Raw genomic sequence first — 220,797 nt, forward strand, 5'->3', positions numbered from 1 at the left:
GAACCCGTGCCCCCTGCAGTGGAAGTGTGGCATCCTGACCACTGGACCACCCACCAGTGAAGTGCCTGACACGTTGTATAGAACTACCACTCAGGAGTCAGGTGTGGAGTGGAAATGAAACAGGCACACTGAGACACACGTGTGTGTGTATGGTATCATATTTGAAGATTTGGACATGAGGACAGATGAGAGAAGTCAGGAAAATAGTAAAGTGCAGCGTCTGAGCAGAAGAGAAGCTCAAAAAGGTGAGTGATGGAAAATAGTGTGGTGGGAGAACCACCCTTCCCTGAAAAGAGATGGTGACCAACACTGTCCAATTTAAGAGGGTGAATTGAAAAGAAGCTTGAACTTGGCAATTAAATCACTGCTAATCTTTGCAAGAGCATTTTCTGTCAGAGCAAAAGAGAGGTCCCAGGTTAAATTGAATTGGGTCAAAGAATGAATAGCAACTAAGAAAGTGTTGACTCTTCTCAGTCAGTTTGGAGATGAAGGGGAAGATTTCCAAGAGGAGACCAGCTGATTGGATTGTTTGCTTAGGTTGGGGTATAGAAGGTGGGAGGGGTGAATGTAGGATTAGGAGAAAGCACAAAAGGAAATACTAAAGATGCAAGGGAGCAGATAAATAATGGTCCTCTGGGATCATGACCTGGAGAATCCTGTGGACAGAGGAGCCTGGCAGGCTACAATTCATGGGGTCACAAAGAGTCGGACATGACTGAATGACTAAGCATGCACAAACAGGACCTTATCCAAGACAAAAATTAAGAATATATTTAGGACTCAGGAGATTAACCTTGGAAAGAGGGAGAGGAACTGTTGGAACCATTCAAAATTCACTGAACCGAAATATTCACAGTAGGAAATGACGAGATAGGTGAGAAAAGGTGAAGAGAGATCTGTGAGCAACACAGAACAGAGGAAATTCACACATGATGGGCTCTATTTTTCTCCATGAAGGCTAGGTCTTTAAAGGTGTGGATGGTGGTAGATGCTGAAGGAAGATGGAACTGTTTTTCATCAGTATCTCCTGATCTGAAAGCAGCTGGAACTAAGAGCAGGAGACTCCTGGAGCCTTTTAATTGCTCCTGGCATCTTCCCCAAGCATTCCTTGACGTTGAGTCAGCTGGAAGACCAGACCAGGTTCTGCTACCTTTCAGCCTGGATGATCCTTTTGCGTTTTCAGCTGTCTCAGATTGGACTAAATGATGTCTTGGGACCCTTTAATTATGTAATTGCTGTCAATAAATTACAGTTCGGTCTAAAAAGCAGAATTGAGAATAGCAGAATGATGTATAGGCGTTACGGACATCTTAGAAGTATTCCTCTATATATTTGTTGGTGAAACAAGAAAGGATGTTTTTCTGAGTCTCCCTACGTCTCTTGGTAAATGGACAAGGTAATGAACCAGAATGCAGAGGAAAAGCTATATATTCTGGTTGCAGAAAAGCAAGGATTCCAAATAAATGATTTAATCATTAGTGAATTAGTAAACCCCATTCCTGATATTTAAATTTTTGTGTGTTTTAGCCTGGGATTGTTTATTAATAGCTCTGCTCTGTGGGGGGTATCAAGTTCAAAGTCACAGCCACTTTTCTAGATTAATTATAAAACTGAAAACTTTGGAGTGGAGAATTTGTAAAGATTACCATGTCATCTACTTCATTTGTTATTATTTCTTAATTAGAAACACAAATATAAAGGTCATGAAATTCATCAGTTTATAAGTTCAAAGAAAAAGGCCTCATTTCTCCAGCTGAAAAGACAGAAAGCACTCAATCAGAAGTCAGTGGACCATGCTAAGTCCTATAACCAGAAAGAGCGTTTGAGCTGTTTCCAAGAGTTTTGAGTGTTAATGGATAGTTAAGCTGCTGTTCAAGTCTTTGACTTGGAAATGCAAATTTGAAGTTTGCCTGAGTGAAATGAGGCTGGAAGCTTGGAGTGAGGGAAGAAGAGCTATAAGTCACATCACAAATCGTTTGCTTACCACTTAGTAAAAGATACACACACACATACCCGCTGCTGCCCCCCTCCCCGCCCGCCGCAGCCCACAGGCAGCTCGTATCATTTCTTGAAATGCTCAGCAAACAAAAATGTCTTTACTTCTTCAACCTCAATGAATTAACAGGCTTTTCAAAAAAAACAAAGATCTCCAAAAATGATTCTTATGCACAGCTAAGATTTTGACTCACTGATTCACAGGTACATGGGAAGGATGTCCACAGCTGTAATCATGGCAGATCTCTACTGGACTCCAGATCCACATATCCAGCTACCATTGATATTTTATTTTAAGATTGTTAACTTCTTTTTAAAAATTTTTGGCTGCACCAGGCCTTCGTTGCTGCACTTGGGCTTTCTCTACTTGCATTCGATGAGCAGGGGTTTCTCTTCATTGTGGTGCTTGGGCTTCTCATTGCAGTGGCTTCTCTTCCTGCAGAGCATGGGCTTTAGGGCATGTGGGTTCAGTAGTTGTTGCACACAGGCTTAATTGCCCTGCAGCCTGTGGGCTCTTAGTTCCTGGACCAGGGATTGAACCTGTGCCCCTGAATTGCAAGGTGAATTCTTAACCACTGGACCACCAGGGAAGTCCTACCACTGGCATTTTAAATTTCTTATGTCCTGAACTCATCTTCTTCATCTTCCCTTCCACATCTTCTTATGTTGTCTGTGAATTAACACAAGTATCCTATCAGTTGCCCAAATCCGAAGTTCTTCAGTTATTTTCCTTCTCCACTTCTCCAGTCTGTCACCACGGGCTATTAATTCCACCTTCAAAATAGCTCCACCTACTTCTCCCCACCTTCCCCTCCCTTAATTCAGGCCACCTCCCAAACCCCTTTGTTGGGCCACTGTGGGAGCTTCCTGACTGGTCTCCTTGACAGCCAGAGTTAATTGTTCTCAAGTACAACTCTGATCAGATCACGGTGTCAAATGGTTCCCTGTTATCTTAAGGGTAAAGTGTCGTAAGTTTGCTGGCGGGATTCCTGGCTGGCTTAGTGGTAAAGAATCTGCCTCCCAATGTAGGAAATGTGAGTTTGATCCCTGGGTTGGGAAGATCTAGAGTAGGACATGGCAACCCACCCCAGTATTCTTGCCTGGAAAATTCCCTGGACAGAGGAGCCTGGTGGGCTACAGCCCATGGGGTCTCAAATAGACTGAGCAACTGAGCAGCTGAGCTTGCTGCCAGGCCCTTCCCATCAGGCTCTGCCTGTCTCAGCCTCAACTCTCCAGTGGCTCCCTCCCCAACACAGGTCAGACTGACCAGATCTTCATGCTCTTCTAACTCTTGGCCCTTGTGAATATGGTTTCATCTGCCAGGATGGCCCCCTCACATTTGGCATTTACCCCCATTGCAGCACAGTTCACCCTGAACTATGACAGTCTGTTTCCATGCCTCACAGGTCCTGAGGCTCTCTCAGTTAAGTGCTGTATCTGGTTTGTTTTCTACAGCATCCCAAAACTGACAGTGCTTGTCACCACATGCGTGCTAAAAATAGTGAAAATCACTGAATTTTGTGTTCAACACATATACACAGAGCTAGTTTCAGGCTAGTTTTATTGAATTTGTTGTTGTTTAGTTGCTAAGTCACGTCCAACTCTTTGCGACCCCACCGGGCTCCTCTACCCATGGAATTTGCCAGGCAAAAATACTGGAGTGGGTTGCCATTTCCTTTTCCAGTGGATCTTTCCGACCCAGGGATTGAACCTGTGTCTCCTGCATTGTAAGCAGATTCTTTATCACTGAGCCACCACGGAAGCCCATTTCTTCCAAGTGAATTTTGTTTTTTCAATACACACACACAGAGCTAGTTTTAGGCCAGTTTTATTGAATTTACCTGAAGTGGAGTAGCAAATATTTCGAGATAACTTAAGAATTAGGGAGGATTGAGGAGAAGGAAATGGCAACCCACTCCAGTATTCTTGCCTGGAGAATCCCATAGACAGAGGAGCCTGGCAGGCTACAGTCCATGGGGTCGCAAGAGTCGGACACGACTTAGTGCACTGTCTCACCCCAGAGATCCTGCCACATATACCACAAAAACCAAACATCCCCCAGTGACCTTGGCCCCACTGTTCCAATCACTCCCAGGTGGGAATTCAGGCACATGTCCACAGAGGTCACAGACAACATACATACGGTGCTGTTATGTCCCATATATTACCCTTTCATGTCCCAAGGAAGACATTTTCTCTTAGAGATTTTCATTTAGTGTATCTTTAAAAAAATCTTGTGTTAAACTTGCCTCCATCTTTTTCTTGGGTAAGGACAACCCAGAAATGGCCCTTTTGTGTCTGTGATGTTGCCATTCACAGCTTTCTTGATAGGCCTAGTACAATCTTGAGAACAGGGTTGCTGTATGCTGAGTGTCAGACGATAGCTCTTAGCTTTGCCTATCTTAGGTAGTTATGCTGTGCATTTTTTATTGGTGTACCATGTTTCATTTGTCCCTAATACCTTTGAAGTTTTTCTGAGAAATGAATAATGCAACATGAACTTATTAAAATACATTTTAAGCCTTAAAAAAAAAAAAAGACTTAGGGAGGATTGAACTCTAGGGAAATTGTATAGAGTGGCAACAGATTTTTGAAAAGTTTCATTTTGGAGAGAGAAGAGGAAAGAAAATAAGAAACACTTAAGAGAAAGAACAGAGCTTATGGAAATCTCTTTAAGCTGAATGGGCCAAGCTGATTATTTAGCCTTCTAATTAAACCCAGAATCTATTCCCCATATTGTACAATATATCCTTATAACTTATTTTATACCTAACAGTCCGTACCTCTTACTCCCCTACCCCTATACTGCCCCTCCCATCTATGCCAGTAACTGCTAGTGTGTTCTCTGTATCTTCCAGTCTGTTTTTTTGTTATATTCACTAGTTTGTTGTATTATTTAGATTCCCATATAAGTGATATCACACAGAATTTGTCTTTCTCTGACTTACTTCACTGAGCATAATGCCCTCCAAATCCATCCATGTTGTTGCAAATGGCAAGATTTCGTGAGAATTTTTAAAGTCAGTGTTTCTAACACATTGTCTTCACTGCCTGCTGAGAAAAACTGCATCCGGTGAGGATTTTCTTTTTGCTGAGCATTGTGGTTGCTGTTACTTAATAGACTCCTATATTAGGTAATTTTATAGATGAAGGAATCAGGGCTCAGAGGTCTTAAATAATTCACCTATATTACATCATTCATAAATTAGAGTTGAGATGCTAATTTAAAACAAATCACTTTTCAGGGCTCTTTTTAAAATCAAATGTCTGGGATTTCTTAAGTGTCTATTTATATCCTGAAAATCACAGCCTCTAACCCAAACATTAGATTTCTGCAATAACTAATTTTCTTGAAAATACTTGTCAACTGTTCTAATGGTGCATATGGGCTCAGTCGCTAAGTTGCATCTGACTCTTTGTGACCTCATGGACTATATCCCGCCAGGCTCCTCTATCAATGGGATTTCCCAGGCAAGAATACTGGAGTGGGTAGCCATTTCCTCCTCCAAGGGATCTGCCCAACCCAGGGGGGTCAAACCCACGACTCCTACATGTCCAGTATTGGCAGGTAGATTCTTTACCAACTAGCCGCCTGGGAAGCCCAAATCTAGGAAATAACAGAATTGAATCAAACCCTGGGCAGTATTGTCAGAGTGAGTGGCACATTTTGTTATATTGGCAACATTAACATGCCTTGTGCAAAGATAGATTTTTTTGAAGCTTCAAGCCATCCATGTGGGCATCGCCAAGTTCAGCATCGGGAATAAATCTGAAAAAAAAAAGCCTATACACATTTTACGATTTCCGAAAGTTAATTTTCATATCATCTGTGCCTTTATCCATGTTATAACGTTCCTGCCAAAGAATCTGTATTTTGGGTGCAGTGTAATTCAGGCTGAGAACAGCATGAAGAAACTGTCAGTATCACTGGCTTCTTAAACATTGCCATGTTAGCCATGTGATTTAATAAATACATCGCTTTTTGAGATGAAGAGTGAGGGGCAAGAGAAGGAAGACTGGAGGGAGGAAGGAAATATGAAAACACTGGGGGACCATTTAGCACTGACCAGAAATTGAATCTTATATTCTTTTTTAAAAAAATTTTTATTGGATATAGTTGCTTTACAGTGCTGTGTCAGTTTCTACTGTACAGGAAAGTGAATCAGCTGCATGTATGCATATATCCCCTCTTTTTGGATTTCCTTCCCATTTAGGTCACCACAGAGCACTTAGTGGATTTGAGCTCTTACATTCTTTAATCCTCACAATAGCCCATATTGTTGCTCTTGCGATTTTACAGAAGAGAAAATCTAGGTTCAATAAATGACCCAGATCTCACCCACGTTCTTACTCATAGAGCAACTTCTGGATTCCTTTGGGTTTTAGTCTATAAGCCTGGGAGCCTTAGATCCAGGTGAACTGCCCTTGCTATAATGCTAACTCCCTGGTTGCTGGGTCAACTTTTTATTCTTTGGTGGATGTGATTTTAAAAAAATATTTATTTATTTGGCCTCATCGGGTCTTAATTACAGCATGCAGTCTCTTCATTTTGGCACACAGACTCTAGTCGTCCCACACGTGCTTAGTTGCCCTGCAGCACGTGGGATCTTAGTTCCCAGACCAGGGATCGAACCCTCACCCCCTGCATTGCAAGGCGAATTCTTAACCACTGGACCACCAGGGAAGTCCCTTTTTTTTTTTTTTTCCTAGTGGGAAAAGAAATCAGGTATTAATGCAGTGAGCACAGTCTTAAATGAATTCCCAATATCAACAAATGCAGTGTTTCCAAACTTTGGTTTAACTTTGGTGACTTTTGCCACTTAAATGTTGAAAGTGAGTCACTCAGTTGTGTCCAACTCTTTGAGACCCCGTGGACTGTAGCCCCCCAGGCTCCTCTGCCCATGGGAATTTCTCAGGCAAGAATACTGGAGTGGGTTGTCATTCCCTTCTCCAGGGGATCTTCCCAATTCAGGAATTGAACCCAGGTCTCTTGCACTGCAAGTAGATTCTTTACCATCTGAGCCACCAGGGAAGACCTGTTTAAATGTAAGGTAGATGTGAAGTTTGAAAATTGTCCTCTGTAAGTATATATAGGCTCTTCAGTCCACAAAGACATCTATGATCCTTTTGTTTCATGCATTCCTTTAACCAGCAAATATTAATAGTATATGTGTTTCATGTCAGGAACTCCTCTGAGATGCTAGATTTATAGCTGCTGCATTCATTAGTCACCTCTGACTAGTGGATTGTGGTATAGTCTGATGCACATACGGTCATTTAAAAAGTTCATTACAAGTGACAGAACCATGGAGAGGGCTGGAAAGCCACACCTCTGAACCAATGAAGTTCCTAAATCCTAGGACTACATTTTTCTGTCTCTCTCTCTCTCTTTTTTTTTAACTGATGGTCATTTTATTTTATTTTTTTGTGGTTTTATTGGAGTACAGTTGACTTTCAGTATTGTGTTAGTTTCTGCTGTACAGCAAGGACACTTTTCAATCCTATGCCAGGACCTCACTTGGCAGCCCCTGTCACTGCCAGGACCAAAACTGTTTCTGTCCCAGTCACTCACTCTTGGAGCCACCACCACTGCTTCTGCCAGAAGGAGAGGAATGATCCTTCCAACTCTGCAATTCTTCCTGTGTGATCAGTTCTTGATCCCAAATCCTCTGTTGATGTTCCTGATGGGGGGATGCTCATGTCTCAGGTTCAGGGGAGCCTCGAAAGGCAAATGGGTGGTCTTTGGCCTTCCTGCCTCTCCCACCAGGATTCACTGAATTGTTGGTTCTTTATTTTTTTGACTGTATCTTGAGGTATGCGGGATCTTAGTTCCCCAACCAGGGACTGAACCTGGGCCTCCTGCAGTGGAAATGCAAAGTCTTGGACCACCAATGCATAGTATATCAGTATGCTCAGTATATCAGACCCTTTGCGACCCCAGGAACTTTAGCCTGCCAGCCTCCCCTGTCCATGGAATTTTCCAGGGGAGAATAGCTCAGATGGTAAAGCATCTGCCCGCAATGCAGGAAACCTGGGTTCGATCCCTGAGTTGGGAAGATCCTCTGGAGAAGGAAATGGCAACCCACTCCAGTACTCTTGCCTGGAAAATTCCATGGATGGAGGAATCTGGTAGGCTACAGTACATGGGGTCGCAAAGAGTCGGACACTACTGAGCAACTTCACTTCACATACTGGAGTGGGTTGCCGTTTCCTCCTCCAGGGGGTGTTGCTGATGTCTCCTGCACCTCCTGCACTGGCAGGTGGAGTCTTCACCAAATGTGCCACCTGGAACCACCAGGGAAGTCCCTAAATGGTTGATTCTTTTTGTTTGTTTGGTTGATTCTTCTAAGCTAGAAAGTTTAGGTGCCACGTCACTGAAAGGAAAGACAAATGGCGTCTATGACTGAACAAAACAGACATGGAAATTTCCGTCTAGCAGGGAAACAAATAATCATACATATCATTGCAATAAGTGTGAAGAACAGGAAACCTGGAGAGCCTATCATGGAGATTTAAATGAATGTGAAGGAGCAGAGGAGGTGGCTTTAAACTGAGCCCTGGAAACCGAGAAACAGCTGCAGGAAGAAAAGGGTGGAGGAGATCTTTGTAAACATAGGGAGCAGCATATGCTCTGAAGATAAAAGAAAATGTATGTGAATAACTGAAAGAAGTCAGAGTGATGTGATTTAGAGTGTTGGAGGGAAACCAGAGAGGCAGACAACAGAACATGCAGAGTCTTGGAGGCCAGGCTAACAACTGTGGACTTCACATGAGTTCAGGAATGTCATTGAAGAATTTTAACCAGAAAATCAACAGGCATAGGTTTGCATAATTAAAAGACCACTCTTTCAAATTTAGAGAATGAACTTGAGAAGGACAAGAATGGGTGTGGGTTGACCAATTAGGACAAAGAGATGATAGTGGTTTAACATGAAGGTGTCTTCAGTGGTAAAGCAGGAGACACGAGTTCAGTCTTTGGGTTGGGAATATCCCCTGGAGGAAGAAATGGCAACCCATCCAGTATTCTTGCCTGGAGAATCCCATGGACAGAGGAGCCTGGTGGGTTATAGTCTATGGGGCTGCAAAAAAGTTGGACACAACTTAGCGACTAAACAACAGAAAATCTGTGGTTGAAGAAATGGGAGAATAAAGGGATTTGAGGAATATCTGGGAAGTAATATCAACAGGTTGGAATGAATAATTGGCTATCACCCAAAGATGAAAAGGGTTACTCTTAGAGTGCCACCAGGTGAGAGTCCAATTTCCTGAGGGACAGTCAGCCTAGTGGTCCAGAATGAGATGGAGCGCTTTCAGACCGCCAAACAGACATGCACACCAGGTCACTGGATGGATGAGTCTGGAACTCATAAGAAAGACCAACCTAGAGTTTGGTCTTAATCAGATGAAGCCACGGAGTAGGTGCCACCTAGAACAAGGGTCCCCAGCCTCTGAGCCAAAGACTGGGACTTCCTATCAAATCATCAGCAGCCTTAGACTAGAAGCAAAGTGCACAGTATATGTAATGCACTTGAATCATCCCCAAACCATGCCCCCACCCCCGGTCTCTGGAAAGATTGTCTTCCACAAAATCACTCCCTAGTGCCAAAATGGTTGGGGACTGCTGGTCTAGAGGGAGAGAAGACAGACAGTCTAGAAAGAGCCCAAGATAAATGGCAACGTGGAACGATTTGGACAGGGGGGAAGCTAAAAGGAGGTTGAAAAGGAAGAGCCAGGGAGGAGGAGGAAAGCCAGGCGTGGGAACTGAGAGAAGAGTGTATTTATAGAGCAGCGATGCCAAATGTTGTTTCAAGATCAATTTACATGAGGGACTGCAGAGCATTTGCTGGTTTCATCAACATGGAAACACTGATCGGAACCGCAGCCCAGTTGGAAAGTGGCTGGGGGTGGGAGCTGGGCTAGAGAGCTTTACTGAGGCGGAGGAACAGGCACAGTCCTTTCTGGAACATGTGGCCACAAAGGAGAAGAGATAGGATGGTGACTGGGGCTTAGGACTTGAGGGAGGTTTTTTTTTCTTTTTTAAAGCTGAACAGATTTCAGCATATTTAAATATGTAAGAGAAGGATCTAGTAGAAAAAGAATTTGAAGATAAAGGAGAGATACAAGTGAGCAGGGTTTTTCTCTACTCCCCTTTTGCTACATAAAGATCACTAGAAAAACGTTACAGATGAACCTGTGTGCTGGCAGGAATAGAGAAGCAGATGTAGAGAACAGACTTATAGACACAGGTTGGGGAAGGGGAGGGGAGGACAATTGAGAGAATAGCATTGACATATATACAGTACCACATGTAAGGTAGATCGCTAGTGGGAAGCCATTGTACAGCACAGGGAGCTCAGCTGGGTGCTCTGTGATGACCTAGAGGGGTGGGTTGGAGGGGTGTGGGTGGAAGGGAGGTCCACGAGGGAGATTGTTATTTAGTCTCTAAGTTATGTCTGATTCTTTGTGACCCCTTCGACTGTAGCATGCCGGGCTATGTGTATACACAGAGCTGATTCACTTCATTGTACAGCAGAAACAACACAACATTCTTAAGTAATTATACTCCAGTAATAATGGGATTTCTTTGGAAGGAATGATGCTAAAGCTGAAACTGCAGTACTTTGGCCACCTCATGCAAAGAGTTGACTTATTGGAAAAGACTCTGATGCTGGGAGGGGTTGGGGGCAGGAGGAGAAGGGGACAACAGAGGATGAGATGGCTGGATGGCATCACTGACTCTATGGACGTGAGTCTGAGTGAATTCCGGGAGTTGGTGATGGACAGGGAAGCCTGGCGTACTACGATTCATGGGGTCACAAAGAGTCGGACACAACTTTGCGACTGAACTGAATTGAACTGAACTGAATAATAAAAAAAGATCAATGGCCCTGAGAAAGAAGAAGCTGCCTTGAGATGTCTCACTGGGACTCTCTCCTCCAAGCCCCTGAGTGCTCCATAGCCCAATGCCTAGCATTGGGGGGTGGGGGGCAGAGTGCAGTTTTTCTGAGTACAGTGATGTGGTTACCTTCAATACCATTAAACCAAAAAATATTGCTTCTAAGTGATTTATTTTTTGACTGCACCTTGAAGCATGCAAGATCTTTATTCCCTGATTAGGGATTGAACCTGGGCTCCCTGCAGTGGACGTGCAGGGCCCTAACCACTGGGATACCAGGGAAGTCTCTAAAATGATTTTTAAAGGCATATGTGGACAGAGAAGCCTGGAGAGCTGCATAGGGGTTGCAGAGTCAGAAATGACTGAGCGACTGAACAACAACGAATGTGCAACTACATCCAACCATGCAGTCACACCTGGTCTGTCAGTTTGAGAGCACAAGGCAGAAAGCTAAACTGTTATTCAAAATCCAGGCAGAGGAATTTGGGGTGAGTGTAGAGATCAGGTCCCTAGGGGATGGAGAAGTAGCCGGAAGAGGAAAGAGGCCACAGATATTCTCTATCTGAGAGGCACTTTGGAATGTAAACCTCTTTTTCCCCAAACAAAATCTCCAGTGAAATCTGCCCTGCTTGTCCCAGAGACTAAGTAGATTATTTGGGGGTTCTCAAAGTGATGTTGTGTTTCACAACTGAGTCAAAACTGTGATTCAGAGAAAGCTGAACTTACCAGATAACTTGTTTTTCTTCATGAAAAAAAGTTAGGTTTCAGTTACATAAAGTAAAGCTTTTTAGTGTACAGTTCTTCGAATTTTGACCAATGCATAGAGTTATATAACCACCACTGTAATTAACACACCAACAGTTCCATCACCCACCCCCAAATCCGCACATCCTCATATTGTTCTTATTGTTCTTATAGTAAGAACAAAATCCTGGGGCTGCCTTCCCTGGTGGCTCAGTGGTAAAGAATCCACCTGTCGGGAGACACGGGTTCAATCCTTGATCTGGGAAGATCCCACATGCCATGGAGCAACTAAGCCCATGGGCCACAACTACTGAGCCTGTGCTCCAGAGCCTGGGAGCCCCAACAAGAGAAACCACCACCACAAGAAGCCTGCATGCAGCAACAAAGACCCAAGAGAGCCAAAAATAAATAAATACAATTATACAAAGAAAATATATAAACAGGTCTTTAATGTTCTGCACCAGAGGATAGTTGAAATACATCACAGCTGGAGAGCCTGCACGCTGCATTCAAGACCCAGTGCAGCAAAAAAAAAAAAGATATGCAAAATAACAGAATGAATGCCACCAGCCAACTGAAAAAAGGCAAGCACTATCTGGGAGCTCCTTTATGCCTTTAAGAAACCCATCTCTACTGTCATTTTCATAGGATCTCAGGAGGTAACAGAGGTAGATAAGCGTGTTGGATTTGCCCTCTCCAATCCGAGGCCTCTATTTGACTTTGTTGAACTATGTAGATGTAGAACTTTGATAAAAATAAAGCTAAATAAAAGTAAAAGAAGCTCAAATTTATAAACCATCAGGAAAATTGCAATTGAAATAAACATGAGTCACTACTTTATATACAGCAGACTGGCAAAACTTAAAGAGTTCTCTCATGACGGGAGGGGAGGAGAAGATTTTGGGGGCCATTGGGAGATGATCTGGCAGCATGTACCATTTGATGTATATATATATGGTTTTTGGTCTTTGAATCTGGCTCTTGAGAATCTTTCCTGTGGGAAAAAAGTTCCAAGTTTGTAATGACAGGAATACAAGAGTGTTTGCCTGTGGTGTTTGTAGAGGCCAGAACTAGAAAAAAACAAAGGCCTGTAAGTGGGGAGGGGCTGCTCCAGTGGCTCAGTAGTAATGGCACAGTCTGCCTGCAATGCAGTAGACGCAGGAGACGTGGATTTGATCCCTGTGACGATCCCCTGGAGGAGGGCATGACAACCTACTCCAGTATTCTTGCCTGTAAAACCCCCATGGACAGAGGAGCCTCTAGGGCTACAGTCCATGGGGTTGCAAAGAGTTGGACAGAAGTGACTGAGCATGAGCCTGTAAGTGGAGATGGCTGAGCCATGGTTCACCCACATTGTGGAATGTTAGTTAAACAGCCATTAGCTAGACATCAACCACAAGAAAAAAAAAATTGCAAAAACACAAATGCATGGAGGTTAAACAACCAGTAGATCACAGAAGAAATCAAGGGAAAAATTTTTTAAAAATACCCCAAAATGAATGAAAATGAAAACAACAGTCTGAAATCTATGAGATGCACCAGAAGCAGTTCTAAGAGGAAAGTTTAGAGTGATACAAATCTACCCCAGGAAACAAGACAAATTCTGAAATAAACAACCTGACCTTGAACATAAAAGAACTAGAAAAAAAAAAAGGAAGCAAACAAAACCCAAAGTAAGCAGAAGGAAAGAAGTCATAAAGATCAGAGTAGAAATAAATGAAACAGAGACTAAAAAAAGATTAGTGAGACTAAGAGCTAGTTCTTTGAAAAGATAAACAAAATTGATAAACCTTTATTAAGATTCATCAAGAGAAAAACAGGGTCCAAATAAATAAAATCAGAAATGGAAAAGGAAAGGTTTCAGCCAACAGGACAGAAATATAAAGAATCATTATAAGTTAATGCAAATAGTTATACACCAATAAAATGGACAACCTGGAATAAATTGACTAATTCCTAGCAACAATCTCCCAAGATCGATCCAGGAAGAAACAGAAAATATGAACAAATTGCTAGTAATGACATTGAATCAGTAATTTAAAAATAAATGCCCAGCAAACAAAAGTTCAGGACCAGACAGCTTTACAGGTGAATTCTACCAAACATTTAGAGAAGAGTTAATACCTATCCTTCTCAAACAGACCAATATCACTGATGAACAGTGGTGATCATCTTGAAATGTATGGAAGTACCAAATCACTATTTTGTGTAAAAGGAAATAACAGCATTGTAGGTCAATTATACTTCAAAAACAAATTTATAGAAAAAATATCAGATTTGTGGTTACCAGAGGTGGGGAATGGGGAGGAGAAATTGGACGATGGTGGTTAAAAGGTACAAACTTCCAGTTATAAAATAAATAAGTACTAGGATGGAATGTATAACATGATAAACATAATCGAAATTGCTGTCTGTTATATATGAAAGTTGTTAGGCTAAATCCTAAGAATTTTCATCACAAGGAAAAACTTTTATTTTTAAATATATTTCTTAATTTTGTATCCATCTGAGATGATGGATGTTCCCTAAACTTACTGGGATAATCATTTCAGTATGTATGTAAGTCAAATCATTATGCTTAAATGATTACATCGTAAATTTATACAGTGCTGTGTGTCCATTATGTCTCAGTAAAACTAGAAGAAAATAAAGAATAAATTAAGGTCATATCAGTTGTCTTGCAAGGAACTCCTTGAGGTATTGTTCTGTGAAAAGAAGTATGATGCAAAACAGACTGTAAATACTATTATTTTTATTTAATAGTGTCCACTTCATTTCTATATCAGTGTACATATGTAGATGTGGGTGTGTGTGGCACTGTTAGACTTTGGAGAAAAATGAGTAATAGGAGGTATGGCAATGGGGGACCTGAAATAGAAGAAGGTGAGGGAGAGGGAAGGTCATTGCCCCAAACAGCGAGTGTGGTATCATCCCATTTCCAGAAACCTCTGTGCACGTGCATGTTTATTTTTAAAAAATAGAAAAAGAAATTTCAACATAATGGACTTTGACCTATATTGCATATCTTTTCTGAATCTTTTGAGAGGAGATGATATATTTTACTTTTGCATGTTAACATGGCAAATTATATTAGGAGATTTAATGCAAAATCATTCTCCCTTTCCTGAAATAAACAAAACTTGGCCATGATTTTTTTTTTCTACTTGCTTATTTAAAAATTTTTTGGCAGCTCTACAAGGCATACAAGAGCTTAGTTCCCTTGACCAGTAATCTAACCTGCGCCCTCTATGGTGGAAACTCAGAGTCCTAATCATTGGACCACCAGGTAAGTCCCAATATCCCTTGGCTATGATTTTTTTTTTTTTTTTTTCCCGATTGGAGGATAGTTGTGATAGCTTACTGTGAACAGTGTCAGATTTGTGATCTCCAAAGAAGAAGATTTAGCTTCAGGGCCAGGAACCAGCCTTGATCACTCAAGAGCTTTTGTGTAGCAGAGTTTTATTAAAGTCTGAAAAGGAACAGAGAAGGTGTCTGACATAGCCATCAGAAGAGGGGGTGGAGAAAGCCCCCACACACTAGTCTTATCAAGGCCTTATATACTTTTACCAGACCCACTCCTACAACATACATCTTAAATTAACAAGATTAGAACTAAAAATAGAAAGGTCTTACCAGACCCACTCCCACAATATATGTCTTAAGATAATAAGATTAGTCAGAAGGTTTTTGTTAAGGAGAAGCTTGTCTTCGAGCAAAATACATTGTTATATTGACTAGGACAAAGCAATGTCGAAAAAAGTTTGTCCTTTTCTCCTTGAGAGCCTCAGACCCCTTTCTCCTTCTTGAGGGCTCCGGATCCCTTTCTCCTCCTTGGGGACCCTGCACTTCTTATCAACCTGCCTAGGAATTGACTTTCTCATCCCCTCCCCCCAACCCTTTTCTTTTAGGAGAACTATGTTACCAAAGGAAAGAAGTGTCATTTTCATTCCATAACTACTTCCTGCTGCTGGGGGCGTCATCCCTAAATTGTTGAGGCAACATATTCTCCTAATCTTCATATTCAGGGTCTCTGATCCAGGGGCCCCAAGTAAAAATTGGAGGAGGTTATGACACTCATAGAGCTTGAACAACCATTTGTAACTTAAAAGCTCTCAGACTGTTAGAAACAAACCTCATTTTACAGTTACCGATGTAAGGCAAAATAGTCATTAAACCAAGTTAAAACATAATCAAAATTAAAAGACATCAGTCCATTTTAGGATTGTTAGATGTCATCAGATCCAGAAGAGGTCACATATGATTGTTGTTGGTGAAGGTATTCGCAGAGCTGAAGAAAGTCCTTTCCTTGAAGTGGAGAAACTCACCATGGGAAGTTTTCAATTGATGAGGAGGTTGAGAAGCTGAAAGCTGAGTCACATAGTTAAATTCTGAGGCTTCAGGATCTATGACAATGCTGCTGCTGCTGCTAAGTCGCTTCAGTCGTGTCCGACTCTGTGCGACCCCATAGACGGCAGCCCACCAGGCCCCCCGTCCCTGGGATTCTCCAGGCAAGAACACTGGAGTGGGTTGCCATTTCCTTCTCCAATGCATGAAAGTGAAAAGTGAAAGTGAAGTTGCTCAGTCGTGTCCGACTCTGTGTGACCCCATGGACTGCAGCCTTCCAGGCTCCTCCGTCCATGGGATTTTCCAGGCAAGAGTACTGGAGTGGGGTGCCATTGCCTTCTCCGTCTATGACAATATCTGTGAGCAAAAACAGTCTCTCACAGAGATAGTCTCTTCTTCTTAGGAACAGTTCAAGCCCTCATTAAAGCCATGAGTGAAACTTTAAACCAACTGTCTGTGTTTCCTGAGTTAGTTTACATGGATGTCTTTTAATAATGGCATTAGCCTTTTCAAACTTTCCTGAAGATCGGGGTCTCCAGGAACAGTGTAAGTGATATTCTATTCCTAGAATTTTTGACACTCCATGAGTTACAGTAGCTTTAAAGGTGGAGCATTGTTGCTCTGAACTTAAGATCAGAGTTTAAGATCCCACTTACATCATGAGAAATCAGTACAGTAAGATTTCACCCACTCCTTAAACCTTCGGCTTTAGCAAATACTGCTTTTGTTGTGAAAATAGGTGAGGGTCTTTGAGCTTGATAACAACATGAACAGTATTTTGTGCCCAACCCACAGGTTTTTCATCAGCCCACACTCTAGGATTTACATTTTGAAAATTAAAAAGAGCAGGTTCCATATTCATGAAAACAGAGGCCTGGACCTTGCTCAGTATATCCCTCCCCGGAAGGGGTGAGGGAGTCTCTGGGACGATTAGAAACTCTAGAAAATAGTACAGAGACCCAGTTGCAGCATAAAGGCCAACTGAAATAGTAACATTAGGCCCATCCAGACAATCTCATTATGGTAGTCAATCGGGAGGATCAGGGGCTTCAGTGAACACTGACAAAGTTGCCCCAGTGTCCAAAAGGAATCGACTGATTGGCCCCCCACAGTTATTAATACCTGGGGTTCCTTAGGTGTAATTAGGACAGGAGCTTGTGTGAGGACCCCCAGGCAATTTCAGTCCTGATTGTCCTGAGAGTCTGACCCTGGGGCCTGTGCCTCAGAGGGCAGTCTCTCCTCAGGTGTGGTCCTTTACAGACCCAACAGGGAGCCCTGGTGGCTTAGATGCCTGAGGGCAATCCTGCTTGAGATGCCCCTCCTTTTCATAGTAATAACAAGTCCCTTTTCACCTGGGTTCCTCTGGGCATTTTTCCACATGCTGTTTCATAGCAGATCTAACAGCCATGCTGGGGCTTCAGTCTTTTGCCTGGTTCTTTTTTTTTTCTGCCTCCTATTTTCCTCCTCATATTCTCTACTGTAATATACTGTCTGAACCAGTTGTAACCATTTTTTAAAGACTGATTTGGTCCAAACACCTGTTTTCATAACTTACGGCAGATATCTGGAGCCAACTGAGTGAGAAATCTATCTTTTAAGATTATTTCTCTCTCTGAACTTTCAGAATCAATGTCAGTAAACTTTCAGAAAGCCTCCCATAGTCTGCTGCTGCTGCTAAGTTGCTTCAGTCCTGTCCGACTCTGTGTGACCCCATAGACGGCAGCCCGCCAGGCTTCACCGTCCCTGGGATTCTCCAGGCAAGAACACTGGAGTGGGTTGCCATTTCCTTCTCCAATGCATGAAAGTGAAAAGTGAAAGTGGAGTCGCTCAGTCGTGTCTGACTCTTAGTGACGCCATTGACTGAAGCCTACCAGGCTCCTCCGTCCATGGGATTTTCCAGGCAAGAGTACCAGAGTGGGGTGCCATTGCCTTCTCTGCTCCCAAAGTCTATCTAGGAATTTATGAGGAGTTTTATTCTCTCCCTGTTCTATGTCAGCCAGGTTGGCATAGTTTAAAGTCTTAGTGTGCACTCGCTTAAGTCCTTCAGGATTACTTCTAGCAAAGTGACTCTGTTATGGGAACTGCTTGGCTCCCAGTAGGGAGGAGGGCTATTTCATGTTCCTCTTTCCCCTTGCCTCATGCTCAAGTCATTCATCTCCAAAAGTAGTAGCTTCCCCCAAAACTCAAGCTCTGGAGTCAGCAGTCAGCATCTGTCCGAAGGTGTTCATTACATCTCTCCAAGTAAGGTCATAAGTTAGTTCCATAAAGGCATCTTTTTGGATCCTCTAAATAGTCTTGACCACAATTGGGAGTGTTTGAAATTCTACCCAGACTGAGGCAACCCCTGCTGGAAGGGTGCCCTGATTCTCAGCCTGTTCAGTTGGGAGCCCCAGATAGATACAGGGGAAAGTTAGCAGACAGGAAGGAGCTGAAGGTTTCACACCCAAATCTGCACCCTTAGGACATAAGTCTGCCATGTCTTGCAGAGAGATAAAGAGCAACATATATGGCACTTCTGCCCATTTCTCTTCATTTCTACAGAACCTGTCTAGTTGTAAAACAGTATTGTAATTGAGAGACCCTTCAACAGGCCAGCGTTCCCTGTCTTCCAAAGGATACTGTGGCCATTCAGTATCACAGAAGAAGATCAGGTTTGTCTTTTTGTAAAAATTCTGGGGATCCAACTTGTCCCAGTTTTTTTTTAAATACACTGTAAAGGAGTGGTTCTGGAACTGCTAGCTCCCATCTGTAGGAGAGAAAAAAGTGGCATCCACAGCCATGGCTTCTTTCCACCGGAGGTGTCCCTCCTTGCTCTAGATGGGGGTGTAGACAGATTTTCCACCAAAGCTTTCCTTCCCTGGCCGGACTTAGTCTGTCACTTCCTGATACAGGCACCTTACTTGTCCCTCCTGGTTCTACCACTGAGATGGGGTGGAGACGTACCAGGGGTAGACCTGATGGCATCCCAAATTGATTTCCAGTTCCTTACCACCAAGACCTTTGTTTGATGTGCCCTTTTCTTCTGATGCCACCTGGGGTGGAGCAGAGTAGCTTTCCTGGAATGTTTCCCAAGCTACGCCTACTAGGGGACGCATCCGTGCTCCATGTGCCTATGCACATTCCTGAGTACAGTCCTGACCACAGTAGAAGCAGTGAGTCATAAAGAGACGAACAATAACTAAGATGTCCCTTCTGAGTGTCACCATACCAGTGTATGTGATAGAGAAAGAGGCTGTGGAGGGTTGACCAGAGAGGAAAAAGTGATTTTTGTCCTCAAGCTACCAGGACCAATCCTTCCAGTTCATTTCCACAGATTCCACAAAAGAAATATCTAAGGAGTTGAGACAGAAGCCATTGGAGAGCTTTCTCTAGTCCGCTAAGAGCTAGCTCTACAAAGGAAGAACCCCGCTGTACTTCCAATCTGGGATTTCTGATCTATGTTCTTAGAAACTCATGCTCGGTAGCAGCGCTTCCATCCACATAGTTCAGAGGCGCAGCAATGACAAGGACTCACTTTGAGGACTCTGGCCCCTGAGGCAGGCAGCCAAGAGAGTGACCTCTAGCCTGAAAGATGTTCCTGGAGCTAGAGCTCTGCCTTGCTCCCAATGTACTCACATAACTTTTGGCTCATAGCAAGGCTAGGCTCTTCCATACATGGGATCTAGTAAAAGTACATAGTAACAGTATGGATCGCAAGTCCCTTGAAAGTCTGTGATCCAAAAGATTAGATAAGTAGTTCTAATTCCCCACACAATTATGAAATGGTCAAAGAGACCAGGAAAAGGCGCCTGAGAAAGGAAAGTTCGGTCCACACGCTTTGTGCCCGTTTCTGGCTGCTCCACTGGGTGTCTCTTGGCATTGGCAGGTCGGTATAAACCCTGACAAGGCTCCCCTTTTGGGGGCTGCCTTCAGTCATTACGAAGCACCTCGAAACTGCAGAGCAGGGCTTATCACTTGCTTTGCGTAGGGCGTGTCATTCATTCACACAAGCACAGCATAGAGTTAGTAAAGTAAAGCAGAAAATGTGTATACTGAAAAAGCAGAAAGGCTAGGGCTCTGAGTGTCCTTACCTTGTCCTAAAGATCCTGGACAAGCCCCCAGGATGATAGCTTACGGTGAAGCTTCCCATTTGCTATTTTACACATGGTAGTGTATATATGTCATGCTGCTTTCTGAAGACTTTTGACATACATAACTGGATTCATTTGTACATGAGTGGGACTCATGACCTTCTCCTGAATCGCTAGCCTTTCCTCCTTCAGACTCAGTGAGTCCACTTTGCCTGAAGTTGGGTCACTTTCCTCTTCCCACCAAAGGACTGACCTCTTCCACCTCATGGACCATCCCCCCTAGTCGCCTGGGTAGGTCTCCACTTTTGAAACATGGAGATCTCTCCGTGGCTTCCAGGGTGACTTGCTTGCCTGCCAAATTCTACTCTTATCCTAAAGTGTGTGCATGTGTACACACACTGATAAAAGAGAATTTCACATATTGAGGTCTGGGGAAGTCATTCTGGCTTATATAGGAATTAACTTGAAATGTTTGCTGACTACAACAGCCTTTTGGTAGCCTATCAAACATACATTGTACATCTGTTTTAATTTTAAAACATTTTACGTCTGGGCATTGTACATCTGGGCTTCCCTGGTGGCTTAGACCATAAAGGATCTGTCTGCAATCCTGCTGGGTTTGATCCCTGGGTTGGGAAGATCCCCTGGGAAAAGGAATAGCAGCCCACTCCAGTATTCTTGCCTGGAGAAGCCTATGGACAGAGGAGCCTGACTGGCTACAGTTCATAGGGTTGCAGAGTTGGACACAACTGAGCAACTAACACTTTCTCTTTTCTGTTTTAACTAACAGAGAAAAGGGCACATTGACCAGAAGTAAAGAATAGCCATGTTAAAAATACAGGTTAAATGCCTCTCTTCCTGGGATCCCAGTGTGGGTCCCTTTCAGTAAGATTTCCTTCCCAGGGCCTGAACTGGTACCGACAAACTGTGTGTGTGCTGATCTGATTTTGTTTTGCTTTGTTTAAGCCTTGAAAGAATGTACCCCGGCTTGTTTGATGGTTTTTGTTTTGACAAGAGAGTAAACTGTGCTGAAAATCATGCTTCTCCAGAGCAGTTCCTCAGAGTTACCTGGGAGGCTGTCATCCAGGCTATAGTCCTCAGTTTGGCTTTTCTATTCCTATTGTAGATTTTAAGCATGCAAGCAAAGTCACTTCAGTTGTGTTCGACTCTTTGTGACCCCATGGACTGTATGTAGCCCATCAGACTCCTCTGTCCATGGGATTTTCCAGGCAAGAATACTGGAGTGAGTTGCCATGCCCTCCTCCAGGGAATCTTCCTAACCAGATTGAACCCAAGTCTCCTGCATTGCAGGCAGATTCTTTATTGTTGAGCCACCAGGGAAGGAGCCCAGGTGCCTCATGGCACAGCCAAAAAATAAAATAACTTAAAAGAAAGATGGGCACGGGGAGAGGGGAGGGTAGGGAAAGGCACTTCATGACGGTGGTGGGGTTAGGGGTGGAGAGGGAAGGAGAAAGAAGCATGTGGGTGGAGTGGGAAGATGTGAATAAGATAAATGAACATTTCAGAGCTTAAAGTCTTAGACAAATGGATAAATATCCTGAATAAAGCCCTTCCAACTTTTTGGGTTAGAATATGACTAATCAGGATTTAATGCTTAAATTAAAATAGGTGGTTTTCTTGATATGAATAATTACATTTGCAAACATGAATTTATCAATCTTTTCTCATTAAAGTTAAATTCTGAGTCTCCCCAACTGATAGACTTTGATTAGTCTTTTTGAGACCAAAGGAGTTTTCTTTTCTAATTGCAGCTAAACACATAACGGGCTTCCCTGGTAGCTCAGCATTAAGAATCAGCCTGCAATGCAGGAGACATGGGTTCAATCCCTGGGTCAGGAAGATCCCCTGGAAGAAGAAATGGCATCCCACTCCAGTATTCTTGCCTGGAAAATACCATGGACAGAGGGGACTGGAGGGCTACAGCCCAGGGGGTCACAAAAGGGTCAGACACGACTGAGCAACTAAACAAGACACATAACATAAAATTTTACCATTGGAACCATTTTAAAAATTATTATTTTTCAATAGACTTTACCTTTTTACAGCAGTTTTAGGTTCACAGAAAAATTGAGTGGAAAGTACAGACTTCTCTATGCCTGCTGCACCCCGCCCCCAGCCCTCAGGCAAGCCTCCCACACTAAAAACATCTCCCACCAGAGTGATAAGTATGTTACAGTTGATGGAACTACACTGATACATGATGATCACTGAGAGTCCATTGTGTACTTTTAGTGTTGAGTTTGAATAAATAGATAATGATACGTCTCTGTAATTACAGTTTCTTTTTTTTTTTAATACTTATTTATTTGGTTGCACCAAGTCTTAGTCACCGTATTCAGGATCTTTAGTTACAACATGTGGGATCTAGTTCCCTGACCAGGAATCGAACCGGGTCTCTATGCATTGGGAGCAAAGAATCTTAGCCTCTAGACCACCAGGAAAGTCCCTACAGTTTCATATAGAATAGTTTCACTGCCCTAAAAGTTCTCTATGCTCCACCTGTTCTCTCTGTCTTCCCTAACCTCTGGTAACCAGTAGTCTTTTTACCCTGTTCATAATTTTGTCTTTCCAGAATGTCATATAATTGGAATTCTACCAAATGCAACTTTTTCAGATTGATTTTTATCATTTAGTAGTATGCATGTAAGTTTCCTCAGGTCTTTTTATGACTTGATGGCACCAAATCCTTTTTAGCACCAAATCATATTTCATTGTCTGGGTCTGCCAGAGTTTATTTGTCCATTCACCTACTGAAGGACATATGGGTTGCTTCCAAGTTTTGGCAATGATGAATAAAGCTTCTATAAACATGTCTGTGCAGGTTTTTTTGTAGACATAAGTTTTGAACTCCTTTGTGTAAATACCAGGGGCACAACTACTGGGTCATATGTTAAGAGTATGCTTAGTTTTGTAAGAAACTGCCAACTTGTCTTCCAAAGTGGTAATCCCACCAGCAATGAATGAGAGTTCTTGTTGCTGCACACCCTCTCCAGCATTCTGGATTTTGGCCATTCTAACTGTTGGGCTGTGGTATCTCATTGTTGCTTTTTTCCTTTAAAATATTTATTTGGCTGCATCATATCTTAGTTGCACCATGACTGACCTTTTGTTGTGGCGCATGGACTCTAGTTGTGAGACAAGGGCTCAGTAGTTGCAGCTCGCAGGCTTAGTTGCTCTGAGGCATGTGGAGTTAGTTCTTGCAATACCCTGGATTGCAAGGTGTATTTTCAGCCACTAGGTCACCAGGAAAGTCCCTCATCATTGTTTTAATCTGCATTTCCCTGATGACATATGATGCAGAACATTTTTACATATGTTTATTTGTCTTCTGCCCTTCTTCCATGGTGAAGTGTCTGGTAAGGTCTTTGGCCCATTTTCAAACTGGGCCATAAGTCACAAGGGAAAAGGGTGTTATTGAAGTTAAATAGTTCCCCAGTGGCTCAGCGGTAAAGAATCCGCCTGCAGTGCCAGAGACACAGGAGGTGTGGGTTTCATCCCTGGGTCGAGAAGATCCCCTGGAGAAGGAAATGGCCACTCCAGTATTCTTGCCTGGAAAATCCCATGGACAAAGGAGCCTGGCGGGCTGCAATTCAGGGGGCCGCAAAGAGTCAGGCACGACTGAATGACTGAGGCCACACAACCATTTTTAAGTGTGCTGTTTAGTACTGTGATGTGTGCGTTGCTGTGTAACAGTTCTAGAAAACTTCTTCATCTTGGAAACCCGAAACTGCATGCATTAAACTACATCACATTTCCTCGTTTCCTCCAAACCCCAGCCCCTGTCAACCATGCTTCTGCTTTCTGTCTTTATGAATTTGACCTCTCTAGATACCTCAGCTTAGTAGAGCCACACCCCGTTTGTCTTTTGCTGACTGGCTTATTTTCCTTAGCATGGCGTCCTCAAGGTTCATCCATGTTGTAGCATGTGACAGAATTTCCTTCTTTAAAAAGGTCGGATAATATTCAGTTGTGTATATATCACATTTTCCATTAAAATGTCAATGGATACTTGACCTGCTACCATCTCTTTGCTATTATGAATAATGCTGCTATGAACGTGGATGTACAAATATCTCTTTGAGGCCTCACTTTCAATTCCTTTGGATATATACCCAGAAGCGGAATTGCTGGATCATATGGTAATTCTATTTTTAACTTTTTCTGAGGAACCTCCATACTATTTTCCACAGCAGCTGCACCAATTTGCATTCCCACTAGCAATGTACAGGGGTTCCAATTTCTCCCATCCTCCCCACTCCCCAGCAGGTGTTATTTTCTGGTTTTTTTTTTCCTCTCTCCTTTTTTTTGACAATAGTCATCCTAAATCTGTGTAAGGTGATCAGAACTTAAATTTTCAATTTTTATCCAGAAATGATTTACATTAAGTTAGATATACAACATAATTAGCAGACACTTATATGTGTGTGAGTGTGAGAGAGGGAGAGAGAGAGAATGCATAGGTATGAACTGCCTGTTTTTGCTAATTAGCATGGAGAATATAATTGGAATTATTTGAGAATGAGGATACAGGTGATCTGGTGGCAAAAACCTAGGCAGAGGAGAAAGGAAGTCTGGTCTTTTTGCCATTGGCTTGAGTTTCTGTGAGTGATCTTGTGACTTCTCAGCCTCTTCGTGTGTTTGTGTGCTCAGTCGTGTCTGACTCTTGATGACACTTTGGACGGCAACCCACTAGGCTCCTCTGTCCATGGTATTTTTCAGGGAAGAATAATGGAGTGGGTTGGCATTTCCTACTCCAGGGGATCTTCTTGATCCAGGTATTGAACCTACATCTCCTCAGTCCCTTGCATTGCAGGGGGATTCTTTACCACTTCGCCAACAGGAAGCCCCTCAGTCTCTTCATAATGAGGATTAGAAGAAATATATGGGCTGACATGTGTCAAACACTTAATCATAAGGCCAGCTAGAGTAAATAAAGGGAAACACCCAAAGGGAGCTGGGTAGATAATAGTCAAGTTCAGCCCATAGCTGAGTTTTCCGCGTTACAGTTTTTGCTCAATATGGGTGGTTTTCTCAATTTTGAAATACAGATAAAGTTCACTTTATACAGCAGATGTGTTGAAAAGATACTGTGCTTATCAGGAATGGTTTTTTAATAAAGCAAATGGAAATGTAAATGTTTTCAGAGAACTTTGCATGAAAGAATCCCATGGTGAAGTTAAATGTAATTTGGTAATATAAATAATTAATGCACTTGCCAAGTATGTGCTTTGGGAAAATTTTCTATGTCTTGCTCTTCCATTTCTCTCTCTTCTGCATTCTTTTCTTTCCCACCCTTTTAAAAGTGCTTGTTATACCATATCAAAGATGAGTATAAAAGGTAAATTGGAGGGAAGAAAAAGAAAAGATAGAGGAAAACTCTAAAGTTAGAGCAAATATGAATTCCCCAAACACATGCTTTGGGAAGATACATTATTTTATTAAAGGAAAATTGGATCTGACCATCCCAGCATCCAGTGCAAAGGGGGAAACATAATCCAAGACATCATTCACACAGTACAAAAAATTAAAACAAGCCAATCGCATAGTACTTTTTTTTTAAATTGTGCAGTTCTGATCAGTGATGCCTGAAAGATGTTTTTCCCCTGAGACGTATTTTAAAAGGACAGAGTGTCCTGTCCGTACTTGAATGCTCACCAGTTATCTCCAGAACAAAATACAGTACTAAATTTTTTAGAAAGTCAGTGGGGCAGCAAACCACAGCTTGGCTTGTGTGGAAGAGCCCTTTGCCTAAGATAGCGCTGATCTTGTCTTTGTGAGCTCTTAGTTTTTTATAATCTTCCAAATTGATGCATGAAAAACAGAGAGGACTTCCCTGGCGGTCCAGTGATTAAGACTCCCTGCTTCTAAGGCAGGGGGCATGGATCCGATCCCTGGCAAAGAAACAAGATCCACCCACCATGGGGTCAGAAAAAGAAGAACAACAAAGAAAAAGAAGGTTTATCAAACATTCGGAGCCCCAGACTTGAGCTCAAAAATCCTAAGGGAAATATTTGAAGACTGAAATTTTATTGTCGAGAAAATGTAAACTCATATGTGAAAAATACCATAAACAAAGTCTACAGATAAATGATAAACTGGGAAAAGGTCATTGAACAAATGTGACAAAAGAAAAATTGCTTCTTCTTCTAAGGCACCCCTTGCCCCCCATTTCCATTTACATGTGAGTAGATGAAGTGGGGAGAAGGGAGAGGGTTGTGATTCAGGAAAGGCCTTTACAGGAGATGCTATGTGATAATTTTTGGAGTTCATAAAATCTGTGAAACCCTTCTGTCAGAATCAGCCTTCTCCAACACAACATTGTAGAGCAATTATCCTCCAATTAAAAAAAAACCAAAACCCTAGTTTTCAAAAATAAAAAAAGAATCCGCCTTCTGTGGGGACAGTGCTCAGCTCCCACAGTTCTCCATCAAGCAATGTGTCCGCCCCCAGGTTCTGGCAGTCCCCTGACCCGACTTGGATTTCTTGTTCTTGGACCCTAGAGGTGGAGATGGGTGGACAGGTCCTGGGGAGTCTTAACATCCAACCTGGAAGATCTCATCTCAACTGTGGGTTTTGACTTCCGGTTTGACTTTATTCCTTAAAAAATTTTTTTTCCTTTCTTTAAAAATATTTATTTATCTGTTTTTGGCTGTGCAGGCTTTCTCTAGTTGTGGCGCATAGTCTTCTCCTGGTGATGGCTCCTCTGCTTGTGGAGCAGTCTCTAGGTGCACAGGCTCAGCAGTTGTGGCACACAGGCTTAGTTGCTCTGAGGCATGTGGGATCTTCCTTGACCAGGGATCGAACCCATTTCCCCTGGATTGGCAGGCAGATTCTTAACCACTGGACCACCAGGGAAGCCCCCGACTTTATTTAGATAATATCTTTATACATGTGTTGCCTCCTGGGACTTCTCCAGTGAAGAGATCTCCTAGTACTTCATTATATCAAAGAAGGAACTTAACCCATTCCCCCCAAACTCCTTCTCTTGTTCTTTGTCTGCCCCTGGGAAGTGTTGCCAGCACTCAGCAGCTCAAGTCTAAACCTGAGTGGCACCTATATTCCTTCTCTGCCTGCCTCCCCTGGTCAAATGTATCAAAAGTCCATTGGCCCTGACTCCTGTATTTCTTGTCAATCTACTTCTCCATACTGCCTCGCCTCCAGTTTGCTCATTCTAAACTTTGGTCTGGATTACGGAGTAGGGCTGATAAGCCTTCCTGCCTCCATGTTACCAGCCTTCAGGGGATTCTGTAGGTGGCAGCCAGAGTAGTTTTCTAAAATGCAAATCTGACCAGACAGTCTTTTGTTTAAATCTCTTCAGTTGCTTACAGCGGCCGCTGTTGTAAAGGTCAAACTCCTGTTCTCGTCAAGCGGGGAAAGATAAAAATAAACAAATAGACATTTAAATAAATTTTATTAAAAAGCCCATTTTAGGGACTTCCCTGGTGGTCCAGCAGCTAAGACTCCATGCTCCCAGTGCAGGGGGCCTAGGTTCTATTTCTGGTCAAGGAACTAGATCTTGCATGCCGCAACTAAGACCTGGCTCAGCCAAATAAATAAATACATATTTAAAAAATAAAGTTGCATTCCCCATAACAATGGAAGTCCCCCAAGGTAGGTACCTTCCCTGGTTTGTTTACCATCAGATTCCTAGAATCTAGACATTGTTAACTATGCTGCTGCTACTACTGCTAAGTCGCTTCAGTCCGTGTCTGACTCTGTGCGACCCCGTAGACGGCAGCCCACCAGGCTTCCCCATCCCTGGGATTCTGCAGGCAAGAACACTGGAGTGGGTTGCCATTTCCTTCTCCAATGCATGAAAGTGAAAAGTGAAAGCAAAGTCGCTCAGTCGTGTCCGACCTTAGTGACCCCATGGACTGCAGCCCACCAGGTTCCTCCGTCCATGGGATTTTCCAGGCAAGAGTACTGGAGTGGGGTGCCATTGCCTTCTCTGATTGTTAACTATAGAGAAATATTATTTAAAAAAAAAGAAAAAGAAAGAAAAAGAAAGAGAAGAAAACAGAGTGATCCACCAGATGTGAATGTAGATGTTGGAATAGGTGTGATTTGGGGAGGAAGGTGACTTTGGTGTTGACCTTGGTCTATGAGGGACAGCATAATTGGACACCTTCCCTTTCCACTGTCTCAGGTCTTTGAAGGCACCATGCTTCCTGGCTTCTGGGCCTTCACACAAACTGTTATTTCTGCCTCATTTGCTCCCTTCTCCCCCTTCATTTGACTAAGACCTACCCTTTGGGTCACTTCTTTAAGGAAGTCCGCTCACCCTTCAGACCACTGTGCTCTGCAAAGTACGTCCTGCTAAGCTGCTTGGCAGAAGGTGTGTTCCAAGTACACCCTCACCAGCATAACATCAAATAAAGGGCTGGTTCCCCGTGTTCCCATACCTACAGATGGCCATTGTCTATTCTCTTTGTTTGTTTGTTTGATTTATTTATTTGTGGCTATTGTGGGTCTTTTAGTGCTGCTCAGGCTTTCTCTAGTTGTGAGTTGAGGCTACTCTGGTTGCGGTGGCTTCTCTTGTTGAGCACAGGCTGTAGACGCACAGGCTGTAGACGCACAGGCTTCAGGAGTTGCAGCTCCCCGGCTCTAGAGCACAGGCCCAAGAGTTGTGGTGCACTGGCTTAGTTGCTCTGTGGCATGTGGGATCTTCCTGGGTCAGGGATCAAACCTGTGCCTCCTGCTTGGCAGGTGGATTCTTTACCACTGAGCCACCAGGGAAGCCCCCCACTGTCTATTCTTAACCTTGGCCATTTTGCTATCCATTCTTTTTAACCTTGGCTGTCTTGATAGGCAAATGATAATATCTCCTTTTTCTCTTAACTTTTGTCTCTTTGACTCTAGCGAGATCAGACATATTTTTATGTTTACTGTCCATTTGGGGCTTCCCTGGTGGCTCAGATGGTAAAGAATCTGTCTGCAATGCAGGAAAACTGGGTTTGATCCCTGGGTCAGGAAGAACCCCTAGAGAAGGGAATGGTAATGCACTCCAGTACTCTTGTCTGGAGAATCCCATGGACAGAGGAGACTGGTGGGCTACAGTCCATGGGGTCACAAAGAGTCAGATACTACTGAGCGACTAAGATTTTCACTCTCCATTTGAGTTTTCTTTTTGATTTTCCAACTTATCACCTTCATATGTTTTTCACAGCTATTCTTATAGTTCTGTTATTCACTCAAGAGCACACGTGTTGCTTGCCTACTCTATGTTAAGCAGGTGTTACAGGCAATTTTGTCCTCTAAAAATCCATATATTGAATCCCCCAGTATCTCAGAAATGGACTGGAGATGGGCCCTTGGAAGAAATAATTAAGGTGAAATGAAGTCACGTGGGTGGACCCTAATGCAGTGTGTCTGGTGTCCCCATAAGAAGAAAGGATTAGGACAGATGCAAAGAGGACGTGAGGACGTATGGAGGAGGTGGCATATATGAGCCAAGAAAAGAGGGCTCAGAACAAACTAAACCTGCCAACCCCTTGATCTTGGACTTGCTGCCTCCAGAACTGTGAGAAAAATAAATGTCTGCTGTTGAAGCCCTTCAGTCTGTGGTATTTTGTTACAGCCATCCTAAGAAACACAGCAGTGTTCTGGGCACTGGTATTTAAACATTTGAATAAGATAGATAAAGTCCTTGCTCTTACAAATTAGGTCATGGAGAAATAAATAAGAGGCAGAAATTCATTCACATTTTATTATATTTGTGGCTTGTTCATGCATGTTCATGCTCCATGCTGTCATGTCCGACTCTTTGTGACCCCATGGCTGTAGCCCACCAGGCTCCTCTGTCCATGGGATTCTTCTGGCAAGAATACTGGAGTGAGTTGCCATTTCCTCCTCCAGGGGATCTTCCCAACTCAGGGATCAAACCCACATCTCCTGTATTTCCTGAATGGTCAGGTGGATTCTTTACCACTGAGCCACTTGGTAAGTGGCTTGTTATAACCGCCTTATTTACAATAAGTTACAAATGATAATAACATCAGTGACAAGTGCTATGGAGACAAGAAACAGGATGATGTAATAGAGAGTGCTGAGGGCCCATCAGGAGACGTTGTGGGGTTGAAGAGGGTCTCTCTGAGAAGGCAAGACCTAAACTTGTGCTGAGATCTGAAGACAGCAAAGAGCTGGCCACTTGAAGTCCAGCCAGACCAGATGGAATACACACGCGGCGTGACAACCTGGACGCACCCATGAGTTTGGGTTGTGTATTAGTTTCCTGTGACTGATGTAACAATTCACCACAAATGTAAAGGCTTAAAACCACAGAGACTTACTCTCTCCCAGTTCTAGAGTCTGAAATCAAGTTGTTGGCAGCTGGAGGAGCTCTCCTCACCTCTTCTAGTTTCTGGAGGCTCCAGGCGTTCTGTGGTTGGTTGCTTCCCTACAGCCTCCAACTCCATCTTCACAGACCTTCACCCCTGTGTGTTCACCTAATCTCCTCTGATTCTCTCTTATAAGGACACTCATGGTGACCACTAGGGCCTACTGGATAATCCAAGACAAGCGCTTCATCTCAAAATTTTTCTTTTTTTTTTCTGTCCACTCCAAGCGGCACATGGGATCCTAGTTCCCCAACCAGGGATTTACCATGCACCCCCTGCATGGGAAGCACAGAATCTTTTTTTTAAATTTTATTTTATTTTTAATTGGAGGATAATTACAATATTGTGATGGTTTCTGCCATGCATCAACATGAATCAGCCATAGCCATTATAGAATCTGCCTGCAATGCAGGAGACCCAAGACATGCGTGTTTGATCCCTGGGTCAGGAAGATCCCTTGGAGAAGAGAATGGCTATCCGCTCTGGTGTTCTTGCCTGGAGAATTCCATGGACAGAGGAGCATGGAGGGCTATAGTCCATGGGGTCACAAAGAGTCAGATACGACTGAGTGACTAAGCACAGCATAGCTTAGTTGTTATAAAATACTGACTCTATTCCCCATGGTGTACAGTATTTCCTTTTATACATAATGGTTTGTTCCTCTTCATCCGCTACCTCTATCTTGTCCCTCTTCCCTTCCCTCTCCCCAGTGGTAATTAGGAGTTTGTTCTCTAGATTGTGAGTCTGCTTCTGTTTGGGTTATATTCACTAGTTTGTGGTATTTTTAAGATTCCACATAATATGTGCCTGGCAGGTTTTCTGGGAGGCCTAGATGGGTTCATACCTGTAAAGAGTGTGGAGCTAGGCCCAGTGAATGGCAGTTACTGTTATTTTGTGAACAGAGTCTCCTTAAAAAGATGCTCATTTCTATGGACAGCTGTTCTCAAGAGTCTACTGTCTGGGCACATCTACATGACCCCCATGTGGCCCTCCAGTTGCTACCATAAATACTGCTGAAGTGTCTCATTCTTGGGAGAATGGGAAGAACTGGTCAACATGAGCTCAGCAATTATAACTGTAGTTATAAATCCATCAGTTTTGTTGACAGAACTTGAGTCAGGACACAGCTGACCATACTTGGAAGTGCCCTGGCTGCTTGTTTATTTTTATGGTCTGAGGAAGCTGGGTCATCTAGGTCTCCCTGGATGTCAGTTGGCCTTGAGAGGGTGGAGCCTGGGAGACAAGGCCTGCCGGGTCTTCAAGGTCCCCCTCTTCCTGGTTCTCACATCCTCTTGTAAGGATCCCAGCAGTGTTGTTCATCAGACCATCGCAGACACACCTAGCATGAGGTTTAACCAAATATCCAGGCCCAGTCAAGCTGACACACAAAGTCACCCAGCACAAATCTCATATGGGGACTTCCCTGGGGGTCTAATGACTAGGACTCCACACCCCCAAGGCAGGGGGCCTGGGTTCCATCCCTGGTCAGGGAACTGGATCCCACAGGACGCAGCTAAGAGTTAGCATGCCACAACTAAAGATCCCGAAACAAAGACTGAAGATTCCGTGTGCTGCAACTAAGACATGGTGCAGAGAAATAAGTAAATAAAATGAACATTAAAGAAAAAAAACAAGTCTCATATGAATCAATGAGAAATATGTCCTGGTTATAACTGTAGCTCAGGACCGGGAATAGGAACCAAGCTGAGCTCTATTTTAGGTCTGGAAAGGACTTCAGAAGGCATAGGGCTGAACCTAGTGTTTAAGAGCTTGAAACACTTTTAAGTGTTTTGCTCAGATATGTAGAGCTACTTAGTGGGGGACCCACATGCCCTTAAATGAATGAGCAATTGCTTATTATGATAATAACAAGTTAACTTACTAAACTGCATCATGGAATGTACATGGGTTTCTGCTCAACTCCTGTATTAATGCATTTAATAATACAGGAGCCCCTAATTTAACTGACAGGGATGCTGAGGTTGGGCCATCCAGCCACCAAGGGGCAGAGCCAGGAATCAAGCACACACAGGCTGGTTCCAGAGCTTGTGTCCTTAACCACCGAGCTGGAAGATATGAGATTTGCCTGAGAGCAGGGCATGGGCCCAGGAGAACTTTTTATTATGTACTGTATTTATATATATTTATATTATATTTTGTTTTTGTTTAGTCCCTCAGTCGTGTCCGACTCTTTGCAACCCCATGGACTGCAGCATGCCAGGCTTCACTGTCCCTCACTGTCTCCTAGAGTTTGCCAAGTTCATGTCCATTGAGTCAGTGATGCTATCCAACCATTTCATTCTCTGCTGCCCACTTCTCCTCCTGCTTTCAATCTTTCCCAGCACTGGGATCTTTTCCAATGGGTAGGGTCTTTGCATCAGGTGGCCAAAGTATTGGAGCTTCAGCTGCAACATCAATTCTTCCAGTGAATAGTCCTTCCAGTGAATGACCATTGTATTAGGTGTGATCTTCTCAGTTGGAACCTGAGTGGCCACTGTAGGCTTGTGACTTTGGCCAGTTTGGGCCTTTGTGGCCTTTTTGAATTGGACTCAACAAATCAGTCTGAACCGTAAAAGGAAAAGGACCACATTCACACTAGAGTTTCGTTCAAAGTGGTTTCTGGTCCCTTTAGTATATCTTCAAAGAGGATGGACTTTCTTGCACGATCAACACTGCTGCTTTTTAAGAACATAGGACTGATCCTTATTTTGGAAGCTGTCAGCTTTCCTGTGATGTAGGAACTGAATCAGGAGAAAATAGGGTTTCGATACCAGGGAAGTGTTCAGTTTATTGCACTCCAAGGACAAACAGGAAGCTGTGCTTCCTTCCCCTACAAATGGACACACACAGCCTTTTCCTTTTCAAAATGAATCTGGAGTTTCATCCCCACAGTCCCATATATGTTTTACCCATTCATGATATTTTGATTTATTTATTTATTTATTTAGTAAAAGGGCTTATTTTAGATCAAGTCCCCAGACCCTGAGAGGGATATTCTTGTGATTTTTAAAAATCACTGATTTAAAAAAATTTCTTTTCAGTTTTGGTTGAGCTGGGTCTTCATTGCAGCACATAGACTTCCCTAGTTGAGGCATTCAGGCTTAGACGTCCTCTGACATGTGGGTTCTTAGTTCCGTGATCAGGGATCAAACCTGAGTCCCCTGCATTGTAAGGAGGATTCTTTTTTTTTTTTTTTTAAGCAGGGTAGCTTCTAGTTTATTATTATTATTATTATTATTTTTTGGCTGTACTGGGACTATAAAGAAAGCTGAGTGCAGAAGAGTTGATGGTTTTGAACTGTGGCACTGGAGAAGACTCTTGAGAGTCCCTTGAAATGCAAGGAGATCCAACCAGTCCATCCTAAAGGAGATCAGTCCTGGGTGTTCATTGGAAAGACTGATGTTGAAGCTGAAACTCCAATACTTTGGCCATCTGATGCGAAGAGCTGACTCATTTGAAAAGACCCTGATGCTGGGAAAGATTGAGGGCGGGAGGAGAAGGGGATGACAGGGGATGAGATAGTTGGATGGCATCACTGACTCAATGGACATGAGTTTGGGTAAACTCCGGGCGTTGGTGATGGACAGGGAGGCCTGGCGTGCTGCGATTCACGGGGTTGCAAAGAGTCGGACACGACTGAGCGACTGAACTGAACTGAACTGGGCCTTGATTGTGGCATATGGGATCAAGTTCCCAGACCAGAGATTGAGCTCAGGCCCCTGCACTGGGAGCATGGAATCTTAAGCACTGAACCACCAGGGAAGTCCTGGATTCTTTTTTTTTTTTTTGAACTTTTTATTTTGTATTGAAATATAGATAATTAATAATTTTGTTGGACTTCCCTGGAAGTCCTGTAGTTAAGGCTTCATTGGTATAGGTTGGGAAGCTAAGAATCTGATCGGGAAGCTAAGAACCCACATACCTTGAGACCCAAAAACCAAAACATAGAACAATATTGTAAAAAATTCAAAAAAACAATGTTGTGGTAGTTTCAGGTGAACAGCAAAGGGACTCAGCCATACATATACATGTATCCATTCTCCCCCAAACTCCCCTCCCATTCAGGCCGCCATATAACATCCAGCAGAGTTCCACATGCTCTGCAGTAGGTTGCAAGGTGGAGTCTTAACCACTGGACCTCCAGGGAAGTTCTGAACATGATTTATTAAGACAGTGCTCTTGGGGTCACAAAGAGTCAGACACAACTGAGTGAATTTCATTTTCACTTCACTTTCTCCAGAAAAAAACCTAAGAGAGAGAGGGAAGCAGGACCAAGAAGGGCTAGGGTCCAGCCAGGATGCAGTCTCAAGTCATGTGTAGCTTTGGGTTAATCCATTTGGGGAAGGTTCTGGGACATAAGCCACACTGCAGAGCTGATCCACCTTGAGGCAAGGGGTAAGCTGTGTACACCGTACCCATCAGTTTATGGCCGAGGGATTTCCCGTCAGTATAAGCGAAGGGTTGTCCTCCAGACCTGGGAGGCTGTGGCCAGAGGTGGTTCTGGGAGCTGCATCACAGCTTCTGTTTCACAATGTGGTTTGATCGCCCAGCGTCTGACCCCATTTCTCCATAACTTCCCTCCTCCTCCTCCTCCCCCTCCTCCTGTGTGTTACACAGCACAGTCACCAAAGCAGCACAGGCAGAAGCAGCGACATGGAGAGGTGGGTGAGACAGCGGAGGTGGTGGCCGTTAGCAAACAAACTCCCAGTGGCCATTTGCCCTTTCCTAACTCATCATGCATCTGGCCCAGTGTTCAGTCTGCTCATGTGAAAAATCAGAGTCGGGAACGGGATGGGAACTTGACACAATCTGGTTTGCAGGTGGGTGAGATGACAGTCCTGTGTCTGGAATCCTCATGGTGTGCATTGAATTGGAGACAAAATCAGAATTGCAACTAGGGTCTTCTGACTTGAGGACGGGGCCATCGAGGATGAAGGCCTTCTCAGACTGTCTGCTTATGCTGTCTGCCCCCTGAAGCTACCATTTTCTATATGACAACTCCAGAGACAGTAATACATTTAGTGTCATCAAGGTATAGGGCACATGGCTAGGGAAGGAGGGCAGACAGGATAGAGATGAGTTGCGATGAAATTACTCAGGTTCTCCAATCACACGTTAAAGAGCTTGGAATTTTTCTGTCAGGCCTTGGTAACCAATGGAGATTTAAAAAAAATTTTTTTGGTTACACTGGGTCTTCAATGCAGGGAGCAGGCTGAGTTCCTTGTGGCATTTTGGGATCTTAGTTCTCTGACCAGGGATCAGACCCGAGTCCCTGGAACTGGAAGGAGGATTCTTAACCACTGGATCTCCAGGGAAGTCTCTCAATGGAGATTTTTCACAAGAGGAATGATGAAACTCATCAGTTTGAGGGGACTTAGCAAGCTAGGCAAGATATGGTGAGGGCTTCCACTAAGATGTCTGATAGCATAGGCACTGGGGGAGGAGTTGAGCAGGGTAGCCAAACAGCTGGGATCTGATGAAAACACTGCCAAAACTTCATCTCTAGGTTAGACATGGTGTACCGCTGATTGTTGTTATTGTTTAGTTGCTAAGTTGTGTCCTGCTGTTTGTGACTCCATGGACTGTAGCCCTGCCAGGCTTCTCTGTCCATGGGATTCAGGCAAGAATGTTGGAGTGGGTTGCCATGTCCTTCTCCAGGGGATTTTCCTGACCTAACCATCACTACGAACAAAGCTAGTAGAGGTGATAGAATTCCAGTTGAGCTATTTCAAATTCTGAAAGATGATGCTGTGAAATTGCTGCACTCAATATGCCAACAAATTTGGAAAACTCAGCAGTGGCCACAGGACTGGAAAAGATCAATTTTCATTCCAATCCCAAAGAAAGGCAATGCCAAAGAATGCTCAAACTACCACACAATTGCACTCATCTCACACGCTAGTAAAGTAATGCTCAAAATTCTCCAAGCCAGCCTTCAACAATATGTGAACCGTGAACTTCCAGATGTTCAAGCTGGTTTTAGAAAAGGCAGAGGAACCAGAGATCAAATTGCTAACATCCACTGGATCATGGATAAAGGAAGAGAGTTCCAGAAAAACATCTATTTCTGCTTTATTGACTATGCCAAAGCCTTTGACTGTGTGGATCACAATAAACTGTGGAAAATTCTGAAAGAGATGGGCATACCAGACCACCTGACCTGCCTCTTGAGAAACCTGTATGTCAGTCAGGAAGCAACAGTTAGAACTGGAACAGCAAACTGGTTCCAAATAGGAAAAGGAGTATGTCAAGACTGTATATTGTCACCCTGCTTATTTAACTTATTTGCAGAGTACATCATGAGAAATGCTGGGCTGGATGAAGTACAAGCTGGAATCAAGATTGCTGGAAGAAATATCAATAACCTCAGATATGCAGATGACACCACCGTTATGGCAGAAACTGAAGAAGAACTAAAGAGCCTCTTGATGAAAGTGAAAGAGGAGAGTGAAAAAGTTGGCTTAAAGCTCAACATTCAGAAAACTAAGATCATGGCATCTGGTCCCATCACTTCATGGCAGATATAGATGGGAAAACAGTGGAAATAGTGTCTAACTTTTTTGGGGGGGCTCCAAAATCACTGCAGATTATGATTGCAGCCATGAAATTAAAGACGCTTACTCTTTGGAATGAAAGTTATGACCAACCTAGACAGCATATTCAATAGCAGAGACATTACTTTGGCAACAAAGGTCCGTCTAGTCAAGGCTATGGTTTTTCCAGTGGTCATGTATGGATGTGAGTGTTGGACTATAAAGAAAGCTGAGTGCAGAAGAGTTGATGGTTTTGAACTGTGGCATTGGAGAAGACTCTTGAGAGTCCCTTGAAATGCAAGGAGATCCAACCAGTCCATCCTAAAGGAGATCAGTCCTGGGTGTTCATTGGAAGGACTGATGTTGAAGCTGAAACTCCAATACTTTGGCCACCTCATGCGAAGAGCTAATTCATTTGAAAAGATCCTGATGCTGGGAAAGATTGAGGGCAGGAGGAGAAGGGGATGACAGAGGATGAGATGGCTGGATGGCATCACTGACTCAATGGACATGGGTTTGGGTGGACTCCAGGAGTTGGTGATGGACAGGGAGGCCTAGCGTTCTGCGGTTCATGGGGTCTCAAAGAATCAGACACAACTGAGCGACCAAACTGAACTGAAGGTTAGAACTTGTGTCTCCCGCATTGGCAGGTGGATACTTTACCACTGAGCCACCTAGAAAGCCCTGTACCACTGATAACACTTCCTAAAAGTCTCTTGCATGTGTTTCTTAGAGGGAAGGGGTAGAACATGATACCATACCCAGCACCATCTGTGAGGGGGTTGTATTATGTTCTTGGGCTGCCGTAACAAAGCACTGCTAACTAGATGATTCAAAACAACAGACATTTATTCTCTTGGGATTCTGGAAGCTACAAGGTGAAAATTCAGGTGTCAGGACTTCCCTGGTGGTTCACTGGCTAAGCCTCCACACTCCCAATGCAGGGGGCCCGGGTTCGATCCCTGGTCAGGGAACTAGATCCCACATGCCACAACTGAGAGTTTACATGCTGCAACTAAAGATCTTGCATGGCCCAACTAAAACAGACCCTGCATGCCTCAGTGAAGACTGAAGATCCCACGTGCTGCAACCAAGACCTGGCACAGACAAATAAATATTTTTAAAAACTTAGATATCAGCAGGATTGGCATCTTCTGCAAGTTCTGAGAGAGAAACTGAGGGAATTTTCACACCTCTCTCCTAGCTCCTGGGGGCTCCTGGCATCCCTTGGCTTGATGATACATCACTCCAGTCTCTGCCCCCATTACACGGTGCTCCCTCCTGTGGGTGTTTGCGTCCTTGCCCTAGTCTAGTTATGGCCTCATCTTAGCGCAATCACATCTGCAAAGAACCTAATTCCAAAAGCTCACACTCCCAGGTACCAGGACTTCCCTGATGGTTTCAGATGGTAAAGAATTTGCCTGCAATGTAGGAGACCTGGATTTGATCCCTGGGTCAGGAAGATCCCCTGGAGAAGGGAATGGCTACTCATTCCAGTATTCTTGCCTGTAGAATTCCATGGATAGAGGAGCCCGGCAGTGTACAGTCCATGGGGTTGCAAAGAGTTGGACACGACTGAATGACTAACACACACACACACACGCACATGCAGGTACCAGCGATTAAGAGTTGAACACATCTTTTCAGGGTATGAGATTCAACCCATACAGGTATATTAAGCCAACTCCAGTTGAAAGTTTCAGACGAACTCTAGTTTAAGGGGAAGAAAGACACTTTACCTCCTTGCAAATTGAAGCATGCAGGCATGGCTCTGCTATCCACAGAGTGACTTCATTGTCAGGAAGGAGCTCTCCATGGGTGGCTAAAATTGCCCTCCACCCACCTTGATCATATCCACATTTACAAAGGTAATCTCAGAAAAAAAGATCCCCCCTACATCCATGGCCACTGGATGTGAAGAGCCAACTCATTGGAAAAGACCCTGATGCTGGGAAAGATTGAAAGCAGGAGAAGAAATAGACAACAGTGGATGAGATAGTTGGATGGACTCATTGACTCAATGGACATGAGTTTGAGCAAACTCCAGGAGATGATGAAGGACAGGGAAGCTTGGTGTGCTGCAGTCCATGGGGTTGCAAAGAGCCAGACACGACTGAGCGACCGAACAACAGCAACATCCATGGCAATCTCTCCACAGGAGTCATGGGTCACATGCCCATCCTTGGAGGCAACTGGCTCAGATCATAACAAGAGAGGCAGATTATCATAGAGTGTAGGTGGGGGCAATTCCCTAAAGTGCTGCAGGGCAATGTTCTTTCTCTACCTCCACCCAAGTGAGGGCCAGGGGAAGTCCCGGCTGTAAATACCAGCTGCTTCCTGGTCATCTTGATTTTGTGGGCAGCTTATACGATGGACAGACACTGTATCCACTGACTTCTGTTAGTGTGGTTTTGATGGATGCATCTTTGTCCAGCATTTTTTTTTAGTATTATTTTAATTGGAGTATAATTGCTTTACGATGTTGTGTTTGCTGTACAATGTGAGTCAGCTGATGTATACATACATCCCCTCCCTCTTGAGCCTCTTTCCCATCCCCTCATCCTGCCCCCACCCCTCTAGGTCATCCTAGAGCACCTAGCTGAGCTTCCTGTGCTATATGGCAGGTTCCCACTAGCTATTTTCTGTCTAGCCTTTACTTTATTCTGCTCAAGAATCTGGCATTTCCCCCATTTCCTCACCAGCCCAGAGGAGATAAGACCCAGTGGAGGGGTAACCCAATGAACGAGCTGTGCTTAGAGCATAGACGCTCTCTGCTGTCTGTGCCTCTAGGGCCATGACACTGGGTGTGGCTGGCAACGGGGTGGCTAGCAGCTCAGTGCTGTTCCTTGCATCATGCCCTTTGGGACTGCCCACCACGAATCAGGTTCTCCCTTCACAGGGCTCCTCGGAGTGCAGGGAACTCAGTCTGCCCAGTGCTTCATACTGGCCCATTCCTATCTTTCCTAGCTTAGACGAGTGAGACGCTAAAGACATTTTGAAGTCCATACCTGGGTCATGGTTCTGTAAGCATGCTGCTACCACCAGCTCATCACAATCAGCGTGTGAGCTGGAAACCTGCTCTATTTTCCTCTGTCCAGCTTCTCTTCTGCTCAGCCTGAGAGTTCCCTGAACAGAGGCCAGCAGAGCTAGGAAAAGCCTCAGGGACCACCAGGCCTCTCCCAGTATAGACGGTGACATGTTCATTTTCACCCTTGTTTGCCTGTGGGGCGATGGAGGAAGAGAGGGCGTGTCATGCCTTGACCAGCACGAGCCTCCTGGACCGTGCTGACCTGCTGTCCCCCTTGCATGCCTGTCTTCCTTTTGTCCCGGGTGAACAGCCCCCACTCCCACCCTCCACTGGGCACTTGCTTTTTTTTTTCCAAACATGTTGCCAGCCTGATAGTTTATTGAGCTGTCTTCATCAACATACCCAAAAGAGTAAGTTAGTTTATTTTGTAAAAATGTTATTTTTATAATTTTTATTTACAATGTTGTGTTAGTTTCAGATGCACAGCAAAGTGAATCAGCTACATGTATACATATATCCCCCTCTTTTGGATTTCCTTCCCGTTTAGGTCACCACAGAGTACTGAGTAGAATTCCCTGTGCTCTATGGTAGGTTCTCATCAGTTGTGTCAATGCCAATCTCTCAGTTCATCCCCCTTTCCCATTTGGTGGGCACGTGTTTGTTCTCTACGTCTGTATCTCTATTTCTGCTTTACAAATAGGTTCATGTGTATCATTTTTCTAGATTCCATAAATATGCGTTAACGTATGATATTTGTTTTTCTCTTTCTGACTAACTTCACTCTATGTGACAGTCTCTAGATCCACGTCTCTGCAAGTGCCACAATGTCATTCTTTGTTATTATGAGTAATATTCCATTGTATATATATACACCACATTTTCCTTATCCAGTCCTCTGTTGATGGACATTCAGGTTGCTTCCCTGTCCTGACTATTGTAAATAGAGCTGCAGTGAGCATTAGGATACTTGTATCTTTTGGAATTATGGTTTTCTCCGGGTATATGCCCAATGGGGGGATTGCTGGCATGAAAATAAACAAAGGAAACCTCATTTAAAATGGAATTGGGCAGTCCTGAGGGGGAGCTCTCACACACTCAGCCCAGGACACCAGCAGGGAGAAAAATGATGAGAATTATTCTGACAATGGAAGGCATTTTCCACTGGAGGATTTTATCTCCTGTTTTTAAGAATAAGAAGGAAGATCCATCCTTGCCCTAGAGACAATAGTCTAACCACCTCTGGTAGCTGATAAGAAACTGCCTCAACCCTGAACTCTTGTTCTCCTCCAATCAACTTTTGTTTAAAATGACCCTCCCCAATTTCCTCCTAAAACCTAATAAAAGCTGACCTTCCTTTTGTCTTTTCTGACTTGCCTGTTTGGTCACCATAGCCTGCTTTTCCTGCCTCGCTATTCCTCAGCTCTTCCAAACAAGCTCCATTTTGCTTTTTCTAACTTGTCAATGATTTTTTTTAAGGTTTACACTACTCACATTCTCCTCTTGATGACCTCTCCTAGGGTGAAACAAAATATAAATATTCTCATGAACAATATCATCATCAACAAAATTAATAGTAATAAGTCTTCCTGTGTGCCAAGCCCTGTATTAGTCCTTTCTGGTCAGTAGCTCACTTACTTCTCCCTCCTAAAAAGTAGGTGACAGTCACTCAGTCATGTCCACCTCTGCAACCCCATGGACTACAGTCCCGCCAGGCTCCTCTGTCCATGGGATTCTCCAGGCAAGAATACTGGAGTGGGTTGCCATTCATTTCTCCAGGGGATCTTCCCAAACCTGGGATTGAACCTGGGTCTCGCACATTGCAGACAGATTCTTTACCATATAAGCCACCAGGGAAGCCTCTACAAGTAGATAGGTGTATGTCTACTATTCAGATAAACGCACTGAAACTCAGAGAGTATTCAATACTATTATTCAATACAATAGTATTCAGACCTATTGAATAATGGGTCCACATTGACAAACCTAGTATGTGAAAGGACTGTCAGACTTGAGGTCTGAATAGGTCAGCCTCAAGCCGTGGAGCAGGAAGAAAATATGCCTATGGTTCCTTTTCTCGCTTCTCCTTAGCACCACCTGCATTTATCTCCTATTTCTAGCCATCTCCTATAGCATTTTCTTTTTGAAAACATTTTATTTTTTATTTATTTTTTGGCCATGCCCTGCGGCATGCGAGATCTTAGTTCTCCAACAGGGGATTGAACCTGAACCCTCTGCATTGCAAGCATGGAGTCCCAACCACTGCACCATCAGGGAAGTCTTAGCCATTTTTCGTAATTAGAAAAAAAAAGCTTTATTTTTTAATTTGTTCACTGCTTTTTAAAATTTTTATAATAATTAATATTTGCCTTAATCTCTTTGTTTTGATTTCCTTACATTTATTTTTCAAATATTAAATGTTCTCAGTGTTATTTTCTAAAGACTCTTTCATTTCTTCTTGAGTTTCTCTTTGATCCAAGAGTTAAAGAGCAGCATTATCACAGTAAACAAAAGGTGGGAACAACCCAAGTGTCCATCAACAGGTGAATGAATAAACAAAATGTCATATATACGTAAAATGGAATATTATTCAATTTTAACTAAGAAGGAAATTCTGACACATGTCACAACATGGATGCCTTGAAAACAAAGTGAATAAGCCTGACACAGAAGGACAAATATTGTAGATTCCACTTACGTGAGGTACCTAGAGCAGTCAGATACACAGATAGAAATTGGGATGTGGGTTGCCTAGGGCTGGGGAGGAAGGGGGAATGATGGAGATAGGGTTTAGTGGGTACAGAGTTGCAGTTTGAGAAAATGAAAAATTTCTGTGGGTGGTGATATTGCACAACAATATGAATGTACTTAATGTCATTGAATCATACATACAAAAATTCAAAATTTTATGTTACATTTTACCACAATAAAATAGTAACTATAGAACTCTTCAGCTCAAATCAGTTCAGTCCCTCAGTCGTGTCCGACTCTTTGCAACCCCATGAATTGCAGCACGCCAGGCCTCCCTGTCCATCACCAACTCCCGGAGTTCACTCAAACTCACGTCCATCTAGTCGGTGATGCCATCCAGCCATCTCATCCTCTGTCATCCCCTTCTCCTCCTGCCCCCAATCTCTCCCAGCATCAAAGTCTTTTCCAATGAGTCAACTCTTCGCATGAGGTGGCCAAAGTATTGGAGTTTCAGCTTTAGCATTAGTCCTTCCAATGAACACCCAGGACTGATCTCCTTTAGAATGGACTGGTTGGATCTCCTTGCAGTTCAAGGGACTCTCAAGAGTCTTCTCCAATACCACAGTTCAAAAGCATTAATTCTTCAGCACCCAGCTTTCTTCACAGTCCAACTCTCACATCCACATGACCACTGGAAAAACCATAGCCTCGACTAGATGGACCTTTGTTGGCAAAGTAATGTCTCTGCTTTTTAATTTGCTATCTAGGTTTGTCATAACTTTCCTTCCAAGGAGTGTCTTTTAACTTCATGGCTGCAATCACCACCTGCAGTGATTTTGGAGCCCACAAAAATAAAGTCAGCCACTGTTTCCCCATCTATTTGCCATGAAGTGATGGGACCAGATGCCATGATCTTAGTTTTCTGAATGTTGAGCTTTAAGCCAACTTTTTCACTCTCCACTTTCACTTTCATCAAGAGGCTTTTTAGTTTCTCTTCACTTTCTGCCATAAGGGTGGTGTCATCTGCATATCTGAGGTTATTGATATTTCTCCTGGCAATCTTGATTCCAGCTTGTGCTTCATCCAGCCCTGCGTTTCTCATGATGTACTTGGCGTATAAGTTAAATAAACAGGGTGACAATATACAGCCTTGACGTACTCCTTTTCCTATTTGGAACCAGTCTGTTGTTCCATGTCCAGTTCTAACTGTTGCTTCCTGACCTGCATATAGATTTCTCAAGAGGCAGATCAGGTGGTCTGGTATTCCCATCTCTTTCACAATTTTCCACAGTTTATTGTGATCCACACAGTCAAAGGCTTTGGCATAGTCAATAAAGCAGAAATAGATTTTCTGGAACTTTCTTGCTTTTTCAATGATCCAGTGGATGTTGGCAATTTGATCTCTGGTTCCTCTGTCTTTTCTAAAACCAGTTTGAATATTTGGAAGTTCACGATTCACATATTGCTGAAGCTTGGCTTGAATTTTGAGCATTACCTTACTAGCATGTGAGATGAGTGCAATTGTGTGATAGATTGAGCATTCTTTGGCATTGCCTTTCTTTGGGATTGGAATGAAAACTGACCTTTTCCAGTCCTGTGGCCACTGCTGAGTTCTCCAAATTTGTTGGCATATTGAGTGCAGCACTTTCACAGCATTATCTTTCAGGATTTGAAATAGCTCAACTGGAATTCCATCATCTCCACTAGTTTTGTTCATAGTGGTGCTTTCTAAGGCCCACTTGACTTCACATTCCAGGATGTCTGGCTCTAGGTGAGTTATCACACCATCGTGATTATCTTGGACATGAAGATCTTTTTTGTACAATTCTTCTGTGTATTTTTGCCACCTCTTCTTAATATCCTCTGCTTCTGTTAGGTCCATACCATTTCTGTCCTTTATCGAGCCCATCTGTGCATGAAATGTTCCCTTGGTATCTCTAATTTTCTTGAAGAGATCTCTAGTCTTTCCCATTCTGTTGTTTTTCTCTATTTCTTTGCATTGATCGCTGAGGAAGGCTTTCTTATCTCTCCTTGCTATTCTTTGGAATTCTGCATTCAGATGCTTATCTTTCCTTTTCTCCTTTGCTTTTCGCTTCCCTTCTTTTCACAGCTATTTGTAAGGCCTCCCCAGACAGCCATTGTGCTTTTTTGCATTTCCTTTCCATGGGGATGGTCTTGATCCCTGTCTCCTGTACAGTGTCACAAACCTCCGTTCATAGTTCATCAGGCACGCTATCTATCAGATCTAGTCCCTTAAATCTATTTCTCACTTCCACTGTACAATCATAAGGGATTTGATTTAGGTCATACCGGAATAGTCTAGTGGTTTTCCCTACTTTCTTCAACTTAAGTCTGAATTTGGCAATAAGGAGTTCATGATCTGAGCCACAGTCAGCTCCTGGTCTTGTTTTTGCTGACTGTATAGAGCTTCTCCATCTTTGGCTGCAAAGAATATAATCAATCTGATTTCGGTGTTGACCATCTGGTGATGTCCATGTGTAGAGTCTTCTCTTGTGTTGTTGGAAGAGGGTGTTTGCTATGACCAGTGCATTCTCTTGGCAAAACTCTATTAGCCTTTGCCCTGCTTCATTCCGTATTCCAAGGCCAAATTTGCCTGTTACCCCAGTTGTTTCTTGACTTCCTACTTTTGCATTCCAGTCCCCTATAATGAAAAGGACATCTTTTTTGGGTGTTAGTTCTAAAAGGTCTTGTAGGGCTTCATAGAACCATTCAACTTCAGCTTCTTCAGCGTTACTCAAGTTAATTTTGTTTTTAAGTCTTCTATGTCACCATTTTCCTATGAGATGTGACCAAGACAGAGGAGTTAAGGTTTCTAAATTCAATGTGATATTTGTGATTCTCCTTGTTATTTGGGTGATTTTTACTTTAAATAAGTTGATATCATACTACTCATGATCTAAGTATCTGTGATTGTTATTTCCTCCCATATAAAAAGTAAATACAAAAAATGTATTTTTTTAGTCATCTCCTTTGTTCCATTTACAGTTTTCACCTTGAATTCTACTTTGTATGACATTGGATTTATCACTTCTGCTTTCTTCCTTCCTTCCACCCTTCCGTGAATAACCACAAGTCCACACTGTGTGCCAAGTACCCTTCTAGGTGCTGAAGACAGACTAGACAAGAAATTAAACCAAATCTTTACTTCCTGGAACTTATATTCTAGTGTGGGAGAAAGTAAAACAAGATAAATATGAAAAATATGATCTATTTTTTCCAATTTTTAATGTTTTATTTAAAATTTTTTTCATGATTTATTAACATCTTGTTCGTTGAGAAAATGGTTATTTTGTTAAAGAAACTTTTTCTTCTGTTTTTCCTTTGTTTTAATTTTGCTAAATTTACATATAACGCTGCAATAAGCAGCCTTAAATGTCTATGCTTACATACTGTTATTTTATTCTTAGAGATATATTGATAGAATAAGGTTATTGGGTAAATGGGTGTATGGGTATATGCCTATATAATTATTATTAAAATACATACGATATGGTCTAATGCTTTAAGTCTTTTCTATTTAAAGGGTCGCTCACAGATTCAAAGACACAAGATGGGAACAGGTTAGAAACATGAGGATCCACCTTGAACCAAAGGAGTGTGTATCTTTGTTGTTGGTACCGAATCCAAGCTTGCTCTGCTTGCCCCATGCCAAGCCAGTAAGACAGGAGACAGGTGTTGAGGCAAAGAATAGTGACTTCATTCGGAAAGCTGGCAGAGAAGATGGTAGACTAGTGTCTCAAAATCACCTTGGGGTCTGGATGCCAGTTTCTTTATATAGAAGTGGTGGGGAGGTAGGAAATAAAGTAAAAAGACCATTAATCTTGCAAATATCTCCGGAATGATCAGCTTCAGCGAGGGGATGTGTTGATTTCTTCTGTCCTGTGGCCATTCACAGCTGAACTGGGTCAGGATGTCTCCCGAACCCAAGGCACTGAGATTTAAATTCAGGCAGAGGGGCAGGGTTCCCCAAGGCAGGCCATTACGTATACAGACCTATCCTTCTAAAGAACAAAAGCAAGGGGAAGCAAAGTAAAACAGATAGATTCTTCCCTGTAACATTGTAACAAGTTTTCCAGGTGGATCCACGGGCACATTCGTGTTTGAGGAGCACTGCTTAGACCCTGCTAAATGCTAGGGAGGAAAGTAGACAAAGGGGAAGGGGGCCCTTGCCGGGAAGGGGGCCTTGGAGTACAGGCCGTGAGCTCCGATAGATACCGGGAGGAAGAAGCTGCCGCAAACGGTAAGGCAGAGTGAGCGGGTGAAAGAGGCTGCGCAAGACGACCGAATTATTCTCGCTGGGCCCCGATCCCAAGGCCTTTTGTTTTAGCTGAGCCCGGTTGCGCGGTTTCCGAGCGCGGCGCTGTAAGATCTCCGCGCGCTGGGATGTTAAGGAGCGTCGTGCGCTGCGCTAACTCGGGGGCACTGGCGAGTGAAGCTCTCCTGCCTAGGGTTTCTGCCGCTCCATCACAGCTCCCAAGACTTTTTAAAATACAGTTCCCCGCCCCCACCTTACATCAGCCAGGCTAGCAGCGGAAGAAATCCCAAGGCAAACCTTAGAGTCTACCCTTTTCTCTCCACTTCTACCTAAATATTTGTCCCGCCCTCAGCTCCTCCTCGCATCCCTGCTCTCATCCCCCTGTTTTTCCACGCCTGCACCCTCGAAACTCTTAAGAGAGAAATCCAGGCAAGTGGCTCTCAAACGGGGCCGGCCTAGCACATCACTCGTGCTTCCAGCGGTCTCTGGTTTCTAGGCAAGAGGACGTGGAGTCCGGGTTGGGTCCACGTCTGACCCAGCCGGGCTCCGCCACCCAGCCTGGGACCTTGTGGGCAGTGACTTGATTTCCCCACGCGGTACTTTCCCCGGCTTTGAGAAGGAGACAACACCCGCCTCCCCGGGTTGTTCTGAGGTTCGAGAGAGCATTTGAAGGAAAGCATTTTTGTTAAGTGACAGAGTGCTAAATACACGGGGCTAATTTCAGCTCGCTGATCTTGGCTGAAGGATGGACTTCTTTACTCCTTCCGCCCCCGCCAACCACCCCAGCCACCTTCCTGTTTCTTCTGCACTTGGCAGTGCCCTCTCGCCCGGTTATTGCACACGCCGTGCATCTCCAGCCTCTGGTCTCCTCGGGGAGGGCAGGCCGGGTAAGGAGGAGAGGACTGATTGGCTGGGCGGGAGGTGGGACGAGCAGTGACGCTCCTAGCCGGGGAGACTGCGCCGCCGGGCGCGCGGGGCGCCGGGGGCGGGGCGGAAAGAGAGCCAAACGGGAGAAGGGCGGGGTGGGGGGATTGGGGAGACAGGGACAGGATGGAGAAGAGGCGAGACAGGGGAGGAGGGAAGAGGAGAGCAGGGTGGGGGTGGGACTGGGTGGAGGGTGGAGGAGAGGAGGGGAACCAGGTGGGGAGGGGAGAGAGTGACGGGGTGGGCGGGAAGGGGAGGGAAGGAGGGGCGGGGTGCGAAGAGGGAGGAGGGCCTAGGTGGGGAGGGGGCACGGGGATGGGGGGCGCCTTCCTGGGGCCGTGGCGGAGACCTGATCCCGGCCTCTCCCACCCCTGTCCAGGCGAGGACGGTGTCCCTGGTGAATCATCACTGGTCCAGGAGAGGAGGAGACGGAGCCTGAGCTGCTGGGGGAGGGGGCTCGGGGAGGGAGGGGCCCGCGGGGGGCGCCAGGTCGGGGTCGGGTTTGCAGTCATCCGCACAGTCTTGGCTCCGCGCACAGCTGCGCCGCCGGGAGGTTTCCGGTCACAGCACGTCTCTGGGCTTTTGGGTTCTTCCCTGGCCAGCCGTTCTCACAGCCGCCGCCCTTTCCTCCCTTGGCTGCTGCCCCAAGCGGGAGGGGAGGGAGGTCGTGTCCCCGGCGCTGGCTGGCTGGCTGGCCGAGGGGTGGGCGCTCTTAGTGACCCGTAGCGGGACCTCCCGGTGTATTGGTGCGGTTTGTGGGCTGTGTAACTGGAGTATAAGGTAACCAGGAGGACCCAGGAGAAGGGTAGCTGTAGGTTTTTGTCTTTTTGTTTTGACCTTGCCCGGGCTTCTGGGATCTTAATTTCCTGACCAGGGATTGAACCTGAGCCCCTTGCTTTGGAAATTCCAAGTCTTAACCCCTTGGACCACCAGGGAAGTCTCCTGTAGAGGGTTTTGAAGGGGGTGTGACCTCATGGTTTGTGAGTCTCGGGGGAGAAGGTTGGGGCCCTGAAAAATGCAGGATATCTGGTCAGTGGAGATGTGGGCTCCCCAGGCCGAGGAAGCAAGGTCAGATGGGGGCACGGGCCTGCTGGGGTCCAGGACCGGAGGAGCGGGAGGCGCGCTGGAAAGGCCCCGCCCATCCAGAGCCTCCAACGTGACCCGCTGGTAGCCTTTCTGAGCCTCCATGTCCTCATCTGTAGGTGGGACAGCAGCTCACTGTTTTGAAAATTTATGATGTACCTAAAAGTAGAGCTGTTCCCAGCCTGGCGCTACTTGATAACTTAGTCCTTTTCCCTCCTGGAAGGGGAAGAAAGTGAACTTATGAGGCTTTGCCGGACACTTGACAAACACAGCTAAGAGCCAAATAGAGTTCAACAGAATAGGTATCTAAGAGTCAAACAGAAGAGACACCTGGCCTGAACTGCCATCTTTGCTTCTCCAACTGGCTTTTTTGTTTTAAACTAAAGGACTTGTCCCCTTCTCCCCCACCATCTTAGTTCCCCAACCAGGGACTGAAGCTGTGTCTCCTGCAGTGGAAGCACAGAGTCTTACCCACTGGACCACCAGGGAAGTCCATCATCTGCTTCTCAGATGCACATCCCTTAGAACTGTGGTCTTGTTGCAGAAAAAGGAAAAAAAAAAAAAGGAATGAATTTCTCTTTTTCCTCTCGTGAGAACAAAGTAGATAAAGAGAACAGTGAGGAGACCTGAACATTCCTAGGTTTTTACTTTAACTGCTCCTAACTCTGCATGTCTATAACCAAGTTTGCTTTTGTACCTCCTAACTCTGCATGAGCTACACTTGGCATCTGTTTTCCTTTGCTGCTGCTGCTGCTAAGTCGCTTCAGTCATGTCCGACTCTGTGCAACCCCATAGACGGCAGCCCACCAGGCTCCCCTGTCCCTGGGATTCTCCAGGCAAGAACACTGGAGTGGGTTACCATTTCCTTCTCTGGCACATAAAAGTGAAAAGTGAAAGTGAAGTCGTTCAGTCGTGTGACTTTTAGTGACCCCATGGACTGCAGCCTACCAGGCTCCTCCGTCCATGGGATTTTCCAGGCGAGAGTACTGGAGTGGGTTGCCATTGCCTTCTCCCCTATTTTCCTTTGACTCTATGATAAATACAACCTGTACTTGGTGTTTAGCCTCACAACACCCTTCCCCTTGTAGTTAAATATCTGAAAGAAGGCCACAGAACTACCAGACTGGGTTACTGACGCCAGCCTGAGTGTCTTTGAAACAGTGCAAGAAGAAGAAAATCGAGATCCTACTACCTTTGATCCTCATCACGGATTCCTGACTGTGAGCCCTCATATAAGCCCCTAGTCTCCTCATGGAGGGGGAAGGCACAGTTCTTGAGGCATAAGCCTACTGTGTTCCCCTCTTTGCCAGCTGAGAATTAAAGCCACCTTTCTATTTCCTCCAAACTCTTTGTATTTTTTATTTGACTTCGGTGGGCAGAGAAGGCCAAGATTTTGGCCAGCAACAGTCTCAACTTGTTTAGTCTTTGTTAGGGATTGTCATGTAGCACAGCAGAGGGAGTTTGCTGGTACCGATTGCGTTAGAATGGATAGACACACAGACACACACATCTGGTGGCTTTATCTCTCTCACAGGTATATAGAACCATCTGGATTATCTTCAGCCAGAATGCCTTGATTTGCCATCTATGACGGGGTCAGGATTCAACATAACAGGGCCTGAGAGGTGGGATCCCAGAACTGTCACTGATGAGCCCTGGGTGAAACTTGTGGCACCAGCAGGTCCCATGTCTATGATAAAGCACAGGGCAGAGTACCTGCCTGAAGTCCCACAGATTGTTGGTGGGGCTTCATGGAATTGTGACCTCACTGAGTCATGGAGGGGTTGGGAATGCCCTGGCAAGAAGCTTCCGTGACTCAGTTTCTCCACCTGTATCCCAGGAGGGAGGATCCTTCCTGTTTAGTTTCCCTGAGGGTAGGTGCAGCCTTTAAATAGCTCCTCCCACGTCCAGACAGTAATGGGTGGGACGGTCATTTTTGTGGCACGGGAGTGGGTGCAGCCTCCCAATGAGATCAGGGCCCTGGCACAGCTGAAGCAACACAGAAGAGCCTGGCAGGCAGGGTGGCACCCCCAAAGGGAGGGGAAGGGGAAGGTGCAGGGGTGTGGTGGACTTGGCAGAGAGAGATGTCATGACACTGGGGCTCCCTAAAGGCAGGGCAGGCTTCGTGAATGCCTGGACAATGGTCAGGGCAGGTGAAGTTTGCCTTTGTGGGACCAGGATTTAGGAAGCAGCTTGAGTGATGGAACAGTCAGGCTAAACCACAGAATGTGGCCGTATGCAAATAAGCGTGCACCCTCTCTCCTAAGAGTGGTAGTCACCCAGCTCTCCTGAACCTGGCTTCCACCTTTGTTTCCTTCTCCAGATGGGCCCTGGGCTTCCCTGGTGGCTCATACAGTAAAGAATCTGCCTGCCGTGCAGAAGACCCAGGTTCAATCCCTGGGTTGGGAAGATCCCCTGGAGAAGGGAATGGCAACCCACTCCAGTAATTCTTGCTTGGGGAATCCCATGGACAGAGGAGCCTGGCAGACTACAATCCATGGGGTCGCAAGGACACGACTAAGTGACTGACACACACCAGGTGGGCCCTGCTTTGATGACAGGCTTCTTCATGGAGGTCCATCTTCCTGCAGAGATTTACATAATGGGAGGTTGAGCAGGCTTTGCTTGAGTCAGCTCTTAATGTTACTGAAACACCCAGTGAACTCCAGAGGCAATTCTGAGTGAGTAGAGTGGCTTGTGAGGTCCCTCTTTATTTACACAGCACAACAGAGGGATTTTTATTCTGCATGGTAGGTTCTGGAGTCAAAAGTGCCTGCGTGCAAACCCTGGCTCTGTCGTTTGCTAGATGAGTGACCAGGGCAAGTTAATGAACTTCTCTGTGCTTTTTTTTGTTTTGTTTTGTGGAATGAGGAGTCTCATGGTACCTAATTAAGGGTTATTCAACAATTAAATGAGATAATGCTTATAAAGCACCTGGCCCAGGGTAAGCACGGAAAAGGTTAGCTATTAATGTTGTTATTATTTCATGGGAAGGGAGGTAGTGAGTGGTTCCTCAGATGTCTCAGAGGAAAGAATTTCTCGGAGCAGCCTCGGCTATGCCTCCCACTGAGTATCTTGTGACTGACCCAGAGGCCTCAGGCAGCTGAGCCTCCCGTGGGACAGCAAGCAGAGGCAAAGGTGACAAATTAAAGCAGGAGGAGTGTTTTCTCATTCTTGGATGGGATCCAAAGAGATCAGTTTCTTAACTGACTCGGCATCCTGGCATTAGAATGCCGTGAGTGGCACCCACAGGACAAGTGATACAAGTCTGTCTGAGTTGGCATGCAGTTTGGGATTAACTCACTCCATTCATTTGGCTGTCAGTGTCACATACATTTAATAAATGCTTGTTATGTGTCAGACACTGTTTCAGGCAATGGTATGTAACCATTAAAATGCAATTAATTAAAAATATATTTAAAATTTTAAAATGCAGTTAATGAGAGACTCAGATATCTGTATACCCCTGTTCATAGCAGCATTATCCACGGTAGCCAAAAGATGGAAGCAGCCCAAGTGTACACTGATGGATGAATGGAGAAGCAAAACGTGGTATATATATACACAAAAGAATACTATTCAGCCTTAAAAAGAGGGAAACGTTGTCACATCTTCAACACGGATGAACTTGAAGACATTACACTAAGTGAAATGAGCCAGTGACGAAAGGAAATGTATGATTCATTTGAGGTACCTAGGGTAGTCAATTTCATAGAGACAGAAAGCAGAATATTGGTTTCCATGGGGCTGGAAGGAGTGGGGAGAAATGAGGAATTAGTTTTTAATGGTACAGAGTTTCAGTCTGGGATGATGACAAAAGTTCTGGAGGTGGATGGTGGTGATTGTAAAACAACGTGAATGTATTAATGCCTACTGAACTATTTACTTAAAAACAGTTAAAATGGTAAATCTTCACTCACTCAGTTGCTTCAAATGTGTCTGACTCTTTGTGACCTTATGGATGGTAACCCACCAGCCTCATCTGTCCATGGAATTCTTCAGGCAAGAATACTGGAGTGGGTTGCCATTCCTTTCCCCAGGGGACCTTGCTGACCCAGGGATTGAACCTGGTCTCCTGCATTGCAGGCAGATTCTTTACTGTCTGAGCCAACAGGGAAGCCCCAGTCAGTCAGTGGTTGCCTGCAAATGAGAGAAGGTTTGGAGAGGGCAGGAGGAAGGACAATAGAGGACAACAAAGAAACCTGAAAGGCTGATAGATAAATTTGTTATCTTGATTGTGGTGATTCTTTCATAGGTGTGTACATGTCAGAGGTAATCAAATCACATACTTAAATATGTGCTGTCTATTGCATGCCAACTATACATTAATAAAACTGGTAAAGCCAGTTTTTAAAAAATTGTAATGCACACAAGAATGCAATAAAGGGCAGGAAGATGAAAATCACAGGGTTGTATGGGGCACAGGGTAGTGCCAAAGGACAAATACCTGTTGTCAGGCAAAGCGTGGGATTGTGGATGATGTTTCACACTCATGGGTGCAAAGACTACAGGCAGGAAGGAGCCTGGGCTGAGATTCTGTGTGGCTGGAACTCAGGCCATAGGGGGCAGTAGAGAGACATAAGGCAAGAGAGCATAGCAGAGAACCAACTATGACTGTAGATTTTATCCCAGAGTCAGTGGAGAATGAATGACCAGAGGCAAGCAGGAGGTTATCATAGGTGCCATTTAGAAAGATGCTCTGGCTGCAACCTGGGAAATGAGCTGGGGAGGAAGTAGAGTGCAGGCAGGAATCCAGGTATTAGGTAAGCAGGGGTGAGGACATTTGACTGCTGGGGAGTTACCCAAGTCAAGAGCTATTCGGCTATATCACTTCTCATCAACTTTTCAACACCATGGAGAGTTAAGAAACTTTATCTCAGCTTTACGGAAGAGGAAACAGAGTCTGGAAGCAGTTAAGTAATTTGGTTATGGTCACACCGCACCTGAGAATGAGATCTGGGGTTTCCAGTCTGTTGGGTTCTGATTCCAAAGTCCATAATACTCATAAGCTTCTCTCTAAGTTAGATAAAAGACCTCTGGAATGACTCTCCCCTCTCCCACTTCCTGATTTTCTCACCCTCACTGTGGTTTGTTCCATGAATGTCTTCCCTTGGGAGGAGGCAGGGAGCCATGGGGACATGAAACAAAGGATGTGACGTACTCTGGGCAGTCAGAAAAGGAAGACTTCCTTGAGGAAGCAACATTGTAGTTAGCCCCGAAGAATTTGAAGGTGAAGGAAGGGCTAGTAAATGAACAAGCTGGGGGAGTGGGGCATGAGGAGGAGAAGATGTTCTAGAATGGAGGGAAGAACAAGTGGGAATTAACTACAGCATCGCTGAAGCTGGAATAACTGTGCAGAATGCCTGAGTGGTGGTGTGAGATGCAGAGAGAGGCACATTGATAGATTTTTAGCTCTGTGTATAGCAACTTAGAGAATGGAGCGGGTGGGAGGGAGACCAATAGGGTGGGCCCTGTTGATTTGATGGTGAGAGCCTGCTCACCAGGCATCTGCTTCTTCTGGTTACCATGGAAACATTAGACCGCAGACCCAGAAGCCTCTAGTCAGCCTGCTTATTAAAGATGATGAGACTGAGTTCAAGGTGGGGAAGAGGTTTGTTTGCTAGCTTTCCTACTGGCAGTGTGGAAACTTTTTTAAAAAATGTATGTTTTGTGATAAAATATACATAACATAAATGTATCATTTTAGTCATTTTAAGTATATGGTTCAGTGGTAGTACATACATCCACAATATGTTGCAACCATCACCATTTATCTTCAGAAATTTTTCATCATCCCCAACTGAAGCTCTGTACCCATTCTTTTCTTTTTTAATTAAAAAAAAAATTTATTTATTTGGCCACACTGGGTCTTAGTTGCCGCATGCAGGATCTGGTTTCCTGACCAGGGATCAGACTTGCGACCCTTGCGTTGGGAGAGTGGAGTCTTAGCCGCTGGACCACCAGTTAAGTTCCTGTATCCATTCTTATAACTCTCATTTTCCCTTCCCACAGCTCCTGGTAACTAGTATTCTACTTTCTGTCTTTCTGAATTCTAGGTACCTCATGTAAGTGGAATCGTGCAATATTTGTCTTTCTGTGACTGGCTTATTTTACTTAGCGTAATGTCTTTAAAGTTTATCCTTATTGTAGCGTGTATCAGCTTTTCCTTCCTTTGTAAGGGTGAAGAGTATTTCATCCTGTGTCTACATCACACTTTGTTTATCCATCCATCTGTTGATGGATATTTGCATTGCTCCATCTTTTGACTATTATAATTAAGACTGCTATGAATGCAGGTATGCTGGAAACCTCCTTTGTAGACATAGATTATTGGTATTGAGTGAAGAAGACAGACTTTTGCTGATGAGTTCTGAGTAAAAGAAGAGGAGAATAGGGGCTTCCCTGATGGTTCAGTGGCTAAGATGCCATGCTGTCAATGCAGGCGGCCTGGGTTCTATCCCTGGTCTGGGAACTAGATCCCACAAGCCGCAACTAAGAGTTCACATGCCACAGCTGAAGATCCCACGTGCCACACTAAACAAAGTGGTGTATAAACACAATGGAATAATATTCAGCCTTAAGAGGAAATCTTGTCATGTGTTATAACATGGATGAAACTTGAGGATACAGTTAAGTGAAATAAGCCTTTTGCTATATGATTCCACTTAAATGAGGTACCTAGAGTGGTCAGATATAGATAGACAATAGAATGGGAGTTAACTGGAGTGGGGAGAGGGGAGCAAAGGGGAGTTGTTTAATGGCTACAGAGTTTCAGATTCACAGGCTGAAAAAATTCTGGAGACCCTTGTATCACAACAATGTGAATGTACTTCCCACTACCAAACCTTGTCCTTAAAGGTGGTTAAGATGATACATTTTATGTGCTTTTCACCACAATTAAAAAAAAATACCTGCTGGGTCAGTTGACTAGATCTGTCCTCTCCACCCTGGCTTTCAAGGCCCTCTCACCCGCTCTCTCTGTTGACCTCACCTGGGCATTCCCTGAGAATTCTTGTCTCCCGGCCTCTGCTCCCTCTGGCCAGAAGACAGATGCTCTCTTCTGCTTGCTCTGTTGATATCCTTCCTATGCTTTAAAACCCACATCAAGTAATCCATTATGCTCTTTCTGTGCACAGCACATGCTGCTGGTACTCTCCCTACAGCCCCAGTAGGGAGGTGTTTGCATGCATTCCTGCCTTAGCTCCCCTTGTGGTTGGTGTTCAGTCACTCAGTGTCCGACTCTTTGCAACCCCATGGACTGAAGCACGCCAGCCTCCCCTGTCCTTCACCATCTCTTAGAATTTGCTCAAACTCATGTTCACTGAGTCGGTGATGCCAACCAAACATCTCATCCTCTGACTAGGCTCAGTTCCTGAGGGTGGAGAGGGTGTTTATTCCTGCTCCCAGCACAGTGTGGTTCCACCAGCAGTAGATGGCTGCTGGTTTGGGGTGGGGGTCTCCTTGTTTCCCCATGAGGCTGTTTGTTTGTTTCTTTTTTTTTTTTAACATTTCTTTTCTTTTAAAAAAAATTATTTTATTTTTGGCTGTGGTGGGTCTTCACTGGTGCTTGGGCTTTTCTGCAGGTGCCGCGGGCAGGGGCTGCTCTCCAGTGGTGTGCGGTGGCTTCTCTTGTGGAGCACAGACTCTAGGGCATGTGGGCTTCAGAAGTTGCGGCTCCCAGGCTCTAGAGTACAGGCTCAATAGTTGTGGCTCACACGGTTTGGTTGCTCTGCAGCATGTGGCATCTTCCACCAGGAACTGAATCTGTGTCTCCTGCCTTGACAGGTGGATTCTTTACCACTGAGCCACCAGGGAAGCCCTATGAGGCCATTTCTGACTCTATTTCTCTGTCTGTTCCAGCCTTGGGTGCTAATCTAATCCCTTTTCTGGTCCATGAGTTTTCGAAGAACAGAGCTTGGAGTTTATTCTTTGCAAGGCCCACAGTGCCTTGCCCAGTGCCTGGCTTGGAGGGGCTGTGTGAATGTTTGATGGTTACAAACATAGGCGAGGATGCCTAGCTGCTGGCTTTGTTGCCTCTGTCCCTGATGGGAAGCAGAGAAGGACCTCACTGAGCTCTTCTTTCTCCTGCCCTGTATGAATTACGAACTCTGGGTCTTCGCTGTCCTGCTGCTCCAGCATTTCTTTGTTCTGGAACAAGTACAGCTGCCAAGACTGCAGAGAGAAGGGATGAGGGACTTTCTCAGCCATTGCAGATGATTGTCCTTGTTTCCCCTAGCACCACCAGCCAAAGTGCTTTTCATTAGACCAGACAGGTTGGCTCTAGGCTGGCTGGGCTTCCTGTCACCCATGGTCTCTGTGTAAAGTCTCAGCTGGATTTGGCAGAGTTGGCAATCCCAGGGGATGTGGCCAGCCCACTCTAGTTGATTTGTATGTTGGCATCCTGTCTGTGTGCCTGTCTGGAAGCCTGGCAGCTTCCCGTCCTGTCTGCCTTGTCCTTGGTTCATTGGCAGTGGAGGTGGTTCCGTCTACGACCTCACAGAAACCAGACTGCTTTGTACACCAAGCAGCAGTCTGAGTTAGGTCTGGGTTTATCTGGAGTAGTTAAGATGATCATTGTTTTGTTCATTGGAATGGAGATGAAGTGCTAAATGTAACAGTTAAAGGTCACATAAAGGTTGTATCCTTGTAAAAATCTTTCCTGTAAATTCACTAATTTACAAAATCCTGTGGACAGTCACTTGCTCTTATTTTTGTGTTGTGTGAGCCAAGGGGAAAGTGAGACGTAAGATGTTCCAGCTGGGACATAATTTTCTGTCTCTAGGTGACGTCAGGAATTTCCTTTGAAAGGTTAGAGGTTGGACAGAATGCTGTGCATGCGTGCTCGGTTGCTTCAGTGTATCTGACTCTTTGCATCCCCAGGGATTGTAGCCCATCAGCCTCCTGTTTCTATGGGATTGTCCAGGCAAGGATACTGGAATGGGTTTCCATGCCCTCCTCCAGGAGATCTTCCCAATCCAGAAATAGAACCCGAGTCTCCTGCATTTCGGGTGGGTTCTTTAACCACTGAGCCACCAAGGAAGCCCCCATACAGGCTAGAGTTACCCTATTAATAAGCAGCCTTTTGAAAGCATCCCTAAGGTCCTCCTCTTTATTATTTTTTCTGTTTCCTCTGGTTCATTTACCATCATTTTTTTTTAACTTTTTCTTTTATACTGGAGTATGGCCAATTAACAATGTTGTGATAGTTTCAGATGGACAGCAAAGGGACTCAGCCACACATACAACATGTATCCATTCTCCCCCAAACTCCCTCCCATCCAGGCTGCCACATAACATTGAGCAGAGTTCCCTGTGCTGTACAGTAAGACCTAAGGTCCTCTTTAGAGAGGACACGCAACCGTTTCTTATTGTCCAATTTGTCAGCACCTTGATCTTGGTACTGAATCCTGATTCTCATTTCCCACTTTGAGCTGAGACTTTTGTATTCATCACGTCTTTTTATTTCCTGTGTTTTCTGATGCTTTGACATCAATGCCTTTGCTGATCTTGGAGATACTGTCCCTTCCAAGTCTAGGCAATTCCTGCTGCTGCTGCTAAGTTGCTTCAATCATGTCCAGCTCTGTTCAACCCCATGGACTGTAGCCTGCTAGGCTCCTCTGTCCATGGGATTTTCCAGGCAAGAATACAGGAGTGGGTTGCCATTTCCTGCTCCAGGGGATCTTCTCCACCCAGGGATGAAACCTGCATCTCGTAAAGTCTTGCCTGCAAATGCTCCTTTCATAAGCAATCCAACCAACCCAGAGTCCATACCCCAACCACCTCCTTTATCTGTTTACACATTGTGGGCCACTGTCTGCCTGCCCTAATCACCCCAGGACCAGGTACTTGATAATGATAATTAATTGTAGTAGGAGATTTAAAAATTCACCTCTTTCAGATATTGAAAGTATCTGAAATAAACAAAAATCAAGTGGTGAGGACACAGAGGATTTGAATAAATGAAGACATTTCACAAATAACTATATGTAGAATTTTATACTCAATAAAGAAAAATTATTCTTTTTAAACATTATTTTTACACACTTAAAGTGAAAGTCACCCAATCGTGTCTCTTTGCGACCCCATGGACTATACACTCCATGGAATTCTCCAGGCCAGAATACTGGAGTGGGTAGCTGTTCCCTTCTTCAGGTCATCTTCCCAACCCAAGGATAGAACTCTGGTCTCCCTCATTGCAGTCAGATTCTTTACCAGCTGAGCCACCAGGGAACCCAAGGATACTGGAGTAGGTAGCCTATCTTTTCTCCAGGGGATCTTCCTGACCTAGGAATCAAATTGGGATCTACTGCATTGCAGGTGGATACTGCCAGCTGAGCTACTAGGGAAGTGCTTACGTACATGAATAAAAATTAGCTACCAAGTCTCACACACACACAAAATCTCTATTTCAAAAATGTGGGGTGGCCACTATAATAAAAATGACTGCAAAAGAAACTATAAAATGAAATTCATAAGGTAATTTAGGAAAGAATCAAAAGCTTCTGTTGGTGATTACCTCTGGGGAAGAGTTAGAACTAGGTCTGGGAATTTTTACATATAGCCTCATGTAGGAAATATTTGCTTGAATTTTTTACTATTCTGTGTAATTTTGAAGTGTCTAAAGTAACAATATGGAAAATAACAAATGAATAAGGTATACAAGGAGTAAGATCTTCCTTCTTTCAATTTAAAAAACACTGAAAAAAATAAGTTATTTAGAAATGCAGTCACCAAGATCATCATATACTAAAATCCATGGATGAATGCAAAGCTGTAGCCAGAGTACATGTATAGACTCAAATGCACATATTAGAAAATAGTAAACAGAACATAAGTGAACTAAATATTTAACTGAAAAGGACTTTTGAAAAGTCCCCCAAAACCAAAAGAAAGGCTAATCTAAATAAAAGTTTCAAATGTTAAAGAGAAAATTCTCTGCAGTTACTAAAAATATCTCCTATAAACATCTTAGAGAATCCGTTGAAACCTCATAATCCAATAGATAAAAATATACAAGCAACTCCTGCAGCTCAATTCCAGAAAAATAAACGACCCAATCAAAAAATGGGCCAAAGAACTAAATAGACTTTTCTCCAAAGAAGACATACAGATGGCTAACAAACACATGAAAAGATGCTTAACATCATTCATTATCAGAGAAATGCAAATCAAAACCACAATGAGGTACCATTTCACGCCAGTCAGAATGGCTGCTATCCAAAACTCTACGAGCAATAAATGCTGCAGAGGGTGTGGAGAAAAGGGAACCCTCTTACACTGTTGGTGGGAATGCAAACTAGTACAGCCACTATGGAGAACAGTGTGAGATTCCTTAAAAAAACTGTAAATAGAACTGCCTTATGACCCAGCAATCCCACTGCTGGGCATACACACCGAGGAAACCAGAATTAAAAGAGACACGTGTACCCCAGTGTTCATCGCAGCACTGTTTATAACAGCCAGGACATGGAAGCAACCTAGATGTCCATCAGCAGATGAATGGATAAGAAAGCTGTGGCACATATACACAATGGAGTGTTACTCAGCCGTTAAAAAGAATACATTTGAATCGGTTCTAATGAGGTGGATGAAACTGGAGCCTATTATATGGAGTGAAGTAAGCCAGAAAGAAAAACACCAATACAGTATACTAACGCATATATATGGAATTTAGAAAGATGGTAACGAATGTATGCAAGACAGCAAAAGAGACACAGATGTATAGAACAGTCTTTTGGACTCTGTGGGAGAGGGAGAGGGTGGGATGATTTGGGAGAATGGCATTGAAACATGTATAATATCATATATGAAATGAATCGCCAGTCCAAGTTCGATGCATGATACAGGATGCTCGGGGCTGGTGCACTGGGATGACCCAGAGGGATGGTACGAGGAGGGAGGAGGGAGGGGGGTTCGGGATGGGGAACATGGGTATACCTGTGGCAGATTCATGTTGATATATGGCAAAACCAATACAATATTGTAAAGTAACTAACCTCCAATTAAAATAAATAAATTTATATTAAAAAAAAACTGATATTTTTGTTCCTTATTTGGATAATATTTAGAATTTCCAGTGTTTGTAGGGATGTGGGAAATAGACACTCATATCCAGGGCTGGTAGGGATATAAGTTGTCCCATTTTGAGGACAATTCAGCAGAATCTGTCAGTTTCAAAAGGACTTACTTTTGGACTTCCTTGGTGGCTCAGTGGTAAAGAATCCACCTGCCAATGCATAAGACCTGGGTTTGATCCCTGATCCAGGAAAAGCCCAGATGCTGCCGAGCAGCTAAGCTCATGTGCCACAACTATTCAGCCTGTGCTCTAGACGCTGGGGCCCACAACTTCTGAGCCCATGTGCCACAACCACTGAAGCCCAAGTGCTTAAAGCCTGAGCTCCACAACAAAAGAAACCACTGCAATGAGAAGCCCGTGCACCTCAGCTAGATAATGGCCCCCATTTGCTGCAACTAGAGGAATAAAACCCTCATAGAAACCAAGACCCAGCACAGACAAAAATAAATAAATAAATAAAATTAAAAGACGCTTGTTCCTTGGAAGTAAAACTGTGACAAACCTAGACAGTGTTTTAAAAAGCAGAGAAATCATTTTGCCTACAAAGGTCCATCTAGTCAAAGCTACGGTTTTTCCAGTAGTCATGTATGCATGTAAGAGTTGGGACATAAAGAAGGCTGAGTGCTGAAGAACTGATGCTTTCAAATTGTGGTATTAAAGAAGGCTCTTGAGAGCTCTTAAGAGTCCCTTGGACTACTAGGAGATCAAATCAATCAATTCTAAAGGAAATCAATCCTGAATATTCATTGGAAGGACTGATGCTGAAGCTCCAATACTTTGGCCACCTGATGCGAAGAACTGACTCATCAGAAAAGACCCTGATGCTGGGAAAGATGGAAGACTGGAGGAGAAGGGGATGACAGAGGATGAGATGGTTGGATGGCATCACTGACTTGATGGGTATGAGTTTGAGCAAGCTCAGGGAGATGAAGGACAGGGAGGCCTGGTGTGCTACAGTTCATGGGGTCACAAAGAGTCGGACACAACAGAGCGACTGAACTAAACTGAAAATTATTTTTTAAAAGCACTTATCCTTTGACAAACAATTGCACTTGTTACTATCTTAGAACAATATTTTTGCATGTGCTCAAAGAAACTTGTACAAGGAGTTTGCTGCAGCATTATTTTGAAATCAGGGGAAATTTAAGAACAATCTAAATGTTCACCAGTGTGAAACCATAAAATATCATCTATTTATACTATGAGATATCACACACAATTTTTAAATATGATATGAAATGATTGACAGACAGTCTCTAAGACATACAATATTGTTCACTGAAAACATATACAGGGACTTCCCTGGTGGTCCAAGGCTGCCTTTCCAGTGTAAGGGCCACAGGTTCAATCCCTAGTCAGGGAACTACATCCCATATGCTGCGTGAAGCGGCCAAAGGAAAAAAAAAATCCACAAATGAGTTAAAAACACAAAACATACACAAACTTAAAAATTAGGTATTTTTTCAGAAATGCTGTTGATAAACCCCAAAGCAACTAACTGTCCAACTACCTCCTTGGTGCCATCTCCTTGCGTGGTTGGAACAGTTAAATATTTGCCTTTCTGTCTTCCGTTGCATCTACAGGTGGCATGGGACCCATTTGACAAGTGAAACATACATGGAAGTCTGTTGGTAGATTTCTGGAAATCTTTGCTTTCCTGATAAAAAGGTCGGATACAGCACTCCTCTCCTCTTCTTCCCATCTTGAACACAGAGGTGTGGCAGGTGGACTACTAGAAGGGTACAGGCACGTTGCAGCCATGAGGTCAAAAGCATGAATGAAAGCTCCAGAGAATCACCGACAGTAGTGCTGCCTAATGTCACCGGGCTTCTGGGAAGCTGACTATGGCTGACTGTGTCCAGAATTCTTGGTGGTTTAGTCGCTAAGTCGTGTCCAACTCTTGCGACCCTGAAGGCTGCAGCCCGCCAGGCTTCTCTGTCCATGGGGTTTCCCAGGCAAGAATACTGGAGTGGGTTGCCATTTCCTACTCCAGGGGATCTTCCCAACTAAGGGATTGAATTCGAGTCTCCTGCATTGTAGGCAGATTCTTTACCGACTGGGCCACCAGGGACTGTGAGTCAGATCAAACCCTTATTTGTTTAAGTCACTTTTAGCAAAGGTTTCTAGATGGATACATTTCCAGCTACCACAACTGCGTGTTGACGCATATACATCCAGAGAAGGTGCAGAAACTACCCAGGAGGAGTCTCACCAAATTGTCTATGGTTACCACTCCAGTATTCTTGCCTGGAGAATCCCATGGATGGAGAAGCCTGGCTGGCTACAGTCCATAGGGTCACAAAGAGTCAAACACAACCGAAGCAACTTAGGTCACACGCACGCACCACTTTAGATAGAATGGGATTCACAATGAATATTTTTGTAGTGTTTCAAATATTTTCGGTAAGGAAGTATTTATGTATCAGTTGTGTAATTAACAATTTAAAAATATATAATAAAGCCTTATATTGAAATTATGGGATTGTAGTCAGATAGAAAAGATGTCACTTATAGTTTCATCACAGAAATAAACATTGTCTACATATATTTGCTCTCTTTTTTTTCAACTAACATGTTTTATGTTTTAGCAATTTTAGAGTCACAGAAAAATTGAGCAGCTAGTACAGAAAGTTCTCATTTAATACTCCTCTCTCCTACAGTTTCTTCTGTTACTAATGTCTTTGTTGGTATTGTATATTTATAACAATTAATTAAACAATGCTGATAGACTACGATTAACTAAAGTTCCTTGTTTATATCAAGTTCCACTGTTAGTGTTGTGCAAGAAATTCTGTGGGTTTGGACAAAAATATAATGGTCTGTATCCACCACTGCAGTATTAAACAGACTAGTTTCAGTGCCTGAAAAATTGCCTGTGCTCCACATGTTCATCACTGTTTTCTCTCCTCCCATTTCCCCCACCCCCTACCACTGATGGCTCAATCCCTAGCAACTAGACATTTTACTGTCTTAATTATGCCTTTTCTAGAATGTCATATAGTTGGAATCATATGATATGAAATCTTTCAGGTTGGCTTCTGTCACTTAGTAATATGCACTTGAGTTTCCTCCAGGTCTTTTCATGGCTGAATAACTCATCTCTTTTTAGCACCAAATAACTTTCCATTGCCTGGATGTACTACAGTTTATTTATCCATTCACCCACTGCACAACATCTTGGTAGTTTCCAAGATCTGGCAATTGTGAATAAAGCTGCTATATATATATATATATATATATCCATGTGCAGGTTTTTGTGTGTACATAAGTTTTAAATTCACTTGGGTATAAATACCAAGGAGCACCATTGCTGGACAGTACGGTAAGAGAATGTTTAATTTTGTAAGAAACTGCCAAACTGTCTCTCAAGTTGGCTGTACCATTCTGTATTCCCACCAGCAGTGAAAGAGAGTTCCTGCTGCTCTGTCAACATTTGCTATTGTCAGGTGTTTGGATGTTTGCCATTCTAATAGGTGTGTCCTGGTATGTCATTGTGGATTTAATTGACTAATGACATACGATGTTTTGCATCTGCTCACATGCTTATTTGCCATCTGTTGCTCTCTTTTCATAAAATATGTAACCCAGCTGACAGCTAGGTACTGCTGATCCCTCAAAGTCAAATAAGATTGATTAACCCCTTTATTCAATGCTCTGTGCAAATGCTAATCCCTCTTTGAGATAAATCTAGCCTAGATTAGACAAAGAAAGACTTATAGAAGTGGAGGAATTTATATGCTTAACACCAAATCCTGGTCCTCTTCCAGCAGTCCCCATCTCGGTCTCATCCTTCTGGGCAAGCCAGAGCTCTCATGGTTAGCTTTCATCACTCCTCTGCCTTATCCTCTTAGCCAAAATATTTTTCAAGTCCATCCAGTTCTCTCCACTGCCACCATCACCACCACCAAATACAATAAGAGCTTAGTTCAGGCTACCTTTAAAATTTTTATTTATTTATTTATATATTTACTTACTTATTTTTGGCTGTGATATGTCTTTGTTGCTGCTTGGGCTTTTCCTAGTTGCAGCAAGTGGGGGCCACTCTCTGGTTGCGGTGGTGGCTTCTCATTGTGGTGGCTTCTTCTCATTGTGGTGGCTTCTCTTGTGGGACACAGGCTCTTGGCCCAGGAGCTTCAGTAGTTGTGGCTCCCAGGCTTTAGAGCACAGGCTTAATAGTTGTGGTACACAGGCTAGTTGCTCTGCCACGTGTGGGATCCTCCCAGACCAGGGATCAAACCATGTCTCCTGCATTGGCAGGTGGATTCTTTACCACTACGCTACCAGGGAAGCCCCAGGCTACCTTTTTCCTCACCTAAATGACTGCAAATGGGACAAGAGCTAGAGGGACCTCTTCAACATATAGATCTCCTCACATTACCTTCCTGCTTCCAGAACAGATAAAACTCTAACTGGTTCCCTGCCACCACAGCCTTCCCTCCCCACTCCACTCACTGGCCATGCACTTTCCTCCACTTAGAATCCTTCTTCCTCACCTCGATTTCTGGGAACATCTACTCGGGATTCATCACTCTGCTCAAGCATCACTTGGCACAGAAACTGACTCCCTGAGCGGGACAGACCTCCCTCTTCTAACACAGGTTTTCTGTTGCATGGAACACCCGTCACAGGTGCAATGAGACAAAACTTGTGTGGTTTTCACACTGCCTGTTTCACCACCAGATGTAGACTCTGTGAGACTGGAGATTTTGCCTGCTGTTGCGCATCATTTTATCCAGTGCTTGATACACCGTCACCCTCCTAACAGGCACTTGATAAATATTTGTCAAGTGAATGAATGACTACATGAATGACTCCCCTATAGGATTCTGAATATAAGACTGACTGATCCTCCTGACTGCCTTTAAAAAAATTTTATTTATTTCTTTTAAATGAAACAAAGATGAATATTTTTAATGATAAAAGGGACAATTCACAAAGAAGATAGACATCATAAACCATTACACACCTAACAACAAAGAAACAAAGATACATAAAGCAAAAAAAAAAAATCAGAGGAAATATAAGGGAAAAGAAAAACAACATTTCTCTGAGAATATTTTATCAAGTACAGAAAAAAATAAGAATAGGAGCATTTGAGTGATGTCATTAATAATTTAAATATAATAGATTTATATCTGACTGCCTTCTGAGGCTGGCATAATAACACAGACAGAAAATCGCCCGAAGGGCTTCCCTGGTGGCTCAGTGGTAGAGTCTGCGTGTCAATGCAGAAGACATAGGTTCAATCCCTGATCCAGGAAGATCCCACATGCCGAGGAGCAACTAAGCCCATGTGCCACAATATTGAGCCTGTGCTCCAGGGTGCGGGAATTGCAACTACTGAGTCTATGTGCCGCAACTACAGAAGCCCACGTGCCCTGGAGCCCGTGCTCTGCAACGAAGACCTAGCACAGCCATAAATGAATAAATAAAATTATTTTAAAACAATTGCCTGAAAATGCAAGTGACTCTAAAAAAGATGAATCTTATTAAGCTCAGCAATGGAGAATGGTTTTTAACTTTCTGGGAAAAGATCCAGTATAATAAAATAATGTTTCTTTCTCCCAGCATATGACTCTGTCTGAAATACTTGATGTCAGATTGTATTTTACATCATCACCGTTTCCTTAGAGTGTCAGGGAAGTTCTCAGTATTCCAGATGCTAAAATCTGGACGCATTTGTAAGATCTGGATTTCTGTACCCAACGTTAGACTAGCAGGAAGGAAGTTCCCGAGTTCGGCTTTGTCTGCCTCTTTTTGCATATGGATGATGTGGCCACGTGATAGGCGCAGATGGGGCCCCTCTGTTTCTCCCAGGATCTTGCAGCCTGTCTTATCAAGGCCAGGGTATTTATTAGGAGAAAGTCTGGACCGCAACCTCCTGTTGAGTCATCTGCCCAAAGATTTTGGGAGAATTCCACTGAGGGAGCCTTGAAAAATACTTCAGGTACCTTCAGTGCTTCCTTGTCTGAGATTCCACCCGCCCCCTGTCCTGCTGCCAAAAGGAGAGGGGTGACCCTAGGCCTTTGACTGTAGGGGAGACCTCTGATGAGTGTGGGTGAATGAGACCATCTTCCTGGAACAGGGGACTGGTGCAGAGACTCTTCTAGTTCCTTTTGAGCTTACCAGTTGGAAGCCTACGTGGAGTTGATGCTGGCATGACTATTTCTTTCCTGCACACAGAGAGGTAGGGCAAGCTGATGAGCAGAGAGAGGATCAAATGCAAGAGACAAGAGGCCATTTGGTCCCAGTTCTGGATCCAGGCCCTTAAGGGACCTGGGTGTGTTTCCCTCCTGATGTCCTATGAGACAGCCCTGCATCCTGCCAATAGATTCTAATTTATGCTTGAGCATGTGCTGTATAAACAGACAGAGGTATGGTGAGGACCACCCATATATCAGGCTTCCCAGGAGGCACTGGTGGTAAAGAATCTGCCTGCCATGCAGGAGATGTAAGAGATGAGGGTTCGATCCCTGGGTCAGGAAGATCTGGAGGAGGGCATGGCAACCTACTCCAGTATTCTTGCCTAGAGAATCCCATGGACAGAGGAGCCTGGCAGGCTACAGTCCATAGGGCCACAAAGAGTCAGACACGACTGAAGAGACTTAGCACACGTACACATGTGCCCACATATCACCACATTTCTAAATTTCAAGTACCTTATGCAGCAGATGTTATAGAAGGAAACAGAGACTTAGATCGGGCAGTGTCCCTAGGTCTCACACCTAGTAGGTGGCATGGAAGCGGATAAGGAGATAGCATTAAAAGCAAAGGTGTCGCTGCTACATTTAAAATGGATAACCAACAAGGTCTACTGTGTAGCACAGGGAACTCTGCTCAATGTTATGCAGCAGCCTGGATTGGGGGGTGGGGTTGGGAGAGAATGGACACATGTATATGTGTGTCTGAGTCCATTTACTGTCCACCCGAAACTATCACAACATTGTTAATTGACTATACTCCAGTATAAAAGAAAAAGTTAAAAAAAATAAACAAAAAGGGGTCAACTCCAGTGGCTCCTGCCTTAACGACCCAACCAGAAGTGTCGGGGATGGCTGGGGTGGACATCGTCTCCCTGTCCAGAGAAGCTGCAGCATTTCTTTCTTGTCCTGGTTACACCCGATCACCATCCATCCACATGGCACAGTGCATCAAAGTCATTGCTCTGTGCAAAATACCTTCTCAGCCCCTCCACCTTGTCTCATTTCCTCTGCTGACATGACAGGGTGCAATTAACATTACAGCCTTTCAAGGCAAATGCCTGTTAAATCCATCACTCAGGCCAGGGGAGGTCTGTGCTTCATGTCGTTAAATGGCTGGCACGTTTCCCACAGGGATGCCTGGGGAAGCAGGGGCAAGAGGAGGAAAGAGGAAGATGTATGCTCTAGTTGTAGGGGAGCAGTCTTTCTGCTTCTTCTTTCTGATGACTTGTCTGCAGGTTCCTACCTCTGGCACTACATTCTTTCAGGAGCCAAGGCTGATTGTTCTAGAAGTTGCCCTTCTGTAAGCATAGCCCAAGCATGGTTTCCATGGCAACATCTCCAAAGGAGGATGCTAGGATTCCAGGCTTTGTGGCCTTGGGTAAACAATGGGCTGGTTGCTTCTGAGAAGCCCAGAACCTTCTCTCCACCTTCTCTAAAGCCGTGTACAGCCCCGCCCACCAGATATACAGAAAGCAAGTGAAATGAAAAACTGAGTCAATTCAGCCTTCTGTTTGTAGGAAAAAATAAACCATGTGTGTGAGTTTAAAAAAATTGAGTGGTCAAACTCAGAAGTATAAGAAGTCCTAGGAGAGAATTCTAACAAGGAGATGCTGAAGTTCCTGCAGGGGGTTGGGGGGACTCTAGCTTCCCCTTGATACCTCGTCTATTCAGTCACTGTGTGAATAAGTAGTCTCTGCAATGCTGCCCTTTAATTAAGGACTCATCCATTCATTCATACATCCCACCATTTGTGATGCGCCTACCCCTGGTGGAGCCAGGTACTGCACCACCAGCTGGGGACACAAAGAATGCTAAAGGAACTTACAGCTTGTATGTTGTTGTTTAGTCGCTAAGTCGTGTCCAACTCTTTTGCGACCCCTTGGACCGTAGCCTGTCAGGCCTTTCTGTCCATAGGATTTCCCAGGCAGGAATAATGGAGTGAGTTGCTGTTGCCTTCTCCAGGGCATCTTCCCAACCCAGGGATTGAACCCGAGTCTCCTGCATTGCAGGTGGATTCTTTACCATCTGAGCAACCTGGGAAGACCATATTCATATTCTTTCCCATTATGGTTTATCAGAGGATACTGAATTTAGTTCTCTGTGCTATGGAGCAGGACCTTGTTTATCCATCCTGTATGTAATAGCTTGCATCTGCTAACCCTAAACCAGTGATCCATCCCTCTCCCTCCTGCTCTCCCCCTTGGCAACTATGCGTCTTCTCTATGTCTGTGAGTCTGTTTCTATTTTGTAGATAAGTTCATTTGTATCATATTTTAGATTCAACCTAAAAGTTGTATCATACGGCATTTGTCTTTCTCATTCTGACTTACTTCACTTAGTATGATAATCTCTAGGTCCATTCATGTTGCTGCAAATGACATTATTTCATTCTTTTTTATGGCTAAGCAATGTTCCATTATATATGTGCCATTCACATCTGGTAGAGATTGCCATAAGGTTAAATGAAATAATATTGCAAAGTTCTTGGCATAGTGTTTGTTATATGGAAAGAGTTAAATAAATATCAGTCTCTTCCTTTCTACTTTTTAGAATTCCACCCTCAACCCCCACCCTGCACCACTTACTGCCAACTGTTTGCCTGGCCTGCCACTGGAAACAGGTGCTATCTAAGAGCTAACATGGCTTGCCAAACTGTACTTTCTTTTTGACATTGACATTTTGACATTGAAGTCGCTCAGTCGTGTCCAACTCTGTGACCCCATGGACTGTAGCCTACCAGGCTCCTTCGTCCATGGAATTTTCCAGGCAAGAGTACTGGAATGGGTTGCCATGGACCCTAAGGCAGAGTGGTTCCCCCCCGCCTCTGGCTGGTCCCATGGGTAGACTGCTTTCTGCAGCTTAGAACTCACCACTTCCCACCCCCATTCCTCTCTGCTCCGTTTTGTTGTAAGAGGATAAGAAAGGCATGGAGTCCCTGTGAGGAAACTTGAAGAAATTAAGTAAGTGGGGAAAAGTTATGTTAAGAAGACAGGTCCAGGGTTTCTCTGGTGGCTCAGTGGTAAAAAAAATAGACCTGCAATGCAGGATATGCAGGTTTGATCTCTGATCTGGCAAGATCCCACATACTGTGGGGCAGCTGAGTCCATGCACCACAACTACTGAGCCTCTGAGCTACAACCCAGGAGCTGCAACTACTGAACCCATGTGATTCAACTACCGAAGCCTGTGAGCCCTAGAATCCATGCTTCACAACAAGAGCAGCCACTGCGATGAGATGCCCAGGCACTGCAACTAGAGAGCAGCCCCCACTTGCCACAACTAGAGAAAAGCCTGCCCAGTAACAAAACCTCAGCACAGCCACAAAATAAATCAATAACATTTAAAAAAAGAAGAGAGGTCCACCCAGCAGAAGTCAGTTGAAGTTCTCCTCTCTCTCTTTTTAAAATTAATTTTATTTATTTCTTTATTTTTGGCTGCGCTGGGTCTTCCTTGCTGTGGGTGGGCTTTCTCTAGTTGCGGTGCGTGGGCTTCCCGTTGCCGTGGCTTTTTTTGTTGAAAAGCATGGGCTCCAGGGCACTTGGGCTCAGTTGTTGCAGTGCACAGACTTAGTTGCCCCGAGGTGTGTGGAATCTTCCTGGACCAGGGAGCAAATCCATGTCCCCTGCACTGGCAGGCAACTGCTTAATACCTGGACCACCAGGGAAGTCCAGCGTTCTCTTCTCTTGCAAGTTAATTGCAGTGATCATTTATGTTCACTTCGCTTTGTATTGTATCTCCATGTATTATAAGGCCTTCAAGTCAACATTTATAAAGTCATTACTTTATGTGAAAGCACAGGCTATGTTGAGCATCGCTCCTGGTGTCTAAAAGGACACGGTGTTTGGATGGAGCTGGCTGTCTGAGGAGGCAGTGCAAGCAGCCTCCTGGGATGTGTGATCTGAGCTACTTCTTCTGACCCCAAATATCTCCCCTCACCAGCTGTCGGAGCGCCTGAAGTTCCAAAATTAGATGATTGCTTTTTTTGCTCCCCTTATTAAAATCTCCCAGTTCCTGGTAAATTCAAGTAGATGAAGTTGTCAGTGGGACCTGCAATGAGCATGGGGCCCCTGGAGACATACAGGAGCTGGGACTGGTTTGTAGACTTGTCCTTTTCTCTGATACCACATTACTGGCCTGAAATAGCCAGCTGAGGGCGTGTGCCTGAGGAGACAGCTGACTTGATGGGAAGGCAGGAGGATGCTGAAACAGAGCAAGACTGCTTCCGATGTGGAAACCATTTAAAGGGACTGGCTTCCCAAGGAGGGGAAGTAGGAGGGGGAGGAATCAGGAGACTGGGATTGACATATATACACTATTGATACTCAGCATAAAATAGATAACTAATGAGAACCGACTGTATAGCACAGAGAACTCTACTCAATGCTCTGTGGTAACCTAAATGGGAAGGAAATCCAAAAAAAAAGCGGGGATATATGTATATGTAATGAACTTCTCTGGTGGCTCAGCGGTAAATAATCCACCTGCAATGCAGGGGACTCAGATTCGACCCCTGGGTCAGGAAGGTCCCCTGGAGGAGGAAATGGCAACCCACTCCAGTATTCTTGCCTGGAGAATCCCATGGACAGAGCAGCCTGGCAGGTTACAGTCCGTGGTGTCACAAAAGAGTTGTATACAATTTAGCGACTAAACAACAGCAACAAATACGTGTACGAATAGCCGATTCACTTTGCTGTAAATAGAAGCCAACACACGTTGTAAAGCAACTGTACTCTAAGAAAAAGTAATTAAAAACAAAAGCAAACAAAAGAACAAGCACGAAGAGACTAGCTTCATATTTGACCATTCAAGGGCAGAGGCCAGGGGAGGGAGTCTGAACTTCACAGAGGTGGCTTATGAGTGTTCCAAGACCAGAAAGTCACAAAGTCAGTGTGAGAGCCCTGAGCCACAACAGAGGGGACAAATTCACATTTTGCACTGAGGGTCTCCGTGCCTAGGGGAGGCAGCAGGTCGGAAGGCTGAGCAGAGCAGGAGATTGGATGGGGATCAGCTGAGACCAGATTAGGTTTGAGGGGTTTCAGAGAAGCACCATCTTGGGATGTGGGTTGTTGTGACAACAGCTGGATGGGGTGGGCCCTAGTTCGGCTCCCACTGGGCCCTGGGAACACAGCTCAGGGACTGCATGATGGGTCCCTGGGTTTACTTGCCTTCACAGGTCCCTATGGGATACTAAAACAACAACAAGAACAAAAACCAGTAAAAAAGCCATGGTCTTTGTCTTCAGTTCCTGGCACAGAGCTTCAAAACCCTTTGGACTTCCCAGAAAATTTTCTGGCAGTCCAGTGGTTAGGACTCTATGCTTTCACTGCTGAGGGTGAGGGTCCAAGTTCAGTCCCTGGTTGGGAAACTAAGATCCCACAAGCTTCGTGGTATGACCAAAAAAAAGAAAAAAAAACAAAAAACAAAAAACAAAACCTTGAACTTTCCAGATGATGGGAACATCTATTGTTGTTGATAATGAGTCCCCTCTTATTTCTTTTTCGGGCAGGCGGCATGTGGGATCTTAAATTTCCCAACCAGGGATTGAACCTGTACTCCACGTAGTGAAGTTGGGAGTCTTAATCGCTGGACCACCAAGAAGTCCCTATAATGAATCCCTTCTAACCATACCTTAGTTTATGCTAACAAGGTGACTCATGGCAGGGCCCCTAAATAGCTTCAGGATGGAAACTGGTGGTTTTGTGTGTGTGTGTGTGTATGTGTGTGTGTGTGTGCGCACTCAGTTGTGGCTGACTCTTTGCAACCCCATGGACTGTAGTCCACCAGTCTTCTCTCTCCATGGGATTTCCCAGGCAAGAATACTGGAGTGGGTTGTCATTCCCTTCTCCAGGGGCTCTTCCCGATCCAGAGATCAAACCCACTTCTACATTGCAGGAGGATTCTTTACCACTAAGCCCTGGGGGAAGCCCAAACAAAGGGAAACAGCCCTTCAGCGGTATGGGTCACGTGTAGCCCTGCAGTTCTCAAAGTCTATAACACCCGCTCTGGGCAGCACTGCATATGGAGATGGAGCACCTTCACAGAGGCAGCATTGGTCAGTATCATGCATTGGCTTCTGTCATTTCTCTTTCTCTGTCTGGGTTCCACTTTCCCAGGGCAGCTGCAATGCTTGAAAGCTCCAGACTAATCTGACTTCCTCAGGAACCCCCAACAGAGCCCAGCTTGAGGCTGAACACAGAGTAAAAGCCTTGGGCGCATGTTCTGATCCATCTAAGGTGGCTTCCCACTGCTTCCTCATCACGTCTGCAGCATGGCCCCCAGCCCATCCCTAAGCACTGTGATTCGAAGGCTCCGTCAGAACAGGCCATACCTTAAGCCCCTGGCTCACTGTCAGTGAATTTCTGACAGACAAGTGCTTTCCTGCCCATCCCCCCTCTCCCATCATTCATTGTTCTTGTCACAAATTAAAACGAAAAGCAGGCAGTGCTGAGGGAAAGCTGTGGCCCCACTCTTGACACCTCCCGCGCAGAAAAGCATGTGACAACCGGTTCCCATGGCAACGGGCTTTCTTTGAAATAATTTCTCCTTCGGTGTACCAGTCCCCCGCCTGTCTCTTCTTGGGAGTAATGGCCAGCATCGAAAATAAGATCAGACAAGGAGAGAAGATCGCGCAGGCCAGAGCCCAGGAGGGCAGAATTCAATGCCTCTGTCCTTCGGGTGCTCACCAAAGGGTTAAGAGATGCCAAGGAGGAGGCCTGAGAAAAGCTGACAGCAGCATCGACAGGCACTATTTTGAGCCACACGATCGGGCAGAGCTCTCTAATTTTGGAAGAGGACCGTGTTCGCACATTCTGTGCAACAGTGCCTGCCCCGGAAGCTACTGGCTTCCTTTTTTTTTTTTAACTGTCTTTTTTTTGTTTGTTTTTTGGTGCCTTGTGCATGGGCAGTGCTTTCCTCTCAGAGGAAAAGTGTCCTCATCCTTGACCTTGACCTCAGTGTGCTAAGTGGTGAGACCCAGACCTGCTTCTGTTATAGGCTGACTTGTGATTCTCCCACCATGCATCAGATTTGTCTGCTGGACAGGCAGCATAGTAGCTCCTTGCAGCAGTTTTCTTACAACAGGAGGTCCTGGTAAGGAATGTGGAGCTAACAAGCTACCACCCATGGGAAAAATTCAGGAAAGGTCAAAAAGAGAGCGGAGTTTCATCTATATATCCTACCAACCTCCCAGAATCTTCCTCGCTGGAATCCACCTTGGCTGAGCGGTGCGCTTGGCACCAGGAAGGACCCTGAGTCAAAATGATTGGCCAGAGACAACCCAGAAACTAACCCCATCACCATAAAGCCCAGGACTGGGAGCCACGTGGCAGAACAGTCCTCCTGGTTCCCCTTAGTCTCCTGCTCTCTGCCCAGGCGCTCCTTCCAATGAAGTCTCATACTTTGTTAGCATGTGTGTCTCCTCAGGCAATTCATTTCCGAGTGTCAGACAAAAGCCCTCTCTTGGGCCCTGGAAGGGGTCCTCCTTCCTGCACCAACTGGAAGAATCACATAAAGAGGTGATTAAGTTAAAAGGACAACCCTTATGGATGAAAGCGAAGAAGAGCTAAAGAGCCTCTTGATGAAAGTGAAGGAGGAGAGTGAAAAAGTTGGCTTAAAACTCAACATTCAGAAAACTAAGATCATGGCATCCGGTCCCATCACTTCATGGCAAATAGATGGGGAAACAATGGAAACAGTAACAGACTTTATTTTTCTGGGCTCCAAAATCACTGCAGATGGTGACTGCAGCCATGAAATTAAAAGAGGCTTGCTCCTTGGAAGAAAAGCTATAACCAACCTAGACAACATATTAAAAAGCAGAGACATTGCTTTGCTGACAAAGGTCCATGTAGTCAAATCTATGGCTTTTCCAGTAGTCAGGTATGGATGTGAGAGTTGGACTATTAAAAAAACAGCACTGAAGAATTGATGCTTTTGAACTGTGGTGTTGGAGAAGACTCTTGAGAGTCCCTTGGACTGCAAGGAGATCAAACCGGTCAATCCTAAAGGAAATCAATCCTGAATATTCATTGGAAGGACTGATGCTGAAGCTGAAACTCCAGTCTTTTGGCCCCCTGATGAGAAGAGCCGACTCACTGGAAAAGACCCTGATGCTGGGAAAGATGGAAGGTGGGAGGAGAAGGGGACAACAGAGGATGATATGGTTGGGTGGCATCACCGACTTGATGGACATGAGTCTGAGCAAACTCTGGGAGTTGGTGATGGACAGGGAGGCCTGGCGTGCTGCAGTCCATGGGGTTGCAAAGAGTTGGACACAACTGAGTAACTGAATTGAGTGACTGACTGAAGTTAAAAGGAGCCCACTGGGGTGGGCCCTAATCCAAGCTGCCCGCTGCCTTTATAAGAAGAGGCCATTGAACACAGAAGAGACACCAGAGATGCACGGGCTCTGAGGAAAGGCGATGTGAGGACTCAGTGAGAGGGTGGCTGTCTGCAAGCCAAGGAGGGAGGCCTTGGGAGAAATCAACCCTGCCAACACTGTGATCTTGGACTTCAGCCTGCAGATGGTGTGTTTTGTTGTGGCAGCCTGAGCACACTTATACCACTTCCCTCTAGGCTACAGAAGCTCTGCTTGTCAGCCTGGGGCTCAGGAATGTCAGTCTAAAATCCTTTGCTTTACATTCCCTACAGAGGGAGGTGGGCTCCCCCAGGAGCTCCAGCAGGCTCCCTGCCCTCACCACGTGCCATGTGATACCCTTGTGCCTTCACGTGTCTGCAGGTCTCTTCTCTCACCAGATATGGCACTCTGTGAAGTGACTGATGGAGGCCCCGAGTCCACCTATTATGGAAAAAGAGGCTGTATAGGTCTGAGTGATTCAGGGTGGGGAGGCTGGGTGACCTAAGCAGATGTGTCCTTGCTTCTCCATCCACCCATGTTCACTGTATTTTAATGTTTAAGAGATCCCAGCGTGGGATGCTTTGAGGTTGGGCTGCTATCTTCACCGTATTTTAATGCATATGAGATCCTGGAATGGGATGCTTTGAAGCTGGGCTGTTATCTTCTTCCAATTGTATCCTGGCCACTGGGACTGTGCTTTGCATGAAGTCACTTAATAAGGGTCTCTGAATAAATTAAACGAATCTTATTCTGTTCAAGAGAAGCAAGCTTTAGGATTTAAATCAAAAGAGAAATTGGTGGTCTCTTTTCCCCTTCTTCCTTCCTTCCTTTTTTTTTTTTCTCTCTCTCTCCCCCTCCTTCACTCTTCTTAATTTTTTGGCTGTGCTGTGCAGCATGAAATATCTTAGTTCCCCAACCAGAGATCAAACCTGTGCATGCCCTGCATTGGAAGCACAGAACTTTAACCACTGGACACTAGGGAAATTCACTCTTTGTTTTGCAGAGGAGGAGACAAAGGCTTAGGAAGTAAAGTGAAGCAGAACCAGGACCAAAACCAAGCTCTTCTGAATCCAAATCCAGGGGTCTTTCTGCTCTGCCATGCACTGAATTTAATACACAGCTGGCCATGTATATACCCATGTCAGGAGAACAAAGACAATACCTATATTTTCAGGTAAGTATAGTCCCTCAGGGAGACTTCCCTAGTGGCTCAGCGGTGAAGAATCCACCAGTAATGCAGGAAATACAAGAGACACAGGTTGGATCCCTGGGTCAGGAAGAGCCCCTGGAGGAGGGCATGGAAAACCACTCCAGTTTTCTTGCCTGGAGAATCCCACGGACAGAGAAGCCTGGAGGGCTACGGTCCACAGGGCCGCAAAGAGTTGGACACGACTGAAGCAACTGAGCACAGATGTATGCACAGTCCTTTAGGATCAGTATTCAAATGTGGATTTACCTACTGTGTTTCAAAGGACCTGATACTATTCTGTGTACTTCCTGGTATTTGCCTTTTTCAATTTTTGGCTCCCAATCGAGTCTCAAGACAAAAGACAGCATAGGGTGAGCATTCGAAACACTTAAAAAAATAAATTGATGAATAAATGAAACAGAGATAATCCCTAAATTCCTTTCTATGGCATTCAAAGCTCTCTATAATCTGGCAGCCTAATTTTCAACCTTCGTGGACAAAATCCTTTGCTCTAGCTGATTCAGTTTCTCTGCTTCCAGAAGAATGGATCATTTGTGACTCTCCTCTGGTCCTTCCCCCAGACTCAGATTACCCTTCTCTCTTATTTGTCCATCCTCAAGTAGCTTACATATTCAAGCCTAAGTGGAGCCACCCCTTCCTTTTGGCTTAATGCACAAATAAGAGCAATAAATGTTTGGAGTATGGAAGACATGCGTGGAGAGGGAATCTACAAAGCATCCTGAAATAGGGCTGCAAGTGAGGAAAGAAACTGGGCGAGATGGAAACTGAGGGGCTGCATTTGATTCTGCCACTCACAGAAACTATGGCCTTGAGCAAGTCACAGACCCTGACGCTGACGTTTCTTCATTTATAGAATGGAACTTTAGACTAGGCAGTCCTTGAGCTAATTCCAGCTTTCACACTCTGCACATCAACCAAACAGCTGCTGTCTCTCTTTGTACGGCCCCCAACTCTTTTCTCTCCTCCTCCCCCATGACATGTGTGCATAAAGCTCTGCTCTCCAGAGACCTTGACCGTCAGCCTCCCTGTCTTCCTCCTTTTTTTTTTTTTTTGTTTCAACGTATTCTTCTCTAATGATTCTTTCCTACGCATGTGTGGTTGCATGCATGCTCAGTTGTGACTGACTCTTAGCGACTCCATGTCCTCTCTGCATGGGATTTTCCAGGTAAGAATACTGGAGTGGGTTGCCATTTCCTTCTTTAGGGGTTCTTCCCCACCCAGGGATTGAACCCGTGTCTCTTGTGTCTGCTACATGGGCAGATGGATTTTTTTTAGCAGTGTGCCACCCTAGTACCAGACTTGCCTTTCTGCCAGAAGTTCAATGAACACGAAGAGGCACAAATAAATACCACATCAAAGCACATCATAATCTAACTGATAAAAACCAGTGCAAAAGAGGAAAATTTTAGAGAGAGGGAAAAAAAAGACACATCATATTCAAGAGAACAAAAAGGAGATTTACTCCAGAATTTTTGTCAGAAGCAGTACAAGCCAGAAGATAAAGGAATAACATTTAATGTGCTAAAATTAAAAAAAAAATTCTATCCTAGAATTCTGTACATAGTGAAAAAAAAGGTTCTTTAAAAGTAGAGTGAAATTTAAAAAAAAAAGAGTGAAATAAAGAGATTTTTCATAAAAATAAGCTGAGATCATTCATTGCCAGTATACTAGCACCACAAAAAATTGTAAAAGGAGTTTCCTCAGGCTGAAGGAAAATGATGTGAGACTCAAATGTATATAAAAAAAATGAAGAGTACTAGGAATATTAAATGAGTGAGCAAATATAAAAGACATTTGTTCTCATTTCTAAGTCATTTTTTTGGCTGAACCCGGAAGCTTGTGGGATATAGGAAGTCAGTTCCCCTACCAGGATTGAACCCGAGCCCCCAGCACCCGAAGCACAGAGTCTTGACCACTGGACTGTCAGGGAAAGTCCCTCCTTTTAAAATCTTTTAAAAGAATGCTGAACACAGAAATCAGTATGGGCTGGACTTCTCCCTCTGCTTAGGATCTCACTTTTTTAAAAAATAAATTTTGCTCCTTTTAACAAACAATTTTATTTATTGATGTGTTATTTTTGGCTGTGTTGGGTCTTCACTGCTGTGTGTGGGCTTTCTTTCATTGTGGTGCTCAGGCTTCTCATTGTGGTGACTTCTCTTGTCGTGGAGCATGGGCTTTAGGGCTCATGGGCTTCAGTGGTTGTAGTTCCTGGGCTCTAGAGCACAGGCTCAATACTTGCAGTGCACAGGCTTAGTTGCTCTGTGGCATGTGGGATCTTCCTGGATCAGGGATCAAACCCATGTCTCCTGCATTGTTAGGTGGACTCTTCATCACCAAGCGACCAGGGAAGCCCAGGATCTCACATTTTGATGTTGGCTGGGCTCTGGAAGCATGCCAAAGACTCTATTTGTGAGCTCATTCATGTTGTTGGCAGAACCTGGTTCTAGGTTGTAGGCTGAAGGTCTAAGGTCTGCATTTCCTTGCTGACTGGTACCCAGGCTCTGCCATCAGTTTCCTGAGACCCACATTTCTTCTCACATGGTCCCCTCCATATTCAGAGCAACAATGATGTGTCTTGTTCTCACATTTTGACTCTGCATGACTGCCTTTTTTTATTAATTAGAGAAAAGCCTCTTATTTTTTTCTCTTAGATTTTTTTTTAAAGCAGTTTTGGTTTCACAGCAAAATTGAGAGGAAAGTACAGAGACTTCCCATGTACCTCCTATCCCACCATGCATAGAAACTTCCCCCACCCATCAACTTCCCTTACCAGAGTATTCCCTCTCAACAATCCCTACCATTATCAACAATTTGTTACAATTGATAAATCTACTCTGACATCATCAGCACCTTAAGTTCATTGTTTACCCCTATATTCATTCTTGGTATTTTATTACATTCTATGGGTTTGGACAAATGTCTAATAATATGAATCTGTTATTATAGTATCATACAGAGTATTTTCTGGAGAAGGAAATGGCAACCCACTCCAGTATTCTTGCCTGGAGAATCCCCTGGACAGAGGAGCTTGGTGGGCTACAGTCCACGGGTCGCAAAGAGTCAGACACGACTGAGCGACTTCACTTTCACAGAGTATTTTCATGCCCTAAAAATCCTCTGTGCTCTGCCTGTTCATCCCACCCCTCACCTTAACCCTTGGCAACCACTGATCTTTTTCCTGTCTCCATAGTTTTGTCTTCCCAAGAATGTCATATAGTTGGAATCATGCAGCAAGTAGTCTTTTCAGACTGACTCCTTTCACTTAGTGATACCCATTTGAGCTTTCTCTATGTCTTTCCATGGTTTGATAGCTCATTTCTCTTTAGTGCTGAAGAATATTCCACTGTCTGGATGAACCACAGTTGATTTACTGGAGGACTGCTTAGTAGGTTCCAAATGTTGTCAATTATGAATAAAGCTACTATAAACATCCATGTTGGCTTCCCAGGTAGCGCTAGCGGTAAAGAATCCATCTGCCAGTGTAGGAGAGAGAGGCAGGTTTAATCTCTTGGTCAGGAAGATTCCCTGGAGTAGGAAATAGCACCCCACTCCAGTATTCTTGCCTGGAAAATTCCAAAGGCAGAGGAACTTGGTGGACTACAGTCCATGGGGCCTCAAAGAGTTGGACACAACTGAATACCATGACTGCAAATATCCACGTGCAGAGGTTTTGGCATGAGCACGTTTTCAGCTCCTTTGGATAAATACCAAGACTCATGACTGCTGAATGCTAGGGCAAAAGTGTGTTTAGTTTTGTAAGAAACTGCCAAACTGTCTTCCAAAGTGGCTGCACCATTTTTATTCCCACCAGCAATGAATGAGAATTCCTTTTACTTCATATCCTTATGAGCATTTGGTATGGTTCTGAATTCTGACCGTTCTGATAATTCTGTAGTGGTATATTATTGCTGTTTTAATTTGCATTTCCCTGATTGACATATGATGTGGAGCATCTTTTCATAAACTTATTTGTTGCCTGTATATCTTCCTGGGTGAAGTGTCTATTACCGTCCTTGGACCATAAGTTCTCTCATTTTAAGGGCTTACATGATTACATAAGGCGCATCCAGATAATTTCCCTCTTGCAGTCAACTGCACCATATGCGCACATGCTCAGTTGCTTTTAGTCGTGTCCAACTCTTTGCAACCCCGTGGACTGTAGCCCTCCAGGTTCCTCTATCCATGTTTTCTCCAGGCAAGAATGCTGGAGTGGGTAGCCATTTCCTTCTCCAGGGGATCTTTCCAACCTAAGGATTGTACCTGCGTCTCCTGCTTGGCAGGAGGATTCTTTCTTTATCACTGAGCCACAGGGGAAACCCCAGCTGTGGCATATAACATAATCACAGGAGCAAGATCTCAGACTCAAAGTCAGGAAAGGAGTGGGAAAAGGAAAGGCTTAACATATGCTCTTATTGAAGGTTTTTGACATGCAGACGCTAGAGGTGGGCTAATTGTAAGCAGAATATCCTATGTGATTGCTCCATGCCGTATATTTGACTTTCTCTTTTTGTTCCTAAGTTGGAAGTGGGAGCAAAAATTAGGGAACCTAGCAGTTACTGATCAAGTGTTGACTCTTGTGAGCTGGATGCTGTGGAGATTGTGAATCAGAGAGCTATTTTTTCATATATGATCTGGCCATTTGTCAGTCTTTCAAGGGAGTAGTTGGAATATTTTGGGGGAGCCATTTTAGAAATTCTGCCTATTGCAGGTATCTACAAAAAAACCTACCTACAGCTAACATCCAATATAATGGTAAAAGATTGAATGTTTTCCCTTTAAGCTCAGGAGCAAGACGATGTGTGTGCTCACCACTTCTATTCAATATGGAGCTGAGGGTTTCAGCCAGTGCCATAAATAAAGAAAAAGAAATAAATGATGTCTAGATTGGAAAGAAAGAAGTAAAACTATCTTTAATAATTCCATATAACACAATCATTTATTTTAAAAAATTCATAACATCAAAAAAAGTTACTAGAACTATAAGTGAGTTTAGCAAGGTTGCAAGATACATATCAATATATAAAAATTAATTTTATTTCTATATACTAGCACAAACAAAAGATGAAATGACTCACAACATCACTGAAAATTAAATACTTAGGACTATATTTGACAAAATGTGTTTAGGACCTTGATATTCAAACCTACAAAATTTTGCTATAAAAATTAAACATGATCTAATAAATGGAGAGAGATACCATGTTCATGGATCATATAATTGACTATTATAAAAATTTTAGTTATCCCCAAGTTGATCCATACATTAAAAGCAATTCCAACAAAATTCCAGAAGGCTTTTCTTTTTTTGGTAGAGATTGAGTAGTCTGTTGTAAAATTCACATTGAAATGCAAAGGACCACAGTTAGAACAACTCTAAGAAAGAACAAAATTGGAGGACTTACGCTACCTGATGTTAAGACTTATTATAGTGTTATAGTAAATAAGAGAGTTAGCATTGGTGCCAAGGTAGACAAATAGATCAACGGGACAGAATGGAGTCCAGAAACAGACATGCACATATGTGGTCAATAGATCTCTGACAAAGATTAAAGAAACCATTCAGTAGAGAAATGATAACAGTGTTTTCAACAAATGGTGCTAGAGCAGTTGGATATCCATATGCACAAAAGAAAAAAAAGAAGCAAAACCTGGAAGAACCAAAAGAGAGAAACAGACAAATCCACAATTATAATTGCATATTGTAACACCCTTGTCTCAGTAATTCAGAAAACAAGTAGGCAGAAAATGAGCAAGGAAAATTTAAAAAGTGTACAGCTTTTCAGCCAACTTGACTTAAACTTACAACCTACAACAGTAGAGTCCACATTATCTTCATGTGCGCATGGAACATTCACTGAGACAGACCATATGTTAGGTCACAAGACTTTGAAAGCATACAGGGTGTATTCTTTTCCCACAAAAGAATTAAGTTAGAAGTTAGTAATGAAAAGATGGTTGGAGACCCACATATGGGAAACTGGACAACATATTACCAAATAATTTATGCATCAGAAAAGAGATCATAAAAGAAATTAGGAAATATTTTGAAATGATTAACATTAAAAAATATAGAAATTTGTGGAATGCAGGTGAAGCAGTTCATAAAGGGGATTTCCAAAAGCCACCTCATTAACATAAACCCAATTCTGGTGAAAATGGGCTTGTGAATAACAAGACTCCTATTTCACCTTTATGGCTCTGAAGCCATTTCAGGAACTGAGAACAAATATTATAACAAAAGATGCTCCAATTGCTTTTATATCTCAGGAAATTACAAGAGTTTTGGGAGCTGTGAGCTATGAACTGTGGCCGGAAGAATGAAATATGTATTTATTGTCAATCACAATATCTTTAACTACTTTGCACTGTCCTCAAAATGAATTCATGGTTTATGTGAAAAATCATAATGAAAATATTTCATTCATAAGTATTATATAACAAAATTATGGGATGTAGTTAAGGTGGTGTTAGACATAAATTTCTATGCTTAAATATATTTGTGTAAAACAATCATGAAACGGAAAAGAAGGAACAATCCTCGAGAAGTTGGAAATGAAATGGTATATTAATTCTAAACATGTAAAGAAAGAAATAATAAAAAGTAAGGATAAAAATTGCTAAAATAATGATGGAGAGCTTGAACAAATCCAAAAGCTGATTCTTTGAAGAAAATCGATGGAGTAGCTAAACTTATGAGAATATTAACCCAGAAAGAAAGAGCAAAAGACAAATAATAGAATAAGGAGCCATAACTACAGAAACAAGAATAATTAAAGTCATCTGAATAGAATGCTGACAAATTTATGCCTATGCATTTAAAAAACTTAGATAAAATGGAAAAAAATTACAAATCTGAGCTACTAAAATTGACTTCAGAAGAAGACAGAAAACTCGAGTAGTTCAACAGCCATTAAATAAATCTGATCAGTAGTTCCCTCTACCTTTCTAACCACTTTCAAATATTTTTAGGTTCAGATGATTTTAAAGACAAATATGTACTAAATCTTGGCTGAACGTTTATTTATCCAGTTGATGGTCTATGAAAAAAATGATAATGAAAATATTTGGAGTATTGTATAATAAAATTATGGGAAGTAAATGTTATTTATATATTTAAAGTATTATAAACAAAATTATGGGTTTAAATGTTATTGCCCTTCTGGCTTTTGTATTTTCTTATGAAAAGTCAGGAGTACAGTTAGCTCTCCATATCCGCGAGTTCTGCATCTGTGAATTCAACCGAAGGCAAATTGGAAATATTCAGAAAGAATATCCAGACAGTTCTAAAAACAAAAACTATTATAACATTTACATTATAGTAGGTATTATAGGTAATTCAGAAATTATTTAAAGTATATGAGAGGGAGTGGGTAAGTTACATGCAATTACTCTGCATAGAAAGGGGCTTCCCTGGTGGCTCAGACAGTAAATTCACCTGCAGTGTAGGAGACCTGAGTTTGATCTCTGGGTCAGGAAGATCCCCTGGCAAAGGGGATCCCCTGGAGTGGCAACCCACTCCAGTATTCTTGCCTGAAGAATTCCATGGACAGAGGAGACTGGTGGGCTACAGTCCATGGTGTAACAAAGAGTCAGAGAAGACTGAGCAATTGAGCCCGAGCATCAGGGCCCATTCTTGTGTCCTGAGAACTTTGTCCACTTCATAAGCAGATTGCTCAGTTCAGGTTAAACTGCCCGTTCCTGGCAGCCTACCTGGTAGAGAAGGTATAAGGGCCTGGCCTTTACCCCCTGTAGCACAACTTTGATGGATTTCTAAGCCAAAACCATTCCCATTACAGGTGGAATACACTTCAGATCCATGCCACCAAGCACTCTGAAACATCAAAGAGCAGTCGACCAGGCTCTGGTCAAGGACTAGTTTCCATATACTTCTGCTGCTGATAAAATCTACCAGTCCTGGGGAGGAATAGACTAGGAATTCCATGGTTCTGCCAAATTGCCATCTTAGTCATCAATGAAAAGCCCATCTAAGGCTCTGATATGGCCTGGGTAACCTCTGACGCTGGGTCCTCATCCCACATTGCCTATTGTAGGCCATAAATCCAGACTTGTGATGGGGCTTGGGAGTCCAAAGGATCATCATCTTAGTTGTGTTTGCTTATTTATTTATTTTTGGCCATGCTTTGCTGCATGGGGGATCTTAGTTCCCTGACCAGGGATTGAACCTGCGCCCCCTGCACTGGAGTGCAGAGTCTTACCGCTGGACCTCCAGGGAAGTCCTATCTTAGTTTTAGACCCATAGATCACCTTCAAATTGGAAACAACCCTGGTAATTCTGGATTGGTTGCTACTTGTTTTTCCCAAGATGGCAACACATCCAGACCTAGACATTTACAGTTGCCTCAGGCCTGTATAACAGCTTTCTATTTAGAAACTTTAGAATGTTCACTAGCCACCATTTGGTTAATTTTTAAAAACTGGAGTATATCTGATGATGGGAAAGATTGAAGGCAGGAGGAGAAAGTGGTGGCAGAGGTTGAGATGGTTGGATAGCATCACTGACTCAGTGGACATGAGTTTGAGCAAACTCTGGGAGACAGCGAAGGACAAGCCTGCTTGCTGCAGTCCATGGTGTGGCAGAGTTGGACTGAACAACAGTAACAACAAGTTCAGGAAGCGTCATCAGAAGCTCAGATCCTTGTATGGGTTATTACTAGGGAATGCATTATGATGGCCTGTCAGCAGAACTCAGCGTCTTTTCTTCACCAACCTGGTTTCCACTGTCTTACACATGTTCATTTGAAATACAAAGTTTGCTCTTGTGGAAGAGAATCCTGCCATTTGTGGCAACATGGATGCACCTTGAGGACATAATCCTAAATGAAATAAGCCAGACACAGAAAGACAAATACTGTATGGTGTCACTTATATGTAGAATCCAAAGCAGACAGTAGAATGGTGGTGATCAGGAGTTGGGGAGTGGGAATGGGAGCATACTGGTCAAAAGGTACAAACTTTCACTTACTCAGGATGAATAAACACAATAAACTGTGGAAAATTCTGAAAGAGATGGGAATACCAGACCACCTGACCTGCCTCTTGAGAAATTTGTATGCAGGTCAGGAAGCAACAGTTAGAACTGGACATGGAACAACAGACTGGTTCCAAATAGGAAAAGGAGTATGTCAAGGCTGTATATTGTCACCCTGCTTATTTAACTTATATGCAGAGTACATCATGAGAAATGCTGGGCTGGAAGAAGCACAAGCTGGAATCAAGACTGCTGGGAGAAATGTCAATAACCTCAGATATGCAGATGACCCCACCCTTATGGCAGAAAGTGAAGAGGAACTAAAAAGCCTCTTGATGAAGGTGAAAGAGGAGAGTGAAAAAGTTGGCTTAAAACTCAACATTCAGAAAACTAAGATCATGGCATCTGGTCCCATCACTTCATGGGAAATAGATGGGGAAACAGTGGAAACAGTGTCAGACTTTATTTTTTAGGGCTCCAAAATCACTGCAGATGGTGACTGCAGTCATGAAATTAAAAGACGCTTACTCCTTGGAAGAAAAGTTATGACCAACCTAGATAGCATATTGAAAAGCAGAGACATTACTTTTCCAACAAAGGTCCATCTAGTCAAGGCTATGGTTTTTCCAGTGGTCATATATGGATGTGAGAGTTGGACTGTGAAGAAAGCTGAGGGCCGAAGAATTGATGCTTTTGAACTGTGGTGTTGGAGAAGACTCTTGAGAGTCCCTTGGACTGCAAGGAGATCCAACCAGTCCATTCTGAAGGAGATCAGCCCTGGGATTTCTTTGGAAGGAATGATGCTAAAGCTGAAAGTCCAGTACTTTGGCCACCTCATGCGAAGAGTTGACTCATTGGAAAAGACTCTGATGCTGGGAGGGATTGGGGGCAGGAGGAGAAGGGGACGACAGAGGATGAGATGGTTGGATGGCATCACTGACTCGATGGACATGAGTCTGAGTGAACTCCGGGAGTTGGTGATGGACAGGGAGGCCTGGCATGCTGCGATTCATGGGGTCGCAAAGAGTCGGAAACGACTGAGCGACTGAACTGAACTGAAGATATAACATGGGACTATAGTTAATAATACTGCAGTGTGCACTTGAAATTTAATGATGAGTAGACAGCTTAAGTGTTCTTACCACAGACACAATGGTACCTGTGTGAGATGATGGATGTGTTAATTATCTTGACTGTGGAGATCATTTCACCATGTATTGTCTGTCCTAAGTGGCTTCTGTCTCGTCTAACTCTTTACAACGCTTATGGGCCATAACCCACCAGGATCCATTGGGAATTCCCAGGCAAGAATACTGGAGTGGGTTGCCATTTCCTCCCCAGGGGATCTTCCTGACCTAGGGATGGAACCCGAGTTTCTTACATTTCCTGCACATGGCAGGTGGGTTCTTTACCACTAGTGCCACCTGAGAAGCCCAACCTGGGTTTGATCTCTGGTTCTGGAAGATTCCACACACCTTGGGGCAACTGAGCCGTGAGCAGCAACTACTGAGCCCGGGTGCCCTAGAGCCCGCGCTCTGCAACAAGAGAAGCCACCGAAATGAGAGGCTCACACACTGCAACTAAAGAGCAGCCCCTTCTCGACACAACCAGAGAAAGTCCGTGTGAAGCAACGAAGACCCGGTGCAACCAGAAATAAAGAAATAACAAATTTTTAAATTACACTGTACTTTAAAAATATATACAATTTGTTTTTGTTAATTATACCTCAGAAAAGCTGGAAAAACATAAAGTTTCCTTTTCTGACCATTATTATTTCAAGAATAGTAATATTCTTTAATAGTAATAATAGTAATTGAGTTTGTTGGCAAAACTGTTGTGCCAAGAAGCCAGGAAAGGCCCTCAGTGGGGTTCTGCCTTTAGTCCGTGCAGAGCAGGGGCAGGTCTGGGATGGGATGGGAGGTGGAGGTGAGCATCCCCGACCTTCCCTGGGGACTTCTTGCAATGGCTCCCAGCAGTGGCACCCCCTCAAAGTCTGGGTAACTCCCTCTGGGAACATTTCCCTTCATGGGTGGGTGGGGGTGGGGAAGATGGGGAAAGGTCTCAGCTGTCTCTTAGACTAATGGACAGCTCCAGTTGGTGGCCTGAAAGAGAGACTGAAACCCTACACGGTGCTTTTCTCCTGTGATAGAATTGATTCTGGCATGCACTTCTGGAGTTACTCTGGTTTTTAAGAAAATGTCCATTTGGGATGTCAAGGGCCACTTGGGCAGGGAGAGCTGTATAATGTAGATCCTGAATGGGGACAACTCCAGGGCCTGTTCAGTGGGAAGGCTAGCTTTTGAGATAGCCACCTATGGACACTGTCTTCCATTCTGAGAGACTGTCTGAATGAGTGTTAAGTCTTCCCTGGGCAAACTCAGAAGTTCCTGGTCCCCTCAAACAGGTGGGGGATGGGAGAGATGTCTGCTTTAATCCTGGGCCTTTAGACCATCCAAAGATTATGCTGATGGTCAAACAACAGCAACAACAACAACAGCAGCAAAACAAATCCTGAATGAGTTTGACAATACTTGTCTCAGATCCTCTTATACTTCACTTGTATATTTCATCTCAGGCTCCACTCCCTCAAAACTCCACCTTCAGCCATCTAGCTTCAAAACTCTGCTTTGGAATTGAGAGAGTAGCATTGACATATAAATACTGCTGCTACTGCTAAGTCGCTTCAGTTGTGTCCAACTCTGTGCGACCCCATAGACAGCAGCCCACCAGGCTCCCCCATCCCTGGGATTCTCCAGGCAAGAACACAAGTGGGTTGCCATTTACTTCTCCAATGCATGAAAGTGAAAAGTGAAAGTGAAGTCGCTCAGTCGTGTCTGACCCTCAGCGACCCCATGGACTGCAGCCTTCCAGGCTCCTCCATCCATGGGATTTTCCAGGCAAGAGTACTGGAATGGGGTGCCATTGCCTTCTCCGATATATACACTACCATGTGTAAAATAGACAGCTAGTGGGAAGCTGCCATATTGCACAGGGAGCTCGGAAGCTGCCATATCGCACAGGGAGCTCAGCTTCGCGCTCTGTGATGACCTAGAGGGGTGGCATGGGGGTGGAGGTTCAAGAGGGAGGGGATATGTGTATACATATAGCTGGCTCTCTTCATAGTAGAGCAGAAACCAAGACAACATTGTAAAGCAATTATCCTCCAATTAAAGGTAAAGTGAAAGAAAGTGAAAGTCACTCAGTCATGTCCAACTCTTTGCAACCCCATGGACTATAGAGTTCATGGAATTTTCTAGGCCAGAATACCAGAGTGGGTAGCCTTTCCTTTCTCCAGGCGTTCCTCCCAACTCAGGGATCGAACCCAGGTGTCCTGCATTGTAGGCAGATTCTTCACCAGCTGAGCCACAAGGGAAGCCCAAATTAAAAGTAAAACAAACAACTCCCCCCACCCCCCCTGCTTTCTCAGTCTTGCTTGTAGGTCTCCCTTGGATATGGCTTGTGCTCATTAATTTTTTCTTCCTATTTCTTTAGATAACACCAAGCCAGATTTGGTCCTAAACTCCACCCACCCACACCAACTTTAGTTTCTTTGCCAATGCTCTGTCTAGGCTTGTCACAACAGATCCACAGTGGCTGGTGGGGCAGAGTGAGTTATCATATGCCAGGAGGGAGCAAGGGGAGATGTGATGATGGTGAGAGAAAGAGATGTTATTACCCTTCTCCAATCTCTCTGGATGTGGGAGAGAACGAGCAGCTTCTCCTCAAGGGGCTTGAGGGCAATAGAGTCTCAGGAGGACCAGAGTTCAATCAAGGAATACGGTCATAGAGTATCCAGCAAGGACTCTGGTCATATAGGCTAGTCGTTCAGGACGCTGTGGAAATACAGTAGGCATGTGGGAGGGTCTTAAAGATCAGCACTGGGGAGGAGGCACAGTGTAGTGTAGACATGAAAGTCAAGTTGGGAACTGATGACCAGAGATCTTGTGTTTAGCATGGACAAAAAGAGAAGCTTGGCAGGACTGGCTGGTACAGGGGGAGATGTCAGGTGACACCTACAGTCTGACAGGCCCCTAATGAAAAGTTAACTTCAGCAGTGGACTATGTCATCTTGGAAGCCTTGGACTCCAAGGGTCAGGATTGGACACAGATTAAGTAAGAGGTGAGACCAATCTCCAGGAAGGTTTGGCTCAAGTGATTGGGAGAGAGTGTTGAGCATCCCTCCTGACACTTATCGTGGGTCGATCTGCACTATGTACAGCCCTTGAGGAATGCTCCCCCACTGTGCTGTAGAAAAGAGGAAGTGCTCTTCCTCTTTTCAAAAGGGCTGAAGACAAGAGAAATTTTAACCCCTCTATACATCTATATAGGGCTTCTCAGGTGGCTCAGCGGTAAAACATCTGCTTGCCGACATAGGGGACTCAGGTTCAATTCTTGGGTCGAGAAGATCCCCTGGAGAAGGAAAAGCAATCCACTCCAGTATTCTTACCTGGAAAATCCCATGGACAGAGAAGCCCGGTGGGCTAGCCCATGAGGTTGCAAAAAGTCAGACATGACTGGAGCACCAGGACAATATATCTATATAGCAAAAAATGACTTCATCCAAGAAATGCAGTATTTCACCTTTGGGTCACTTCCTCTTTGGCAGAATAGAGGCTGGTGAATGTCAAGGTACAGTTACTTGTCTAAGCAAATGGGCTGGAGGTCTCCAAGGGACCCGGCCTCCATCTGTCATTTCTTGTAGGTTAAAAGGGAAATCAGTGATGGGTGAACTAAGCTCCCTCTCATCTTTGGAGACCAAGTCCAAGTATTTCCATCCCAGCATTTTGCTCTCGGTTTTTTTTTTTTTCCTAGAAGAATTCAAGATCTTTTGTGGTTTTAGCTTGATTTTCTAATCTCTATCTCTCAAAAAAAATTTTTTTTTAGTAATTAAATCCCTTTGTTAAGCAAAAGTTTATACAGAACCATAATACACAAAGCACAAAAAATTCAGAATCTTACCAGAATGGATTTATTTTATAACTTCACATTTATAACACTTTACTACTGAGAATACATGAGAACAATGAGGCCATTTTTACAAATACAAAAAACACATGAAATCCGGGTGTATCACTTTGTTTGACAGTATTGAAAAATTGAACTATTATTTGTAAAGGTAAGTACTCACAAGTGGTACATTTTTTTTTTTAAATAAAAGCCTTTTCTTACAATCTCAAGATATTCCTTCAGTTAAAATTATTTACCATCAGAAAGAATAATTTATTTCTCATAATCACTAACAATAGTCAACAATAGCTGGAAAACTGATCACAAAGATAATGCAATAAGCGCGCCAACTTACCACAAGTACTTAATGGTTTCTAATGCAATGTTGTCGCAACCGGACAGATTACCTATTTACTCATTATTGCAGGACTTAGAAAAAGAAGAGAACATGCACTGATCAGACAATAAGCATGGGAAAGATAAGAGAAAGAGCCTCCACGTATTGAGGGCTTTCTGTGTTCCGGACACCACGTTAAGTGCTTAAAAGGCATTATGTCATTTGATCCTAACAACAACCCTATTCTATAGGCCTCCCATTTTTCTGATGAGGAAAACTGATACTTAGAGAAGCTAGCCCAATTGTTTGTTGTACATACAAAGCTGCCAGGATGTGAGACATCGATTGTGTTGGAGCCTTGGGTAGTGCTTAACTGAATGATGCTCATTTATGCTTGAAGCACACTTGGCATCACAGAACATGCATAAGCCTGAATGAAACACCTCTGAAGTGCTATGACTTCCTTAATCTACGAAGAATGAGTAGAAGTTTAGCTGTGTGCTTGGATCTCACCAGGGAATCTTTTTTCCAAGGTCTGCACAAAATGAGTCAATCTGGAAACAACAGTGAGCCTGCTGGCAAATGCCAGTATGTTAAAATCTGGATATCAGCACACTTGTGTCTGTCTACCTGTTATCTAATAGAGATTTAAAGAGTGTAAAATACAATTTCAACATGGAATTGCTGAAATGTCCCTGCAGAACTACAAAGCACGATTTGAAAACTGCGATCACGGTGGAGAGCGGATTAGGGAGAGTCACAGAGGTCCCGACTTCCGTTGTGCTCTGCCACCTGTTAGCGTTTTGATGTTGAGCAGACCATGTAACCCATGAGGACTTTTTTTTCTTTCTCACTTATCTAGTTATTTTTATTTGGGAGATATTTTTAAAAATTATAATTTGTTTAGTTTTGGCTGTGCCATTTGGCAATGTGGGATCTTAGCTCTCCAACCAGGGATCAAATCTTCAACCCCTGCTTTTTTATTTTTGGAACTGTGGAGTCCTAACCACTGGAACATCAGGGAAGTCCCCCCTCTCTTTTAAAATGAGCATAATTATCCCACACTGGGGATGCTGTACACATGAAAGGAAATACATGTAAGATGCCTGGCGCAGAGCATTTTCTCAGTAACTATCAGCTCACTTCCTCTCTTCTTTGTCTTTTGTCGTCACTAAAAATCTTCTTCTCTAACCACTGGCCTGAATCAAAACATGGTCAGTGCGTCCCTGCTCCTCCAGGCCCTCCTGTGATGTCTACCCTTTCTTGAGAATGTCCCTCACACCATGGACTTCTGTGGCCTTGGGGGTAACATGCTGCCTGGAACCATCTATCTGACACCCAGCAGAGACGTGGAGAGTACTTCCCAAGAAAGGAAAGAGAGGAATCCAGGATGGAGGAGTCATACTCATTCAGCAACGACACTTCTCTTGGCTTCTACTGGCTTCCAGTGTGTGCTTCCTTCTTTACACACAAGGTTATTTATTTAGCTTTTCATATTCAGAGGCCATGAGCAGGGCCAGGCTGGTAGGTTTATGATGGTTAGCTCTCTGAACACTGTCTTATATGGTACTCAGAGACACAGCTTGCTGATTTGAGAAAGGAAAACAAATTAATTCAAACAGCTGGGATTTTTTAAATAGATGACAAAAGAGATTTTTTTTTTCTCACATCATTTCTTTCTTTTGGTCTATTGGGAGGGATTTAAAGGACACCTGGTTCAGATTCCTTTAGGCTTCTGACCTCCTATTTGGAATTTAAGTTTTTGTTTATTAATAATCATCTGTGAATCGCAGGGTTGGTCCCTGGATCGGGAAGATCCCCTGAAGGAGGGCATGGCAACCCACTCCAGTATTCTTACCTGGAGAATCCCATGGACAGAGGAGCCCGGTAGGCTATAGTCCATTAGGTCAGGGTTGCACAGAATCAAACACGACTGAAGAGACTTAGCAATTATCTATGTAGAGTCCAAGAAGCTCTCATATTTTTTTTTTTTCCTTATGAAGAAGAATCAAGATCTTCCTTGCTTGAGGGACTTCCCTGGCCACTCAGAGGTTAAGGCTCCACTTTCAATGCAGGGCACATGAATTCAATCCCTGGTTGGGGGACTAAGATCCCACATACCCCACGATGCAGCCAAAAAGATGAAAGAAAAACAAAATAAAACCTGGCTTGAATGCTTTGATTTCAACTGTGCAAATTATAGAGAAAAAAAGACTGAAAAGGTCTTAGCCTAATAACGTGGCTGTCCCTCCAACCACCATCTGTGGGTCGCCCTCGGAGTTGGGTTTTAGTCATTGGCCTCGTTACCCCAGTGGCCATAGCCATCCCCTCCCTCCGGCTCTTCAGTATTCTCATTTTCGAAAGTGGCCTCTTCCTCCTCTTCTTCCCGGATGACCTTCATTAACTGCAGGAAGCTGGGAGGTCGGCCCTGGTCTTTCAGCTCCCTAAGTCGACACCAGAGTACCTCACTGAGGCTTGCCCCGGCCATGACCTGCTCCAGGCGGATTTGATCAGCGATGTTCCTGGGGATCGCCCGCTTCTCCACCGCTCTCCGCAGCAGGGTTTCTAACCGTAACACGTAGGCTGAGACTTTCTCTCCTTCCTCCTGATAGGTTTTCAGGTACTTCACCTGGGAGGTCCGGCGGCTCTCCAGGTTCCCAAACACTTGCTTAAATGCTTCCAAACACTCCTCCACGCTGATGGATGGATTGTCTGCCTGGACTATGTGCATGAGGTCCAGGGCTGGCCCGCGAAGGCTTTCCATCAACCATCTCTTCTTTTCTGCCTCTGCTACCGGCCACTCTTTGACTATCTCAGTGGCCTGTTCCAACCAGACTTCAAAGGGCTCTTCCTCCGGGGCAGGCACTGCGCTCCCTGAGAACACTCTCAGCTTCCGGTACCTCATGGGGAGCAGAGGCTGAGGGGGATGTGCTATCACCTGTCCCAACACGTGGGCCAGTAACTCTGGTGAGATGCAGGGCATGGCTGCTGGAGACAACCCCTGGTGCCCAAGTGCCCGGAACATTCCCGAGACCGTCTGTCCCTCTTTTTCTAGAAAGAGGTTCAGTCTTTCCAGAAATTCTGTGTCCTGGTTAGGGGTCTTGAAGATGACTTTCCAGATGCCCCCCTTGCCCTGAACCTTGCTGGGGATCACAGAGACCTCAGGGTCCTCCAGCAACTCTAACAGCACCGCGTTGGCATTCTCCTGCTTCCGGAATATTTTGCCAAGGAGTTTATACCTGCCCAAAGGCTTTAAAGTCTCCTGCAGGACCTCCTGAATCTCATCCTCACTGCAGTCCACTGGGATCCCCATAACCATCAGTGATTTCTGATCATCCACACTCAGAATCCTACACCAGTCCTCCAACAGGGCCAGCGCCATTGCTGGATACTGACTGGCTGGAACTCTATGGCTACTGATTAGCTTATGGGACAGACTGGCGCTGAGTTCAAATTGAGAATATCCCAGATGAGCTTCTAGACTTCTAACTCACCAGTTAACAGGTCCTGGACCAATCACCCTTGCTGCTCAGTGGCAAGAACTTGGCCCTTTCCGTGAGGTCTCCAGACCTGCCCCAGGTTAGTATCTCAGTTATGACAGGACCATGGCCAGAGGCTCTGCAGTCTCGTTGAGGAGGCCGGGTGGGGACCTGCCCCACCGGAAACACGTGGTAGTTCCTTTCACCCCTCTCTGGGTCTCTTCCTCCTCACCTCTCTCTAGCCAGTGGGGAGATGCCTCCACTCTGGCAGCCAGAACTCTTGGAGGGAAGTTTCCCAGCAGAGTGGCTTGGGCTCCTAGGGAAACAAGGCTCAGTTTTACCACACAGCTCTCTCATTTCTGGGAAGCATGGGTACCTGGTGAGGGATGGAAGCGGAAGGGGGGAACAGGGAGACTGCCTTATATTATAGTTGAATCATCGCTCTTCTTTGCTTACAGTGACTTTTTATTCTCTTGGGGACCCTCCTGCAATTGGGCTTCCCCACCATATACTCATCAGGCATGCCAGTTAATGGAGCTCCAGTGATGGACAGGACTCAAGATCTTTCTCACATGAAAAGTGAAATCGGGAGGCTGTTTGTTAGGTACCTGTTTGTTCCAGAATGTTCTGTGACAGCCAAGGCGCTTATGTATTCAGCTTCTAGTACAAGAAGATGTCACCCACTCAGCACAATGGTGTGTCTGGGTGTCTCTGCTCCAGCCAAGCCAAGCTGCCCTGTATAAATATAGTAAATAGTGTATTTTTATGACGATAATATCCAATGTCCCTGGAGGAGGAAATGGCAACTCACTCCAGTATTCTTGCCTGGGAAATCCTGTGGACAAAGGACCCTGGCAGGTTACAGTCCATGGGGAAGCAGACATGACTTATAGACTCAACAATGACAATACCCAGGGTGAACACTGTTAATACACTTATTGAAAAATACAGGAATTCTTGGAAATTTTCTTGCGGTCCAGTGGTTGAGACTTGGTGCTTTCACTGCCAGGCCCACAAGCATTGCCATGAAGCCAAAAAAAAAAAAATCCCCCCAAATCCTTCATAATCTAATTAATGCTACTAGACAATATTGAGTTAGTTCATTCCTTTGATTAAAAATCCAATTAGAATCATTCAAACATTTAAAATCAACTTAATATGGGTTTAGCAATATAACTTGCATAATATGCTTTAATATACTAACATAAATACAACTTAATATAGGTTTTACTATCTACTAAAAACTCAGAGCCAAATAAATTAAACTTGAAGTTATGAATTAATTCTCTTTGGTTATGCCTGGTTATGCTTTGCAAATGTACAACTAGGGGTTTTCTTTTGCTATAAATGTTAAGATAGTAACACAATGCTTTCTTCCTAGCATCTGAACTTGAATGGGTCATTTGAAAAGCAAAGAAAAAGACAGGAGGCACATCTGTGAAGAAGCGGTGGAGACCGGCTGATTTAAAAAGGGAAGAGCTTCTATCTTGAGTTATTGTCATGGAGTATTAAGTGGATACGATCATTCTTGCCCTAAAATTTTCCATCAGTCCAAATGGGGTCCATATGCCACAGACACCAACTTGCAGCTAAAGCGGGGGAGCTGCTCCTGCTGTAGGCACATATCCTGAGTTCTAGAAGGTGCTGAAAGGAGGTGCGTGTGCCAGAGGGCAGGGAGGGCAAAATGCTGGATTGAGTCCTTGCCCAGCAGCCCCAGGGATCTGAGTACATTGACTCCTCCCTCATGCCTCATGACCCTCTTCTAAGATATAGGGGTGACCTTCCCGGTTATAATATTTAGAGGAAACAAGAGACGTTGAAGACATTGCATACCCAGGAAGAAACACCTCTTAAAGTCTTACATAACTGTCCTGCTCAGGTTAGGCTACCTTTGAGTGGCTTCTTCCTCCAAAGGCTATCTCAATCTGTAATGCAACCTTCCAAATAGAAATATGGCAAATGAAACATCCCTGGTACACCGTAAGGCCAGTGAAAGTGTTAGTCACTGGTCATGTCCCACTCTTTGTGACCTCATGGACTACAGCCCTCCAGGCTCCTCTGTCCATGGGATTTCTGAGGCAAGAATACTGGAATGGGTTGCAATTTCCTTCTCCAGGGTATCTTCCCCACCCAGGGATGGAACCTGGGTCTCTTGCATTGCAGGCTGATTCTTTATGGTCTGAGCCACCTGGGTGCTTCAGGATAAGACCAAGACTGGAAATATTTGGATAGGGGAAAAAATGTGAAAATCTCACATAAAGATAGGATAAAGTGGAAAAAGAACTAGACTTTCAGGTGGAAGACCCCACTGGATTTGTTGGATCATTTAACCATATAGTCACCTTGGGCAAAGCATCTAACTCTGTTTCCTACCCTGGAAAGTGGTGATAAGGAAGCACTCATCCCAGGGGTCTGCTAGGAGTAGGAAATGGAATTCGTGTGGAGGCACTTTATTCAAATGCAAAGCACATCTGGTGCTGGGTCCAAACGTCCGTCTCTGCTCTCTCATCTGCACAGGTACGTTCCTCTGTCCTTCCTCCTCATCCTATCATGGTGGGCTTATCTTCCAACTGGGATTGGTTGTCCTCTAAGTTTAACTCCATTCACCTTTCCCTGGCATTTGTGGAGGAGGGCTGGGTATCCGCATTTAGTCCTTCCAAGGGCAAGGGCTGACAATGGGACCGAATCTTTGGTTGCTCAGCCTGGCACGACGCTCCTGTGGTTAACAGTTTCCCAGTCTAAACCCACCCTGATCACTGAGCATGCCCAGAGCTCCTTCTCGAGCTGCCAAAGGATGGGCATCGTTTCTGCAGGGTTTTGCCACTGTGGAGAGAGGGGCGGGGCTGTAATCAACCCTGGGCAGGGACTGAGACGTGGAAAAGACACGGGGAATAGAAGTAAGCAATGAAGGGTCCTTGGAGGCCGTGTTACTGGCCTGATGTACTGGCGTTACATCAAAATGCCCCCTGGATGTCCACTAATTCCATGGCTGAGGCTGATCTACTCGTGCATACACACCACGTCCCCATACACCTTTCCGCTGCTTGGCCTCACACAATTCAAGGCAACCATCACAGCCGCGCCCCACATGCTGATCCTGTACTGGACTCGCGCGCACTAGCGCCCAGGCACGCGGCTTCTGGCAGCCTAGGAAACCCCGCGGATCTGGCGCAGTGCGCTACATGGGCTGTAGAATGAGGCGGGGCGCCAGTGGCCCCGGGTAGGGCTGGGGATTTGGCCGGGTGGGCTTCCATGTGTATCTTTCCCCCTTTGGCAGGAGGGAGGGGCGGAAGATATCAGATGAAGACCTTCTGCCGGACCCTTCTTGGCGCAGTGGCACAGCGACGGTACACGGCGCCCTCGGCCAATACCGCGCACCGGTGTCCCCTCTCACTATATCCTTAAGTTGCCGCGCTGGGCTGTACCTGCCAACTCCTCGCCTTGCTACACTTGCACAGACTGTAGATCTATTTTCTGTCTCTACACCCACCCACTTCGTATTTGCTACGCCCCTCTGTGTCTCTCCCGGCCATAATGCGCCCCACCATCACTATTGTGGGAGCAGTAAGTGAGAATCTCGTTTCAATCTCTGCTCCCAGTATTCCACCACGGCCGGTGGTTAGACCGAAGCTCTAGTGTCCCCGCGCCTCTTATGGTCCCCCCTTTTCCGCGCGGCCTGCGCCATCTCTTCCCCATCCCCAGTGCCGCCCCTCCTTCTCTCCCCCGCCCCTCCACCATGGGTATCCTGGAGCCCGCCAGAGTGTGCCACTTTCCCCACCCATCAGCTCACACCCGGGGCAGGGGGAGGGAGCCCTCCCCACGGTGGGCACTCGTCGTGGGCCCACCTCCGCAATGCGGTGAGGAAGAGGCGCCTAGGACGGGCAGGTCCGGGAGAGGGGCGCGGGGACCAGGGACTGCGCCCTACGATCTTCGCCCCCGCGTGCCCTGCCGGGTACTCACCGTGGCGCCTAGAGCGGTCAGCGGGCCCTCCGCTGCGCTCCATTAGCCGGTGGTCTGGCAGCTTCACTTCCGGAGCGAGGCCCTCCCTGGCCTCCCCGGCTCCTCGCTCCCCTCCCCGGCGTGCCGCGCCCCGCCTCCGCCCCGCCCGCGCCTCGCTCCTCCCGCAGCTGCCGGGAACTGGCAGCCTCTCCGCTCTCGCTGCCGCAGCGGCCACCCGCCCAGACCCAACTTTGCTGCTCGCGGGAGCTGGCGGGGGGCGTGGGCAGGGAGGGGAGAAAGCGGGGTCAGGGGGAGGGACCGAGAGGGGTGGGTCGCTCGTTCGCCAGCCCTCCTTCCTTTCTGTACACCTTGCGGTAGGCAGAGAGCGGCAGCCGCGGCTGCAGCCGGGGCAGGGGGTTTGTGCCTAGAGACAGGCAGACGTAGGGACCAGCAGACGGACGGACGAACGGCAAGGACCCTCCCCGAGCCCCCACGCCATGGCTGAGAGGAAGCAATCCGGGAAGGCGGCAGAGGACGAAGAGGTCCCTGCCTTTTTTAAAAACCTGGGCTCAGGCAGCCCCAAGCCTCGGCAGAAATTCTGTGGCATGTTCTGCCCGGTGGAGGGGTCCTCGGAGAACAAGACCATCGACTTCGACTCGCTGACGGTGGGCCGGGGCTCGGGGCAGGTGGTGGCCCAGCAGCGGGACGTCGCGCACTTGGGCCCCGACCCGCAGACGCCCTACTCCCGGCAGGGCCGGCGCGCCGGCGGGGAGCCATCTGTTGAATCGAGCAGGAAGGTGGAGATCCGGCGGGCCTCGGGCAAGGAAGCTCTGCAGAACATCAACGACCAGGTTGGTATGGGGGTGGGGGGCGCGGTGTTGGAGACCGAGAATAGGGCGTGGGGATCGCCCCTCCCTCGCCCCCTTCCAGCTCGGCAGAGAACCGAGGATCCCAGCGTACCCACGCCTCAAATATCGCTTCTCGCAGGTGCACACACACCCCACCCTGCCCGACCCCTCTCTTTGCTCGGGCTCGGTGGTGGGCGGCCGTGCGTCCACAAAGGCTGCCCGCGCCTCCCTGGGCCTGGGAGGTGGAGGGTGGGGGGTAAAGGATCGGCCTATCCCCGACTGGGGAGGGGGTCGTATGGTTGGAGGGGGAGGGGACGGGACGGGTTTCCATTCTTCTTCAGTCCTCCCGGGTGGCTTCCGATTGCAGCTGTGGCTGGATGCCCCACCCTTTTTGATGCAGCTCCGAGCATGCAGTGGAGGGTTCGCGCGGAGGCCGGCGGGCTCCCCCGGGGTCGGGAAGGGCGGGGGCCTCGACGGCCGCTCCCCGCCGCGCCCTGCGCGCTCTCCCAGCGCGGCTCCTGGGCGCCCTCGGCGCTCGAGTCCTGAGCTCGAGGTCAGGACCATGGCCAGCGCCTCCCCGGACCACAAGGGAGACTGTCTCATCACCCTGACTCCTGTTCGCAGCGAGAGAAGAACCCAGGAAGCAATGGAGTCACGCGAGGAGACCGCGACTCTCCTAAATAGCCCATGTGGAGAACAGAGTTCCGCTAAGTATCTGAGCAAGGGCGTCTCAGAGCGCTCCCCCACACCTCGCCACTATTTGGGAGGGCTTTGGGGATGGGGACTAAGTGGATTATAGTCAAAGGGTAAAAGAAAAGGGAAAAGCCCTCACATTTTGAATAGATTGTCATAGATGAATTATACGCTCCCCACCCCATACTGTGTTAAATGAGGGAACAAAGAAGACCAATTTGGTAAACCGAATTTCAGAAAATGTCATCTCCGGGAAATAAGTACAGTGTGCATTTTGTCTTCGCATACCACATGTGCTTTCCTTTATCAGGGTGACCTTCATACTTGTACAATTTTTTTCTCTCAGCCTTAATGTCTCAAGTGATAAATTATAGTGTGAAAGGTTTCAACTCTTGTTTGCTATTTGTCTCCCATGCCAATTGGTGAAGATGAGAAGTCGGTCAATAATCGATTATTTATTAACAACCTATTGTATGTGGGTAGGGTGGAGATTAGCTATAAAAAGTTCAAGGTGAGTTCTTCTTAAAAATCTTCGAGAGTCATTGGGAGTGCTCCAGACAAACCCACTGAGTGATAAGCATTTATCTGGCACTTAGGTTGTAGGCTGACAGTGAACTCATCAGAGAACAACTAAAGGTTGATGGCAATAATCTGAACATGTTCCGGCTTCCTGATGTGGCATAAAGTTTTGCAGCTTTTGACTTATACGGGACAAGTTCTAGGAGAGAGAAACCTTTTGCTGTCACTTTTTAAATGATAATTAGTTACTTAACTGATTCCTCCTTGCCCAGCTCGGTTCTCTGATTTATGATTTTATGGCAGGGGATACCTGCCACCCCTATATCACTATGGGTCAGTCGGAAGAACTTAATCCAAGAACTCGTGTTATTCCACTGGATCAGACAATTGAAGTACATGTTTCTAATAATGTGACTTACACTGAAAGCTGAGGAATGTGAAATGCACTGGGTGAGGACTAGACCCTGATTATATGGCATAATGGTTGTGTAATCACCTCATCTTCAACTAGTTGTGATGGAGATTCTTGTATCCTAAAGGGAGCAGAAAAAATGCTTTGAGATAAGGAAGAGATCATTTAAAAAATGGCAGATCAGAGGGCAAAGGTTGAAAGTGGCCATCTTCATAAATATGGCAGTGAATTAAAACTCAAATTTGAAAGGCAAAGTTTCGCTGGGTTGAATAACACATCTCTTTTCCTGCCCATTTAGAAGCTTGGATATTTGATCATCACAGCTACTTATTTGAACACTCTCTGAATTTCATAGAAATTCTAAATTGTAAACCTAGGGCACATGGAGGGGGAGATTCGAAGAGGAAATTCTTAACCAATACCCCAGGCAGTTTTAGCTTCTGCAAACCACATTTGCTGTAGGTATTCAGTTACTAGTAACAGGGTGATTCTGGCTTGATCTTTCAGCAGCCTTCCCTGAATTTTCATTTTCGATGTTGCCGTATCACATAACAGCCGTTCCTGTGGGAATTTTTTCATTCATGACTAAGAGCATTTACCAGGATCAATGTTTGATGATTTCTTATCTATACAAGAGAGAAAAAGGGATTGAGACACATACACACACACATATAGCAGTAATGCTTATTTCCAAAAGTATGGTTGGACCCACCACTTTGATGGAATTGAGTAGCCATTACTCAGTTTTCTGCTAATGAGCAGGGTAACTGCCAGCATCCCAGGGCATTCTTATCTCATGCCCTGGAAGAGGGGTAGCAGAGAACTAGAATGAGTGGATCCTGGGGCTCCTCTGAACCTGTATCCTCCTCTGAACCTGTATTTTTACGTATGCTTATTGTATGATCCAAAGTGACTTTGTCCACATTTTGCTCTAGCGGGTTCTGCTGTTTTTCTAGTAAGGCTTTGGGAAAGGAGGGTACAGGCTTCCTTAGCCCAGATGCCATGTGGTTTGTGGGAGATGAGGGGAGGTTGAGTGTTTGCAATTGCATTTGCAGGCGTGAGCAGGTTGGCAGCAGAAAGCAATGGGTGTGGCTCAGTTTGGCTTGGTAGATTGTGGAAAAAGAAAATGCTGGTGTAATGAATGTGAATGAGGAAGGCTATCTCATTACCCTCTTTTTCCTTGGTGTCCTTGGGGACATTCACCTTGGGCTGCAGTGGGTTAAATAGATCACCACCCATGAAGGACTCCGAGCCTCTTGGAACAGAGCATAATTCTCCCTGCCGGTACCCAGCCTCTTCCTTTCCTCTTAGGAATCCCTTTCTTTCCACTCAGACACAATTTAGCCAGAACCAACTGTTCAGCCAGGGCTTTCAGGGTCTTTTCCCAGCAGCAAACAACCTACATAAACTAGAGTACTAGAGTGTTAGGGAGTGATTCTCCACTTCCGTGGGCAGGTGCCAGTGAGTGGACTAAACAGTAGCGTCCTGAACTTGACAAAATCCCCAAGTCTGTATAATGATTTCTGATATTCCCTTCCATTCTGTGTCCCCATCCCTTCTCCCCGTGTTAATTATCTTGCCAGCCCTGAGTGCCCAGTAATTCTGCTGCCCTCTACCTGTTCAACACCATCCCTTGATGGTGCTTTTTCTAGATCTTTCTCCAAAAGCAACGAGTTCTGAAATCACTCTCTCCTCCTTTGCCCCCCTCCTTCTCCCATTCAAAATCTCTTCCTTAAAAAAAAAAAAAAAACACACACAAAATCTCTTCCTTGTATTAATCTTAACTAGAAAGAAATCCCAAAGATTGAAGGCATCCATCTCTTATGTAACCGATACACAAGTTGTCCCCAGAGATACTTGTTTGATAATAGACTAGCCTGTTCAACAGAATAGATGTCTAGTTAGCGGGTTGTGTGGTAGAGATTTGTCTGGGAGCCTAGAAAAAGGGCATTAACTTGATATTTTAGAAGCCACATCATTTCAAAAGGAGAGACTCAAAAATGGACATTCGTGTGTTCAGGGTGCCCAAAACCCTAAGATCCATCTGGGTTTGAAGGAGGTAGGGTACTTGGGGAGATGAAGGAAATCATTATGATCTATAATTATTGGTTACTCTTGATTTCCCAAATGATCATATAATTAGTTAAATTTTAAAAAGTCATTGTGGTGTAATACACATAACATACCGTTTACTTTCTCATTTTAAAGGGTACAGTTAAGTCATGTTAGATATATTCATACTGTCATGCAGTCATCCAGAATTTTTTCATTTTGCAAAGCTGAAACTCTCTGCCCATTAAACTTTGAATTCCCCATTCCCCTGACAACCACCCTCCTACTGTCTGTCTCCAGGAATTTGACTCCTCTAGGTACTTCACGTAAGGGGATTCATATAGTTTTGTCCTTTTGTGACTGGCTGATTTCACTTAGCATCCTGCCCTCAAGTTTCATCCATGTGGTAACCTGCGATGAGATTTCTTTCTTTTTTAAGGCTGAATGATATTCCTAGAGTTAGTTCAATTTTCACAAGTTATTGATGATTGAAAAATTTGTTACTCAATGAATGGGTCTATACTGAATTCGTTGTGAGAGGAAGTAGGAATAATAGTTGGGATAAAGTAGACTCACCCAGCCTGGGGCCCAAGGCCTGAGCGGATGGAAATTCCTACCAACTAAACAGCCTCTTCCATCTTCCTTGCCCTGTAGCTTGAAGGTGGAGAGGACAATTGCTGTTCTTGAACTTCCAGTGACAATGTCTGGGCCATGACCTCTTGAATGTTACATGGTTCACCAACTTGGGGGCCATGGAAATCAGGCAGGGAAGAGGCATTTCCTACCCTTGGTAAAGACAAAGTCTTATGGGTTCTTTGGTGACACTCTCTGCTTCTTTAGGAATGAAAGGAGAGTCAGGTGATGGATTCACATGTGTACTACCACTGAATGTCCAAGCTTGAAAGAGACCTAATGATTGTCTGATCATCTCATTTTAGAGGTGGAGAATTGGATGCCCAGAAAGACAACTCTTCACCCTGTGGAACTCATGTGACAGTCCCACAGTGGGGGTGAAGACCTCTTACTGCCCAGTCCCGCTGCAGTCCTACACCAGTAAAACCTTGTTATTTAGGGCTTCCCTGATGGCTCAGATGGTAAAGAATATGCCTGCAATGCAGGATCAAACTTGGGTTTGATCCCTGGGTTGGGAAGATCCCCTGGAGAAGGGAATGGCAAAAACCTTGTTACTTACATAGCACTAAGTAACTTTAGAATGTATTTGTGGGAAGAGGTGAACTTCATGTCCTATGAATCTGTCAACTTGATTGCTCCCTAGAATGTACATTTACAGTCTAGATCCTGTATTTTTAAAAATTTTTAATTAAATTAATTAAAAGATTTTTAAATTAATTTTTTATTTTTATTTTTTGGCTATGCTGCATGGCTTGTAGGATCTTATTCCCTGACCAGGGATTGAACCTGTGCTCCCTGACTTTCACTATGTGATTAAAGAACATCTTAATCATTATGGTATACTGAGTTGTTTTCTATATTAATTATTATTTTCTCATTTTATCTCCAAAGAATTAACTATTGAACTCCTGCAAAAATAGTTCTGAGTAGTTCTGTTTTTTTGGTTTCTGTTTTGCCATGTACTCTGGAGCCATTTATGAAAAAGACCATTGATCTGTTTTTATGAATGTGTCCTACACTTATGATATTCTTAAACAAGAGACATGGCTTCAGATATCACTGGACAGAGGCCAATTCTGACCCTATGAATGACATGCTTTTCTAAGATTGGAGTAATGTGATGACAATGTGATTTTCCCACTTGATGTAAATCATGAACTACAAACAAATAATGAGGAAGTCAATAGAAGCCTTGGCAGGTGTGTTGATGGGCACTTGGGTTGGTTGCATCCTGTGGTCAAGGCTGGTAGCAGAGGCCAAGAGCTGCACACAGATAGTGCCTTGAAGGGGAAGCACCTGGTCTTGAAGATGGCTTGAGGTTTGCATTTGAGACATACAAACAGCTTGCCTGGGCTCTGATTTTGATGACAGACCCAGATAAATGCTCTTGCAAGTAGAAAGCCTGTGAAGACAAAGAGAAGACTATAAGCTTGGCTTCCTAACCCCTAGCCCAGAACTCTTTCCATTGGAGAACTGCCTCAAAATCAGAGCCCGGATAGCATTTCCTATACTATTTTTCTGTCTTTATACTCCTATCAAAAGTGAAAGAGAAACATTGTTTATCAGCATCCCTGACATCACTGGGCATTATAGCTCCTATAGATATTTCCAAAATTTATAGATGACAAGCGGTATACTGCTTTTTGCAGATTTTCCTACTAATATATTCATATTTTAAACACTGATTTGTAAAAAATTATATATTAAAATTGATACATTTTAGAATCGCTTATTACACATTATTTCCTAGTTTGCATCTAGTTTTTTTTTACTGCCTTTATTTTTTGACATCCAAATTTAACCTTTACATGGTTAAGTCAGTTCATCTGTTTTAACATGCGTTTTGCCTTTCATTATTGCTTTTAACTTGGATGTCTTTTAAAATCATTTTGGGTTTCATGTTTATTTATATTTAAATCTGGCAGTTAATTTTTGTCTCTAACTTGAAGTAAGGTATAACTTAATTTTCCAAATAGTTAGTCAGTTGTCCAAAAGGCATTTTTGCGAATAACTGATATTTCTCCACTTATTTTTTATATACTCAACTTTTCATATATCTCTGCATGTGTTTTTGCCTTCCTGCTCTGTTTCACCGATTTGTGTTTCTAATTTCATAAGATTCAAAACCACTTTAGTTACTATAACTTTTTAAAAATTGAGGTATAGTTGATTTACAATGTTATATTAGTTTCAGGTATACAACATAGCGATTCAAAATTTTTATAGTTATTATAAAATACTGGCTTCATTCCCTGTGTTATACTGGAACTTTTTAATATCCTTGCTTTTCTTCATTTTTTCCATGAAAGATAGTTTCAGTATAGAAACCCGATATGATTTTACCAGAAGTATATTAAATTTAAATATCGAATTATAATTTATAATGAATATAAATAAATCATATTTATTTTTAAGATAGTAAGACTTTCTACCTCAGTTTACAGTATGTATTGCCGTTTTTCAGGCAATTTTTCAGGTATTTCGTTCTATTCCTCTGAAATTTTTTCTTACATTTATTCCCAGTTGTTTTGTTGCTATTGTGAGTGGGAAATTTCCCCACTATATATTGTGGTTTACTTTCTGGGGACTCTTGAGTTCATAACACATAAAACATGTATTCATTTGGCTGCATCGGGCCTTAGTTGTGGCACACAGGGTCTTCAGGCAGCACGTGGGCTTCTCTAGTTGAGGCACATGGGCTCTAGAGGGAGCGCTTAGTACGCTGGGACTTAGTCGCCCTGTGGCATGTGGGATCTTCCTGGACCATGGATCAAACCCACATCCCCTGCATTGGAAGGCAGATTCTTAACCACTGGACTACCAGGGAAGTCCTGAGTTTTATGTTAATTCATAATAGATTGCTTTATTGAGCTCACTCTGGTTTCTGATAGTTTTCAATTGATTCTCTTGGGACTGTTTAATTATTTAATATTGCTTTTATGTCTTTTTTCCCCAATGCCTTTATTTATTATTTCTCTTCCTGGTCTGATTACGTTGCTTGAACAAGAGGTATGTTGAGTAGAGGTGGTTTTATTAGGGTTTCCTGTTTGATTTCTGACTTTAATGAGAGGTTGAGTGAGTTGGGTTTATTACTTGTTGCAGTTAGAAAAACCACATACCATAGGGAGCTATAGGGTGTCTGTAGGAGGTGAGAGATTTGGGCTGTGGTGGGATGATTTTGGGGAGAGCCCAAGGAAGTAAGCATCCCTTTGGACTGGGTGCTGTCATAAAGTGATGACAGTTCTTTGACTAGATATCTCAATACCCCTTATCTGTATAAGGGCAGATTAGACTGAGGACTGTGAAGAAAGCTGAGCGCCGAAGAATGGATGCTTTTGAACTGTGGTATTGGAGAAGTCTCTTGAGAGTCCCTTGGACTACAAGGAGATCCAACCAGTCCATTCTAAAGGAAATCAGTCCTGGGTGTTCATTGGAAGGACTGATGCTAAGGCTGAAACTCCAATACTTTGGCCACCTCATGTGAAGAGTTGACTCATTGGAAAAGACTCTGATGCTGAGAGGGATTGGGGCCAGGAGGAGAAGGGGACGACAGAGGATGAGATGGCTGGATGGCATCACCGACTCGATGGACATGAGTTTGGGTGAACTCTGGGAGTTGGTGATGGACAGGGAGGCCTGGCGTGCTGCGATTCATGGGGTCGCAAAGAGTCGGACATGACTGAGAGACTGAGCTGAACTGACTGAAAGCTGTGGTTGGTAAGGAAGCAGCAGGCACTCATATTAATTAGAATGGGGTGATTTTGTTTGGTATTTTGTGACTTTGGACAATGTTCTTATTTATTTATTTAAAAATTTTGTTGGAATACAGTTGGTTTACCATGTTGTGTTAGTTTCAGGTGTAGAGCAAAATGAATTGGTTATACATATGCACACATCCAGTCCTTTTTAGATTCTTTTCCTGTATAGACCATTACAGAGTATTGAGAAGTGTTCCCTGTGCTGTATAGTAGGTCCTTATTAGTAATCTACTTTACGTATAGTAGTGTGTATGCATCAATCCTAATCTCCCAATTTATCCCTCCCCTCCCCTTTCCTCCCTGGTAGCCATAAGTTTGTTTTCCACATCTGTGACTGTATTTCTGTTGTGTAAGTTCATTTGTATCATTTTTTTTTAGATTCCACATGTACCTGACATCATGATATTTATCTCTCTCTGTCGGACTTACTTCACTAACTATGATAGTCTCTAGGTCCATCTATGTTGTTGCAAATGACATTTCATTCTTTTTATTTCTTTATTTTTTAACTGAAGGATAATTGCTTTACAGAACTTTGTGGTTTTCCATCATACATCAACAAGAATTAGCCATAGGTATTTCATTCTTTTTTTATGGCTAATATTCCATTGTATGTAACTACCACGTCTTCTTTACCTGTCGATGGACATTTAAGTTGCCTCCATGTCTAGGCTATTGTAAATAGTGCTGCAGTGAACATCATGATGAATGTATCTTTTCAAATTATGTTTTTCTCCAGATATATGCCCAGGAGTCAGATTGCTGGGTCATGTGGTAACTCTATTTTTAGTTTTCTAAGGAACCTTCCTATTGCTCTCTGGGCTTCGCTGATAAAGAAGTAAATAATCCACCTGCAATGCAGGAGACCCCGGTTCGATGCCTGGGTCAGGAAGATCCGCTGGAGAAGGGATAGGCTACCCACTCCAGTATTCTGGCCTGGAGAAGTCCATGGACTGTATAGTTCATGGGGTCACAAAGAGTCGGACACTACTGAGCAGGTTGTATTTCACTTCACTTCATACTGCTCTCCACGGTGGCTGTACCAATTTACATTCTCACCAACAGTGTAGGAGGGTTCTCTTTTCTCCACACTCTCTCCAGCATTTATTACTTATTAGTAGACTTTTTGATAATGGCTATCCTGACCATTGTGAGGTGATACTTCATTGTGGTATTGATTTGCATTTCTCTGATAATGATGAAGAAAACAATAGCAAAGATCAATGAAACTAAAAGCTGGTTCTTTGAGATGAACAAAATAAATAAACCTTTAGCCAGACTCATCAAGAAAAAAAGGGAGAGTGCTCAAATCAATAAAATTAGAAATGAAAAGGGAGAAGTTACAATGGACACCATAGAAATACAAAGGATCATAAGAGACTACTACAAACAACTATATGCCAATAAAACAGACAGCATAGAAGACATATTCATATTTTGTTACCTGTGATTTTCTGGAGGAGTCTTGTCTTTGTTTTTGATCCGCCATGGTCACTGAGTGGCTTTCTCTGATACTGATGCTCTGTGAAATTTACATTCGACAAGAGAATGCTCAGGCCTTTCTGTGAGTGCCAGGCCAGCTCTTGGCAACTATTTTCTGTTTCTCAACATACTGTTAAAATCAGGACTTGGTGTGATAGAGTCTATTTCTTAGTGTTTTATGTCTGTTTCTATTTTAGAGATATCTTTCTGTCCTCCACTGAAGAAGCCAAATCATTTCTTGAACTCTTCCTTCCTCTCTCCCAGGAAGTGGGATCTCTTATTCCTTGTCCCGTAGTAATTTTTCATAAGCTTGACATTTTTCCTTTGTATTTACCTTCAGTTCAGGTGAAGTCCCTTCAGAATCCATGTTTTCACTGGAGGAGGGTGTGAACAGTCTTTGGCCTCATTCCCTGACTACATGTACTAGTGGAATCTTCTTTATTAGGCTTAGAGTTTGTGGATTGATTCAAACACCAAATCCTTGTCCAACTCCCATTTCTGGTGCCAAAGTTGCAGATTTTGGCTTTCACTGTGCAGTTAAATTTCAAAAACAAATTTGGGGAACAACTTAAGGGTTGCCAAATTTTTATGTTGCTAAAATAAGGATGCTAAAATAAACAAATAAGCAAACAAAAGTAATCCTCCAAATAACCCCAACATGACTCTGTAGTATCATCTAACAAAATGAAGATTGTTTTAGCACCAAAACTATTAAAAGGAAAAAATAACTCTAGACTTTAAACATGTGCATAAATTGAGCTTTATTAAAAATTAAATGTATTGTTCTTGTTTTTCTCATTTTAACCTAGATTTGTGAACACTTTGTCTCCCAGGCACCGTGGCCGCCAGGCTGGTATTGGTTGAGGTGGCATATCTCTTAAAATTTTTGTATTTTATATAATTATATTTTATATATTATTTTTATATTTATATTAGTATTTATATACTAACAATGGTTGTATTAGTTTTCAGTGTACAGTGAGGTGATTCAGTTATACATATACATGTATCCATTGTTTTTCAAACACTTTTCCCAGGTAGGTTATTACAGTTTATCGAGCAGAGTTCCCTGTGCTATACAGTAGGTCCTTGTTGGTTATCTATCTTAAATACAGCAATGTTTACATGTCCATCCCAAACTCCCTAACTATCCTCCCTGGCACCCTTCCCCTTGGAGAGGTGGCATATCTCTTACCTCTCCTCGTCTGGCCTTTCCCATACAGCATCTTTCCAGAAGTGTTTCTCTCCATTGGATAAAGAGACATGACCTCTCCCAGGCCAGCATGGGCAATTGTTTTAAAATGCACCTGGAAAATAAAATAAAATAAAATGCACCTGGGATTTGTTTCAATCAAGTATGGAAAGACACACAGGTGTGGAAGTTACTGTCATGAAGCAAAGACGTGAGGTTTTATACTCTTAGATTCCTAGAAGGTGGAGACAGAACGTGAATGCAAGGCTACATGGGAGGCACGGGAGCAAGTCAGGAGGCAGTGAGAGTGAGGGGAGGACGTGGATAGGAGCCGTTATTCTGGTTTCTGGGAAGGAACAGGCAAGGCATCGTTAACAGGATTGGCTGGTTTGGATAATTATAGTCAGCCCTGACTGGAAAAGGCGATGGCACCCCACTCCAGTACTCTTGCCTGGAAAATCCCATGGACCGAGGAGCCTGGTAGGCTGCAGTCCATGGGGTCGCGAAGAGTCGGACACGACTGAACGACTTCACTTTCACTTTTCACTGTCCTGCATTGAAGAAGGAAATGGCAACCCACTCCAGTGTTCTTGCCTGGAGAATCCCAGGGACGGGGGAGCCTGGTGGGCTGCCGTCTATGGGGTCGCACAGAGTCGGACACGACTGAAGCGATTTAGCAGCAGCAGCAGCAGTAGTCAGCCCTGATACATAGGAGCCGTCTCTAGTTGTCCGATATTTGCTTAAGGGATGGTGGGGTGGCCCTGAGTTTAAGAGCTTCAAAAAGGAGGCATATGGGAGACTTCCCTGAAGTCTAGTGGTTAAGACAGCATGCTTCCAATGCAGGGGATGTAGGTTTGATCCCTGGTCAGGGAACTAAGATCCTGCCTGACATAAAGCTATAGCAAAAAATGTTTAAAAAGAAGGCAGATAGGATTATGACTTCTGGATTAACTGGCTTGCATATTAAAGTTACACTCCCAGGAGAGTCTAGAAATCTAGAAACTGGCTCGCCCTGGGAGGGACGGTCTCTCCAGGGTCCACCAGGCCCCAGATGTCCAAGAACTAGCAATACAGAGCCTAAAAAAGCATGATTGATATAACAATACTAGCTGGTAATAGTAGACCTAAGATTATTACAAGATTCTGGCCCTATGTGTCAGTTCAGTTCAGTTCAGCTGCTCAGTCGTGTCTGGCTCTTTGTGACCCCGTGGACTGCAGTACTCCAGGCTTCCCTGTCCATCACCAACTCCTGGAGCTTGCTCAAACTCACATCCATCGAGTCAGTGATGCAATCCAACCATCTTATCCTCTGTTGTCCCCTTTTCCTCCTTATGTGTCTGTTGGTCTTAAATGTACAGAACTATTGGGTGCTTTTGAAGGCAATGGCATCCCACTCCAGTACTCTTGCCTAGAAAATCCCATGGATGGAGGAGCCTGGTAGGCTGCAGTCCATGGGGTTGCAAAGAGTCGGACACGACTGAGCGACTTCACTTTCACTTTCACTTTGTAAGGGCGTCTCTGATAGCTCAGATGTTAAAGAATCTGCCTACATTGCAGGAGACCCAGGTTCGATCCTTAGGTTGGGAAGATCCCCTGGAGAAGGGATGGCTACCCATGCCAGTGTTCTTGCCCAGAAAATTCTATGGACAGAGGAGCTTGGTGGGCTACAGTCAATAGGGTCACAAAGAGTTGGACACAATTGAGTCGACTTAGCTCGCTCACTTGGAATCATCTTAGCTTAACAATAGTACACCAAAAGCAATATATCTTTATAATGTTATTCTTGAAATAATCCCTAACTGCTCTGTGGCATGTCTGGTCATATCCTAATTAGGTGTGGCCTCTGAAATGATCATGCAGGATTCAGGAATTAAGTCCTCCAAGGTGTTATCCCAGTTTGGAGCCAGATAAAGCAATGCAGAGATGTGCTACAAACTATTGATATTATCACCAGCTGTTTTTTTTTTTCCTTCCTTTTGGCCATTTAGTTATGTAAGAAGATGTACTGACGTTAGGTGTGTTTTGCATTCAATTATTGAGGTTTTCTTCAGTATCAGTGGAGAATGTATTGTATGCAAAAGGTTGAGAGAATTTTCCCTGTTACGGAAAGCTTTTTGGTTATATCAGATGGTGGCTTTGAACAAACCACCTATTCCTTTAGACCTGAACATTGAAATAGTGACCTCCTGGAGTTATTGGGATGACTGAATGGAGTATTGTATGTAAAATGCTTGGCCTGTGTAGGGGCTCAGCAATCTTAGCTGTTATTGTAAAATGAGTAGGAGATGGACGTGCATATAAATTTTGTTGTTCAGTCGTGTCCAACTCTTTGCAACCCCATGGACCACAGCACACCAGGGTTCCCTGTCACTTCACCATCTCCCAGAGTTTACGCAAACTCATGTCCACTGAGTCGGTGATGCCATCCAATCATCCCATCCTCTGTCATCCCCTTCTCCTCCTGCCTTCAATCTTTCCCAGCATCAGAGTCTTTTCCAGTGAGTCAGCTCTTTGCATCAAGTGGCCAAAGTATTGGAGCTTCAGCTTCAGCATCAGTCCTTCCAATGAATATTCAGAGTTGGTTTCCTTTAGGATTTATTGGTTTGATCTCCTTGCTGTCCAAGAGACTCTCAAGAGTCTTCTCTAGCACCACAGTTTGAAAGCATCAATTCTTCAGCATTTAGCCTTCTTTATTGTCACATCCATAAATGACTACTGGGAAAACCATAGCTTTGACTATATGGACCTTTGTAGGCAAAGTAATGTCTCTGCTTTTTAATACGCTGTCTAGGTTTGTCATTGCTTTTCTTCCAAGGAGCAAGCATCTTTTAATTTTGTGGCTGAATCACCATCCACAGTGGTTTTGGAGCCCAAGAAAATAAAAAGTCTGTCACACTGTCCATTGTCTTCCCATCTAACGGTGTGTAAAAATAAAGCACCATTTGATGAGGTCCACAGCAAAGGTGTGAAATTACTTGGAGTGTCAAAGTGGGAAGAATTTATTTTCATTTAATTGATGGCCACAAATTGCAAATGGACATTCACCCCTTTCAAAGACAAATGCTCTACATCTTTTCTCCACTCAAACCATATATACTCTTTACTTCTGCCTTCTCTCAGTGGATGACTCCACTTTCTTCCCTGGGAAGTAGCTCGGGGAGCAGATCTTCAGGGAGGAACCCTCTTATTTTGTTGCCTGTCGTCACTGGAACAGTCCTCCCTTCCCTTAAGCTCACAGCAGAAGGAAAGTCCCTAGTCTGCCACGACCATCTGCTCACGTTCGCCCTGAATACCATCACCTCTGGAAACTGTCCATCTCCATGGTCATCTACTGGATCATTTCCATCAGCATAAACAGCCTTTAACACCTCCATTATAAAACAACAGAGGTAAACCTCACAAAGTCCTCTCTTGACCCCACAGTCCTCTCTGGATCCTGAAACTTTTCTACTCCTTCGTTAGGATACTTTTCTAAAGTCTAATCTATATTTGCTATTTCCACTTGTCCCATTCACTGTTTAAAAAAAAATAAACTTTCTGTACGTCACAGAGGAATGTATTTGTAAACACAGAAGTACGGCTAAAGCCCACTTTAATGATCCTCCCCATCCTTGTCCCCTCCCCTGACCAGAGATAACCAAGGTTTATCGATTCCTTTGTATCCTTCCAGCCCCTTCCCTGCATATTTACCTGCTCATATATCCTTGGAGAAAATGCATAGGATTATTTGTGTGCACGCATGCGTGTGTTTGTTTTACCTAAGTGATATCACTATATTGGCAACCTGTTCCTTTTCTCTCTGTGTGTTTCAGAGGTCTATGTTAGTGTGTGTGAATTATGTTAATTCTTTTATTTTAAACATTTAAAATTTTAAAATATTATTTATTTGGCTGTACTGTCTTTAGTTTTTTTAGTTGCAGCATTCGAGATCTTTAGTTGTGGTACGTGGAGTCTAGTTTCCTGACCAGAAATTGAACCTGGGGCCTTTGCATTGGAAGCACAGAGTCTTAGCCACTGGCTCACCAGGGAAGACCCTTGTTAGTTCCTTTAAACTCACATTCTTTTAACTGCTGATACTACCAATATTTATTGTGTGCTGCCATGACCTGTTCTCTATTTCCAGTTGTTTTACTGAGGATACCTATTTAGGACTTTTAATGGCCCCTGAGGAGTAGATATTATTGTCTTCATTTTAACAAGGAAACTGAAGCAGAAAAAGAGGACTTTGCTTAAGGTTAGATGCTCAGGAAGTGATGACATCAGGATATAAAATCAGGCATTTGGCTCCAGTCTGTGCTCCTAATTATGACATTGTTCTTCAGTATGAATAGTGTTGTTTTTTTGTTGTTTAGTCACTAAGTTATGTCCGAAGCTTTGTGACTCTGTGGATTGTAACCTGCCATGCTCATCTGTCTGTGGGATTTCCCAGGCAAGAATACTGGAGTGGGTTGCCATGTCCTCCTCCAGGGGATCTTCCCGATCCAGGGATCAGACGGGAGTCTCCTGCTTGGCAGATGGGTTCTTTACCACTGAGCCGCCTGGGAAGCATAGTGTGAATGTACCATGTCGTATTTTAGCCATGTTTCTTGTTGTTTCCGGTTTTTCTTGACAATAAACTACGCTTGGGTGGCATCCTGTACATGCTTGCTTGTTTGTGGGGGCCTGTGCGTTTCGGTGTGGTACACACTGAATAGTGAAACTTCTGAGGCCCAAGGTAAGCACATCTGACATTATTATAGATACTGTCAAGTCACCCTTGAAAAGGACTGTCCTTTTCACACTCCCATCGGCCCTATGGGAGCAATCTTATTTCCCCATGATCTCACCAGCACTTATGAAGTCATAAAACATTGTACGACTTCCCTGGTGGTCCAGTGGTTAAGACTCCATGCTTCCAATGCGAGGGACACGGGTTTGATCCCTGGTCAGGGAACTAAGATCCCACATGCCCTGCAATGTGGCCAAGAAAAAAAAAAAAACTTCAGCCACATAGGTTAAAAATCGTAGCTCATAATTTCCACTTGGCTTTGTCTGAGTGCTAGCAGATGGAGCGTATTTTCAAAAAGTTTCTAGTCGTCTATAGTATTTCTTTTGCAAACTGCCTGTTTATAATCTTACTTTTCCCTGGGAATGTGTGTCTTATTCTTTTTGGTTTCTAAGAGTTGTTTATGTATTTGAGATACCACAACTCACTCTTCAACCGACTTTAATATGACTTCTATATCTACTGAAACTCGTAAGATGATAGTATTTTCCACTGAATTGGAGTGAATTCAATGGGACCTTTTACTGTCATTTTACTCTGTAGCCCAGTGATTTATGACAGCGCCTATTGTAGTGGGTTTGAAGACAGTTCAGGGCTTCCCTCATAACTCAGTCGGTAGAAAATCTGCCTGCAGTGCAGGAGACCCGGGTTCAATCCCTGGGTCGGGAAGATCCCCTGGAGAAGGAAATGGCAACCCACTCCGTTATCCTTGCCTGGAAAATCCCATGGATAGAGGAGCCTGGTGGGCTACAGTCCATGGGGTTGCAGAGTCAGGGACGACTGAGCGACTAACACGCAAGTTGGTAAAGCACAAACGTGACCACTAGATGGCAGTAGCACACAATCAGCTTTTTGGGGCGGAGCTTATACAGGTTGGGCTTCCCTGCCATCTCATGGACTGTAGCCCGCCAGGCTGCTCTGTGCATGGGATTTTCCAGGCAAAGAATTCTGGAGTGGGTTGCCATTTCCCCTTCCAGGGGGCCTTCCCCAACCAGGAATCGAACCCACTTCTCTTGCATCTTCTGAATTGGCAGGGGGGTTCTTTACCGCTGAGTCACCTGGGAGACCTTAAAGAATCTGCCTGCAGTGAAGACTCACTTCACTTCACTTTGACAAGTTGCTAGAGATTGGAAGTCTCTCCCAGCAGGAACCCTACCCAGGACAGAGGTGTGGGCTGCCACCGAAAAGGGAAAGAGGGCAAGGGGCCTCGATGGGGAGAAGGGCGTCCTACAGGGTGGATGATGTTATTCAGTAGTACAGTTGTGTGTTTGGGTCAAAGGCAGCTATCCTTTAATGCCTTTTATAGAGGATGAGATGGTTAGGTAGCATCATTAACTCAATGGATATGAGTTTGAGCAAACTCTGGGAGATAGGGGAGGACAGGGGAGCCTGGTGTGATCCAGTCCATGGGGTCGAAAAGAATGGGACGTGACTTAGCGAATACACAACAACAATAGACACAAGAATTTTAAAATCTATGGCTAGCAGATGTTGGGTGCAGTTTTTCAGGATGTGCAAAGCAGGCAGGCTTTATTTATTTATTTATGAAATCTCTCCTTAATGTTGAGAGCATTCATTTATAGCTTTGTACATTGTTTTAAATTAGGCTTAAATTTATAATTCTATGTTTTAACTGGCAGCAGACAGGGAAAAAAAAAACCAACTTAATGTAAACCAAGTGCTATCTTGTCAAAATGAGATGGCCCTTGTTTTTGTCTTGTAGTGACTTTTAAAAATATTAGATATTATCTGGAAAAATTTTAAAGTTATTTGTAAAATATTTATCTTTTTTTTTTGTCTGCACAATTACTTTAAATTAGAGTTAATAAAAACAACTACTGATTGTTGTTTGTTAACTACTGATTGTTAAGAGATGTAAAAGCCATCTCTTCTTTCTCAGGCCCCTGATCTTTCTCACTCTTCCTTCAAAATGCAACAAACTGTTGTTGGTCAGTCAAATAATGATAAGAAATTACTCAGGCAATCCATTTAAGTCACCAGCAGGCAAATGACAGCTGAATTTTTTTTCTCTGTCTCCCCAAAAATTTGCTAGCACTTTCATGTTTTGATTGAAGGGAAACCTCCAACCCCTACCTACTCTATGGAAACATCCAAACTGAGTATTTATTTCTCTCAGATAATAGTGTAAACATCCTTGTATAAATAATGGCTATTATTTGATACTGAAAAGCTATCATTTTATTTGTCCCCATTCTAAACCAGGAGGAAAATTTTTAACTTTATTGCTTTTGTTTTGAGACCGCTTGTGAGTCTGGCTGTTTTCAGTTTTCTTGATTTAAGTGTTGTCCTTCATTTCAATGACATAAACATACACAGCCCTAAGGAAAACAAGCGGTTTTCCCCTCCCCCATTCATATTAAAGATATGTCAACCTAAGTAAGAAACAAAAAGAGTACTGTTTAAAGTGCATTATCGTATACAAATGGAAAAAATACAGTATATATTTAACATGCAGTGATGTGACATCTAGATTTTTAGAACAAACTCCAAACCAAATCTAGTAAATCCTAAGTAAAACCATCCCTAGTGCTTATGCGTTTAAGTACCAGGTCTCTACACGCTGGGCCCCTCATTCAGTCTGAAATTTTTCAATCAAATCCTCCTGAGCGATTCATATTTTAAGTAGACTTTATATTTTATAGCAGTTGTAGATTCATAGCAAAGTTGAAAAGAAAGTACAGAGTAGCCACATACCTCCTTCAGCTACACAGGCAAAACCTCTCCACACTACTGAGAGCTCACCACAATGGAACATGTGTTAAAACCCGTGAACCTTCATTGACGTGTCATTAGCACTTCAAGTCCATAGTTTGCACTGAAGTTCACTCTTGCTGAAATTTTATGGGGTTTGACAAATGTATAAACAGTGTATCCACCACTGTTTGATACATAATCATTTCACTACCCCCAAATTCTTCTATACTCTGCCTATTCATTCTTCCCCTCAACCCCTGTGACCTCTGATCTTTTTACTGTATCCATAGTTTTCCCTTTTCCAGAATGACATATAGCAGGAGTCATCCAGTATGTAGTCTTTCAGATTCACTTCTTTCATAGTAACACGCATCTAAGTTCCCTGCGTGTCTTTTCATGACTCCATAGCATTTCTTTTCAGTGCTGAATAATGACACTCCAGTGTGTGGGTGTTCTCCAGCTGAATAATATTGCTCCATTGTCTAGATGTTCTACGTCCATTCAACTACTAAAGGACATATTAGACGCTTCCAACTTTTGGCCATTATGAATAAAAACAGCAGAGAAAGATTACTTTTTAAGAACCTCCAAAATATGTCAGACCTTAGCATGGATATTGCTGCACATGAGTAGTAAGTAAGTAAGTCCGTGTAAGTTTTAGTCTCTCAGTCGTGTCCGACTCTTTGTGATCCCATGGTCTGTAGCCCACCAGGCTCCTCTGTCCATGGACTTCTCCAGGCAAGAATACTCGAGTGGGTTGCCATTTCCTTCTCTGGCAGGCAGGCTTTAAATGGCTAAAAATATGTTTATTGGGGGCTATATTTAAAGCAATCGGATGTGTGAAAATTTGAGTTTGGTGTGGGCGGGCTTTGAGCCAAAAGTCCCAGTGTAGTGTGAAGACGTGAATAACATAAGGGCCAAGACACAGGAGCCACCTTGAGCCCATTTATTTAATACTGTCTTCTTTGAAGCACTCTTCTGATTTCTGTGATGCTGTATGCCTCTAGTTTTCCTCCTAATCACCAGCCTCCTTCTCAGTCCTCTTTGCTGACTCATACTCTAGTGTTAAGTGTTGGTTGCTTAACGTGTCTGACTCTTTGCGACACTATGGACTGTAGCCCTCCAGGCTCCTCTGTCCATGGAATTCTCCAGGCTAGAATACTGGAGTGGGTAGTCATTCCCTTTTCCAGGGTTTCTTCCCAACCCAGAGATCAAACTTGGGTCTCCTGCATTGCAGGCAGATTCTTTACCATCTGAACCACCAGAGAAGCCCAGACCCACACTATATTTGTCGTCTAAATCAGTGCTCCTCAAACTTTTGGAACTCAGGATGCCCTTACATTCTTAAAAATGTATTGATGACCCCAAGGAGCCTTTCTTTTTGTAGGTTATAGCTTTCTATATTTATCATATTAGACATTAAAGCTTGGAATTTTAAAATATTGATTAATTCATTTAAAAATAGCAATAATAGACTCATTACCAGTTAGCATAAATAACATGGTTTGCATGAAACAGGTGACTCAAAGAACCTTCTGATATTTCAATTTCATTTTCTTCATGATCTTTAATTGTGGACAATATGGCTATGTGGTTAGAAATTGTCTTATCTTTTTTTAAAGCTAACAATCCATCTGTAATTATAATAAAAGTATTATAAATAAATTTTATTTTATTTTAGAATAAAATGTTTTTCAAAATTATAACCGTCTGAGATAAAATTTAGAAAATAGTTTGGAAATTTTTAAACATGATTGAAAAATAAGCAACAAAGTATATTTAGTTTTAGTTATGTTGCTACATAGCCTCAAGAAAACTTTGAGATTTCCGAATAGCTGTTTGTACTATGACCATGAGACTACAGAGATTACAGCAGGTCTAAGTGATGGTGGCTTCAGAGTAGAAGTCCTGAGAAAAGAATTAATCTCTGAAAACACACATATTTATAATTTAAGCCTAGTATTTTAGAAAATTCTGCATGTGATTATCCAGTTTTTCCCAGCACTGTTTGTTGAAGAAATTATTCTAAACTTATTGAGTATTCTTGTTCCCTTGCAAGTATTAGGTGATCACATATGAGAAGATTTATTTTCCGGTGTTAAGTTCCTTTCCACTGGTCTATTTTTAATGCCAGTACCTACTGCTTAGAGGACTAAACTTTGTGATATAGTTTGAACTCAGGACATGTGATGCCTCCAGCTTTGTTCTTTCTCAGGGTTGTCTTACCTCTTGGGGAGGTTTGTCATTCCATATGAATTTTAGGATTTTTTTTCTATTTATGTGAGTAATTCCATTGGAACTTTCATAGGTATTGTATTGATTCTGTAGATGACTTTGGGTTGTACGGACATTTAATTTTTTTTGATTAAAAACTTTTTTTTTATTGTGGACATTTTAGCAATATTAATGCTTCCAATCTGTGAATATGGATATCATTCCATTTGTGTCTTCTCCAATTCCTTTAATCAAAGTCATATAGTTATTAGTGTACAGTTTTTTAACCTCCTTGGTTAAATTTATTCCTAAGTATTTTATTATTTTTTGACACTGTTATGAATGTGACTGTTTTATTTCTCTTTCAGATAGTTTTTTGTTAGTGTATAGAAATACAAATAATTTTTGTATGTTGATTTTGTATCCTGCAACTTTACTGAATTCCTTCATAAGTTATCATAATTTTTTGGTGGAGTCTTTAGGATTTCCTATATATAAAGTTGTATCATCTACAAACTGAGACAAATTTCCTTTTTCTTTTCCAGTTTAGATGCTTTTTTTCTTGCCTAATTGCTGTGTATAGGTCTTTCAGTGCTGGGAGGTATTGCATATGATGTCAGTTGTGACTTTGTCATAAAAGGCTTTTATTATGTTCTGTATGTGTCCGTTAGGTCTATTTGGTCCAGGGTGTAGTTCCAGTGCAACACTTTATTGTTGATTTTGAGTGGGTAATCTATCCATTGTTGAAAGTGGAGGTATTGAAGTTTCCTACTATTATTGTATTGTTGTCTATTTTTCCCTTCAGATTTGTTATATTTGCTTAATATATTTAGGTGCTCCAATGTTGGCTGGATATATTAACAATTATACCACTTTGATGAATTGATCCATTATTCATTCTATAGTGACTTAGCAGGAGGATGAAGAATTTATTAGGGGTGTGATAATTCTGGTTGCAAAGAGTCTAAAAGAGTTTAAGGATCAACAGCCATAGGAATAGGATAAATTGTAGACAAAAATGGCAGCATGGTAGATAAAGCATTGATTTGGAGCTCGAGATGAGTCAGTTATTTAATTCTAGGCCTCAGTGTAGCAAATCTACTGGCTCTGGAGCTAATAAGAAAAACAGAGACAAATTCCTATTACATAGCACAGCTGATTAACCGTAAGGGTTGTAGAGATACAGTGACTGGTATTAGCAGGTGCTTAAGCAATGGCCATATTACGTTAATTAATATTTAAAAACTTAAGATAGGGAAGGAAGGGAAGGAAATTTCAGAAGATTGCAGGATAGTCAATAGTGTCAAAGGCAGAATAAACCGAAGTGATGGTGGTTTAGTCACTAAGTCCTGTTTGACTCTGCAACCTCATGGACTGTAGCCCGCCCTGCTCCTCTCTCCATGGGATTTTTCAGGTAAGAATACTGGAGTGGATTGCCATTTCCTTCTCCAGGGTGTCTTCCCGACCCAAGGATTGAACCCGGGTCTCCTGCATTGTAGACAGACGCTTTAAGTACAATGAAGCCTGAAAGGGAGGGACCACTAGTGTCTATTAGGTTCTGGGATCTTTGTGGGAGCAGTCTTGGTGGAGGGCAGGTAGCACCGGCTGTGTGCTATAAGGTTGGGGATATTGGGAATGAAGTGGTGGGGGTAGGTGGGGGAATCACAATTTGGTGCCCATGGGAAAGACAGAAGTTTGCTAGGGGGACAGGCACAAGGAGGGCTTCTTGAGTGTTTGTAAGTTCATTTGCTTTTTTGTAAGATGGGCAACCCTGATCTTAGTGAGATGAAGGCACCAGGAGGTAGACAGGACTGATAGAGACTGGGAGTGTTTCCCTCATGAGGAGGGGGTTGGCTTCCAGCGCAAAGATGAATATGGTTGCCTGGGGGATGATCAGGGCTTTTCCTTGACTGGTTTGAACCCAGGGATGGAGTTGAAGGGGAAGAGAGGCACTTAATGGAGTTTGTCTCTGGTGGGTTCAATTTTTAGGTAAAAGAAGAGGGGAGGATATCTTCCAAGGACAAGAGGTCAGAGTGGACTTCAGGAGAGGAGCGAGCTTTGGTAAAAAGCAGTTTTTGAATTGAGATATAATTCACATACCATAAAAATTTACCCCTGTAAAGTATACAATTCAGTGGCTTAAGTTTATTCACAAATTGTGCAACTATCACAAAGTCTACTTTCAAAACATTTTTAGGGCTTTCCTGGTGGCTCAGTGGTAAAGAATCCACTTGCCAATGCAGGAGACATGGGTTTGATCCCTGGTGTGGGAAGATCCCATATGTTGTGGAGCAACTAAGCCCATGTGCCACAACTACTGAGCCTGTGCTCTAGAGCCTGGGAACTCCAACTACTGAAGCCTGTGTGGGCCCAGAGCCTGTGCTCCACAAGAGAATCCACCGCAATGAGAAGCCCGTGCATTGCAACTGGAGAGTAGCTACCCCTCATTGCCACTAGGGGAAAAGCCTGCACAGCAGTGAAGACCTAGCACTGCCAAAAATTGCAAAAATAAACAAAAACATTAAAAAAAAAAAACACATTTTCTATCATTTCCCCCAGAGAAGCCCATTAAGTAGTTATTCTCTATTTCTTCCACCTCCAGACCCTGGAAACCATAAATCTGCTTTTTATTTTTATGGATTTGCCTACTCTGGACCTTCTATATAAAGGAAATCATACAATGTATGGCCCTTGGTGATTGGCTTCCTTCCCTTAGATTTATGGACTGTGTGCATGTTTGTGTCCCCTCAAAATTCAGGTGTTGAATTCCTAACCCCTATTGGGATGGTATTAGGAGGTGGAGAGTTTGAGAAGTGATGAGGTCATGAGAGTGGGGGTTCCTTGGGGGCTCAGATCGTAAAGAATCCGCCTGCAATGCAGGAGACCCTGGTTGGATTCCTGGGTAGGGAAGATCCCCCGGAGAAGGAAATGGCAATCCCCTCCACTATTCTTGCCTGGGAAATCCCATGGACAATGGAGTCTGGCGGGCTACAGTCTGTGGAGTTGCAAAGAGTTGGACACAACTGAGCGACTAACACTAATACACTAGGTCATGAGGATGGGACTTCCATGACGGAATTAGTGCTCTTCTAAAAAGACAAAGAGGTCTCCTCCTCTCTCTCTCTTTCTCTCTCTGTCATGTGAGGATACAATGAGTAGAGGGCTCTCTATAAACCAGGAGGGGAACTCTCACCAAAATCCAACCATGTTGACATCCTGATCTTGGACTTCTGGCCTCCCGAACTATGAGAAATGAATATTGCTTAAGCCACTCAGTCGGTGGCATTTTGGTACCGCAGCCTGAACTTGCATAATGTTTCCAAAGTTCATCCAAGTGTAATATGTATTAGTTACTTCATTCCTTTTATTTTTTCTTTGGCTGAATGATAGTTCATTGTATGGTTGTACTACTTTTTCATAAGTTGACAGGCATTTGGATTGTTTTAATTTTTTGGCTATTATGAAAAATGCTGCTATGAATATTCATGTGCAAGTTTTTATATGGACATATGTTTTCAGTTCTCTTAAATACATGTCTAGGAGTTGAATTGCTGGTTCATATGGTAGCTCTATGTTTAACTTTTTCAGGCCCTGCCAAATTGTTTTCCACAGCGGCTGTCCCACTTTACAATCCCATCAGCAGTATATGAGGGGTTCCAATTTTTACCCATCCTCAATAGCACACTTTTTTTAGTGGTTTCTTTTTTTTTGGCTGTGCTTGAGCTTGTCTAGTTGCCTCAGGGCATGTGAGATCTTAATTCCCCTACCAGGGATCAAAGGCACATCCCCTGCATTGAAAGATGGATTCTTAAAGGAACACCAAGGAAGTCCCCCTTCCCCCCTACCTTTTTTTAAATAGTATTTTAGATTATAGCTAGCCTACTGGATGTGGTTTTGATTTGCATTTCCCTAACAACTAATGATGGGAGATAGTGATGGACAGAGAAGCCTGGCATGCTGCAGTTCACGGGGTCTCAAAGAGTCGGAGATGACTTAGCAACTGAAAAACAGCAGCAACAATGACTAATGATGTTGAGCATTTTTCTGTATGCTTGTTGGTCATTTGTATATCTTCTTGGAGAAGATCTATTGGAGAAAGATCTATTTAAGTCCTTTGTCCATTTTTAAACCAGATTGTCTTTTTGTTGTTGAGTTTAGGAGTTCTTTATATATTCTGGATTCTAAACACTTATCACTTATAGGATTTGCAAATATTTTTTCTCATTCTGTGAAGTGTGTTTCCACTTTCCGGATAGTGTCCTTTGATGCGCAAACATTTCAAATTTTGATGAAGTCTGATTTATCTATCTTTCTTTTGTTGCTTGAGTTTTTGGTATCATATTCAAGAAACCAGTGTCCTAATCTGAGGGCATAAAGGTCTGCCCCTATGTTTTCTTCTTAGAGTTTTATAGTTTTATCTTTTATATTTAGGTCTTTGATTCATTTCGAGTTAATTTTTGTATATATAAAGTACATGTGGACCTTAGAGTGATCCATCTAAGTATAATTGACAGAAGTTTAGGAGTTCAGAACAATTTGCTGGTCCCACTTACTTCTCACCAGAAAGGGAAAAAAAAAACACCATTAATTATAGGATGAGTGTTCATGGGGCCTCCAGGTCTAAAGAGGAATTTGAATTTGAACTAGAACCTTTCAGAACAGGGGACAGAGCACTTGTCCATGGTTATTTAATTTAATGGTACCTGATATAATCCCGATTCCTGGCTCAGCCACTTACTAGTTTTGTGTCCTGGAGAAAGTTTCCTAATCTCTTTCTGTTTCCACCTACCTCACAGGGGTTTTGTGAGTATCAAATACAAGTAATATGAGGATTAACTGGAGCTAATACATGTAAAGTACTTAGAACAATGCCTGGCTCAGTGTGTGTCTGTGTTAGTCACTCAGTCGTGTCCGACTCTTTTGTGACCTCATGGACTGTAGCCTGCCAAGCTCCTCTGTCCATGGAATTCTGCAGGCAAGAATACTGGAGTGGGTTGCCATTTCCTTTTCCACCAATGTAGAGACTTCCCTGTCAGTCCAGTGGTTAAGAATCCCCTTCCAAGGCAGGAGGTGGGGAACATGCCTCAGGGCCAAAGAAACAAACATAAAATAGAAGCAATATTGTAACAAATTCAATAAAGGCTTCAAAAATGGTCCACATCAAAAAAATCTCAAAAAAAAAATTACCTCTAATGTAAATGGTACATCTGTCTATTTGTCTCAGTACTACCTGCCCCGACCCCAGTCTTAGCCATGATCAACTCTCCCCTTCAATTCTTTCATTCTGCAGCCAGAATGATAAAGTATGAATCAGATTTTGTTGGTTTCTTGATTAAAACCTTTATATGGTTTCTTTGTAAACATGGAGTAAAATCCAAATGTATTTCCATAGCCTAGAAAGTTCTCCATACGTGGCCTTTACCTATTGCTTTAACTTCAGCTGTACAAGGTGGATATTTCTATGTAACAAATGACCCCAAAATTTAGTGGCAAAAATGAGGGATGGTATTATTATGCTCATGGATTCTGTGGATCAAGAATTTGAATACAATGGAGCAAGACTATATTGTCTTTGCTCTACAATGTCTGGGGATTCATTTGGGGAAACTTGAAGGGCTTTGGTGACTTCCCTGGTGGCTCAGATGGTAAAGAGTCTGTCTGGATGTGGGAGACCCGGGTTCAATCCTGGGTCAGGAAGATCCCCTCGAAAATGGAATGGCTACCCACTCCAATATTCTTGCCTGGGAAATCCCATGGACAGGCGAGCCTGGTGGGCTACAGTCCATGGAGTCACAAAGAGTCGGGCACAACTTAGCGACTGAACAGTGACAACAACATCAGGATAGAAGTGGCATGAAAGGCGATGTCATGTCAGAAGTGGTTCCCTTTCTTAGACATAGACACACAGCTGTTGATTTATTAGCTATTGTCATACAGCCAGGGTGGAGGTCAGAAGGACAATTCATGCAGAGTTCCATATTGTCTCAGGCTTCTCAGGGCTGTAACTTTGTGAGTCATGGGGACTTGACAGTGGATGGAGAATCTCACCTCTCTGCCCTGTTTCCATCCACTCTACCCCCTCTGTGTGAGGAGTAGGGAGGCTTCCCTGGTGACTCAGACGGTGAATAGTCTATTTGTGATGCTGGAGACCCAGGTTCGATCCCTGGGAGGAGTAGGAGTTTTATGCTAACACCTTGAGGCAGAACTCTTGGTTCCTGCAGTGGGAAGGGGCTGTGGTCTGTCCTAGGTCCTCCTGCAACAGGATGGATATGGAAGGGGATTGACTCATGTGGAGATTGACTCTGGTGCTTAGTTGGGCAGGTACCATCCATCAAAGAGTTCAGCTCTTTTTTGGGTCACTTTTCAGGCAAAATGGTGGCAATGGGTGGCATTTGTGGGGGCATCTCTAGGGTGCAAAGTGGGCTTTCTTAGTGGCTCAGATGGTAAAGAACCTGGCTGCAATGCAGGAGACTTAAGAGATGCGGGTTCAACTCCTGGGTGGGGAAGATCCCCAGGAGAAGGAAATGACTACCCACTCCATTATTCTTGCTTGGAGAATCCCATGGACAGAGGAGCCTGGTGGGCTACAGTCCATGGGGTTGCCAAGAGTCAGGCATAACCAAGTGACTAACACATTGTAGGGTGCAAAGGCCAATGTTTCATCAGTTAAGCCTAACCCTGGGATAGGATCTGAGAGTAGGATTCTGAGGAGCACCGGTTGGTAGACCAACCGGTGCTCCTCAGAATCCTACTGTCAGAGTAGGTTGGCAGCTATTCCAGGGGAGGGCTGCCATTTTTCAAGAGGTCCTCCTACCAGTAATCCACCCACCTGGAGTGCAGCCTGAAATCATCTGGGGCCACTGTCTTCTTTATGCTTTGATGAAAGCCATAGCCTGTCATATTCCAAATGGCACTGTCTCTCTCAGCCATGTATTAGCTGATTGGGCTCAGACTGCTATGAGCAGGCATGGTTGTCATAGGAGAGCAACTCAAGGTTGTAATTTAGACAGACCTGGAGGAAGGTATCAGAAGGACCTGCCATGGTTGGGGAAGGGAGAATCAAGCATTTGGTCACGTGTTGCTGTCTGAGTTGTAAAAGCTCTGAAAGCACAGAGATGCTGAGTCACTTCTCTATTGTTCATGGCGATGCAGAAGACAGGTTGGATCATGGCCAGCTGTCCTGCTTCTCGCTGTCATCTTGAGAACCAAATCCACCTTCACAAGCAAGTAGGGGACACTTCCTGAGTTGTTGCAGTAGGAATTGCTGCTGAGTATTAGCCTGCATGTGTCGCTTCAGTTGTGTCCAACTCTTTGCGACACTATGGACTATAGCCCTTCAGGGTCCCCTGTCAATGGGATTCTCCAGTTAAGAATACTGGAGTGGGTTACCATGCCAGTGCAGGAGTATTAGCCTTGGTAGGCTGAAATAGAGATGTAAGCCAGCTGCATTTTGGCCAATGAGATACAGATATGTATAGCTGGAGAGAGTGGCTTAAGCTGGCAATGGCTGTGGGTCCCAATGCTGCATGCTGTGTTTTCTTTTAAAAATATTATTTATTTATTTTATTTATTTGGCTGTGTTGCATCCTAGTTGTGGAATGTGAGATCTTTCCTTGTGGTACACGGACTCTCTAATTGCGGTGCTTGGGCTCAGAAGTTTTGGCCTGCGGGGCTTTGTTGCTGTGAGGCGTGTGGGATCTTAGTTCCCAGACCAGGGATCAAACCTGTGTCTCCTGTATTGCAAGATAGATTTTTAAGCACTGGACCACCAGGGGGAGTCCTCTGCATGCTATGATTTTTATTATGACTTTGCAGCCTGACAGCGTTTTGCTGCATCTTTGTAGGAGAAATGACAGTGGCTTGGATGAACTCTTTCTCACTGCTCTTCTCCATCACTCTGATATGGAGGTCATTGTATGAATGCCCAGATTTGGTTTCCCCAGCAAATGATGACTCAGGAGATGATCTGCGTGAGGCTTGCACTATGTCTCTCAGCTCTGGCCTTGACCCCAAAAGGAGGCTGAAAGGGAGGGGCTCAAACCAGTGGCTTTCCAGGGGTCATGAGTTTAGAATTCACACTACTTCTGTTCCGATCATAACCTTGATCACCCACCAAATCATGAACACTTCTGGTATTCTGTAGGCAAAATGGCCAAATGACTTGATAGGGCATAACGAGAGGAAAGATAGCGAATGGGAGTGGGCAGGATAAGGAATTTACGTCCCAGTGCTGGATTGAAAGGACATTTCACTAGGTGACCTTGATTGTCCTGCCTTTGCCTACCTAAACTTCCCACATACCAACCTAGAAGGTTTTTGTCACACTGGAGGATGCCAGTGCTATCAAAGTGTTCTTTGTTCAAGCTCTCCTATCCCATTCCCATGAAGGAGAAGTGTCTGGAGATACATCCACTGATTCTAGAGGTTTCTGCAAGGTGGAGAGTGTCTCTCCCAGAGAGGACATAATCCATCTATGAATACAGGGTGGTACTGGTAGCAGGTTAAGTTGCCCAAGCCTTAGTGACAGTTCCACAGCCTCCTTTACTGGGAGAAAATGCTTGTCTTGAGTGCCCATTCGTCCTCCTGGCAGTTTTCACTAAATAGATTGGACCTAAGACAGAGCCTGGTTGTAAACTGTGTGCAGTAGAAGGTCATTTTAGACTCAAGTTCCAGTGTAACTGTATGTGATTACTGGGACATTTGCTCAAGGAGCTTATTTAGTCATTCATGTATCCATCATTTCCCCTCCTGTCAATCCATCTGTCCACTCAGCAATCCATCTCTCCATCCATCCATCCTTTCATCCATTCATGTGTCCACTCACCCATCCATAATCCACCTATCTACCCACCCATCTGTTCTTTCAAAACTTGCTGTGTGTTTATTGTCTACAAGATACTATGATGGGTGCTGAAAAAACAGTGTCATCTCTGTCCTCCAGAAGCTTATTGTCTAGGAGAAGAAGACAATGTGTAAAGAAATAGGCAGAGGAAACTGTTTCAGGTGCTTTGTGAGACGTCTGTGCTGTATAACAGAAGGAGTGGTCAGTTCTACTCAGGAATGGGGTCAGCAAGGGATGGGTGTATTTGGAGAGACACAGATGTGAGTACAGACACTGAGGCTATATGCAAGGGAAGTGAAGGGTTTTAGTGTGGAGCATGGGGTGAGCACTAGGGCTGCAGAGCGGGCTGAGGAAGGCAAGGGCAGAAGCAGAGGCTGGGCTAGTCACAGGCCGGGGATGTGATGCTAAGGGTTATGGGTCTTAGCCCACAGGGACTGTGAGCAATTCCAACATGATAAGCAGAAGCGTAAATGATACGGCCAGCTTTGCACTTTTGTAAAAGTACTCTGACTGCAGGACCGAATAGACTCAGGAGCAGGGTCCCAGTGAATTAGGCCTGTGAGAGATGGTGACAACTCAGATGAGCGCCGTGGCCTGAGATGGAGAGGAGACAGGAGGCGAGAGAAAAGACACCACCTTCTCTCAGCCCTCCAGGATTACCTTCTTCCTCTCTCAGCTCACTTACTTTGAAGTGGCCGTTTTACCAATTTCACTCCATTTTTCAATTCTGGAGGAACAGAGGGGAACTGCTGAGCTGGATAGACAACAGTGCAAGCTCTCCAGTTCCTCCCCCAGTGGGACTGCAGCACCCACACGAAGTCAGCCTTGCCCGTGATTATAGCATCTGGTTTAAAGGCCCATGTCCTCCATGGGGCGTCTGCTAGCAGCACGGCGCCTGTTGGCTGTTCCTCCTTTGCTGACTTTCTTCTCCGCTTCTGTCTCGTGAGGGCCTACTCTGTTTCTGGAGGGAGGCCAGCCGTGCTCACAAGTATTTGGATGGGTCTCTGGGGACCCATAAGTCTCTGGGAACACAGAGCCCCCAGCCCAGGCCTGGGGCACACTTTTCTGGAGCTGGTCAAGCACACATGCCTCACCCGATGGCCTAGCCAAGCACAGCACCTTGTAGCATAAGGAGGGGCTGTGTGTGTGGAGTTTGTGATCTTCTTGGGCTGGCCCACGGTGGATAATAAACTCTGGCCCATATGTGCGTGCTCAGCTGCTCAGTCGTGTCCGACTCTTCGTGACCCCATGGACTGTAACCTGCCAGGCTCCTCTGTCCATGGAATTCTCCAGGCAAGAGTACTGGAGTGGGTTGCTATTTCCTCCTCTATGGGATATTCCCATCCCAGGGATCAAACTCACATCTCCTGCACTGGCAGGTGGATTCTTAATCACTGTGCCGCCTGGGAAGCCCAACCTCTGGCCCACTTGAAAACAAACAGTGGGTGGGTCGAGGAGAGGAGGGAGGAAGAGGGGAAGGCAGAGCAATCTGATTAAGGGGAAATTCTGCATTTCTTGAAATCTTTACAATATCCAACTGGACTACTTCCAAGAATTCACAGACTAAAGCCAACAAATCACCCCAAAGAGGTCTCTTGGGAACCCATTTGAGCAAATAGGCAAGAGGCATGGAGTGTTTTTGAATCAGCGAGTAGATCTCAGTCTGTGAACATGGCTGGGTTCTTTTAAGGGACTTAAACTCCTGAAACTGACACTCTCTGGGCACAGAGTTCTCCGTTTTTCTTGGTCCTTTTTTGAAACTGACACAGCTTCTGATTCAAGGAGGGCCCAGGTTGATGAGGATCTGCTGTTATTTTCTGGATGTGGGGGAGCATGAGTGGGCTTGGGAAGGGAAGCAGACTGCAGTGCCCACAACTGGCCTGCAGGTAGACCTGAGCGGCAGAATGCCTTTGGAGGGAAGATGCCCGTGGGAAAGGGCTCTGCCTGCTCTGCAGTGGATAACTGGAGCCCAGACACACGACCAACCCAGTGAGATGAATTCTCACCACCTGGCATTTTGTTTTATGTATGTATATATGTGTGTATATATATATATAATTTATTTTTTTTTAGAAAAGATAGTACCTATATCTTAATGAACAGTCATTCTAAAATGCTGCTGACATAACTGAATTTCTTATAAGTTTTGCAAGGATTTGGAGAAGGGAATGGCAACCCCCTCCAGTATTCTTGCCTGGAGAATTCCACAGACAGAGGAGCCTGGCGGGCTTACAGTCCATGGAATTGCAAAGAGTCTGACACAACTGAGTGACTAACACATACTTTGCAAGGATTATATCATTTTTTTAATTAATAAAATATTTGCCTTTATTTTTTACCCTCTTTTTTGTTAGCTAATCTTTTTTAAAAATTTATTTTTAATTGGAGGATAATTGCTTTACAATATCGTGTTGGTTTCTGCCATACATCAACATGAATCAGCCATAGGTGTACATATGTCCCCTCCCTCTTGAGCCTCCTTCCTATTTCTTACCCCATCCCACCCCTCTAGGTTGTCACAGAGCACTGGGTTTGAGTTCCCTGCATCATACGGTATATTATTATAATTATTATTATTATTTTCTGTGACAAACCCAAAGCATGTGGGTGAGATCTTAGTTCCCAGACCAGGGATCAAACTTGTGCCCCCTGCATTGGAAGCACACAGTCTTAATCACTGGGCTACCAGGGGAGTCCCTCCCCATCTGGCATTTTAAAAACCTGGGGTTCACATCAGGGTAGGAGAGGTTGTCACTCAGGCTGCAGGCTGGCTCAGCGGGACAGCGTGGCCCGGGGACACCTGCACAAGGCCGTTGCTGGGAAGGGCGTGCCATTGGTTTGCTCATTCAATGTATGTGTTACTGAGTATTATGAGGTCTGTGCTGGTTGGGGTGGAGAATAAGGCCCCTTAGACAGTTTGCAGGTGAGAGGGAAGTACACGAATACACAAAATACTTCCAACTTTGTGGTCACTGGTGCTGAGGAGACGATACTAAGACAGGGAAGAGTGGTGACTGTGGGCTGACTTCAGACAGGGTGGGCAGGAAGGAGCTTCCTGCAGAGGGAGTTAAAAAAAATTTTTTTTTAATTGGAGGATAGTTGCTTTACAATGTTGTGTTAGTCTCTGCAGTATAACGAAGTGAACCAGCTATATGTACATACATATATCCTCTCCTTCTTGAGCTTCCCTCCTGCCCCCACCCCCATCCCACCCCTCTAGGTCCTCACAGAGCCCCGAGCTGAGCTCCCTGGGCTCTACAGCAGCTTCCCACCAGCCATCCATCTTACACATAGTAGTGTATATATGTCAACGCTACTCTCTCTATTCGTCCCACGCTCTCCTTCTCCCGGTGTGCCCACAAGTCTGTTCTCTGCCTCCTGCAGAGAGTATTGGAGGGTCAGGAGGAGCCAGCCCCGCTGTAAATGGAAGAAGAGGAGGAAACAGGCAGAAACCATGGGCTGCCCGTGGGGGTGGGGCGGCGGAACCCAGGAAGAGTCTGTAGAGAAGAGACAGTTTGCATTTTATTTATGGAAGCAGCCAATCAGGCTCTTCCCCTTTCAGCCCAGGGGCAGTGCATTGTGGATTCTTTGTTCACTTAAACTCTGGTGTTGATCTATCATGTTTCCAATGAGAGGAAAGCTGGGTCGCTGAGAGAAACTGAATCTCACTGGGGGATGAAGAAAGAAAGAGATGGAGAATTAATTTGGGGATAAGGGCAAGTGTCTAACACATACAGGTCCTGACTGACTGATGGACGTTCTTGGTGCCTCAAGTGGCAGCCAGAGACTGAAAGGGGTGAAGAAAGAGACTGCAGACCACCTATGCTCATTTCTTTCATGGTGGGCCCTGGTTGCTGCTAAGCAAATACTTTAATCATTCAGATAACTAGCACCTTGGGCTTGGGGTCTCCACACAGGCCTAGATTGTGTGCAACAATCCAGTTACACACAATCCAACAACAATTGCAACAATCCTCCTGTTGCTCTCGTGTGAACCCGGGCCTTGAACAAGAGGTTTCTTTGAGCTTTACACTCCTGTCCAGAAAATAAGGATATGGAGACTTACCAAGTAAGATTTGGGGGAGGATTGAATAAGATGTATTTAAAGCACCCAGTCCTTGTATCTAGACTCTGGTAGGTGCTCGGTGAATGTCGTTTCCCTCCACGCTGACTGCACTGCTAAGTTGCTCCAGTCGTGTCCGACTCTTGCGAGACTATAAACTGTAGCCCACCAGGCTCCTCTGTCCATGGAATTCTACAGGCAAGAATACTGGAGTGGATTGCCATTCCCTTCTCCAGGGGATCTTCCGAACCTAGGGATCAAACCGGCATGGCTTACGTCTAACCTGCATTGGCAGGTGGGTTCTTTACCACTAGTTCCACCTGGTAAACCCATAACAGTGTTTTACTAGAAAACAAACAGAAAGATCGTGATGATGACATTAATGACTCTTTCATAAGATGTTCCTGCTGGAGAAAGAGCAGGACCATCAATGTACTTTGGGGAGGGGAAAGTCCTGGGGAGGGATTGCATTTCGGTTCATATTCTCCAAGCTTCCTTTCCTGTAAAAGGAGGGTAGGAGTGGTCTAGACCAGCTGTCTCCAACCTTTTTTGGCAACAGGGATTGGTTTGTGGAAGACAACTTTTCTGTGGACAGTGGAGGTGGGCGTGGACGGTGGAGGTGGGGGTGGTTTGGGGATGATTCAAGTGCATTATATTTACAGTGCGTTTTCTTTTTATTATTATGACATCAGCTCCACCTCAGATCATCAGGCATTAGATCCCAGAGATTGGGGATCCCTGGGTCTAGAGGCCAGAGGTAGACTAGTTTAAAAACATTCCTGGGTTTTACCTCTGGAGTTTCTAATCAGATGATCTGAGCTGGAGCCCCGGATGGTTCAAATGCAGAGGCAAAATCACTTTAGGTGATTAAGACCCAGATATGCTGGAATAAGCATCTCCAAGGCCCTTTTCAAGTCCTGAGTCATCATCATCCATCACGCTAGACAAGGACCGAGGGGACCAGATCACTCTCCTCATTCACCACCAGATGGCGAGCTTGAGGCACAATGGTCAGAGAGAGACGTGTCTGTCTTGGCTCTGACTGAGGGACCCCAGGGAAAATCTGTAGTCCCACAGAGGGTGCTGTGCCAGGCAGATAAAGGTGCGGGGCGGGGGGGAGGGGGGTCATTTGGGAGGATTGTGAGCCAACTGGAGATAAGAAGAGAAGGCCAACGTAGACAAGCTACTAGATTCTGTGAAGTGCATAATTTCCTCTGTGCCCTGATGTCGGCAGGATTTGGACGATGAAACTTGCTTCTTCTGCATACAGTAAGGACTTCCTCAGGACCCTTCGCAGCCCCAACTTCCAGTTCCAGCAAAGTCAGCATCTGGCTCAGAGGACCAGTCCCTCTGATCCTCGTCAGCCCCCACCCTGTCCCCCGTGGTAAAGCATGTCCCCACTGGGAAAGGCAGTAGGCAGGCTGGGACCCATTGGAGACTGCCCCTGCAGACTGCCCCTGTGGGGTTACACCCATCATGGCTCAATTCCAGCTGCAGAGAAGCAGGCAACACTTCCCTCTCAGCGTCCTAGCCGATGCCCTTAGTTTTTGGCAAGGCAGAATTCCAGTCCTTCCTCTTACCACCGCATTCATTTAACCTTAGCAGCAGGCTGCATCCGAGGCCACTGCCCTTGGCGTCTGTACTGCAGCAAAGTGAGCACTTGAAATCTTCTCTTCTTTGCCAACTATTTATATTTGGACTCTCCCTGCTCAGTGACATCCTGAAGGTTTCACTTCTGCAGAGGCGCAGGGGTGGGGGTCACAGAAGCAGAAATGGTTACCCTTGCTCCCCAGAGGGGGAAGAAGAAACCGAGAGCAGAGGTGGGGCTGGTCCAGGAGGGGACACTGCTGCCGAGGAAGTGAAAGCAGCCGTCACGCTGGAGTGCTTGAGTGACTGGGACTCACCTCCCACCCCCGGTTCCCGGCAGGTTGTAGGACCGGAACATCTCATACACACTGGATGTCATCACTCCATGTACCCCATCCTTCTTGTACCCTTTCTCCTTCAGGCTCTTTATTAGGATAAAAGATGAGTAAGACTTGAAAGAGCTCCTAGACTGTGTGACCTCAAACTTCATTTGGTGCTCACTTGGATATGGTTCAATGGTAAAGAATTTGCCTGTAATGCAAGAGATGAAGGAGATGTGGGTTCGATCCCTGGATCAGGGAGATCCCCTGGAGGAGGAAACAGCAACCCACTCCAGTATTCTTGCCTGGGAAATCCCATGGATAGAGGAGCCTGGCGGGCTACAGTCCATGGGGTCACAAAGAGCTGGACACGACTGAAGTGACTGAGCACACACGTACCACCTGGATATAGGTTATCACTGGATTTAGGATACCGCTCCTGCTGCTCTTGGATCATGAGGCAGGGTCTCCCTTCCTCCAGATCACCAGGATGTCTGCAGCAGAACCATTTCATTAACCCATTGTCCATCACTTCTCGGGCTTCCTTGGTGGCAAGGCAGTATAGAATCTGCCTGCTGATGCAGGAGACAGAGTTTTGATCCCTGGGTTGGGGAGATCCCCTGGAGTAGGAAATGGCAACCCACTCCAGTATTCTTGCCTAGGACATCCCATGGACAGAGGAGCCTGGTGGATTACAGTCCATGGGGTCACAAAGAGTCGGACACAACAACTAAACAACGACATCACTTCTGGCTCTTTCTAGATGCTGGGGGAGGCCTATGGGAATTGGGAAGGCAAGGACTGTGAAGGGATCGTGAATGTGGACTAGGCCAGCTTATAATGCTTTAAGTTTTAACAAAATTCAGAAAAATCATGCCTGAGAATTGGTTCAACTATTTGGTTCAGGGACAATGATTTGTAACTTTACAGGCAATTTTCACTTGGTGTTCATCCAAAGACAGTGTAAAAATACTGTATATTAACAAGTCAATCAATGCAGAGTGGGTGGAAAATTCTCCCCCACATCGATTCCTTCTCTGCATTGTATTGAGCGGTAAGTATGGTAAGAAATGCAGATTGCTGACAGTTCTTGTCCTTGGTCAATTAAATCTATTTGGCACCTTCTATGTGCCAAATACTCTTAGGCTCCACTCAGAGCAGACAAATGAATTTAAACATCACATCTCTGGATATTTATGAGCTGTAATGTCAGTTACCGCTGACATTAGGTTTAGGAACCTTGTATCAGTGGATATAGAAATAAGACTGATATAAATAAGATGGATATAAAAGCTCTTGGGAGCAAAATATTTAAGGGCAAACTCATAAATAACAAGGTATAGTTAAAGCCTTTACGATCAAGCAATTCGGGAGCAGGAACATAGAACAAGAATATAAATAAACAATGTCATTAGTGGTTATTTTGCTTTAATTTGACCCACATTTACTTGTTTGTCAAGTAGTATTTTCCTTATGATTTAATAGGATACTCATTCCCCTGCTGCCCCTCACCCACTCCTGGTTGGAAATGACAGTGGGTTTTCTGGGTAGGAAGGTACATTCTATGTGTGACTTTGACCCTTTCAGGCTGACACCAATACTTGCTGACTTCAACTCACTTGGCTCTTAGCACATCGCAGAGTTGGAAGGGGAAGTGCTCCTTTTTTCAATTTTTAAGATGCAGAGCTAATTGGAACTGCAATGAATTAACCAGCTGGGAAGCTTGCTGGGTGCCCCAGAGCCTCTTTCTGCGACTTTAGAATTTACAGAAAGAGGAGTGAAAGGGTGCATCTTACACCTTCTGGAGAGACAAATAACCATCCAAAGTGGCCAGATGCAGAGAGACTTTGAAACGTGAGCCCATCCTAGCCTCAGGATTATTTTGCGTTTATCTGGCTAATCTTTGCTGAGCAGGTGTGAGCCAATTAAATAGATTTTTTTCCTCCTCTCCATGGTTGCCGGAAGGCATAGATTACGTGGGGATTCTATCTATTGTTTGATCTCTAGTAGAGAAGTTCAAGGCCAACCCAGATGTTTTAGTCATTGTACTTGACTGGGCAACCTTTGATAGACCGCTCGCGATCAAGTGGTTCAGCTTCTTCTTTCTACAGGGATTCTGAAGTAAGAGCATCAGAGAAGGACTTGGACAGAGCCAAGGGGTCCCAACCTGTTCAATTTCTAGCCCTAGGAGAGAGGCCTGTGTGGTAGCATCTCTGGCTGGGGAGTTAGGACTACCTCTGTTTTAAACGGATTCTGGGTGGTTCTCTCCATGACTCAGGATATGTTTCTTTTTGAGATCGCCTTTACTTCATTCCTCCAGCTTCTCCAGTTCATCTCCTGGCTTTTGACTTCATTATGTGAACTGGGGGGCCAGTCTATAGCAATGCACATCCTTTGAGCTCCTTGAGCGCTGTTAATCCTAAATTTCTCAACAGAATTGCAGGCAGCATAGAAATGTATTCCCCTGCCCTCCCCACACCCCTTGCCTCCTGCTTCATTCCCCTAAATCGTGTAGGTGAGAGTGACTATTAAAGAGACCCGGGCCCTAGACCGAGGCTTTTTTGGCCCCAACAGGCGCTTGATGCTCCTCCCTTGCTCCCAAGTTCCTGGCGACCCCAAGGCACAAAAGGATGTTTCAGGGCGGGGTTTCCATCCCCAGCAGCGAACTACGTCTTCCCTGGCTGCTTTCCTTCCCTGCTTAGAGCAGTGAGGGCTTCAGACTTTCTTTTCCAGCTGCCAGGCCAAGGATGCCCGAAGCCTGGCTTCCGGCTCCACTTCTCCGCAGCCTCACCACCGGCCCGCGCCTCTTCGCCCCCGGGGAGCCCAGCCGGGCGCCGGCCGCCCACAGGCCCGCGTCCAGCCGCCCCTCTCCAGGGCCGGGCGTGGCCGGCGCGGCGCCTCGCGGAGCCTTCCCGCCCCGCTCCCCTTCCCTCCGCTCGCTGCCATCTGAATTCCCCCGTCGACTCCTGGGCGGAGGCCGAGCGAGCCTTCGCGAAAGGCGAGGGCGGCGGGAGGAGGGTTCGGGCGCCCCTCCCGGGCGGCGCGGCGCCGGCCGGCCGTGCAGTCGCGCGCTCGCCGCCAGCAAAGCCATTGGCTCGGCGCAGTCACCCCACGCGGGGCTGCAGCGGCGGCCTCCGCGGATTGGCGCGCGGGCGGGCATCCACCGGGGCGCGCGCGAGCGGGTGCGTGCCGCCGGGGCCCCATCTAAGCCCACCGTCTAGGGGCTGGACTCCCCCGTCCATAACGATCACCCCTCCGCTATCCCTGCATAGCTGATGCTGCATTTGGGGCCTCTGCCAGCCCCGGTGGCCGATGCCCTGGTCCAAAGAAAGGGCGCGAAAGGCGCGCTCCCAGATCGGGCGCACGCACCGACCGCCGCCCTCGGCTGCACTGCAGCAATTCGCGCACTCGCGCCGCTCCCCTCCCCGCCCGCACTTATTTGCATATCCCACGATTGTGACCAATCAGGACTCGTCTCTCTCGAAGCGGATGGCTTTGGCCCGAGAGGAAAGGGAGTGGCTGGCGGCGCATGCGCCGCGGTGGCAGACTTGAACCGAGGCTTTTATTGCTGTAGTTTATTTCCACCCCCTTCCCTCCTGTTCTCTCTCTCTCTCTCTCTTTCTTTTTTTCCGCCCTAGCTGGGGCAGTGCTGGAGGAGAGGAAGAAAAAGAGACAGAGGATTGCATTTATCTCTTACGTTCCTGATATTTGCTATCAGAAAGACCAGCTATTCGACTGCACATTTTTCAGTCCTGCAAAAAAATAACCAAGTGTCTTTCCTGGCAATTTTTGTTTTAAAGCTGCTCTTTTGAAATTAATTTTTTCCCAGGAGAGAGATGTCTTATCAGGGGAAGAAAAATATTCCACGCATCACGGTGAGTTGGGTACTTGGGCGATATGAGATCGGCCAGCAACATTTTTTTTGTAGCACAAATGGTCTAAAGAATATTTTTTTTTTTTTAAAGCAGGGGGAGGAAGAGGAACCCAACTTTTTTTTTTCTCTCTCTCTTTTCCCTCTTGTTAGTGAAGAAGGCGATCGTGATGGGAGACGCAATCCTATGGAATTGTAAGCCGCATAGTTTCTAAGGCATTAAAATAGGAGCGTGAGTGCATTAAGGTCGTTTTAGGTAGCGCGCCAGATCCGCTGTATCCTTTTATTGTCAGAGCGAGATGCTGCGGTGCCGGCCTGCGGGGTGTGAGCAAATGGATCCCAGATTGAATATGCATGGTTGAAGCTCGGATATTGTTCTCCCAGCTGCGTGCTGCGGGGCTGGACTCCTGGAGCCTGATGGGGGAGACGGGGAAATGGATTCTTCCTCATTTCCCGCCCCCACCATAAGGGGCTTTCTGGAGCCTTCCTCCGGTTCTTCGGAAAAAGGAGCGATTTCAGCCCGGAGGCGTAATGACAGCGGAGGGATGCTGAAAAGGGCTGGGTGTACCGGGATCCTGGGGAAACGGGAAGGAAAAACAGGGACGTGGTGATGAGCAGAGGAGGAGGTGCGGGGGGTGGGGGGTGGTAAGGACGGACAGGCGTGGGCTTTTTGTTGACCAGGACCGGTTTTTGATGGCCCTATTGGCTTTCTCGCCCCAGGGTTTGGGGCTGGGATCCTGGCGGGGCTCTGGGCTCGCTTTCTTGTGTCTGCAGCCGGGGAGGCGTCTGTGTTGGCTTATACAAAGCGGGCTAGGAAGGTGGGCGTTGGGGACAGCACGGAGCCGGGCTTGGGGAGGGTAATGGCGCTGCGCGACGCGCCGAGCAGATGGCCCGGCCCGGCCTCGGCCAGACAATGATTGCAGCAGCCGGAGATGAGGGCGCAGTCCTGGGCCCTGGGGTCCTTAGTCTGTAAATCAGGAGCTCCAAGCGATGACTCTGCGATGCTTGGGAGATGAACACAGGTTCCTGTTCCCGCTGCTCCCCCGCCCCCATCTCTTCTCGCCAGTCTTAGCTCTCTGCATCCCCGAATGATATCCCGCGGAGGGAGGAACGCGAGGGAAATTCATTGTTATATAATGATAACGCGATTGCAACTGGTAGAACCCAGGGCTGAGGCGGTGACGGAAAGAAAGAATCTTTGAAAAGTCACGATGTGTTTAGGGCTGGGTCTGAGGGCGCGCTTTCACTGTGGTTTCCTCCTTAGCCACCGGCACCCCGGCTTCCACTGGATGCACAAGGGCACACCCATCCGCAGGAGAGGGATGTGGGAGCGAACGCATGGGGGAGGGGGCGTGTGCCCCGGAGGGTTTTAGCGGATGAGCTGCTAGAGCAGAGGCGGTGGCTGCTAGCTTTTTCTTGAGGGCGAGAGACCCAAAATCCCAAAGGGCCGAGCGCGGGGGCACACCACATTATGTGTTCATTGCGCCCGAGAAAGGAATCTGGGGCGTGGGGTGGGGGGCGGGTGGAGAGCAGATTTGCTGCAAGCCTGAAGTAATCCGCTGTCTTCGTAAATGAAAAAGGCAGTTCCGGTTTGACAGTGTGGGGAGAAAAAAATTTAAAAAGCAAACAATCAACAAGACTGATTTTTTTCCCCCCTCAAAAGAGCGCCCCCTTTATCCTTTAACAAAATCTGGTTGCAGGATAGTGGGACCTATAGCATGGTTTCCCTCCCTCCATCAACACGGCCAACCTCTTATGTAAGAAGCCACACGAGTGAGCTGGGCTGTGATGTTTCTCTCTCTCTCTTTTTCTTAACATGATGTTGGCTCCGGGATTCGCATGATGGCTGAGACAGGTACCGCAGTGACAAAGCGAGCAGGTGGTGAAGGGCAGGGCTTCTCCTTGCCTCCCCAGGGATATTTATCCTGTCAAAGCTGGGTACTGGGGAAGTGGGGGAGGTCATTGTAGACAGTTCATGCACTGGATCAGGTGACTTTGGGCCAGTGGTTTAACCTCTCTGAGTCTTAGTTTCTATCTGTGTCCTGGGAACAATAATCTGGCTCCATCCACCTCACAGGTTTGATTGGCAGCTGGGGTGACATGGTTTGCAGGGCAGGATTTTGTAAAGGTTTTTACATTTATTTTATGTAAATGCAGGAATTGTTGCTGCCTCTTTATTCTGTCTCTCCAAAGTCTACAGCAGAACGAAGGCCCCCACAGTGTACACAATTAAAATAATCTTAATGTTTTTCATTATGTTAGAGAAACAATAAATACTTTTTAAACCCAAGTGTGTGTGCATTTATGTGTAAAAGTCTTTTCCCCTATGTCTCTAGCAGCATGTATTTTTTTCTAAAGAGTTGCTTTAATTTTCTCTTTTTGTTAAGTGCTAAACATAAATTGCACTTGATGAAAATATTTTTAATTGAATTTTGGGTTAATTATTGTTAAAATGGATTATATTAAAACCATATTAAAAGGTCATTTAACCCTTGTGTGGAATAATACAGGTGTGTATCCGTTGAACACAGGATTTTAGCATGAGATTCCGTCAACAGCATTTGCTATAGAGATGAATCATTACATTCTTGTGACTTATGGGCTGCTTGTCATATATTTTTTTTGCACCAATTAAAATATAAGTACATGTACAGTCAATAATGTTGTGAGAGTTTTAGAACTTGTCTTCTTATCTACTTTATCTGAAAACTTTACCTTTTGCTTAACAGCTGAACAGTTAAAATGATGCATCTTTGAAGTATTTTCTCCCCACCTACAGTTGCTGTGATTTACCACAAAGATAAAGAACATACTGAATTGAAACCTTGCTATGGTTGAACCAAATGTGTTTGTGTAGAGTATCCCATGACAACAGACTTTGGTTAATTTTTCCCCCACACAAACGTCGCCAAGAATTGACTTCCCCTACTTGTAGGTGTATTTTGTTTTAAAATGAAGTTTAGCCTAAAGCTATTTAAAGTAATTGTCTTCTTTATCTGAAATGTTTTTAAATTGCTCTTTAAAGAGAGATTGTTGGGCTTTTTTTTTTTTTTTAATTCTTTTTTGCTTTTGGGTCTAATGGAAAGAGATTTTTTCCTCTAGGATAAGCTTTGAATTCTGCCAGAATGTTCTGACTCATCAAGTGATGAACAGGTTGCCACATACAGGTTCACCTTTGTCAGTGAGTCTTTCCCAAATTGGCTCATTTTGAGCATCCCTTTGGAACAGTGAAAGTGTTTTTAGCTCATTTGTCTTATCTTGGGTCAGGAATGCATTATGACCTTACTACTTCTTTGTTTCAGAGTGATCGTCTTCTGATCAAAGGAGGTAAAATTGTTAATGATGACCAGTCTTTCTATGCAGACATATACATGGAAGATGGGTTGATCAAGTAAGTGTAACTCATCATCTTGACAAATTTGGGTACCTTGCAGTGTTCCTAAGCATTATCTCCAATTCAGATGCTTAGTATCAGCTCTAGTGACTTCAAAGAGAGACTAACTTAATATCTGTTTAAACACAGCTTGATTGCTGGTAATTAGTGAATTTGAAAGCTCAGATTTAGGGAATTCAAAGCTACAATCAGATGCACACCCATTTCCTTAGGTGTTATGTAATTGACTATTTTTAACCAATGTGACACAACGTCTTTTTGTTGCCAAATACTTGGGTTATGATCCATTGACTATATTAAAGGTGTTCCTGGAACATAGTTGTTGTGTGGGGAGGGTAGGACAGTCAAAGGACACAGATACAAAATACAGCCTCATCTGTTACGATGGCACATCTGCTTTCTTAATCAAGAATCCAAGTTGTTGGGGCCAGAGGGTACCCAATTAATTACTAGGCCACAGAGACAAATTACTGCCTCATTCAAGGCAATTTTAGGTTTCGTTCTTTAAGTGTCAATGAACACAAATAGGACTGCCCTTGTGTTTACTGTGTATTGTGTTTCAAAGGAGAAAACAACAGAACAGTGATTGATTTAGGGTATTTTTGGACCCTAGAGGGTTAAGTGCATTGAGAACATCCCAGTATCCTCATGCCCTTCCAACTGGGACAGCTCACAGGGCTCTGGAGAAATAGCACATCTGTTTAAAGACAAACACTGTAGCAAATGACATCTTTTAAATAAGCAACATTTATCAAGGGCCAGCAGCAAGCCAGTCCAGAGGAGTGGAAAAGTGTAGTGAACGGGTCTGTTGCCTGGAAACTCACACCCTGATTTATGATCCTAAAAGAGGTTTTAACATTTCAACATTTAATGTTTTCTCCATGTGTGTTTGCTTGTGACAGTCTCAGCTCCAGGCTCTCAAATACCATGACTTTCATGTTCCATTTTCCCCCAACTGGAAAGCAGCATGATCTGGTCTGTAAGACTCTGGCGGAAGAGTGAATAAGCCCATGTGCTATTTTTAGTCATCACTAATTTGTTTTAGAACTTGACCAACTCCTTGGTGATTAGTTTTGCCTTTTCAAAAAACTGACAGAAAGATGTAGCAGAGGTATTTTTTTTAAAAAATGGGAAATGAATTCATGTCACGCATGAATGAATATTAATTAATGCATATTAATGAATTTGATTTATATTCATTATTCACAAATGAATAATTTTCTACCTCTGTTATCTAGAGTTGCTAATCATATTTTTAAGTAGTTTCTATCATAGTGTTTACTTTTTATAATAATAATGTTATTATTTTTGCTTTGTTTTGTTTTACTCCATACCCTTTTAATACTCATTTCTCTTTGTTGAAAAGGATATGGTGAAAATAAATGTAAAGTGAAGTCAGGTCTGGAGAAAACTGTTATAGGATAAGCAACTCAACTGGGTGTGTTATGAAGTATGGTAGTATTTTATGTAAATACCTTGGTGCTTTGTTATCATTTGTTCATATGGGTTTTCTGGTAACTAAACCTTGAATTGGCCTCTGATGCCTTATTTAAATTTTGTCTTGTAGTATGCTCTACATTGCTTCTTGTGGGTAGGGAGTAGGGTACAGACATTATGAATAATAACAATACCAATAATCTGAAAAGTCTTTAGAATATAGAGAAGGAATGTTTATGGGCTTGGTGAAAGTGTCTGTCAGATGCTGTTTGATTTAGGACATTTCATTTATGATCATTATTGCCCACCCTGTTCATTTAGGCAAATAGGAGAAAACCTGATTGTGCCGGGAGGGGTGAAGACCATTGAAGCCCATTCCAGAATGGTGATCCCTGGAGGGATTGACGTCCATACCCGCTTCCAGATGCCTGATCAGGGGATGACCTCTGCTGATGACTTCTTTCAAGGCACCAAGGCAGCCCTGGCTGGAGGAACCACCATGATCAGTAAGACAGCTTACAAAGAATATTCTTAGTGCCTGAGAATCATTATCATGTGAACATGAGTCTGTGTTGTTGAGTCTTTCCTTCTTAAGGTTGCCAAACTGAACAGTGGATGGGTCTTCCAAGTAAGGGGAGTGATGGGGACAGGCCAGCCTTAGGCTCATTTTCTGTCCAGCTCTAAGGTTCTTCAGTTGAACTTGAGAATTTCAGTAGGATTAAAAAAAAAAAAGAGTGGCTTCTTGCTTTCTCTACTCTAGAGCTTTTGTCTTTCTTAGATTGAAAATGTGATTTGATCGTGATCACTTTGAAAACAACAGTCCTTGGAGTAATCTTCAGGGCTATCAATTTTGAGCCTTTGCTCCTAAGTATTTGATTTTGACTTTTAAAGAATTCCCAAAGGGTGTATCTTTTTGGAATGAGGCCAGGGTACAGCAGATGAATTGTTGAACCAGGAACTTAATTCTACTGATAAGAACATCAAATGGAAGGATTACTTCCTGCTTGGGGTTTGACATAAATGGATTTGGGCAGTCCTGCTCAGAGAAGCACCTGAAGATATCAGTTGTTGTTAAGATATGAAGATTGTTCTGCCATGGACACATTGATGCCTCATGAATATTGCTCCGTAAGATGTATGCTTTTCAGTCAGCCAAATCTAAAGTATGTTTCCTAACAAATGTGAAGTGTTTGTTTGTGAATGGTCAGTTTCCAGCATGCCTGTTTATCGTCCTTTTGACAAATATCATTTTGGTTTTGAGAAGGTAGGCAAGTTGTACAGTGACCCACTAGACACATAATTTTTAAATTTTTATTTGTTTATTGAAGTGTAGTTGATTTACAAAGTTGTGTTAGTTTCAGATGTACAGCAAAATGATTCAGTTATATATCAGTGCATGTCTATTCTTTTTCAGATTCTTTTCTATTATAGTTGTTACACGATAGTAAATATAGTTTCTTATGTTATACAGTCAGTCCTTGTTTATCTGTTTATTAATATATATATAGTAGTGTGTATCTCTGGAGAAGGAAATGGCAACCCACTCCAGTGTTCTTACCTGGAGAATCCCAGGGACAGGGGAGCCTGGTGGGCTGCCGTCTATGGGGTCGCACAGAGTCGGACACGACTGAAGCGACTTAGCAGCAGCAGCAGTGTGTATCTCTGAATGTCAAACTAGTAATTGTTCCCTCCCCCTGCTCCTTTCCTCTTTGGTAACCATAAGTTTGTTTTCTATGTCTGTAAGTCTGTTGTATTTTACAAATAAGTTCATTTGTATCAGTTGTTAGATTCCACATATAAGCAGTATCATATGATATTTATCTTCTTCCATCTGACTTTCTTCACTTAGTATGGTCATCTCTAGGGCCATCCATGTTGCTGTAGTTGGCATTCTTTTATTTCTTTTTTTTTTTTTTTTAAGATTTTATCCAAGGATGAAAGCCAATATACAGTCTGTCTTAAAACCTTATAGTTCAGTTTAAAAGAGGGTCAACGTGGAAAGAACTTAGTGCTTTATGTTCTAGAAAAACCTATCTTACTGGTTACTTTCTGAATTGATGCTCTTTTTAATGTGTAATTGCAGGGTCTGTTTCTGAGCTTCCTCTTGTCCTCCCTACCACCTGTCAGAACACTGCCAGCCCCTTCTAGTCTGAGCTCTTTGACTTTTTAAATCAAACATTCACCTTCTTGTGTCCTTTCTGGTTTTCTGGGTGTCATCACTGAGCAGAAAAAGCTTTTTTTTTTTTAAGCCTTACTTCTTTCTTACTGCACATGTTACCTCTTAACCTAGAGGGTACCATTCCTGTGGTTGCGGGTGCTGTCCACACACACTTTGGGACACTGGCCTAGTGTGGATGCCTGCTGCCTTGTCAGTGGTGTCTGTTAGGACTTACCGGCACCAGTGGGAATTTCCACACCTCCTCCAGGGCAGGCCGCAGAGCCACACTGGACCTTAGAGAAACAGACTCCTCGGGTGTCAGCCTGGAAGACCAAGTCAAGGTTTTAATCTGCCTCAGTTTGGAGTCCCTGTCGGGGCCCTGTAGGCCCCTGCCTTGGTCACAGATTGTTAGTAAGTCACAAATAATGCTTCCCCAGTGGCTCAGACGGTAAAGAATCTGCTTGCAATGCAGAAGACCCAGGTTCAGTCCCTAGGTTGCAAAGATCCCTTGGAGGAGGGCATGACAACCCACTCCAGTATTCTGGAGAATCCCATGGACAGAGGAGCCTGGTGGGCCACAGTCCATGGGATCACAAAGAGTCAGACACGACTGAGTGACTTTCATTTCACTTCAAGGGAGTAATAGGTGATATCTATCATTGGGCCAAAGGACAACCCTAAGAGGTATAAATATATCCAACGAGGATTTTGGAGATCTGGTCTACCTGCCACACCAACCTGCTGTGTGACCTTTGGGTGAATCACCTCAGTTCTTGCGGCTGCTCGTCTGCACAGTAAAGATTTGCACTAGAGGATCCTGGATGTCCTTTCCAGCTCCCACATTTGGCAACTCACTGAGCTCAGAGACGGAGTTTGCCTCTAATCACTTGTACTTTGCTCCACAGGTCCGTAAATACTCTGCTTTTTCTCCAACTTACTTGAAAGACTCCATCCTGCTTTCTTGATTCTGCCTCTTCACTCCTCACACTTGATCCATTCTTTGGTTACTTTCCTGCTTCTTGTCCTTTTCTTTCTTTGGCCATGCTATGTGGCCATGCTATGTGGTCAGGGATCTTAGTTGCCTGACCAGGGCTGAACCCGTGCCCCCTGCAGTAGAAGCGCAGAGTCTTAATCACTGGACCACCAGGGAAGTCCTCTTGTCTCTTTCTGCCTTCCCTCCCCCACCCACCTTCACTCATGAGCACATCTCTTCCTGCTGACACCCTGACCTTCCCTTTGGCCTTCTTTCTCAGCAGCTATGAGCATCTTTCCCTGACTTGCAGGTGGGTTCCTTCTGTAGAGGGGTGTGGGATGTCTCCAGAGGCTTGCTTCCTGGACCACAGGCCCAGAATAAGCAGCAGATGACCTTATTGTGTGTGGGAGCAAAGAAGGGGGAAAAAATCTGACTGCCTGCCCCACTCAGTTGGGCAGAATGCAAGCATCTTTTAAGGCAGAATTGCTGGCGCAGTTAAAAAGTGGGGAGATTTAATGAGCAAATCTCAAAGAATGAAAGTAAGCAGAGGTGGTGGGAATGTGGTCCCAAGTTGTCACACTCTGACCTCCACTGCTTGTATATCCTTGGAGAAATATTAACTGCTCCTGCAAGTGCCCACCCATGGTGACCTGTATAGAATTACCACTGCCTGCCCTTCCCTTAGGAGACACGTGGTAATAATACAGATGAGGAAATCAGAATTTTTTTTTTGCTTGCCGATTATGCATTCTGTATTGCTTCAGGTGAGTGAGTGGCTGGAGTGTGCTTTAGAGAGGAGCCTTGCAAAGAGGAATAATAGCTAGCTTAGTGAGACTTCGTTGGTACCCATGACCTGCTCTTTCAATGAGATTGTAGCTTCTTTAATGAATATTGAGGCCAGCACTAAATACTTCGGACACTTTGAAGAGTTTCAAGTGAAAACATAGAAATAAGCCATTGAAGGAAGTTGGTACCATGCTCCCCGTAACCGCTCTCTCCCATCTTTCTGCGTTGCTCCAAGTCCTGTTACTTGATGTGTCTTCACCTGCTACCTGCTGTGCATTTCTCAGGTCATGGGGCCTGGAGGCTCCATTTCTGTCTGTAAGGCACAGCCTGCAGTGCACAATGCAGCCAAATAGTGCCAGTTTGGAAAGGGAGGTGACACGTCAGTGGCAGACAATAATATTATTGCCATGAAACAGAGGCTGTCATTGAGAAATGTACAATGAGATCTTTGTAAGGGGCCCTCCATGCGGGGCAGAGGGAACGTCCTTTGCCCTTTTGGTCTGGTGATTGGTGGGCAAAGGCTCTAGACACACACCCTGTAGGCGGCATCCAGACCAGCTGAGGGGTCATGGAGGTGGCAAGGGTGCTGCTTGTTGAAAGTGCTGCTGGCGTCCTGGGGGCTCTGTGACCATCAGAGTTGTTCAGAACCCAGAGTCTTTAGGAAGCAGGCGAGAACAGTTATTTCCATTTTATAGAGGGGAAGACCGAGGCCAGAGGGCAGGGCACTCACCCAATTCACCAGTGCAGGTTACAGGTATGGGAGTGCATACCTGCAACTGTGGCTCCACCACCCACCACCTGTGCGACCTCTGCTTTAAGCCTCATCTGCAAAATGGGGATAGTTGTCACAGAGATCGACAGTGAGGCATCAGAATAGGACCCGGCCCTCAGTTAGCACTCAGCTGTGGTGGTTATTATTGTTCCATCTCACATCAGGTACCAGAAACCTCACATCTCCACAGAGACGCCCTCTGGATCTCTACTCTCTTCAGAGCCAGAGGAAAGAGGCTCCAACTGCAGGAGGACCGACCTGACCATTTGGTGGGAGCGGGGGTTCTCTAAGTGTGGTCAGCAGACTGGGTTCCCTGATGTGACTTGGGGTGCCTCTTAAAACATTCAGCTTCCTGAGCCCTACCCAGCCTCTTGACCTGGAGGGTCTGAGGGGACCCTTGAACCTGTATTTGAATCTGGTGATTGTCACGTGAACTTGGGGAGCTGTTGGAAAGTTGGGCTCTTGGAGGTCCATGCCAGACCTGCAGACTCTAGATGGCTAAGGATCTTGCCTTAGTCCTCGGGACATTTGTCCTGTGTTATGGTTTGATCATGGCTCCTCTGCCTCTTTTGTCTTTATAAAAATTAATAAATTAATTTATTTTTGGCTGCTCTGGGTCTTTGTTGCTACACACAGGCTTCTCATTGTGGTTGCTTCTCTTGTTGCATGTCTCGGGCTCTAGAGCACAGGCTCAGTAGTTGTGGCACATCGGCTTAGCTGTTCTGCGACACGTAGGATCTTCCTGGACCAGAGATGGAATCTGTTACCCCTGTATTGGCAAGTGGAGTCCTAACCACTGGACCACCAGGGAAGCCCTGTCTCTTTCTTCTTCATCCCCCTCCCCCCGCCACCCGCCGCCCCCAGCAGTGTCTTACTCCTGAGACACTTGCTTCACTGATGCGTGGCTGAATGAATGAATGAATGATGGGATGAGCTTATTTGCTCATGGGACTTGGTTTCCTGCTTCATCTGAGTGTCATGCCAGTGGACCAAGAATCCTGGGGGTGGGGAGCAGGGTTTACACGTCTGATGTTAACAGCGTTCACTGGTTGTGTTCATTTCCACCGAAGCAGCTGTCTCTTTAGCACTGCCCTCTTTTCTGTCGCCTGCCCCTGGCCACTGCGGTCCAATCAACTGTTGGAATGGTTGGGGGAGGGAAGCTGGAGGGGAAAACCCAGAGCCTGAGCATCACTCTGAGGTTGTGAATGGGGACTGCTCCTTCCATCTTTTGGAAGGAAGTGGGGATGCTGGTCGTCTCATGAGGGAGCTTGCTCTCTGAGTGCACAGGGTGGTCCCTGAGCACCACGGAGGACTCAGCAGTCATCTCTGAAGCCCCTTGGCTTATCTAGCTCTTCCTAGAGAGCTGTGCTGGTGGAGGCAGAAGGCCTACATCAAGGTGAAGGGCCTTCCTGGACAGGTGTGGCTCGGAGCGTCTCTGGGGCACATCCGCTGCTTGTCATTTCTTCATCCACGTGGCGCTTGGGTTTACTCCCTGCCTCTGACGGGTCCATGTGTGAACACACACATGCACTGGAATATGAATGCGTCTGTAATCCATACTTTGATTATTCCCTTTGCATCATTTCATTTGACTTGGGTTAGAAAGTGCTTACAGGAAAACCCAACCACATCAGACGAAAGTCTCTGAGTCCAGGACCTGAGTTGTCCCCACAACATCTGCCTGTGGGCTGGCAGTTAGAAAGCCACATTATCTGATGGGCTGTGGGCGTGGGTTCTTTTTGTCCACTCCGCCTCTCATCCCCCCTCAAGCGTCACGTGGGTGAAAGTGTACATTTCATCTATGGACATGAGTGCCTTCTGCAAGCCGACACCACGGAATGGGGCCAGCTCAGGTGTCGCTGTGCAAATCTTGGCCATGAATGGCTGGAACTGGAAGAACCCATGCACTCCCTGGGATATTTTTGCTTGACCACCTAATACCTGGTGCCAAGCAGAGCAGAGGAAGAGAGTGAAAAAGATGAAGCCTTCTGGAATGTAGCCCCCACTTCCTGAAGGGCTAGCACACACATCCATAGATGCTGTTCTCGTGAAGGAGGCCATTCATGAGTTGAGCTCATAGCCCAGTGCGATTTAGAGTCTGTTAGCCCCTTCTGGGAGTTTCCCAGAAGGCTCAGTGGTAAAGAATCTGCCTACCAGTGCAGGAGATACAGGAGACGTGAGTTTGACCCCTGGGTTGGGAAGATCCCCTGGAGGAGGAAATGGCAACCCACTCTAGTATTCTTGCCTGGGAAATCCCATGGACAGAGGAGCCTGGTGGGCTACAGTCTTCAAGGTTGCAAAGAGTTGGACACGACTGTTCTACTGAACAACAATTGTGTATCCAAAATAATTGCACTTTAACATACAAGCATTCCCTGGTGGCTCAGACGGTAAAGAATCTGCCTATAATGCAGGAGGCCTGGGTTCGATCCCTGGGTCAGGAAGATCCCCTAGAGAAGGAAATGGCAACACACTCCAGTGTTTTTGCCTGGAAAATCCCATGGACAGACGAGCCTGGTGCGCTGCAGTCCATCGGGTCACAAAGAGCTGGATACAACTGAGCACACACACATGGAGGCCCTTGTGGAAGCAGAGACGGTTCTGTTTGGGTCCCTAGACCCTATTTCATGGACACTGTGGCATTTACCCTAATCTATGCAGGGTGTGTTGTGTGGCCTCTGGCCCTGAGAGCTGGCAGTTACAGCTTTAGGAGTCACCCCAGGCCATGGAAGGGTGATATTCATCTCTTAAGAAGGCATCTCCATCCTATGTGATCAAGTCTAACTCCTGTACACAGAGGGTGGAGAGTCCCATTACTGGTTGCTCCTAGAGCCTATTCTCTGACTTTTCATGAAGCAGGATATCCTGATGGTTGGGAATGTCCTGTTAGTCTTGTTGCCCAGAGTGACAGCTAGAACTAGGGGGTGTGGTTGGGAATATGCCCATGATCGACTTCAGCAAGGTCTTCCTGATCGTTGATGAAAGGGACAGGCTTCCGACAGTCAGCATTGCATGGGCTCAGGCTAGATAAGAGCCTGCCTGATACATATGTGTCCAAGGAGACCCTTGTTCCCTGTGCTGGCTGAGTGAGCTTGACAGAGATTTCCAGAGTGCATGGATCTGGCGCTATCCATTACTATATGACCCACAGCATCCATGGGAGCTGCCCATGCTGGCTGCCTGATAAACAGCAGCATGAGTCTGGACCAAAGCCTTGACCCCATGGCTCCTTTTCTCTTGGGGTCTTTAGCATTGTTCTCCTCTTCTCATGTGAAATCTGACTTGGGAGCCCCTATGTGGCAAATGAGACTGATGAAAGAGGGCAGCTGTTGCTCACTGGTGGGCCATGGGAGAGCCCAGATCCTCTTCCACTCCTTCTTTCCCCTCCGTCTTGGCAGCTCCTCTGCCTCTGGGAAATACTAGGGCTTGGGGAAGCACAGTTGGAAACCACCCCCCTGCATTCCATCACTCCCCCCACCCTGCCTGCTTACCTTCTCTCCAAAGCCTGGCAATGTGACTGGTCCCTGGAAAGGCTCAGTGCTGAGTTGTAGGGGAGAAGTCAGAAGTGATTAGTAAGACGGGACATACCCACTTAGTCACTTAGGAAAACTACCATGAGGTATGTTTCCAGTGGTTTTCTTGAAGGCACCTCCTGTTCAAGACAGGAACTAGGACGGAGCAGCTGTTTCATCTCCCTGCCCAGATTGGCCCCGGACTGCTGTGCTTTTCATCAGAGTGCCTTTTCATAATAGGTGAACATTCTGTCCTTCTTTAAACGATTAATGGTACACGGTGTCTTAAAGGGATAAATGACTGTCATAGGCAGAAGGGTCTGCCTTTTTCTACCTGCTGTCCATTGCTCTGGTCCCTGATCACTCCACTGGGGACCCTTTTCCCAGCTTTCCCCTTTCTCCTGTTTGAAAGGACTTGCCTGTTTTTTCTTGGGAAATGATTATTTTCCCGGGGCTTTGAGGACTCTGCCTCCAACTGGCTGCTGTTGTTGGGTGAAGCCATTTACCCAAATTCCTTGCTTTTAGTCTGTCTGAACTGCCATGGTAATGACCCAGGGGAATGACAGTGAGTAGAAATTAGAGTTCTTTCTGGTTAACCCCTATGGGAGCCAGCGCTCTTTGAATGTGACTAAATGTTCCCCTAATGATAGGGAGGATGCTGCGGGGGTGGGGTCCCTGTGGCTGAGGCTATTCTCTGAAGGGAAATTCTGTGATGAGCCAGTTGCAAACCTCGGCTGCACACTGGAATCCCCTGGGGAGTTTTCCCCAAGCCCAGGGACCAGAACTTCTGATTTGACTGTGCTAGGTAGGTGGTGGTGGTGGTTTAGTTGCTAAGTCATGTCCAACTCTTTGCGACCCTGTGGACTGCAGCCCACCAGGCTCCTCTTCCCATGGATTTTTCCAGGCAAGAATACTGTTGTGGGTTGCCATTTCCTTCTCCAGGGGATCTTCCTGACCCAGGGATCGAACATGAGTCTCCTGCATTGCAGGTGGATTCTTTACCACTGAGCCATCAGGAAAGCCCTCTAAGTAGGTAGGTTGGTAGTTTTAAAGCTTCCAGTGGTGGCCAGGCTTAAGAGTCAAATCTAGGTGCCTAGTCCAGCAGTTGGATTTCTGTTGAAACTTAATGAAGATCTGCCAAGGTTTCCTAAAAGCTAGAGGTGCCTTCTGCCCTCAGTTCTCTGCTGTATCCTGGCCTCTTTGCCAAAGGAGGGGGATTCCAGTGGTGTGACCTGGAGTGGGTGGATCCTGTAGCTGGATGCCCTTCAGAAACTTCGGAAATGGGATGGGGCTAAGCTCAGGTCACTGAAAAGGGTCTCCTCCTTCGGGAAGGTTTTGTTTAGCTGGTGCCTAGTAGGGCACTGGTAGGACTTTGCAGAATCCCATGGACAGAGAATCCTGGCAATCTGCAACTCCTAGGATTGCACAGAGTCGTACACGACTGAAGTGACTTAACACTCATGCACATGACTTGGAGTCAGGGTGGGTGAGAGATGATAGATGGTACAGCGTGGGATGAGAGGGGATGCTGAAGGCAGAGTGTAGCTGGGATATGGACCGCCAGGCCCAGCCCTGTGGACCACCTGCTGTGCTGGTTTTCCCGAGGAAACCCTACTGTCTTTAGGTTGAGTCAATAGTGTTTATGACCTAATCTCCCTCTAATGATAGGTCAGACCTGGAATCCTTCCCTGTGGAGAGCCTGTGAGAGAAAAATCAAAGGGGCCTGGTAATAACATAGAATCAGAGATTTTTAAGGCAAGCATTCATATGGTCTGTCTCAGCTCCTCTCTCTCTTTCTCTCAGCTGGGAGAAACTAGAGCATGTTCCAGAGGGTGAAACTGCAAAGAACAAGGCAGGCAGGGCAGGGAGAGGTCCAGCAATCAGAAGCCCAAAGTTTAATTTTCCCTTTCTAGTACTTTCTGGTTGAGTGTGAGCGCCTATATTTCTATGGCTTCCCTGGTGGCTCAGAAGGTAAAGAATCTGCGTGCAGTGCAGGAGACCCGAGTTCCATCTCTGAGTCAGGAAGATCTCCTGGAGAAAGGACTAGCTATCCATTCCGGTATTCTTGCCTGGAGAATTCCATGGACAGAGGAGCCTGGTGGGCTACAGTCCATAGTGTTGGGAAGAGTCAGACGCAGACGCAACTGAGTGACTTTCACTCACTCAGTATATTTCTAGATGGCAGTTTCCATGTCTATAAGATGGAGCTAATAAATTCCTATTTCTTAGGGTTATATGCAAGGTAAGTGAGACTGTGCGTAAATGATAATTGTGACACTTTTGGCACTCGTGTGAATCCGTGGATCAATGGTCAATGGATCTGTCTACCTATCTAATCTATGATTTAGCCAGCATCTCTATTCTCTATCTAAATATCAATACCAATTGGGGCTTCCCAGGTGGTTCAGTGGTAATAAATCTGCCTGCCAATGCAGGAGACATGGGTTTGGTCCCTGGGTCGGAAAGATCCTCTGGAGAAGGAAATGGCAACCCACGCTAGTATTCTTGCCTGGAGAATCCCTTGGACAGAGGAGCCTGGTGGCCTACAGTCCATTGGGTTGCAAAGAGCCAGACGTGACCGAGAGACAGATGGCATGGCATCTAAGCTATCATCATCTGTTGTTTTTCTTATATATCTAGTTCATATTTCTAGCTGTTTCTTCTCTATATAAACCAATATCATCTGTTTAATCCATCTATCTAATCTGATATCTCAACATTCAAAAAGCAAGATCATGACATCCAGTCCCATCACATGTCAAGTAGATGGGGAAAAAGTGGAAACAGTGGCAGATTTTTGTCTTCTTGGGCTCCAAAATCACTGCAGAGGGTGACTGCAACCATGAAATTCAAAGACATTTGCTCTTTAGAAGAAAAGCTATGACAAAACTAGACAGAGTTTTAAAAAGCAGAGGCGTTACTTTGCCAACAAAGCTCCAGAAGGTGAAAGCTGTGGTTTTTCTAGTAGTCATGTATGGATGTGAGAGTTGGACCATAAAGAAAGCTGAGCACCAAAGAAGTGATGCTTCAAACTGTGGTGCTGGAGAAGACTCTTGAGAGTCCCTTGGACAAGGATATCAAATCAGTCAATCCTAAAGGAAGTCAATCCTGAATATTCATTGGAAGGACTGATGCTGAAGCTGAAGCTCCAATACTTTGGCCACCTGATGTGAAGAGCCAACTCAATGGAAAAGACCCTGATGCTGGGAAAGATTGAGGGCAGGAGGAGAAGGGGACGATGTGGGGCAGGAGAAGATGGTTGGATGGCATCAGTGATTGAAAAGACATGAGTTTGAGCAAACTCTGGGAGATAGTGAAGGACAGGGAAGCCTGGTGTGCTGCAGTCCATGGGGTTGCAAAGAGTCAGACACGACAACTATTGAACAACAGTCTCTCTACTATGTTCATCTCTCTTGATCCAAGGATTCAGTCATGTACCAGCTGATTCCAGATGGGTTATTTCCCTTTCCTGCCACTCGAGGGGATCAGAAAGAAATTCAAGATTAATCTTCACCCCATGTTAATGGAATTCATATTTCCAACACAGCAGGAGAAACCGTCATCTATAAAAAGCCCTTTAAAATGACTTCTTATACAAAAAAAATTTTTTTCACTTTCTTCTTTTTTTTTTTGCCCTCTGAATAATCGCTGAAAGAATTTGGGGCTTAATTTTCTTGACAATTCATTTGACCCCACAGATGCAAAGCAGTGTCATCAACACGTGGCTCATCCAGTGAATAACTCTTGCTAGATTTGACTTTTTAGCCAAAAAAGGAATCCAAATGGGGCCAGTTTTATAATGGGTTGTTATCGTGCTGTTGAGCGCCTGGACCCCTTGTTTTTTGTGGTGGATTCATGCAAGGAGGTCTGCATTCCCTTGCACAAGCATCACCCTTCCCACAGCCTCGAGGCTTGCCGTGCTTCCAGTGCATGGCCTCGGGTCAGTCCTCTGGCAGTGCTGGTGACAAATTCTTCTCTAGGGGCTGTTTTGGCAAAGGAGCTTTTAGCCTTAGAGGGCCTCACACTCAGAGACGCGTGGCATAAGAGTCCTGTGGGACTCAGAGCTTGCTCCTCTCTGGCAGACTGGCCAGGGACCCGTTCCTCTCGTGTGGGATCAAATGAAGGGACTGTGTCAGACCTCTCAGAGGCGACAGCATTGGGCCCTGATGGATGGTGCCTGGTATTTTTTTTTTAATGTATTAAAATGTATTTAAGAAACACAAAATGTGTTTTTTTTTTTTTTAATGTATTTTATTGAAATATACTTGATTCACAAACCTGTTAGTTTCAGGTGTACAGCACAGTGACTCAGCTATAAACACACACACACATTCTTTTTCAGATTTCTTTCCCTTATAGGCCACTATAAAATATTGAGTATCATTCTTTGTGCCATAGAATAAGTCCTTGGTTTATCTATTTGATATTTGTGCTTTCATGCTCAGTCGCTTGAGTTGTTCCTAACTGTTGCCTGCCAGGCTGCTCTATCCATGGGATTTCCCAGGCAGGAATACTGGAGTGGGTTGCCATTTCCTTCTCTAGGGGATCTTCCCAACCCAGGGATCGAACGCTTGTCTCCTGCGTCTAATGCATTGGCAGGCAAATTCTTTACCCACTGAGCCACTGGGAAAGCCCCATTTTATATATCTCAGTGTGTATATATTAACCGAACCTCCTAATTTATCTCTACCCACGCTTTCCCCTTTGGTAACCACGAATTGGTTTTCCATGTCTGTGGCTCTATTTCTGTTTTAGAAATTAGTTAATTTGTATCTTTTTTTAAAAAAAGATTCCACATATAAGTGAAATCATATGATATTTGTCTTTCTCTATCTGGCTTACTTCACTTCGTATGATAATCTCTAGGTCCATCCATGTTGTCTGTCCAGGCAGACAACGCTTTTTCTTTGACATTCACTTCTGCTTCTTTCATTTAGCTGGGAATCTTTATTATTGTCATTTATTAATTTTTTTGCTTTGGCTCATTAGCTCCACAAATCATGGAGGTAGGAAAAAATGGCAGAACAGATCCCTAGTTAAAGCAAAAAAACGGGTTTAGTTAGAAAACTATGTCCTGAGGGATTGGCAGATAATTTGGGGGTCTCTCTGAGCCCGGTTCCCTCGTGGCTTCCCTGGTGGCTTCCGTGGTGGCTCAGTCAGTAAGAATATGCCTACAGGAGACCCAGATTCGATTCCTTGGTCAGGAAGATCCCCTGGAGAAGGGAATGGCAACCCACTCCATTCTTGCCTGGAAAATCCCATGGACTGAGGAGCCTGGCGGGTTATGGTTCATGGGGTTGCAAAGAGTCAGACATAACTGAGCGACTTTCACTTCACTTCACTTCACTGAGCCCTGTGGAGGGGGTGGACTTTGAGTTTTGGAGACAGTGTAATTTTTGCTTCAGAGTTAAATACAAGCTCCGCAGAGTGTCCCAACAACAGGCTCAGAATTGGTGGTGTGTTTTAGCGTCTTTTAACATAATTAGATGGGGGCTTCAAGCCCTGTGTGTAGAATGGGCATCTAAGTTATTGTCCAAATTGGATGCGCATTTGAGAGTGAAAAGGCTGCTACTAATTGTTATGCCTGGTGAGCTACAGTCCATGAGGTCACATCGTCCACACGTCCATGAGGACATGACTAAACGACAGAACAGCAATTGTTATGCCAGGACAACAGCGTAAAGCAGACTGCCCAGGTACACCCCAGTATGTGTCAGTCTTTGTCCAAGGGGCTTGCATGGAGTTCTCTTGTCCTCTGAATGCCTCTGAAGGGGAATGACCCACTGACTGCTCTCTGGACCCAGGCACCAACCTGCAAGGAATCGTAGCAGGGAGCTGCATGGTTCCATCCTTAGCACAAGATACAGTAGAAGAAGGTGAAATGATTTGGAAGGAACAGAAAAGGGATACTGTTTATTGGAGTCTGTGCCCCAGTGCGAACCCTGTACATAGCATTTCTTTCTTTCTTTTTTTTTTTTTTATTAAGCCTATGGCACCTGGTATTCCCAGGTGGTCTCCCATCCAAGTCCTAACCAAGCCCAACCCTGCTTAGCTTCCAAGATCAGACGAGATTGGGTGCGTTCAGGGTGGTATGGCCGTAGACTATACACAGCATTTCTAGTCCTTACATCGACCCTGAAGGTAGCTGGGCTTGTCTTCATGCTGTGGGGCTTCCCAGGTGGCTCAGTGGTAAGGATTTCGAATGCCAGTGCAGGACATGCAGGATATGCAGGTTCAATCCCTGGGTTGGGAAGATCCTCTGGAAGATGAAAGGGCAACCCACTCCAGTATTCCTGCCTGGGAAATCCCGTGGACAAAGGAGCCTGGTGGGCTACAGCCCATGGGGTCACAAAGAGTTGGATGTGACTGAGCATGCACATACACATCCTCATGCTGTAAATGAGGAATGGGAAGTCCAGAGAAGCCAGGTGACTTGCCTAAAGCCACGGAGCTTGCACGTGTTAGGGCTGGGCTCTTGGCACTCTCGGACCACAGAATAAAGAGCATTGCTTGCTTTTGAACAGTCAAAGAGCGTGCTGACGGGAATTCTCTGGAAGTCCAGTGGTTAGTGCGTGTCACTTCAGTTGTGTCTGACTCTTTTTTGACCCCATGGACTGTAGCCTGCCAGTCAGGCTCCTCTGTCCACGGGATTCTCAAGGCAAGAATACTGGAGTGGGTTGCCATACCTTCCTCCAGGGGATCTTCCCAACTCAGGGATTGAACTGCATCTGTTATGTCTCCTGCGTTGGCACGTGGGTTCTTTACCACTAGCACCGCCTGGGAAGCTCCCAGTGGTTAGTACACTGCGCTTTCATTGTGGAGGGTGTGGGTTCAATCCCTAGTCAGTAAACTAAGATCCTGCAAGCTACACTGCATGGCTAAACCAGCAAATGAAAACAAACCAAAAATCTAGCCCCTCCCCCAAAGAGTGTGCTCACCAGTGCTGCTCTGTGCCCAGGATGCTTCACAAACATCCCGGATGCAGTGCCCACCTTCAGTTTGTGATGGGACCTTGGGCTGTCCAGTCCCTAAGAAACAGAAAGATCCTTCGACCCAGCTTTTATGTAGAAGTCATTTTTCTGTGATATGAAGGGGGAACTAGTGATCATCTAGGGACCGTCTGTCACTGAGCTGGAGGCTGCGTCCAGCAGGGGAAGATGCTCACCAAGATGGTGGTGTGCCGAGCATCTCTGGTCTCCCAACAGAAGCACAGGATGGATGCCTTAGATGTCCCCCTGCATCCCAGGAGGGATTTGGAGAGCAACCAGGAGGAGTGAGTCATGTTGTGCATTCATCAACTGAACTTAATCCCTCTTCTGGAGCCCAGGAACCCTTCTCTGTGCATAGCCAGATGGCGGCACGCAAGCCGCTTCAAAGGTCTCCTCACCCTTGCCTGGGCCCCATCTCTCCCCATTTCTCTGAATCACGTTGGCTCGGCCCCCACTTGCAAGGGTCATAAGGCTCAGCCCTTCACAAGTCTGGCTGGGGAACACCTCGGGCACATGGCATTTTTTGAGGAGGAGCAGGAACAGGGAAGATCAAACAGTTTCTCAGACTTGGGGTTGCTGCTCTCTGTATTATTTTTCCCTTATGGAGATCCTCTAAAGAGAAGCATGAGGTCTAATGGAAAGAATTTGAGGCCTCAACTTCTTGATGACACGTCTTCACAGAGCCAGGAATCAAGAGACCTTAATTCGGGTCTTGACCCTCTGCTTATTAGCTCAGGCAAGTTGCCCCATGTTTCTGTCTTGGTTTTGTCAGTTGTCAAAAGGGCCAGGATCAGCCTGTCTTGCCTAATAGGGTTGCTGTAAGGATTTTGTGAGATGGCGGGTGTGACACGGCTTAGGCAGGTTCTGTAGGAGGGGAGTAGGCCCTGCAGTCCAATTTTTAAGAATTTAATTTTATTTTGGCTACGCCAGATCTTCCTTGATGCATGTGGGATCTTTAATTGCAGTGTGCGTGATCTCGTTTCCTGACCAGGGATCGAACCTGTGCCCTCTGCGTTGAGAACTCAGAGTCTTAACCATTGGACCACCAAGGAAGTCCCTGCAGCCCAGTTTTGCTCCTGAGAGTCAAAACTTTTTTTAAGAACATTTATTTGGCTGCACTGGGTCTTTGCTGTAACATGCAGCATCTTTGTTGATCCATGTAAGATCTAGTATCCTGACCAGGGATTGAACCTAGGCCCCCTGTAATGGAAGCCCAGAGTCTTAGTCACTGGGCCACCAGGAAAGTCCAGTCAAAACCCTTTATCATGACACCTGGATCCTGAGATGTTTGAAGGGCTAACTTTGCTTTCTGGTGGCAATTGGCTTTAGCAGTTATTTCTCATTTCATTATACACCTCTCCTCTTACTCTTCTTTCACTGAGACTCAATTAAAATGGGCAGTGTAGCTCTGACATGACACTTCCTTGGGCATTACAGAGGTACCTCTTTACTGTCACCCAAATTTCTTTCCTGCCTGAAAGCATTCAGTTCTGTTTATTGGCAAGTTCTGCCACCCACTGCCATCTTCGTCAGGAGATGGAAGGCTCTCTCATCTGTATTTTCTGGGTCCTTCGTCTTGTGCAGATGGGCTTTTGTTCTGATAGAGTTAGGGGATCCAGAAATCACATGCTATGAGACATTTCTGCCTTTCTGACATAAATCCTCTCTTTCCGCTGTCTCCTTGCCAGTTGAAGATGTCCTCTAGCGACTGATAGCTTTTCCATCCATGATTCTGCCAGAAAATGTTATTTTCCTGATTACCTTCCCTCTTCGTGGATTGGCTTGGCCCTGTCTTTTCCTCATTCTCTTTGTCTTTAAGGCAATTTGCAAAAAGACAGTCTATTTTTCTTGTTTCTTCTTAGGAATTGCATCAAGAGGAGATGTTCAGTAACTGGAGTCTCATCAGTTTAGGCTTCATTCACTTATTCTGTCCTTATTTATGTATAAATAAATGTATTGGCTTACACACACTATATTGGCTCTTTAAAAATATATAGAATTTATCATAAAATTCACTCTTTTAAAGTGTACAATTTTTTTTTTAGGGTATTCACAGAATTGTGCAAACATCACTCCTGTCTAATTTCAAAACATTCTTTATTGGTTGTTCTTTAGTTGCTCAGTCATGTCTGACTCTTTGTGACCCTACAGACTGTAACCCACCAGGCTCCTCTGTCAGTGGGATTTCCCAGGCAAGAATACTGGAGCGGGTTGCTATTTCCTTCTCCAGAGGATCTCCCTGACCCAGGGATTGAACCTGAGTCTCCTGAGTTGCAAGCAGATTCTTTACTACTGAGCCACCAGGGAAGCCCTTAGAACATTCTTACTATTCCCCAAAGAAGCTCCATATCAATTAGCAGTTACTTGTAATTTCCCAGACCATGGCAAAAACTAAAACAGAAAGTTCTCTGCTGATTTGCCTACTCTGGACATTCATAGAAATGGAATCACACAATGTGTGGTCTTTTGTGTCTGGCTTCTTTCCCTTAGCATGATGTCTTCAAGACTGATGCGTGTTGTTGAATGCATTAGTACTTTATTCCTTCTTATGGACAAATAATATGTCGTAGAATATACTACATTTTGCTTATCCATTGATTAGTTGAAGGATTTAAGGCTGTTTCCACTTTTTGGCTTTTCTATGAATACTATCGCTTATAAGCAAGTTTTTATGTGGACATACATTTTCCTTTCCCTTGAGTATATATTCAGGAGCAGAATTGCTGGGTCACATGGTAATTCTGTCTTTAACTTTTTGAGGAACTGTCAAACTGTTTTCCCAAAGTGACATTTTGCATTTTGACCAACAGCGTCCCAGGGCCCCAATTTCTCCATATCTTCACCAACACCTATTGCTTTCTTTTTAGGATTACAGCCATTCCTAGGGATGTGAGGTGGTATTTCATCATGGTTTTGACTCTAGGCTTTATTATAAAACCAGTCCACTTGTTCATGGACCTTTAGTCACACTTTTCTTGACCCATGATGTGAGAACTTGGTTTTGAGTATGTTTTCCTAATTCCGCATGGGGACATCAGATGTGAAAAGTATAAGGATGTTCCTAGAGATGAGAATGGAGAAGGCAATGACACCCCACTCCAGTACTCTTGCCTGGAAAATCCCATGGACGGAGGAGCCTGGTAGGCTGCAGTCCATGGGGTCGCTAGAGTCGGACATGACTGAGTGACTTCACTTTCACTTTTCACTTTCATGCATTGGAGAAGAAAATGGCAACCCACTCCAGTGTTCTTGCCTGGAGAATCCCAGGGATGGGGGAGCCTGGTGGTCTGCCATCTATGGGGTCACCCAGAGTCGGACACAACTGAAGCGACTTAGCTGCAGCAGCAGCAGAAGAGATGAGAAAGAATAATTGAAATTAGGGATGTCCCAGATAAACAGGCTTCCCTGATGGCTCAGCAGGAGACGTGGATTGGATCCCTCGGTTGGGCAGATCTCCTGGAGGAGGCCATGGCAACCCACTCCAGTATTCTTGCCTGGTGAATCTCATGTACTGAAGAGCCTGGTGGGCTACAGTTCATGAGGTCGCAGAGTCGAACATGACTGAGCAGCTAAGCATGCATGCATGCAGAAAAACAGGGCTGTCTGTCCTCACCCCTGACAGTCCCAGAAATCCTCACTCTGGGGTTCACTGTCTCTGGCTGGCTGGACACTTTCTTTCCTTTCAGACCCCTCTCTGCCCCTCCAGATGCACTGCTGTGTCACCATGGGTCCCAGAGTGGGTCCTGTTTTGTTGTCTTTTATGAGTACCCTTTATTCTGCTTGGGCTTCCCTGATAGCTCAGTCAGTGAAGAATCTCACTGCAGTACAGGAGATCCGGATTTGATCACTGGTTCGGGAAGATTCTCTGGAGAAGAAAATGGCAAACCACTCCAGTGTCCTTGCCTGGAAAATCCCTTGGACAGAGGATCCTGGTGGGTTGCAGTCCCTGGGTTGCAAAGAGTCGGACACGACTGAATGATTTCACAGTGTTTATTCTGCTTTATGGTGGGGTGGGCAGGTAAGAGGTCTTGTGCCAGGGAGGTAACTTGGCTGAGGCCTTGTGGCCTCTTTGTTCCAGTGTCCTTTTCTCTGATACCTTCTGTAGACTGCCAGGCCAGGGCAGTCTCTGCTGAGGACCGGAGATCTCCCAGGCTAGTCTGTGCCTGCCTCAGATGGACATCTCCCCTTTCCATAGGCCAGGATAATAAAACTAATCACATCCTGTATCTGTTGCTTACAGTCTTTACTCAGGGTTGCTTTCTGCCTCTGTAAGATCAATTGTTGTTATTCAGTCACTTGGTCATGTCTGACTCTTTGCAACCCCACGGACCGCAGCGTGCAAGACTTCCCTGTCCTTCACTATCTCCTGGAGTTTGCTCAAACTTATGTCCATTGAGTCGGTAATGACATCCAACTATCTCATCCTCTGTTGTCCCCTTCTACTGCCTTCTATCCTTCCCAGCATCAGGATTTTTTCTAATGAGTCAGCTCTTCACATCAGGTGGCCAAATTATTGGAGCTTCAGCTTCAGCATCAGTCCTTCCAATGAATATTCAGGACTGATTTCCTTTAGGATTGACTGGTTTGATCAAGAGGGTGGGAAATAACCCCCACTTCTTCTGAGGAAATTGCAGAATAGAGAGGTTAAGTGACTTGCCCAAATCCACCCAACTAATATGAGGCTAAATGACAATTCAGACCCTGGTCATCTGGATCTCTGGTCAGTGCCTGTCCTGCTTGGCATGTTGCTGTGGTCATCAGGTGTGATGCATGGTTTCAGTGCATGCACTGGATCTCAGATGACTCCATCATCGCTTTCTGGATGCTTCTGATGTCATAGTGATAAACATCTCATAAAACTGTGAACTGAGGACGGTGCTGGGTGGCTGGGGCTGCATTGATGTGGGTGGAGGGAGAGATAACAGCCCGGAAGGATGTGGTCCTTCCCAGTGCCATTTCAGTATTACTCTGTATAATCTCTGTGGTTTCCTCCACTATGAAACCCTGTTCATTCATCCATCAAGTCATTCACACATTCATGGTCTTTATTAGGCCACTTGGTAGGTTCTGGTCTTGCCATTAAGACTGCAGATATGGGCTCTATTCTGTTCTATTGCTGCTTACTGGGGAGACCCACGAAGAAAGGATTACAATAAAATGTGATCATTTTAATTTTTAAAATAAAAAAAATTTTTTTTTGGCTGTACTACATGGCTTATGGGATCTTAACTCCCTAACCAGGGATCGAACCTGTGACCTCAGCAATGAAAGTGTGGAGTCTTAACCACTGGACTTCCGGGGAATTCCCAAAATGTGATCATTTTTAGACGAAGGTTCAGGGGCAACAGAGAAGAAGAAATCTTTAAAATGGGCCAGAGATGGTTATGAAAAGGCTTCCCCAGATAGGTCCAAGACTTGGATGAAGGCTCTGAAGGCTGGCCAGGATTCTGTCCTGGAGTCTGATTGTAGGGTGGGCATTAGGAGGAGGTGTCCAATTAAAAGAGAGACATGGGTGAGTGGATTGAGGCATGTGGAGTTTGGTAAATAATAGTGTGGAATGCTTTAGAATTTACAAGTGTATCAGTTTTGTTGGGTATATATATATTACCCTGTTGAGTAAGTACCCCCTTACTCAACAGGGTAATATATATCACTGTTATTTAACATTGTCCTGGAAGTCTTAGTCAATATAATGTGACAGGAAAAATAAGAAGTAACACTGTTGGAAAGCAAAAACCAAATGATTGGTATTTGTTAGGTGGTTTGCCTTAAATACTCAAAGGAATTAACTGAAGAAGATAATTGGCTCTAAGAAAAAGGTTTATTAATAAATGACTGAGGATAGAAATATACTATTAAAAATGAATAGCTTTGCCATATGCCAGAAAGAACCAATTGGAAAATATAATTTAAAAATCCCATTCATAATAGCAACACAAAATATAAAGTAACCAAGAATTACGAGAATACATTTGTATGTTTTGGACCCAAGAAAAGACTTTAATCAATTAAAAAAGTGCTACGTTAATGAATAGAAAGACCTAATAATCTGAAGAAGCAGATTATTTAGAGATTAATTATAAATTCAATGTGATTCCAACCAAAACTTTAAAAAGTGTTGTTTTTTTTCTGTTTTTGGACACCTGACAGAATCTGAAGTTCTGGTGGAAGAATCAATAGGTAATAAGAACTAAGAGAAATTTGTAAAAAGCATAATGAAGAAAAGGATGAGACTGCTAGATATTTTAAAAATATAATAATTTAGGTGGCATGGTACTAGCTCCAGAAGAGGCACATACATCAATAGGAAAAAATAGAAAATCCGTACGTGCCAACTGTATTTAAGTATTTGGTGTATGAAAAAAACAACACTTGTAACTCATAGTGGAATCATAACATAGATACAGTATTATGCTGAGATAGTTAACTATTTGAAAAACAAAGAAAAGTAAACTCCTTACCTCAAATCATATGCCAAAATATCTTCCAAATGGGTTAAGGTTAAATTTCAACAACAAAGTCAAAAGAGAACCAGAAAAAAAATATAATCAAAGGGTCATAGAAGGTAGTTCATCAAAGGTGGAAATCAGAAAAGATGGTGACAGTGGACTGCATAGAAATTAAAACCCCCGTCACAGTAAAATAATTGAAAGAAAAACAAGGAGTAGGAAATTTTATTTGCAATATACGACATAGAGTTGATAATATTTAAAATATGAAGTCATAACACTGTAATGAAAGATGCTTTAATAGTGAAGGTAAAGGGTACGAACAAGGTATTCACAAAACAAAAATAAGTCTACTATTAAACTTAAGCAGAAATATTCATCTGTATGAGTAATGAAAGAAATACAAGTTACCTTAGCAACGAGCTAAGTTTTTGTCTACTGAATTTTCAGATGTGTCACCCAGTGTTTCTGTGAAATGGGCCTCATAGACGGCTGATAGGTGTTTCCATTGGGATGACCTTTGTGGGGGGCAGTAAGACACTAGTTAGCAGGAACTTTAAAACTATAGTAGCATCGACACATACACTCTACCATGCATAAAGTAAACAGCTAATGAGAAGCTGCTGTATAGCACAGGGAACTCAGCTTGGTGATCTGTGATGACCTAGATGGGAGGCATCAGAGAAGGCAATGGCACCCCACTCCAGTACTCTTGCCTGGAAAATCCCATGGACGGAGGGGCCTGGTGGGCTGCAGTCCATGGGGTCGCAAGGAGTCGGACACAACTGAGCGACTTTACTTTCACTTTTCACTTTCATGCATTGGAGAAGGTAATGGCAACCCACTCCAGTGTTCTTGCCTGGAGAATCCCAGGGACGGGGGAGCCTGGTGGTCTGCCGTCTATGGGGTTGCACAGAGTCAGACACGACTGAAGCGACTTAGCATGCAGCAGCAGATGGGAGGCATGGGGGTGGGTGGGGAAGAGGCTCAAGAGGGAGGGAATATTTGTATATATATAGCTGATTCACATGGTTATAAAACAGTTATGCTCAATTAAAAAATAAGTTTAAAAAAGAAAAAGTTTATGAAGAAAAAATATTCTTACCTCTTGATCCAGGATAATCTATGTGCAAATATTTAGTTGTAAGGATGTTCACTGCAATTGTGAGAAAAAGTTAGAAACAACCTAAGTGGCCAAAATAAGTGATTGATTAAGTAAATTATGGCCACTTCTAGAAGAAAATGGTATGGAGTCATAAAAAAGCATTGTAGAAAATATTTATTAATATGAATATGTTCACAGTGTATTGATGGAAAAAAGCAGGGCTTGATCACGTGTCCAATTTGATTTTACATTTTTTTAGAGAAAAGCTTTATTGAAGTGTAATTTAAACTATAACACTATACTATTTTCATAAAGAATATATATGTATGTATAGTGGGTAGGAAAAAAGATTGCACAGGCATACATCAGCATATTAATAGTGATTTTCTTTGAATGATGGAATAATAAAATTTTTCCTTCAATTTTTTGGCGTGTAAGTGCTTTCACACTTAAAGGAATTTTATAACAAGCAAATTCCTTTGAAGTTATCATTTTCATCTGGGTTGCTGTCTCTTACCCTTGTCATTCCTGGGAAGGAAGAAAATATAATGTGAGGAAGGGCTTAAATTTATGTATAGTCATGTAGGGGTGTTTGTGTAGTGCGTAAACTCTCCGCCATCCACACAGTTATAAAGTGTCCTGGAAGCTCCCTGAACAGCTGGGTCCCTTATCCAGCTTAGATCTTGTTGTCCAGATAAACTGGCTGCTAGTCAGAGTCTTCTTAATCAACAAGAGGAAAAAAGACCCATTGAACTGCCAGCCCTCAGCCTGAGATGGGCAGCACATCATGGTACAAGGGCCGTGGTTCAGGCTGCAGAGATGTTATGCTATGTTTTTGAATCCAGTCCAGATTCCTAGGAGGAAAACACCCGTCAATTATGCTGGCTCTAGATAGATCCCAGTCAACACATGACATCACCAACTCTTCCTTCTCTGGCCGCCTTTATTTGGAGGGGATGCAAAGAGAATTGTGCAACTTTGGAATAAACAGAATAGAGCACGGATCCCCTGTGCTTTTGTTTCTGGGTTGAACTCCAGCCTGGTTGCCACTGTTTTCTTTATTATACACAGCGAGTCTGTCACAGCAGCTTTGTACAAGTGTGTTAGTTGCTTAGTCGTGTCTGACTCTCTGCGACCCCATGGACTGTAGCTCACCACGCTCCTCTGTCCATGGGATTCTCCGGGGAAGAATACTGGAGTGGGTTGCCATGCCCTTCTTTGTACAAGCTTTGTACAAGGGAGGAATTGTTCGGTTGCTAATTACAGCCCTGTGTTTACAACAGTTCTTGTTTGAACTAGGTGCTCTTGTCCTTATTATGGTATTTGGTGGGTGTCCACATGTGATGTCCTGAATTACAGTAAGTGTGACCCTCACTCTACTGTGGCCTGTATTTTCAGAGAAAGATGACTGTCACTAGATCCTAGGGTGTGTTTAATTATCTCCTTTGATAGTGTAAATGTGACCCTGTTTGATGAAGGGGCTTGCTATCCTTTCCTGTTATTGACAGTGACCTTGGGCCAGAGCGTTTCAATATAGCTCTTCACATTACGTATGTCAGTCTGTGTGTTTCATTAGGAAGCTGTAAATCCTTGAGTTTCTGGTCAGGTTCCCTTCCCCACAAGGATCCAGCAGGAAGGAAAACAGACAGATGCAATCTTTGCACGTGAAAGCCTTGTGGTGTGACTTTTATTTTTTCGTGATGTTCCGCACAGCCCTGTAATCTCTTATTTTTGGCAGGCCGGTCCCGAATCTGTGGTCGCGTAGTCCCAGGCAACCAAAGGCTGAGACAAACAGAGGAAGTGTCATTACTCACATGTTTCCCCCGCCACCTCATCTTGTCCCGACACGGCCAGTGGCTGCCCCCTCTTTGAGGTGGAGCTCCTCAGAGCTGAGTCTGACCCAGCCCCACACGGGGTCCCTTTCAGTTGTCTCCCCGCAAGCCCCTAGGGTCCCCGTCCCTCATTAGTTTCCTGCATGCTTTTCATCATTTGTTTGTAGTCTGGAATTTATTTATGGCAGACTTTGTGGTGAAAACTGGGAAGTCTCTTCGCAGGGCAAGAATAGAGAACACAGATGTAGAGAACAGACTTTTGGACACAGCAGGGGATGGAGAGGGTGGGACGAATTGAGAGAGAAGCGTTGAAATATAGACACTGCTCTATGTAAAATAGCTAGCTAGTGGGAAGCTGCTGTATAACACAGGGAGCTCAGCCCGGTGCTCTGTGATGACCTAGACGGGTGGAGGATGGTGATGGGAGGTAGGATCAAGAGGAAGTGGACGTACGTATACTTAATGGCTGATTCACTTTGATGTATGGCAGAAACCAAACAACATTGTAAAGCAATTATCCTCCAATTAAAAGTAAAAAAAAAGCAACTGGGAAGTCTCTTCCATTTTCTTAAAGCAGCCTGGAGGCCACAGGAAGTAGAGTAGGGAGCTCACCTCCTACCCTTCTCCCTCCATCACAGGCCTGTAGGCACACACACACATATGTGCACACACACACACAAGCAGGCACACATGCATAGGTGCACACATGCACATACACAAGCAGGCATACACGCATGTGTGCACACACACGCACATGCATACGCGAATATACACACACTCATGCACACACATACCTTCTGGTCGTCATCCTGGTACCCGGGGCCTTGTGTCTGGTAAAGGATGCTGATGGAAGGGGAGGGTCTGCTCAGGAAATCTGCAGATCCTGGGGCTGCCAGTGCTTCCAGCATTTAGGAAACTCACCTCCTTCTCCTCCCTGCCTGGAGAGCGAAAGGGGAAAACCAGGTCATCCATTGCAGCCTGGAGTTACCGTATCCCTGGGTGGGCGGGTGAGAGCTTGAAAATGTAAACAGTCTCAATATTCTGAAAGCCTGCTGGAGATTCAAACTGCAGTGATGTTTCCTCGGTAAGGTCAGGTTTCCTTGCTTGTGATTGGAATTACGTGGACTTTTTTCATGATGATTAGTTTGTGTTCTCTGCTCTGCTTGGCCAATTCTTCATAATCCAAATAGATGCATTTCCTCAGGCTTAAGACATTCCATTGGACAGGAAGATTGTTTCCATCATGGTATCCTGAGGTCAGAAAGAGGGTGGGGAGGGTGGTTCCCTGGTTGGGGGTGGGGTTGGTGAAAAGTCTATATTTATGCCTGTTGACAGAGGGTCTCTATGAGCCTTCCTGCTTTAGCATTCACTGTCTTTTATTTTATGACCCGTGCCTACTTGCTGTGTAAACAGGACAGATTTGTTTTGCTTGTTTTTGTCTTACTCAGTTTTATGCTGGAGACTGTTTGGCTGGATGAATACCTCAAAGTCCTAGGTCTCTCTCCTGGCACTGGGAGCCTCTGGCCTTCTCCTCTCAATAATGTCTTTATCTGCTCCCTTCCTACATTGTTACCCCTCATGGGTCCTCCACCTGAGCCTGTAACCACCCCCTGCACCCCCGCCCTGAGCCCTGTCCCTGCCACCCAGCCCGCAGCAGCGCTGGAGGGTTCTGTGCCTCCAGTGCCCAAGCCCCGACCCCTTCATATTCTGTGTCAAAGCCCAATTGAACACGTGGGGAAGACTGACTTCATGTTAGGTCAAGCAGTCTTAGAGGCTCAAGACATTCCTATTTTACTTTCAATTTATTTTGCAAATGGTTGTGTAAGACCTACTCTGCCAGACATTGGGATAAGCCCTTTATAAACACCAGTTCCTAACAACCCTGCAAGGGGATGCTGTTACCCCCATTTAACAGATAGGAAAACTGAGGCCTAGAGAAGGTGAAGGATTCAGAGTTGTATAGCTAGTGGATGGCAGAGCTGGGTGCAAGCTCAGGCTGCCAACTGGTGCTCTAACTTAAAAAATATATTATTTTAGATTAATTTTTAATCTAAAATTAATTTTTGGCTGTAAAATTAATTTTTGCTGGAATTTCTCTAGTTGCAGTGCGTGGGCTTCTCATCACGGTGGCTTTTTTTGTTGCGGAGCATGGGCTTTAGAGCACAGGCTCAGTAGTTGTGGTGTGAGGGCTTAGTTGCCCTGCAGCATGTGGGATCTTCCCGGACCAGGAATCGAACCCATGTCCCTTGCATTGACAGGCAGACTCCCAACCACTGGAGTTCCGGCGAGTCCCTACTCTAACATTCACAAACACTAGCATATTTGATGGGTGGAGTTGAAGCCCCGTTGTCTGATCAGGGCATTTGAGAGTCAGCCAGCTCGCAGGCCTGTGCAGTCCCTGTACGTGAGGATCCTCAGGACTTCAGATGGCTTAGAGGAATTCCAGGATCCAAACATGAGCCTGAGGCACACTCTGTGTTTCTCCCACCACCGATGCATGGATGTGAGGGGCCGTAAAGTTGGCTTTTCTCCAGACGGAGACTCAGCATGCCTGTCTAATTACAGGAAACAGGGCCCTCTCCACAGTTAGTCAATGATTTCAACATCTCTTGGAGAAATTCTGCATGAACCTGGAGTTGGAGGCTTTGCTTTCTAACGAGTTTGGCTGGAATGCTCACCTCTGGCTTCCCTTGCCTGCTCCCCCCCCCGGGCCATGGTTTCATCATGCTGCTTTGCAGCGGGCACTTCCTATTCAGCGTCTTATCTATCTTTAAGCGTTCATGGAGCTGAGAGAAAGCACAGCTGTGCTCTGTGCACTTGGGGCCCAAGTGCCTGGGCTGCTGCCTTGGCTTGTTGGCCTCACAAGGCGGCCTTGAGGGGATCGGCTTATGACTCAGATGGACAAAGCTAAGAGAAGGTATGAGGGGACTGGAGAACTAAGATGGCGGCTGTCACCATTTCATCATATTCTGGCTAAATTGTCAGTAACCTCTTTGTCCAGCTGGTTGATTTGCTCTCTTATGTATTGCTTCGTCCCCTACTTGGGTCTTGGAAGGTGGCCATTGATCTAAAACAGAGACGGCTTAGAATAGTGAAAAGAGCTTTGTTTTTATTCCCTTAAATAGCAGGCAAATAAAGTGAAAATAGCAGCGCTGGCTGGGGTGACATCCTGATGCGTAGCTAGAGGCGGTATGGAGTGATGATGCTCTGGAATGCAGCGTATTCATCTGCATTAAGAACTGTAACTCACCCAGTAAGCTCACTCGATGCTAGATCCCTCTCCAGAGAAAACCATTTAAAGTAAGGGGAAAATGGGAATTCCCTGGCTGTCCAGGGGTTGAACTTAGGGCTTTCACTGCTGGTGTCTGAGTTTGATTCCTTGTAGGGGAACCAAGATCCCACAAGCTATGTGGAGTGGCTGAAAAAAAAAAAGGAAGGGGGAGTTATTTGCATGAACATGTCCATAGGAACCTTGTGTATAATAGAGGAAAAGTGGAAACAGTCTCTAGGTTCAACACAGGGGAATGGTGAAGAAAGTCACAATAGATTCTTCAAAGAATAATTCTCATAAAAAATGGAATTGTGAAGACTCTAAGACAACGTGGTATTAAGAAAAAAGCCACAGTTAAGTGAATGCGCCCTGTGATTATACCTACGTAAAACAGATACACATGAAAATTGTATAAATATTAAATTACGTTGAATTTGTTCATAGTGCTTTTTAGGTCTACTGTATCCTTCTACTTTTCTGTATATTCATTCTATTAATTTTTGAGAGTTTGATATTGAAACTCCAATTAAAAAATCTTAATTTATCTACTTAAAAAATAATTGTAATATAGAGTGGAACTATATGTAGTTTTGTTCTGTATTTTCCAAGTGTCCTGTAAAAGTGTTGCATAATTTAAAAAATAAAAAAGAAAGAGAAAAAAACAAAAAAGAAACCATATATACGTGCCAGATCTGGAAGATGATCTAGAAACTGGAAGATGATCTAGAAAAAAGATGAATAGTTATGATTAGGATGGTGGGATTATAGGTAATATTTTCTCCTGTTAATAAGAAAAGTAAAGGAAACAGTACAGATTTTGGATTCAGACCTGGGATTAGTTCTGGTTTTGCTATATTTCGTTATGTGTCTCTAGTGACTCTTGAAACTTCCTGGGACTCAGATTCCTTATCAGTAAAAAGCTAGAACCATTTCCAAGGGTCTCTGGATCTGAGCCTGATTGTAGCCACTAATGGTCTCTTCAAGTGGAGTCTGCAGGACTGCTTATGTCAATAAACAATTTGTGAAAAAAAGCAAACAACAACTTGTGGGCAGTTAGTGCCATCATTGTGCACAAACTATGAAGTCCCTTAAGCACTCTTGGTGGCTCCGGATCTGCTGTCACCATTCACGGCTTGATGACGCTTTTCCTGAAGGTGCGACTATGCACATCTACCTCAAGTGAGCAGAGAGCAAACTCTTAAATCCATGGAGGCTGGTTTTGAAGCTCTTTCTGGTGAAGCAGGTGATTTCCTTCCCTCCCCATGCCGACCAGTTGCCTCTGGTGGGCCCCTTCCTGGAAGGTTGACCCCATGTTGCCTGCAGATGGGCTCTCAGACTCTCCATGTCTGCTTTTGATGAGTTAAGGAGAGGATTTCTGTGCATCATTTGGTTTGTAAATCCTCTTCAAGGATTTACACATTATAAATGGCCCTTCATTGCCACACAAAGATTGCGTTAGCTCTGCCTTTGATCATGCATGCAAGGAGGCCGTGTGCAAAGTATACCCAGGCCTCAAAGAGAAAGGTTTTATGAGGTGCTGACATATTGACAAGCTCTTACCTGGTGCCCCAAATTGAATTTCAGTGACTCAGGTTGGCAGTATCCCCTCTGTCCGCTAGGTTAAGCTCATAGCTGCCTGCTTAAGTGAACCTGCATATGTTTTCGATGATGGAAGGGGGTTTAGGTTTGAAAAGTTGAGGTGTGTGTTATTGATAGATATGCCAAAAAGGTGGTGGTTTGTTGTGGCTGTTGAACAAGGCAGGTTGGGAGTTGAACTCTGAGACAGTGTCTGCAGAATTGCAGACTGTAGCCTCCAGTTGCCTTGTCTGTGATGTGAGCATGGTGAAACTGCCCTGTCCGCCTGATTTGAGCATCACCTGATAAGGCACACCATAGCACTTTGTGGACTACTTGCTATAGAGCTGTACCAAGGTGAGGTTGATATTGTTGCTGTGAAACAAACATTGGCATGACATTATAAAATGATTTAATGGTCCTATTCCTATTTTTAAAAATTTCTGTAGGTAAGAGTAGATATGTTTTCATCAAGTGGGGAGCTTTGGTTATGCCTTGTGCTAAATTGTGAAAATGGATTGAAAAGCCAAGAGGCCTTTCCAGGATCATCGTTAAAATAAGAACTAATACTGGGTTTGGAATCTGGGTCTTCTCTCTGCCCTGCTCCCCACCTCTCCTTTCCCACCCTCTGTCTCTAACTCTGATTCCTGGGCTCTCCAGGTTGCCTTCCAGCAGCCTGGAAGGCCCAGGCCACAGGAAGGGAAGTCTGGGGGGCAGAGGGCATGGGCTGCAGGTGTGGGGAGCTCCAGGTGCCCACCTGCAGCTTCTGGATGCACAGATGCCTATGGGCAGCAGGGTCTACCCCTGATAGGTCCTGTAGCCTTGGGGTCCCACCTGCTTCCAGCTGCTTGGCATAGGGATTTGCCTGAGACTGAAGAGGGCACATGTCCCCAGATCCATCCCCCAGTGAGTACTGAGTCTGAGGTCAAGGATGAGTCAAGACACAGGAGACTACTCTGTCTGGGAGATGGGGTATTGGTGCTTTGGGGAGTCACACCAAGATGGTATGGGCAGCGCTGGGATGAACCTGGGGTGAGTTCAAGCAGGGGGGAGGCAAGGATGCAGTGGGCCGAGAGTGAAAGGGGCCGGAAACATGGGGTGTTGACAGCGCTCACCCCTTTCCAGCTTGGCAGGAAAGGCAGGGCAGGAAGTGAGCAGCAGCCTGAGGATGGAGCAGTGTCATTCTTATGCGTGCCTTTTAGTATATTGGGTTGGCCCAAAAGTTCATTTGAGTTTTTCCATACATCTGTGGAAAAACTTGAACAAAGCTTTTGGCCAACCCAGTATTTTTTTCCCCAAATAATACTAAAATAGTATTTTAGGAGCAGAGTTTGTTTGCTCCATAGCTGGCACTCATCAGATCAATGAAGAGGCTGTTTGTTTGTTTTATAAACGTGTTTTGCTGACTCCTGCCATGGCCTTTATTCCCACCAGGTCTCTAGCTTAATGATTCTAGCAGTGATCACTGGACACTGAATGGTTTTTAATGGTTCCACATGGCTGATATGAACATGTGTGCTCAGTTGCTCAGTTGTGTCTGACTCTGTGACCCCATGGACCCTCCCGGCTCCTCTGTCCATGGAATTTCCTAGGCAAGAATGCTGGAGCGAGTTGCCATTTCCTCCTCCAGGGGATCCTTCCGACCCAGGGATCAAACCCTCATCTTCTGTGGCTCTTGCATTGCAGCAGATTCTTTACCCACTGAGCCACTGGGGAACACTCGCTTAGTTTTAAAAACAAGATAATGTTAAAGGAAGCTCAGGAAAGAGAGAAATAAGAGGATGACCCTGGTGCCTCAAGGTTTGAGCAGTTGGTATGCCTGCGATTGTTGTAGATAGTTCTAGCTTTTAGGAAAATGCTTCCTTGCATGGCAGGAGAAGCAGTATATTTGCACAAGGTGAGTAGTTAGCCCTGGAAGCATGTGGTTTAGAGGCATTTTAATATTTCACAAAGGGATTTACGAGGGAGTTTTCCTTATGAAGTATTGTATTAATAACTCTGTCTTCCCTGCTGGTCTTTTTGAGCATGCTTGTGTAGCGGGCACTCTTCAGAGCAGTTTCTATATTGACTCATTTTCACCTCACTAGAAACCTGTGGGTTAGGTACTAGTATCAATCCCATTTTACAGATGAGGAATGTCAAGTCCCCAGAGGTTGACCGTCTCACCCATAGTCACGTGATGAAGAGATGGCAGAACAGGCCAGGAACTCAGTCATCTGATCTCACCTCTCCTCTCCAGCATCTCCTAATTCCCCGGCCCAGGTGCTTTCTCTTCCCTTTCTGCCTCTTTTGAAGACAAAAACCATGTTATCCTAACTGGCAGCCTGGACTCCCCAAAGGCTCTTATCTCTCCAGCAACAAAAGCCACACTCTGCTGAATAGGTCACCCGGCCTTTGGCTGGGGAGACGCCGGCCCGGCAACTCCAGAGATAAGCCAGTGGTGGTTGTGCTGTCATCTCCCTGGTGGTTTGCTTTTAATTCAGGTCCATTAATTTATCTCAGATGGAAACGGGAGAGGCCAACACGCACACAGCTAAGCTCAGGGCCTGGAGAAGGAGGCCCAGTGCTGATTCTGGAATGGGGGGCTGGAGAGGGGCAATTCTGATAGGGTAAAGGCCCCAGGGAGCATGGGCGGTGTGTGTACTGACTACAGGAGATTCTAGACCTGCCGCTACAGGGGTCTGTGTTTGAGGCTCCAGAGAGGCAGGGGGAGAGCCTTTGGTGGGACCTGGCAGGACTGAATCCCCATACCCATCTTCCTCCTGTTCCATCTGCTTATCTTCCCAGCAGGCTTGGAATATGGTTCCTATTCAGCCCCCTCAATTCCAGGACAAGGACTGCGGGGGTGACTTTTTTTGGCATCTCTCTATGTTCTAAATATGAAGAACTGATTAGAAACACAAACCGCTGGCCTTTTAAAAATCTGGGGTCTTAGATTATGTCAGGGCTGACTTCCCAAGTGTGATGTTGTATGCACTTTAGCAAGATATTACCCTTGTGGAGGGGATATCAGACTGGGTGGAGGGTCTGAGGCTCTCTCTGTATCATTTCTTACAACTACATGTGAATCTTTAATTACCACGATGGCGTGCTTAGTCACTCAGTTGTGTCCGACTCTTTGTGACCCCATGGACTGTAGCCCGCCAGGCTCCTCTGTCAATGGGATTCTCCAGACAAGAATACTGGAGTGGGTTGCCATTTCCTCCAGGGGATCTTCCTGACCCAGGGATTGAACCTGTATCTCCTGTGTCTCCTGCACTGCAGGTGGATTCTTTACCTGCTGGGCCATCTAGTCTGCCACAAATATCATTGTTGTTTAGTTGCTAAGTCCTGTCCAACTCTTTGCAGCCCCATGGACTTTAGATAGGGTCTTTTAAATACTGCAAACTCCAAAAAGGCCCTAGATTTGAATTTTCCAGGAGCAGCAATATATTTGTATGGCGTTAACACTTTGCTGATATCCAGAACATATAACAATAGGATACCAAAACCACTCAAGGCAGTAAAAAGCAATGAAGTGCTGATACACGCTATAATGGATGAACCATGAAAAAAACACCATGCTAATTGCAAGAAACCAGACACAAAAGACCATATGCTGTATGATTCTTTTTTTATATGAAATATCCAGAATAGGCAAATCCATAGAGACAGAAAGCAAATTAATGGTCTCTTAGGGCTGGGAGTTGCAGAGATGGGGGTGCTGGGGAGGGGCTGCTGAAGAGTATGGGGTTTCTTTTTTTGGATGATGTTCTACAATTAGATTGTGGTGATGGTTGTAGAATTCTGTGACGAGACTAAAAACCATTGAACTGAACAGTTTAAATGTGCAAATTGGCTGGTATGTGGATTATATTGCAATAAAGCTGTTAAAAAAAATGTAACGTCCTTTGACAGTTTTAAGAGAAATAATAAAAGTCCTTGGGAAATTGCTGGTGTCCTGTAGATGCAAGCACTTCCAGACACTGGTTGGAACACCTCAATTCAGGCCACGGTCTTGGGGCATGTTTTGGCTCCCTCATAAACCAGATTCACAGGCCTCGCACTGAAACCACAGTGGTGTTTCTGATGCTCCTCCTGAGGGTATGAAAACTCAGTGCATGCCAGACATTTTGCCAGGTGCTTTCACGTGCTTTCTTTTTGTAAAAATTAATTTTATTTACTTATTTTTAGCTGTGCTGGGTCTTCGTTGCTGCATGGGCTTTTCTCTAGTTGCAGCGAGCAGGGGATACTCTCTAGTAACTGTGTGTGGGCTTCTGATTGTGGTGGCTTTTCTTGTTGTGGAGCACACACTCTGGGGCACATGGGCTTCAGTGTTGCAGCTCTGGGGTTCTGGAGCCCAGGCTCAATAGTTGTGGTGAACTGGGCGTAGTTGCTCCGCAGTACGGGGATCTTCCGAGACCAGAGATCGAACCTGGGTCTCTTACGTTGGCAGGCGGATTCTTTCCCACTGAGCCACTAGGGAAGCTTTCACATGCTTTCTTGAACTTGAAGCCCTGCATGCATGGATGCTTGATGGCCATGTTTCATATGTGAAGAGATGGTGATTCCAAGGAATATACAGAGCAGAAGGGTGATGCTGTGGGAGTCAGCAGAAGCCAGGCCCTCCCAGGGACAGATGGCTTAGGATAGTCACCAGGGAAAAGGCCTGTAGGTTCCGTGCAAGTCGTTTCCAGGCTCTGTCCTCCTCGGAGGGGCATCTCTGCTCCCTCCGGAAATGACTGTGACACTCTGCCCTGTTCTCTGGAGCAGCTCTTCCCAGGAGAGCTTCTGTGGAAAGAGAACTGTGGGAAAACATGTGGAGTCATTTCGTGGACACGATTTTGAGTGTCGTTCATTCTGGCAGGAAATGTGTTTATTCCCCAAAGTCCTCAGCTTTGCCTGTGTCCTGAGTTTTCAAGGGTTCATAACTCTAAGAGCTGTTTTTGGATAGGGAGGGAACCGGATATTTTTGGTACGTGATAAAGCTGTTGTGTAGAAAATAGGACCCTGATGGTAAAAGGCACAAGTGAATGACCTTGGCGAGGGGAGTCAGTGGGAAAAGGTTTGCACTCAGCTTCCCTGGTGGCTCTGTGGTAGAGAATCCTCCTGCCAGTGAAGGAGACAGGGTTCGACCCCTGGATCAGAAAGACCCCCTGGAGAAGGAAATGGCAACCCATTCCAGTATTCTTGCCTGGGAAATCCCATGAACAGAGGAGCCTGGTGGGCTACCTTCCATGGGGTCACAAAGAGTCGGACACGACTGAGCGACTAAACAACAATAACAGCAAGTGATACTCAGGGTGGTCCCAGGAAGACTCCTCAGCTCCCAGGGAGCTTATTAAAAGTGCAGATTCTCAGGTCCCCACCCAGGCCTACAGACTCTGAAAGTCTGGGAGTGATGTCCAGGAAACTGGGTTTTAATTATCTCTCAAGATAATTTTCTCTGAAGTTTGAGGAGCCTAGCAGCTGATGATCTGACATATGCTTGGGGTTGAACAGGAAAATCTGGTTGTGTTCCCAGGAGGGCATGCCCTTCTGAGCTTGACCTATCTTGCAGGGTGATGTATGAGCTGGAAGGGAGCATTCATTCATTTGTTGAAAATACATACTTCCTGTATCAGTGCATCCACACCCTGCTCTGGGAGACTTTACATCCCATGGAGGAGGGTGGGGTGGGGTGGAGTGGGGGCTAGAGTCAGAGAGTAAAGTGTGCTCAGTCGTGTCTGACTCTTTGTGACCCCATGGACTGTAGCCCTCCAGTCCTCTATGCATGCCATAAAGAAGGGAAACCAGATGCAGAAACTGCTGCAAATGGGAATGTGATCCTGGGGTGCTGACATTTAACACGATCAGAAGGGAAAAAAAAGCCGAGAAGCCCAAGGAAAGAGCAAGGTGAATGGATTTCCAAAGAGAGGGCACTGCCCCTGCAAAGATCTGGGGGTGGGGGAGTTTGCAGGTCAAAGAATGAAACATGGCCGGCCAGGGTGGCCTGAAGGTGGTGAGCAGTGGGTAGGTAGCAGAGATTACGTTGGAGAGATAAGTTGGGGCTGATTTCAGAACCAAAAAGAGGAGTTAAGAGTTTTGCTCTACAGATGATGAGCAGCTACTGGAGGCTTTGGAGGAGGGCAAGTGATGAAGCAAAGGGTGTGACTAGGGAAGATTCTGCCAAAACTATGCTACTAAGTCAAATTTTAGTCCTTTTTTTTTTTTTTTTTGCTGAGGGCATGGGGAACCAATTTAGAAAGAAAACTTGGAATCACTTTGTCAGAGTTTCTATGTTAGCAGATGGAACAGACTTGTATTAGAAGTGTACCTCCTGCAGAAAAAAATAACACAGCATTGTAAGGCAGTTATATGCCAAAAAAAAGTATATATCCTCATTGCTTTCATTAGGTAACATTATATGTTTGTTATATGTATTACAATACCAGCTATGTATTTACCTATTAATTACATATGCTGCTACTTATAAAAAGCAAATTTTGTCAGAAGAAAATTCAGCTTTGATGTTCATATTTTCCAGGCATATAAAGCCAAGCTCAATTGATTGCACTTGAGCAGTGTCTGTGAGATCTGATCCATTTCAGAAACTCAACCTCATTAGTGTTGCCTGCGCTGGCATTTTCTTAGCTGAGAGCTGCTTACCTGGCTGTAGAAAATCTAATATATAGAAGAATGATTCATTGCTTTAGACATCAAGAGTCCTGGGTTTTGTCCTCTTGGTTGCATAAGTTTGAATTAACCTTGGACATGTCACTTTGGTTTGTATTTGAGTGTCTCTGGGCAGAGGATGAGTAATAATAATCATGGCAATTGGGCGAGAACTCTTCAAGACCTAAGAGAGACCACAGCCCATGCAAAGGCCCTGTGGCAGAGGGGAGCAGGCTGATAATATTATAGCAACTCAGTGGCAGCCTCTGAGCAGCTGGTGAGCAGAGTGCAAGGGGTAAATGGTCCAGGGTGATTTCTAGAGGTAGGCGAGGATCTTCTTGGGAACTTTAATTTTTATCTGGGACTTCCCTGGAGTGTGCTCAGTTGTGTCAGAATCTCTGCAACCCCATGGACTGTAGCCCACCAGGCCACTCTGTCCATGGGATTTTCCAGGGAAGAATACTTGGAGGGGGTTGCCATTTCTTCCTCTAGTGGATCTTCCCCACCCAGGGATCAAACCCACACTCCTCATTGCAGGTGGATTCTTTACCACTGAGCCATCGGGGAGGTCCAGTGGATAAGACTCTGCACTCCCGGGGCAGGGGACCTGGGTTTGATTTCTGATTAGGGAACTAGATCCCCCATGCTGCTACTAAGAGTTCGCATGCTGCAACTAAAGATCCTGCCTGCTTCAGTGAAGATCCTGCTGCTGTACTGAAACCTGGTACAGCCAAATAAATAGACAAATAAATATAAAAAAATTTTTTTTATCTGAAGAGTAAAGGGAAACCATTGGAGGATTTAAATTGGAGAGGAACTTAAGGTTGGACTTCCCTAGTGGCTCAGTTGGTAAAGAATCTGCCTGTGATGCAGGAGACCCAGGTTCAATCCCTGAGTGGAGAAGATCTCCTGGAGAAGGAAATGGCAGCACAATCCAATATTCTTGCCTGGGAAATCCCATGGACAGAGAGCCTGGCGGGTTACAGTTCATGGGGTTGCAAAGAATTGGACATGATTTAGTGACTAAATCACATAATGTTGATAGATATGCTGTCTCATTGAATCCTCATAACCAATGTGTGTGGTACGTAATATCCCTGTTTTTTTTTTAAAATATTTTTCTTGATGTGGACCACTTTTTAAAGTCTTTATTGAATTTGTTACAATATTGTTTCTGTTTTATATTTCATTTTTTTGGCCCCGAGGCATATGAGATCTTAGCTCCCCAACCAGGGATCAAACCCGTGCCCCCTTCATTGGAAGGCAAAGTCTTAACTACTGGACCACCAGGGGAGTGCCCATATCTCTATTTTAAACCAATCCAGAAACTTAGTGTAGTGGAGATGAAGTAGCTCACCTTGCTGGTGGGGAGTGGAGCCAGGAAACGAAGCCACGTAAGCCTGACTAGTCCTCTGTACTCCCTATCAGACTACTTCAATAATAATATAACAATAACTGCAGTTTTAAAATGCTTTGAACTCTTAGGATGAACGATCGCCCTTGAATTACAAAGTGGTATTATGCTGCAGAAATCCGAGTGGTGATGAGATAGTGGATATGCTGGGGAACCTTTACATTTGATCTTAGCCGAAAGATGGAGAAGCAGTTGCCGGGGACCTTTTAAAAGGCCCCGTCTGCATGGCTCTGGTCCAGCATCTTCAAGTTCCCTGTCGTCCAGTGGAGGGTGTCACCGAAATAGCTATCAACATGTAAAAGGACTCGGTGGCTCCGGCTTGCCATTTGACACTGCCATTGTCCAAAAGGACTCATTGTCCGTGAAAAGTGCCCAAGGTCTTTACTTTCAGGGGTTTTGTGCCGGGAAATCAGATCTGGGCAGGTCATGCATGGTTTCACTGGAGTAGTCATGCCATGCCAAGTTTCTGCTTTCTCCTTTTTGGGTAGTCTGCTGGTTAAGTGGATGCTTAAAACCTGGTGGTAGAGTTCCATCTTAATTTTGAGCCCTTATTCAGGGTTGAAATGGGGAAACAGCTTCTGGCTTGCACACCTGGAAGCTCCTATTGGTGACGACGACACTTCTGTTCCTTTCTAGTTGACCACGTGGTTCCTGAGCCTGGGACAAGCCTGCTGGCCGCCTTTGACCAGTGGCGGGAATGGGCTGACAGCAAGTCCTGCTGTGACTACTCTCTGCACGTGGACATCACTGAATGGCACAAGGGCGTCCAGGAAGAGATGGAGGCCCTGGTGAAGGACCATGGTAGGTTGTGCCCACCCAACACTTCCTTGGAGGTGTTTCCTTCTCAGACCCTGAGCTGCCCCAGCTCTGAAGAAAAGCTGTGTGAATAGTGCTCCTAGGGGCCTTCTGCACCTGCCTTGTGTGCCAGGAGGGAGGGCGTGGCCTGCAACTTGTGCTGGGCATGGCCATGGTCAGACAACTGGTCACAGCTTATTGGTGTAAGCACACTGTGGATGTGAGAGGGATTTGCTCTTAAAGGAGAAGAGTGGATTCTGGGTAATCTTAGAGGAGAGCCCGGGACCCTGAGTACAGGACTTCGGCAGCCTCTGTTTGCAAACCCAGGAGAACCAGGGTAGATTTGAGGGTGATGAGGCTCTGGAACCACATGAGGTGTCTTTTTTTTGTTCCATAGTGGGAGCCAGATTCTAAGGACTGGGTTCTGAAAGAATCCCAGGGATATTGGGATATTCCAGGGATATTGCGGGAATCTTAACCACCTCCGGGTGCCTCTGGGTCCCTCTTATCCACAGGAACCTTAGGGATTTGGGTGATGTTATCAGACAACATCATCTTTGGGGGTCTTCTTGACCTTGGCTATAGACAGGAGATCACATGGGGTCACATGTTGACCTCTTTGGATCCAGATCATCAAGGAAATGTCTATGCTCTATGGTTCTGAACTTCTAGGCTAAGAAATACCATGAGCTGAGAGTAAAATCTAGGCATAGATACAGTAGATACCTACAGATACAGTGGAAAAAGCTTAGAATGATAATCTGTAGCCTGGGGCTTATTTCTCTGCTCTTCCATAAACTGGCTGTGTGACCTTGGCCAAATCACTTAAATTTTATGAGTCTCAATTTAACAAAAAGTCTCACATGAGGATATTGGATTAGATACCCTAAGATTCATTCCCACATGAAAGAAACTAGGTAATCCTTGACCTTTCTCACTTTGGCAAATACTGAGACTCAAATGGATTAAATGCTAATAATGAATTTACTCCACATCAGCCTGGAGGGTTCCCATAGCAACTGTTGCCTAGCAGGAGAGAAGGGCCGAAGTGTCCCAAGGCATTGAACACAGGCAGCTTCCAGCACCTCCCGTGGCTTGAATTAAGCTCCAGGGCTAGCAGGTTGTCAGTACAGTTGTTTGCCCTTGTGATGGATGTTGATCAGGGATGTTTGGTCTGGTGCTTTTGGAAGCAAGAAATCTAAAATGCCAGGGTGAGAGCTGTGACATCTGCTGTTGCACCCACAGACCTTGTCTGTCTTAAAACATTTCTGAAAAATCAGCATAGAAGGCAGTCAGTTTACCGGAGAAAAGACATTTATCATAGATCTTTGAATTCACTTTCTTGTTAAGGCACAACAGTTAGGAGCAAATTTCTTTCTAATGTTTAACTTTTAATTATGGTAGAATACAGCATAATGTGAAATTTGTCGTCTTAGTCATTTTAAACGTACAGCTCAGTGACACTAAGGACATTCCCACTGTTGTGCAGGGATCACCACCATCCATCTCCAGACCTTTCTTTCATCTTTCCAAACTAGAACTCTGTCTCCGTTAAACCATACCTTTCCCTTCCCCCAACCCCCATTCTACTTGTCCTTGTGAACTTGGCATATAGGTGGAATCCCACAGCGTTTGTCCTTTTGTGACTGGCTTATTTCACTTAGCAGAATGTCCTCAAGGCTCATCCACGTTGTAGCCTGTGTTAGAATTCCCTTCATTTTAAGGCTGAATAATATTCCATTGTATGGATGGACATTTTGTTTAGCCCTTCATCCATGGACACTTATTTTGCTTTTACCTTTTGGCTCTTTTGAACAATGCTGCTTTGAAAATGGGTGTACAAATACTGGCAATTTAAAATTTTGATATAGTTTTAAATTAAGGGAAACCGTAAAAATATTAAAAAGAACGCTTATGCAGCCTAGTACCAGATTTGCCAGTTGCTGGTATTTTATCACCTTTATTTGCTTTATCTTTTGGTCTCTGCCTTTATCTCTGCCTCTCTTTATCTCTTCCTTTCTTCCTCTTTCTGAGTTTCTCTCTCCACACACATATACATATTATAACTTCCTTATTCCCATCCAGATTATTTGGTTTATCTGTGAGTCATATCTCCACCTCTCTATTTTGTCTGTCCTCTAGGGGTGAATTCCTTCCTTGTGTACATGGCTTTCAAAGATCGCTTCCAGCTCACGGATTCCCAGGTAAGAAAAGCCGGCTTTTCTTACTGGCATTTGGTACATTTGGGCCAATGCTGTTGTCTTTTTTTTTTTTTTTTTGGCATATAGTTGCTTTATAATGTTGCATTAGTTTCTGCTATATAACCAAATGAATCAGCTATATGAACACATATATCCCCTCTCTCTTGGACCTCTCCATCCCACCCCTCTAGGTCATCATAGAGCACTGAACTGAACTTCCTGTGCTATAATGCAGCTTCCCACTAGCTATCTGTTTAACACCTGGCAGTATGGTACTGGCACAAAAACAGAAATATAGATCAATGGAGCAAGATAGAAAGCCCAGAAATAAACCCATGCACTTATGATCAGCTAATCTATGGCAAAGGAGGCAAGAATATACAGTGGAGAAAAGACAGTCTATTCAATAAGTGGTGCTGGGAAAACTGGACAGCTACATGTAAAAGAATGCAATGGGAGCACTCCCTGACACCACACACAAAAATAAACTCAACGTGGACTGCTGCTGTCTTCACAGCCGCCTCCAGTGTATGCTCACGGGAAATGGTTGGTGAATGAAGTCCCTGATGTCACTCCCTTCAGGGGATGGTATGAAGCCCGTGCCCTGGCCCCCCAGGACTGGTGTTCCCAGGCTCTGGAATCAGCCACCTGCCTGGGGCAGTATAACTGAGAGGGTTCTCAGACCCCTCTCAGCAAACCTGGTGCAGAGCTGGTGTCACCCACCAGCTTCTCCTCATCTAAGCCCTGTAGGTTACCCTGCCTCTGTTGATTATCTGTTAATTACTGAGAGGTCCTTCTCTGCTACATGTGACCAGAAACACTGCCCTCAGGCATGTCAGAAAAGCTGGCCTTCATAGAAGCATCGAGGCGTCCTGGTGCTAGTCCTGGTGGTTGTCAGGGAGGTGGTGGTACTTATGACCAGGAACACTGAGTTCCCTGTCTCTGATCCCACGCCCTCCCTTTCTCAGATCTATGAAGTCCTGAGCGTGATCCGGGATATTGGAGCGATTGCCCAGGTCCACGCGGAAAACGGCGACATCATCGCAGAGGTGTGTGCTTCCGCGTTGTCACTGCCACATGACCCACTGGGTGAGAGGCAGGCTCGAAGGAGTGGAGTGGCTGCCGTAGCTCACCTCTAGGGGGGACAAGCAGAGTGACCTGGGGGGACTGTGGGAACAGTCTTACGACAGCATGAAGGTCGGAGATGCACGTGCCCCTTGATGTGTTCTTAGGACGAACAGCCTTTCCATAGAGAAGTCCTTTCTCTCAGCGCTGTGATGTGGCTGCCTGCGGAGAGGCGGGTGTGGACACCCACATATAGATATGTCACCCTGTAGCCCAGGACTGGGGATACGTTGGCTTTTAGTATCCTAGGGGATAGCTGTACTGTTGGCGAGGCTGTAACTGACCTGTCATAACTTGGGCAGGACCGGGGATGGGATACCAAGCCCTCTCTTCGTGGGGTCTTGGGATGAGGGTCAAAAGTGCCACTTTAGTTTAATTTTTGGTCATGCTGCATGGCATGGGGGATCTTAGTTCCCTGATCAGGGATCAAACCTGTACCCCCTGAATTGGAAGTGTGGAGTTGTAACCACTGAACCGGCAGGAAAGTCCCAGCAGTTCCATTTTGATGTCTCATCGGAGTGATTTTTACCCAGATCTTGGCAATCAGGCTCATGTGGGATCCAGTTCCCCCTGATAGCCTTGTTGTTGTCCAGTTTGTGTCCAACTGTTTGTGACCCCACGGGCTGCAGCATGCCAGGCTTCCCTGTCCTTCACCATCTCTCAGAGTTTGCTGTCCATTGAGTTGGTGATGACATCCAACCATCTCATCATCTGTCATCCTCTTCTCCTCCTGCCTTCAATCTTTCCCAGCATCAGCGTCTTTTTTAATGAAGTTGACTCTTCATATCAGGTCCTTCCAATGAATATTCAGAGTTGATTTCCTTTCAGATTGACTGGGTTGACAGCCTGGTTTTCTTTTAAACATTGCAGGAGCAGCAGAGGATCCTGGATCTGGGCATCACGGGCCCTGAGGGACATGTGCTGAGCCGGCCTGAGGAGGTGAGTGCCTGCTGAATGGAGGGGATGAATCTGTGTTCTGGGGTGGGCGCCGCCGGAGCCACAAAGCGCCCACTTCCTGCCTGTTGAGAATGTTGGTTTTTTCCCTTGAATGCTGATTTTGGTCCCTGGGGACGTCCCAGTCCGCCACTGAGAAGTGTCTGCACAGGCAAAGTGAAGTATTAGAATGTGCTGTGGGGTAAAGCAGTGTGGCTTGTTTAACCTAACGACTCCTCTTTCTGTCTCTAATTCTCCAAGCCCTTCCTTAGGTAGACAAACACAAATAGCTTTTATTAGCATCCAGCAATAGGGGTTTTGTGGTTCGTAACCCAGGGCCTCCAACATCTTGCCATAAAAGCTCTTGTAAGTATCTAGAAGGCAGAAGGGAGATTGTAAGTGTTTCCATGGTAAGTCTATATGCGGATATAGCACAATCAGCAGAGCGTGGTAGACCGAATCTTTCACAGTTGAGGGAGAAGAATTCAGAGCAGGGTTCTTGCTGGCCCAGTGGTTGAGAGTCACTGCTTTGGATGGCGAAGCTTGTGAGTGAGAAGGAGGGCTTACATCTTACGTGACAGAAGAGTCTGTTTTTCTAAATGAGAATCTGTGGCCTCAATACTTTTCAGGAGCTAGCTCTTTAAGGAAAGGCTCAAGGTCAGGTTTTGGAGTTCCTGGTGGCTCTGAGCAAAGATGATGCTGGGAGTCTGATGGAAGTGAAGAGACTCTGTCCTGGGAAAAGGGATGGGCAGAGGAGGCAGATAAAATTGCCATGTGGATGATGACTTAAAATTACGATTTTTCCTCCCAGAAACAGGTGGTGGAAGATGCTGGGTCCGAGGGGTATGGATGAGACCAGGGCCCCCAAATCACAGCATTTCAGGCCTAGGACATCTGCACTGAGTCTGGGGAGGGGTCACTTGGGTTAGGACCCGTGGGTGCAGGGGCTCTGCTCCCCCTAGAAGAAAATGGGTTCTGAGCGTGTGGCATTGAAGGTGCCATCAACAGGCTGCCTAGGGTGAGGAGAAGTGCCTCGTCTCATCAGGCTTTTCCCCAGGCTTTGTGGGGAGACATGAGGCTGAAAAAGGAGAAAGATTGTAGGAAAGAGGCAGAAAAAAGCAAAAGCGGAAATCACTTGGAGTGTTTTGCACGCACTGAGGGCTTAATTTCCTTGTTCTGCCATTCTTACCACATATGTGCACACATACAGAGATACACACACACACACACGCATACATACACAGAGCATCACAGACACAGACATATACACAGAGACTCATAGAGTCACAGACACTCACAGTTATATCCATATACATACACAGACATATACACACACAGAGTCACAGAAACAAGAGTCGCAGACACAGAGACACACATATTACAGATACACACACATATACACAGATACACACAGAGTCACAGACACACATAATTACACACATTTACATACATAGACACGTGCACACCAGGGCACCTTCGTTACCATCTGAGACTCAGGACATTTCCTTCAGTTGAAAGGACAGCTGTGTCCAGGGGACCCGTTCCATTCTGCTTGCCTGTGTGTGGTGCTGCCTGGAGGCATTGCCTTTGTCACCTGGGTCTTTTGTGAAAAAAATCACAGGGGTGTGAAGTTCAGCATCAGAGAGTTAGCAAGTGCAGTTCCTGCCTGCCCCCCGCCCACTACTCTCAGTGTACACACACACACACACACACACACACACAGCCGGGAGCTCAAGCTCCGTGGGAAGCCAGTGGCCTGTGTAACCAGGTGGTGACGCCTGGGGCTGGGCTTCATTAGAATGTTTACTCTTAACCTTCATCCTGGAGCCTGGCTGGGAGCCCCTCCCCTCCAGTTCCAACCGTCCAGGAGAGAAGGGGAAAAGGATATTGTCTTCTGAGAGTAAACGTCTCTCCTCCTGTGGCCCAGGGCTCCTAGTGAGAGCTGCCTGCTGGTTTCCATCTCAGAGCCTTCCTGGGGGCTTGCTTCTCGTCTTATCTTTCCCACCATCTGCACTGCCTCCCCAGGTCCCGGCACACCCCGATCAGAAAGCGAGTCCCCCCTGGGTTTACTGAACAGGCCAAAGCTATCAGAGAAGAGGGGCCCTGGTTGCCATTATGACCACAAACGTCACCAGTTTTTCCACCTTGAGGCATGGGACATTTCTTTTGCAGCCGCTGCTGTGTTGGGACCCCTAGAATCCTCCTTTGGGAGCTGGCAGCCCTGGCAGCACTCCAATATGGGGAGGTCCTGGCTCCTTGAGGGGGGGTCCTGTGGTCCCACGAGAGGCTGCTTTGGGACTGTCTGCTTTCCAGGGGCACGTGCTGCTGAGCTGGTTCAGAGGCACTGACTCGAGGCCAGGCACGGTGTGCGGTGCTTCTCCTGAGCAGATGCATCCTTAGGACAGCCGTGTGAGCCGCCAGGTGCCAGCTGGCACCTTCTCCTCGGCTCCCGGGGATGGTTTTTCAATTCATTGGTAGGGATCTGTTAACAACAGCGTGTTATATTCTGGGTAGGGCCTCCCAGGTGACTCAGATGGTAAAGGAGACCCAGGTTCCATTGTTGGGCCTGCAGTTCAGGAGACACAGTTTTGATCCCTGGGTCAGGAAGATCCCCTGGAGAAGGGAATGGCTACTCTCTCCAGTATTCTTGCCTGGAGAATTCTATGGACAGAAGAGCCTGGCAGGCTATATAGTCCATGGGGTCATAAAGAGTTGGACACAACTGAGCGACTAACACTAAGTATTTTTCACATACTGTACATAAGCAATAAAGAGAATAAAACACGACTGTATATTGAGGGAACTGAGCTTTAGTATGAAGTTAGGGAGATGCTGCCAGTGCAAAAAACACAGTTAATAACAGAATTCCTTCCTGGTTTCATGATCCATTGACAGCGTCCTGATGGTTAACTTGACTTGAACCACACAAAACATACTCTTCTTTCTGCTGCTCTTTCCAACTCACCGAGTGAGATGGCTGGTAGGATTTCCCCCAGTTTTCAGCAGAGAAGATTGAAAGGGAGACAAATAGGGATGCAGAAATCTATTAATAGAAACCTCCTGTCCATCAGTGGTACCCAAGAGCATATTATGATGGAGGCAATGCTCAGCCTGTAGGGGATGTCGAGGTGGATGAGAAAGTGGTCCTTTGTGAAGGGAATTTTGGGTGAGCTGGGGGGTGGGGGATGGAGAAAGAGGGAGATGCAGAGTAAGTAGATGGGGCGACATGTGATGGGGTTCTGAGCCAGTAAGAGAAGTAAGACTGGTGTCGAGGGAGTTCCCTGTTGGCCTAGTGGTTAGAATTCTGGGCTTTCACTGCTGTGGCCCAGGTTCAGTCACTGGTTGGGGAACTGAGATCCTACAAGCCACGCTGTATGGCCAAAAGTAAAAACAAAGCGTGTGTGTGCACACACACACACACACACACACACACACAGCCTGTTGTCTGGGTGGAGAGTGGGGTCCCGGAGGTGAAGGTGACAGAATTTTTGATGGAGTAGGAAAACTCCTAACTGGCATGGGATGACCGGGGTACAGTCATTACTTGGGGTAGCTGATCTTTAAAAGCAGAAAGCGTGGCTCAGGTGACCACTTAAATCCCTGACAGCTCTATAAAGAGACAAAGACAAAGTTTTATTTTTAAACATAACACTGTTGTCATAATACTGAAGCCAGATTTCAGTGTGCATGAGACAATTTATGTTTTCTAGCGGAGGCATACACATGTACCAGGCTTCCCTCGTAGCTCAGTTGGTAAAAAATCTGCCTGCAATGCAGGAGAGCCAGGTTTTATCCCTGGGTCTGGAAGATCCCCTGGAGAAGGAAATGGCAACCCACTCTAGTATTCTTGCCTGAAGAATCCCATGGACAGAGGAGCCTGGTGGGTACAGTCCACGGGGTCACAGTATGTACATGCAGAAGGGTATGCATGAATCCTTCCATGGTTCTGGGTAAAACTTGGAGAGGTGGGGTTTATATGACCTTTTCTCTCCACATGACCATACTGCCCAGCTGGAGAAGGGGAGGGGTCAGAACTCACCTGACAGTAGATAAGCCAATCCAGACAGGGCTTTGGGACCCAGATTCTCCCACCAAACCAGTCTTAACAGAAACCACTCCTCTTGGGTAGGGGCCCCCTGGAACTGGCACTTCTGCTCCATTTATTCCCTAATGAGCCTGACTGTGAGTTCTGGTTCACCCCAGGCAGTCCTGGTCCACACCCGTTGCCCCGGGCAGTTATGAATAGCGCCTCTGTTCGCTTTCAGAAGAGTCTTGGGTAGAGACCGTGAATTCAGGCAGTCACCTGCACCCCTGGAAAGCACTCAGATTCTAGTGGAGTCCTGTTTGCACATCCCCTGTGTACTTTTTGAGGTGACTGCAGAGACGCAAGACGTCCCTCCTTTATGCTGCCGGGGCCAGAGGCCCTTCTGTTGTAACTGGAGCCACGGAGAGGGGAGGGTGATCATTCAGCTATGCCAGGAATTAAAAACACTTGGATGTTTAATGAGCTTTTTCAAGGGCTGTTTGGTTTGCCTGTGGGTCTCTAGACATCTCTCTTCACATAGTTGAGGCCCAAGAGACCAAGTATGAAGGATAGTGTCCTCTTATATTAAATTAGATCACCCGTTAGCGCAGTTTACAGAACTTCAGTTCTTGGCTGAACTCCCATAGAGACTGGTTAGCTAAGATGATTCAGTCTGGAGCTGGTCATGTCTTATGAAAAGTGGCAGCTCTTTATGGAAGCAGCCTAGCTTTAACCATTAACCTGAAATGAAGTCACTTACTTGCTCAGTGAACATTTTTGAGCACCTGCTGGGTACCAGGAGCTACCCTGGGAACTGCCTGGAGGAAGCAAAAAATTCAAGAAAGACCCAGCCCCTCGCCTAGAAGAGTTAGTGGAAGTCAGCCTTTGCCAGAATTTGGGAGGGAGCAAGAAGCTTCCTGAGGTCCTCTGTCTCATCATTGCATTTGTTCCTTCAGCTGCCCATGCTCAGCACACACTGCTGATTCCTCTGTATGATACAGTGACCTAAGAACTCGTCTTTCCTGATCAGGTGTTTAGCAGTAATCTCTTGGGGTCTTTGGAATATCATTCACTGAAAGTGAACAAGTGAAAGTGAAAGTCATGTCTGACTCTTTGTGATCCCATGGACTGTATAGCCTGCAAGGCTCTTCTGTCCATGGAATTCTCCAGGCCAGAATATTGGAGTGGGTAGCCTATCCCTTGTCCAGGGGATCAAACCCAGGTCTCCCACATTGCAGGCGGATTCTTTAACATCGGAGCCACCAGGGAAGCCCCATCCCTTGGGGTCTTTGGAATATCGTTCACTGAAGCATCAGGTTTAAAGAATCAGGTTATTGGTTAGAGCAGCCCTCCCATCTCATGTGGAAGGGCGTACCAGTCTATGGCTGGTGATGATGGGTTTGCCCATACAGAGGGGCCTTTGGTTTACACAGATCTGCCTGCCCCTGTTCCCAGAGCACTGTGAGATCGCATTGTTCCTTGGGTGAGGTTGGCTTCATTTGTGAGCATGGGACTGAAGCCCAGCACAAAAATTCCACATTGGATGTCTTGACTGGAGAGACCACACGCTTGGGGTGAATGCGCCAAGCTAGGAGCCATCAGTTTCCAGGCATGGTGGCTCTCAAACATTAGCAAGCATAAAAATCACCTAGAGTTGGTAAGACCCACCCTTCTGGGTCCCACCCCCAGAGCTACTGACCCTTTGGGTATGGGGGAAGGGCCTGAGACTCATGAGAAACTGCATTCCTTTACAGACTCCAGGTGGCTGCTTATCACACCTAGATCCATCCACAAGGGTCAGCTGGGCAAGTCACTGCCCTTGCCCTCCGTGCCACTGGGGGTAGAACCCTGAGCACGCATTAGTTTCTGATTCACTGTAGCCCCTCCCCTTGGGTGGAGGGTAGAGATGAGCTCGGAACTGACAGAACAGTGGACACAGTTCTCACACTGGGATGCTCTTCTGCAGGTTGAGGCTGAAGCCGTGAACCGTTCCATCACCATCGCCAACCAGACCAACTGCCCTCTGTACATCACCAAGGTGATGAGCAAGAGCGCAGCGGAAGTTATCGCCCAGGCCCGGAAAAAGGGTAAGTGTTGCTCACGGTCTCACTGTGTAAGCGCAGGTTCTGGAGGGGTTGTAGGTCGGGGAAAGGACTGCTTTTCCAGCTCCTCCTGCCAAGTGGGTTGCTGTGCTCTCATCACTTTGCAGCGTTAACCTAATTACATCTTGGTGCGGCGGGCAGCTCCTGTTTCTCGCTCTGTTCCGGGGCTGCAGCCGTGTTGGTATCTATTTAAAGCTGTGCACAGTGCAGGGTGGGTGGGCCACACGCTTTGCCTCCTGCCCTCACTTCTGTAGAAGAGTTGGATTTAATCTGATGCAGTCTAAATAAACCAGGCACATACACAGATGACGTCAGTTGCTATCTGCCGCAGAATCCTGGGGAAGCTTCCATTGCAAAATGTGGTTCCCCTCTGTGGCAGGGAGTGATTTCCGCTGGCGTGTGTAAGAGAGGCTTGTGGGGGCATGGTTCTGCCCCGACCCCCGGCTTCCCTTCCTCCACCCCATCATCATATCCTGTTCTGGTGCCCCAGTGGCGCCCTGTAGATGGTGGCGATATATTCTGGGCTGAGGCTGGCTCTTATTTCCAGCGGCAAGGTTCTTGGAAACTAATCTTCTAAGTACCGTTCCAGGGGATGTGCCCCGATCACCTTATCCATTATGAATGCAACACGGCCCTACTGTAGCTACCTTGACTATGAGTTCGGGTAATCACACCACCGTGGTCTCTGCTTGGGAGTGTAGCTCAGTACACAGAAAGGGAGACTGATTCTGTTTAGTGGACTTGAGGTGGATCTTGGCTGGATCTGGACAAGAGTATCATAGAAGGATCTTCCCTTTCTTCCTTCTCTCCCTCCATTATATTTCCCAACCCTATTGTCTGCATTTCTCCATCTCTGTCTCCATTTCTCTCTCTCTCTTGACTTTCTTCTGGCTTTCTCCTGGTCTCTGTATTACTTTCTTGGTCCTTCTCTCTCATTCTTTTTTGATTTCTTTATCTCTCTCCATGTATCTTTTTTTTCTCCATTAACAAGGGAGCCGTTTGACCTCTCTGGTTCATTCTCTGGTTCTCAGTGGGATGTGATCCATATGGATCAGGAGGATTTTTTTTTCACTGGTGGGTGAGTTGGTGCAAGACTTAGAACAGATTGCTCAATGACCACTGAGTCAGCTTGTCCCAAGAGCTGATGGCTTCTAGATGGCCCCAGCAATGAATTCCTGGTCCCTGTCCTCTGGAGCTCCCTTGGGGTCTCTGTCCTCAGGCGCTGCATGAAATGGTTGCTGCATTTACTAGTGTTTCAGAAACCTGCCCTCTCCTGGCAGCTAGAAGGAACTGCCTTTTTGCAGTGGAACATTCTCTGGTGGCTGAGTTGGTAAAGTATCTGCCTGCAATGCAGGAGACCACCTGCAATACAGGAGACCCAGTTTTGATCCCTGGGTGGGGAAGATTCCCTGGAGAAGGAAATGGCAACCCACTCCAGTATTCTTGCCTGAGAAATCCCATGGACAGAGGAACCTGGTGGGCTACAGTCCCTGGGGTTAGAAAGAATCAGACACGACTTAGTGATTAAACCATCATCACCACTATTCACTTACTTAGAATCGGCTTTGAATTGTGTTTCTAGAAGACGTGGATGATTACTGCTGGTGACCCTCCCTCATCTGGGCCCTTTGTCACCCAGGCACACATCTGCAATGTGGGATTCAGCCTCAGCACCTAGCGCTAATCGTAGTATTGCTGCTTCCATGTAGAGGGGAGACAGCTGGCACTGTGTCTGAAAAGGGGAAGCTGGGCACAGCTTGTTAGTAACCATACCATACCCAAATGAAAAGAAGAAACAGAAAGTTAAGCAAAAATTTTAATATAGTTTCAATATAATTAAGCATTCAATTTAGCAGAATTAAACACTACAGCCGTGTTTTCCAATTCCAACTCTCACTTATCAGAATTGTAAGATGGAAGAGTCTCAGTCTGGGGCAGGTGGCCCTGGTCCTGCTGTGGGGCTGCAGAGCTCTGGGCTCGGGGCCCGCCCTACCAGCAGTGCTGCGGCTCCTCCTTTCTGTGTCTCAGCTCTTCTATTTGAAGCTGGAATGTGTTATTAGAGTCCAGGCACCCTCTGATACTCTGCGACTCAGTGCCCCAGGATATCCCCGTGTTTTCCTTATGATCTAGAACCTGCTTGGGTGTTGGGGTCTGAGCACCAAGAAGGGACTTCAGTCTCTTCATTCAGAACCTTCAGGGTGAGTCCAACTGTGCTTGCTTGTGGTTCCCAGAGTGGCTCTTGCATTCAACAGCTCTTGCCCTGTAGACCTTGAAAGCCTTTGCTTTAGATGAACTTGAGCTGCCAGAAAGGAATTTCTGGTGCATCCTGGTGTTAATTAGCAAGAAGGAGAAATCCTAGCCTGCTTGTAGGCTCTTTCCATCTTGTGGGAACTTCATAATTACTTTGGGAGGCGCTGGGGCAAGAATTTTTATACTTGCTTTACTCTGCAGCTGAGTAAACTGGAGCTCAGAGCTGCTGAAATGTGGAATTGGGCTTTGATCATCTGCATCTGACCTCAGGCCATGAAGGTCCCCACTAATGTCTGACTCACCTTCATGTTTTGAGATTATTTTAATATGGGATATGCTGTGGCTATCTCCTCGATATCTGTTGGTGTTTGGTTCCTTAACAGACTGGGTAGAAACTGGAGTCTGACACTCGGCAAAGTCATGGAGAATGTGGAAGCCAGGATTCCCCAGTGACCAAGAAGAAAATCAATATAAAGCTGTATTGAATGCTAGTGCTCTGGGATCAGCATCCTGTCCTGAAACAAATCCCAGCTCCACTAGGCATTAGCTTGTGATGCTGGGCAGATAACTTACCATCTTTTGGTCCCATTTTCCGATCTAAATGGGGAGGATGATGCTTAAATGAGATGGTGCACACAAGGATTATATAATAACTGTACCTAATACTATGATGATTGAAGAGTGAGCATGTGTTAGTTGCTCAGTCGTGTCTGACTCTTTGCAACCCCATGGAGTGTAGCTCGCCAGGCTCCTCTGTCCTTGGGATTCTCCAGGCAAGAATATTGGAGTGGGTTGCCATGCCCTCCTTCAGGGGGTCTTCCCAACCCAGGGATTGATCCTGGGTCTCCTGCATTGCAAGTGGGTTCTTTACCGTCTGAGCCACCAGGGAAGCCCAAGATGGAGCCCAACTGAGGACTGTTTTCAGGGGCTGCTTGACTGGCCACAGAGCCAGTGTCACCCATGTTGCCTCCTTCATCCTGTGTCATTCAGCAGGACAGCATCTCACCGACCTCAGTCTGCAAACAAGGAAATGAAGGAAGACACAGCCAGCACCAGAATACCTGGGGCAGTTTTCACCCTTCCAAAGAACTTAGACCCTGGTCAGTTTCAAAGGCTGACGTCACAGAAGGGACACTGAAATGTGAAAATGGACTGTTTTGCCCCAGATCATCCAGCCTCTAGGAAATAGAACCCTTAGATCTAGACTCTGGACCTGTTCTCTTTTCATGAAGAATCCATTGTAGGGATTTCTCTTGAATAGGCTCCCTCCGACTGCATTTTATCCACGTGTTGACTTGAGCATGGTGCCGATGCCTTCTGTGTGTGAGTGGTGGCACATGGGCAGTGCCCACTGACCTCATCTGAGCCACATCCCTCCCCTGCCCCCAAACCCAGATGTAGAAATGTTCACAACCCAAACTTGAGACAAGACTTCCTGTGCCCTGAGGTTCAGTAGGAATGGAGGGGGTGTAATGAGAAGCACATGGTCAAGGGTTCTGCGAGTTCCACCCCAACTTGGGGATGAATCCTTTGTGTTAAGTTAATGCACAGCCTAGTAATCTTGAGCCCAGAGAGTGCCCCATTGGTTGGGCTGTGAATGAATCTCACCAAAATTGTGTTAGGCAGGGCTCTGGAGAAACAGAACCAATCTGTCCCTCTCTCTGTCTCTCCCTCTCCCTGTCTCTCTCTCTCTCACACACACACATACACAGATTTTAAAGAATTGGTTCATGCATTGTGGGCACTGGCAAGCAAGTGTGCAGGTAGGCTGGTTGGTTGAAGATTCAGGAAAGCATTGATGTTGCAATGGGAAGTCATCTGGAGGCAGAATTCCTCCCCCATCAATCCCCTCATCTCAGTAGCAGATGCTTGCAAATTGGGAATTCAGTTCAGCCACTTGCAGGGTGAGACCCTGGGTTCAGTTTTCAGTCGGTTTGGCTTTGAGGCTGCTGAACATGAGGATCTCTTTTGGGGTAGATGTAGAAACTTTTGGTTCATTTATGGGACCCTTGAGCTGGGAATTTGAATCCCTTAGTCATCCTTGTCTTTCCTCACTTTGTCCAGTATAATTAGGAACAACCAGCTAATACTGTTATACTCAGGTTGACAAAAACGTTCTAAGGTATCAAATACAGTCACCCAGAACTTTGCCTCTTTTAAGCACTTGATGTGGTATTTTGTGCATTTCTTTTGCCTCATCATCCCGTGCACTGCCAGCGCGCTCTTATAACTGCTGAGTCATTAGTACCTTAAATCAGATCAGAGAACCAATTCCAGAAACCCCAGGACCCATCCAGAAAACTTCTAAGATTCTGTTCCTTTAGAATTATTCTCGGTACCAAAATCTGACAGGGTTATCCATGGACAGGGGCTGGGGTGTTGAGTTCTGGCCTGGGGTCTCTGAGAAGAGAGAGAGGGTGTGTGTGTATATGTTTCACTTCAGTTCAGCCGCACAGTCGTGTCCAACTCTTTGCGACCCCATGGAGTGGAGCATGCCAGGCTTCCCTGTCCATCACCAATTCCCGGAGCTTGTATATGTTTGGGTAGGGTTTTTTTTTTTGTATTTTGGGTTTTTTTGTTTGTTTTTGGCCGTGCTGCGTGGCTTGAGGGGTCTTAGTTATCTGACCAGTGATGGAACCTGTGTCTCCTGCAGTGCAACAGTGGAGCCCTCATCACTGGACCGCTAGGGAATTCCCAGTGTTTATAGTTTTTCACTCTGCTTTTAAGGCTGTGTTTTGAAATACACACACATACGTTTTCCCATTGTTTCTTTCTGGATTTGTCCTCCTGCTTCTTGTTCATGGGAAATGACTAACTCTCCGGGCGGGAGCTGTCAAACATCTCTGACCCCCAGCCTGCCTTTATTCTCCATGAATGCGCTCAGGCGGTTGTGAATAAACAGCACCCCAGCCCTCCTGTTCCCGGCTATCCTAGGGAGCCTGCCAAAGGCTGGCCCGGGGTCATCTCTTTCAGTTTAGATTTTCCCCGGAGAAGGAAAGCATGAAGGTCTAACTTGCCGCCAAGAAAACATCAGCAGTGTGTTTGGAGGCATGTAGAAAGGCCAGTGAAGCCTAGTTTGTGGTTTATTATTATTAGTGGTAATTATTTCCAGCATGCATTGCAGTGGTGTCTGTGGCCTGGCTGGGGTCCGGAAGTCCATCTGTGGTTGTCTCAGGTACAGTGTTCATAAAATGGGCAGAGGTAGAGGCCTCCTCTGGGGTGATGTAACTCCTGCCCTGTCTTTGGGGGCTAAAGAGGAGAAAACCCAAAAGCAACAAGGACTTCTGAATCCCTCAACAGGGCAAAGCAGGAATGAGCTGCAAAGATGCCTTCCTCTTTCTCTAAGTCCCCCATCTTCATTTGGCCCTGGCCCAAGAGTCCTGGCTCAGCCTCGGGCTAAGGAGGCAGATCTGGTCAGCCATGGCCTTGAAACTCTGACCCAGTTCTGGGTTTTGTAGAAGCTGAAGGCCGAGTTCCTTCCCTTGTGTCGAGCTGTGTGGCCTGTGCATAGACAGGATGGGCCTCAGCTCCTTCCCCAGCTCCCCCATCCACACCTGAGTTGTGTTTTGTGGAGTGAGATGAAGGCTGAGATCAAGGGCGCTCACACTTGCAAGGATGCATCCCGGGAACCGGCCCCTCCTGGTCCTCAGGTTTCCAAAGACAGGACTGAAGTGCAGATCAAGGAGAGGACGAACAATAGTGAGTTACGGGAAGATCAGGAAACCGCTGACGCTCGGCCAAGGATTTCCAAAGACCGGCAGCTCTCTTTTTCTCCAGGCATTTCTGTCTCTTGATTAGTTTCAGATTGACGAAGCCAGGAAACCTTTTTTTCTTTTTAAAATTAATTAAAAAATTTAATTTTAATTTAATTTTAAATTAGTCAAACATTTAAATTTTAAAATTAATTAAAAATTTTTAATCTTAACTGAATTTTTAAAATTAATTAAAATTGTGGCATGTGGGATTTTTTTAGTTGGGGCATGCAAGCTCTTAGTTGCAGCATGAGGGATCTAATTCCCTGACCAGGGATTGAACCCAGGCCCCCTGCATGGGAAGCACAGAGTCTTAGCCACTGGACTGCCAGGGAAGTCCTCAGAAACCTGTAAGGTTACAGATCTTCTGTTTTCCTAGGGTCTCACCCAGACCTCACCTTTATGCTCAGATAAGAGAAGTGGGTAACAGAGGAAGAGATGGTTAGATAGCATCACCAACTCAATGGACATGAATTTGAGCAAACTCTGGGAGATAGTGAAGGACAGAGGAGCCTGGTGTGCTTCAGTTCATGGGATCACAAGGGATCAGACAGGACTGACCAACTGAACAGCAACAAGAGCCAGTGGAATCTCTAGACCTGTGTGGGTCGGAAGGGCCACCCTCAGCTCAGCCACTTCTGCTAATCCTTGAGCCACAAACCGTGGCCTGTGGGGCCGTGGGGGCCTGCCTGGCACTTGCATTTCACACATGTGCCTTAGGGCAGCCAGGGCCTTCTCGAGATGCAGGTTTTTCTGCTCTGGGATGAGCTGAAACAGGCTGTGCACCTGCCCAGCAGCTCCTTGGACTTCATCCTGCCTGCCTGCGAAGCTTTGAGTAGGTCAGGAATGCTGGGGACCTTCCAGGTGATTTTGAGCATTGGCCCCCCTCTTCCTGGGGGCTTCCTTTAGGGTGAGGCTGTCCCCACGTTCTGGGGCCCTCCTTCCTGCTTGGGGATTGTCACTGACTTCCTCAAGTGAGCTGCCTGCCAGGCCTCTAACACTCCCCAGAGGAACAGAGTGTTCTTTGTGAGATTCCTGAATCTGGGGTAGGGGGTGGGAGGGATGGGGGCAGCTCCCAGAGCCAGCTCGCAAGGCAGCCACTGTCCCGGAGTGGGTGTTGTGCTGCGTTATCAAGAGATAAGGCCTTGGAAAAGGCTGAGCAGAGGAAAGGAGACACATTCCAGACTGAGAAGTGTTTGGCCTTGAGGGCCCTGGGTTTGGAGAAAAGGGCCGAGTTGGCAGGACCGCTGTGGGGGTGCAGGAGCCCTACGGTGGGAGGAGATGGAAGAGGTGAATTCCTGGTGGTGGTGGGGCTGGTCTGAGATCAAATTCCAGCTTGGATCCCTTGACTTAATAAAATATCACACCCTTCAATCAGTTCAGCACACAGTTATTGAGTGCAGAGTCATTTTCCTCAGGGTATCTCCTTCAAGTAGAAAAGTAAAAAAATCTATTATTTAAAAAAATGTATTGGTGTACTGTGTTGGGTTAGTTTCAGGTGTACAGCAGAGTGATTCAGATAAACATACACATTCATTCATTTTCAGATTCTTTTCCCATTTAGGTTATTATAGAATATTGAGTAGAGTTCCCTATGATATATAGTAGGTTCTTGTTGGTTATCTATTTTATATGTAGTAGAGTGTGCATGTTAGTCCCAGTCTCCCAATTTATCCCTCTCCCCTCTACATGTTTCCCCTTTGGTAACCATAGGCTTGTTTTTGAGATCTGTGAGTCTGTTTTGTAAACAGCTTCATTTGTGTCATTTTTAAAACATTAGATTCCACATATGAGTGATATTGTATGATATTTGTGTGAAAAATAAAAAAAAATTTTAAACTGAGTGCTTATTGGATTATTGAAGTGGAGGATGGGATTGGGTTTTTGGAGTGTTAAAATAGTGTTAAAAGAGAGACCAGCTTTGGTGTAAGGCTGGGTAAGGAAGGCATGAGATGCTTCAGTGAGAAGTTCATTTCTATCCTTGAAGGCAGAAGGATCCCTTCAGAGGTCTTTATGTAGAGAATGGCCCATGAAAATTGGAAGTGCCATGGAGAATGGATGCAGAGGCAGGGAAAGAGGTGGGGAAAGCAAAAATCAATCTGAACTCTGACTGGGAGGTTCTATTGGAAGGTCCATGCTGCATGCTAAATCGCTTCAGTCATGTCTGACTCTGTGACCCCATGGACTGTAGCCCACCAGGCTCTTCTGTCCATGGGATTCTCCAGGCAGATACTGGAGTGGGTTGCCATGTCCTCCTCCAGGGGATCTTCCCGACCCAAGGATCGAACCTGCATCTTTTTTGTCTCCTGCATTGACAGCAGTTTCTTTACTGCTAGTGCCACCTGGGAAGCCCTCTACTGGAGTGAGCCAGGGAGAAATGATGAAGGCCTGATTTAAGGGAAGGTATGCAGAGTAGGTCCCTTGTAGCTAGTCGGTAAATAATCTGCCTGCAATGCAGGAGACACGGGTTTGATCACTGGGTCAAGAAGATCCCCTGGAGAAGGAAATGGCAACCCACTCCAGTATTCTTGCCTGGAGAAGCCCATGGACAGAGGAGCCTGGCGGGCTACAGTCCATGGGGTCGTAAGAGTTGACACGACTTAGCAACTAAACCACCACCGTGCAGAGTGGAAAGGAAAGGATGCATGTAAGGCATTACAGTATTGGCTTTCGATGGCCATAAATGAGTCCAGCTTCCTGGCTTGGCCATGAGTGGATAGGGAAGAGGACATGAGTTGAGTGCCAGGAAATCAGCATTCTTTCCTGACAGTATGTTGAGTTGGGCTAGACTTCTGCAAACCTTGAAATCTCAGTAATATAACTGTGCAAAGTCCTTTACTTCTCCTTCTGACAAAGTCTGCTATGAATCTGGGGGCCCTCAGAATGGTGACTCAGCGATCTGGGCAGATGTGGAGGGCTGTATACTTGCTCTCAAATACTTCATCCAACTGATGTCACATCTATTTCCTGTCTCAGCCTATTAATCATAGCTGGACACTGAGAAAAAGACTGGGAGGTGTTGGGAGAGCAGGCCAGGGGGTGTGTTTGGTGAGCAGTGAGGTCAAATGTGAGGTACCCTGGATCACCCCAAAATAAGAGTGTAGGTGGTGCTTGGGATTGGGAGCTTGAATGCAGTCTGAGCTGGAGATTGTTAACAGATTTGGGAATCAACAGAATAGGAGGTAGAATGTTTGGGTCCTCCGAGGGAGAGTGGGTTGAATTAGTAGAGCAGTGGTCTGGGGAAGCAATCACTTAGGAGGCTGGGATTAACATATAAAGTGAAATGAAAGTGTTATTCACTCAGTCATGTCCTACTACTCTGCCACCTCATGGACTGTGGCCCACCAGTCTCCTCTGTCCATGGAATTCTCTAGGCAAGAATACTGGAGTGGGTTGCGATTTCCTTCTCCAGTGGATTTTCTCAAGCTAAGGATCGAACCTGAGTCTCTTGCATTGCAAGCAGATTCTTTACTATCTGAGCCACAAGGGAAGCCAGGGATTAACACATGCACATTACTATATATAAAATAGATAATCAGCAAGGACCTACTGTGCAGCACAGGGAGCTGTATCTGTAGTGACCTATATGGGAACAGGACTTGAAAAAGAATGTGTGTGTGTGTGCGCGCCCAGTCTCTTTAGTCGTGTCCGACCCTTTTCGACCTTTTGGACTGTAGCCCGCAGGGATCCTCTGTCCATGGGATTTTCCAGGCAAGAATACTGGAGTGGGTTGCTGTGTCCTCCTCCAGGAGATCTTCCCGACCCAGGGATCGAACCTGTGTCTCTTATGTCTCCTTCATTGGCAGGCGGGTTTTTTACCGCTAGTGCCATCAAAAAAATAGATACGTGTATACGTATAACTGAATCAGTTTGCTGTACACCTGAAACTAACACATTGTAAATCAATTATATTCCAATATAAAATAAAAATTTTTTAAAAAGAAAAGAAGAGCAGGGGTCAAAGGTGAAATCTTAAGGAGCACTTATTGGTGACTGGAGGGCTGGGGTATTTGACTTGCACAGACACCAGTTTCCTCAGCTCGGAGACAGGCTGGCTCCTCCTAAGGGGTGCTGAACCTGTGGTGTGCTGCCATGGATGCGGTGACTCCCGGCAGTGGTGGCTCCCTCCCTCCCTCTCTGTGTCGGGCTCAGCTCTGCCTTCTCTTTGTCAGGAACCGTGGTGTACGGCGAGCCCATCACCGCCAGCTTGGGGACCGACGGCTCTCACTACTGGAGCAAGAACTGGGCCAAGGCTGCTGCTTTTGTCACCTCCCCGCCCCTGAGCCCCGACCCAACCACTCCAGACTTTCTGAACTCCTTGCTGTCGTGGTGAGTGTCAGCGACTTGTTCCCATCTCCTGTTCTTGGTCTTTCCTTGGACCAGGCTGACCCGGTGGGTTCCAGTATGGCTGGCAGAAGCCAGCTTGCCAACAGAAACCTTGTCCTCCAAACTCGGATTGCTGGGTGGGAGCAGGAGGTTAGCATCTTGATGCTTTGAGGGGGGTTCTGGGTTAAAAACCAGGGCCGTTTTGAAAGTGAACCAAAGGGGATAAGTGAGGTAGCAAAGGGTTTCACGGTGTGTAGTGTCACTCATAAGACACCTCATGAAAGAGACTTAGAGACACAGCATTTAATGAAGCTTTAGTGTCAGGCCATATCTTCCTGAATTTCCTGTCTCCTGGCGGGAGGATGACTGTTTTAAAAACCTTCAGTGGCCAGACACATAAAAAAAGTACATTCAAGGATGATCTGAGGTAAAGATCAGTAAAAGCCAGTGCTGTGTGTTCCTTGTAGTGGAGATCTCCAGGTGACCGGCAGTGCTCACTGTACCTTCAACACGGCCCAGAAGGCCGTTGGAAAAGACAACTTCACCCTGATCCCTGAGGGCACCAACGGCACGGAGGAGCGGATGTCTGTCATCTGGGATAAGGCTGTGGTAAGGGGCGGTGGTCTCGTGGTGGTGGTCTCTGAGCGGTAGGATAAGGCTGTGGTAAGGGGCGGTGGTCTCGTGGTGGTGGTCTCTGAGCGGTAGGATAAGGCTGTGGTAAGGGGCGGTGGTCTCGTGGTGGTGGTCTCTGAGCGGTAGGATAAGGCTGTGGTAAGGGGCGGTGGTCTCGTGGTGGTGGTCTCTGAGCGGTAGGATAAGGCTGTGGTAAGGGGCGGTGGTCTCGTGGTGGTCTCTGAGCGGTAGGATAAGGCTGTGGTAAGGAGCGGTGGTCTCATGGTGGTGGTCTCTGAGCGGTAGGATAACGCTGTGGTAAGGGGCGGTGGTCTCGTGGTGGTGGTCTCTGAGCGGTAGGATAAGGCTGTGGTAAGGGGCGGTGGTCTCGTGGTGGTGGTCTCTGAGCGGTAGGATAACGCTGTGGTAAGGAGTGGTGGTCTCACTGCGTGGTCTCTGAGCAGTGGGCAGGGCTCGGCTTTCTCCTGCCTCCCCATCCGAGGGCCCTGGGTCTCATGCGAGCCTTGAAATGGCAGTTGAGAAAATTCTAGAAACCAGTATTTCTGTGATAACATTAGGTTTGGAAGTCTAAGACCACTCCCCATAGGTTACTTCTTTTTAAATACCCATATGTATTTGTCACTGTTATTATCTGTGGACCAGGAGAGACTGGGGGGGAAAAAAAAACACGACAGTCTTTAAAATATGACTCTTGTCATCAATCAAGAGAAAGCTTTCTTCACACCCTGGTGATGTAATCTCCTGCTCTTGGAAATAGACTCAGTTTCCTTAAAATGGTCTTTTGGACTCTCTGGATTTAACATTTGTCCTCACTACAGGATTTGACAGGTCTGCTTTGAACATACGCTGACTTTGAGGAATCTTTGGGGCTTTTTATTTTTAATGTCTTAAAATGTAACAACTTTAGGTTTTCTGTTTCTTATGGAATTTTTTCAGTTATATAAACTATATATACCCTTATTGCAAAAAGAATAAAGAAGTAAGTAAAACTCACTCATGACATCATGTTTCAGATCCAACTACACTGAACATTTTGATGAATGCCTTTGATTTTTTGCTAGTGAGAGAGTGCACATGTGCGTAAATGATGTGTGTATGACTGAATGTGTTAACACAGGCATCATATAAACTATTTTGTAGCCTATCTTTTACAATTAACATAGTATAAAAATTTTGAAAACTTGGTTTTCAATAGCTAACTCTTCCATCTTGATGCTGAATTATAATTCATTTATAATTCTTTGGTTGACCATTTAGGTTATTTCTGATTTTACTTCTGGGTTGAACACCCTTGTAGATACATCCTTGGACACATCTTTAGTGATGCTTATAGGAGAAGCTTCTACAAGTGGTATTTTTGAGTCAAAGGGTGTGCATATTTTTAAGGCTTTTGATATCTCTTGTCAGAGTTCCTTCCAGAAAGATCACACCAAATTTGTGTGCTGCCAGCAGTAGATGGCGTCACCTAGTTCCTCCTACCAGGTCCAGATCAGGGTTATCATCAAAAAACCCAAAGCATCACCAATTTTATTGTGAATTTCATCTCATTGTTTTACATTGAAATCTCTTCAGTTACTGATTAAAATGTATATTTCTTTCATATGCTTTCAGCCATTTTTATTTTTTTCTCCCTTACAACCTGCTCATTTCCTTTGCCCATGTTTCTATTGATTTAGAGTGGATTTTCTAACAGAGAGTGCATTCATCTCTTCAAATCCCACATTTAAAGGGACACGAAGTACACATGTATAGATGAGAAAGTGGGGGGAAGGACGTGTGGGGAGTGTGATGGACATCCAGAGTTTGCTGCAAGGATGGGGCGCTGAGACTTCTAGGTTGGCTGGACTAGGAGCTGAGGTCTGTGCCTGTATCTTTGGAAGAGAACAACCATTCACATCAAATCGTGTTTCCTAAAGAGGCCTTGAGGCCCCTTCAGCTTTTAAAAAAAAAATACTTCTTACTTTGAAATAATTATACTTTCAGAGGGTTATGCAAAGACAGGATGGACAGAAAGGTCCTGTGTAGCCTTCACCTGCTAATAGTTACGTCTCATGTATATTTGGAGTGTGGTTTCCAGACCTGGGGAACGACAGTGGTGTGGTGCATGCGTCTAGTTCTGGGTCATGTTGTCATATGTAGATTCATGTAACCATCAGTGCAATCAAATAGAGGTGTCCTTCGTCATCACAGAGACCCCCATGCTACTGCCCCTTTATAGTTGCACCCACCCCTAACCTGCGAGGAATCTCCGTCTCACCCCTGGTGTGTCCATCTCTTAACCTGGTTATTTTGAGAATACTCTGTAAATGAAGTCATACAGTATGTGACCTTTGGAGACTGTTTTTTTTTTTTTTTTTTTGGCCATGTCAGGGCATGTAGGATCTTAGTTCTCTGACCAGGGATCGAACCCATGCCCTCTACAGTGAAAGTGCAACGTTCCAACCACTAGACGACCATGGAAGTCCCTGGAGATTGTTTTTTTCCCACTCAGCGTAATGCCCTTAATATCCAAAGTGTCTCTTTTTATTGCTAAGTAGTGTACCACCCTTAAACTTTTTAACTTGTTTTTCTTACACGCGTGTGTGTGTTGTCCTCCTCAGGTCACTGGGAAGATGGACGAGAACCAGTTTGTGGCCGTGACCAGCACCAATGCTGCCAAAGTCTTCAACCTGTACCCCCGGAAGGGCCGCATTGCTGTGGGGTCTGATGCTGACTTGGTCATCTGGGACCCCGACAGCGTGAAGACCATCTCTGCCAAGACCCACAACAGCGTAAGCCCGGTTCACGGCGTGGACCCCATCCAGACCAGTAACAGTCTCAGAGAAGGACAGAGGCAGGGACAGTCCCCGGGATTTATGAAAAGAACTCGCTGTGATCGGAAGGAACTTTTCCCCAGGATATGTTATAACTTGCAATTTGCTGAGAAAAAAATAGCTCTTCCCTTCTCTTTAGTGAGGTCAACATGACCGTTAATCTTATCATCACTTTGGAGTACAGTGGCCTGTCTATGGCTAGAAAGTCTATATCTCTGGACCTTCAGAGCCTCTAGCATCATGCCTGGACCTCAGAAACTGCTAGAAGTCAGGGAGCATTCCATTTTAATAGTTCAGTGCAGTATCTCTCCTGACATCCCCTGGTGCAAGGGATTCAAATAAAACATTCAAATGTCCACTCCTGAGATGCCCACTGGGCACTTTCAATTTTTGAGGCCACTGCTTTCTCATTGTCAGTGTGGCCATACAGAAGCCTAAAAGGCAGATGCTCTTATGTCCTAAAGGCATGAATTGATTTGGAAGAAATAGAAGAAATACCCTGGAAGGCGTTCTGATCAGGATTTTAGGATCTGTAGTTTTGGGGTATCTCTTGTCTCTTGGTCTAGATGGCAGAGCTTGGGGGTGCCCTGCCTTGGTAATAGGATCCTGGGGAGGTGACTTCATGTCGTGTCTTGGGCTTGTTGGCTTAGAAGAGGGGTTTTGACGAGGCCCCTGAGTGTCCTGGATTCTGTGAAGTCAGCAGGCATTAGATGGAGATGTAGATACCATTGGTTCTTCATAAAAAAAATTGTGTGTGTGTCTGTATAATATAGAAATGGCAAAAGGGAAAACTTCGGAAAAGAAACAGGTATAGGACAGAGTTTTTCATGTCAGAAACCTCCATGATTTTCTTTGGCCTAGCATCACAGCTTATAGGATCTTCATTCCCTGATTAAATGCCAGATCCTCAGCAGTGAGTCCTAACCAGCAGTGAGTCCTGGACCACCAGGGAATTCCCCTGTTTGACTCTTGAAGTGAATTCTTGGTGAATGAAGAGGCTTTTTGAGATAAACTTCTAAACTGAAAGCTGGCTCAGTGAGGAATCTGACTCTAGGTTGCTCACTCCAGGTGTCCTGGTCCAGCAAGTATGGGCGCCTCCTCCAAGGGCCAGCTTGGTGGGCTTCTGTCATTTCTCCAGGACACCACTGGACTCTTAGCTAAATCCTAATCCTCTTTCCTATGTGTGCAGAGGGGCTTGGGCTGCACAGGCACCCGTGGGTGCTGGGTGGATGGGTGCCTTTAAGGAAGTCTGCTCAGCTCTCAGTATCTATGGTGGATTTTCCCTTCTTCCGCACTGGCTGGCTTAGCTCCACAGCAGAGCCTGACAGCGCCCCCTACTGGTGACTTAGGCCACGACCTCCCGGGGGCCCATCATTGGGTTTTTTATGGGCAGGGGTCCTAGGGTCCAAAAGGAGAAGGGGGCAGCAGAGGATGAGACAGATAGCATCACTGACTCACTGGACATGATTTTGAGCAAACTCTGGGAGATAGTGAAGGACAGGAAAGCCTGGCGTGCTGCAGCCCATGAGGTCGCAAAGAGTCGGACACGACTGAGCCACTGAACAACAGCGACAGCCACCACCTAGGGTCCTGCCTTGTGAACCTACCTCCTCTTATGCCTTCAGCATCACAGCTCCATGTACCCTTTCATTTGGCCTTCTCAATAAAGGGATGGTATTATTATCTCAATCGGGAAGATAAATAAAACGGAGGCTTAGAGAGCTTAAGTGACCAGTCTAACGTTACATAGCTATTTTGCGGTGGAGCTAGAATTAGAACCCAGAATTGTCCAGGGCTTCTCCCTGCCAGACTGTGCGCGCAGCCTCTTGGTCAGGGTCAGAGGGAGAAAAATGTTTCTCCCTTACAGAGTCCCCTTCCCAGAGGTAATGGAAAGAGCAGACTGGACTCACCGTGTAAGCTGCAGATGACCTAACTAGAGCGCCTGCATGGGAAGCTCTTAACCCGGCAGAAGAGAGGATGTAGAAGAGTGATGATTCAAGAAGACAGATTCTGCCCTCCAGACATTCAACAGCAGTGCCCTCCCTGCCTTTACCTCCAGGCGGTCCTGGAGACCATGACTTCTAACAGTGCCTCTCGCCCATCCAAACCTCTTTGAAAGAGCATGTTTGTGCAACACTAATTATCTAGGAGAACACTAGCAGGAGGCTTTCCCCGTGTAATACAGTATTTCCTACCACGGGGCTAATTAGCTTTAATTGAAGTATTTAGCTAACTCTTGTTGACAGCCCTGTTGCTACTAAGCCTCTGCTTGGATCTGCCCAGCATCCAGCCAGATGAGTCATTTTAGGAAGCACATGTGGGTGGAAGTTATAAGGGTCTATACCTGGTAAGTGATGAGGTCTCAGTGCCTCACTGTTTGACAGAGTATGTGTGTGTGTTAGTCGCTCAAGTCGTGGCCTACTCTTTGCAACGCATGGACTGTAGCCCACAAGGTTCCTCTGTCCATCGGATTCTCCAGTCAAGAATACTGGAGTGGGCAGCCATTCCCTTCTCCAGGGGACCTTTCTGACCCACGGATTGAACCTGGGTCTCCAGCATTGCAGGCAAATTTTTACCAACTGAGCCACCAGGGAAGCCCTTGACAGAATATAGGCTCTGAACACCCCAAGTTGTAACTGACCATTGAACTTGTTAATTTTAAGTCACGTAGAGCCATAGGACTTCTTCTTCCACATTTTTTAAAAATGGGAGGTGACCCATAGATCTCCTTGGTGGTGAGATCCATCTCAACCATTTTTAAAGTCTTTATTGAATGTTACAATATCATTTCTGTTTCATGTTTTGTTTTTTGGCCACGAGGCATATGGGATCTTAGCTTGCCAATCCAGGGATTGAACCCTCACCCCCGCTGCATTGGAAGGCGAAGTCCCAACCGCTGGACCACCAGTGAAGTCCCCTGATATCAGTCATTGTTAGGCAACTAAACTCAACATATGCATCTCAGGATGTCTTTGCCGCTTGCAGTCTTGTTGGGAAAGTGCAATATAGAACCAGACGGTGAATGAGGGGTTTTCTAAATGCCCACATAATGCTGAGCAGTGGGATAGATGCTTTTGTTTCTTTTATTTCTTGTGATCCTAGCATCATTCCTGTAAAGTGGGCTGTGTCCCCTTAGAGATGAGGCAGCTGAGTCTCAGAGAGGTGTGAGGGATTTGTCCAAAGTCCTACAGCTGGCAAACGGCAGACCTGGGATGTGGACCCCAGGGCTGATGGCACCATGGCCAGGGTTGTCTCTGTGACTACAGGAGGGCATGAGAGGAGCTTGTCAGAGTGTAGACAGTTAACGGGGTGGGGGCGGGACATGAAAGAGCTGGGACTTGATTCAGCCCTTCAAGGATAACCCTCTGGAAGGTCCTTTCAGAGCAGACAGAATTCTTTCCCATATGATGCTTCTCTACATGAACCTTGCGAAGGAGGCAGGTGAAGAAACTGAAGGTCTGAGGCAAGATTAAAGCTTGGAGTTGTATAACTCCTAGATTTCAAACAGATTTAAGGTGCCACCAATTTTAAGATACTCTGATTAGGTACTGCTATGAAAGAAAACATGTCCAGAAGGAGGAGTCTAATAGGATACTGCTCTAAAATTAAATGCTGTGTTGCCAAGGGCCAGCTTGTACTGAGCACGGGATACATGAGAGCTGGATCTGCCAGGTACAGAAGGGATGGCAAAGAATCTTTCCTTTCTTGATACTGGCTTTTGGTTCAGAGAGGGCAAAACTGGCTTCTTGGAGAATCTGAACTGAAAGCTGGGGCTTATGCAAGCTGTGTTGAGCAGTGGTCCAGAAAAAAGCTGAGGGTGAGATTTTCCTGTTACATTTTACAGGTTTGGGAACCCCCCAGGCCAGTGGGAAAAGCTGACTCCAGTCCCCTGGAAGGGCTCAGCTTCGCCTAGGCTGACATTGACTGGGCAGCTCCATGTGCTGTGAGAGACAGGCTCATTTCAGGGACCAGTGTCTTAGAACCGATGAAGGGCTGGGGGGCACACACTGTGGTCCTGGGAATCCATGTGCAGAGTCGCCTTCCTTTCCCCTCTTCCTCTTATTCCTCCAGGAGCTTTCACGTTACTCCTTTGAGTCTCAGAGCAGGGCTGTTTTGTTGCTGTTTTCAGTCAACCCCACGGGTCCAGTGTGAGCTGATGAGCCAACCTGGGGCTTCTCCATGCTCACCAGCCCCTGCACTAAGCAGGCGATGTTGCCCTGAATAGCAGTGCATCAGCTCTATTCACAGACTAACTCTTCAGTGCTGTTAACCTGGTCCGAATCTCCCCAGAAGCCCAGCTGCTTGTTACGGATGGAAACTGTTGTTAGTTGCTCAGTCGTGTCCTACTCTTTGCAACCCCATAGATTGTAGCCTGCCAGGCTCCTCTGTCCGTCGGATTTCCCAGGCAAGAGTACTCGAGTGGGTTGCCCTGGAGCTGCCTGTTAATTCTCCAGGTCCAGGCAGCTGTACCTGTGAGCAGGACAGGCGTCTGGAATCTGGAGAAGGAGCAGTGGGTGAGCTGAGGCTGTGGGGTAGGGCTGTGACACGTGAAACTTTTACTGTTATCGCAGCAACGAACTCACTCAGACAGAGACCCCAGATATTTTTCAAGAGGGCACACACATACATCTCCCTTTCACCATGAAAGGCTTGGAACCAAAAGGATGGCTGCATTGTTGGGAAATTAAACCTCAAGCATTTTATCGATGGCATGTCTCTGGAGTTACCACAGTCCTTTCATTTAGCAACTTCAGTTTAACCACATCGCTAACTGATTGGAAAACCAAGTGAACCAGTGGGAAAACCGACTCGTGGATGGCTCATTTCAAGATTAAATTTAGAACTTGGTCAGAGAAGGCTTCTTGGGGTTTTAACCTGATTGGAGCCTGAGTTAGTGAGAGCAAAGTCACCGCTTATATGAGGAATCATTTTCTTATATTCGTGTGGCATTTACAAACCCCTCTGCTTTTCTATATAAATTTTCTCTTCCGTGACTTTTGCCCCTCAAAAATGTGTGTGCTGAAACTCAGACAGAATTTAGATCTAGTGATGAAGTCCTGGTGAGTGGTCAGTCAGGAGAGGGACCCCATCTCTGGGCTTTTCTTTCTTCCGAGTGATGGCTGAGCAGTGGGTACTGCCAGATTGATGAGATTTTGCCAGGATGGAGGGCGAATTCTGACGTTTACTATGTTCCCTCCCTTTTAGTCTCTTGAGTACAACATCTTCGAAGGCATGGAGTGCCGAGGCTCCCCACTGGTGGTCATCAGCCAGGGGAAGATTGTCCTGGAGGATGGTACCCTTCATGTCACCGAAGGCTCTGGGCGCTACATCCCCCGGAAGCCCTTCCCTGACTTCGTTTACAAGCGTATCAAGGCAAGGAGCAGGGTGAGTACCTCTGATCTTAAGAGGGGTTTCTCTCGTGGATAAAGTTCAATTCCATTAACACGGAGCACTCTGAGTCAAACTAATGAGGTGAGTATGGAAGATTTAGGGAGAAGGGAAACATGGTCTTTTTATTCCTGGAATTCAGAATGCCAGTGGAGGAGTCAGGCATGTCTGCAGCCAGCCAGAGTGATGTGAGACTGCAGCGTGTGCTGTGATGAGGCTCAGAGGAGGGAACTGCTGCTGCAGTTATAAGAGAAAGTGACATGGGGAGAGGGCATTTTGTGTTGGGTCATGAAGGTTAAGTAGAAGTTGAATAAGTCAAAGAAGGGAAACAAGGGAATTAGGTAGAGACAAAGTTATGAGCATAGAAAATGTAGAGTGTATTTAGGACGTGGTGAATAATGTCTAGCACTGGTGCTTGAGGACCGTGAGGCAGGGAATGGAATTAAATTAATTAAATGGAATTAATTCCAACAGGGAACTGTTGGAATTAAAGTAAGATTGGAAGCTCTGGGGCCAGATGTTGAACATGTGACCAGACCCTCTTCACAACATGTTTGGGAATTCCTATGAAGTTTAGGCTCAAGTGCCTTGGGAGAAAATGGGAAGACCTGTTCATCAGTTTTTTAAAAAAAATATTTATGTATTTATTTGGCTTCATTTGGTCTTAGTTGTGGGATCTAGTTCCCTGTGTGTGTGTGTGTGTTAAATTGCTCAGTCGTGTCCGACTCTTTGCGACCACATGAACTGTAGCCTGCCAGGGTACATGGAATTGTCCAGGCAAGAATACTGGAGTGGGCAGCCCTTCCTTTCTCCAGGGGATCTTCCCGACCCAGAGACTGAACCCGAGTCTCCTGCATTGTAGGCAGATTCTTTACCAACCGAGCCACCAGGGAAGCCGCTGATCAGTTTTTGTGGGACGCATGTTAAGGAAGCTTTGCACTGGAGCTGGGGTGCTGGCTGCGTGCTGGTATCTGTCCCTGCCACACTCCTCCGTAGAGAGCCCTCCACCCCCAAATCCCGCAGGGCCATCCTGGCACCTGTTACTTCCCCATCAGGCAGGTAGTTGCCAGGTAGGTATCCTCTGTGAATGTGGCCTGCGTTGAGGGGTTCTTTTGTTTTGCAGCTGGCGGAGCTGAGAGGGGTTCCCCGTGGTCTGTACGACGGACCTGTGTGCGAGGTGTCTGTGACACCCAAGACGGTCACTCCGGCCTCCTCGGCTAAGACGTCTCCGGCCAAGCAGCAGGCCCCACCTGTCCGGAACCTGCACCAGTCTGGATTCAGCTTGTCCGGTATGGCTATGGCTGGGTCAGAGCCTGCTTCTGCAGGGCCTTGCTCCATGTTGCTGGTGGGGCGGGCACCACTCTTGTAGAAGAAGAAGAAGTGGAAATGAATGATAGACCCATTCTCCCAAAGATGTAATTCACTAGAGATGTAATTGACAGCAGATGGTGGGTTGGCTTTCAGAATCTTGACATGAGTCTATATCACATATAATGTTCTGATGGCTACACTATATCCAGGACAGTGTTTTTCTTGTTTTGTCACTAAGTCATGTCCCACTCTTTGTGACACCGTGGACTGTAATCCACCAGGCTCCTCTGTCCGTGGGATTTTTTAAGCAAGAATACCAAAATGGGTTATCATTTCCTTCTCTGGGGGATCTTCCCGACCCAGGGATCGAACCCATGTCTCTTGCATTGTCAAGCGGGTTCTTTACCACTGAGCAGGATATCAGAGGACATTTTTTTCAATGTATTATGTCCATCGTGAAAAAGGATATTGTGGTGTTTTAAGACTCTCCTCTCCCTCACAAATGCAGTAAATTGGAGTGGTTCAGCTTGTGGAGTCTAGAGTTTAAACGGCTTAACTTCACAGCCCAGATGCAAGCTGTGCTTTGGTCTTCTCATGCATAGAATGGGTATAACGGTAGTAATTATCTCTTGGGGTTGTTGTGAAGATTAGGTGATTTAATATACATATAAAATGCTTAGACTTGAGTCCTTTGATAATTGTTAGCTATTAATCTGGATAAAATATGTGATGTCAGGAAAGGTGAGAGGAAAAGAGTCCAGATTTAGAGCTTCCCTTCTTGAACTTCTTTCCAATCCTTCATTTGGCCAGTGATTAGAAATCTTCTATTTTTCTAGCTCCATGAGTCACAGATATGTACCCGGATCTCTACGATGGGTTAAGGAAACAGTGAATCAGAAACATATTTTTTTTTGTCAGATATACTGGGTTTTAGAAAGGTGCCATATAGACGTTACCCATTTGCAAAGAATTTAAAAATCATGAGCATTAGTTTTTCCATAAAGTAATCCATGTTCCTCATGTTACATGATCCTATCTGTGCTGTCTTTTACCAGGCCATTCAAACATAAAGACCAGGTGGGGTGGGGAAAGAGGTGGGAGGGAGGCTCAAGAGGAAGGGGACATGAGTGTACCTATGGCTGATTCGTGTTGATGTTTGGCAGAAACCAGTACAATACTGTAGAGCAATTATCCTTCAATGGAACATAAATAAATTTAATTATTACAAAAACAAACAAAAAAATTCCCAAAATATAAAGACCATCATGACTCCTTTTTCTGAAAATATATATTGAAGTATAGTCAATTTACAAGTTTCTGTTTAATTTCTGTGGTACAGTAAGATGACTCAGTTATACATATACACATTCTTTTATGTATTCTTTTCCATTATGATTTATCATAGGCTATTGAATGTATTCCCTGTGCTATATGTATGAAACTTAAACAGACTCACAGACGTAGAGGACAGACTTGAAGTTGCCAAGCAGGAGGGAAGGACTGGGAGTGTGGGATTAGCAGATGTAAAGCATTACGCATAGGATGGATAAGCAACAAGGTCCTACTGCGTAGCACAGCACGCTATATTAACTATATATTAACTGTATGTTAACTATATTCTATATTAAGTATGATGAGTCCTATCTTTGACTACACAGAAGATGAATAGTGTTAGGGGGACAGGGTGTATCTTTGGAAAAGCCACACTTAATTGACCTACTGAGCATAGGGACAGGATGTAGTCTGAGTCGCTCAAAAGCCTGAAATGTGTTGTTTATATATTGTTTTACCTTTTAGGCAATGGATCCAACTAGCTTCTACAAGGACAACTTTATACCATCTGTGATTCTTAGGCCACTTGAGGCCCATCCTTTTTTTGTGGCTTATCCCTTTGGTGAAGTTTTAGAAGGACAATGAATGGGCCTGACTGGTTTTCTCCTAAGCTATATTGTTTCGTTACAAAACAGAAAAGAGAGTCACAGATGTGGAAAACAAGCTTATGGTTACCAAGGGGGAAAGGTGGGGTGGGATAAGTTGTAAAATTGGGATTAACATATACACAATACTGTATATAAATTAGATGACTAATAAGGACCTACTGTATAGCACAGGGAACGCTACTTAATACTCTGTAGTGACTTAATAGGAAAAGAATCTTAAAAAAAATGGATATATGTATATATGTTAACTGAATCACTGTGCTGTACACTTGAAACACAGCATTGTAAATCAACTCTATTTCAACAAAAATTAATTTTTTTAAAAAAGCTATGTTATTTCGGTTTAAAGCAGGGGTCTGGGTAACTGTCTCTGACCCTCTCTCTCCTCTCCAGGTGCCCAGATTGATGACAACATCCCTCGCCGCACCACCCAGCGCATCGTGGCGCCCCCTGGTGGCCGTGCTAACATCACCAGCCTGGGCTAGAGTTCAGGGCTGCCGTCAGCGGGGGATGGGACACCTGAGGACTTTCTGAGACTTTCTTCCTTCCTTCTTTCCTTCCTTTTTTTTTTTTTAGGAGCCTGTGATAGTTACTGTGGGGCAGCCAGTTCCTGGGGTTCCCTCTCGAGCCCCCACACTCCGTCCCTCACCCGGAGTCACCTATTTTGCTCACCCACCTCCCCACACATCTAGGAATATCACACCCTTGAGTCCACCAAGCCTGTACACAGAACCGCATCCAACGCTCAGACATGCGAAACAAAGCAAACCACAGTGAGGGTGTTTCTCATCTCCAACCCGTGTTGTATTTGTCATCATCTTCCTGGTCATCGGGGGAGGGGAAGATAAAGTGAATTGCCCAGAGCTGCCGTTTTTCTTTTTAAAATTTTAGCAGAGTTTTCTTTCTGGGGCTTAGGGTGGGGGTGGGCAGGGGAGGGGGGAGATTTTTTTTTTTTTAATACAAAATTGGAAAGCCTAATTCATTATTACTACAAGGGGTTTGAACTGGACATCCTAATGATGCAATTGTGTAACCATCAAGCTGATTCAGGGTGGTGGGCAGACTCACCATGTCCCTCCTAAGAGGCTGCACAGCATCCACACCGCCATTCCATCGTCTTCTGGGTCAACTGTTAATAAAGGAAAGGTTTTCTTTCTGGCCTGGATTTTTGCTGCAGATGAAATCTTTTGAGGATTCCCGTTTCCTCTCTTTACCTCTCTTTTGCTCGCACTCTCTCCCTCTCGCTTTGTCATTCATGGATACGTTCACATGTCTGCTCTTTCTTTGTGTTTCCTCCAGCGCTTGTCTCTGACATGCTCTTTTTGTTTTTGTTTTCCTCCCATGATCTTTGCCAATGACCAGGTCTGCCATTGTACTGTGGTCCTAAGAACCTGCCTGGAAAGATGTGAGCTTTGTCACTGCAACCATTGTAAGATGCTGTCCTAGTCTGTATAAGACCAGTGCTACCCACTCACATCCCCAGGATGTGCCTTTGAGTTTGAGACGCTCCCCATATGCAGGGAAGGGCCGAGTTACCTACGCTGTCACACGCGGGCCCAGAATAGACCTCAAATGGTGCCGAGATGTTGAAGAAGTCTGAGACTCTAGGACCTGTGAGATTTTCCCCTGTGCAGTGCTAACTGGGCTAAAGACACAATCAGATCTGTCAGTCGAGCCCCCGTAACTCGTGAACTAACCAGTCTCCAGCCAGCCACCAGCTAAGAGGTGCTGAGCTGATGGAGGCTGGCCCTAAGGGCTGCTGTTTCCCATCTAAGTATCTTTGGGGGCACCAGAGTTCACTGGGCTTCTCACTTTGGAGAAAAAAAAATTTTTTTCTTGTCCAGTTATTTAGAAAGATACCATGCAATATACGGAGGTCTCCTAAACTCTAGAAAGTCCATGGGAAGTTTGGCTTAAAGACCATTTTAGGAAACTTACTTGGTGGTCCAGTTTTGGGGACTTTGCCTTTCAACGTGGGTGGTGTGGGTTCGATCCCTGGTCAAGGAGCTGGAATCCCACATGCCTTGGGGCCATAGAAGCAAAACATAAACAGAGGCAATATTGTGGCAAATTCAATGAAGAGTTTAAAAAAAAAAAAAGACCATTTTAATTTGCAAGAGGGAAAATCTGTTTTGTGAGTCAGAGTTGTGGTGGGGAAAAAAGCTTGTAAATTTGATGTGTGGCCTCTTAAAGACCACAGGCGACCTTGTGTCCACACCCTACCCTCTCCTGGTCTCAGACACCCTTTCCACTAGCTGCCTTGTGCCTGTTCCTGTCTTTGTTGAGCTGTGTTGCATCTTCTTCCAAACGTGTTTACAGGTCCTCCTAAGCCATGTTACGTTTGCAGGCTTTTATAAAACCAAATCTGCTTTCATAAAGCGTAACATCAAAAAATAGCTAATCCCATCACGACACTTGTCTCTCCACACACGTTTTGCCTTTGGGGTTATGGTTGGGGTTTATTTCTTTTTGTTGGTGTTGTTGTTTATTTGTTATTTTAAAAGGAAATTGCACTTTTAAAGAATCATTGGTTAACTTAATATATTTGCTTTTTTATTTTTTTCTCACCTGCACTGCGAGGGAAATTGAACCAGTCAGGAAAAAAAAAAAGAAAGATTTTTGTTTCAATTCTAAGAAACACTTGCAGCTCTCTTCTCTTCACTTGAGTCTTCCTGTTTTTCCATGATGCTCATCTTGGTTCTTTCGATTGTTTCCTTGAGACAACTTAAAACCTGAAGATTTCTGCAGGCTGTGTAAGCATGTTTTCCTGTTGGCTTGCTTTGTGTGTCTGTTAAATGAATGTCATGTGTAAATGCTAAAATAAATCGACAGTGTCTCAGAACTGAGTAACTGCAGTGACTTGATGCTCTCAACCATGTAGGATTTAATCATAGATGGTTTTTAATCCTTGGAATTGTGATTGTGACCCACGAGTGGAGGAACTCACTTTCAGTGCTAAAGCTCATTACATGTGTAGCCAGAAGAGTACCTTTTTTTTTTTGTTAACCACTGTCTCAATGGCAAAATAATTATGGTAAAAAAAACCAACAAAACAAGTCTCGTGTTTATTATTCCTTAAGAACTCTGTGTTATATTACCATGGAACGCCTAATAAAGCAAAATGTGGTTGTTTCAGGGTGTGTCTTGTGTTGAGATGTTCAAGGAGGCAGGCTGCTTGACCCGGGCCTCCTTTAAAACTTCCCTCCCTGAAACTTTCTGGATGTCTTCAGCCTTGTTTTGATGACTGTGCTAATTCAGGAGTTTTCACTGCGTGTTTCTGGTAATCTTGTCCAGGCCACTGAGGTTTAATTCTGAACAGAGCCCTGAGTCTCAGAAATTCATGGACTCCACCCTAAGACAGGCCAAGGGAGCCTCCCGGATCTAGCTGCAAGCATAAGTTGGGAAGTGGAAATTGGTGGGACCACATGGGTTAGTGTGGTGACCCCCTTGGGCTCTCTGCATCCGTAGAGCTTGTTCACCCTTGAAAATCCTTAAGCCACAAAGGGTATAGAACATAAGAGACTGAGATAATGTGGGCCTGCATTAAAAGCTCAGTCAAGGAGCTCATAGGAGGGACTTCTTGGCAGTCCAGTGGTTAAGACACTGCTCTCACTGGGGAGGGCCTGGATTCATGTTCGGGGAACTAAGATTCCACAAGGCAGGGATGTGAAACAGGCATTCCTTTATCCCTGGCAGGCAGTGCTAAGAATACACATCTGGAGGGGATGGTGAGCCATGCCCACTCCCACTTACCGGATGCTTAGTCCTCACAGTTACCTTATTAACTAGCACCAGTATTACTGATTCATTGGTTTGCAAAACACTGAAGCGGGTATGTGAGTGGGGCTCCCCAGTGCCCATTGTATGGTTGATGAACTCCTTTTCTCTTCTATCCAGCCCTGTCCAAACAGGATAGGAGGTGATTTACAAAAATACGCACACTCTGCCAAGCTTGTATAAACGGTGTTTGAGTAAAGGGAAATTAAGAGCAGGAAACATTAGATAAGGTCTGAGTTTGGTTGGTACAGCACAGTGCCATGAGCTTGTAAATTTGTGAGGGAATGCTGAATGTTCTAGCAACAAATAGAAAAAAGAAACATGGCCAGAAGACCATATAACATAGTGACCCAAAGAGAAATAAGTCCTTCCAAAGGAATACAGATTCCTGGTGCTCAGCCCCAAGGGCAAGTCCTAGGTCCAAGAACCTCGATGTTGCATGTCTGGACTGGCTGTCATCCTGCCATCAATGCTGGCTGATGGCAGAGCACCAAGATCTAGGGAAACTGAACCGGTCCTGGAGAGAAGGGCAATGTTCACCTGACATGTATGAGACCCCAGGCCCGCAGCCCACCCTCCCTCTAACCCCACCTTGGCTCCACCCCACGTAAAGTGCTCAGGCCTGCTTGCCAACGTGTTCAAGTTCCACCCAGGGAATTGAAAAGTGTTGGCCAGAGAGTGGGTCCTTAAAAGAGGGGCATCCTATGGGTGCCATGTGGCTGAACAACGGGACCAGGTGCATAACTCTGGTGGTGTCATTTAATCCAAAGACAGATGTTAGAGCATCTAGAAAAAGCACATGGAATGCATGTCCTTTGGGAAATGTTTTTGTGTTGAGTTGATATGAGTTGAAGGTTATATTGTCTGATAAGGTTCTGTAGTACCCATGTCCTGTAAGAAAAGGCAGATCCCCCAAACTGTTGTAAATCCAGTATTGAACAAACAAACAAATGAGACGGAAATGGCCTGACCTCCTTGAGTGATGACGTTAAGCTTTATCTCAGGATCTGCGGACACCAGGGACCCTGGATAGCACCCAAGGATGGATGCCCCAGGGAAGAAGGGGGCAGGATGGGAGAATTGCCTGTCTGGCTGTTCACAGGTCTCTAGGGTCCATCCCTCCTCAGGGGAGATCGGATGAGTGGTGGACTTCACCCTGACCTTACCTTGTTTTCCAGTCCCTCAGTTGTGTCCGACTCTTTGTGGCCCCATGGACTGCAGCACGCCAGGCTTCCCTGTCCTTCATTATCTCCCAGAGTTTGCTCAGACTCCTGTCCATCAATTCAGTGATGCCATCCAACCGTCTCATCCTCTGTCATTTCCTTCTCCTCTTGCCTTCAATCTTTCCCAGCATCAGCGTCTTCTCCAATGAGTTGGGTCTTCACATCAGGAGGCCAAAGTATTGGAGCTTCAGCTTCAGCATCAGTCTTTTCAATGAACATTCAGGATTGATTTCCTTTAGGATTGACTGGTTGAGCTTACATGTCTAATGGTTGTTCCTGTCACTCCAGAGGTTTGCTGTTTCCATCCCTCAGTGATTCAGGAGGCCTCTGGGGACCCAATAAGCCTGGTAAATGAGCTCAGTTCACTGTGATGCAGCGTTCCATCAGCTGGAGACACACACCCTTTATCTTTTCCTGTACATTTAGGTGTGAGGTGAGAAAGCACAGAATGTAGTCAAAGACCACTTTGTCTCTCAAGAGAACAGGGAGGAGATGGGCTGGCCACCTGCTGGGATGCTCTGGGGAGGGGGCGGTCCTGCTTAAATGTAGGGAGACGGGCTCCCGGCTTTATATTCCATGCTCTCTTTTTAAAGTTTATTTATTTATTTATTGGTTGTGCTGAGTCTTCGTTGCAAGCTTTCTCCTCTCGCAGCACATGGGCTCAGTTGCCCTGTGGCATGTGGAATCTTCCCAGACCAGGAAGATTCATGTCCCCTGCATTGGCAGGTGGATTGTTAACCACTGAACCACCAAGGACGTCCCCACTCTCTTTTTGAACACACTCTTTTTGATGTCATACACCTTCAGCCTCGTGGCTTGGTTGTCCTTCAGCTGTTAGCCTCCCCCTAGCACCCTACTCTGGAGAAGGCAATGGCACCCCACTCCAGTACTCTTGCCTGGAAAACCCCATGGACGGAGGAGCCTGGTAGGCTGCAGTCCATGGGGTCGCTAAGAGTCAGACACGACTGAGCAACTTCACTTTCACTTTTCACTTTCATGCGTTGGAGAAGGAAATGGCAACCCACTCCAATGTTCTTGCCTGGAGAATCCCAGGGATGGGGGAGCCTGGTGGGCTGCCGTCTATGGGGTCGCACAGAGTTGGACACGACTGAAGTGACTTAGCAGCAGCAGTACCCTGCTCGTGCTCCATGGTGGGTGTTTTAACTCTCCCACTAGTTCCCTCAATGTTTTATTAAAAAAATATTTATTTGTGTCTTAGTTGCAGCCTGTGGGATCTAGTTCTCTGACCAGGGATCGAACCCAAGCTCCCTGCAAAGTCTTAGCTACTGGGCCACCAGGGAAGTCCATCCCTCAACATCCTTGAGTGCATGTCCTCCAATTGTTCTGGTTGAACCAATCCCACCTCTGGATCTCCAGCTTCAGCAGCCTTGCCTGCCAGCAGCTCCCTACACTACTAACTTGATCCAGAGTAACAACTCTGAAGAACAGACACAACCCCATCA

The 220,797-nt window shown here is 45.1% G+C and overlaps 2 protein-coding genes and 1 non-coding gene across 5 annotated transcripts; 1 reads left to right on the plus strand and 2 right to left on the minus strand.

Moving 5' to 3' along the window:
* Nucleotides 1–90,723: 90,723 nt before the first annotated feature.
* On the minus strand, nucleotides 90,724–98,596 carry PNMA2 (PNMA family member 2). Its single transcript, NM_001046473.2, is given in 3 exon segments — nucleotides 90,724–94,852; nucleotides 95,145–95,271; nucleotides 98,497–98,596. A coding segment is annotated over 1 exon segment (1,095 nt). The 5' UTR covers nucleotides 94,440–94,852; nucleotides 95,145–95,271; nucleotides 98,497–98,596; the 3' UTR covers nucleotides 90,724–93,344.
* Nucleotides 98,597–98,842: 246 nt separating this feature from the next.
* DPYSL2 (dihydropyrimidinase like 2) lies at nucleotides 98,843–217,469 on the plus strand. Of its 3 annotated transcripts, XM_005210288.5 has the most exons (15): nucleotides 138,378–138,445; nucleotides 138,595–138,636; nucleotides 141,744–141,832; nucleotides 143,594–143,778; nucleotides 181,378–181,542; nucleotides 183,679–183,740; nucleotides 184,706–184,786; nucleotides 185,733–185,801; nucleotides 191,786–191,906; nucleotides 202,096–202,252; nucleotides 202,717–202,858; nucleotides 205,483–205,653; nucleotides 210,901–211,080; nucleotides 212,207–212,372; nucleotides 214,728–217,469. In XM_005210288.5, the coding sequence occupies exons 3-15, from the start codon at nucleotides 141,813–141,815 to the stop codon at nucleotides 214,817–214,819; spliced, it is 1,611 nt and encodes a 536-aa protein (XP_005210345.1). In that variant the 5' UTR covers nucleotides 138,378–138,445; nucleotides 138,595–138,636; nucleotides 141,744–141,812; the 3' UTR covers nucleotides 214,820–217,469. The 3 variants fall into 3 exon arrangements, with proteins under 3 accessions (NP_001421853.1, NP_001069468.1, XP_005210345.1); NM_001434924.1 differs by lacking the exons at nucleotides 138,378–138,445; nucleotides 138,595–138,636 and adding an exon at nucleotides 98,843–99,326; NM_001076000.2 differs by lacking the exon at nucleotides 138,595–138,636 and having other exon boundaries at nucleotides 138,121–138,445.
* Nucleotides 157,458–157,576, minus strand: LOC112447896 (5S ribosomal RNA). Its single transcript, XR_003036168.1, has one exon. It is a non-coding gene; the product is annotated as a 5S ribosomal RNA (ribosomal RNA).
* Nucleotides 217,470–220,797: the final 3,328 nt, after the last annotated feature.

Source organism: Bos taurus, chromosome 8 (assembly GCF_002263795.3).
Source record: "Bos taurus isolate L1 Dominette 01449 registration number 42190680 breed Hereford chromosome 8, ARS-UCD2.0, whole genome shotgun sequence".
In the NCBI taxonomy this organism is placed as follows: Eukaryota; Metazoa; Chordata; class Mammalia; order Artiodactyla; family Bovidae; genus Bos; species Bos taurus.

What these genes read in the sequence shown, in the direction of transcription:
- DPYSL2 (NM_001434924.1), top strand. Translation starts at nt 98,973, where the DNA reads ATGGCTGAGAGGAAGCAATCCGGGAAGGCGGCAGAGGACGAAGAGGTC. An exon ending in ATGGAAGATGGGTTGATCAA is followed by an intron (nt 141,833 to 143,593) that starts GTAAGTGTAACT and finishes CTGTTCATTTAG; the next exon opens with GCAAATAGGAGAAAACCTGA. An exon ending in CTGCCAAGACCCACAACAGC is followed by an intron (nt 205,654 to 210,900) that starts GTAAGCCCGGTT and finishes CCTCCCTTTTAG; the next exon opens with TCTCTTGAGTACAACATCTT.